At 38.9% G+C, this 288,358-nt stretch overlaps 1 protein-coding gene, 1 long non-coding RNA gene and 1 other non-coding gene across 5 annotated transcripts; 1 reads left to right on the forward strand and 2 right to left on the reverse strand.

Moving 5' to 3' along the window:
- Positions 1 to 1,429: 1,429 nt before the first annotated feature.
- AP1AR (adaptor related protein complex 1 associated regulatory protein) lies at positions 1,430 to 22,097 on the reverse strand. 3 transcript variants are annotated; one of them, XM_068941860.1, is made up of 10 exons: positions 21,949 to 22,097; positions 16,883 to 16,931; positions 15,293 to 15,319; positions 14,429 to 14,454; positions 13,443 to 13,539; positions 12,572 to 12,670; positions 9,287 to 9,348; positions 8,126 to 8,199; positions 7,116 to 7,223; positions 1,430 to 3,842 (listed from the first exon to the last, which is right to left on the reverse strand). In XM_068941860.1, exons 1-10 carry the CDS (start codon positions 22,023 to 22,025, stop codon positions 3,577 to 3,579), a joined length of 885 nt encoding a protein of 294 aa, XP_068797961.1. In that variant the 5' UTR covers positions 22,026 to 22,097; the 3' UTR covers positions 1,430 to 3,576. The 3 variants fall into 3 exon arrangements, with proteins under 3 accessions (XP_068797961.1, XP_068797960.1, XP_068797962.1); XM_068941859.1 differs by having other exon boundaries at positions 7,116 to 7,244; positions 21,949 to 22,096; XM_068941861.1 differs by lacking the exon at positions 12,572 to 12,670 and having other exon boundaries at positions 7,116 to 7,244; positions 21,949 to 22,096.
- A 348-nt stretch (positions 22,098 to 22,445) lies between these two features.
- Positions 22,446 to 43,077, forward strand: LOC138067156 (uncharacterized). The gene is made up of 2 exons (XR_011140875.1): positions 22,446 to 22,579; positions 25,196 to 43,077. It is a non-coding gene; the product is annotated as an uncharacterized lncRNA (long non-coding RNA).
- Positions 43,078 to 45,521: 2,444 nt separating this feature from the next.
- FAM241A (family with sequence similarity 241 member A) lies at positions 45,522 to 207,509 on the reverse strand. Its single transcript, XR_011140876.1, has 3 exons — positions 207,080 to 207,509; positions 69,374 to 69,495; positions 45,522 to 45,597 (listed from the first exon to the last, which is right to left on the reverse strand). It is a non-coding gene; the product is annotated as a family with sequence similarity 241 member A (transcript).
- Positions 207,510 to 288,358: the final 80,849 nt, after the last annotated feature.

Consider the following 288,358-nt stretch of genomic DNA (forward strand, 5'->3'; position numbering starts at 1 on the left):
AGAGTAAGTTTTGAAATGTACTCAGCAGTTTATAGAAAAAAAGTCTTATTGCCATAAAAAGAAAAGCAGATGAAATCAAGTTTACAAAGATTTTAATCCAAGGAAGACAGTCTGATGGTGAATGTTATTATTTTTAGGTGGTTATTATTTTTAGTATTGTTCCTAATTTAGGCACACAGGAAATAGAGGAAAATTAGGCCCCTAGGAACAGGATGACAAAGCCAACAAAGTTAATAGGAAGCTATATAAGGCTGCCAGTTGAAGTCACTCGGAAATGCAATACAACTGAAAACTTCTGCTTTCCAGAATTAAGCTTAGACCCTGACGATACTCATTTTGTATCTTCAGATGATGTTTTTCCTGAAGACTGCCGTTAGTCATATACCGTAAACTTAATTGTAAGAAATATTACGTGCAATAGGACAGGTAGTACTTTTAATAATTTTTCAGTTGCGTCAGCTATCCTAATATTTACAATTGTGGAATACTAAAACACAACACTGAAACACCAGTTTTACAATTAGGTCCACTAACTCTGAACAGACTGCCCAAATAGTTGTGTCAAATGATTTCCTATTCAGCAATGGCACAACTGCAATGATGGCGAACTTTTGCTCAAAGCTTCTTAGCATAGAAAAGATTTTAGCACAAAAGCTTTCTGTATCTATAAGCAGTACACGAACAACTCACTAATATTCTTTCCATGGAAGTAAAATAATAATTTCCTATAAAAGACGCTGCATTTCATACATACAGGCACAATCAGCTAAGTCAATTAAAATGGTACACTAGCTAATACAGACATGAGGACAGGGAAGCTGCTTTGTTACAAGACCAGGTTTATCTTTCCTTTGAGGGGAAAGCTTCTTGTTTCTGGAAGAAGCAGGGCTCTGTATGGCAAGTTCCTCAAGGCCTCTATTATTACAAGTTGTTAGAGCTTCCTTTCCAAAGCAACAGCCCTCAAAAGAAGGGATGCTATGAAGTTCAGTACAGATACAGCTAATCATTTATTAAAAGTTTTGTTAGTAATTGAGGCACAGGTAATTTTGGATTACATGTTAATAATTCCTCTTCACATACATGCCAAATTTAAGACTAACATATGAGAGAAGATATTAATCAAACTCCAAAACACTACTGACACTTAGTCATCTTCCTAATAGTAACTGCAAGCTATAATACTGCGCTAACCAGACCGCCCCCCCCCCAAAATACTGTCCCTTATGACCAAGCAAAAAGATTGTTATCTGGTTTTTCAAACTAAGTGGAATTTACTTTTGCAAAAGGCACATTAGAAGCTGTAAAATTAAAACCTTATTCAAATGAAAGGGGAAGTCTTTTTAAAACATCTGAAATGCGTCTATTGATTATCAATTGTCTTTAGATTAAGAAAAGTGATAGGAGAAATGAAAGATGAGTATAATACAGATCCTGAATTAAAGATTTTTAAGAAATTACTTTAATTATAGCATTTTAAGTTTGTACAGATATATATTTTACAGTACCGTTGCATTATTTCACATAAGCAGTTTATATCATCCTTCAATTTCTTAAACTGTTATTTTAGCAAACATTGACCATAATTTCTTAAATCAGTCATTAATGTGATTCACTGAACTCTTCTGAAAAGTGGAATGCTATTATACCATAGCTACACAACACACATTACAGTAGAAACCTTCAGCTGAAGTTAAAGCTGCTTTTTTGCCAAATGCTTGCTCATTTTGCAAAGCAAGATTGTCAGCTAGTTTACTTCCCTCAAGCACAGTCAGGACAAGTTAACCTCATGTTCACTGCTAAGGAAAAGTAGTGACGACTGCAGAGTAAATTACAGTTTCAGCAAGTAAAAAAGTGTTTATTTACATGTTGAGAAAGTTGCCTTCCTTTCAATAGGTTATCATACGAATAAATGTTAGGAAAAGTTACACAGGAGTAGCTTATGCCAAACCAAAAATATACAATTGATTTTTAAAGCATATTACAGGCATTGCAAATGCAGATAGTTACATTTAATATTTCCAATGACATAGTTACAATTTAAATTAAGAAATGGAATGTTATCAACAAAAGATTTATCTATTTGCTAATGTCAATGTATGTACATATTTAATCCAAATATCCAGTATTTTTATTTAAGCTAAAATAACAATGAAGAGGATCACATTACAGTGACCCTGACGTCATATGGGCTTAGATAATCCAAAACTGTTATACAAGTGTTACCAGCACGTTCAACTCTTCTCACAAAGCAGCTTTTACTACTTAACACAGTGTGTTGCTTTTATTCCACAATGGAGAAATTGCACCCCAAACCCTTTATTTAGGGAGAAGGAAGAGAGCAACACAAAATAGCAGTAGAATAGAATGGCTTTACTGAAACTTTGGGAAAAGCTTGAGATTTGCAATTGTTTTGCATTTCTCTTTAGTTCACTTTTTATTTTTTTAAACTTATATTAAAAATAAGGGGAAGATCACACAATAAATTACACAAGATTTGCAGTAACCTGTTAAATTTCAGCCTGTAATTGGATGGTTAATTTTCCTAATAAGAGGCACAGGAAAGCTAGAGCACTTGAATACACTATTTTGTAACCTGACAAAAGACATTCTTCCTTCTCGGTTTTATGCAGATACAGAAATCCAGGTTTCAGGCTTTTGTTCTTTCCAACCTAGTAGCAGAGCAATTGTCCCCCTCTTTGGTTTGCTCAGCGAACGCTGCTTTTCAATAACTGTTCCTATCAACCTGAATTACAAGTCTTCCACAACTTAAGAATTTTAACTGCTGTGTAATAACATTTTGATCTGTTTCAGGGTTTGGGGGTGGGGAGGGTGCGAGGGAATCAAAACTTTGGTCTTCCTAGTTCTCCATTAAATAATGCTGATATTTTCCAGTTTTAAGTATAAAGAATTTTTATAGTTGTTTTCTATCTAGCACACTCTCACTATGTCTGGCAAATTATGCAAGACAGCATCTTACCTAACCTGATGATCTATACTATGTTTATTCAGGTTAATTGTGCTTAGTATTAAAAAAAAAAAAAAAGGTTAGAAAGAATATAAGTTAAGAAAAATAGCCAACTGCAAAACAAATTTCACATGTGGTAAATTGCCAGTTTCACTCCCTAAATAGCTAAAGAACAAATCAAAGAGCACATATTGCAAAACAAACAAACAAACAAAAAACCACAAAAAAAACTTTTTCCATATTCAAGTATTAGATAAATTCTGTAAGACTATTTCTGAGATAAACATTAGGCCAATGATGAATTTTAAAAACAAATCAGTACAAATACACAACCCAGAAAAAAAAGCCTAGTTAAAATATAGACGTCAAGCTGCAAAGCAGATAATTTAACATTAAACCCAGATATCCAGAAATATACACAATAGATTCATCCCAGTTTTCACAAAAATTTAGAAGATAGAGCATAAAATTGCACTTAATTCTGAATTAATTCAGATAGCAAGTCATTCGCATTCCTTGCCGATTAATTTATAACATTGTTCCCTTCTTTTTGAAGCTTAAAAGCTTTCACTTTTAAGCATTTGGTCATAAACAAGAGCCTCAAAGTTTCACTATCTGTCTTGCTGGTCAGAGTCAAATATCCTTACATTTGATGCAGACAAATCCAAGACAGGATTTACAAATCCAGCATACTCTGAATTGCCATTATCATCCATTTCAGCACTAACAAAGTCATTCTCCCACTCCAGACCATTAGAATCATCAGAGGCTGAAGCTGGATTGCTTCCAGTCTTCTTGCTGCTAAATTTTAGTGCTGCCCGGAGTATATCCTCTTCTGTTTTAGAGCGTTCTCTCATTGGAATCATTCTGTTCATGCCTGGAATTTCAAGACATGCTTGTGAGAAAAAGAAATTTTTCGGGCAAGCATCTTTGCATTTGTGTTAGGACATTAGAAGAAACAACAACAATCCTTTAGAGATCCAGATTCTGCTAATTTCACTCTTCAGTATCACCTTATTTTTTTCTAGTATTATTCAAATTATGACTGCAAACTACTGACTTATTTGGCCCAAAGAAATGTAAAAGCTAGTAATGTTATTTTGCAGAGTTCTGTGGAAGACACAGAACAGTGAAACAATTCAGTAGCAGTATTTATTTCTCCATATATTCAGTCTGCTGGCCTCCGTTACGGGCATGCCAATATTAGAAAATTTTCAGCACTGTGCCATTTCTAGAAAAGCTAGTATCTGGGGAATACTGTAATACTCCTCCAACTTGCTAACAAGTAGCTTAAACCTCATCAAGTGAAACATTTTAAACAGCAGCCAAAATTTAGATACCATATAGGAAAGGTCTTCTGTTTGTTTGAAAAGGTATGTTTAAATTCATGCAAAATGCTGATCAGAAAACTGCACAAAGACATTAGAGATTCTATGTATGTTGTTTGATACACCATAAGAAAGTCTAACACCTTCTCTACCATTGGAGCAGAAAAAGAGGATTTATCATGGTTCTTTTCTTTTTTTTCTTAATTCTCTTCGTACCTTCCTAAGTAAATTCCCCTTTTAAGTTTGGAGCAACTAGCTAACTAATTAATTATAATTGAACGTACATATTTCAAGTGAAACACTTACATAAGTAACTTTTGGTGAGGAACCTTGGGAAAAAAATATCCAAGAGGTAAGTTTTTCCCTTCCCCAGACTGAAGTGATGGATTTGATGTTAATGTTTGATGAGTCTTTCAAAACACAGCTACTTTTCAACGTGATTATTCCTTTGCTACTGATGGCTCACTGAAGCTGTTGTCTATCTCTCTTGATTACACCATTTAAGATACACTGTCAAAAATGTCAGTACCGCATCAGTACTACAAGTTCCTTGTATGCTATCTGTATGTGACCCCAAAGAAGGAAAACAGAACTACTGTACCAAAAACTCTGTATTTAATTCAGAACAATTACTGTTTCAACAGTAACACCCCTTTTATCTTTCTATATGACACTGTAACATTGCAGGTCAAGAACTGTGCATCTGCTGTGCTCAAACAGCTCCAATCCACAGGACCCTTTCATTACTACCATTAGTAGCAGTTAATCATTATACACTACCATCAATAGTACATAATCATGCCTAGTTCAGATCTTCAGATCTAGGCATTTCTTGTTAATAACCTCCTAATCTGGCAACTTTTCAGTTCAAGCAACATTATATTTTGTTGTTATTCTTATCCAAGTTTTAGTGGTTAAAAGGTTAACATCCTTAAAAAAAAAAAACAACAAAAACTTTTTTCTCTACTTTTTGTTCAATCCCCAGATGGTTTACTAACAGAAAAATGTACAACTAGACCATAAATGAACACCCCAGATCACTAAGCCCAACCACACACACACTTTTTTGGGAGTCGTCCAGCCTCTTACAGTAACTTTTTGCCAGCAATCAAACACAATAACTAAACCTTTTAAACCTAAGAAGCAGTCAACCCCTTCAGGCAGATGCTTAGGCCAGATCTACCAAGGATGAATTGTAAGGACTTTGTAAGGCCTTTAACAAGGACTACTACGTCTTTCAAATGACCATACTCATTCCTCTGCAGCCATGAAAAGAGCCAGGAGACTATATTCTCAAACATAAGCAATCTTGCAGGGGCCCTCTTACCATATTTTCTGGTCAAGCTCTGAAGTTACTAGGGAGAAGAGATGTGCTGCTGTCACATGACATGAACTCTTAAAATTTATTCCTCCCTTGTACAACAGAGGGTAACAGGAAACAGAAACAGAACTCTGCAGGAATTTTATTTTCGGCCATTTTGGTCACTTCTCATCACTTACTATTTAGGTAGTTCAAAACCTCATGTAAGCTTATGAGTAGGCTATTACCCAGTAAATGTGAAAGTGATACAATCAAGTAGCGAACAATGAATAGCAAACTTCACTGATTATTATTCTGTCCACAGAATTAAGTCCCCCCATTGGCAAGCATAATACAGCTCCATGCTCAACAAAATCCTCAACCCATCAAACGAATACGATCATCTTGCATGCAGGTATGTCTGGTAAAGACTGAATCTCATTCTCATCTACTTTTCTGTAGTTACTTAGAAAGATATTGCATTAAGCTAACACTTAAGAGTGGGAAAACAACTCAATCTGTAAAAAACAAAGAATGCAACTTGCCCATTTCTGAAGTATGGGGTAGGGCAAAGAGCTCCTAGAATGCTGTTTCTGCACTGGTGCTAATTCCTCCCAAACTAAAATCCAGTATATTTCAATATATATGGCACTGTATTGCTCCAGCTTCAATTCCATTAGAATGCTAATAATAGCTCTTGCACACACAAGCTTAAAAAATGAGAGGTATTTCTGGGAAAATCTGGGAAAAGTTTGTCTTTCAAAACTGGTTTTTCTGAACAAGTCATTTTAATTTTCTTGACAGTGCTAAATTTTTGAAATATACACTGGCTGTCAAAAAACACATTATATTAAGCAGAAGTAACTTCTTTTACAGTAAAATAAATCTTAGTTTATTTTTCACAGTTTTGAAGGTGTCAGGGTCTCAAAATTTTGGATTAAATTTGAAACACAGACAACAGCTTTTAGTAAGTCTACAAAGAGCACAGAAAACATCTATAACAAACAGCAGCAGTAGTTGTGATAGTTGGGGTACTCACCTGGAATGCAGTCTTAAGATTAAGTTTCCATTGGAAGTTATAGTAAAAGTAATTAGGGCTTAAAAGAATCAATGTTTCCTGAAACTTTTCAGTCAAAGAATCTTGACTCTACATAGTAAAACAAAAAACAAGCTGTTCCTGCTGCTACTGGCTCACAAGAGGGCAGCATTTCTTTACAATTAGTTTTATTGTGGGCTTAGTACACACCATGGTACCACAATGTGCAGAAAAACAGATTTACTGAAGGATCCAAATAAATGAATTTATTTATTAGCTAGATGACCACATTTACCAAAATAAGCAAATTTCTAATTAAAAATCATTTACAACTATTTAATCAGTATACACTGAAAAGAAATGCCATGAGAAGAAAGTTTTAAGTCACCTTCCCTTACAAAAAAGGACAAATTTACAACCAGAGTCAAAACTGTCAGCATTTTTGATCTGTAAGTTCAGAATGAAACCGAATGAGAGAATAAATACCTTCTTCATCTTCCCACTCTAAGTCTAATGAAGTGCTGTCATCATTTCCACTTGTTGATTTTGTTTTGGTCATTAAGTCACAACTGCTCTCTGTGTTTGGTGTCAGTACTGTAGCATCAGATGAAAGTCCTATATTAATAATACATTTTTAAATTGCAAGCATACTTGATTTGAGATGCAACCTGCAAAACTAAACTTTCAAAAAAGACTTACTGTGCTTTGTGACTTTAAACCTCAAGAATATCTGAAAAAGCACTTTGTCACTTCAGAGTACCCAGTAGATTTTTAAGGGCACGCAACATTAAGAGATTGCAGGAGGACACTTAGCAATACTGACTAATGAGACCTTTAGAGGAATTTAGTAAGCTGGACTTGTACAGAGACTTACACCAAGAAACACAAACTATAGGCAGTGCTTCCCAAGAACTACCATCAGTCCTCAACTTCTTGCTGACTATCAGGTACTCTAATCAAGCTTACAGATAATTTACAAAATTATTTTCCTATAGATTGTTATAGGAATCATAGTACTAAGGAATTTTTAAATATAGGAAGCTAAATCCTCTCTACTCTTCATTAGAAGAGATAATTAACCATTAGTATATTTTGCTAAGAAATGGTTAAAAAATAACTATATACACATTGCATCTTTAAAAACACCTAGGTTTTACAAGAAAAGTTTACTGCAGGTTATTGTCTCTACGCAGATGGCTGGAAAGTCTTAGTAAGATGAAATCCATGCAAAGGACTTGTTCGCTTACAGAATTTGCCTTTTAGAATGGGAATGGCTGTGACAAGTTGTATATGCTGTGCTTTTTGAGCCCATGAGGCATCAGGAATTCAAGAGAAATGAGTTCCTGCCTGATGTTGTTGTTATTACTTTTTTTAAACACAGATAGGAACATAAGAATGATGTTTATCTTTGCGGGGGGGGGGGGGGGGAGGAAATCACACCATGCTCCTCAGAGACACTTTACATTTAAAAGCATATATCAAAGAGAAAGACTTACTACTGCTTCGAAAAGCTTCATACTGGAATTTTGTATTTCTCAAGAAAGAATCAAGATCTTCCTCTGCAACAGAACTGTAAAAACAATGCACTTAAATATTCTGCTTTTGGCTTTAAAAATCTCTCATGATGCTATTAAAAATTTTATCCAGGTGTCCTACTGTTCACATACAGTTAAAGAAACTGTTCATAGCCCCTTCTGTGCTACAAAGTACACACAGCTGTAACTATAATCTTTATAAAATGATCCATAGAATGCCTTTCCATTCCTACTCATCAATCCTCTCCCAGTCCGAATCTATGCTCAATTTTTACCAGTAACTTCAATTAGAAATGAATTATCTTCACTTCTGTCACAAAGCAACTCTTCCTCTCTCATTTTTTGTCACTATGCGTAATACCGCTTACACTTCCAATTCCTTTTGTTACCTAATGAATCAAATCCTGTTATTCTGGTCCTCTGGCTTCTAAAATTTCATTAGTTCCTACTCATTCAATATAGTTTTCACAGTTTTTTCTTACTGTGCATCTCGTCTCTCACTGAATATCTTTCTGTCCCCTTTTCTCTCCCTTCTCTTCCTTTCAAAAACAGCTTATTTTAGAGCTTTCTCTAAAATAAAGTTTCATAGTAAATTTCTTTACATTTTTATTAGCACTGTACAAAATAGCTGGGAATAAAAAAAATTATGGGAATAGTATCATGAAGAACCAAGGAGACGATATAAACTATTCCATTCTCCATTTGATTAGCGTGTATTTTTATCGGGCGTTTCAAATGTGGTTCTGAATAATAAAAAGGTTTATATTAGACAAGATTTGATATGTGTGTATTATATATACGTATAATCTCTAATATAAAATTAGATTTTACATATATGGTAGCTGGCTGTATCATCAGTTTTGCATGCATCATTCTAATAACTCCAGTGAACATCAGAATGAATACCGTCTACCCTCTATGGTTGGAGATTAATGGCAACAAGTATGCATAACTACTTGCTGCAAAGAAAAAACTGTAAGCAGAACAAAACCACATTTGACTTCAGAACGCTGCATTTGTAAGTTTCAAAAAAAAAAAGTAGATTTTTTGGTGGAGGGGTGAGGAACAGAAGTAATTCTAGTTTTGGTTCTCAGTTAGCATTATTAACATTTTGTATCTTACCTTTGATATTCTCCATTATTAACAGCACGCGCTCTCTGTGTTATCCTTTGCAGCCTATGTTGCTAGCAAAAGAAATAAATTGTTGAAAACTGCTGAAGCCACGCAAATATACTCATTCTCTGAACTCTGATATCAGAAAGGGCATTATTCTTTCTCAGCTTGGAGCGGTCAAAGTATAGCTAACGGAAAGACTGGCTTTCACTCAAAGATCAAATTTAATGAGACTGAAGCGACCATTATATACAAGTAGCATTGTTCTCACGAACCGCATCATACTCCTCATTTACAAGAGGGTATCGTGAATAGAGCTCACAATATTTTAACCTATTTTGTGCACAATGATCAAGAAACCTCAATTCGTCTGGAAACGTGTGAACACCACTTTATTCATGACTGCATCTGTCCTCTTCTGCACTGTATTCTCTTTTTAACTTGCAAATATTTTCATCACAGTTAATACCTGGGTTGAGTTTGATTTGTTCTGTTCTGTGCACAAGAACAGCAGGCAGTTACTGAGTCTAAAAGAAAAAGAAAGTTTTCTTACAGGTCCCTCTACCACTGCATAAAGAAATATTGTCATCTCCTTTGGTTGCCTTCATCAGCAGAAAGTTCATCATTTATATTAATGAAAGCTTTATTGCCTTGCTGGGACAAAACTAGGCAGAGTGAAAAATGCAAGACACAAGCCCATATAAGCATTCATTTTGCAGTCATAAGGGGAACAACAGATGCCACAGTGGTAGGGTGGTTCTGCTTCTTGAAGTTTTGGGGTTTGAAGTTGACTCAAGTTTCTTTTCCTTGCCTTGAAAAAAAAAAGAATATAAAAATTGGGTACATTGACCATGTGATGAAAAGTAAATTAGTTATGATGCTGTAATTGTTTACTCTGATCATGGCAAAGACTAACATAAAAAAATGAACAAGCTAATTTTATAGTCAAATCCGACATATCTAGCTACCATGTTTTCTGAAAATCTACTCTCGGCATTAATGAATCTGTCCCTGAAAGAGGAAAAACAGGGGTAAACAAACCAGAATTGTCAATTTCAATTTCAAACCTTATTTAAGAACTGCTCTTAGCTGGGTAAACAGCCTTGTGAAAAAAATGCATTTGATCAACTACTATTTTCAATCCCAAGATGACGATGGCTTCATTTCTCAGCACAATTTCCATCTTTCTTAGGTATCTAAGCAAGCATCAGAATAAGCAGATCGAATCTGGTGAGGAGATGAGAAGTTGCAGAAAAAGTATAAATATCACCTAATAGTAGTTAGAGGTGAGAAGAGTTAAGTAAGTAGGGAGAAAGAGCCAGGAATCTGACACCAACATATAGTTAAGCAAGCCAGGAAAAAATCAGTTTCTAATGTACGTAGCAGTTTCCTTTTTAAATCCTGTATTATGTAGGTATGTGAATTTGAGTTATCTACTCATTTTGTTAGGTCACATACAAATATCCAGCGCTGTAAGTTCCAGGACACACCTCTAATAACATTCTCTGCTGTTACAAACCCTGACAATTACCTGGGCAACATAAGCAAGCCAAATTTGTTATAAGAAGATGCCATCTTTCCAGTGAAAGAGTCGTTCTCATTTAATAGATTTCTGCCCACAAACAGCAAAGAGATGAGCTATGTATTTAAAAATGTCTTCCAGTTTATCTGGAAAGTTTAAGTGCTTGAAGCATATCTATACAAAAATGCTTCCTCAGAAATCCTTATAAGCCTTACGGGTGTTTGGGGGGGGGGGGGGGGGGAAATTATTTGTAAAGGAGATAAACAGTACTGGTCCTACAAGGGGAAGAAATTCAAATCTCTATAATATAGCCTATCTTAGGTCCTGACTAAAAGGCAGGCATACTAAAAACAGAGAAGACAGGGAAAATAGCACTTCTTGCACAGGACATCCACAAAGAACGCTTAAAGCCTTAAGCATAAAATTAATTATTTTTGCTGACTTTAAAGAGATGAAAAATATGTTAAAACAAACAGAAGCAGGCAGGCAAAAAAGAAAAAAAAGAATTAACCCTCCCACCCCAAACAGCAAGAAGATATAAATGTAAAATAAGACATGAGCTATACTTAGCAACATAATTATTAGATGAAAATTGAGTCATGACCATCGGTCTGCAAATAACAGTTTTCAATTCATTCACTTTTCAATACAGACAATATACTAGGGTCAAAGATCTTCCCTATAGCTACTGCAGATTCCAGAAACTTTTTCTTTCAATGAGTGCCAATCTGAACTTTCAAAAAAATTGCTTGTAGTCATACATATACCACATGCCCCATGAACTGTTTCCTTGAGCATGCTACAAATACAGCCATACCATTACATACTATCAGATAGTAACAATTCTACAAATGTTCTTTTTAATTTGCATGTTTCTGGCAACCTGAAATCTTTGCAAGACTACATATTTTTCTATCTTATTAATATAGTGAATATATTGAATGCACTAATAACCAAGGGTTAAAATACATAATTCTTTAAATTTCAACATGAAAAAAATTCATTCATAAATACTACCAGGAGACAGAATAGCATATGTTTTTGAATAAGCAGGAAAACATAACTTGGCTTTTGTTTTGCTTGTACAAGCTCCACAGGCATAGGCATAGACACTAGACATCTAGAAGTAGGCAGAGAGGTATTAAAAAAAAACAAAAAAACAAAAACAACCCACCACTACTGTTAAGTATTTATTACTGGACTTTGGCTACTATGAATAAAATCACAGAATCATAGAATAATTCAGGTTGGAAGGAACCTTAGAAGGTCATCAAGTCCAACCTCTGGCTCAAAGCAGAGTCAACAATGAATATAGATTAAGAAACACTTCTTCATGCTAATGCAAGTCACAGAGAATGGGAAAAATTAAGCGCATATAAATATATGAAGTGTATTTTATAAATATAAAGGATGTCATTATGGGTACTTAATTTCAGTTTTTCTCGTTAGAGGACAATCACATATCACTTCATATGTTATATAGACAATAACTGCTCTTCAAAAGTCTGTTAAGCTAATTCTATGTTTTTAAAAAGTACCTCTCTCATTCAAGTTCCATACTCAGTGTCATAAGGTGTTTCAAACAGTTTTGTTCATTTTCAGTTGTATCAGTCAGTTGTACTTTCAAAGTCAGGTATTTCTTTATCTTTCTCCACTGGAATTTACAAGCCAAAGCAAAGCTATTTCCTCAGATGTAAAGGACATTAGGAAAGTCTGTATACACGAGAACAGAACAGAAGCTCTGATATATATTGGGGTCTTTTTCCCCTCACCTCCAAGAGCTTTTTCTGCTTTGCTGCCCTGGCTGCTTCACGTTGTGCAGCATATAAAGCCTCCTCTTCTATTCTTAACTTCTCCTCTTGTAAGGCTAACTGTATATGAACAAAATAGTAAGGGTTAACAAAAGTAGAACCTATCTAATCTTCCTATGAATAAAACCGTAACTCCAATAAATTAAAAGAGCTACTAGAAAATAAAAATAAAATAAAATGGACTATAGTTAAAACATTTTTCTTCATTAACAGAACTTGATAGCTCCTCCCATCAAAACACCCACGAAATGCAGATAGGTAAACATTACCCTATTAAATAAACATAATTACCAGGAAAATAGTGAATTGCTGTAAATGCATGGTTGCATTATATTATGAACTGCACAGTGAAAGGCTTAAAACTTTTTCAAACACATATTTCACTAGTACTTCATTCATAATCATTCTTAATTTCTACATTGTATTCCACATCATGGTCTACTAATCACTGCAACACTCCAAAGCAAAGTGACAAATTAGGTTCTTTGCTTAAGAAAAGCTCTAAAAAAATAAGCATAGGAAAAGCTGAATCAAGTATCCTGCCTGTTTTGCCTTTTATGTGAAAAGAATTATGGTTTAATCATTATGAACAAATAACTAGCCTATTTATTCCATTTGTCATCTGAGAGATTGATGACAAGAAACAATCTCTGATGCAAATTTAATTTCACGGCAATCAATCTCTTTGGGTACCTTGTAGACTAAAAAACCCAAGAGATGAAGACAAATCATCTTGTTCACGTGAATAAGATCTCACTGCATTCATGGTTAAGATTAAATACTTAAAAAGAAAAAACTACCCCACACCACACTAGTCATCGTAACTGTTTACCTCTGACTGAAGTTTCACATCAACAGCTCTCTGCTTTTCAGCAATGGAGTCATAGTGCCTGTCTTTCAAGTCAGCAATTTCTTCCTCAGTCAGAGGCCTAAAAGCATGGGAGGAACGTAAAAAGACTGCAACTATTATTTATTCATGACAATTCTAACTTGCAAAAGTAACTTAACTACATTCATATAGCCTTTTTTGACTGGTCCTTTAATCTAAATTCAACAAGCTGTGCTTTTGTCTTACTCTTCCTAAGCCCAGAGTTCCAAAGGTCCGGTTTACTCAAGACATCACTGTCTCTCCTTCCCTCTGCAGAGCATTTTCTGTATCTTTAAAGAAAGCATGTTCCCCAAACATCTTTTGCTAAAAGGACTACTGGAATAGAATAGTTAAACTGTCATTGTTACATAAATCTCACTATTTTCTTATTTGTTCCGGTCACCCAAGTGTAATTGCTCCTCATTCATCTGTTATCTACTTTACATACACTTAACAAACAAGACAAACAAGACTGCAGAAGCATTACAATAATTATGAAGTCTGCTATATCCAACAGCTTTTCCAGGAGTCTTGGTTGGATGGAGAATAACATTTTGGGAACTACCAAGCTGAAGGAATACAAGATGTCTAGAATTAAGCAACCAAAGTGCATGCTTCAGTGCTAACATACATTTCCTATCAAGCAGGCCTCTAAGTAACTACTGCTCACAAGAAGGTCCACTGAATCTGCAGTCCTAACACCTGCGTAACTCTAAATGCTGATCCTGGGAACAAGAATAAAGATTCTCTGTCATGTATAGTTTTTGCAAGATGCATTAACATCTAAAATGTTCTGACAAAGTTAAACACTAAGGTTAATAGGACATATATTCTTTCCACATATCTGATAACTAAAAAGACAAAAAGGGTTTTGATGGGAAATCTCAGAAATTTAACAATCACAATGGGAAAGCAGAGGGAAGGAGAGGTCCTGAATCTGAAATTCTTACCTGTGACTGCTTCCTGGACTTTCCCCCTGTTAAAATAAAAAAAAAAAATCTAAGTTTTTGAGAATCCCATTAATCAACTGATTTTAAGACAGAGGGGAAAAAAAAGAAATCACAGTTTCCTCCACATACTGGTTTTACAATGGGAAGGAAAATCTCTCCTTATATATCATTTTTATTTGGAATTTCAAAGGATCTTGTTACATAGCAAACTGAACTGGCTGTCTATAAGTAAAACAAATTAAAAAGGGCTTCCAAATGAAAATAAGCATTCTGTTGCTGTACTTGAGGAACCAAACTATTAGTCTTCATGTTTTTAAATACAGGGCAGGATACTGAAAACAGTTTTGGCTGTTATCAAGCTAACAGGAAAAATTAACAGTGTATTAAATTAAGAGTGAAGGCCTACTTTTCTTTTTTCCTGAAACGCTGCTTCAGTTTACCCGTAATCTTCAGGACAGAGTGCTCTTAACGCTTTCCTTAGCGAAACAACTCATGTTCCTGTTGGCTCAGATAAAGAGCATTTGAAGAATCTTACACAAGAGTTATACCAGGAGCAAGTTCTCCTTCAAATCTCTCTGTTTCTGTTTATCTTTGTTTTTTGTCTTCTTAATGTCCATAGTGCTCTCTTTCCCAAAGGACTATATCCCGAGGATGCAGTACACTGGATTTCCCTTCTCTCAGGTCTTCATCTCTCCCAAAGTATAAAATTATTTATTCCTAGGGCAAGCAAAACTCAAAAGTACCCCCCTCCAGCAATTTAAGTCTAAGCAGGTCAACATACCATGAAATGGGAGAAAGATCTTGAAATCATTTTTAAATGAGTGTATTATACTAGCAGGTTTCACGTTATGATCTAGTACCTACCTCGTCACTTTCCACTAGGTTCTCAAACTGCAGAGAAAAAGAAGTAAACAATCTTTACAATACAGTATAAAGCATCACAAAACACCTAGTGTAAGCATGATTACATTTTAACCTAATTTGTCAATACACTATTCCAATGATAATGTTGGGACTGCAATACTATTTATGAAAGCTCCTACCTTCTGGGCAAGTATTACTTTGAGAATAGGACCTACTCTCACCAGGATTTCTTGTCTTAAACATTACATTCTCTGAAGAGGGCAAGAGTCAAAATTAAAAACCTTCACATATTTCCCTACAACTCATGTGAGGACCCTGATAAACAATGAAGTCTCGTTAGCTTATAAGCCCTTACCTGATGTATTCTAATACAAGTAGTGGCAGAAGTGCTACGACTCGTACATAACCCAAAGCACCGTTTTGATTCAAAAGTGTGCAGAATTTGAAGGGCACAATACAAATAATTTTCCTTGCATGACAACTGTGATGCTTATCAAAAAGTATTTGAAGATGTGTTATAAATTTACAGAAAACATAGGGTTACTTTCTATCCAGAATTCTGAAAAAACAGAGCTTTTCACATAAGAAACTGACGGTCAATAAAGGCAATGTAATGCTTTCTGAAAGGAAGTCAAGTATGCAGAGCCCAAACCAGTCAAAAATACTTGAAGAGCATTCTAAGCTGCACAAACTCTTACAGCAGAGATTGAACTATCATATAACATGAAACAAAGCAAGCGGAAATCCTCCATACTATTTCCAGTATAGTAATTATACATGGAGTCAATACATCAAACAGAGGGCAGTTCCTACTGCAAGACTTCTTACTGACCTTTATACCGACTAACTGCAGTACACAGAATATGAGTAAGAACTTTGGCGGAAGGCAGAACCTTCTTTTCTCTATCATATTTCTGCTGTAGCAACATTCTCTCACACTGAAAGATGCATTTGAAAAACAGATTTCACCAATCGTATACCTCTGCCCCTTTTCTTGGAAACAAAAGCAGTGATTACAGTTATTACTGCTGACCTCAGTAACGGGGTGCACCTGAAAGGTCTAGGACTTCTAGACCATAAGAAATATTCAAAGAAAGTAAACCAGGTTATTCTGAGTACCTCAGATTGTAAGAATTAACCTTACAGCAACCTTGGCAAAAGATGCCAAGAAAGGATGTCTATAACAAGCAAAGGGCGTAACTATAAGGAAACCTTGGCTGACTAGCTTTTTGTAGATCAGATCTGTGCACTAAATATCCTACACTTAAAGTGGCAGGAAAAAAAGGAGAGACAAACATCCCCATGCTCCTAGCAGAGCAGCGATGAAAGATGCAATAGACAGACTTTAGAATGTTTTGGTGCTGATGATCAGATGACAATGGATACTTTGTCTTGACAAATTACAGGGAGATAATGTATTAATATTCTTAAGACAGGATAGGAACTAATATCTTGCCATCCAGTGAAGCATCAATTCAGTCTGAAATAACTTGGAATATTTCATTATAGATGAACTGCAAAAAGTATTAAAGGTACTGCTAGAAATCAGCCTTTTTTCCATTTAGGACTGCTATAAATGTGAGCACTCACCTCTATAGTGAAGTGTTCTCCCGTTGAACACGTTCTAAAATACTTTGATCTGGGAAAAATAAGTCTACAGTTACACTACAGAATGATATTCTTCATTTCAAATTCACAGCAGAAGGAAAACAAGCTTGATACTTAACATATTTCAAAAACTATTTAAAATTAATAATAAAAGAAACATAATTTTCAGTCCTACAGTTGTTAACCTGTGCTCTGCATTGCTGCCAGAGGCAGCACAAAGAGGCAACAGCTTGTAAACATGCGGTACAGAACTGTAGAAGAGACAAGCACGTCAGATGAGAGAGATCACTTAATCAGGATGCTGGGCTCTTTACCTCTGTGGCCATTTAGCATTTCGAATCAGTTCTGTTGCACCTTAAACACAATTTTCTCAAAAGAGAATACTCCAGGCAACTTCTGAAAATCCTATTGCTCAGCACAACCTTCAGCTCTTCACTAGCATAGCACCTGGTACAACATCAACGTCAAATTACAATACGATCTATTTTGTCAGCTTGACAAAATAGCTAGAAGGCTGACCTTCCATTTCCTCCATATGCATAAAAATATTATTAAAAAACAACGAAGCACTGCAAAGGAAAACATCTACAAAGAGGGCAAGACAACACTTTCATAGACTGTAATTTTATATCGGGAATCAGTCATCTCCTTGATTCTCTAATTATCTTAAGGTTGCTCTCTATAAAAATCAATGCCAGTACAGAATTAAGCTATCTGAAAGTATTTAACCTAGTGAAAGAAGTTTGGCTGTCATCCCAAGGTACAATCAAATGTACACTCGTGGTTCAGTAAAGTGTCCATTTCATACAGCTTTTTAAAATCAGGGAGTTTCCAGTTGCAGGTGCTCACTCATACCAGGAAGAAACCCAGGGCCTCAAGCATTTCTGTGCTTGTACAAGTGGATCGTCCTGTATTTGCAATCAACACCTACTTCTACTGTACTAAAAGCAACATGCCAGCCAAAGCCTGAAGCATTTTAATCACATCGTATTTAATCTCCATATTTTTCCCTGGAAGTCAGTCGGGGCACGTCTCCCCTGGCAACCTGCTGTGCAGCCCACTTCACTGCAGATTGCTGATCAACCTTTCCTCATACACACTACTTTACCTTGCAATGCATAGCTGGCGACGCAAAAGAACTGCTTCTAATTGATCGTCAGCTACAAAACCAGAGAAGAAAGGCCAGTTCAATTCATGCACTACGTCTTATGTATAATTGGGACATGTGGCACAGCTACTTAAAATACATTCACTGTAACCCTGTATAACATTTCAGTGTGCAGGAGCCAACACCATTAAGAAACAATTTTGTTTCAAAGAAAGAAAGAAACTTTAGGTATGCTTTTACCTAAAGTACAGTTCTAGGTCACAGCATTGGGAGCTAATCAAAACACACTCAACTTTAAACAGCTAGGTAAGCTGCAGTCAGGTTACTTGTAAGACTTGAACAGTAAACCTATGGAAAGGTAAGATAGTACAGTGTAAGCTTACTAAATGTAATTACAAATATCATATCAAGTGATATGATAAGTGGTGGCACTTAAAGGAAGACCTCCTACATTTTCTGCTACTTCCTGAACAGGGACTTGATTATACAAGACTTAATTCTGTGCAATAGCTGGAGCCCTGATATCGCACAGCAGTTAAAGGTTGAAGTTATGAAGGACAGAAATAGAAAACCACATCAACTCCATCCCCGTCTTGTCATACATACTAAAACTGCAACTGAAATAAAACAACAACACATTAAAACGTTTACTGCTTTTATTATTCCTACTGAAACTGTACCATTTCATTATTTTCTAAAAAGGACTTGAGAAACACACAGGTTTGATATGCACCAGAGAAAACAGTTCAGCTTAAACACAGAAACTACAGAGACTGTCAAATCAATTTTCAAAGTTCTAAAGTTGTTAAAGAGAATGAGTCTTTACCAGTCAGAATCCATCCATCCATATATATATATATAGATATATATAGATATATATGTATGCACCTTATTTGCTTTTTATGGATAGTCATGTTACTAACCTTTAAAAAAAAAAAAAGGTTATTTGGAATATGCATGCCACTAAAAAAGTCACTAAAAGCTTAAAGAGATTTAATCTATTAAAACAAGAGCATGAGTAAAAACTAATTACTTTTCCACATTAGTGACAAAACAGGTTTCAGTTTTTAAGTTTCTACACAATAGGAAAAAAAAGCCAGAGAAAAAATTGTATTTTTTACTCCTTTAAGAGTAAAGAGGAATTCTTACGATTGAAGGTAGTGACAAACCAGATGTGACCTACTTTCTAATTATGGCTGCAGCTTGTAGTACTCCAAGCAAAACTCTTGATCTATTTCAGCTGAAGAATAAGGACACTCCTTTAAAAAACAAAAAGTTTTAAAAAAAGTTTGTATTTTTACAGAAAGGTGAACTTTACTATACTGAAGGTTTTGGTGATTCATTTCTCTTTACTTATGTACAGCATGAACCTTATAACCATTGTAACAATTCAAACATAATCTCCAAATTTCTAAGCACAGTTACAAGCAAATGGAGTTTAGAATCTCAAAGGATTTTGAAACACTTTTTATACACTGTATACTTAATTAATCTCGAGTTTATTTCTTGCAGTTAAATCTTCGAGCCTCTAAGAACAATGAAGTAGTAGTCTTGAGGGGGGGGGGAAAAATCTGAGTTTGACTAAAATAACCACAATTAACTTAACGAGCTACATTACAATGTTCCAGAAGTGGTCAAAATTGCAGAATTTTGTAATAATCTAACTTTCAAACTTATGGCATTTTAAGATACATCTTACAGCTTTGTTCTTCATTCAATTCCCTATCCCCTCCCATCCCACAGTTATGGAAAATACCTACATTGCTCAACACTCCAATACCATAAATTACCAGCTTACCCGGAAAATGAAGATCCATTGAGACATATACCAGCTATCTATAAGAGCTAGCACTGATAATCTTTTTCTCGTAATCTGATCCCCGCATGTGATATTCCAGGTTCAAGGTTCAAAAGGGAATCCAAATAGGCACTGTCCTTTCAATTAGGAAAGCCTGTTTTCTGTACTACCATTTCAAGACTTCTTAAAGCCTTCCACTACAGGCTATGCAATCAAATGCCTGGACAAATTTATATAATATTTTTTAAGATCACAACAGTAGATAATAAGATTTATTTCACTGATAAAGACAGTTTGATGTTGGACTAACAGGAGGACTATATGCACATGTGAGTAGCTCAGCTGTAATGGCAAACACAGACAACTTCTTTGAGGTTATGCTCCTAAAAATTTCTTCCTGAATCTTGAACAGACTTACAGAATTCTCCACTATTTAAGAGAATGGCATTTTTCATAATTCTGTGTATTGGCATTCATATTTGCCATTCTGTAAACTAAGCAAGCATTAAATCAATAGTTACATGAAAGGCACTGAAACACAAACTCTGGCGAGTAAGCCCTCAGACTTCTGTAACAGTTTGCTGAAAATCTATTGGACAATATGAGAAGGTAAAGCATGGCAAAAAGCTACCAAATAACACTTCAGGAATCAAACATGAACCAAAACCAAACACTAGCACAGATGACACTGCAAACACTGATGAGCAAACAAAAAGGCAACAACAGATTACTGGAAACATAAAAGGAAAAAGAAAATGAGGGACAAACAGAAAAATATACAGGTATTAGTCACTTTAAAGCTGTGGAAGAGATAAAAGGTAACAGCATATCTAGAAATTGCTGTTATAGCCAAGACAACCTTGTACCTTTTTGGTCTTTGCCTCCTACTAAGGGCTCATAGGTCAGTAAAAATTAGAGAGGGGAAAAAAAAAAAACAATTCCCCCCCAATAACTATTCCAAACCTAAAGCAGTAGTTGAAAAGGTAAGAAGTACCCTTAGCAGGAGCGTTACTATCCCTACCCTTGAATGTTAAAAGGGGTATTAGCCCATCAAATGTTAAGATAAGACTCAGCAAAACACACATGGTAAAGCAAGTATCTTTCAAATATTATCTGGTTTTCCTCATATCACAGAACAAGAAACGGATACTTAAATGACAGCTATTCGGCCATTTCAGATGTTTTCATGCCCACTACTGTTTATGCTATCAGACAGTACTAAAAATACAAGCAAGTATCCTTCACACATGATCATCCCGGCTTTTCACCCCTTTCTTTGAGAAGTATTCTGGAGACCACCAGAACAAGCTGAACACCCCACCTGCCCACTAGAGCCGATCTGAAATAAAAACCCCAGCTTGTAACATGTAAGATGTGCAGCACTGGAGTAGTTGAAAATAAGTCTGCTAACACATCAATCAAAAATAAAGCATGCCTGTGTATCACATACTGTTAAGGATATGGAAGAAAGCCAAGTTCTAGAGCAGGGAACACATCCCTTTCTATGCTGCTTTCTCATGAAAACTGGTTGTCTCTCTCAACTGGTTGCCGCAAGTCAGAGAAGCGGGTTACGTGCATTTACAAGACATAAGACAGAAAGGCTATCCCAACTGTTCCTGCTCTTCTGCAATGCAATCACTCTCCAGCACCACAGTGCCTCAGCCTCTGACTCATATACAAGACTATTATACTCCTGAAAACGTGGAGCTTTCCTTTTTTTTTTTTTTTCCCCGAACACAGCACCCGGTAGATTTCCGTTAGCGCCCCGAAAACCTTTACGAGCTCTTTCTTTTGAGATAAGCCCCAGCAGGGGGCTCAGCAGCCAGGACTCCCCCCCCCCCCCCCGGGGAAGGAGCCCACGCCACCCTCGGGAGCGCATCGCGACGCGCCGGAGCAGAGCAACCATTTAACGGCCTTTCATCAGCTCGGCCAGCCGGCGCAGAGGCGCACACGCGTTGCCTCCCTCTCCCCTACGCCAGCCGCCCCCGCCGCCCAGCCGCCCGCTCGCCCCCGGCCGGACCCGCTCGCCCCGGCCCGGCCCGGCTCGGCCCCTCCGCCGCGGCGGCGGAGGGCGGAGCCGGGCGGGCCCAGCGCCTCCCCGCCCCGGGGAGGGGAAAGGGGGGTGCCGCGCTCCCTGCTCACCCGCCGCCACGCTGCAGCCGTCCCGCTTCCCTCCGCAGGAAGAGCCCGCAGCACCCCTGCGCCCAGCAGTTCCCCATCGCATCCTGGGCGGTGGCGGCGGTGGCGGCGAGGGGGAGGGGGGGCAGCTCCTCCCTCCTGCCCGCCCGCCCGCCCGCCCCGCGCGGCGGCCGTTGGCGCCGCGCGCGCCCGCCGCTCGGATTCGAACGGCCCCGGCGCCGCGCGAGCCGCCCAACGGCCGCAGCATCAACGGCCGCGAAGAGCCGTTGGGGGCTGCGCGCGCGGGGGAAGGAAGGAAAGAAGGAAGAGAGAGGAGAGGAGGGGAGGGGCGACCGCTGCCGGGCACACGCCGAGGCCCCCGCCAGGCGCAATGCCGCATGCCCGGCGCTGGCGCCGCCCCTTCCAGGCGCTGAGGAGGCGGTGGCCAAGCCCGGGCCGGGGGAGGGGGAGGGAAGGTGCCTCCCCCCCCACCTCCGCCACCGGCCTGGGCTCGGCTGCTCCCCCTGCAGTCAAGGAGGAGTTTTTTTGTCGCGTTTGGCCCTTCCGCCCCCGGCTGCAGCTGCAAGGACTGAGGGAGAAGGGGCTTCCCTCGCCCGGCGCTGGCTCTCCGCCCGGCTTGCCGTTGCTCACGCAGGTACTGTTTGCTTGGCGCCGCAGAGCAGGTCACGAAAGCTCCCGGAAAACAGCAGAGACCTGGGAAGAAATAAAGCTGTTAAGAGCGCTTGGTCTAACAGAGCCGGGTTCCCTTTGGGCTTGTAACGCTACCCGTGTTCTGCGGTAACTCCAGATCCCTCTTCCGCCTGCGTTGGTGGGGCACACACGCACTGTACAATTATCAGGCCTTATCACTGGACCCACTCTTGCTCCTGTTTAAGCCGCTAGCTACTTACTGGGCTGCACAGCTCTGGGTAGCTTGTTGGCACGTGGGCTGCTGCAAACTTGTTGGCTGACTTGTCTCTTGGCTGACCAAAGCAAGGAGATAAAGAGTTGAGCTAACTCTACAATTCACCCCTTAGAAGTGTGGTTAACGTAAGTCTGGCTTTTTCTGCCAGATGTTGTTTTTCAAGAAACTTGGAAGAATTTCCTGAAAATAGACTCTTTCAAATGTTGTTAAAATTGCCAAGACAGTGCAAAAAAAGAAAAAAAATCCTGGCAAACTTACAGATTTTGAAGGATCTTCTCATTAAACAATTTTTAAGCATGTAACTAAGTATGTATTTCCTTCCAGGTTTTGGATAAATTGAAAAACATAGCTTTGGACAAGGTGAGGTAGACATGATTGCATTGTCTTGTGCGAATGTAAACTAACAGTACAAAAGCCCTGCATAAAACAGAAGTGAAATCTTTCAAGGATGAGAGGCCAATGTTGATGAGGTACAGTCATCTGTGAAAACAGAGTGAAAAAAGTCGGCTCACAGCGAAATGATACGCCCCTGCCTTGGACAGAAGGCAGTAACATCTCATGATCAACTGTCATCACCACCACATGCTACAGGTGTGATTTTTCTCCTCTGTTTTTTGTGATGAAGAGGAGATGATACTGAGATGATGCTGTAAAATCATAGATCTTGGCATATGTTCGCAACAGCTTCTATACTCTATGTTAACAAAAATTCCTTATTGAAAAAAAAACTTTGTAATTTCAAGCTTGGCAAGATCATTCAGGACATCAAACTCTTTCATCCCTAATTCCTCTAGTCATTGGCTACTTCATTGCCAAAAATATTAAATGACTAGTGTGACTAATCTAAAAAGGAAGATCTAAAGGACAGGAGCTCTCCTTCCCTTGCTAAGGATTAAGTGTAAAAATTATGATGGATGATTCTGTCAGATACCACGATGTCTGAAAATTTTTGGCAAACAAAGTAAAAAAGCAAGATCAGAACTGACACTGTGTTGACATTCTCTAGATGAACAGTTCTGAGAACTACACTAAGGTGAACAAGATGTGGCGGGCGCACAACACATGCACACTTTATTTAGTATAACAGGCTAAGTGATGTACAAAAGAAATGCAATTGCCCCAAACCCAAAGGATCCAAAATCCACATTGACAGAAGTCACATCAGTCTAACTCTGCTCAAAATACTGAAAACGTCCAACTTACACTGGCTACTTAGAAAATGAAACCTATCCAGTTAATATTTTTGATTTAGATACATGTTTTTTCTCACCATAAGACTACTGATTCAATTCTCAGAAAAAGCTCTTCTGGGTAGTGACTTTAAAACTCCTCTGTCCCTTTCTCATTAACCTGATAGATGTCCCTTACTGTCATCATGGAGGATCAGAAGAGTTCACAGTAATCTGAATTTAAAAGAAGAAAAAGATGCCAGGGTTCCAAAGCCCAGTATGAAAATCAATCACTAATAATCACTCTTTGGAGGAGAAGAATGCAACTCAAGGCTCCTATTGGCAACAAGGGTCACATTATAAAAGAGAAAAAGGTTTCTCTCAAAGTATCAAGACTGACCCCAGTAAATGTCATTCAGATAGCAGCAGGCAGTCAAATATATCTAGAGCACTGGTACTATGTGATTTAGCAAGATATCTCACTCATTCTTCACTGCCTTCAATCTCTGTGCTTTAGCAGCACTCAGAAACACATCATCATAAATTAACAGTGAAGATGCACACACACACACACACACACACACACACACACACACACAAAAGTAAAGAGCACTGCAAAAAAACCCAAAACCAAAACCAATCTATAATCAAAATAAATTGTTGCCAATTTTTAGTTAGATGTTGATGGTAAAAAAAAACAACCAAACAAACCACATTGTATTACTGCTCTATACGCTTGAACAGCCATGAGGAGGCTGGAATCATGGAAAAATGAAGACCCCCACTAACACCGGATGCTGCCCACAAGTGAGAAAGGCTAAGTCACCACCAGTCTGGTCTACGAGATCAGTCCATAAGCATCAGCCTCAGCTTGGATAGGAAAGGATCTTGATAAGTCAGCTGGACAAGACAGGCATATCAATATCCTGGGGACACAGAGAAGTAGTGCTATACCCTATGTCATCTCACTAATCTTCCATAAGCTTAAATTTAACAGATTGGTGCCAGAGCCCTGCATTCTTAAAAATCCTGTAGTCACTCGTTCGCAGCTGAAATCCTAGAGAACAGAGAACAACCCCTCTCTTACTTCCCCCTTGGTCTGTAGGTAGGCCACTCAAGTGCCATTGTGTCTCAAGTGCCATCTCTTTTCTAAGCTGCTTTTCTCTTATTTTCACAGCCGATGAAGGCACAAAGAAAAGAGAGAGATGTTCTTCCTGCAACATTGCCCAGTGATTGCACCTATCTTCTCCAAAGCAAGCAAAGAATATTTAATGTACTGTTACAACAAGCAAGCGTGCCTTACGTCACTGTGGAATGGCTGTGACTCTTCATGAGGAAAGACAAATATCGTCAGAAGGTGCCATATAGATACTACCAACAGAGGAGTATCCTTTTAGAATAGGCAACAACTGCATGGCAGATCTTCAGGTGGACTTACAGCTACAGATGAAGCTTTTGGGCAGGTAGGTCAAGCAGAGGAACAGAATTACGGTATTATTTGCCGGGATTTAAAAAGAGAAAAAACACTGAAAAATATCTGCACTGACAAAATGAGTTTTTGAGGTCTACTGTGTAACTGAGGTTGTGGTTAGCACCTTTCATTTATTGAAGCCAAAAGTGGTATCTCAGCAGTGAAAAAGTTAATTGGTTGCCAAGTTAGGTATCGGTTAGCAGTGCTAAACAGATGTCGGGACCCAGAGAAGGCAATTGCTGCAATAATGATGAGCAATAGAAGGTAGGAGGAATATAATAAATTAATGCCAAGAGATCTCTGATTTTTTTTTCCTGGAAATATGAGGTCAGCCTTGAAAGGTGCATTACAGTGACAGCATATAGGAAGCGAGAATGAGTGTGAAAGAGAAAGAAAAACAACCAGAAATGAATTACAGAAGATGACGTACATCAACATGACTCAAGAGAAATATGATATAGGTTTCAGAAAGGATTATTGAAATATATGATGCTTCATGATGCTATTTTCCTTCGAATAAACATTTTGGTGAAGTATATACAGCTCCTCTCCAAAGAGAAATGTTGCAATAGTCAGTCCTGACAAGCATTCATAAATTTCTTCAGAGCAATTAGAGACCTTTTCTTCTGCCTTACGCTAGACTGTGAAATACAGGCCACAGTTTACAGTACAACACAACTTTATGTCTTGTACCATATCATTTATACTCTGCCAACTGCATAGCTGTTATACTGATATTGGACTGTGTAGAATTTGACAAAGACATCAGGATTATAACTAAACAAGCAAAATTCCTGACTAGTTCCATTAATTTTAGAACCTCCTACTAAAAAGAAAAATATTAAGGAAATGAGTAATAATAACAAAATCTTAGTTTGAACTAACTAATTTGAACCAAAAGAGCTGTAGAAAGGCCATGACAGTTACCCGTCTATCCACCCACCCGACAGAGCAGCAACAAAAAGAACAGCCAGTTCATCAAAATAATCAGTCTTCTGTGGTATGAAAGCCACAGCGGAGGTAAGTACTAAAAAGATGAGGCTGAGGAAAGTTATCAGTTATCTTCAAAAATGAGATGGTAACTTAAACATTCAAAAGCAGCGTATAAGCTTTGTAAAGCACACTGTAACATCTTGTCTTAGCCTTAATTCAGAGAAGGATGACTGTAGATTTTAACAAAACATTATTCCTATAGAGACAGAGCAAGTGAAAAATCACCCTGTCCAAACATGGATCCTGAAATTAAAATGTCCAAGGTTTGCAGAATTTGTAGAATTCTAGGTCTGTCAGTTACTCCAATGACTTTTGAGATAATTCACAGATCTATAATAAGAATGGAAAGCAAGGACTTTCACCGCATGTCCTTAGAACAACTTTTTATGCAAAATGATGGCTGGCCCACAGAAAATTGCTAGTCAGGAGCAATGCCAATGGTCCTTTCCCTCCCATCAGAGTAGTGACACAGAGCAGCCCCATTACCTCGCCTCACAATGTTTGCTGAGGCTCTCCAGGTTGAGGAAAGAGATGTCTAGGAATTCCTTGGAAAAATTGAAAAGGAGGGTGGCTAAGCCCGTGCGTGATGACAGCTGGGTGTGACATCTTCCCACTAAGAGAGTAGAAGTTACGCAGCTTCACAGGCCTTGAACAGACATTGCTAGTCTGTAACTACACTTTCCTTCATGTTGCCTTTATTTCTTTTTCCCACAATTCTTTTTAAATACAGTACCTTTGTTTCTGAAATACCCTGATTAGCATAGCCACACAGAATTTCTGTTTTCCTGTAGTTACAGTTTCTGAGTTTTATTAGATTACTTTCTCCCACATGAACTCTGCTTTGCCACTCATATCCACAGCAAGACCAAATGTGCATAAAACAAACAGCTCAGTTGCTTAACTGTCATGGGTTGCTACATCAGTCACCATCTCCTTCACTGGTCTTACTAAGAGTGCTTCGGATGTAAGCCTCATTCTACAAATAGGTGTATATGCTTAAACTTTGCCATAAGTAGCCCTTCCTGAAGTGAATGGGTTACATACGTGCCTATTGCTAACTTGTGTGCAATATGTGCAGAAACTGGTATTCTTTTAAAATACAATGCGCAGCCTGGGCACTAATACAGACATCCATTTTAAAGCAAATTATTCCACCTTTAGCATTGCAACAGTCTTAGCAACACAAGCTGCCTTGCAACAGCACACAGCTGCTCCGATACAGCACATTCATTAAATAAATTCATACTGATTTTTTTTTATCTTGGCACTCTGCCCACTGCACATTTGCTTGCCAAGATAAGATTCCTTGTCATTTGTTCTTTCTATGTCTTAATGGCTTTAAGAAACCACAGTTTTGAAGAATCTCGAGAGAGAATGTCTTATAAGGCCTTTTTATTCATTACAGCCAAAGTACAATTCCAGCACGTCTTGGGCATTCTCATATGCAGACTTTGTTAGAAATGAGGCAGGCATCTCTTACGTGATCAACTCACAATTTATGTTGTGGCTATTCCTGTCTTCCTGATATCTTAGCAACTGTTCTAGAAAGCAAATGAAGAACAGAGGAAGTTTTAGGGACCAGGAAGAAAGACAGAAAAAGGGGGAGGTCATATTCAATCAGCATTTTGGGTACAAAACTGAAGTAAGTCTGTTATTTTTTAGGGAACAGCTTTAACAGAATTTGGGCCTGTTTTTAAAAATACCCATTTCAAATTCCTCTTGCACATTTGCATCCCCAATGCAGGCTATGTTTATTCTTGCAGCTCATAAACCTACTCACAAGTATTTTTTTAACCTAGTTTTTTCCTTAAAGGATATAAAAGACGAGCCCACCAGTTTTGAGATCTCTGGAATTTCCTCAAGACATTCAGAAAAACCCCATTATTTTGGAAGCCAGTCAGGGATATCACAAGGGCATGGCCAGTTAAACTATTCTAGCTGCCATAGATCTGGGTTAAATTGTTATCTCCAGCTGCTCATTAATCTGGATCCTTTCACAGAATCATCACAACACGCAGTCACATGAATGGTTTAACAAGCAAAATTGAAGGGGCAGTAACCAAGAGAGCAGGGGAGAGGCAGGAGCAAGCAACTATGCCAACTTATCTGGAGTCTGCTTTGGTCAAAACACTTCATTTTACTGTGCCCTAACTGTGAACTCTAGTTTTTCTCAAGGCACTGTTACTGACTTTGGTTTTATCTGTGGGAAGGAAAACCGAAGGCCTTTTGCTAGCAGCGTAAACTTGAAAGACCCTGGACACACTGTTCTTGATTAAAACAGGAACATTTTTTCACCTCTCGCTTACAGGCATTAAGAAACTGGCATTAAATGTTTTTAAGAAAATTAATTTTAAGGGTGGAGAGTAGCCTCGAAGGAATGGAATTCCTCAGTATTTAAACCCTGCTGACAACAGCAAATGTAGGAGTTTATTATATTTGGGATCTAGAAGACAAAGAGCAGAGCAAGAATGTACAAAAGACACAACTATCAGTTCAGCGTACGTAGATAATGGGGAGGCCAGCAATTTAAATTTACCGTGGAATGTAAAACCAGACCTCCGCGTAGTGACTGGTTTGACGCTGGAATGGCACTTCTATAACGGATGGTCTGGAAAGAAGCAGTTAATGCAAAATGAACGTAAAAGAATGCTACATATTACATTTTTGACAATAGTTTTTAGGCTTCATACGTTAGACCCTAGGACAGTTACTCATTCAGTTGAATTCCCCAAAGTAAAAATGGGAAGTGTAGTGTCACAATTCATCACCTCCCTAATTAAGAGCATGACAACGTCCTTTGAGCATACCTCAAGCAGCAATGACGCCTTTCTGAACCTGCCATTAGAGCTGGAATGTGTAAAAATGGAGGCTGCAATTTCCTTTTCAGTGTGAGACAATGATCCCAGGATAGCTTTTTTACTAACACTATTGATGACAACTCTTTTGCAGGTCTTTGGGTCACACAACACACACTGGCAACTACTCCACGTCCCCCTCAGTGGTAGTCTTACAGCAGCTATGCTTTCAAAATGAAGTCCACACTAACAATGTTACAGCTGCCATAAAACAAGCAACCACTGCGAAAATCTCTATTCTTTCAGGAGATGCCACTTACTGGATAATAAGATAGGCTCTTCTTCGAAGGCACACAAAGGGTAGGTCAAAGAAACCTATAGTGGACTGGAACACCAAGAAGTTTATTGCACCAGCACTTTTGTAGCCTTCTATATGATGTTTTAAAGCAGTGCTTAGGGGCAAACGAAGCAAAACAAAAACTACATCTGAGGTCAGGCCTATCTTTTTGTTATGTCTGGACAGTGCAATAGGATCCTGGTCCAGCAGAGGGGCTCCTAGACACTTAAATAATGAAAGAAAGATCAGTTTGACAGATCAAATGGTTTGCGTACTTCTTGGTATGTTTGTTTTAAAACACCATTTTGGAGATAATAAAATATATATGCATGTGCATATAGTACATATTTTAAATTGTATACTTACATATATACTTTATAATTTTAAATTGCAAGTTTGCTATCTAGGCACGTTTAGATTCTTTCTCCCACAACTAGGTAGCTGGGGACAGGCACGACACACTTAAAAGATGTGATAAAGCATTTGTTGTGTTTTTCTCATTTATCTTACCATAGTTACTTAAGGGCTTTTGGTGGGCTTGGTGACAGCCCAGCACTTCTCTAGCAGTCACTGGCACGAACTCATTCCCATCTTACTCCACAATATGTTGCTTAAAGTAGGTCCCATGAAAGGAGGCAATATGCAGCTTCTGCTGACATGTTTGCACTGCACACCTGGCACCTTTATGGCCCTTCTACGGAAAGGCACTGACACACGAGATCCAGAATGGAGAAAGTAATGTTCTCCAAATATTTAAATATAAGGATACTCCAGACTTGCATCATTTATATCATAGCAACAAAAGAGCTGAGAATCTTCACTGCTCAGTGACAATGAAAATGGCTTTTCCTTTTTTTTACTGGACAGCATAACTGTCCAGTAAACTTGTACCTGAGACTATGGGCACACACTGATATGAATCAGTGAGGCAAACAGGGTAGAACAACTAACCACCAAAGAGCACCTCCTCTTGCTTTTTTGCATGCTTTACTTTGGTTTATTTTGACAAGGAAATTAATTTATTGTTATTTTCAGTGCCACAGACAAGCTATAGAGAGCATATGCACAAATACTTAATGTCTGTGCATCTGATAATGTATTATGCATGTCTTATGTAGTTATGAGGGGAAAAAAGACAGGCTATAGTGTTTTACTGACAGCCCAAGAATATCCAAGAGGGTTATTACACTGTTAATGAGAGACGCTGTCAGATGAGGAGATTAGCTGGCCAATTTACTGAATGTGGTCATTCTGAGCTTCTCATGCACCACAAGGGATCCTTTTTGATGTTCAATGTGGTGAGAGCCCTTACGTATATCTGTGTCAGAGAGATGTGGTCGTGGGGCTTTTTGCTTTTTCTTTTGCTCCTTCACTTGTATGTTGGATCAGAATTATAAAAGTTGGTGGTTAAGCACAAACACTAGCAGGTCACTGAGTTAAGTGCTCTATCACTGAAATGCTGTAGCTTTAAACAGTAGATTGTCTCCTTCCCAGAACTGATTTATCAGGGGACAGATCACCTAGCAACAAAGTCCCCCTGGAAAAGGGTCTATGTCTAGAGTATTTCAAGGAAAAAAAAAAATCTCTTATAAAAATGGTCTTAGGACAAATACCTTGTTCTTTATGTCTAGGATTGTTATGAGTAACTTTTAAAGAGCTAAAGATTTTCCAATGGCAGAAGAATTACTTTTTAGTAACACCTTTTCCAGTTAGTAAATAGGAAACACTAAAGAAAATAAGTATTATGTTAGAAATGGCTTGGCAACATGGCGTTTTTCAGAGTGAAAGAAGTGTTACCGGTACATATATAGTGACCTACATAGAAACACCAAGCTTTCAGTATCTCATGTCAAAAAAGCTAATAGTGATGCAAATTAGAGAGTGTGTTTGATTCTCCCATATCTGATTCATTTTGAAGACAGTAATCCTTCCAGCCATATATTCAGTATGTCCTGTATCATTCATTTAGAGACAGCAATGACTGCAGATATGATTAGATTCACAAAGATGGTATAAATTAATTAAATATTTATACGCGCGTACATTCAGATTAGGTGGGGACCTCAAGCTCCTGGGAAGTTATCTATGCCATTATCTATGCCATATCTATGCCATCACACCATCTGGACTCCCTGAAAAAGATAATACGGAACAACTCAAGAGTGCCACAGCCACAGTTGTGATGACTCTTCAATGAAGCACTAAGCTGCAGAAAACGAGCCCCTGTTGTATTTCATCAGTTAGAAAAAAGTACCTGTTTCTTCAGTTAATTGTATCAGATTTCTTTTACTTCATACCATATCACAGCCTCTGGCACCATTTCTTCATTTATTTGGGTCAGATCCTACTGGCTGATTCTTTGAGAGGTTATAGCCTTACCTAATACCAGATCTTGGGATTCAAGCCTGTTTATTGAGCAAGAACTGTATCTTTGCGTAAGACTCCTATGCACAAGCTAATGATTTTTCCATTAGTGCATTAAAACTTGTTTCTAGGTATTCCCACTGGAAGATCTGAAACTGCCAACTGTACAGGACTAAAACTCCTGTTGGATGCTAGTGTGCTCCTTTCTGCAGAGTTCCCAGTGTCCTTCCACAGCTGCCCAAGCAGACAAAGTCCAGGCTGCATATGCCTGGCAGGGTCATCAGCTGAGCAGGTGCCTCCTAACAGGACAGTCCTGCAATATTCATGCCATGCCAATAGGAGCATTTATTCCTCTTACTGGAACTGAGCCCAGTAATTTGTTACTGGGCTGAGTTAAGACTCCTTGCAGAATCTTTGCAGATTCTGAAATTAGCTCCTGAAGTTTGAGCCTCCAGAAAAATTCCAAGAGTGGGAAGCTAATACTGTGAAGGATCGTGGATCACTGAGCTTAGGTACTAAACCAGGTCTCTGGAGAGCGATGCTCAGTTCTCAGCTCTCCCACAGACTCCTTTTCCATGATCACCGGCAAGTCTTAGCGCCAAACCTCCTCAAGAAAAATACTTTTTTTCTACCCGTTGTCTTTTTTCATTTCTTTAGAGATAAGCCTTTAGAAATAGATACGACTTTTTATAATGTGGTTTTACAGCATCAAATGCATAGAGATTTGTAGGTACTAATGGAAAGTAAATAATAACATATCGTGCCATCATGAATAGGGCTCTGTGGTAGTGGACTCGGTGCCACATGGGAGATCACTGATCATCCTGCGTAACACTGCCTATTTTGACATAGTACCACACTTCTAGTACAGTATTTGGAACTGAATTTCTTAAATTACATCTTTTCAGTGTATTTTCTTTATCCATGAAAAAAGGTACATACATATTTTTTAAGTGAGCATACATACATACATACATGTTTTTAACCACGCCTGCCAACAAGCTTTGTGTACAGTTCAGCCTTGCTTTTTACGTTTTCCAGAGAGCTGCATGCTCAGAAAAGTACACCACTGAGATGGAAAACTTCTATTTGCAGGTTGAAGCCGTATAAACTTGCTGATCTTGGAATTTGATCCCACTTAGCTCTGAGATTCCCTTAATTGATCTATTTTATATTTGCCCATCTTCCTTCCCCTTTTACCAAAGGGGAGGCAGAGCCAAGCTTTCCTCCCTCAGCAAAGGTAAAGAGGAGTTAATCAGAGGTATTTGATACACATATCTAAAAGTAAAAAGCCTTTGGCACTAGTCTTTGGACTAACTCTCCTTTTAAACCAGAATTCAGGAGCCATGTTTTCCTAACATGGTTTTCCATGTTTTCTTTATTTTTTGGCTTACTAGGTGATGAAGTACATCAAATAATGCCACCTGTGACCGCTACTTTGTGAATTACACATTTACTGACTAGGAGCTGTGTTTAAGTCATTTAGTCCAATTGCAGAAGCCCCCAAGAAGCCCTGAGGTAATAGCAGCTGTGGTTTTCCTGGTGACTCAGGTTAGATTTGAACTGGTAAACAAGATCTGAAAAGGTCTTCGTTAAACCGTTACTCTCATAAAAGGCTTCTTCTACCCAGGCATCTATTGCTTGCTGAACTGTACATGAAAGGGGAGGAGAGTTCTGTAACTGTTAAGCAATTTCTGTTAAACTGAAAAGGGAAGTATTATTCACATCATTGGCCAAGAGATTATCAGCTTTTATGGTCACAAGTAATTGAATGCCCAACCCAGGATGCTGGGGGCACATTGCTGCAATGTGCAGTCTATTGAGCAAACAAAAAGCAAGCAAGCAGAATTTAGCAATAACTGGACTTGAAGAGCTCATGTTTTCAGCTCCTTTTTTTCTTCCGCTTTAATGATGCTAATACAGATCATATCAGTTTGGTTGCTCAATAGAAAGCAATACTGTTCTTTCTTTCCTTGGCTCCAAGCTGGAGAAATCAGATATTTGGAAACAGACAACAGTGTGAAGCAAATTATAAACTGTTTTATCTTAAGAATGAATCTTTCGGTTAAACCAACTAGAGTCAGAGCAAAGAATGAGGTTAGATAATCTCTTTGCAGGATATACAGTACTGCAATGTGTTGACAACCAGAGCAGGGGAAACAAGCAAAAAGGCAGACTCTCTAGACTACTCTCTAGATGCTGCCACCTTGCACTGCTCTCTCTGGAAGAGCACAAGCTAAACTCAGACCAGTTTTTAGTTGTAAGTGTGGCAGAGAACTGGAATAAATTTGCTTCAGAGTCAAAGTCTGGGTTTCCCCTACTGCAGGCAGCCGTCTCATATAATCTCTTTTGGAAACAATCAAGCTTTATCCTAAAGCTATTTACATTGCTTCTTGTCAGTGATCCTGCTGCTTCAGGCTCTTACTCAAATGAGGGTTCAAAATCTTTTACTAATACCCCAACTAAAGTTACTAATAGCTGTTTTTACCTAATTAATCTTCAGCCAACATCACTCTTTCACTTAGTGTTTCTTTCCCCATATGCTTTGTCCTCTGACTTCATTTTACTGTGATAAACAAGTCAACTTCCATAAGATTGTTCATTTCCCTTAACTTTCCTGTGTACCAGACCCAGTTTAAGCATTATTTTTCTTAAAAAAATTAACAAAATTAACAAAATTAAGTGCAATGACATGATTTATTGTAAAAATATATCTTCCAGTACATCCTAGGATATTTCCTGAAGGCCCTATCTTATTGCTGGCTCCTATTTGTCCTGTATTCAGCTAAAACTCCAGATATCCTTCTTCCTATGTCATTTTTCAACAGATGAATTCTCAGAGTGCCTTCTTATGAGCTCAGAAGTATATGGTCTTGCACATCATACAATGACATTTAATCTCCCCCTCCCTTTTTTTTTTTAAACTCCAAGCATTAACTCCATGGTATTCTTGCATAAACTTCTGATACTCCCTCCCACTAATTCTGTAACTTTATGACATTTTTCAGTCTTGTATCACTATCATTGCTGAAACTATGAACAAGCTAGGTGTACAGACCCAACTTTGAAGAGTTCTGTAAACCTTCTTCCAGTCTGATAGCTTTTGCTTTGTTTCCCTCGTCCCCATTTGACTTACCACTGTTTTCTTCCCATATTGTAAAAATACCTTATTGATTTACAGGTAGACTAGATCTGCCACATTTCTTCTGGCTATAAAATCAGTTACTGAAAATACATTGTTTCTAATAAATAAATTCACATTATATTTTATCAAGTTTTGTGAATAAGGGTAAGTTTTCTATTATGGAAATAATATATAAAGCACATGCATGGGAAGTCTCAAGTAAGCAATTTTAGAAAAGCACAGCAGCTTATTGCTAACTCTGAGGAGTCTAGGCTTCAAGTGATCTGTTCAACAACTTCACTGTTGAAAAGGCAAGGTAGGAAATGCAAGCAATAGATATAAATGTGCTAGGCTTCTTAGAAAAGTCAAATACAGGAAAAGGTTTTAAGCTATTTTTTTTTTCCTTAAAGGAGACTCACATATATGATTATCAGAGCCCCATTATGATTAGCATCAGGCTCAAATAAGCTGTGCTTGCTGAAGATATGCTCAAAAGTGAGCCATGAGGCACATAAATAATTTAAACACCTTTTATGACACTCTCCACACTTAGCACAAGCTAATCCTATTGCAGAGCTTGGTTCCCACTCTACACTCACAACAAACAAAGAGGGAGCCCCTCTGAGGAATAGACATGGCTTTTCTGAGACTGCAGGATACTTTAGTCTGTTAAAAGGCCTAGAGTATTCAATAATGTTGTTCAGTTTTGGAGAAAACATTAACCTGATTAACCTGAGGTAGAGAGGCGCTGAAAGAGTTCTCTAGGTACTAGACAAAAATTGCAGTTTGGCTTATATGTGTGAAATCTGCATGTGTTGGTGCACTGATGAGAAGAGCTGGTGATCTTTTGAGGGACTGTACATAACACATCTTACATACGCAGACTAAATAAAAACTCAGTTTAGCTATGCAATGAATTGCTCTTCAGGCCATGCAGAACTGTAGACGTTTGCAGTCCTCTTTTAAGTCATCTACACCTGATTTTGTTCTACATCTACACCGCCTTTCTTCACTGAACATCCCTGTATGTGATCCTGAAAGTCATTCAGTAATTCATTCACATTTTCATGAGTTTTTGTTTTGCATTTGCAAGTCACTTTTCAAGAAAAGCTTTACATGGCTGTGAGAAGTAAGAAGTGTGCAACCCCATACTTAGAGAGGGGCAGGGATCTGGAATGGGAGCCAGGAAAATGCCATGCACAGTTCAAGGAGGGAGAAGTCACCTTCCCAGGTGCATATGAGGAAGGGCGTATGTTGCAACTCAAAGCCTACTTAAACTTTCTAAGATATTGCACAAAGTATCCTTTTTTAAACCCACTGTGAAGACATTTCAAACTACAGTGCCAACCTTCTAAATAATACTGTAGCCTCCATTTATCTGCATATTACTATTAGCAGACTAGGAAGAAGAGGCTCCTAAAAGCAGTAAAGCTAAGGTTTACAAAAGCTTTTGTATGTGACAGCTCACTGTCCAGACAGGAAAGTAACAGATATTATACATCTGTGAACTGCAATGCTAGAATGGTTTTGCAAGTTTTTGCTATAATAAAATCATTGAAGCAGGAAGACATGAACAAAGATAATAATCACAATGTATGGCACTATTAACTATTTAATTTTTCAGTGGAGTGCTCCAGTGCTTTTTACAGTAATAATGGCATGGACTTTTGGGCCTGCGTGCACCTCCTCGAGATGAAACGCTTTTCAGAACTCAGCAATGAAACAGCTTTGATTCAGAAACGCACAAAAGACACCCCCACACATTCAACTGGCATCGTGTGCTAGCTTCTGAACCACAGCCACCAGTATGAAACAGGAACTAGCCTCTAACTACCCAACTTTCACAGCTCTTAGGCAAATGTAAAACATACAGAAACCCTAGGATTTCACGAGAGGTGGAATGAGAAGCATTATTTAAGGATTCACTGTGTTTTCCTTTTACAGAAGGATAGTACTTCTTTATCTGAAAGAGAAACTATTCTACATGCTCCTTTAAAAAGCCTGAGAGAAGGGCAGAAGCCTACGCTTACTTTTGTTTTTACTTAAAGTTCAACATCTGTTCTATTTTCATCCATGCAGCTATGCACTTGGCAAAGGATTCCTCCTAAACCATCAGTCAGAAATCTAGGCGAAGGCTTTACAGTCCTGTTAAAGAGCCCAAATAATCCTTGCCTAGGCACCAGCACAGGGACAGAAGAGAGGCACGTGACTCCCCTGTTTAAGGTTACTGGAGACTCAGGTGACTCAGGTGACTTTTGTCACAAAACATGTTAACTGTCCAAACAGCTCCCTGCAGGAAACAGTCCAGATGGGCTTTCTCCCAGAGTGCAGAAAAGCCAGGATGCAACTTTGCTTCAAACTCACCCCTGTGTAAGTGCTGCATTGAAATGCAGCCTTGGAGCCCTGGCTGACACCAAAGCCACACAAGGACATTTTTTTCTGGGCTGGACGATGCCACTGCCCGCTATCCTCCATCTACAACAGGATCTAAAGAGCTTTCAGCAGGCGATACAATGGGGTTAGAATAAGTCCTGGTTTGAATAAAAAAATTTCAGGCTGGAAAATGTCATAGCTCTGCATTATCTAGAGATAAAAATTAACTCTTATGTTTATTGGATACAAATTTGAAAAAAAATACCAAGCATGTAGCAAAGAAATCAGTAACAGCACTGAAAGTGGAGAGAATGAAAGATTTCACTACCAAAATCAATGTTTAATGGGAAACTCTGAAAAACTTGTTTCCTCAGTAGGTCCTTTGTTTCCCAGCAGATCCCATGACAGTTAAACATCTCGATTCTGGCATACTTCTTTGACTACTTGGTGTTACAGGGAAGGATGTGACAGGTTGAAAAACCCCTTTGAACTCTTAGCTGCAATTTTCCAGGGAGTGTGTGTCCTCAACAGATTTTTGAATGGAGAATAAAGAACACAAAAATGGTCAGAGATGGACCAACAGCTGTGCCAGCGGATGCAAATGCTATTTCCGATATGATTTGAGTTTGGCCCGGGGGACTTTGTCTAAGAAAAGCATGATGTGGTGGCAGGGACGGAGTCCTCCCTTAGGGAATTCCACAGGCCTCAGTGGTGTTATTTAGGAAGCAGCAGTAGGACCAAATAAGCTCTGTCAGAAACCTGCTTTCAAATAGTAGTAATAAAAAAAAGTAAAAAGAAACAGAATATATAATGATACAGAAGCAGAGTTGATTCTGAGTTAAATGCTTTCTGAATTTCCCCAGGAGAGGTCTGAAGCACTTAGAAAGGAGAAAACAGCTTGCATTACCACTATGGTGGAAGCAATGATCTTCTGTTTGAGAATAGCTACACTTTTTTTCCCCTCCATGGTTAGCATTTCACAGGGATTTCAAGGGGGGGGGGGGGCAAAAAGGTGGCAATCAGGAAGCTTTCAGAAAAAGATGGGAAAAATGTGGCATCAAAGGGGATTTGTGTTATCAATTTGGAAATCTAAGGGGAGGATTTAAACATGCATTAATATTTTAGTAACAACAGAAGAATAAAGCATTAATGGCATTAATGGCAGAACACAGTTACCCGTGAAGGCCTGGATTCCTTTGACAATGTTTTTAGCTTATTTGCTAGAGTTTTTGCAAAACATTGCGCAGTCTCCCAGGAAACTGCAGATAGTCACCACTGCACAAATAAATACTATTAATCTCAGGTCTTAACTGTACTCTAAGATCTACTCGCTTGTAAGCACATAAGTCCCCCCAGCCAGTAAAGCCCAGGTAAAGCCCAAAAACTTCAAGATGGAAAATGTCATAGCCCAGCTGACATGGTAGGCAGGTCTCAAGAATGACAAAATCCCATGCTGGGGCACAGGTTCAAAACCCTAAATTGTCTAACAGTCTGGTCTCCACTGAATTATACACGTAGCAAAAACCAGGTTCTCCCCAAACCAAATGTTACAAGAGAAAGCTATAACCAAAGACAATGGCTAATGAATTAGAACAAGAAAACATGAGGACTTTGAAGGCAAAGTTAAAATTGAATTTGTTAACAGAGATTTGTATTTACCTGCTGAATACTTCAGGGTAGTAATTTAAGTGAGATGAGACAAGTAAAGCTTCATTGCTAATACAGCCTAGTCAAATACTTTCATCTTTTGCTCTCTAATCGCAGATGGAACCAAGAAAGTAGAAACCAAAATTTAAAAAGTTATTCAAACATTTGCATGCATTTGGTTCTCTTATCTGACGAAACATCAAAAATGGGCAACAGACTCAAGTCTGTTACATCATTTTTCCTCTCTGCAACGGCAAGTTTCACAGATGCGTACTGAGGTAAGATGAAAGGCATAAAAGTTTGCAGTCAGGAAAATTGTATCATCATGCTTTTCCTGATCTTACTAGGATCAGGACAAGAATGCAGTATGCTGGAGTGTATTTCCGCTCTTTTAACAAGGAGGAAAGGACAGTTATGAGGTGCTCAGCTGTGTGGAGACAGGCAGAGTCTGTCCAGCAGCAGAGAGAGAAAGTCCTGAGCTCGGAGGACTGAAATGCCTGAGGAAACTAGGTACTTGGCTGATGTCAGCTCTAGCTAAGCATCTTCCAAGATGCGCGAATATAGAATGTGACAGTCAAGGAAATGTGGGAGAACTGCTTTTAGACTTTGTGACACAGGCCAGACAGCATTAAAAGTATGCCAGTCTCTTGCTGTGACCTGGCATTCAGTGTACACGGCTACATTCACCCACACCAGCAACAGCTATTAGGAGAGGAGTGGCTTTCCATATTTTTGGACTGATAGTAAGAGCTTTTAAAAACATGAATGAAAGAATGATTTAAGAGAATAAACATTTGAAATTTTTGAAACAAGTCATTTATAAGCCAAAGCTCAATTTTCAAAAGCACGTTGGGCACTTAAGAGCTCAAATCTCATTCAAGTGCAGAAGAGGCTCCTCAATGCCTGTCACTTTACAGAACGTAATTTTGGTTCCCAAAGGACTTTCTTTACCTAATAATTCATCTCCTTGCTATGGACTAGTATACTGTATCTGGGAAGTATGTTCCAGACACCTAGAGGAAGAACACTGTATTAGAAAACAGATAATTTACTTGCGAATAGTCCAATTCTCTTTTCTCATCCCCTCATAGTTCATTTGTATAGAACAGAGTTGATTAAAGCTCAGTTTCTTTAGAGCAAGGAAGGAACATTGATAATTCGTACACAAGCACAGACATTACTCTGAAGACACTGAACTGTGGCTGGATGTTAAAGGAAGTTAGCAGTCCACCTGGTCTGTGTAAACATGCAACAGCCATAACTGCAGCCTGCTTGAACCCTCTATTCTCAAAATTCAGGTGTCAATCTACCAGCAGCCCTTTGCCCTACAACTCTGCAATGCTCTGGAACCTCTGTGGATTGCAAACCAGAATTTGGCAATCAACATCTAAAATGACACGCGAGCACAGTGAAAATGACTACCCAGCATATTTTTAAAATCCTCTCTCCAATTTCTTTTTCTCTGCTGCTAAGCAGGCACAAAGTAAAACCAAAAAATCCAACTGAAAATAAAATTTGTGCCTAAGTAACAGTGTTTTCAGGAGACTGAATGATGAAAAAGCAGCAGCGCCTGGAACACAGCGAGAGGCTGTTCTAGTGAACAGCCCTAGAGAAGGCAATGGTGAATAAGATTGGGACTTCAGATAAGAACCCAAAGCTTGGAAGTGAATAAAATCAACAAGTACAGTCTTGGAGGAATTGGCAGAGCAAAAAAAAACAAAGGAAAGAAAAGAGAGGATGAAGCTGTCAGTTCTGGCAGAGTGGAGAGGCTAGAGAAATAAGCTCCCAAAATCTAGACTAAAGCCCGGGATGAAAAAAATCAAGTAAGAGTTTCTGACACTGCTACAGAATTTAGGCAGACAGCAAATTCCATAGCTAGATTTAAAACTTGAAGTTCTTGTAGTTGCACACAGACAACACAAATCTTACTTATTTTGTGCAAGACTATCCGTATGAGTCTGAAGCACCAAAGTTCAACTTCGCTACAGAGGAATTATTGCCTGCTTTTAGAAAACCTGTACTGTTTAACTATTTGTGTATCTTGAGCAGCATAAACACATCTGAGTATCTGTTGGAACGCTCAAAACGAACAGCCATCTGAATTGCAGAGGAAACAACAACAAAAAACCTTAACAGTTTGAAGTGGGTTTGTTTTGGACCACACGTTGCTCTATGAGTATTTAAAACCAACCAAAAGCTCCAAAAACTTCCTGGGGCACAGCAGTTGTCACTTTTTCACATCACTGATCGCCTTTGGTTCCTTCAAAGGCTGCTCTAGATGCAAAAGAGATACACTACAAGATAAAAAGCTATTTTATACTGTAACGTGGCCATTATTTTTTATCATCATCTAATTCTACTTTTCAAATTCAGTGTAACTTGCTGTAAACGCAACGACAGAGACCCGATATAGTTAATTCAGCCATTCTATGGACAAACACAAGCGTTAGTATCTGCTGCAGTTACTTCTCCAATAGCAGTACGTTCAGCTGATTTCAGTGGATATTTGAAAGTTGCCATATTTCATCTGAGTCTGCATGAAAGTTTGAAAGGAGTGAAATAGCCTTGAAGAAAGCACCACAAAGAATTCACAGTTCTCATTGATGACAATAGTTTTTATTAGAAAGAATATCAAAGTGCTTTATATAGGATTCATTTAATACAGCGTTTTTAGGAAACATGATTTTTTTTTAAATGGACAACTTCAATGTGATGATTCTTCAGTGCAAACAGGGCTCTCTAAGATTCTCCTATGTGTAGAGTTTCTTCTCTGTACACAGTAGTTCAAACATCTATGCATTTGACAGGTGAGAAACAGTACTTAAAAGTCCATCCTTTAAAATATAAAGGTTATGTAAAAAGCTTTTAATATGTTGCATTGATTGACAGGAATTACATTGTTTATTGTTTAATGCAGGTTTAGGGGACATAATTCCTTCATACAGTTCTACACAAAAATTCATAAAGGTGCTTTCAGTTTTAACAATAATCATATATACCAATATAAACAACATTGTCAATTTTCACTACATAGATACAAGGGAAATTGTCTCTCCCCCCCCCCTTTTTTTTTTAAATTAACCTTCCAATTTTGAGCTAGGGACATTCTTTGAATGCTTGGTGCTTCCTCTGCCTTGGAACTAAGTTTGGATGGAAGGACGAAGACAATGCAAGGACTGTTCACTCATTTTTCCTCATTTGTGATACACATGTACAATCAGATTTCTTTTGATACATATATGCACCATTTCACTGCATTCCATTTTCAACTCTCCGAGTCTGATTCTATCCCAGTCTCCTTTTTCCCTTAACTCCTCTTTCCTCTCCTGCAAAGGAGAGGGAAATAGAAGTATAGCAACAGCACAAAAATTATGGCAGATGATTCTATGCAAATTCTTCTATATAGTGGAATGTATGAAACAAAACAGGTGGATACCTGACCTTGAGGGGTGTCTTCCATGTGACAGATTTTTTTTTCTTTTTCAGTCAAGCTATTTCCATTAAGAGGGCTATTTTTTCAGCTTAAACAAAAAAAAGCTATAGTTACCTTTAAGAGAAACCATTAAAACTTCATTATACACAATCCCAGTCCAAAAGCTAGATCTATACATCACATGTTTACAGACATGAGCATGAAAAGAATAACTGAAATGAACTGTTCATGAGTGAAATAATCAGTTATGCACATAATAAAAGACTACATGCACATAAATAGTTTCCTTGACCAATTAGCCAGCCGCAGCCTTGGTTGGTTCATTGTTCCCCAGTTCCCTGTGTACAGAGCAAAATCACCACCACTTCAATACTACGTGCCTTGTCACAATACAGTGTCTTTAAACAACAGTGTTACTGCAGCAGGATATCACATAGACACTTTTTCCTACAAGACAAAAGGAACTGGATGAGATCCTCTGAACAGTAACTTGGTTGTGGGAAGAAAGGAAGTTTTTTTTTTTTCCAAAATGACAAAATGCTTTTGCAGTACAGCCCTTATACAGGGGAAGAATACACATAAAACCATTATATATATATATATATATATATATATATATATATATATGAATATGCAGAAGTATAACAGAGGTTCTATTTTTTAAGGGATTTGAAACAAAAACAGTTTACCCTTAGGCACTTGTGAATACAGATCCCCTGCCCCCAAGTTCGGTGTGTACGTGGTCTTTGCTTTTGCCCTTCCAGCTGAGAGTAACAAAACCTCGCATCTAGGAATACTTCCTGTTTTCAAGCACTTCCACATTTTCTGCAGAACTATTTAATTAGGTGCCAGTCAACACAGGTTGCAACCTAGAGGCACACCTAGGCCTCAGTTCCAATCCATGCTGTCCTGCTGATGAAGCAGCGCGTCTCCGATGTACAGCCAACATCATGGAAAGCATCTGAAGGTTTGGACAGGAGATTCAGCTTCTCAGAAGGTAACTATGTATCCACCTACCATTCATTACAAAGGCTGAAAATACTTTCTATAGATCGAATTTAGGCACATAAAGACTTTAAAAGGAGCTGGACTTTTGTGTTAACTGCCCTGAATAGCAATTATTTCACTGACAGGAAAGACTAAGGGGACTAAGGACTAAGACTAAGGACTGGGGCCAAAGGTCCTCAAAATAGAGCCTAGCAACCAACAAGATACGTGTGGGTATAAGATCTGCCTTGAGGAACCAGTTGCAGGACTGGGACAAAAAGCTTCCCTTGACTTCCAAGGTCATTGGATAAGATTCAATGTTTTCAACTAAAAACTCTTAAGTAGTTAAGCACTGCAGATATAAAAGTTTTTGTTTTTTTTTTTTTTTAAAATCGCTGCAAAAGCTTAAGTAATTATCTGTAAATTTCACATCTTATAATACATCTCTTTAAACAAATGTGTAATTTAATTCTACAGTAGATAAAGTCAAATTTGTAATGAAGTATTACTAGAAGTAATGTACAGCAAATATTAAATTGGCCTATTTAGTAAAGATTCTGTCTCATTATACTGTTTTCCTTTAATTGAAAGCTTTCAACTCATTCTGAAATATGCAGCACTTCCTTGGAGTGGCTCTGAGGCATTCAGAGTATATTTTGCACCTCCTCTTGAATATACTATTCTCTGACCTATTTTGCCCATAAGATGTACCTCCAGATATGCTTTTTTGATACCCGATTTGGATATGAATCAAGTAATACTACTAAATATCCACTTGATTTCAACAACATTCTTGTCTTACAACAGGATACAGGCCTGATTTGCTTATATAAGCACAGCTTCTACCTAGTTTTGGGTCCACACCGCAGTAAGTCAGGAGAGCATTAACAGATCTGGCCTGTAACCTACCTAGTTGTTGAGACACTTCATGCTTGCACAGAAGACTGCAGAGGAAGCAGACAATATTCAAGCATACTGTCTGGAATGGCAAATGCCAAACATTGCAGCTGTGTCCATCTACCAAGTCCATGAATTATCCAAATATTTATCTTCAGAAGGAGGGGGAAGGAATAGCAAGAAAAAATAAATAGCAGCAGGAGTCAAGTACACATTCATAAACAAGGCAGACCTACGTTTGACCATTCAGCCAGCACAGGCTGGGGCTGTGATTCCTCCCTAGCCCTAAACAACAACAGAAGCCTTGTGTGAAGTCACTAATATCAGTAAAAAAGCACTTTTCTGGCATAGCTTCTTCCCTGGGGGAAAAGCTTGCTATAAACTACACTAATCAAAGTTGCTTTCAAGCTGGGAAACTGCATCCACCTTATGAGGCATTTGTCACTGCAGTTTTGTTAGCAAACCTTCCTAGATGTAGCTTTTCAGCAATGAACTAGCAATTTATGCAGATTCAGATAACAAACAGCACACAAAAAGCCCCAGCAATAAGCAAGTATACTCCCATCAAGTGTCCTCTTCAAACTAGACAAGATATTTTCACTGTACAAAACGAGAGCATTCAGGGATGGAAACACATAAAAAGACAGTCCTTGGACTAAGGCCCCAAGGGTGCAGCAAACAGCACATTATTTGGACAACGCTGTTACAAACATTTTTTTTTGCCCTTCAAAGATGTAGTAGGCCTGCTGACTTTGTCTAAAATGCATAATTTTAGTCCCCCTCACCCCAAACCTTGAAAATTCAGCAAGATACAATTTGAAGCATTCGAAGCACCCATTTAAGTAAAATATATAAATCCACTGAAATCGTGACAGCATTGCAATACCTACTCCAACAGGCATCTATAAAATGTTACTGTTGCACATAAATAATGACAAGGCACAGAACTGCAACTAGTCCAAGAGCTTGTAAGCCAAGAAACCAGAGCATAACCCAAAAGAACATGATTATTACAGGTTCTACTATCCGTTCTCCAAAATACATCCTTGTGAAGCCTATTCTGATGAGGCTTTTGTTTAATTCGCCGAAGAGAGTCCCCATCTTTTTATAATCATCTATTACAGGTTCTGCGGTGTGGTTTCTTTGGTCGTGCTGGACCTGCAGATAAAAGACAAAATTAGGAAATATGTTGGGCAATCAGTTCTTATTATTATGATTCATGTGAAGAAGGCTCAGCTGTTTCTACTTTAATGCATACAACAAAACATACATGCGATGAAGCTATTTACCAAATCTAGCTATTGAAAATGTTATGCACCTGGAGACTTAAACATGACACTAAGGGTGCAGCTCGCTTGTCTAAACTTGGGATATCTGGGATTTTACTAAATACATACAATATTTTGTCTCCCCTCCCAGTGCTCCTGTAGAGAGGTAAAGATCTCCCACAGGTCCTACATCATGCCTGCCAGCCCAGCATGGATGCCACTGATACCCTATGGCAACTACAATGAAATTGGACATCTGTGTTTTCAGGGAGAGGATTTGACTGAAGTAGATTTGTTATAAATCATTTCCTGAGCATCTTCAGAACCACAAGAACTGTACAGAGCAATTAAGCACTGGAAAATAGGAAAATACCGAACTATTAGGTATTTTCCACTAAAACACAGGAAACCAAAAGGGATACTAACACCAGTGAAAGAGGGGCACTGAATTAGACTAGGCTACAGGGCAAACATCCATCCTGACTTGGGGTAGAAAGCAATGAACGTCACGCAAGGGAAACGGCACAAGGAGCACCCAGGTGCTGAGCGGCACTATGAATAAATGAGGCAGAGGGGAAGTGAGTTCCCAAGCACTCCCGAAAAGAAAAATGGGTTGGGGGGCAAGCGTGGAGCAAAGCAGAAGCAGATCTTTTGGTACAGATCCCACGTTCAAACATTACTGCAAAGAAGACAGCTCGGAGTCACTATTTTGATGCGTAAATTGTAACCACATTAGACCTTGAAATTACATCTCTCCTTCGCATCCTGAGCTTCACTGCACAAAACCTTATTGCCTTGTGCTTGGGCATGACAGAGTAAGCGTGTTTTGAAGATGACGATTTTAAGTTCCCTAGTCCTTCTATTAGGTGGCAATGAAAACACAAGTGGCAGCTACTCATCAGTATTCAGTCAATCGATCAATAAGTCCACCAAATTGCCTGTAAACCTTACTTGGAATTAGTCTAGTTCTGGATTCAAAGTAAATGCATATCTTCAATTTTATCTTCAAGGGAGAAAGTCATTATACTTCCTGTGGTTACACAGCACAGTCTCTGTAAGAAATACAAATTCCTTCCAGCAGCAGTATGGGCTCTCCATTAGAGAGCCGGTAGTAGAAACAAATACTCATTCCAATTGAAAAGCATCCAGCGAGGACTACCAAAGGAAGGTAACGTTTCCTAAGCCAGGCTCGTAGGCCATGATGCAGAACCTTCTGAACTGAATGAAGGTTAGCTAAAGTGCCACAGCTGCTACTAGGAAAAAAAAAAAAAAAAAAGCTACTGAGCTACTGTCCTTCAGCTGTGTGTGCTTAGGTAAAGTATTTCTCTTATTTGCTTATTCACACAGATTTTGTTTTAAAATTCAGTAATGAATTCCAGAAAGGGAGGAGTGCAGGAAGCCTACATAATTGTATCTAATTATGCAGGTCTACAGAAGAGAGTCTAAACTTCAAAACATCAATATTTGATTTAATGTATTAACAGCAACCCTCTTTTTCTCTCTTCAGCTTGCTTCCCATGCACAAGTCTGTCTGGATATGAGAACTCCAGTATGGATATTAAAACTCCAGTATTCAGCATTTTAGCTTTAATTCTGCTCATAATTCAAACTGCTATTAGGTTCTCTTTAACTTCAGTGTTTCAGGATTAGTCTATTCAAGAAAGGCAGAGCTGCTTTTGTGAGCCACTGCAGATTCCAAATGGCAGGGTGTTTGCCACTGGGAATAAAATGTTATTTCAGGAACTCCAAGAGCAGGGAGACAAACAGAGGAGAAGTGCCATACTATTAGCCTAAGTAGCCTATCGATCACAACAATTAGGGAAAAGAGAAAGGATATGCTGGGAAGAATGAAATTTATTTGCTTCCTACGCTTGGAGACGGCAGGCTGATGAGACGGTGGAGGAGATCACAGAGCAGCGTTCACCAAGTGGCTGCAGACAGAGCACTTCCGAGAGAAACAGTCAGTGGATGCAGACGCAATTGCTGCACTTTCTAGAGAAGTAGCCTTGAGCTAGTGGCCAGCATAACTCTGAGTGGGGAGAGGAGAAGAAACAGGAGGAAAAAAAAAAATCACTTCTTTGCCTCTGTATTATTAATAGCACTCAGCAGCCTGCTGGAAGCCGCCTTACAGAGGAGGAACCATGGGGCACTGGCACAAAGGCTAACAAGAGGCATACAAACACAGGCTCCAGTTCAGCAGGCCAATTAGGTACCACGACATGTTCATACTCACAGTCACAAAGCATGCGTTCTAGACAAAGAGACTGTAAAGCGTGTGTTTAATGACAAAACAAGTATCAGTTATTTTTCCAAATATTTTACAGCACTTAAAAAAAAACCCTAGAATGGTCATGGAAATTCTCAAGATTCCAAAGGCTACTTCAGTTAATTCGGGGCGAGTACGTCTTGCTTCAAGCAACTCAGCAAAAAACAAGTGAAACTGAAAACAGATGATCAACCGTAAAACACAGACGGCATATTTTTCTTCACTACTGCGTAATCATTTCACATGCTGGACAAATACTTTTCTTCAGAGGTGGAACTAAAATAGAACCATTAGGGCAAAGACCAATAATGCTGCAATACTCCAACTTACTAAAAAAATATTAAATAAATGTTAATATTGCAACTAAAAGTTCTCTCATTAATTTACAGGGAGATAGTAAAACAGCATAAAGTTACACAGATGTGCCAGTGTCTGTTGAGTCATATCCTTCGAATGACAGATTTCCTTTTTTCCAAAAGAACTTTTCTAAGCATTTTTAGAAATTGGTTGTCTTCAATGAACACACAGTTCCCAGTTGACTCTTAATTTGCATAGGACTATTTTCATGCTAAATCTTGCTAAATCATACTGAAGTTATAAAGACACAGTCATAACAAGGCGGGGGGGGGAAAGATACTGATCAGGCCCCCATTCTGACCAGGCCCCCTCTTCAATGAGATGAAAGAAAGCTTCTCCACTTAAAAGCAAAAGAAGTTTCTGTTTCAAAGTTGCTACTTGTTTTAAAAATCAACAACCCAGCCTCGGTTTCATAACTTATTTTACATAACATTTTTTGTATAAGGAAGGAGTGGAAGGAATTTCTTTGTCTGCAACAGCCACCACGTACACTTGCTTTAAAGGCCTTTCCTGCAGCTGATCCGCCTCCCCATAGCTGCCAAGTGCTGTGCCGTGGGCACGGCCGGCTTCCATTTACCCAAAGGCAGAAGGGGATGCAGCAGAGGTTTGTTTTATCCTCAGTAACTTGTTTGCCTTTCCTCACTGTTTGAAAGGCAGGAGCGATGAAGAAATTCAGAGGGGAGAACAGAAGTGCAGTTGGAGATATACTTGGACGCACGTCCAACAGATCTCCTGGAAAGAGAACAGCAGTACTGACTTCCCAGCTTCTCTCCCCTCCCTCCTTCCGCAGGCAGAAAGACCCTCTCTGAATACACACATATGGAATTATTCCTGAAGCAGAAAAGGGAATGGGGCTTTCCTGTTTGAATGAAAATGATAAACATCGATCACGTTTGTTTCGTAAGTCAGTGTTATCCAATTGAATTACTCCTTACTGTAGCTTAAATTAATTTTAGACCTCAGTGATTTTAGTTATTTCAGACAGACTGGGATCATCTACCCCCTTAAAGCAAATTACACTAGCATTTTTTTACGCAGTATTATTTCAAATGCACAACCACTGTATACAACTCCATTCTCTCAGTTCCCCTTTCATTTTATATTCGTTAAATGCTTCCAAATTGATAGTAATAATTCTTCCCCCCTCTTAATATTTCATAGTTTGTTTCTATTTTTGACTTAAATACAATTATTTAAAGTTAAAAATAGAGTTATCATATGGAACAAAGGGGAAAGTGTCTGTCATCTTTTATGTACCTCAGCGTGCATGCACAAATGATGCTCTTCACAAGCCTATTTTAACACCTGGAGGTTCTTGAGAAGCACTGGGGTTTTTGTTGTCTTTTTAGATGTTTGGTGTTACAAAATGACATGTTTTTCATCAGTAAAGCTGTCGTCTACTGTCTCTCACTTTGTATTGACAGAGTCAGAACCTGAAGAGCCAAATGTTTGAGAACTTTCTACAGAAACTTTGTAAACAAAATTTGCCCAGTCAAAGGCCAAGTAGCTTAGGGGCTTAAATGCTTTAGAGAAAATTACTGTCATGCCCCCATGAAGACAGAATAACACAAAAGGAACATGTATTTTTTTTCCTGAAACCAGAGAAGCCTCTAAAGAGCACACAGAGGAGATACTGAGCACGACGCATGAGTTCTAGCAACTTTCAATCCAGTTTATGCTCCTACATCCCTAAAGTACTACTTTAGTAGTACTCCCTTGTAATAAAATGTTTTTCTGGTAAAACAACAGAAAAGATAAAGTCAACTCAACCTACTGAATCCAATGAACATCTGGCTGTGGTGTTAACAGTTATGTTTGTCATCAACTTAACACAGAAAATTATATATATTCTGACCACTACCTTTGCTTATGGCAAACTTCCATCACTTTCATTCAAATTCACTACTATCTGTTTTCAGGAAAGCACATGATAACCTTGTGGCTTCCATGCGACGAGCAGACGCCATTCCACATCAGCCTGAAAGCAGTAACTTTTTCTAGTTTGTCCTTTTACATCAGCAGTGTTTTAGCTATAGAGAGAAACATGAGTTCCCATGAGAACATAATCCCTCCCACAAGAAGCCATCTTTAAAATGATTCACATTCTCTTCACTAGCACTGATGGATAGCACCGAACTTTTCACAGTTGTGTAAGGCTGATCCCTGTCCGCATCGCCCAATCACAACATATCCACGCCAAGGCCTCTTGCCCTCCAAGCGCTGAGGGCGCTCAGTTTCTCCCTGACAATTTGCAGGCCACACTGAACAGCCTCCCGAGGACGCAGGACGCAAAGGGGCCAGCACGGGACATGTACCTGCCTAATACTCTGAGAAAGTTCAGTTTCCCTGTTGCTAGCCAAAGTGAGTGTCGAAGCACAGATTTAGTGTTTTTCTTATTTTCCATTACCAGCAAGGCTACCTTGATGAAAGACGTTAGAAGTGATTTTTTTACATAAAGACTGGGCGTCCTTCTACAGCATCACCAACGAGCTCTGTCTGGCGAGGCCCTGCATTTCCTGCAGGCACAGAAAGGGGCTGCTGCAGCAGGCTCCTCCGCACATGATCAAGCCTGCACCCAGGCTCAGCACACTGGTCTTACCCATGCACAGGTCTGATGCTTGCTTAAAGTGATGGATTAACTGAGCACGCACAGATCACCTTGCGCATAAACTACACAGCATTTGCACACAGGTAAATCTCTGTGCCCTCCCAGGGCTGCTGCTCCTGCTGGAATAATTTGGGCCTCCCACTGGGTACAAAAAGTGGCTTGAAAGGAGCTACGAGTTGCTCTGGCAGCTGCGACTGCTGCCTGCCTCCCACCAGCCTCTCTGAGGAAGGGCAGGCTCGCTCATCACCCAACCTCTACTGCACATCTCCCATGCCGGGCGCAATGCTGTGGGGCCACCTGGAAAGATAGCAGAGGGCTGGATGAATTGACCAGAAGGACCATAAATTGAACGGGTCTACAGTGACGGTAACATTTCTCAATCCTGTAGTTCACTACAGCACTAGTAGTAATTACAGCAACAGTTTTAGTGACAGTCTTGGTTTCCAAGCATTCAATCTGCTGAAGCAGCAGCTTGGTCCAAAGTTTTCCACACTTAGCATAAGGATCTTGAGATGGTTTGTTTTGTTTGGTTGATTTTTTTTTCTGGTGTGTGGAAAAAAAACGTAATTGATGTGAGTGAAGTAATTGGATGAAATTCAATGGCCTCTGTTCTGTAGGAGGAGAGCGGATGAACATAAGGAATCTGTTCTGCCTAAAAAAGAACTACTCTGAAGGTATAAGATCATTCAGAACAAATCAAACACATCCCTCTTCCCCCTTTCTCATGATTAATGAATTGAAGAAATCTGGTGATAGTCCTTTCTGTTGCTCAGACACTTAATTTGACAACAGTAACAGTGAAATTGAGCACAGTCCTATCAGATTCTCTTTTCTTGCAGCAGCCGTCTGAAAGAGCATTACACAAATGAGACTTCCAACAAAGGAAGCAAAAGAAGTCTGACAGATTGGGAAAATACAAAACTGCTCTGATGTGGTACTGACTTAAAAGCTTGTAATTTCACATTTAGGAAAGAATGCTAATGGGCTAGTAGGGAAGAAGGAAAAGAAACAAACAGGTAGGAAAAACATATCCATGAAGAAAGTCCATCTCAAACATGAAGGCAGCAGCATCTCTGAACTGTTTCTGACATGCCTCAGATCAGAATTGGTCACGTCTACAGTTTTATATAAAAAAAAAAAAAACACTCCCATATTTTGGGGAATTATTTCCAAATTAGATAGCAAAGAGGCCTCTTTTCAGTTTAATAACAAATGTGTTTAAAGTTATTTAAATGAGGCATTCAAAATTGGTTAGCAAGAAATGCTAGACTATCACATATACACACACCCACACATTTCTCTCTTTAAGTAGATGTTTCCTCTACAGTATTTAGTCCTCATAATCTATTTTACTCCACTCATGGTTATTTTTATACCAGGAGCAGGTGGTGTATCTGATAGCTGAAGGCATACATGCTTAAATGTCAAAAAAGCCCCAAAGATGCGACACCAGCATCATGTTTGCTTAGTGAAAAATACTCAATTTTTGAAAGCTAGAACATTAATGTTCAAAAAAGACAGCCTGACAAAGTCAGCTCCTTTTAGAGGATGCAAAGTAAAAGAGAAAATATGTAAGCTCAAGCTTACTCAAGAATATGAGAAGAGAGAAAGCAGATGACAGAGACTGACAGAAGCAACCACAAGCCCCCTCCCCTCCAAAATAAGAGACCAATTTCTACCGAGTCCAACAGGAAAGGCAGGGACACCTAGCAGCAAACACACAACCACGTGTGTTTGACAGTTACGCAGCCAGCATCGGGAGATTTGGGGGAGTGGACTACCCAGCCTTTGCCCGCATTCACACACCTGGCTGACTGTAACTAGACCACCGTACTGCCACAGACAGACTCTGGAGATTTGCAGCTACCTGCAAGTTCACTAGTGGTGGCCTCCCTTTCTCTGAACAACAGCCTCACCCCGTTACGGGGCACCAAAAGCAAACATTGCTGCAAGGTGTGTGACCAGGATTTCATTCTGTTTCCTCATATTTAAGAGCACTTCTTATGTTTAAAAAGAAAAAAAAAAAAAAACTTGCCCAAGAAGAGCAAATAATTACTGGAATTTTTCTCATTTTATTCCTCTTCTATGTTAAAAGGAAGAGAGGGGTATCTCTTTGCATTGTTTGTTAGCATAAAACTAATGATTACTATTTGGCCTTGTAACTGTAAGTGGTAAAAAGATCTTGATACTCTGCCAAAATAATATTAACACAACAAGCTTCATGTAAGTTGCCTAGAGAAAACCAACTGGGTTCATTTCTCTGGATCAAGTTTAATCTATTATTTAAATATTAAAAAATGTATAGACTAGAACATGGGGAAAACACTGTAGATCATTTCTGGAAGAAAAAAAAGACGGTGAAAAAATCAAGTTTAATTTGTTTCTCTGGAATAAAAGTACATTCAAAACAATCCAGAAAAATTGTTAATACTATAACTACTTAAAAATACTAGTAAAAATTACATTCTTAAAGGTAAACAGGGAATTTTGATGAAAACCTGCAAAATAAAGACTGTGTTAATATTCATTTCACAGCAAGAATCAGCTACCATTTACAAAATTGAAGCAAGATGTTTCTATAGAAACAAGTAACAACATGAGAAAAGCAACTGCTATGTATTAGCTATATTCAGCTTTTATGACAATTAAAGTTACTGCAACAAACTTTGAAATGCCAGGAGCAGTTTCAAGTTAGTGGAAAAACTCAGGAAGGAGATGAAAAGGCTTTTTCCAGACACTGAACTTCGGTACATGCAGAATGGATCAAACTTCAAGGGTAGCACAGTCCTTAGTTGATAACCTTGTTTTCAGTCCTGATACAGAAAGAAATGGGAACCCTAAACTTAGCCTGTATCAAAACACAGGGAATGAAGAAGAGTAAATTCCTCCACTAATACTGCATCCAACGTTAAAGCGCCACAGACAGAAAGGCTGCCTGGGAGGCTCTGAGAAGCAGAGCTCGGGGAACCCAGCCTGCCCTGCTGGAAGAGCCACAGTCTCTCCCCTCTGTCTCACACTGCTCTCTGCACTCTGCCTTCATCTACACACAACATTTCCACTACTGCCCTTACAAGGTTATACCATCCATGCTGCAAGTTTACACGGACTTGATCGAGTCATTTCTGATCAATCTCTTCCTTAAACGTAGCAAAGTATACCTGCAACACCTAATCTCCTCAGGATTTTGCTTTATCAAGGTTCCCCTACTAAAAGTTCGGCAGCTCGACCCAGCAGCACTTTCACTCACGCAAAAAAATTACAATCCACCATACAGTCCTTGTGGTGTTAGTCCACTAGCTTGCTGAAAACCAACTACGGTTATTTTTTCTCTTGAGAAGGAGAAATTTCTATTCACTTCTGTCTCCAGAACATTTCTTTTCCTTTAAGTAAAGGATCATCATGTTACTAAAGCAAAGCAAACTATACTACTCTATTGCAGTTGCTACAGATATTTCTGAAGAGGATTTTTCTCCTTAAAATCTCAGAAATCCCAGTGATGCTTTTTAGAAAAAGTTGTGGTCATGTACTATTATACAGCTATCGGCCTCTGCAGTACAGACTTAAATCGTTTGTAGCTCTAGAACAAATTTAGTACTAAGCCCTCTCAGTCAGATATTACTATAAACAAATCTCAATATCAGCAAGCAGGAAAAACCTACCATTTTCAGATTATCTCAGCGTGGAATAAATTAGAAATAGCTTTCTAGCCTTAAGCACAAACGTTTTTGTGCATAAGAGTTTACTTTAAAGCATTCTTGGCCTCTACTGCCTTATGACTGAAATTAAATAGTTCCAGGCAACACAGTATATATCAATCCTATAGCCCTGTGAACAATGAAACATTTACAGGAGGGATACCACAAATCTGTTGAAATCAGAGGATAATTTTGTCTCTATTCAGTCTTTCCATACTGGAGAAATACTAGTAATGTAATATATTGGAAACGTATTCAAAAAGTTTAGAACTTCAAACCCTTTTCCCATGACATCCCATACCTCTTAAAAACCTCTCAATGGAAAATACAAAAAATATTTACGATAGCTCTTCTGAATCCATCTACAAGAAGATAAAACACTCCATTTATTGAGATAAAATACTGTTCAAAGCAATAACAAAAAAAAAAGAATCTCAGAGTTACAAACTCAGGTTAATAAAAAGGTGATTGCCTGAGCTATCTATTTACTTGTAAATACATGTATCACATATTAAATCTCCATTTAGACATTTTCTGGGAGGAAACCATGGTTTTAGCTTAGCTGCCTGACAGCACTTTGGCTTCTACTTATCCTAAATGAACTGGAGGTGAAAATCCTGGCTTCACTGAAGCAACTTGGAATTTCGCCATTGCCTTCAAGTTAGGCAGAGTTTCAAACCTGATTTTAAGAGTGAAACCCACTGAAGCCTATACAGACAATAACTTTCAGTACAGAATTTTCTGTAAGAAAAAATATTTTCATGGAAGTACACATTCTCCTGCAAAGCAGTTTGATGATAAAAGAACACACAGTTTTACAGAGGCTGGTGTGACCAGGGCAGGTGGCTCCTCCCCTCCCTCCCCGCCAAGTATCCTCTCAGACACTTTTAGCAACATCAGACACTGTTATATCCTGTCATACACTGACAGCAACAAAAATGTAGCAATGTTAGCTAGCCTCATTCATGCTGTTTTAAAAATACAGAATATGTTTCCTGTGTGTTGCCTGCACTGAAAGTTTTTTTTTGGTCAACATTTAGAACCAGTGACCAAGGAGCAGGCATATACTGCCTTCTAACATGACTTACAGTATTATCAATAAATCACAACAGCTTTTCGAAACCCCTCTTGCAACCATTTAAGCATCTAGGAAAAAAAGTAATGTTCTGATCCTAGATGTTGTAATTGTGGAGTTAAGGGTGAGAAGGTACACTGCATTATGTTTTCCACAACTTAGCAGCCTTACAGTGAATGCCGAGCTGGACAGTTTCTCTTCTGGCACCTCAAATTTCACCAGAAGTTCTGCAAACTCCAGCAGCAGAGCAACAGCTTGCGACGCCTTCGCCGGACAAAGCAGCACGTGACCTGTCCCTGGCGGCTGGTACCTCTCAGTACCTACGAGGTTTCTGTTTGTGGTTCAGCTCCTGGAGCTGCGAATGTCTCAAGTGTTCTAACCACTGAAATAAGTAATTCCACAGTCCATTACAACCCTGAGCTCCTAGGCTGTCTTTCACATTTACTCACATAGTCTTTTCAAAATGTACTTGTCACTAATTTCCTTGAGGAGGTTCTTGCTGACCTGCCTTTAATAAACTTAACTAGAATATTAAAGCCAAAGGGGTCAACATTTCTTAAATAGATTTATTTCCCAGACAGTACCCTCATTTAAAGAAATATTAAGGACTGTATATATTATTATTTACATCCTGCTGGTCAGGAAGGGTATTATTTTAGCATTTTACCACTAGGTATGACCTTACACAAACTAAGTTCATTTGGGAGAAAACTGAAAAAAATCAAACCGAGGTTATCTGCTTCAGATCTTCACCTAAAAAGCTCTCAAAAAGTCCAAGGGATTTGCTCTTATGCAGACTTCTTTTCTTTAATCGGCCTAGAGTAATAAGGATTCATTGTCAGAGCAGAATTTGACTCTCTTTTTCGCATCATACGTAGCACTGCAAAGTGGCGCACACACATTTATACTTTGGGACAGAATATGAAATAGGAAACATAGGCTGAGGAACAGCTGTTGAGTTAACAGTTCAAACACCATCAGCAAACACAGTAACAACATTAGGCCTCTACAACCAATTCCGGCTAAGCATTTAGTCTGGAAATTTGATTCCTGCAATTTGGAACATTAAAACTCTGCAACAGCCTTTCTGCGAGGGCAGGGCACTGATTATTTCACGGGAAACCTGGATACATTTATGAAAGCAAAAAAGGTGATGATCCAACAGCCTCTCCCTGCCCCCAGCAAACTATAGTCCTATATCTTGGACGTTCTGCCAAAGTTTGCATCAGATATCCCCACAGTAACTCTGCAGCTAGCTTCAGTTCCCCCCTCCCCCCTGCTTTTAAAGGCAATCGATGTTTCTAACTTCCAAATATGGTCTATTATTTGTCCAGATGCTGGCACCTCAATACACAGGAAAAAAAATAGCACACTCAGTAATACTGAAATATTTCTAGTAAACACATAGCAGCCTTTTTTCCTCCTTGCCTATTGAGGCATAATATTAGAGTAGGTAGGCAGAGTTTTTCCAACTCATCGGAAAGGGCCCTGATCAGCACCTTTGCCTGAGAAGAGCTGAGAGAGAGTTTCTCAACCAAGAGCGCTCGTGGCTACTCAAGGGGTACCTTTTCCAGGTTCATTTTAAAACGTATTTAGGCAACATCCCTAGGCAGTTCTTCAGCCTGGACCACCCCCTGGTAGTGTTGCTCCTGAAACCACATTAACACGCTTGGTCGCTCAGACAGAAGTGGAGGTAACCTCCAGAGAGTTCCTTCCTCAGTAAGGAGTTACAACCAGTTTGAGGGCATTAACGTCTCAGATTATCTGATGCAACGTTTGACCTCTTGTTTCAGGGAAGGAAGAGAGCAGCCGGAACTAGGGAATATTTCCGACTCTTCTCCCACAAGGGTTTCCATAAACATTAAGGAAAGAAGGAAACATAGAGCAGAACTGCTTTGCTTCTCTTAATACATCCTGCCTTGCTCCACACTCGGGCACGTGCACATGCACGCGCCACTCACCTGCTCTGCTCCATTTTTCCACAGTGTGGATGTGAAAGCCACGCTGCCTTATGTAAATGGTCAACGAGTGAATTCTCTAGTGTTTCCTTCAGAAGGGGCATCTTGCTACTGTCTTTCAAATCAAGCAAGTACTATGAGTTATTTTCAAGTATTAAGCTATCTCTAGCTGTGAAAAGGCTCATTTATGGTTGAGTCCAGTCACTACAGTCTTATATAAGTTTTCAACAGAAATAATTAACAAATAAAGCAAGCTGTCTGAAAGTTAGTTTGGGATGTACTTTGGCAGCTCCCTCTGCCCCTGGTTACTCAAGCATTCTCAGGCGTTCATAACGGATTGTTACACTTAAGTAGTGAGTGAGTACGAAGGAGAATTTTTTTTCCAAAGAAAATCGATAAAGGCACATTAAGAACCCTGCCTTTGTCTGAACGTATAGACAATACTGCCTGCAAACCAAACACTGACGCAAGGAGCACGTGGAAACCCCTTTTACAACTCACAATAGGGAAATTCACAGAGCTCCTTTCCCTTCCTAAGGGAACAGCCCGCTTCCCCCATGCAATAAAGATGCGCACCCTGAACAAACTAGACAACCTAAAAAAAATGCTTTTTTGCTTCAATTACAACACAGTAAGCTGTCATAAGCAATAAAGAAAACAAAAGCTTAAGTATCTGACTGAAGAAGACTATCGCTTTGCTTGGGAGGCCTGAGTCGCCAGGGAAGGGTCAACGCGCGACGTGCACCCGGCGGGCCGGGCGGCAGCAGGCGGGCAGGCAGCGCCGGGAGGACCCTCGCACGCTCGTCACCAAGGCACCGCCCCTCTCCACGCTCCTCGTGGGGCTTCTCCAAGCGGCTGCGGCAGCCTCGGGGTGGCTCAGGCAGGGCGGGCGGCAAGTCCGCCCCGCACAGCCCGGCCTGCCAGCCAGACGGCTGCGTGTGTCCCCCCCCCCCCGCCCGCAAAACGCAGGCAGGGCGCAAACCGCGCCGCGCTGTCACAGCCCCCCGCCCCGCCTTGCCCTCCGGACCAGGGCAGCGGGGGCAGCCGCACCTTCTCCAAGGCTCACGCTCCGGCCCCGGCGGCCGCCCAGGCCCCTCGCCGCGCCCAGCCCAGGGCGACAGGGAGCGGCGGGGGCCCCGCCCGCCCCCACCGACCCCGACCCCGACCCCGACCCGGACACCGACCTGCTCCTCCGGGCGCCGCCGGTGCCGGGCGGCCGCCGCGTCCCGCTCGCAGTCCCCGGGCGGCGGCGGCGGCGGCGGCAGCAGCTCCGCCGCGGAGCCCATGGTCCTCGGGGCGGGGGCGGCCGCTGCCGGGAGCCCCGCGGAGGAGCCGGAGGCGGAGGCGCAGCAGGGGGGCGGCAGCGCTTCCTGTCCGCAGCGCCCAGCCGAGCCGAGCCGGGCCGAGCCGAGCCGCTCGCTCGCTCCCCGGCGGCGGCGGCGGCGCCCGGCGGGGCGGGGCGCGGCCGTTGGCGCGGCCGTTGGGCGCGCGCCAGAGGGGCGGGCGCGCCGCCTGGGGCCGGGCGGGCGGGAAGCAGCGCGGAGGGCTGTCCGCCGGGAGCCGCTCGCTGCGACAGGCGAGCACCCGCAGGCGCCGGCCCTTCCTCAGCGACTAACCAGCGCCTGAAGCGCCGAGGGCTGACGCGGGGCCGAGCAGCGCCCCGCGGCCTCCCGGCCCCGCTGGGCGCAGCGTTAGCTGCTCTTTTGCGGAGGGAAGAGAAAACGCTCGTATGGCTCTGCTGAGGCTGGGCCGGTCGGGTCCTGTTTTCTTTAAGACACGCTCAACCAAGCATACAACGATGGAGAAAGCGCAGCAGCAGGACCAGGAGACGGGAGCTGGCGGCCGGGGGCGGAGGTCGGCCCGGGCAGATGGGTCCCCTGCCGACCCAGCACCAGTTTACAAGTGACCTGACCCGACCGCACGCTAGTCCTGCGCGCCTTACGGGGGTATGGTTCCCCCGGTGAAGCGGTACAAGGAGTGGGCCTGAAGCGCAGCTGGATTTCGGAGCGTCGTGGCGTTTCCGAGGTGCGTTGGGGCCGCTGGTGGCACCCCCGCGTAGCTTTCCTCCTCAGCCAGGAGCTGCGCGTTAGCTGTGACAGGTGTCACTGTCCCGTTCTGCAAGGCCGGGCACAGTCTCGCTTCCCTGCCGGTTACAGCGGCTGCTAACAAGCTGCACAACACTAGGATTCTGTGGAAATCAGACCCCTCTCGGGGAAGGCCCCACTTGCGGCCTGGCTGTCGGGTGCGGTGCCGCTGTCCCCAGGGGAACCTCCCTGCCCACGCTGCTGCGGCGCCTGGAGCCAGGCCTCCTGCATCCGCTGCATCTGAGCGAGTGCAAGCTTGGTCTGAAGGTAAAAAGATGTCACCTGCAATATTATTTGGATGCCAGCGTAACAAATATTCATCACCTTCTGGTGTCCTGTGCTCTGCAAAACTTCCATGAAGCTGAAGACGTGTGGTTTCACAAAGACTAAAAACCAATGATCTGCAATTCCTATAAACAAAAAGCCTCCTAAGAAGCAATACAGGCACCGACGTAAAGGAAACTGGGAATCTACAGCTGACATACGTGCTGACATATGCCGCTTCTGGTTGTCCTTAATCAGAAGTCGCCTGTGCAGTCAAACTGTTATTTTGCAAATTGCCGACTTGTAACAAATGCTTTATTTCCTAACTTGCGATGGTGACAAGGCAGATAATTTGCACAGCAAATTTTCTTCTAACTCATTTTATTGATCGCAGAGGATAAAGTACCCAATTATCTGTCAATGTAGGTGTGACTTTCCAGTCTAGTCTATCAATTTGGCAAAATGGATAACAGCTCAGTGTACAGAATGGATGGGTTAGTTTTTGTGCTTAAATAAAATCTCTTTGCTTTGCTTTTCATTCCCATTGGGCAATGAACAGCAGTAGCGATAGCAAACCTAAAACTATCACAAATAAATACTCAGCCTATTATGGTGCAAGCAAGTGCAAAAAACTGCAAATGCCAAAGGCTTCCTGCCCGAGTCTGGCCTGAGCTACCTTGCAGCCACGTCGCAGCTCTGTCTGCACCTGGTCTTGGATCGCCCTGGCTCCTGACCCGCTGATGTGACTTCCCGACCTGACCCTGGACCCACCTCATCACTGCAGTCTGGCCTGGCAGTCGGAGCTGGTGACGCTCTGCTCCGGGCTCCCCGTTCCTGTTGGAGCAGCTGGGCCTTGCTGCTCCCACAGGCAGAGGGAGGGTGCCCCTTTGCAAGGCAGCTGAGAGCAGTTTGCCCTTGTTAAGCTAATTGCTTGTCTAGAGTGCCTGGTACATGACCCATTTACAGGTAGTATTTCTCAGGAATTGGGACAGGTTTGGAAAAATATCAGGCTGTGTGAGTGAGCATGGTTTAAGTAGGGCCCATCAACCATTGCCTTACAGCTGAAATACTGAGCATGATAAGAGAAGAATTGTATTGACTTTGCCACTGAGGGCTGTGGTGATACATCTCTGCAGACAATGTAACTGCTCCACAGAAGCTCTGTAAAGCATCCCTGACTCTCTCTACACTTCTGGTTATTTGTGAAGAAATGAACCGTCACTGGAAGTAGTGAAAGGGTCTTAAATAAAGCTTTGATCAGTTAGTGCCCCTTTCAGTGAACTTTTCACTACACTCAAATCCATAAAACTTTGCTAGTTTGTAAATCACCAAAATGTGTATTAGAAAAAAAAATTTTTAGAAGTCTAAGCGGAGGCCACCGTTTTCTTTACAGCACAGCATCTGATCTCCGCTGTCTCTCAGGGACCAGTGACTGTTGTCCCAGGCGTCATATGGCACGTCCTGTTTGGCTTGGTGCTTCTCAGTTTCCTCCTTTTCCTGCCTGCTTGTCTGGCAGTCCTATTGTTTCCATGTAGATTTGTCAGTAGAGCAAATTTCATGCTTGGAGCACGGGGCCTCCGGCTCCTTGGCACTCTCTGTGTCGGGGGTGTCCATGGGGGAGCACGCCTTGGGTGGCAAAAGCTCCAGTGCCCGGGGAAGAACAGGGATGTGGAAGCTGTCACTGAGATATCTTAGGATGCAGACACTGTTCCAGCCCGCGCAGCTTCGGTAGCCTCAAAGAAACCCGCTCCTCTTCAGAACAAGTGCTCACAGCAAGGCCAATGCCACAATCACATCATGATCTCCAGCTCTTCTTGTAAAAGCTCCCCTATGCTCCATGTGCTGTGAGCACTGGCGTCCGGTTCTGTGAACGCAGCTGAGCTGCTGCAAAACTGCTCGGAGTGATTGATGTTCCAACTGTTTTTTACTGAAATTTTGATGCTAGCCATATTCTTTCCAAATATTCTCAAGGGTGTGGATGAGCTCCTCTGGCTAACTGGCTTCCTGTAGCTTTAATGACAAGAATGAGCTGAAGAGCTGCGTGGCTGAAAGAGACCCCGACAACTTAGCAGCTTTCCTTGCAAGTAAGGGATGCTGCAGTGATCCTTCTCAAGACTATTCTCTCGGCTACCAGTGACTGCGCTTCCAAAGCTTCCTGATTCCAGGCACTGAGCTGGATAGCGAGGGCAGGATTTCAAGAGTGGGATCAAAGGCAGCCCAGGGGAGGCATGCTACCACAGGGATCGCACGTAGCCAAGTCATACAGAACGCTTATACTGGTCTTGTCACCTGGGGGAAGGCTGACCTGGGGCAACGCGTCCCTCTCCTCCTGCACTTTTTTTCCATGTCTGTCTTCCCTGGCATTCCCTAGTCCCTCCTCAGGCTGCTGCCAAGGCTGGGGCAGGGAGCCAGCCTCTCCAGGGGTGTCAGCTCAGCTTTCCTCTCAGCTCTCCCATCCCAAGTACCAGCCTGGGGACACAAAGGGAAAGACGAAGGCTGCCACAATGCAAGCTGTGGTTTGACAATACAACAAAACCACCTTTAGGGCTCTTAATACTGGATGGAAAAGACAGAGAAGCAAGACACCTTGCTGGTTCAAACAGGTCACAAATTGTTGGTAGTTTAGCTTTGTGTCTAGATGGGTCTTATGCCAGCGCAGGTACTGTTTGTCTTCTCTCACCTGGCATAAAGTTAGCAGGAACCTCTAAAACAAGCCTAAGATTGGGCCTCCTACACTAACTGATTCAAAAGACACACAACTATGTATCTGCATCTGCTCCAGACCAAGCTGGGCCATTTGGGTTATTTTTAACACAAAATTTGCCCCTGAGGGGACTCGGAAAGGACTGGGCTAAGAACCAATGGATGTGCTGTGTTCTTAACTGCAACCTGCCATCTCTTACCAGCTGCTACTCTGCCAACTTCCTCTAACAAGCATGTAGTTAAGGACTTAAGAAATAAAAGACTGGGTTTTCTCTTTATATGCATCTAACAAATATCACTGACTTCAATATGAGATGCACTCACATTGCTGACTGCATGGTTTGATCCTGAATCTTTCCATACTCCAGAGTTCATCCAAATATTAAAAGGCTTGGAAAAAACAGAAGTTCTTTAAACCTCTGGTAATGGAAACTTTTGTCATAACTGGGAAGGGGTCGATGTGGTTTTGTACAATATAATGGATTTACTGATGAATGAAACATTTCAAACTCTCTGATGGGAGAGTTTATCTACTTTATATTCCAGATGTTAATATTAGTAAATTCTCTAAACTCTCAGACAATTTGTCCAGTGTGACTATGCAGGTTATGGTGGTCATTGTAGCTCTTACACGGATTTTTGAAGTAAAGCTGTTAACTTCTGTAATTCCCTTAGACCCTTCAAGCATCTTAAGAAATACAAGAAATGGCTTTTCCAATATTGGCTACAAAGTGAAATGGGAGAAACTGAGATTCAAAACATGGAAATATATTAGAGTATACTGCATAAAACTGAAATGAAACAATTAATTTTGCTCCCTTTTCTTCCATGTATAATGACAAAAGGATGTTGAAGATCAGCTCCCATTAGCAACTCCTATTCCCTAACATCATACAATCTCATTTAAGGGCCAAAGCAAAAGATATATACGGGCTCAGAAAGACAGAATCCAAACAGCAACGGAGAAGATCTATTACAAAAGGACACCTGGAGCATTCCCTGGCACTGGAGGGTGGTTTTCTGCAGTACCTCTTCTAATGCATATGCCAGTCCAATTTTTTTCTGTCCCATGTGAATTCTGCCATTGCTCTTGGAGCTTATTTCACAGTCCAAAAAGTCTGACTATCAAAAAGTCTGACTATCAAAAAGCACCATCTTTGGTACCAAATCAGTTTCCCTTTTCTGTTTATTCTATTATTAAGTATAGCTTCATTTATGCCCCTAGATGAAAGCCTGATTTTCTACCCAGCTTGCTTGCAGCAATAATATTTATCTCTAATAACCCTGTTAAGGTTAGTAGGTTTGCAAAAAAGAAACTTTAATTCTGGTCACTTAAATCACTCTGATCTTTCTTAGTTTATGACCTTTCTGCTTGGCTAGCACTTGAAAAGAAGGGCTTGATTTTTTTCTTGCCACGAGCTTTGTATAATTGTTTACTCTACTGCAAGATAAGCTCAAAGCAGGCCAAAAATGCTTTGAAAATGTACAGACAGCTCAAATCTGCAGCAGCATATTTATTTATTTATTTATTTGTCGCCAAAGGACACCAGAAGCTCGGGTCCAATTTGCTGCATGCTGTCACTCACAAAGCTCTTGAGCTTCCCACAGTGCTCTCCAGTCGTTCCTTCCTTTTTGCATTCTTTTTGCTGTATGCAGTAGCAGTAAAATTGTTCTCCCAATTCACCTGTGAGTTGAAATAAGTCTGATGGGTCACTAATACGATGCTTCATCTTTATAGGGCAAACCCATTTGTGTGCCATACCGGGTTTACAAGCCCCTCCCTGCCTCTCCCTTCCCCATCCAGCCAGGGTGACCCATCGCCCTTCCACAGCTGCTCCAACAAAGTGCACGGGGGTCCGTGCGGTGGAGGAGATAGTTAGCTAGGCGGAAAAATTTTGGCCAAATATTATAAAAGGCCTGTGGTCGTTCTCAGCACAGTCCCTTTAACGGTTTTGTTGAAACTAAACCAGGATGGTGCTTTGAGTCATGGGAACAGAAACGAATGGCTAGAGGCATGGAAAACAGAAGGCAGAAGGAAACTCCTTCACACAGCACCAGTGCTGAACATTTCACGTCAGGGAGCTATGACTTCAGCCACAACTTTTGATTTTGCTTCCTCCCCTCCACAAAGAATCTCTTATGTATTTACTTGAGACAAACACATTTTTTCTCATTTTAGCTTGAGGGCAAGGACATTTAGTTTAGGAGCATTTTAAAAAAGATGGGCTTGCAATGCAGGACTTGTTAGGCTAAACCAAAGACCCAAACCTTCCTTAATGTTGCACCTTGAGCTGTCATTAGTGTGAGTTGTCCTAGTGCAATTAAGGACGGGCCAGAACAATAGTCTGCTGTACAGGGCGGGGAGGTTGGGGGGAGGTTAAATCTCACTTGGACAAATGAATTAAGGTTTTAAGTGACTTTGAGGTTATAAAGCTTAACTACAAAAGGAGCAAAAGGGATGCTGGCATGCAGCAGGATGCGGCAGCATGAAAGGTCTTTCTGCTAAAACTGGGGAACACTCTGTTCACTCCTGATGAAAATCCTTAGCGTCCTTGCAAGCAAAAGGGATTGGGGTAACTAGAGATTCTCAAAGGCATAGCAATGAATTTATAGAAGAACTCAGTAGACAGCATACAAATGAAGAGGAATGGCCTGACTCAAAGTACTTAATTGAGATGGCTTCCTAGCACCCCAGAGTAGGCAGAAAAACAGATATCAGGAGAAAGACTGACTAGAAAAATACACAATTCATGTTTTGTTTTTAAACTGAATGGGCCTTTCTTTGCTGCAGTACAGACAGTATTTTATTTTCTGACAGTAGCAGCCTGTGAGAAAGCTCTGTGTGTGTGTGCATGTGTGTAAGACTCACGTTATGCTTGAGGAGTCAGGGCTGTGCTTGGTGATGGCTCCAGTTTACATGGCCCCAGTTTCATTTTCTGCAATTAATTTAACATAACTACAAATCAGATAAGGTTTGTCCAAGTGAATTGTTAAAGACTCAGAAAGGCCTAAGTGATGTACTTTCAAAATTAAAAAAGTTCTCCTTTTAAAAAAGCCTAGCTATTTGAAGCTCTCACATATTCTAATGCTTCAGGGAAGGGAGCAATAAATTAGGATCCTTATCTTGCACTAATTTAAAGTTTCCAGTACAATTATGTGAATAACTCACAATGGATAATTTATTTGATGAAAATTACCTCTCTCTTTGCTAATTGTCCCCAAGCAGAGCAAATTTTCCTCATATACATTAGCTTTTAAAAATTATTTGTTGAATTGTTCATCTATGGGTCTGCAGCTCATCCATGAATAAATCCCTCTGAATATCTGACAGTCATCTTGTGAGACAGGAGGTTAGAGTAGCATATGTTTTCCTGACTGGCCTCTCGTTTACTGACCGCCTGAATCCCTCAGATGGGGCTGTAGCTGCCCCCTGCAGCTGGGTCTAGGCTCCCTCCTGGCTTGTGGGCCTGCAGTTCCTCCCCAGAGCAATCAAGTGTGGGGAGGAAAAGGGTAAAGCAATAGGCACCTACAAGTCATCCTGTCAGCCTGAGGGGCAGGTGTGCCTGCAGTGACCTGCGTCTCAGAGCATAAATGTTGCCATGGACTATTGGAATAAAATTTCTTTTATGAAAGGTAATGATTGTGAATTCAATGGCTGTTTCTAGTGTATATGTCAAAATAGCTGCTTAACGTTTGCCTTGCTTAACACTGCCTTAACCTTGGAAAGAGAATGCAAGAGTCAAGAACACAGTCAAAGAGTGTTTAGACGTCAAAGGATGCAGATAATGTCATGCTGGGATTTTTAAAAGTGTCCTGAGATGTTTGTGAAAACCCTAGGGAACATCTATTTATATCTTTGGGCACCTAAATAACCTTTGAATCTGGTTTAAAGTGATATGAACAATCAACATTTGATTTTTTCCTGCTGTTTCTCCAAGCTCTAGCTATCTGAATTTCAGTATGAGTGAACCAGATCCTTCCTAAGGGCCAAATTATAATGCTTGGTTCTTGGACAAGAAGAAAAGACTAAAGAGCAAATCTTTAATAATTTAAAATACACAGAAAGCTAAAAATCACAGAATTGTCTACTGGATTGAAAAAACAATACAATACAATGCAGCAGAGGCCTGTTGTGATGACCAGCTATATTTTAACTAAATGGTAAGACTTAATATACAGTGCCCCAGCATGGGTTCAGAGTAAACTAAAGCCCACTATATGATTAACTGCTCTGTGCTTTAGGGAGGGTGAGGGAAAGGGAGACTGCAAATGCAAACTGGAAAAAAGCACAGGCTCTTTCCAGAATGTAATAAAGAAATGCAGAGAAGTTACTATTGCTACTACAGTTTGTCCTTTGAGCAACAAAAAACCAAACATAAGTAAGTGGGAAAGGAGAAATTCAGAAATATGAAGGAAAAAACCTCCCAAACAAATCCCAAATAATTGAGCTGTTCACTGCTGTCAAGTTTTCCGCTCATCTCCTGAGCACATCGGCTTAAATAACATCCATTAAGATGATGAGACTATTGCATGAATTTTGCTTTGAAATGCATAATACTTTTTTTACTTTGTTTTTTCTTCCACATCCATAGTGTTGGAGATCTAGTATAAAATATTATTATGGACTTACATTGGAGAAACAGCTATTAAGTCTTTACGAGCCACTCAGGGATCATGACTCGGCTTCAGCACATGTTGTACTTGGACACAATGAAAAGACTTACTGTGTCCAGATAACTTGTCTTCTAATTACGGAGAGCTGGTGTAGTTCATAAAAAACTAACATCCCTACTCTTTTAGCTTGTAAATACCCCAGATATCCCAGGATCGGTCGCCTTTTCAGATTTTTTTTGTACTTTATAATCAGGAGAGACATCCAACTAGAATGTAACAAGTTTATGGACATCAAAGGATTATATATCTGCTCCAGCACTGCATGTCTGTTTCGCTTATTAAAAAAAAAAAAAAGGAGGAGAGTCAGATGAAAGAAAATGAATAATTCTAAGGGGAAACAATGGAAAACGGAGATTAATAAAAATCTTTTCCAAAAGCTAAGCTTCACGTTTTCTTCCATGTCCTTGTCTCTCCCTTTTTTATTATTAGTACTACATAGGTCTTTAATTCTAAAAAACATCAAAATGTCATAGTCCTTGAGTAAAGCTACTCTGCTTATATGTTAACAGGGTACCCACTCTGGGCAGCTATTCTGGAACACTGACGTTCCAAAGTTCGATGGCTTATTCCAGTCAACTTCTCTTTTGGAGACAAGCCCTTCAGACCAGCTTTGCTGGTCTAACAGGTGCTGAAATACCTATTCAAATTAGACAAACTCGGGCAGTCATTTTGAAAGATGGACGCTCATTAAAACAAGATACCAACTCAAAAAGGAGGCAAGCACTCAAACCCATGACCTGGATATTAATCCAAGGTTTTGTTAAAACTGTAAGAAGACTTTGGATGCATTTGGTACTCTGTAGCCTTTCCTTCTGACCACAGTTCCCATTAGACCTGTAAGCCTGCTGCCAGAAAGAAATATGCTGCTAAGGTTCACCATGGCCAAAGGAACAGGAATGGGAGAGGTATTAGGCAACAGCACTATGTTTTGAGGCTTGAAGGAAATGTTTGTTGTGGGATTGTTAGAGAGGAGAACAGGCACTAAAAGCTAAAGATGTGACACAAGTCTGATGTGAAATTACAGTGCCTTTTACATTGCAACTCATTATTCAAAAAATGTAACATCACCTGCAATACCACCTATGGAACCTCACCCTGACCTCACTGACTATAGAAATTCCCTGTCAGCTTCATCACTGTCACAACTGTTGAGGTTATGACCAAGCAACAGAATGAGAAGACTGTTGCTTGGTTTCTGTTGCTGCTAGACAGAAAGTGGCCAAGCCTGACACAGCATAAAGCAAAAAATCCTTTATTTTGCAAGTATTTTTAAAAGGAGAAAATGTCAGAATGTTAAGAAATGGTTATGCTGAAATGTTCCTAAATGTTACCTAATAAAGCTTCTGATCTTTATATTTTGAAAGGCAAGTGCTGTGAAATTAAACTAAACCCCATCTAAATTCGAATGACCTGCTCAAATCAATTTCTTCACTGCTTCTTTTCTTCACTGCTTCTTTCTGAATTCGCTATTAAGTTATACTGCCTTCAGTTTTTTACTTAGAATTCACAGTCCTTCCGATCCAATTGTCTTTTTCTCTTGATGTCAGCTGATAAATTTTGTAACTTGATTAACTTTAGGAAAAGAGAGGCACTTCTGCCTCTCTGGTTTTACACCACAGTATAAAACTGTGAGGCTGCATGCTAAAAAGCTGCACGGTACTTTTATTCTGATTTTCATTGTTTTGTGCAATTGTTTAGTGACGACTGTGGTATATGTGTGATTTTATGAAACGTCACTGAATCCTTGAAGATAGCAATCGAATAGTGCATATCATTATTAGAAACCTTTTACTGCTCACAGCAGTGAAACATGAATCATAGCCAAAAAGTATAGACATTATGAGACTTACTGGTTTATCAAGTTCACAAGCCCACACGTGCTGACTTGCCTATAGTCTCGTGAAAGTGTGGATAGGCATAAGCTTTCTGCTTACAGTCCTTGTGCTGGGATGTAGGATGTGAACACAGACATTGTCACTCACCTCTGTAGCTCCAGGAGTGGAGGTGGAACCAAGTGTTCACAGCTCTTATTCCTCTGCGCTGGAGCCTGGCAGGCAATAATAGGGATACTGTGACTCTGTAGTGCTGATGTTCCTCTGAGATACTGGGTTGGGAGTGTGGCACCAGGCAGCATTAGGAGGAGTCCCAAAATAATAGGAAAAAAAAATTAGCCTGCTTCTGTATCAGCTTAAAATGTTGTGTCTGCATGTGTCTGTCTTAGCCTTATCCTTACACTCTTATGTCACCTACCCACCCTTTCTCAGTGAGAGCACCTTCTTATCCATGCCCCTTTTTTTCTTTCCTCCCTGGGGATGCAGTCATAAAGCCCTCAAACATTTCTTTTCTTTGCCATGACTCAGAGGTTTGTTTGGCGTCCTGCAGTTAATCACACCCCTGTCCAGGGACCAAAGGCATTGACTGATCAGAAGTAGAAGCTAAGGGAGCCAAAAAAAAGAAGAAATAGTTACTGTCCTATTTTCAGTCTCCATGGCAACAATGATAAAACGTAGCTTCAGCCTCAGTTTTAGAGTACCATTCCCGTAGTACGTTTTTGGAACGAATTTGGTAAAGGTAAGGAATTTTCCTTTCCAATTCCTTTGTACAGTATTCCAGTACTAATTCTGGGTTGAGGGAGGAGTAGAACTAGGGTGGAACTAGCAGGATAAGAGGTAAGAAGGGAGGGGGGAAGGCAGCACAGAGAAGATTAAAAAATTGTTCCTGTGCAGGAAGGTTTTCTGTCAGATGTTCCTCTGAGGCATACAAAGGAGGTCTGTGCAGAGGCCCTCAAGCAGTTTTAATGTGGCCAGAGAGTTAGCATAATAAATTGCATCTTGAGGATCTAAGGCAGAGCCGATAAAGCAGATTTTAAGGGAAGCAGTCTACCTCTGTGAGACCTCAGTGCCAGTTTTCATTTTGGTATGCATTTTCATGACTCACCATGAGAATGCTAGCACGCTGTTTCAAATCAGAAACATGAAGAGCACGGTTCTAGTACGCTGCTATGTTTCTAGGAATTGCTTATTCCTTCAGCTGCTTCTTTCTGCTGACTGGGCACTGATTGGACCCATCAGTTCCAGGTCAGTGTCTGCTCCCAGTGGCAGTAGAGAGTCAGGCAGATTCCTACCGCATAGTGTAGATTACCACACAATTGTACTTCTTGCAGAAAAGCTGATGTAGTTCTGGCAGAAAATAACTTGGAAACAATTCTCCCTAACAGTAACAAAATGGTCAGAATAAATGGTAACATGTCAGTTTTGTGCAGTGAAAAATGAAGCCCTTTTATTGTTTCTAAGAAAGAGAACTAGCTACCTTATGTACTGTTTTTAGCAAGTGCTCTTAAAATTGTTATTCACTTGTGCACATAGAAACCTTTTTTCAGCTCACTGACAAGCTACTGATATTTAAAACTTTCTGCTTCTGCTCTGCTTTTTCAGCAGAACAACATTTGCCTGGGTTCAGAAGATATTCAATAATTTTAAATGTATTGCACTAAGGAGACAGAAATTTTTATTCTTGTTAATAAGAAGTAATGTATACAGTGGTGCTTTCAGCAGCCCCTGAGAAACCTGGAAAGAAAATGGGGAAGCAAAGCACCAGATGGTTCTAAATCACCCTTGATGCAAATGAACAGAAAAATAATGGCCAAAATGTGGACTGGCTGGACTAGAAATGAAACCTTGCTCCTTTTCTCCACTTTCACATCATCAATATGTAAATCTCCAGCTACCAGCTGAGATGATAGCATGAGAGACCTGTACTAGCACCAAGGCCTTGGCAGATCTGCTCTGTCATCTCAGTGTGTCTTCTGGGAAAGGCACTACCATCAGAAAGATGCTACCAAGAGAGGGAAAGATTGAATGGATCTGGGGGGACCAGTCCTGAGGATGTCTGCCTGGGAACATACTGGCTGGGGACACCCGGGTGCTCCCACTGCTGCTGCCTGAGCCAGATGCCTTCCAATGGGAAAAAGAGTTTCAACTTCCATTAATATATTGCATGCCATCTTCACCTTACGTTCCTATATTCACCTAAAAATACTCATTCATAATCGTGCAACACGTTCGGAACAAACATTTTTGAACAAGATTAAACTACAGTTTTTTCACAGGTGACTCTTAAAATCACAGTTTTCTAATTAAAACTATGCTGCCCCCACCAGAGATTTCTTTTTTTTCCTCATTTACCCCAGCTTTACACTATACTAAGTCTGCAGCCTAACTTCCATCTGGTATGATGGAAGAGGAACCTCAGAGACTGTGTATGTTCTACTAAAACTGCATCAAAATAAAGGTTTATGAGTGTTATACAGGAAGCTTCCCATAATGGAGGGGAGGCTCTTGAAGAGTGAAATGTATTGCCTGTTGGGCTTATTTATCATCCACAATTTTGAGTCTGTACCACTTAGTGACTGTCTGCTTCTCCATTCCCCTTTTCTGTTGCATTAGATGTAAATCACACACCATCACTCATATAGATCTTCTAACAAATCAGTGAAAGAGAAGTAGTCTGTCCTGCCCACTGCAATTAGATTTTGTTTCCCTAAAGCATTCATGTAACTGAGGCCAAGATCAAAAGAACAGAATATTCCCCTAGAAGAGAACTGTTGAGATTATATTTCCAGAACAGACAGATCCTTGCTCAATAATAGTTTCTGCCTGATATAATGATAATCTAAAATAAGTGCTTTGTCTTCTGTGTTCTTTTAAACATAAAAGCCCAATGACAAAGTGCCATCTGGTGGATAAAACTGTGCTGTTTTTTCCTGTTCCACCCCTAACTTCACATATTAAAATTTCTTCATTTTTGGAACAGTGCTTGTTGGACAGAATTTTAGCTTGCAATTCTTTCACTGGTAAAGTCTCTTAATTCCCATTCCAGCAAGATCTGAGCTACAGAAGCCTCTAGGGAGAAAACCTAAATCAATTAATTTTAAATCTGTTCATCTATAGCTACCTCTCTATATAGGTATGTTTTGTTTCTATTTTTAGAAGCAGTCTGGCCCCACACCTATTATTCCTTGCTGGCCTTGCTCCTGCAGTCGCAACGAATGCTGACGCTTGCAGCAGGAGCAGCTTATGCAGCAAGTGTGAAAGCACCAAGAGTTAGAAGTCCTGTAGCATGCATGAGAAGTTGGGAACTCATCTTTCTGAGGAGGAAGCCTTGCCTCTAAGGAGCTGCTGTCACTGTCAGGTACAGAAGTCGTTTACACTGCTGCTGTTTTCCTCTAAGGCTTCTGCAAGAGCCCGATTTTTTCTCCTAAACTGTATATTGCTGCTAGAAATCCATGTTATGGGGTTTGGAGAAAATGGGGGAACCAGGAATTCCTGAGTGATTTATGCTTGGTCAAGCACAGTACACACATGACCTTGATTTTGTGATCTTAGCAAGACACAGGAACTACATCAGTGCAAAGTAGACATCTGAGGGTTTACTGAACCCGGATCGTCTCTGCTGAACAAGATAAACTCTGTTCACTGCCCTCCCTACGAATGCCTGTACCACAAAAGATTTGTAGAAAGCTGCAAGAAACTCCCCAGTGAACTTTCATAACACCTTCTACCCCAAGGATGTTTCTTTCTGGCCATGAGAACTGATTTATGTCCCAAACATGATGGCTGAAGTCCTTCTCTATGGCTAATTTTAAAAAGAATTCTACCTCTAACACTGACCGTGTTAAAATGAAGATCCCTTTGACATTAAGACTACATGAGATCACTACCAGAGCTCAACATGAATTTTAGTGCCCTTCAGCACTGAAATTTCTCTGGTCTTCACTATATTGGGCAATACTGTTATTGTATGGAAATATAATATACATAATATTACTTCTAGAAATGAATGAATGAAAATAATATTATAACATATATAACTATTAAATGTCTATACCCATCTGTAAATACAGTAAAGTAGTATGGCAACCCGTTTAGATTGTAGCCACCAGGTGGTAGTATAAGATTAAGTCATGTAAAAATAATTGGTAGTTTTGTATTCGTTCTGCGACAAGCTTCAAACACGTATCTGCTCTCTAAGAATTCTGTAAAACATTTTCATGCTTATTTATCACATCAGCAATGGACACTCGGAATAAAAATCCTTCTCACAAGATTCCACAAAGGCTTAAGAGCTTTTTTTGAAGCCCATTTACCACAAAGACAAAAGGTACATGAAAAAGCTTTTTCCCTCGCCTTATGTGTTTAGGATGTGTAAGGTTAAAAAATGCAGTCTAGCCACTGGGGAATCTTATTTAGATTAAGGAACTATAATGTGAGCTCCAGCAGGATAAACTTCTTCACACTAGGCCATCAGTCTTAACATTAGACCTCAATAAGGATAAGTTTCTCTTTTCATTGATGTTTTCCAAGACCGGTAATAAGGCTAATCACAAAATCTTAAAATGGGTCTTGTCTGTATCTTACAGACATTTTTCCCTAGCCCAGGATTGATATTACTACCCTCATTTTTCAGCCGCTCAAAGGAATTTTCAATCGCATGGAATTATGCTAAACGTAGTAACAGTTTACATGCGCCACGATCAGTCTTCTGCCTCATCCTGAGTGAAAGATATTAGTGTAATCTTTGCAGCTAATTGACCGTTGCTCCTTAAAATAAAAAAAAAAAAGAGACCTCAATATTGCAAAACAGACTCACACGATAGTGGATTGTTTGAGAGCAAGAAGCACCGACTGCAATGTAAATGTCACAGTCTCCCACTTCCATTCTTGCTAGTGTTTCAGATGAACATGGGAATTTCAGTTTGGGTCTAATATGACAAATTAATTGTATAGGGTTAGACGCGTGAAAGGAAAGAAGATGCCTGTAAGACTACAGAAGGTTTTAACAGCAGAATATGGTACTGAGTGAATTTTGGGAAGTTCCCAGCTGTAACGGGGTAAGTCAGCCTGGTTCACTTCCTCTGCTGTGCTTTACTTCCTCACGCTCATGTGACCTCATGTGACAACGTGGTTGATTGCCTCTACTGACTGCTAAAAAGGTTGTGCCAAGGTGAATTTGGATAACAATGAAAAGGCCAGGTATGCAGCATTTCAGTTCTTTTCCTCACAAATGAGAAGATCAGCTCTTTCTGCAGCAGTGCCTGCCTGGCCCAGAACGATTTCCAATGTGCAATTATTAATAAGATGTTACACATGCAGCTGTGATTTCTATGCTTTTTTACCAGCAGATCCTCAGCAGAGCTTGAATGCGGGCCATAATCAGTGAAAAATCTAGCTAATGGAAAAAGAATATGACAGGCAAAGCCCCAAGTATGCTGTTTTGCTCCATTTTTCTTTTTTTATGGAGTTGTAGATCCTTCGCTGCATTTGAACCATTCCCTGTTAAGCCTATGACAGCACTGTAGATATCAGTGTCAGAGAAACTGAAAACTTTCCAATTAATTTACATTAAAATGACAACAGATAAATATACGCTTTAACTTTCCTTGTATAGACCATTGTATATAACAGGAGGCTGTTTCATGCCTAGGTATGTGTAACTATACCTTAACAAAGGCGCTAAAAAAGCCTGAAGGTCTAGGAATAAATTCTACCACCCAAAAGATCTGAATTCATGCTTTTCCGAGATCCTCAGTTGATGTCGTTTCTATTTTACCAGGCATGTAAAGAGTTCCTTCTAAAATACATGTGGCTATTGTTTATAGCACTAAACCACAGTATCGCTTTTGCATGTATTTTTTACTGATGGGGGAATGCAAGGAGATCACTGTGAAGAAAGCCTTGTTCAGATTTTTATCATTTTAAAATATCTTCTCAGGAAGGAAGAAGAGGGGAATACATTATTAGAAAAATTTAAAAGTTTTCCTCAATTTATACTTACTATGCTAAGAAAAGACTGCAACTCTCATTTGCAGTACGTTTTACCACAGGTTTTTTTTTTTTTTTTGCTGGTTGCCAACATCCTTATCAATGTGTGTTTTGTGTAGTGCCTCATGGATTCAGAGTACTGTGAAATGAATTTTAAACTGGGAGTGGACATAAGCCACAAAGTCCAAAGCCAAACAGCAAGGTGTTTTTATCTCAGGTTTTGGTTCAGCCTGTTACAGAGAGGGGAGCCAAATGCTACACGAGAATGTGGGGTCACCCTTTTTGAAGAACAAATTCTATAAATATTCTGATTTGACTGGAGCTCTGCTCTTTAAATACAAACAAATCCAAGAAAGTTCATGCTCTTCAACGCTGAAGCCTGTATATTGCTATGCACAACCAAGCAAACATGAAAAGCTTAATTATATTCCAACTAAAACTGCCTCAGTCTTGCAAAACCTTTCCCACAGATGCTCATTTTTACTAGCTTATTTTCAGCCTAAATTGGAACCATCCTTGATGAATGTTTGCAAAACCAACCAGAGTTCTGCCCAGTTTTATTTTAGTGCCATTTTTTTGAATTGGACCTGATCCCTCAAGGAAACTGGAAAGACTCCCAGCACCTCTAATAGTGCAGGATCAGATCATACAGACCTAATATGGAAAAGACTTTTTCTCCATCTCCTTTCATCCATTTTAAGCCTGATGCAAGTCATGAATCCTCTAGATCCATTTCCTTTTTCTTTTCTATTATTTTTGGAGGAACTTCATCCCATCTATTCCTCTCTCTCTGTTGAACTGTAACATGAAGATAGATATTGCGGTAAGTACTGGGGGAGGGGGGAATTCTCAAAAAATATGCTGTAGTATGATTTTCTGGTTTTCTCATTAAGAACTTCAATTAGAATAGGTCATAATGTGGACAACAAATATGTGATGATGCAGTCCCCTTTGCCACGTGACAGTATAACTATTTTCCTGTTTTTGCAGGTACTGATATATTACACAAAAACTCTCGGCGTTCTTTCCATAAAATAATAACATTAAATCCTTGCATCTTAATATATTACTTTGAAAACTCAAAGAGTCAATAGTTATTTTAGGAGGCTATCCAAAGGTTAACCAGATAAATCTAAAATTATGGTCATAAATAATCTAAACAATGACCAGCCGTAGAAACAGATGGTGCTTCTGGAAGGGCCCAAAACACTTCTCCCGTTAATTCAATGTAAACCTCCTGTCTGGAGCTCTGCAGTTTTGGTCTTTTGTGCCTGCTTCTAAATTCATGGTTTCTTCAAAGGTGAGATTTGTGATATTGCATCTGAAGCTTCTTTAAGCAGAAACAATACTAAGCTGCCGTACACAGTTTTAACAGAAGAATCCCAATAGCTGCCCTGAAATCAAAGAGACTGTTTGTGTAGCCACAGTTACACAAAGTGCAACTGAAACTAAGGTGCCCAATGAGCCTTACTTTCTATTGTTTTCTTACCATTTGTAGCACTTATCAGTATCTCTTAAAGACATTTAATTGTCTTATTTAACTTTTTATGACAGATGACTCCTTGGCAGAAGACAAACAAATTTTGATAGCCGCTTCTGATCTTTTCACGAGTTTTGTTCTAGTACAGCTTCATTTACTTTAGTTACTAGATTTGTTAGAACCAGATGTTTGGTGCTTGAAAGATACCAAATTACTTAGAGGAGTACTCTGAAATAGTTACCAGAATCAAATAACTTAAATAGCATAACTCTGCCGGGGTTGATTTCTTAGACGGCATACATTTTATCTGAATGTGGATGAACCCAAAGAAGCAGTATGTAGATCAGACAGTGGTGTTTGTTCTCTAGCAGACCTGCTCCCAGGTATAGGGCTTTTTTTTATCCAGTTCCTGTCATTTAAAAAAAACCAGTGTGGGTGCATGCTTAATGCTAGGATGTGTCCACTGGGCAAGTTCTTGCCAAAAGCCCTCTTTATTAAAAAAAAAAAATCATTACATCGTAATAATTTTAAAGAATTATGTGAAATAAGTGCAGGGTATGCTTGCTCCATGTAATTTATTAGTTCCTGTGCTTCATCAATCTTTCAGTCTCTTCTGCAACAGGTTATTTTTTACTTCCATGGTACTGAGGTCTGCCATTCCAGAAAGAGGTAATGTAATCCAAAGTGGGGAAAAATGTCTGAGAATTTATGAACTAGATACATGCAGACATAAAAAATCATGAAAAAATAAATCCAAAGAAGTAGTGCAATAATTACAATTCTGAGGCAGCATAAGGTAAGAAATAAAAGCATTTCCTCCCCTTTTAAAAATATATTGGAAGAAAAATCTAGAGGTCGGTTGCTTCAAACTGACTCTTGCTCCAAAGTAGTTGATTATGGTTGTCTTTGATTTTATTCAAGAGCCAGGAATCAGCTACATTCACTTACTTGATTGCGGTATACGCACTTAGTTTATTTACAGCCACTGATAAAATATATAAGTCAGTGGATGGAGATATTTCACACATGAAAACGCCTAATGAGGCACTGAAAAGGAGGGGGAAGGTCTTTTTAGAAACCCCTTATTACTAAAATCAAGGTAACATAGCAATATTTGCAGCTCTAAAGACTAGATAATGTTTAATTCATGTAGCTATGGAGTTTCTGGACCATCTTCTGAATAAGGTAAAAATAAATACCTTTCAGGGCGAAAGGAGTAAATATGCTTTACAGGACAAAGGCAGGGGGAGGAGCAGAGAGAGAAGGAAAGCATATATGGGGGGAATAAATCTGTCTAGACCCCTGAAGTACTCCAAAGAAGGTCAATTTTAAAAGCTGGCCTAAGCTTCCAAACAGTTGTGTAAAACACCTCTGTCACTAAGATATCTGAACATCAGAACAACATTAATAAATATTCTCTCACAATATTTTAAAGAGGGGGAGACCGAACTACAGGGACACTAGAAGCCTGATTTCCCTTTCCTTTCAAGTGGGTTTATTACAGACCCACAGATTTGAGAAAAAGTACTTCACACTCGCCGCAGGACAAGTGGGAGACGCGAGGGGCCCCCAGCCTGTGTCTGGCCCTAGTGCTTACAGGGAGCAGATAAGAAAGCCAGAAATGGGACCCAGTGTCGTGTACCTGGAAAACAGTTTGTCTCTCCAAGGCTGAGCTGCTGAACAGAGTTCCTCTGCTACTGGGCACGTACTTCTCAGCCTGCCGTGGCCAAGTATTGTACATCACTGTTGTAGTTCTTGTCACCAACATTACTGTTCATTGTTATTTCTTTATGAGCTAGTGAGGTAGAATTACATTCCAGCATACAACATGAAATAATTGTCCCTTTGAAGCAACATCTCCAGACGAAAACTGGACAGATTTGGAAGCTATGCGGAAAACGAGTACCTGTGAGAACTGAATGAGTTACCAGAATTACTAATGCCCAGAGTCCAAACACCTCCGGGCAAAATGTGATTCTGCGTCTTACTGCGCTTCTCAGAGCTTACCAGGCGTTTGGCATTTGGAGGATGAATAATGTCTGTTACAGAAGTGACGTTGCTGAGGGCTCTCTGAACTGATGTGAGCTGTGCTAGGCAGCGAGTATGCCATTACATATGCCCACTCCAGAGCCTTGCACAGTCATGCCCTATCTTGACTTGAGCACCCGTGCGCTACTATGATACAAATATTTCATCATGATATAATGGTAAGTCGTAACGATTCACAACACTGGTAGTGTTCGGAGGCAAGGCAGGTATTTCAGGATTTTCTCTGTGTTCTTTGAGCTGGGCTTGAGTGAGAAAATGGCCTGGTTTGCCTGGGTTACCTTCCAGGAGTCTGTTACTTCCCCTCTGCTTTGGGTTTCTCTTCTTCCCGATGGTTGCTCGGGTAGCTAGCTGAACCAAAGTGAATTGTGGTTACTGGTGATTTTTTTCTTTTGAAAGGTTATTTAAATATATAGATATGTTTATATAGAGACACATAAATAAATATATTCATAAAAATATGCCTATATATAAATATATAGAAATAGGTATTTCTCCAATGGCAAAAGGAAAAGGAGAAGTAATAGGAAGGAGAAAGAAAGGAAGAAGCACAAATATGTCAGAAAACGATGAAAAATCAGTTTCTGGCTTACTGAAGGTCAGCTTTGTCTTGATGACAATAAAAGCTTTGCAGTAGCAGGAAACATCAGACTTTTGTTTTTTGAATGAATGATTACAGTTCAAAGACTTTAAATAGCATGTTTTCCTAGATATTCTTCCAACACTTAGGAATGTCTGACAAATCAGGCCAGTAAGAAAAGCATTAGAAATTTTACGCAGGAAGAGGAGTGTGCGTTACTTTCGGCATCATCTTTCCACTGGCCAGTCCAAGCAGCAGCCTAGAGAGTTTTCAGTATCAGCACATCATTCTGTGTCTCCCTAGCTGCTGGCATTAGTAAAAATACTTAATTACTGCTACATCCACATGAAACCCCAGCACAACTAACTGGATTTTCATTAAGACAGATAACTTGAAAAAAAACCAAGCACAGACAGCTTCTGCCAAGATGGGTAGCTTAAAATGTTTTAAGTGGACTTGTTTGTAAATATTTGTTCCAGCTTTAATCCTGAACCTAGTTTTAATGATGTTTTCCATAAACAGTTGTGTGGGCACGCTCACAAAAAATCTTGTGTGTCAGTTTTATCTTCTGGCAAATGATGATCATTGGCTATCTCAAAGTTGTTTCTGAGTTCTCCTGCTTATAATATTTCTGTCATCTCAACAAGGAGTAAAAAACATGGTGTGGGTGTCCAGTTAGCATTAGCTTTTATAGAAGCAATCACTACAGTTATCTTGCAAATAATATCTTTGGTTAAATCGAATCCCAAAAATAAAAGCAGCACCCAACAGACTAAAAAGTCATTTTCTTCTACTGTAACTTCATTAATTCAGTAGGATTACATGTAAACTAATAAATTTAGCTCACTCAGCATACTGTGTGAACAGAAACCATACCTCCCACACCCCTCTTTGTATGTCCTGTGCCAGCCAGTGTCAGAGTTGTAGCTGCAACAATTACTGCATGAGATGATTTTTAACTTCCGAAAAAGCTATGCTTACTGATTCAGCACTACAGTTTTAAGTTTACAAATCCAGTGTCAGAAATCAATGGCATAATGTTCTTATGGTAATCTAGGGAAAAGCTCTTTCTAAACCTAAAGTACATTGTATTTATTCCTAAAATCTCATCAGCTAATCCCTTAGAAATAAACTCTTGTGCTATAAATGTCATGTATTTTCCTGTCTGTGTGCTCAATTCAAATGAATGCTTCCTTTTCTGAACTTCTCCCACAGAGCGTCTTTCACCTCTCTGGAGCCAAAGAAAAAGCATGAATCTTCCAGAAAGATGGAGCACAGTTAAAATACTTCCATGCAGAGTTCATAATGAAATGGATGTATGCATGTATTACACATCTTCAGCTCTCTATACATGTTGGTCAAGGCCTTCAGGTCACGTAAATTGTAATCAACAGAATTATACTGGGAGCTGGTCTGCTATAGACAGTCCAATTGTGTACGATGTTCACAAGCAACTCTAAACCATACAAAATTAATCTGGCATGGATTCTATTTGCATAGTTCAGTGGAGTTTGGATTTGTTTATATAAGATTTAAATGAAAATCACAATAAGAATAGATATTTCTTATTTATTGCACTATTCCTGAGAAGAGAATGGGTAGGCCTTAACTCAGTTATCATTTTAACCTAAACCACTAACAATATCTTTTATGCACATGCACAAGCTTTCTGTTGCAAATACTTGCCAATTATTTTTGCGCTGAAGTCCTCTGCAAACTGTTACTACAAGGGACCATTTTTTTCCTTAGTGCAACTTTGTCTCAGTCACCAGTTTATTTCATGGATGAGTCTGGGACAACTGAAATTGCTTTGCTCAGATGAGGGACAGGATTCTAGATGGTTACACTTCCACAGAATTTATCTGAAGGTATTTTGAAAAACATACACACTTACATACACACACTGATGCATACCTTTTCATTTTGGACTCTGCGGGGAAACTCCCAGGAATGACCCTGTTTGTACCCCTTGCCTCTCACTGCCCAAGCGTTAGCGTGCCCTCAGGCCAGCCCGCAGCTTGCTGGTAGTGCAGCCACCCACCTTAGCTGGTGGTGGCTAACACAGCTCCCAGGAAGGCAGGACTGGCCTGACGTATCAGATGATTTGATTTTTCCATCAAGGCTGATATTTTTCACTAGCAAGCAGTCAATACTCAGTGCTCCAGAGAAAAGTATAAAATCACATCGTAGTAACATGGGGTAGAAATAGAAGGAAATACCAGGTCGATGCCTGAGATATGATTATCTTGCTCAGTATGCTACATGTTGTGATTACAGGCAATTGGACTCGTCGCTTCTTTTTTGAATCTAGTTACACAGCTAAGCCAATAGACTCCCCATGAGAACAATCTCACTGACTTTTTCTCACAAATGGCAAAGACAGTAAATGAAGAGGATGCCTTAGTGAGCTTTGTGTTTCTACCACATAGCAAAAACAGTAGAGATAAGCATGAGAACACAGCCTGGATTTTTGATACTACAAATATAAAGGGGTTTGGGTTCAGGTCTTTGGTTTGACATATTATGAAGACTTGATAATGTATTTGCTGTTTCTTCAGCAGTGGGCTGGGCAGGCTGTGGCAGGAATCCTGCCTGCTCCCCTGTGGTGCTGGAGTTGGCTATTCAGTGATGGGGGATCTGCAATTACTTTTGCTCCCTCTCAACTGCAAGAAACAAATTCAGATTCAGATGCCAAAACTTCTTTCCTTGATTAACGGGCATTCAAATCCGGAGGTTTGGTTTGGGCACATCTCTAAACAGAAGGCTTAATCAAACAGCTTGTACCTTTTGGAAAAGTCATCAGTGCAATAACTGTTGATTAACAGAGCTGCTTCGGTATCTACCATCAACTGTGAGAGCTCACCTTTACAAATGACTCTGCATCACTGATAAAAGCCCCTTACAGGAATCAAAGGGAATTGAAAATCCAGTGCAAGAAATTTTATTCTTCATTGTTTGACAGTGAAAGGGCAGTTGGCTCTAATAATTTTCCTAATGGTTTAACTTGCATTAGCTAAGCATTACAAAACTAGACTAACCACGGAGTGATTGCCAAAATTAACGAACTATGAGAACGTCCACTTTTTCAGAGGGAACTGATACTCTGCTCACAGTAAAAGTTCAGACAATGAAAACGCGCATTCCAGAAAGGACACCAACATTAGCATGGCTTATTTGAGCTAGCTTAGAAGCATATCTTTTAAAATAAATTATGTATCCATTGGAGCAGTTGATTCTGAACCTTGTTCCATTTTTAAATTCGTCTCTATCAGACAGCTCAGAAGCCTGAATGCTCTCATTCCAGAGTTAGCCAAAAATAATGAAAATACAATCGATAAAATAAAGCTTAGTGGTATATTTGAGTAGAGGATGGCCTCATATAAAATGAGGTCAGCGTGGCTTATGTTATACTCGGGGCATAAATGAACATGCTGAACTTTTTTAGTTGTTCTCTTTGCATGCTGTACTTCATTTAGTATGAAAGGCATTTATGATATATATTGTCATTTCAGGTATTCTTGCCAAGCAGTTTCTCAGTCTTTTCATAAATTTAAGGAACTATATAACAGCTCAGCACATTTAATAAACATACTTTATATGGAAATAATTTTTTGGATAGTAGCAAGCTACAGTTTATCTTAAAAAGTTCTGCTTTAGTTTTGCAAAAGCAAGCTAACCATAATCTGATTTAAGACCTTATGCTAATGATAACTTAAATGCAAATACAAACATAAATTATCTCAATTGATAGTCCTTTACTTTATTTTAAAGACTGCAGATAAATCTGGAATGTGCTCAGAGACAATGTTTTAGTGAACACTGAGAATTATGAAAAAATATTTAAGTTTGTAACAGCAATGGGCTAAAAGTGTATTTTGCTGCTATGGGACACAACGTAAGATGTTTTAGAGAAAGAAGTGAAATATGGCATACAGTTACAGCAGAGGAAAAAGAATTAAGTACACTTGCTTCAATTCCCAGCTTGCAACAGCTCTCTTTGCATTCTTTGGATGAGAACTGCAAAGATATTTAAATGTCTATTTGCAGCAGAATTTTGTGGAAATGAGGGGTTGAGTGATTTAGGCACATATTATCAAATGTATCTGGTAGTTTTGATTTTTCCACTGTGGTGCTTATTTGGCAATGTACAAATGCCCATCCAAAAAGGGCCAATGAGGAAATCAGTGAGACTCAATCACACCGTTAAAGTTGAGCACTGTGCCTAAGAGTCTTTCTGAACCAAAATCTATGTGCAAGCCTGTGCCATATGAAACGCGGGGTTTGATTTTTATTGCTGCCGAATAGACATAAACCAGGTGAAGGCAGTGGGAGTTCTGGGCATTCTTCAGATCTTTTGGAAAACTTGTTGGGTTAAGCAGGCAAAATGCACCTTGCCTTTGTACACCTTACAGTTATCTTTCTATTTCTCTCTACAGGGACCCCTCCTCTCAGCTTAACCCAACTTGAAGAACTTTTCTCGCCACTATTCCATTCAGTCATCATAGTGCACAAGGGAAAATCCTTCTGATGGAAAGGCATATTCTGAATATGGGAATTAAAAAGGCAACAGCAACAACTCATGCATTAGCCTGAAAATATCTTTCTTTATACTTCTTAATTGATTAAACCAAATCTTTTCATATCTTTAACCTTATAAATTATGCTTTTGTGCAATTCCCTTTCAAACATCCAGGTGATGTCAACCTAGACAGCTATTGGTTTGATGCAGCTGGCTCTGCTGTCAGACGCATAAAGGATGCTTGCCATGTTGTGAATCAATGCTAGGCAGCTTTCATTACATTATGATGATAAGGTTATTCTTTTCATTATTATTGGGATTAATGGCTGTCTTCTGATGTTGAACTGTCTTCCACAGACTTCTTTTCAAATGGTTGCACCACTCATTTATTCTGAGATGCCTGGCACCATCCATATTTCCAAGGACCTTCCTCTGTAAACCCCCAGCTCTTCCCTCTGCCCCTTTGCTCAGAAGCCCTCCAACAGCAGGACCACTGCTGAGTTGTGCTGTGAACACTCCCATGTTGTCATCCCTTGTTCTGATGTGATTCTAATTTTCCTCACAAGTTTTTATTTCTTCCCCCAGAAAATATATGCTTGTGGCCTGGATCTAAGCCCCCCCCCCCCCCCCCCCCAAAAAAAAAAAAAAAAAAACCAAACAGAGGAAGGGACATCAAGAATTTGTGAGATGAAAAAATAGAAAAAAATTACTGAATTCTCTTCTCCTTGTGAAGTAATTAACCTCTTCCCCTCTTTTAAATATCACCCAAGACTTTTGTCTTAACCAATATCAAATGTGAGAGCTTCCCTTTTGTGCAGTTCCCTGGAGCTGCTGGGGGTTTGTGACGGGGGCGGCACCAGGCAGCTGCGGGGTGTGAAGGACTCCCTCGCTGCTGGGACCTCTGCGCTGCTGCTGCTGCTGCTGTGCCCACCTCCTCCATGGCCCTTCCCAGCGGTGATGCCAGGAGCGCTGCAGTGGCTGGGGACTGAGAGGCTTCTGGCTCCCCGCTCTGGGAGTGGGGCAGGCGTAGAAGCACGCTGGCAGTTTGTGGGGATGAGACAGCACAGCTGCAATGCGAGAAGGCATGACAGAGAGAGCAGGCGTAGCATGGTCTCACATCATGCTGGCTGTCTCCTCACAGCCCGGTGCAGCCATGCTTGCAGAGGCAGTGGTCTCCCAGCATTTTCCCTTCCACAGTGAGAGTTCAGCTCTCACCCTGTGACTGCTAGCACCTGAGGGCTGTCTCCTTGCAGGATGGTGTCTGAAGTGGGTCGTTCGCAACATGAGAGAGAGGCTATGAAATGCAGCTGATTGTTGCTGGGAGAGGATCAGAGAAGATGAAAACAACAAAGACTTGTAGCTTTCCTCCTCCCCATCAATTAATGCAATTATTACTATTCATATGATAGGCCAAAGCACACTGGGCATTGTACCCTGGGTGTGCCACATTCTTAGGTCATCTTCTTTGGATCTGCTGCAGTTTAATTTGAAGAGGCATGCTTAAGTACTGCTGTACGTTTTTCTTCCTGCCTCATTACATTTCCAAAGCTTGATGAAGCGGGTTATAATTCTTCAGAAGATGCCCACACAAGGCCGTCACAACTTCTTGCTTGTTTATGTACTCATGTAATGCTTGCAGATTTCTAATATTTATTTTCTAACCCCCAGCAAAAAGTATTAAGTGCTCCTTCTGGACTCATCTTCCTCTGACCCCTTGACCTTGAGGCCTTTTGTGAAAATCTCTTGACAAGAGGGTACTGGGCATTCATCCAGGCTTAGCTATACTTCTTTGCGAACCTGATAAAAGGGAAGTTACGGTTTTACAGCATGCAGTACAGCAAAGTGTTCTGCTGTGTGAGTTTGATATGCCTTACTTAACACCCTAGGTTAAGCAAAATCTAATGGATATTCAGAATATACGACTTCCACAGGGATTTGCATCTTACTGCTTCAAGTAGAAAACTGCTTTGTTGAATTTTTACAAAGACCCACCAGATGTCCTCCTTGTCCCACCAAAATGATGACCAAAGACTATTTAACTGGCAATTTAAACCTCTCTGCACCAGTTCAGTGCTTCATAACTCTATATATCCTGTAAAAATAGTTGCTATGCTTGCACTTTGACATAAATAGCTGCTTTTATGAATGATGCAGCAACAGCGTCAGCCCCAAAGGAAGGGTATGTGATCTAAGCGCACTTTACATTCAGAGAGCCTGAGCCAAGCAGAGCAGATGTCTCCGTGCCTGTCTCACAGTGCATGGTGAAAAGATGGGATACCTCAGGTGCCTGATTTCCAGCACTGGCAACTGAATGCAAACTGACTGGGACTGATTTTAGTTACATACTTTTAGAGGAGTGAAAGAAAAAGCGAAGAGTGCATGCAAGTTTTTGGGCCTACTTATTACTTATTTGGAAGTTTGACTTTCTGCACAGAAAAGCAGACAGAAAAGCAGCCAAAAAGTGGACTGAGCTCATACATATGTATATACTTTTAAAAAGCTAAACAAGAAATAAGAAATGAATTCTCAGTGGCAGAATTAGTATCTTTAATACTTCACAGGAGTACTAGATGGAATATTTATTCTGTTTCACCATTAGCATTTGCTATGATGCCAATTAATCATAGGGCATGTTTAAGCATTTACAGTACCACTGAATATGACAAATTAGGTGCTGCTCCCACTTGATCCCTTTGCTAGCACAGAATGGGCTTCCTGCTCTTAAGAAAAATGCTTTTTGAGCATTAAGGGAGCAATGCCGAAATGAGAGACCATAGACTGAGGACAGAGAGGTGTAAAGCTGGAGATAACAAAGCCAAAAATATTCTAGAGAATGCTTCAAGAAGTGATAAATGTGCAACTGAAATGATTGCTTCATGAATGGGTATTGCCATGAGGGGAAAAATTGTGAAATGACTTTTATTCGCATGTACTTTTGCGCATATGTCACTATCCATGATGGTGCACAAATGAGCCTGAAAAATGTTGGTTGCGTTTCTCAGCCAGATTTAATTTCATCCAGGGCTGCAGCAAATCAGAATCAAACTCTTTCAGATATAGCCATCTTTCTTTTTCTGCATACACCTGTTTCCACTCATTCTGACAGTTTAGTACTTAATGTGGAAAGGGCAGCAGGGCCTGACCATAAGATCATGCTTACATTCCACAGAGTCTGAGACGAACAGGAGAAATGAGTCCCTGACACCTATTTCAAAACCCACAGGGAATAATGGGATATTTCAGGTGCTTGAGTTCTAGGCATTGACAATTAAATGTGATCTCTCAGAAAAAGACGTGCACTTATTTGATATCTTGCCAACTAAATTGTGAGGCAAGATGCAGTGGGTTTATTTTTCTGGCACTGCTAGTCCCCATGTGAGCCAAAGCCAGAACCTCAGTATCACATGGGGTAATTTGGTTTAAGAGAGTGGAGAGCCCATGATGAACTTAGCCAGTCTTTAGACACGGATGGGAATAGAATAATATGTGCAAGCTACAGATGGTGGATTAAATCATTTTCCCTCTTTTTCTGTAACCTGGAACCTCTATGTTTCATATAGGAACAGCACTGTAAATACAAAAAACAACCTTCCTCCCCCCTCCCCCCCCCCAAAAAAAAACCTAGGAGCAAGAAAACAGTGAAATATCTTCATTTTCTCTGTATCCCAACTGTCTATCTGTATAGCAGAATTAAGAATACTTCCTTCATCCCACTTTTTGTCAGACTAGTCTATTGGGATGGCTGGTTCTCAGGGGCAGAGACAGGCTTTTACACAGAGGAGGTCTCCATTTGATAAGCACATTGGATGATGCAAGTAATAGTAATAACAAGTAGTGGGGAAAGCTTGACTGACATGATCTATTCACAGGCTAAAGGCGTAAGGAGCAACCTTGCAGGATGCTTATCTGCCAAATCAATGCCCAAAGGTACTGGGCGTAGCCAGTATTCTACATGCTTAAACTTCCTAGTTCCCTTCTCACCTTCTGCACGCAGAATTATATGGGGTAAATTATGAGTAAACTCAGAAAGCTACATGAGGGATAAAAAGGGGAAATCTGGTTAATAAAAGGATTTACCTCAGCTATAAAAAATAAGTAAATTCCCAAATCTCCAGTAAAATTGAAATGGCCATTTCAAATATTCTAAGGTAGACAATGACTCAGTTGTAGCTCTAATGATTACAATATGAGCTTACGATTCCTATAAAAAGTGGCATAATTACTGTGAATATCCTACTGGATTTTGCAATAAGGAAAGAAGGAATTTTCATGCTTTCTAGGTTAAGGATAAACATAATTGATTTATGATTAACATGAAGGTCTAGGCTTATCTTCCACATATATTGCATTTCACAGAGAAATGAGGATAAAGGCATTTTTCTCATTTCTATACGAAACATAGTATTTACAAGCCAGAGCAGCTAGGACGAATATTGGCGAGAGCTACTGCTAGATGAAAACTTGACATCATTCATGCGAGAGTCAAGTCCATCTGTTGTATGGCATGAGAAAGATGAATGGGAGGTCAAAAGTCTAAAGAATAACATGAAGGAGGTTTTTAAAGGACATATTTATAAAGAAACACAATTAGGAGAAAAGAGGTCCACATCTTCCTGTCAGTTCATTATAGATTAGTTAAGCAACACTGATCACCAGGCATTTCCTGGGAACCAATGAGAGTCAGAGGTTAACAGTCCAAATTTGTGCCCTAGACCACCACTTCTTGCCATCTTCCTACTCATGCCCCAGGCCAAAGCTCTCATTGTACTTCAGGTTAAAAAAAAATAGGAGCAAATATATTCTAATTTTGAGCAGGCTGTGTCACTCAGTGGGCAGTAGTTATTCCTGAAGGAATGCAAGTCTGATCCTGAGAAGCATCAGGATCCACCAGTTCCCATTGAGTCCACAGCAGCTTACAGAAGCCCTGGCCAGCCTTGCTGCATCACACCCTCAACTTCATGGCGGTGGCAGTCCAATGCACAGAATAACACAGAAGATGACCACTTCTTCCAGCATCCTCAGCCACTGTGAATACTGCACTCAAACCTCAGCAAAGGATCAAATCTGACACAGTGCACTCATCTCCAGAAATTCTCACATTGTACACAAGCCTTTCCAAAAGGTGCCTCTTGCAAAGAGCCTGAATGCTAGAAAAGGCCCTGTCCCGACCTTTGAAAGTGATGGCTTCTATTTTAAACATCTCTCTGGCTTACAGTTTCAGCATTCATTCTTCCCTATCCTCCTCTCAAACCACGTGAATAATTTGCAGTAGGCCACCTTGTTCATCAGCAAGGCTGACATCCTGTAGGCACAAACTGGATTAAAAAAATACATGTGAATTCAATGTCAGAGAAGGATAGATGGATTCTGACCATCCCCTGTGACAGTATGAGAAAAGCAACTATTTGTCACCTCTGTGTGCCCCTGACCACTTGCTCTAGCCACTCCCATGTCTGCATGGCTGGCTGAAGTGCCAGGCAACTACAGAGCTCCTCGGCATCAGCGATTTGTGCAGAAGTGTTCAAGTTCCAGAAACTAGGCTAACCCTGACTAAATTGCAAGTCTAACTCCCACCGAAATCAAGGACAGCGCTGGCTATGACTCATTTCTGTAAGACTTCCTCTAAGCTAATATGCACTGGCTCCTTGTTCTGCAAGTGGGCCAACAAAGTCACCATACTCAAGATGCTGGCATAAAAACTTTATAACCATATGCACAGCTATGAAGGATACATACAAAGAGTATACATGCATAAAATGTACTTTTGAGATAGAATGGGGCTTAACCCTATTTCTGTGACGCTCACTTCTGCTGGACATCACAGTGGCAGGGCTGGACTGCGCTTTGCCCTTAGCTGGGCTGACAGAAAGAGACTCTTTTCTGGCTCTTGCCACAAATGTACCTTAAGACCTGGCCACCTTTGCAATTCCTGGATGTGTGGGAATGTGATGGCTAACCAGAGGGCTGTTCCTCTCTCCACATTGGGAATAGGCCACACCTGGGGAAAAAGATCAGGCAAGCAGGCATGACGTGTGTGCTTCAGAGAGCAGACTCCTGAAGTTTCCCTGTGGTATTGCAGCTCTACTCCTCCCTTATCCCAGGATGATTCCTGACAGTGTATAGAAACCCGCCAGTTTGTTTTAAACACTAGTCCTTATATCTAAAATCTCTCTTTCGTTAACTTTGCTAAAACACATGGCACTCGAGTCCTAGGTGCTTTCCAAATGGCTATCAATAGACTCTGCACTTAGAGGGCAAACGTAAAAAGCACAAACCGAACACATAGATCACATACCTTTTAGGGCATAGACATTAAAAAGCAGAAACCTAATCTTTGGAATTTTTCAGTATAAATAACTGAGCCTGTTTATTCAACTTCTGAAAATGCCTTCCACACTGTTACATGAACTCTCTAGCTAGTGCTTCGGGGAAAAGAACTATTCCACTTTCATACTATCATTTTCACTGTTTTCAATTTATCAAGAGCAAATGTAGCCTATTAAGAAAAGTTATTCCAGTGTATTGCTCTGTTTTAAAACACAAGGAGGAATACAGGAGGCAGTGAGAGAACATTCTACTTCCTTGAAAAATGAATTCTTTGACACAATTCATCTTGTCCATAGTTGTTGCTTTTACTAAGAATGACCTTGCTGACTTCTCCAGCTTGACGTAAAAAGTCAAGATGGCAGCCATAAAATACCACAGCAATGGTGGCAGATTGCTCTGCCTCTACCTTATCTCAAGGACTTCTGAAGTTACAGCCACTGAATAAGGGTAAAAAAGCCATATGCGATGCACTTTACTGAACATTGATCTCTGTGTGTTTTTCAGATGTCACTAGTTAATGCTTGCGCAGTGCTTTAAGAGTGTAAAGCATAGTTTGAAAAGTTAATAATATTTACCAAGTGCTAAGACCTCCTTTATAGCAGTATACAAAGACATGGAGAGACTCTTTCTTTGTAACAGTTGTGCGTATGTTCAATTTTAAAAGCAGAGTAGACACACAGAAATATGTGATTATTTATGTATTTCTAGTTAATCATGTTGCCTTACAGAACAGCAAGAAAGGAGACTTTATAAACTGCAAGCTACAGACAAGCAACTGCATGTACTCTGCAATTTACAGCCTCTGCCTTTATTGATTAATAAGATACATAGGCCTTAGCCTACATTCTTAAGCCAAGCTCCATGGGATTTACCTGAAAAAACACTGCAGGGCTGCATCCCAAATGCTGAGAGCACTAATCCTGGGACATTGCTCCTACTGCTGCAGGAGGGCCTTGCTAAGCATCAGTGGAGCTACACAGCCACACTGAGTTGAGCCTGTCTGTGCCTGCAGAACCCTTCCAAAGAGCTCCTGAAAATAAATCAAAATTTTCTTTAATTTTGCAGATGTCAGGGAATTTTCTGAGCAGAGGAGATGCCTCTCTTCAGCTGGCATCTCAATACAGGGACATGACCGTAGCTGCCTCAGACACAAGGAACAGCCAACCTCAAACAAGCATGGGCAGACATAAGGAAGCTGGCCTTTGTGAACGCCTCTTGAGTTGCATCACATAGTCTAGTGGGAAGAATGAGAGACAGCTGTACTGCAAGATGAAGAGAGCTTCACATAACTGCCAATGAAGGTATTTTCATGTGATTTCGGAAGCACTAAATATTTCATTATTGTGCATATACTTATTAGTAAAATTAAGTAGAAAAAGAATAAAAATTCTTTCAATAGAAAAATGGAAGTGGTCAGATCTGGATTTCCTTTTTACCTCCCTGGTTAATGTAAACAGTGACGTTATGGCTTTTAGCTTAATAAATGGATTGTCACGCAAAGTTTGTATGAGAAGAATGTAACACATTCTCATATACCGTAGAGTGAATATTCTTGCTAGCATTTATTTCCTGATTTTCCTCTAGGAAAGAAGTTGTGAATTAGCAAGAGAAATAAGAGATAACCTTGAGTTTGTAATAATCCTGTAAATTCTAGCACCAGTGGGTGGTACATTTCTCTTCTCTACCAATACTTTGGAAAAAATGCTTTATTGTTCAAAAAAATTGTGCCATGTTTTACTATGAACCACAGACTTACTATTCACTGCTCTTTTTTTCTTGTTTGGATGAAATTTCTCTTCTTGCCTTAATATTAGGAAGCGTGACCAGCAATCTCAGCAAAGGACTTGTGCCCAGGAACTGAACTAGAATTATGATTCTGTGCCTATGACTTCTTTCCTCTCCTATCTGTGCCTTTAGGAAAATCTCTGCTTTACTCTTCCTATCTATAAAAGTCTACATATCTGCAAAGTTTATTAGGTGGAGTAAAACATCTTCAAAATTGTAAGTGCCAAGTATTATTATAATCTATGACCTCCAGCTAGTGGAGTGCCCTACTTTCATATCAAGCATGTCAGATATTAGACCACGATGCAGTTTGAGAGCTTCTGACACAAGCTGTGCACGACCTAGTGTGTTGGTATATCTTAGCTTATACGCACATGCATTGGTGATGAATTTTGTCAAGATACAGCATTTGGTGAAAGACAAGGGTGTGTCTGTTGTAATGTTTATGTTCAGCCTATAAAAAAAACGAAGCCTTTAACAAGAAGCCCTGTGACAGATTTCAAAGTAAAGGAGTATGATAACCTCTAATTTAACATATCTCAAATCACCAGATCTAATGCAGATTCGGACATGTTGGAAGAGAAGTTCTGCACTGCTGCTGATAGCTAAAAGAATTTAAATAATGTGTTCCAATATGGCCTTAGGACCTCTTACAATTTCCATGGATAGTAACTTATTTTTCTTTATTTCTGTCACTTTTCATAGCTAATTTTTTTTCCCCCTAAAGCTCTTAATGTGGTAAAGAAGCTGTCAGGAACAGTTAAATCAGTTTATAAATCCCCATGAGAAAGAGTCCATCACACATTTTGCATATCTCAGGGGTTCAAGGACAGTGGGCAGTAATCTGATCTATGCTACAATAATATAAAACCAGACTAATTTCAGTGAACTCACTGGCGTTCCTCCAGATGTCAGTTAGAATAACAGAGAGCAGAGTGTGGTTCAGGAAGTGAAAAATAAAACAGAAGACCTGTCTCTTTCACCATCGATGCTGTAACTTGTGACAGAAACCTTCTCTGAAGCTGCGATGTGTTGGTGTTCCAACCATGCTGAACTCATTTACTTTGGCAGTTTCTTGATTGTTCCACTGTCTATTTATTTGAAATGGAAACCAAGCCATGTTGCCTGCTCCTTCTCCCAGCATATGATTACACAATACCTCTTCCATTTTTTGTAATCAATCACTGCCAGTGCTATTTTCCCATTGTGTACCACAGCATTACATGGCTTTTGGAGAAGTTTCCACTTGAACATGAGTGTGAAGGAAAAAATTAAAAATAAAATAAAGTGTCTATGCATTTAAAATGTGTGAAGAATGTCTATGTTAGTTCATGCATTTGTTTGGTCATTTAAAGACAGCTCATTTGGAACATCTGCTTTGCAGACATTCAATGTGTTTCTCAATTTTGGGTGTCAGAAGCCAGAGATTTTCGTTTCAGATAAGCGAACCTTGTTTTTCAGAAAGAGTCAGGACCTGTCATTATTATAGACATCTCCTAGTTGGCTAGGCACATCTCCCATGATGTGGCTGTTCAATATCAGAGACAGATGAAACAGATGTCTGGTATTCTCTGGATTCTATTCAAATTGTTCTGCATTCAAATAAAGTAAAAAATAAAATAAGGTAGATAAGAAACGAGTCACATATAATGAATCGTATGCAACATTTGTTAAAATACACTTCAAATGGAAGTGCATTAGAAGAAGATTTTAATTTTTTAAAGGGCAATTTAATAGAATTAGTATTTTTTTTGTTCTTCTAAGCTCATTGCTCCCACATATTGTTTTACACAGCATGCTTAGATAAGTTCTGTTATCCTTATTGTACAAGTGTGAAAACTGAGGTATGCAGGTGAAAAAAACTGCCCCATATCAACCAGCAGGCCAGTGGAAGAATGAGGCATAAAGCTAAAGAGATAAGAATAAAGCTGAATAAAGGTCATCTTTGAAACCGAAAAGACATCTCGGATAATGAAACTATGTGCTGCAGACAGCCATGGGCTGCATGCAGATGCTGACAGGGGTCCTCTCCCTGCTGAGGCAAAGGTACATCTGCCGACTTGTAGGGAAGGGCATAGATTCTGTCAGCAACTGAATTACTGTGGGTGAGTGCTTCATCCAGCTGTACAAAGGCTGTAGTATTGTTACCCAATTGATCGGCTAATCACTCAGGCACAGTGCTCCTGTCACCTAGAGTCTGTCATTCTTAAAGGGTAGTGATTTCCTCTCTTATAATTCTGCTAAAGTTCTCTTCTCTGTCTCCTAGATGGCCATTGTCTCTCCACACTAGCCATGCTGACCTTTTGGTCCTTTCATGACACAACATCTGCTACTGCCTCTTCTCTATTGCCTTCTCCTTGTGCCACTTTGTCCTCTGGACTCCTATCACTGACTCTAGCTGCTGTTACCTCCTCTTTCTTGACCTGTTTGATTCAGCAACATAGTCACTGACCCCCAAGGCCAGCAGTATTTATTTGTTCTCTGCATTTCTCTTAGTCTCTCTGTGCCTCCACTCACTTTGCTGATGGAGAGACTGGATGCTTGAAGCAAGGAGCGCTCCCTGATTTCAGAGCCCTCAGGGGCTGCCACTGTACACAGGCACTGTTTGATGCCACAGACGGGGGTGAGGGAGGCTTCTTGTCTCGGTCACCTCTGTGCTCGGTGGCAACAACCTGGCCTCTGGCTGCAGAATCATCAAGCCTTCAGATGTGTTGCAACCACAAGCCAGTGAAGAGCCAGCTTCTCCAAAGCCAGGCCCACATTCAACAGCTCTCTTCTTTGACAGTTAGGATTGCAGGGATTGCACATGCATGCGCACTTAGACCGTGGGTGTAAAAGGCACCACAGACAGAACAAGTGAGATCATTTTTCAGGAGGAGACCGCAAATCCTACAGATTTGAATGCAGCAGCCTTGCAAACACCTGGCACATGCACAGGGTTTATCGAGCTTAGAAGAAAAGCTTGGCAGTTTTATTGCTCGACTTCCTGAAAGTGAAGGGACAGCCTTGGCAAACGTAACTCTGGAATGGCAAGAACTACATCATCACACCTCCCAAAGGAGCGAGCTAGCCTTATGTCTTCAATGAAGACTGTTAAACCAGATGAGCAAACTGAACAAAAGAGTGAGAACTTGAAAAGGAAAACTAACCAAGCAACCAACCATGAGCAGGAATTATTTTACAGTGTGTTTGTGGTTAATCCTTTCTGCACTATCATCAGGGAAGACCACCTCAGCTGCAGGGTATGTAAATCTCAACCCACTGACATGAGATTAACTGGAAAAGCAAGAGGTGAAACTTCCACTGAACTGGCATCTAAATTACACCTCATTAAATGAAAAGGTGACATACAGAGCGCATGAGTTGAGGCTTGCTTTTTTTCAGCATCTGAATATTCATTTGTAAAACTGGTTCTCTTGTTATTGCGTCAAAATGAGAGATTCCCAGTAGGGTGGTTGACAGGTTAGACAAAGAGCCCTGTTCAGTGATAAAACTGTTACGCAGGTGTTCTCCAGTTTTCCCTGCAGCATTTGTACAGAGCACATGAACTGTGCTTGGGCCTGATACACTCTTGTCATATCTAAGATTTGATAATTATTGCTATGGAAGCTGAGGAGAAGAGATGTTTGGACTAGCACTAGAGTATGTGAAACAAAATAGGAGGGATGATTAATATTTTGCTTCCCAGGAAGGCTGATGACAGGTTCACTGTATCCACTTGTTACAGTAAACGCTGGTGGTGTTTCTCTGCATTAAGCACTGACATCGGGGATTCAGTCTATTAAAAGGATCATCATTTTTCCTGAGAAGCATCTGGCTGTCATGTACCATGGGTGCAGGTCAGAGCTCAGCTAAGGATGGCATGGAGGCAAGTGCAGATCACTCACAGACTAAAGCTGTTCATTTCTTTTGCATCCTCCTCCTACCTGATAAATATATCTTGTACTCTTATTTTCTTTCACATGATTATAAGCCACATCCAACACAGATAAGAAACTGGCTTAATTATGGCATATTGCAGTCAAAGCAGCTAGCTCCTAGGGGCTTACAAAATACCCTGTTGCTTGGAATAAGCATTCAGCTGAAGAAGTTGCAGAAAAGCAAGTTGAAGTTCCCTGAGACATGTGAGTTTCATCAAGCCTTGGGTTCTTTGAGGTCACTGTGCACTGCTGTGGCAAACCACTCGAGGTGATTGACTTCTCAAAGCAATGAAGAAGAGGAACAAGTTGACTGGCACGGATGGAGCTGTACGGGATCAAAGCATGTGGAAACCTCAATATGAACAAATTACTGGAAAAGGCCCTGAGTAAAATGAGCTAGTTTGATTTACTTTGAATGGTGGATTGGACTAGGTGACCTCTAGAGGTCCCTTGCGATGTAAATTATTCCATGATTCTGTGAAAACGATGTTATTTGTTATGGAAAGAGGATGATATTGCTGTTCCTAATTGGTACAATGCAAAGCCATACCTGTTTATACCCTGTTTCAAAAGCCCTTTTGGAACTGTTACCAAGTTACTAAACACAACTAAATTATTTTTGTTCAGCAGTAACATCTTGTGCTTTTTGGTCATTTATTCTGTAAACAATTGTTTCTCAGTCCAGTTGGTCTGTATATACGCAGCCAAAATATTAAGCTATTCCAGCAAACAAATCCCTCGTTATGTGTCCCCCTTTCTTGCCATCTAGCTTAGTGTGGTGCAGCCCAAGTGGTTATTTGGAAGGCGACTGTGAAGCAGTCGATCAGTAAAGATGGAAAATAGCGTTTATCAAATCATTGGTAAGATCTCATGGAAATGCTTTCAGAAGGGGAATTACAAACTTCTTTTCTGCTCTGCTTTCATCCAAATGCTTCTTCTCAGTTATTATCAAATAACATTTCATTCCTTTCTCCTTACCTTGTTGGTGACTATACATCTATTATAGACTTAGGATGATTCTTCCTTTCCCGTCTCGCTCTCTCTGATCTCCAGCTCTCCCAGTGGCCCTAAAATTTAGCCATTAACACTCACCCAAGCAAGCCGTACATTGCTGTAAAGACCATTATAAAACTAGCCAGAGAAATAATCATAACCTATAATAATCGTTTCTCCAGAAACCAAAAATCTTAAGCTTTTTAGCTTCTACAACAGTCTCAGCCCTCATCAGTCCAGGATAGGAGAGCCTGGACACATGACTTAAGTCCAAATCTGCAGCACAGAACATAGCTCCAGAGGGTAAAGAAATTCACTGGGAAGACCTTTGCCTTCGTATCTTATGTTTCAAACAGGTTTCATTGCTTTTGGTACTTGTCACTCCTTGCTGAAGATGCGGTTCTGTAAAAAGGGTATCCCTACTGATACACAAAGAAGACAGGTGGCTACCACTAATGCAGCAGATGCCAAAAGGCAACCCACTAACCACATTGTGTTTTCTGAGATATGCCTAATACAATGCTTTAGCAGGCACTCGATGCTTATGACACTACCTAAACCTATTACCTGATTTTTTAGTAGAGACAGCTATATCCAAATGACACACCATTTCTATCTGAAAAATTTCTGGTGGTCTTTGCTACACAAAAAGTACCTGCAACAGGACAGACATTGTCAGATTCAATTTGAAAGGAAAAAGGGAAGAAACTGCTCCTTCTTGCTTTCAAAACTCGTGTTTGTATTGCATTTATATCTGCAACCCTAACAGCTCAGCTAGTGAGGAACATAACTCTTCTCAAACATCTGCAGGGGAATATCTACCTATACATGAAGATCTCTGGACTGGAAATGCCAGCACTTACTTTTTCAAATACCAAGAACCTTTGACCGTCAGTAAAGCAAATAAAATAAACCATACATGTGTGTTGCAGGAGTGGTATTCGAAGCAAAAAGGGGTATAGTGATTATAGTTCATATTGGAAACAATGGTAAATCCAGGTGCACAACTGATAGGAATGTTTTCACAAATTCTAAGGTAACCTTCTTTGTCGCACTTCTCCAGAATATGAGGCCAGCTAAAGAAGAGAAAAAATGGGGACTCAACACATGGCCTAGAAGACACTGGCAAGTGGAGAGATTTGATTGATATAGTGCTGGAGAATTTTTGGTGCTTCATCTAACCAAAGTAAAGTCAGACCTCTATCTGAGATAATTGGCAAAGGTTGGGAGCTGTATAACTAGCAGCTGGGACAGGAACAACTTATAGTGAGAATTCCAGGAGAACAAAGACGTTTGTTAGAGTTTAACAGGATAGCTATAATTTAACAGGCTGTAATAAAAGTTCAGTCAGAAGGTACAGATGCCCTGAAGAAGGAACACTTGATCAAGTATTAGAGCATGGTAGCTACTAATATTTTTTGCGTGTGTCCGCATCACAGTGTATAAAGGACCAGCTGAAATAATTTAATGGGAATGAGCTCAAACTCTTTTAAAGAATTTAATAAAGTCCTAGACAGTAACAAAGCAAAGTGTTATGAAAGTAAACGATGATGGATGAAAAAATAATCTAAGACAGAAACAACAGAATGGTAAATTTTCCGCATTTCCAAATACTGAGCAGTGGGATGTATTAAGGATTTAAAATAAGACCTGTACATTTGATGAATTTAGTAAGGATTTACTTTCCATTTCTGTGAACACAAAGAATCATAGGGCCATTGATACTGCTTAGATGCCCAGTTAAGCATCTGCCTAGAAAATACATTCATACAGACATCTGGAGAGAAATTTTTAAGTACTCGGCAATAGTTTAAACCCTATGCAACCGTTCCTGATCTTTGTCTAAAATGAAATAAGCCAGCTCTGAAGACTTTAAACTGGCATCAATCACACCCACAGGTACTGCAAAGAAAAAGAAGAAACTCCTTCATAAAATTGTTGATACAAAATTAGAGGCTAGTTAAAATCAAGCTGGAAAATCAGAACCTAGTTGTATGTTTTCATAACTTTCAGCTATGAAATACTGTAATTATTCCACTAACTGCTGTTATTTGTTTTAAATATTGAAATCACTCCTCAAAATAACAATTACCTAACAGTAAATAACGATATCACTGACAAGACACTGTATACTTTTCTGAATGACATTTATTGCATATTTTAGAAAATAAATGCTTCCCTGTTTCTAAATATTTTTCCATATTGAGCTATAACACAAACTCTATATGGGAACAAACCATAGCTTTGATGGAAAATTAGTTAGTTCGTAAAATTTAGGCATGGTTTATTATTGCAGCTGAAGTGTCTGCCTAAAGGAAAATTAATATAGTAAATACTTTTCCATAGAATAGTCTCTATAAACTAGAATTGTTTGAAAGAAGCCTGGTCCTAAGAAAACATGAAGCAGGTTCTATTTTTAACATTAGAGGCAAATCATAGCTTCTAGTGTTTGACTTTCCAAATCTCTCTTAAGTTCTTCATTGAGTCTCAGATTGGTCTGTTTACTAGCTCTTTTTCTCTAGTAAACCTGTCTTTCTGGGAGTTCCATAAAATAATAGCATTTTATATATTTGCTGCATTTATGACGTGATTTTCTGATCTTTCTTAACTCCAGTCCAAACCAGTGAGGCATTCTGGCAACTTGAAAATGAATTAAAATGATCCCTGCCTTCATTTGTATCTGAGTACTGAGAAAATTTATGCCTTGATAAAACAAGACACTTAACCATGTACTTAATTTTAAGCACATCTCTATTTCCTGAAAATAAACTCTGGATTATATGGAAAAGAGCTGAGGCTGTTTTGCCAAGTAGCTCTTCCCTGCTTCTTTCATTACTTCGACGTTTCTGAAGACACTGGAAAATGTTCACAACAAATTTCAACTCACAGACTGCACGGGGCGATGCACAGGGTGACAGCACAGTGCTACCAGCGACACCTTGAGGACAAAAGTCTAATACGCTTGCACAACTCTGAACAGCAGTTAGAGGAGATTATTACAGGTAACTGTTCATCTCCACAGCTCGGGGAGTAGTAACCAAGCTGTGGACCTGAATTTAGCGGAATACACAAGTACTTGAATTTCCTTCCACTGGTTGACTGTTGTCCACATTGAGTTACAAGCCCTTTTCCTCTGCAGTATCAGCTTATGGATTTCCTTTTATGTTTTTGCTGACTTGCTAGGGAGCACCTAGCTCCTCTCTGTCGCTATCTTCATTTCCTTTAAAATGAGACTAATAAATATCAGCCTGTCTCTGAGGACAGGACGTTCCTCTTTGTACAGTGCTGAGATCTTGTAAAAGCCTGATTTAATGCCATCAGCCCCGACAGAATCCATTCTCATTAACATTTGTAGTGTGTTGGAAAATATGACAAAACAAACCCTGTTCTCAACCCCGTGACTGCTATTGCCGAATTTCTCTGCATACAGTAACAAAATGACTCTGGATTTAGACCAACTAGTTGAGAACGGGAAACGAGTATTTGTTTATTGTATGAGCCTTCACTGTTTCTACTTCCAAAACTCACAGGAGAGTGTGATCTGGCCAAAACTATCTTTAAGATCCCCAAGATTCCCAAATTTAACAAACCTATGAAAATTTTCATTGTGATGAAGCACTCAGACCTCCTACAGTAGTTCAGTCATGCCCTGTTTTTGTTACTTTCTAACACAGACACATTAGAAATCTGTATCTGATCTAAAATAGTATTTGCAGAATATGATATGCTGGTGAAGAAGCAATTTTCTGCTAAGACTGATGCCAGACCATCAAACGTGTAGATTATTTATCATTTTAGAGGTGTTGCACATATGCATCTGATATCAGAACTAAAGCATAAGTTATACAAAGCACGATAGCTTTGTATAACTGAAAATATACTGCTTAGTATTAAGAGAAAGAACAATCCCAGACAATTTCAGAAACTTTTTTTTTTCCATAAACCTTAAAAAAAATCTGGACAAATTGCCAAGTTTACAAATATGCACACACATTCCACATATGGATATGCTTTAGTAATCATCTTTACAAACCTTTTAGGCTACACATGGCTCTAATAAATAACCCATTCACAAACAATATATTATCATCTAAAAAAAAAAAACCCTAAACCCCAAACCCTTTACATATATAGCCCAACAATTCTAGCCTTCACTTTCAACCCTCAGCTTCATAATCAATCATTACGTCAGTGTTCATTTTTCATGGTTTGGTGTTGAACAATAAATGGAAAAGAAAATGACTGAAATAATTAATATTGCCTCTGACAATGAGCAAAGCTCAAGAAAGAGCTAGCTGGCGACAGCTGAGGACAGTCTGCCCTCTGGAAGTTGCAAACCTAATAAAAGATGAACTTTTTTTCTCTTTTCTTTTTGAATGAAGCTCACATGGGCAAAACTGCCTGATGGGAAGGTTTGCATGCCAGTCCCTTGGTGTAAACAGTAAACAGCTGCAGCTAGAAGTTTCACCCCTTGAAGGACAATACTCATTAGCTCAAGGTTAAGAGCCTCTAGGTCAGCCTAGCTACTGCGGAGCTGTGAAATATCATCCCTTGGCTATCTGCTGACACACAGTCATGGGCCGAGTCACACAATACGGACAAAGCAAGCTTCAGGAGAAGACATCGTATTAATAAAAGTCATGTTCCCCACCCCCAAAATTATTGGGGCAGTAACTGTTTCTGACCGGTAAGATTCTTTTTGGTTTTGATCCCATGAGTTGTTTTCACTCCCAAGTCCCCCTAGCTTCAGTTACCTCTACCACAAATACATGCTCCTTGGGTATGTGAGCAGGACTAAGACCTGTCTACACAGACTGTTTTGTGCATGGATGGGTGCAACCCAGCAGGAGTGGCAGCAGAGTCCGGGAGAGCATACAACCAGGCGGCTCATTTGTGACATCCTGTGCATGGACCATCTACAGGCAGGCCTCATAAGAGGGAAGGACGGTAGTGCTAGCTGCATCTGGGGAATTATGCTTTTCCATGCAGTTTCTTTGAAAAAGGAGTGCCCCTTGGGAAGCAAGGGGTGGCAGAGCCTCTCATACCACAGTCGTGGAGCCTGGAGCCAGAGGTGCTTGGCAGCGCAGCACTGTGAAGGAGGGAGGTGAGGGTAGTAGAAGAGACACCTAGTCCCCAACCTGTGCTGAGCTGGTAGATGACAGAACGGTCTGGACCACACTGTCTGCATTTCCCCCAGCGTGGTGGGGAGGGAGAGGTGAGATACGCAGCCAGCCAGCGCTCTCTCCATTCAAATCTGCACCTGATGTAGTTTAGCCAAGGTGTAATGCATCATACTCATGTTATTACTCTCTCTGCTACCAAACCCCTCATTAAAATTGCTAAGAGGGTATAATCTGGCTAAATATTTTTTTTCCTCTTTATTCTTAAATTTAATGAGAATTCTGACTTCCCAGATTTGACAGAGTTAACACAAAACATACATGTTTGTCTTGTCATGTAAGACTCAAACTTCTGTTAGTCTAAACACGCCCAATTTTCGTTCTCTTCTAGTACAGACATATTAGACATGCAGCCTGTCCCAAGATACAAAGGATGTATTTATCTGCCAAAAAAAAAAAAAAAAATAGAGCCTGACTGATGCCAGACCGTAAGCAGTACTGATTATTTCTCCTTTTGGTGGTATGCAAAAGTCTTATCAGAATTAAGGCTTAGGGTATTCAAAACCCGATGGATTTTAGATGAAGGGGACCATGGTTATGCTTCTGCTACACTGAGCTACAAATCACACAAATACAAACTTTTTGCATGTTTCTGATTTCCATCCGTATCACTGTTGTTTAGCTAGTGACTAACAATAGAGTATACCTCCTACCTATGAAATTCAGCATGCTGAATGGTGCAGAGATGGTTTCAGTCTTCTGCAGGTTGTTGCAAACTACTCAAGTATTCATTTCATGAGAAAATGCTACTTGTTGTTTGACTGAAGAAACATACCTGTGAATGCTGTGAGGAAGGTACACAGCAAACAAAATAATTTAAAAAATCGATCACTCCATCATCACTCTTCCTACCTCAAATCTTAACTGCACAACCCCACTTCCCAGGTAAAATAGCAAGTCAAAAGGTGAGTCTTGAGCTGCTATCAGGTTTCACTTCCCTGGTGCCTCTGCTCTAAGAATATCCTGGATTTAGTCTGGGATCCTGCATGCTACAGCTGATGTCATTTTTCCCCCACAGAAAGATGCAGTGTCTCATCCAAACTGACTTCTACGGAGTGAATCAAAGTGAGAAGGATGAGTTTGTATTAGTGGGCGAGTGGTACCAGCCTCATGTTTGAGCTGACAGGGGTAATAAAGGACCTTCCTGTTGCCAGTGGTTACAGGAGGTTCTTCTTTTCCTCCACAGAAAGAGGTTTTAAGAGGCTCTTTTAAGGCTCCAGTCTCAGCTTCTGATTTCCCCAACTTGCATAGCAATAGCTGTAGATACTTTCCTATTGTTGGCTCAGTGAGAAATAACTCCAGCAAACCCCACTGCACGGAGCAGTGTAGCACTTAGCTGGAACAAGGTAGAGGGGAACAGGGGCTGTGCCTGTCGTTTTCAGTGTATGGGTTTGCTACAGTTTGGAGACACAGTAACAGGCTCTCTGCAGCTAACAGCACCAAGCAGGTGGGCAGCCACATGTCACACTAGCCTACGCTTCCAAGTGACCTTCACCAGCAGACCCATGCACAACATATTGCATTAATCCTTTCTGGAGGTCACAAAATCATGGATAAGTGTGCTGCAGTCCAGATCCAAGAGAAACAGTTGCAAATGCCTAGCCAGATGCAGATGGAAAAATGTGCTTTTCATGTAGCCCGTTCAGAAGATTGAATAATTTATTAGTACATCACATGCTCTTTTTCAAAACTATGCCACTTTGAAGGAAATCATATATTTTAAAACATGAGCAGGGCCTACTAACAAAGTGGATCACAAATGCCAAAGCAGACAAACCATTGCGTGTCCGCCAGTTCCGAGTCAAGTGACTTTGATTACATCACTGTCAATGGATAGTTTAGACAGAAACAGCACTTCACAATAACACAACAATTACTGGTGCTCAGTTCAAACATAGCTTGCTGCATTCAAATCTAGATGTCAAGTCCTTGAGGTAACCTTTCCTGGAGTGCCCCCAGTACCTCCATCCAACCTCTTGGTAACAGATTATCAAAGGCTGCATAGTGGATTAATTCCAGTGGCTTTTCTGGAACTGAGCGAGGCTGACAGATGAAATACGACTTGCCTGTCTCAGGGCGAGTATTGGTTTCTGCACTGTAATGCAGCACAGGTGTTGCAGAGCAGGAAGGAGACAGAGTGGCAGATAAGGAAGCTCGTGAAGGAAATGGTGCCATGGCGAGCTGGGGTAGACAGCGGAGAGGAGGTGAGGTGAAGGGCCCTGGCCCCGGATGGTGCTGCTTGCATTCCCCCAAGACACACAGTGTAGCTTGAGGTACCATATGCTTTGAGGATGAGTTTCCGGTGCTTCTAAGGGGTGGAAGAGAAGGAGGAAGTGCATACGTATGGAGAGAATAATTGCTTCCCTCTTCCACTCCTTCTCCCCTGTGCCCCAAGCATCAGCTTCACACCACCGTAACAGTGGTGTGTAGTCTGATCTGCAAGGAGGCGTTTGTGGATATATCCTCAACTGAAATGCATAGGAGAAGAGAGAGCAAAAAGATGACAGAATAGCATCCCAAAAGCACATGGCGTATCTCATAGCAGCAATAGCCTCTTTGGTTTTTAAAGTAAGACAGTGAGTTCAGAGGGCCTCGAGTAATCAGAATCACCTTCATTCTGGTTTCAGAGAGGATGTTCCTATGTTTGCACCATACTGGTTTCGTAGCCAGGTGGCAGGCTGTGCTGTTGCAGCTGTATACTGTATATGCAGTAATAGAAGATCTGTTACTATCCACAGCCCAGTCTGGCTTATAAAAGAGCTTTTCCTGCATAGAACCATGTCAAAGAATCTGACAGTCCTCACCAAAATACTACAGCACACAAACGACCGTCAATTGCAGCTGGAGCAGAATGTGAAATATGGGGGCAATTTTGTTGTGATGAATCACACTTCAAGGAATGCGAGGATCTGTGCCTATTCCCACTAAGTTAGTCAGAATCCAATTAAATCTTCAGTAGTTAGGACAGGACGCTGAGTCAAAAAAAGATGAAACGCCTAAATAAAGCCTGCAAAAACATTAGTTTATGGAAAGTCCACCTGCTCAAAAAAAAAAAAAAAAAAAAAGGGCAGCACAACACAGGTCCAGTTATGGCAGTGATACAGGTAACAAATAGACTCAGTACATAAGTACATACACAAGTTGATACATTGCCTCTACCCTCATTATGCTCCTAGTCGCCAGATTACATATGTGATTCCAGACAGTATTTTTTTCATTAGCAATCTGGCTATGGTTACATAGAGAGATCTAGCTATGTGCTAATAAAATGCGTAATGAAAAACAAAGAAACCCTGCCGGTGGTCAAAAGTAAACTGGTTCTCAGGAAATTAGAAATTATATGGAGTAGTGTCTGTGCCACATGCTTGCCTAATTCCTCCAAAGAAAGTTCTTACTGACAAGCGCAGGTGTAGCTCTCTTTTTTGCCAGTCAGGCCAAACAAGGCCAGAATCAGACTCGGAAAGTTCTTAGTTTTTAACATGGGCTGAACTGGCAGGATCTGACCTAGTCTAGGCCAAGTGTCCCTATTCCAAGTGATAAGCATTCATCCCTTCATTTCTATACATAGCCTGAAATGTGGAAAGAAAATTGTAAAATCCTATCTCAATGAACGTATTCAATCAAATTACCTTAAAACTAATACAATTATCCTTATCAAATAGCATCTCATAAAATGGTTATATCATTTTACATAACATTTTGATACAGAAATAGCAATTCCCTTCTCAAAGTTCAAACTCATCTCTTCACAAAAGCTGCAGTAGGATAGCTCAGCTCTTCTGGTGTGCTTGCGATGTCACTGGAGGCGATCTTTCTGGGTCAGATTTTTAGAGGTGTTCAAATGCTCAATTCCCAATGAAATTAACCTTTAAAAATCTGGCCCACTTTTTCCAAATTAAAGTGGGAAAGAAAAGAAAAAGAAAAAAGAAAAAAAAAGGGAAGCTTATCTGAGAAGTGCTAAAGGTCAAACAAAAGACGGTAATGCAGATTATAGATCCTCTCCCTCTTATCTCAGACTGCTCTGTTTCAGCATCCTACCCTACATGACACCCTCAGGCTTTGGTCTGCTTCTCTCTTTCCTTCAAGCAGCACTATCTGCTCAAGCTTTTGGAAGCATGCTGAGCTGTGCTTACACTATTTATCCAGCTCCCAAACTAAAAAAGTTAGAAATTAGCAAAGGTATGACTGCATCTATTCTGGATAGCAGGTATAAATATACTCGTCCCCCCATCCTCCTTCCCCCTTTTTTAAAAACTTTACTTTCATCCTAATATAAATCAAAGGATTTCTGCAGAGTTCTACCAGTGTCAGTCAAGAGTAAGAGAAGTTATTCTCTCTACCCATAGCTGGTACATAACATGGGTTTTGCATCAGTCCAGGAAACTAGGCTCATAGGACCTACAGTAAGGTAGATTCATGGTGCAGCTTTAGCTGAAGTTTTGGAGTTTTGGTTTTTCTTCTTTTGCCTTCTGTCAGCTCCTCCAAGAGCCATATTAAGCACTGTTTCTATTAACAGCTGCAGAACTTCTTGGAGAAATCAAAATAAACTATGGCCCGCACAGACAATTGCCATATGAAGCACATATGCAAGCATATCCCAATTAACAGATCTGTGAACTTAACGGTTCATCAGACTTTAATTTACTATGTCAAGCTAACTAAAGGAAATGCCTCTTCATACTTGATTTTGCACATAATTCGGTGTAAAGCATTTTATGGAAAGGAAGCATTTCTGAGCTAGATGAACGTAAACATTTAAACATAAAGAATAAAAAAAACCCACTTTCTTAAAAAACACTAATTTTTAAAACTGATTTCCTATCCCTTTTCCTCCCTCCTCCTTTTTGGAAGTGTTCTGTTTTTGTCCTCCTCTTTGCCTGATTATTTGGGAGATTGAACATATAGGATTTCTACAGATTCATCCAATATGTAACAGATTCAATGTATTATTGGCAAAAGCCATACTAAAAAGGACTTTGAAAAATAACTCCTTTCCAGTGGATTCAGCTTTCCATATTCCAAATGTTCACATCTCTATTTACTGTTACTTTAAATAGCTTCATTTCTGTGGATAGCTGATGAGCTTCCCAGATGGAATATAAAACTTCATGTAGCTCTCAAGGTCCTCCATTTTCTCTTTATAAATTTTCTCTTTTAAAAAGAACAAAGGAAGAAAAATAGCTTTCTACCGGTAAGATTTTGTGAAAAACAACTATTCAGAAAATGGAAATATTTTCAGGCAAACTGATTGGCTCAAGATTTTTGGCTGTAAAATATTTGGTTTGCATGTATGATGGATTTTAATTAAAGATTAGACTATTTTTGTGCAGAAGGAAAACCATCAGCATGACATTACCTGATGGATTAAACAAGTGCATAGTGCACTCTGTTGCTCCACTGCTTTTTCTTAGATCACTTAAAGCACAGCTGCTGCATGCCTAAGAGTTGTGAGGAACACACTCTGCCCTTGCACACATATCATTTTCATTCTTAAACAGCAAGGAAAAAAAGTCATGTTTCTCCTGTATTGCAACAGCTTTTGATTGAAGAGCTAGAAAAATAATTTGTCATTGCAGTTTTGGCTAGAACCCAAGCACTGAAGTCAATGGAAACAATCCCAGGAGTCCAGCCTTTGATTCCACCTCCCCATTATCATGGCCCTCCATTTACAAATAGGATTTTTGGGTAGATTTTCTTTGCAGAGGTCTAAAGACTTCCTAAAAATTCTTGAGCAAATGTAAAAGTGAGTGCATGCAGAACTACATCAAGGTGGTGTGTTTGCCTTTTAGTTCAGATGGAGCAACTAGGTCAGAAAGATGTGGTCTGGCTAAAAGTTATATTTAAGTTTCATGGTTAAAGAGCTTGCTCCAAAGACCACTGAAGTCAAAAAAAACCTCCTAGTACCTTCAGTGAGATTTGGAGCAGGATCCTGGAAGGGAAGAAAAAGTAATACTAGAGTTGCAGACTAATCTTCTGCTCGCGTTTGGGATTAAACTCTGCCCCTGAGGCTGCTAAGGTCCATAATAAGCAGATAAAGGCTATCACAGAAAGGAGAAAGCAAAGGAGGTTTGGGGAACCTATTTTTACTTCATTTGTTCGTAACACAGTCTGCAAGACAATAAGAGAAAAGGGAAGCAACCTTGTATTTATTATTATGGCTAAGCTGCATGTAATAAATTATGGAAGGAAAAAAAGACTGAGAGATAATTCACTGAAAAAACAAATGTCAGTTAAAGTAAACACAGCAGTTTCTACTGAACCTATTTGTAAAAATGTCAAAGGAGTTGAGTTGTTTTCCTTCACAATATTTGTGCTGGTATAAAGGGACTGTGGTTTAATTAAATTTCCCCACAGAGACTAGGTATTCCACTAGATGTCACTTTGAGACTTTGCTAAGATGAAGGGCAGCGTCCTGCTGAAAGGATGCAGCACCCCCTGCCAAGCCCAAGGGCCAGGAGCTGCCTCTCTGCTCGCAGCAGGAGCCCAGCATCAGGGTACGTTAAGCCCAGTGAGACTGATCACAGAGACCTAACCATCTGCCAGGAGAAGAGCTGCCATCCAGAAATGCATACTAGCAAGAATTAGGCAGCCAGCGGCAACTTTTTGCACTGCTCAAGAGGAAGGTGCAAGGAGAAGACTGTCTTTGCAAATAACCCACCCACCTTCCTTGCAATGGCTAAGGTGCAACTGTGGGAGCTGGGTCAATTCGAGCAAAGCTCCAGCTTCCAGCTGCTGCCCCAGATATCGCTTTCCCCTCAGTGATGGCAAGGGTGACATGGCCCTAACACGGATGCTGCTTCCCAGAGCACCGTACCGGCAAGGCGAAGCAAACTGGAACCGTCTCCAAAAATGGGAAGCAGATGACTAAGCATTGTTTTGGAACGGTCCCATTCTTTTGGCCCTCGACTATCACTTCATACAACGAAAAAACGATATGAGAGCTCAGGGTTTCCCTACGCATCATATACTGAGCATTGAATAAAAATAAGGAAAGTGAAAGATAGTTGGTGTGTTCTTTTCAAGGCAGGTGAAAAAGAGAATGACATGTCTTTCTGCTCTCAGTAAGGTAGTAATCCTGCCTTTTTTAGCCCTCTCCAAAGAGGCTTAATATTTAGCAAAAAGGGAGAGCAAAACAAAACAAAAAGCAGTTTGTTTTCTCTAACAATGCTGGCACACAGACGTTGCTGCCTCGAGCAAGACCTTGTGTTTGCACCTACACTCAGCTGTGACAACCACACTGAAGAGCCAGCTGGGACTGAAAAATCCAGGAGAAGTTAAAGAAAGGGGAGGGGTGGGCAAAAAAGCACAAAGAAAGAATTATGTCCACGCATGAAACACGCTGGACTACAGCTACTGCCAAGGGCGCCTGCTCAAAGCTCCCGCAAGCTGCATACTGTTTGTGTTGTCAACAAGAAGCAGCTTTTGTACCTATGCACATTTGTTTACTAAATATATGAAAATAATGGAGTTCAATTAAAAGTAGATTAGCCACACATGTACCAAAGGAATGTGTACTTAACTGACTATGGTGAATCTGGCTCTAATTAAATCCCCTGGAGAGGCTGCTCTGGCATGTCTACTGAGGCCTTTTGGGATCCCATCTAGGCAAAGTGGTGGTCATGGCCCCTCTAGAATATATTAAATGGATCATATAATAACCGTCGGACAGATGTTGCAACAGCAGAAGTTTGCTGCAAATGTGCAGATGGGTGGCAGATTATCCTGTGAAGGGAACAGGCAGTTGATGGGTTCATTTCCATTATTGCTTGGCGATGCACCACATGTGTCACCAGAGTTGCTGGAAAACCCCTTTCAAGGAACCAAAATGAAAGCTTACACAAGGGGATGATTTATAAAGGAATATTGTCAACTGTGCTAAGCCTGTGGAGAGAATGGCTGACGAGTTTACACTTCTGACTTTATTAATGAGAAGAAAAGAGAGAGAAAGCAAGCAAGACAGCAGACTACAAAAGTGTAATTGGGAGACAGATTAAGAAAGAACTGCTGAGCTCCCACTGCTTGGGAATTTTGAGAGTCCCATTCAGCCAAACTCCCCTTGTACAGAGATATTTAAACAGATATTTATTATTCAGATTATCTGGGAAATTATAGAATTAAACACATCTCCTACCAAAGTCTTCAAGTCCTAAGTAACTCTGAGTAGTTGTAAACAGTTGCCTGAAGCAGAGCTGGGTTCAGCCCAGTCTCTTGGATCTAAGCAATTCCTTCAGTTAGAATATTCTAAATTAAAGATTTTCAAATAAATCCAAAGTTTATGTTGAGTTTCTGTAGTTACTGATGGAAGCTTGATTGAGGACTAACAGCTACCAGCTTGAGATAATCAAAAGCCACTTTAGTGAAAAATTTTCGGTGTGAATGCATTTGTAGGGCTCAGAAGAAAAAACCCTAAATTCTGTTTTCTTTCTTTCTTTCTTTTTTAATTCAAGTATATGGAAGAATATTCACATGATTTTAGAAGTATTTTACTCACCCAAACCGTAATTTTTATCAAAAATATATGCTTAGGAGAATAATTTCAGGGAGACATTAATATAAAATAACAGAAATTGTAGATGATTTAGACAATCGTTTCACAAAAAGTTTTTTTTCTTTTAAAAGATGATTTCTTGAAGCCTTCACATGTGAAGACTACCTTCACATGTTTAAAAAAGTTCTGCCAGCCATAATTACTTGTTTTGTTTCTTCTGCTGACGAGCAAGCTTCCTGAATGATCATGAGGCCACAAATCCATACGGCACTGCAGAAGTATCTCTGGTATGTGACAGCTGGTTTGCTGGGGAACCTATCCCATCGTTTGACAATAATATTACAACATATATCTACAATGCCATATTTGAAGCTCTCTACAAAGACTTAATTAACCAGCTCAGCAACCCTACCACAATGGCTTTTATTTGTCCACCCAAATAAAGCAGATGAGTCAAGGAGAAGCTAGGGGATCCTCCCTGAAAGAACAATTCAGTGGCAGAGTTAGATGTATAAGTTAGAAACTCTTTCTACTGGTATCCTTTTCTAAAGAGCAAAATACACTTTTTCTGAGCCAGGTAGCTAGACTGACACATCCAATATCTGTTTTAATAAAAGCTAATATAATTCCCCCGCTACCTTTGGTAAAAGTCTTATAGGCTTTATTACCAAAGAACCTTTTAAAGAAATGTTCAGTTATTCCATCAATGTAAAAAAGAGTTAGAGAAGTACTTTCAGCCTCTAGAATTCAACAGCTTTGGTTAAAGTTTCTATAGAAAGAAAGAAAATGATGTGGAGGAAATCCAGGCTTCATTTAAGTCAATGGAAATTTACAGACTTCAGTGGAGCCAGGGTTTTACCATACTAGGATTTAGAATAACGTCTCTAGGCGTGTATTAAATTTGCATAAGGACTGTTGGGTCCACATCCCTTACCTGCTATAGTACCCTCCTACAAGCATTCAATTTCCTTGGCTTTTGGCATGAAGAGCAGATTCAGTATTTTGTTAGTGGTGGTGGGGAGAAATATACTGCATTTGTTCAGCAAGTTATGCCAATACATTCCTATTTTCATATTAGAAATAGTCCCATTAATTCAGTGGGACTAGCTGTATATTTCTACTGATGGTCACATTAGAACCTTTGTTAAATAAAGGAACATATTTCTTTGTGCATTAACAGTTTTACACAAGCAATGCATGTATCTTCTGCGCTCTCAGCTACTGAAGAGTTTGGTCAAGCTCCCACTGCAAGCTAAAAGTAAAGGACTGGACCCTAAATCAGGTCTGGGCTTTTCCGAAAGAGTTAAAGTGCCAATAAGCAACGTGCACTTAGTTCTTGGAAACATTGCTGCAGCTACGATGGTATGCTTTCAACTCAGTTTATTCGGTTACATAAATGCTCTGTATAAAATTCGTGATTCCATACAATCGTTTTGCACACAGCTTCTTTCTAGCACCGTATTAAAATAAAGAAATAAAAAACGAGCGTTCCTTGCAACTCAGTGGGAGACAAAATGAATCAACTGAATACTCTTTCAAAAGTCTGCTTTCCCCCTACCTCCCCCCCACCCCACTTCTCATTGAGGGCTGCATACTATTTCAGTGTCCAACTGAATAAATGTACAACTATGAATAAATCTACACTCAGATGTAATCCCTCCATATTACTCAGAGCAAAGGCCTAAGACACTTCTGCTGCCAATAGACCCACAGCTAGTTGGGTCTTTGCTACCTCTAATATCTTCTGGCACAGACAGATGACGGGTCAAAAATCAAACCGATTTATTTCAGATAAATCCAGTGGGATTTTGACTTCAGCCCAGAAAAGCTTTAAATACTCTGAAGTTCTTAGATACCTAATTTACAAATGGATGGGAAACAGACACCAAAAACTTTTACTTTAAGCACAAAAGCTGTGATCAAATTTATGTTGATGTCAAATTTGGTCAAAGTTGGTCAAATTTACTCAATAAACAGTTTTAAAATGTATATTTTACCAGAGTTATAGCTACTCATCAAATAAACTGTTGGAAGAATTTGTGACATATTTGCTGTAATACATTAACAACAAGTATTTAGAAAGCTCTACTTTTTTTTTTTTTTAGGACTAAATCTTTTAATTTAGCAAGCAAAATCATAATAAAAAAAAGCTTTTAACTGAGCCAGAAAAATCACACCCTGTTACATGTTTTAAAAGGACTAGCAATAAATTCACCTTTTTTTTTTTTTTAAATCTTCCTTGTGTGTAATTTGTGGAGAAAACGACAAGTGGTACAAAAGGACATCTCACCTAATCTCACCTATTTCTTCACACACACACATCACGTACATACACATACTTAACATGCAAATACACATACAGTGCTTCAAAAGAACAGTGATGTAATCAGCAAGATTAACAGAAAATAACTTTGAAGACAAAAGATTTTATTTTAAAATACCAAACATTGCTATTTTCCAGAATGAAATAGTTTAGTTTATAATTCTAGAAGTGATCATACTATCCACTATTAAATACCCTATTACTTAAACAGAGCTTCCTTCTAAAGATTGAGACAAACAATATTCCATAATGTCCCTAAATTAAAAAATAAAGCAAAACAAAACAATTATTTAAACCATATTGTAGGAAAAAAAAAATCTATTCCCAGATGCATTTCACTGGCTTATTCAGGCTCTGACACTGTCAAGAAAAACACTCATCGGACAATAGAATAACACTCTCCTTGGTATCCAAGTAACATCCCATATACACTGCTGTCGACGTATAAAATTACATCTTTCACTCTCACACTGAGTGATATTCAAAAGGCTACTCTGCAGGCCCAATTCTGGGGGACATACCCCCTCCAAGATTGTAGATATTGCGTCTCCCACATGCTAACATTTTCTCAGTGCTGCCTCTCTCACTTCATTTATTTTTATTTAGCCACACATACATTTAAAAAATTGATTTCACTTGAGCACTTTAGGGTCTGTCTGCTGACAGAAAGACATTCTAGTGGTTGTAATGCAGTTTCAGTCTAATTTAGATATAGGGAAACATAATCTTGTCATGCATCTACTCTGCCACTGACCCATACCAGAATTCATTTGTTAGATGTTGCAGTCCAGTACCAGTGATTTTCTTTCAACTTAGTGCATGTGGGAAGTGGTTAAACAAGACCATTACATTGGTTTAAATGATAAAAATTGCTGTAAGTAGTAAAATACTAACATGTCTTTCAAAGCTTGTGGCAGATAACAATTGTTGCCTTTTTCTTTTTTAGCACAGGGAGTGAGGCCTGAAGATGGAGCTGTTTACAAACAGCAGTTTCTGTTGGACGAAAGCTAACATATCTATTGGCAGCACAAACTTCACAGAAACAACCAGTGTAATTACTTTTATTATATGTAAGTAGATTTTCCAGTTACCTAAGCACTATAACAAATTTATCTATAAAGTAGGGATACAGTATATATGCATTTTTTCCATGAAATGCGAAGCCAGGCACAGAACGTATAGAATGTTTCACTCCAGAAGGCAAGAAGTCAATGAAACATTAAATTAATATTATTTGTTAGAGTTTTGTACTTTTACCAACGTGACGGTCAAGTATGTTTTCTAACAGTGCCCACAGTCACCAAACTGAATTACTCTTTTTTTCATATTTGTGCATAAATGTATGCACACGTGGTCATACTGATTAGGTTTTATCATCTTGTCATATTCATAGCTGACCTCTTTCCATTAATCATGCCAGAAAAGTTGTCGTTTGCACTCACAGATGTCAATCTTTTCTTGCCTTCTGCAAGTGCAAGTTCATCCCCACAAGGGAGAATTTGCAAAGAGGGTTCAATGCAACCAGAGTGCGGTATTTTTTTGGCACAGCCACTGATGCACACATACACTCTATTTTGGTGGACATTTATAATCCTGTAGTGTGCAAGAACGATTCATGTGCTGAAGTCAAACAGTGCAAAAATTTTGGAAGAATCCAGGCCTAGGTAATTATAAAAGCTGTCTAAGTTCATACATAAGCATATATTATATGCCTATTCAGTATATATAGTCTCTACTTTGGTTTAGAACATCTGAAAGGGCAAATATATCTGCCTAGAAACTTGAAAAAGATTTTGCCCAAGTCCTACAAAGAAAAGCCACTGTCTTTGGTTCATTGACAGTAATTATTGTAACATCGGCTTTTCATGTGGCTCTCACCTTCCTTCCGACAGGACATGCAATGTAAGCACTGAGTGAAGGTACTCTAACCATTAGTTATTTAAAACAGATTATTTACCTGGATTATCTATCCAACTGATATACAATTAATATTTTTTATTGTGCTGTTAGAAAAAATTTTGGCTTTCTACTAAACTATAATATTCTCATACACACGCACACACAATCATAAGCTGCCCTTTTCTTTCAGTTGCACCAGTTTAATTAAGACATTTTAATCAAGCTCCAGTGCTGTCATCAGAATAATTAATCCTACCTACACATCTGAATATGAGCAAGCTGTCGGCTAATTTTTTTAACTTTTTAAAGAGCACTGCACAAATAATCCAAAATATCATCTATATCTTGTCTAATTACCAGACTTAAATCCTGAAGCTTCACCAAATCTCAAAACAAAAACAAATGCAGAAACAACTCCCAGGGTGTACTTTACTTTCTAGGGTAACCAGGATCAAATACACCCACTAATACCTTTTTTTTCTGGAGCGGAGCACACAGAACCAAGAAGGCCCAGCAGTCATTACAGACGTTTACTGATATTGAGTGTCCAGTGAACTGACTCACATAACACAATGTTAGTTTGGTCAAAGGATTGTCAGCATGCACAATGTAAAATCTGCTTCATGCAAGACCACATGGACTGAGCTCACCTAAGGATTCACATCATACCATTGCACTTTCTGGATCGGCGTCCTTCATACAAATCTGGCAGTGGTTCCCTACAGTTATTTAATTTGTCAGTACCAAGATGTATATGTAGTACAGCAACAGGAATGACTGCTAGATAAATCAACATTAATAGCTTAAGGTCTACCAAGAGAAGACAGACAACACAGAAGTCAGAGAACTGGTACCACATGCTACCATAACGCTTAGCAGCAGCCTGCTTGCTTTCTCTGGCTTCTCAATTTTGCGCGCACAGCTAAGGCACACGCAGCGCATGCTGCGGGAATCCAGTCTCACAGGCAGTGAAAGCACAGATCACAGCAGCAAGGCCCATGTCTGAAAGGAAAGGTTTCACTTCATCTTTTTCCCTGTCATCCTCAATGTTCTCAAGGAAGTTTTCAAGACTCAGGTTTACCTTTGGGTGGAGGCAATGAGATCATTTCTCTGCATGTTTTAATACGTCTCACGGGTTCTTGCTCTTGTCTTCTCACCACTGAGATCGTTTGCTCTGATTCGTTCAGCTAATGAATGAATCAGTGATTATTTGCATATGTTGAAGAGATAACATCAGCAATCTAGTGTGGCCCTTCCTTCCTTCCTGCCCCCCCCCCTTTTTTTTTTTTTTTTTTCCAAGTTTTCATGTTTCAGAACGGTCCTGAAAAGTCTCAATGCTTCCTTCAGCATATTTTTCTTACATAGTGTAATTCTGTCAAACCTGTTTCAGTCACTGATATCTTGTAGTTTGATTAACTGTTGTCCTTGGGAGATTATAGGTGATGTGAGAGAAGAAGGGAAAAGGAAGAAATGACTGTTTTTAGACACACCAGAAATCTGAGTAATCCCAAATATCCCTAGATTTCCTTGGTCAGGTGTTCAATAGCAGCTGTAAGATTTTCTGGTAATTATAAAGAGAAAACTAATGCTATTGTTCCCAGAATATTGGACTAACTGTCTGTCTTGATTGCATATGATTGCTGTTTTCTGTCTTTGTCAATGTTCATTAGATAGACATTAGGATGAACTATTTGTGCAACACTGTCTGCTACTGAAGGCTTGCTGGGGTGTACATGACTGTAAGTTGAACTGTGCGGTATGAACCAAAGGTGAGCCTTGCAACAGGGTCAAGGTCAATGGCATTACTGTAGGCAAAGAAGATGATCAGTAGTCAAATGAACCACTAAATAAAAATGCGTGGTGTCAGTCTCAGCACTGAACTTCTGTTGCCATCCCACATGACTAACAGACCTGTACTCAGAGTTATGACACGTAACAGCCACTGGTAAATTTTCAATTTTCCTTCTCCTCCATACCCTTCCCCCCTTTTTCTTTTCTAAAGCAAGCAATAGATAGTTTCAGCACATTCATGATATGCATTAGAACCCAATAAAATGAAAACATCAACTTAAATTTTTATCTGGAGTATTTCTAAGTGATGGCATATTGTATGGAGTTCCTCCCTGTGATCTTTATGTTACAATTCACACAGAGGCCTCTAACCAAAATACCTTTAGAAAATGATTTGAATCCATAGTTCAAAACCAAAACCCAACATCTGACATGGCTTGGCAAATTCAGTTTAAGTAGGAAAGACCTGAGACAAAACAGGGGTTGAAATACATAGCCAATTATGCTATATTTTAATGTATTGCTCACAGATCCTCCAGGGATAAGGCAACTGTCATTGCTAGAGTTGGATTTCATCTGAGGAAAATCTGTAGCTCTTAATCTGCACTGTATGTAGAAGCATATCTGTTGTTACACCTCTAGGGAGCTTTTTATCTGTTGGAAAACAGGCTATTCAACATTTATTTTACAGCAACAGAAAAAATAGTTTTTATGTTACAATGATCAGTTTTCAAGTTTTAAGACTTTACTTAATCTTCTGTGGAAGGAAATATTGAGGGTCTAGATATGAATGAAAGCAAGCAGGCCAGAGAGAGACAAGAGTTTGTTGCTAATTTTCGAGAAAAGATCTAGTTTAATTAAAGTTCTTTAATTAGAGTCCAGTTAGATAAATATTCTGGACAATTTACTGTTCGATGGACTTCCCCTCTCCCATATCCAATGTTGAACCCTCACCATGCTTTATTTTCGTCCGCATTTATTGAAAAAGCCATCCCTTTTCAAAGCTTAAACATATTGAAGAAAGAAACTTTGATGGACATTATGCATTTCATTACAACTGGAAGTTTAAAATATTTATAAAGTACATTTTTTCCTACTAGAAAAATTGTAAGTGGCATTTTCAGATATACTATACTAGTTTTTTTTTTAAATAGTTGGATTAAATAAATGTATATGAGTGATTTCATCAATTGCTCTGATATTAGCAGAAAACCTTTTGGAAAATAGTATTTTTGAAGAGTCTTTATAAAGTAAAAGAAAAAAATATTTGCAGACAAAATGCAAGCAACATTCAAACTGAGAAACCTGGACCCTACATGGCAATATACTGGATTCAAGAAAAAGAGAAAATTATTTTGCCAAAAGCTGGTACTAGGTGACTTTACCTGTTCAAATCACAACTGTTTTACTGGTGTTAAAAAAAAAAAAAAAAAAAAAAAAAAAAAAAAAAAAAAAGGCTGAAAAGCCGAATAACTTCCGGGTAGGAAAGGCTAAGTTTCTCTTGGCTAAAAGAGCTTCCTTAAACTTGCACACTTCCTGCACCCTTTCTGTCAATCCCTTTTTGTGGTGGAGTTTGTGACAGAGCTGAGAACTGACTTCAGGAGTCCTGAGCTACAAGCTAATGCCTAAGCAATTAGCCATCCTTCCCCTATCTTCCACTCATGAAAAAACTTAGGAACAATATTGACACGTATATGTAAATCTTCTGAGGGAAGACATTCCAGGGTAAAACCTAATTCCCTGTACACCACAGAAACCTATCCTTCTGTACGCGCCCATCACCAACTGCTGCAGTTGCTTCCCATGTGTATGCTTACCATATGTATATCTATATATCATTACACAAGATCAGAGAGAGGAAAGCTATGACAGAGAAAATTAGCTAAATTCAAATAAATCTTCATCAGTCGCAAGGAACTGCTGAGTTCTGGAATTAGTATCTTAAGTTTCCACACACCACAATGAAAAATAAATACTGTACTATACACTTCTTTCTGGCCTGCAGCACGTTGTGTAAAATGCCTCATTCTTTACACAGAGTGCAGTTAATAGGATTCATGAAATAATCTACTCCCAGTAGAACTAGATTTTGTATTTTAGAGATATATATTTTTAAAACAGATATAAGGATTGGCACTTGTCAGAATATAATTTCAAATCAAACTGATTTCAGCTACTTTTTTTTTTTCCAGTTGGGTGCTTTGCTACAGAAGGGGGCATTTTTTCACATTGCACCTTTTGACAGTGCCAGTACTCAGAAGTCCCAAGCAGCACATCAGTACTCAACTGTCTCCTCCTTATGCCTTTCCAGGGCTCTTTTGCCACCTCCAGATTCAACCAGCCAAAGCTGTACTTCTAGATAGGCTCCTTCCCTTCTCATCTTAATGGGTTCTCCATAGGCTCTCTTATCTTCTACTTCCCTGCACTGATTATTGGACTAGTCCCTTTTTGATTCTCCTTCTGCATCTGGGACTAGCTCAGGGAACCAATACAACAATCTGTCTCTTCCCCTTGAGCTCTCACCCACAGCCATTGAAGCTGTTTGGTGCAGCTCATACATTTGCTACAGAGCCTCTGACAGCCTGACCATGTCACCTGTGCAGCCATCATGGTTTTCTTCCTTCCATCAGATTTGTATCCAGTCCCTAAGGAACATGAACTAAGGTGACAAGGCACCACACTGTCAGTATGGCTATGTCTACCTCAAACATTTTGCAGAAATAGCCATATCTGACAAGCAATATGATTCTGTTTTCTGCAGTCCCAGCCAATATAACATCATTGGCAAAAACCATCTGCACAGACCATGCATGGGAAAAGAGCAGCAAGGCTTTGTGCTACCTGGGTTCGTGCATCCTACCCTCACTTTCTGCAGCCTTTGCCATCCTAAGCAGGGATAAGTCAGCAAGCCAATCTGAAGTCCTCTTTGGTCTCAGTTCTCTCAGCCAGCTCAGATAGGTCCACAGACACATCTCTCTGGTTTTCTTTTACCTTTTACTTAAAACCTTGCACCAAATCCAAAATAGCTTCTTACTTCAGATAACTCATCTCAGCTTTCAACTGCTCCCAGACAAGCGCCTGCTCAACCAAAACTTCCCCCAGTGTCTAGCTCCATTTTGGATTTCTTTTTCTTGCCTGTCTGTGCTCAGATCCAGCTAGGGCTACCTTCTCTACATAAAAGCGACATAGGCCTTGAGGCATGGGCATGGAGTTGCAAGACACTCGAATAGACAGCAACAAACATAGAAGCAGGATTTTGTTCACTCTTTCACCCCAAGAAGTTGGTGCAAGATGTATATTTGTGTCAGACCGGAAAACTTAAGCGGTTGGGAGAGCATATTTTTATAGCAGCACATGGACTTGCCCTTATTTCTGTTGTGCAAATGACATTAACTCCATAGTCTCTTCACTATGAACTAGGTCTTGACCACCGGCTATCAAAGCTTAACAACAGGTGATTTGCTAAGCTGCTTTGGAGACCTGACTCACCACACATCATTACTGTGCTGGTATTGCTGTTCAAATTCATAATTTATCAGTGTTGGGAAATAAAAGATTCTAGTGAGTTATCACTACACATCCGGTGTATTAAAAGCACATAGCCATTTCTCTTCACACTATAATTATTTGTTACTTCACATGAGTTTGTGTGGTTTTATAAGATTGAAACTGAAAAGTAATGCTGATTGTGAAGAACTCGTTGTTACAAACCATTGCATATGTCATTTAAGACCTTGTGAATATGAGATTAGTATATTCATTGTTTCTTTCTGTTTCCCTAGTGATGATACAAATATGTATTGTGAGAAGTTGGATTTCACATCAGCATGGGTGAATTCCCATCCTGGAACAGCAGCTAAACTCACATATTTGGAGTAGAACATTTCCTTGGGAAAACGTGGTTAAGGTGAGTGATTAAAATCAGGCTTAGCTTTCAAGAAAAAAATGCACCCATTTGGCCGATTTCTTAAAAGCAGTCATAACTTCTTTTAGGGTAGAAGTAGTAGTCATTATAATTTATACCTCCATTATTTTATAAGATACACCCATGAAACTGTCTTATAAGATTATTCAAACTGCAGGGTTAACTGCTCCAAATTTAGAAAACACCAAATGCTCACACACTATTCATTCATCTGCCTTGTGCATATGCAGTATCAGAGGGTCTTTAATTGCATGCATGTATATTTGTTTTTCAATGTTTTCCCAGTTTTAACAGTCATGGATAAGATTCAAAGTCGTGGAATCTTACAAGAACTTTTTAAGTGCCATCTCTTTATATGCAAGTCCATGCAAAAATATCCATTTTGAAAGCACATTATTTGCAAAACAAAATAATCAAAATGATCACCTCCTGCATTTATTCACTTGTATATGGAATATGATTCTGCCCTTACCTGCATGGCCACATACATATTTTCAAGACCTTTATTTTGTTCACAGCAAGTTAGGCAGGACATAGCATTTTCACCCCTGAGTGATGGGAGCATCTCCTGATCCCCTGAACATCAGCCAAAAATCACAGTGAACATTCTCAAAGTATATTCAGACTCACAATACAACTAGGAAGGATGTCTATTTACATATATTCCAGATGCTCCTGTCAAAATGTAGCATTCTGTAAGGGCAGCAATTTTGAGATGGTCGCTACATATCCCCTGGCCTTACAACTCCTCATTTTTACATACCCTGAAAAAAGAAAAGCCTACAACACATATCCTCTGAATTTCAGCTACGTGCCTCATGCAATATCTGCACTGTCAAATGGAGGTTCAAATGTTCTTTGCATTGTAAACGCTTGTTTCCGTGATTTTACAATGATGATGGCAACTGTGAGAAGAATTTGACCCAAACCAGGATCAGATGCATATTTCCTAGCCAACATTTCAGTGACACGCTGAAGGATGGAGACGCAGTCAAGAGCGTAGCAGGTACAAAGGGAAGCAAGTCTTATGCTTTGGAAGCGTACGTGCAACTGAACAGCATTTTTTGGTTCCAACACAGGGAGCTATGTCTACATCATCATTTTCAATATTCTCAGTAGACACATGCAGGCTCTAGGAAAAGCCTGTGACAGGAAGAAAAATGTGGGATAGAATTAAGATTTTTTTTTAACAACCTTACTTTCTTTTAAGAAGAATAGCAAGATTTGTCCTATTACTTATACAGCAGCATTTCATTTTCATGCATGAAGCCTCACAAGCAACACATATATAGACAGGAAAAAAGCCTGAGTCCATGCTGGCAGGGTTACACAGCTAAAAGCTTCTTTACTTTCAGTAGTCATTCCAAGTTTTACCAGCACATGAGTTAGAGGAACACACAGGAAAATGGCAGAACGCCTACAAAAAAGTTAATGTAACCATTATAGTTTTCTGTAAGGTTTTTCTCTAACCTTTCATTAGACCTAGCTAGCATCTCCAAGTTTGATTTCTGTTACAGTGGGTAGGTTTTCCCCTGCTTCTTATTCCTGGCATAGCAGCTATTCATGAATGGAGCTAATGAATTGTACTGACCACAGGTAGTCACCTACATCCGTGATCAGAGTCAGCAGCGCAAAGTTCAAATATATTGAGAATGCAACTCCCAGATATCTGATCTGCAGGCATTTGTTTTCCAGCAAACAGCATTTCTGTAATCAAATCACACCTTTCCGAACAACCGCAAGCTTGTCACAGCAGCCACAGCCTTTGACTGTAGGTGGACAGACCTCATCTTACTCAGTCATAGCTTTGACGATGGGGCAGTTGTTAAGAAAACAGATTTAGCAAGCCAATATGAACATTATTAACACAGGTCCCAGAATGCAAAATGGTTATAACGAAATATCTGTTCACTGAAAGCATACGCAGAACTAAAAAGGGACTTTCCTAACGTTCAGAGAGGAAAGACAGATTAACATAGGAAAAGCCTTGAGGCAAAGAAAAAACTTTTGAGGCACCACCACCATAAACCTATTAAAAAGGCTACAACTATGTGCCAGGTTGCATGGAAAGAACAGTGATGCTCTAACATTTTAATATGCTGAAGAGCAAAGAAAAGAAACTTTTGTCCTGGTGAAAAAGGATGACTCACTAATATGAAATCCTCGCTTCTTTTCACATCAGAATGTTAGAGGCTGGGCTGATGACCTTTGAGAATACGCCCTTCCTCGGCTGCACAAGAGCAACACGCAGAAATCTCATTCTCTTGCAGGAGCTGGCTGTGTCCCTGGTAGATCCTTGATTCATGTCCCAGTTAAACACTCCAAACCTGAGTTCTACTCCCATGGTCATTATCCTTTAGCAGCAAAAATGAACTATATCTCTCTCCTAGTATTCTTTTACAGAAGGTCAACTATGAAATAAAAGGTGTACTACAGAGACAATGCTTATCTGTGAAAAGAATTAATTTCAAAGCTTGAAATGGTTAATTCAAATAATCATGTTAAAGAAAAGAAACAAAGTGAGAAATACCTTCTCTGTGAGCAAACAAAAATAGCAAAAATTTGTGTTATGTTACTGTTGTGTTATGTTGTGTGGTTAAACCTTAAATAAATTCAAAAAATAAAAATATGGCTCAAGTTTCACTTCCAAATCCTGTTCTGTTCAGGTTCTCCCTCCATTCCTGTTTACACAGTTTCACACAATTTGTATCTGAAATGAAGCTCTCATTGACCTTAAGAGAAATGCTAAACTATTGCCAGTGTCCATATAAAATTCACAATTTGCTTACTGTGTTATTTTTGCTCTGTATACCCAGACAAATGTGTTTTTTGATCCATTTTTCAAGATCTTTCTTTGCAGGAGATGGGGATATTCTAAATTCTGTGCCTATTTTCTGCTGTCTGAGCCATCTGCTTATGCCCTAAGAGAGGAGATGAGAAGGAAAGCCCAATATTACAGGTGAAAGAGATAGATTAAAATGCAAATAAATGATAGTGCATTTTAAGACTGCCATGGTAGTTTGTATTTGACAAAAAGGCCATATGGCAGGTTCTCCCCTGTCACTGTGACAGGTCACCATTTCTAATCTCAGGGTCATGTCCAAGTTCTCTCTTCCATAATTACTTGGACTGACATCTGTTTTGACCTTTCTTTATGCTGGCCTCCCCGACTGGGGGAGGTCACAGAACCATAAGGAGGCAGAAGTTCCATAAAATGCCATAGTGATTATGAAATGCAACTACTACTCCTCTGGCCTTTGGTAAAAATGTGTACATAATATGTTATGATATTTTAACCCTTGAAAGTTGCCACAGTACACATATTTGCCCTGTTTTGCTACAATTTGAGAGAGTAATTTTGACAATATCTGCATTATTATTTGTTGGAGCAGCACTGTGAAAGAGGTATTTAATTACAGATCCTCCGTATGTTATCAGGGAATGATTAATGACTAATTAGTCATATTTGCTAAGAACAGATAGAGATTACAGTGCATATACTCTGATACCACTATTCCCTCTCCTGTTCTGAGCAGCCCCAAGATTTTTATCACATGGATCAACAATTTGCCCAATTTGATTGACTCCATTTTCAGTTTAGGAACATGAGATTAAGGTCTGCAGGTTCTAGGGAAAAGTTTAGGAGGCTGGAAGCTGTAGAAACATGACACCGACCAAAAATGCACAAAGAACAACTGGATAGCATGTCCAACTACATCAATTATTATACCTACTATATCAAATAGGCCAGTTAAGATGCATACGTTCTCCTTGATTACAATGATGCAGTGTTGACACTATATGGTGATAAAAGTGATAGTCAAAAATCAAGGTGATAATAAATGACAGAAAGGCAAGAGCCCTTTGGAAAGGCATCGCTGCAGAATTACTGCTTAACGAAAATATTTTTATGTCATTGTGCAATCTATTCAATAATTTGAAGATTACACTTTAGTAAGCATGTTATTATATAGTCTTACCCAAAGACTCTCTGTTAGTCATTGATTATTATTGGTAGTAGTCTTGAGAAAAATATAAAGATACCCCAAGCACAAATAATTCACTCATTATAGAGCTATCTGAATCCTGGAAACTCTTTTTTCCGCTAGGTATTTTGTTATGAATATTTCTCACTCTTAAAACTACCTGTTCAAGCTCAGAACTAAATATCTGCTTAGTACTAATATGGGACCCAGTGTGTCCAGACAGCCTTTGCTCCACTCAGTGATATGGGTAGGATTTGGTAAGGCCAGAAAAGGCCAAGGACTTTATGAGCTAGGTATTACAGAGCAGAAAGAGGTATTAGAGGAGAGAGCACAAATTCAGGGCAGGGTAGTGACCATCTGGTGACTACAACAGTATGGGGAAAAGGTTGTTCACATGCTAGCTGTGGGGATAAAGTAGAAGCTGGGGTGCAACCATGACAATGACATTGGAAAGGGAGCCCCAAAGAAAACTAAGGCAACACAACACGTTTTTCAAGGGGGAACTCAGCATATCCTCACATCTAGGTGAGCCCAGGGGCAGGGCGTCTGGCAGAGTCTCTTTCTGCGCAGCTTCTCATTTCCCATTGTGGCAGAAAATTGGCCTATACTGCTCCAGCTCCCAGAATTCCCTCCATGACTGAAGGGCTTCTTGGATCCAGTCTGTGGGCAGCCCTGAAGGCCAAGGAGAAACACCCACTCTGCCCCAGGCCCTCCTTCTCCTCCTCCTTCCGGCAGGGGGAGCACCCTGCACTCTCACCTCTCTTTTCCTGCTTTGACTGGAGAAAAGCTGGTGTGCACTTTTTAGAGATTATGGTCTGGTGGGAATAATCTGCTCTAGGATGAAATTGCTAATTCCATACATTTCACTGACTCTGTGTAGTGTATGCCTATTGTCAATGCAGAGAACTAGCTCATATGTAAGTACTTCTATTGCAGACATGTAAAGTTGAGTAAGATGAAATCGAGCCTTACAAAGAAGTTGTTTAGCATGTGTAAAATGCTCTAGTTTCAAATTTAAAACGTGTTTATGTTCTCAGGGCTATATTTGCCTTGATATTATTTTCTGTCATCTCCCCTTTGCTATCTCAATAATATTTTATACTAGCAGTAAATAGCAATATGATGATCCAGAAAATAATTTCGTGTCATGGACAACTTCAAATGCAGCAAAATTGACAGGGAATTAAATGTTTTGCAATAGCAGAGTCACCCAGGAAATGGATATTCAGTCTGAATTTGAGAAGTAGGTGAATAATATCCTTTTAAATAAACACAGTGTATAATCAATTATTCTAAATGATAAAGTGAGAGTATTAGCTACTCATAAAAACCTCCTACAAGTATAGCCTTTCTCAGACCTATATGCAAACTCCTTGGGAGGTATAACTCTGCTGAAATGAACTATAAATTGCATTATTTCTGCAATGTGAAATCCGCAAGATCTGCAAGCACATCAAATGCTAACACAGACAACGGATGTAGTTCTCATAGCAACAAGACATCCTTGATGTCTTGCAGCCAAATGGACTATTGCCCCAAATCTGGTAATATCCTTGACTACCTGCATAGCAAAACATACCTCTGAGTTGGGAGCTAGCATAGTAAGTGCTATTTTGTTTCTTAGCATGTATGCAAAAATACTTTACTTTTTTCTTGTAATCTTATTTAAATAAACAAACAGACCAATGTTTGCATTTTCTTGACAGCTACTAGTCCTCAGGTTTATTCTGTGGAAGAGTTCATTGTCCTAATACCATACTAGTATAGTCAGCACACTGCACAGCACAGATCATTATGTAAAACCCACTGCATATATCATTAGCTTATAGCAAGTCAACATGTGGAGCCAAGTGATTTTTTTTCTTAATCAAAGGTACTTATGGGAGACATCAGTGCAATGATATATAGTCTATGCATGTAGTGTTGTTTAAAGCCCCGGTCACATTTTCCTTTTAGGAGAATTTGCGAAGTATCACATAAGGAACACTGAAAATACCTGATTTTTAAAGAATGTGATCCCAAAACATGAGCGAAATAAGGGAGCAAGATCTTGAAAAATGGAGACTGTTTGCCTTGGAACTATGGCATAGCAATATAATTTCCTATTTCCTCATATCTGTAGTTAATTCATGTGATAATCTCTAAGGTAAAATATAACTTGGAACAGGGATAAAACATTTTAAAAGTTAAGTTCCTAAGCATCTAAGTTGTATTTCACTGAACAGCCTTGCCTCCCTGAGAAGTCAGTCTTAAATCTCCAAATCACTTCAGTTATAACAGAATGATCCTAATGCTACAGTAATTTTCATCAAATATATCTTCTTTTTTTCAAATAATGTAATTAAGCACCACTAGTTACATTTTTGAAAAGTGATTAAAGTCACCCTTAAGTTATTATTGAAAAAAAGATGAATTGCTTTTCGCAATTAAAACATCAGTCTCTGGCAAGCACTGGGAATAGACCTCCTGAAAACACATTAGTTCTCTGTGAAGTCATAAGAAACAGTTTTAAGAACTCTAGTGGAGTTGCCATGCAAACATACTAAGGACTTTAAGATTACAAGGCACACTCACTATTTTTATAGACTACACAGTGCTTTTCATGGTACAGCTGTATCCTGGAAGCTATTTGCAAGTAGTCCTTGCTTGCATAAATGGCTCCATTGGACTCCCTGCAAAAAAAAAAATCTTTGCAATAGTCCTTACTCAGGCAACAAACCTCACCAATCCGCATAAGTGGTATTTTTGCTAGGGTGAGACCATATGCTTTGAAAAAAGGAACAACATATGTTTGAAAGATGAATAGGTTTCAATAGAAAGAATTTAGATCTAACCAAACTTTGCAGGACTCAGATAAGCACAGCTGGTTTTACACTCTCTATCTCTGGTCAATGCATAAAGCAAAAGAGTGCTGAGAACAAAAAAAAGTAATTTGGAGTGCCTGTTACACCTCTGTCAATCAGGACTCAACTCTTGCTTTCTTTCTCCTCTTCCCATTCCTCATATTAAAAAAGTAACTTTCTATAAAAAGGAATTTCAGATCTTTCTGCCAAGATGTCTTTCAGTCACAGGTGTCATAACATTTGGGGATGGCAAAATCAAATGCCAAAAATACTGGTCTGTGCTGTTGGTTATGAGCTTTCTTTGATTAGAGGTAGCAGTCCCTGAAGAAGATGGACATGAAATGGTCTCAATTTAGTCTTCGTTGCAAGGTTAGCTCTAGACTTTGGGCAGCAAACTCACTACTGTGGAGATGGCTGTAGAAAGCTGTATGTACATACTGCCTTGCACTGGCCTCAGAGCAACCCTATGGGCAACTATAGCTTTTGAGGGGTAGATTCCAGCTTTTTGTAAAGCTATATTCTAACTGTCTATATTATCTTTTTTAGAGGATTATGGGAGAACTTGTCTGGCTGCTGTGGTGCACAAGAAGGAACTGTGGGAAAGTGATGGAGGACTTTCATCAGACAAAAGGATTAGCCTGTTTCTCTGTGGTAAAGCAGGTGGTTGCCAGCTGAAGCATGTGCAGCATTTGTACTCTGATTTTTATTGCATCTGGCCCGCTAGCTAACTCAAATGGAAACACTAGGATATTTATGTGAATTAAGAGCTTGCCTCTCAACTCTCCACTCAGACCAATGAACATCCAGGACAATGAACACTCAGATCATCTGTACAGTTCCTTAAATGGAAGTGGCTATACTCTGGGGGAATCATATTGATACACTCCATTGCATGCAAGCAAGCAGTCCCAGATGAGATAAGTTAGGTGAAAGAGATATAACTCTCAGTGGGTGACTAAGAGAAAGAATCATTTCTTAATTGATGAGGTGCCTTTTAATGGAAGAAAACAATGCTTTATATTGGAATCATACTAAAATTACGAGTAATTCCAGTGAGATCTGTCCACAAGCAGTAGGAGAGCATGCTTTCACCGACGTAGATAACCCTACCCCGACCCCCAGTAAAGTCAAACAGAGAAAATCATCTGAGCCCACCAGGATCTGTGTCTTTATGCATTCTCACTCTGCAGGACTTTGAAAGCCTACTGTGCCAACTCACTCACCAGCAAACATTTACATAAATTTTTATATGACAAGGAAGTTGAAGCCCTATCCTGACTCAAAAGCTTCCACAGTTGTGGTAAAATTTGTACAGCTTTACTCCAGCCCTCCTGTAGCCGTACAATATGGTGTACAGTATTCACTTACACTGTGTGTTCCAGGGGCTGCATGATAGACGATACCACTGTTACTGTTTAGTGTATAGCTTTAGGCACTATTTACTGAGTGTTATTCTTGATCTGCTGTGTATTCCGAATGATTCATTTCCTCGTAGTCCTACCATCCAGATGTATCACAAGCAGTGACCTGTCACTGCAAAGCGAGGTGAAGGGTTTCCCCATTTAAATTTCCATTTTCTTGCTGGGGAAGTGAGGTAAACAATGAATGAGTACATTCACATGGGTATTCAATTATCCAGTCTGAGAGGCACTGGCTCTTGATTTCACAGCATACTTGTCATGCCTGGCTGGGACTTCCGATGCAGTTGTGCATGCTCACTGCTTTTACACATCAGATCTCCTGCTCCTCTGTTGGATCTCAAGAAAGGGAACGAACAAATTAAAAAATTTGCTTTTATAATTTCTTAAGACATCCCTTCAGAAGGATTCTGTGGAAGATACAAAGATGTGTATCTTCTGTGGAAGATACAAAAATAAAAGTTGATTTATCTTGGGCAGCATTTCCCTGTCTTTCTTAGGTTACTTTCCTTCTTCTTGCCAGTCTTTGCTTTGGTTACAGCACTTTTTATTTATTTCTAAAACTAATGAATGAAGGGCTCATTCAAAGCCTCCTTTACTATAGCACCCATTTCTTTGTTCTCTGAGGTCGATTTCATATTTTTCAACAGTTTCAATGGACCTGCAAACCCAAGTCCCTCTTTCTCTAGTTCTCTAGCTACCTTTTCTGCTGGTGCTTTCATGGCTCATCACACAGATGAAAACTTTACATCCTCTGTGCAGACTCCTAAATCTAGATGGGGCTGTCAAACAACAACAGTATTTTACTGATATTTACAGAAAGGAGAAGAATGGTAAAATACTGGAATCAGGCGCTCCGTAATGCCCCATCTTCTTTGCTGGGTACAAACCATTCCCTGTAGAAATCATTTTTCCATGTTTAGCCCCTGCGTCCCTTCTGGTTCAACCTCCCTCACCCTGTCCCTTCCCATACTCCAGTCCTTTGTTGCAGTTTTATCTTTCCTTCACCTCTTGCTAGTCAATGTCTCCATTCCTAGAGCAGGTCTATTTAATTTGGTCTTCATTTGGATCATGAATAATTTTTGCACGGACTACATCATACCTCTAGACATATGATGCCCCCTGCAATCACAAGGAAAATCCTATATTTCTTACCATTCTCTTAATCCCTCAGAAACCAACTGCCATTTGCAAAAACGGAGTGCTGGCCTGGGAAAATCGGAGCTAGTACACACCTTCCTACCTAATGGTCTTAGATAAAATTACTCAATAGATGTTGGTGAAAAAAAAAAAAAAACAAAAACCTGAATAACCTTGTTCTCAGATTCTCATACTAATCCCAGTCACTTACTCTCAGATTCTCTCTAGGAACTCAGTGCCTCAATGTCTTTCACATTCCCATTTACTAGCCCCCAAACCCACACTCTATCCTTGCTCAGCCAGTCCCAGCTCTCTTCCTTCTGTTGGTTCCTACTCCCAATATCTTCCTTTGATACTGGAAAACACCAAACTTTGATAATGGAAACACCTCAGATATACAGAAATGTCATCTTGCACTCCTGGGGTGACAGCAGGAATCCAATAAGAGTCTGGAGTACAAAGAATGCCTTCTCAGGGCCTGGCTATGCATTAGTCTAGATCCTAAAAAATTATGGATGACATTCTGAAGCATTATGCTAACATAATGCTAGAACAGAAATAGCTTAAATTACAGAACCAGTGAGTAAATAATAATCTATGTATATTTGCACATTTAAAAGCCATATATATACACACACACTTTTAAAAAACTTGCCTGCATTGCAAAACTTGCATCATTTTATTTTTTGCTTTTATTGTTAATTTTCAGATGCTTAAATAATTCAACCTAGCTGTATGGATTCAACGCACACAAAATCATTATTTGTGCCATTGCTTTGGCACGCTTGGATTTCAGAGTGAAAACTCTGGTCTCCAGCTCCATTTTGAAACATTGCACATGTCATTGTCTCATTTGCTGTAGGGTTAGCTGACTTATTTGCATTGGTCTATTGCAAAGTTCCTTTAAAAGAGCTTGCAGAAGATTACCTAGAAGTACCACTAGCAGCGTGTCCTTTCTTTTAGGATTGGAGAAATAGCCAAGAGGGACTATTACATATTTATTTCTGCTCTGGAGAGGAGTAGCTTGAAGCAGATTACCAAGGATGAGATTGAAACCCTCCTGCATAGTATCAGTGCAATAATTTCCTCTACCTGTGTGCCAGGCTTATACAAGTTTCACATACTCTACACAGTAAGGAAATAGCTTTGCGGTCAGAGCACAGAAGGTTGAAAAAACCTTATGTTACAACATAGCTCTTTGAAACCCAGGTAGCTAATTCCTGGAAAAGCACTTTAAGTTAGTGTTGACCGTAAACCGCTGAGTCTATGGAGTCAAAGAATCTCTCCCATATGTTCTTGCACAGGTCATAAAATATATTCAGGATTGCAGCCTGCTATTCAGAGGATCTCTGCAGTTGCCTCCCTCTTGTATCTTTCGGGAGCGCTACTTCCCCCAAAGGCCTAGGATAAAGTGGGGTCATGGCTGTCTATTTATCTTCAATATGGCCTTAAGATATAAATATTATGTAATTAAAAGCAGCTGGAATCAGCTATAAATAACTAGATCCACTAAAAGCTGTTGATACTCTCATGCATTGGTATTCTGATACTGTTGAAGTAAATCATAAGTCCATAACTGCCATAAGCAGACCGCACCTCCAGGTAGTCAACTTCCACTTAAAATGAAACTGTGAAAGGAAGAAAACCTAGTCAATAAGGAAGTTCCACTGTGCTCCTGAGATAATGTCATTATGGACAGTGTTTGATTTGAAGTCAGCTTGTCATACATCAAAACGAGAAAGAAGTGGTTTTGCCACTGGCTTTTGTTGAGGTATTCATCTTGGGGGGGGGGGGGGGAAGGGGGGGCTAGGGATTAGCTAGCCACCTCCAGGTACCCTCCCCTTCATCCTTCCATTCATACAGACCTCTGTGCAATGAGACAGTTTCTTTATTTTTTAATGACCGTTTTACCCAATTTAAAAGGTGATGAACAATATTAGGAAAGTTTTCAAATCTACCATAAAGCTAGTGTTGTCAGTGCCATGCTGTTGAGAACAGGTGTTGCACAGATTGTAAGGAGAGGTATACCCCTTACTACTGTGGTTTTGTACGATTTCTTGATTTTCTAAGAGACTGCTAGAATCGTTAAAGAACCAGAATAATCCACTTTGTTAAAAGTTATCCTCTCTACCTTTTTTGAATTAGTTAGGTCTTCTGTATTTTATATATTCCTTTACTCATTCATTTATATCTGTGTAGATTAGTGCAAGCACAGCCATACAACGAGACCATCCTTACAGGGCAGAATTTTACACACTTTTTGCATGGGTCACTACAGAATCAGGCCTGCAGGTATGCCAGGCTGAAACTGCACATCTGGGAGCCTAGAAGTAAAAGACCTTTGAAACCAGATTAGGAGCCCAAAGTACATTTGAAAAAGAAATGAATCCGGGCACTTCAATCTTGGACTTCTTCTTGGACACTTCTGATAATTTTACACAAAATCTCCCCTTTAGAAGAGTCTAATATAAGAAGCATGTTTATGAGCAAAGGTTTTGCATGTTACCATCTAAACAAATTAGCATTGTCTTACATGCATGGACAACCAGTCAGTCACTATGAATCAGCGTAGGAATACTATGCGACTGAGAGGTCTTTCTTTTTTCATTTTTTTTCTCCTCTCAAAACCAAATAAAAAAGCCCTATTCACTTAAGAAGCGATCGTCTGTAGACCTTTGAAGCCAAGGAGGGTGACAGCAAGGGCAAGAGGCTTATTTCAAGGGTCGCATTTCATTTGCATAAGCAAGTAACCATAGGGCACTGTGGAATGTCTGTAAATGGATTTCATTACAGAAATTCAGCTTAAAGGGACTATAAATAATCCTCTGACAAACATTGTATATTGCTTCAAGTTCTTCTGTAATAAAAATATTTTAGTAACACAACAATCCGTGAAAGCAGGAAATGAAATAGGAGGAGCTGCACATCTTCCCCTTTTCTCTCTCAGGGCAACTTTATATTGTAATACGTTTTAGAGGAGAAAAACGTGATATTCATATTATTTTAGCAAAGTAATCCTATAAAAACAGGGTTATATCATTCCATATGGCTGAGACAGGGTGGCTAAACAAATACCCAGATCTTTACTAGCTCTTCTCCCCTGGAGATCAACTGCTCAGCAGGACAGGTGTGCAGGCTGCATGGTATTCTGCCCAAAGGAGCATCTCAAAAATATATACGTGTGTGTAAATCATCTTGGATGAATCTCAGTGAGGATGGCACTTAAAGTATGTTTTACTAGGTTGACCTATTTTGGCCATATGAAGAAACAAGGAATGTCTAAGGCTCGACTCCAGCCAAAGCATTTAAGAAACTCCCTAGCTTTAGTACATGCTTAACTTCTGTTTACTTAATTAGGACTTCAGTATATGGTCAAAAACTTCACTAAATGGGCAGGGGTGTACACACACATTTAAGTGCATATTTAATGCTTTACTGCATGGTGCACGTTCCCCAGAGCTGTAGGATATTCAGAGGTAGGTATAGCTTTGAAATGATTTCTTCCAGAGTTTCTCTAGGAAGCATGCAAAGCAACAGCTAATTGTACAGACCACTAAAAATTGGATTATTTTAGTTTTTGCTGTTTTGTTAATTCTCAGACTTAGTTGTCAGGATAGGACTGGACAACAGAGCACTCATCAAGCTTCACTTTATGCACTGAACCTCTAGGAAGGCCTGAAAGTCACTGGACCTTTTGCAGTCTTCCTACACGTAGAAAGGCATCCACTTCCATGTCCCCTTAAAAAGACCTGGTTTGCTGTTAACCAGCTTCAGATGAGAGTTTGGGATTTTTTTCTCATTACCACGCCAACCATTTGGGGTACTAGTGAGGAACAGCCCCATTCTGAAGGGCACAGATAGCAGCTGAAGTTACCCCCCCTTCTTGGGGGGCTTTTTGGCAATGCCTCAGCATAGTACAAAAGGTCTTACCAAACAGTCTGCCTCTGTGGTTTCTAACAATAGACTTCTCATGAAAAGGAATGGAAAATGTAGAATATTTCTGCTGAAGGAAGAAAAGAAAAAACTCTTTGTAGCAGTAATTTAATCAGCTAATTTCCGTTTATGTTAGTTTTCTTTCATCCTGTTTACTTTTCTAATAACTACACTTATTCTCACATTGACATTACTGTTTTCTCTGGAATAGATGTGCTCACACTGAAAAATCCAATTGAATCAGAGCATGTAACGAGAAAACGTAATCCATCATTATTAAAAAAGACAGCTTACCTTTATCTGGGTGTTAAATAGTACAAATCCATGAGAGTCAGTGAATGTTTTGAAGTAAAAACGAAGGGCATTACCAAGGCTGAAGTGGATTTGTCACTGAATTATACGTATTACCTCAGAAATGGCCTAATAAATGGCTGGGGAAACAGTGTGTTTAGGGGTAGAAGAAGAGAAAATAAGGCCATTTGCTTGTTTTTCCATATCTCCAGAGAAACTGAATAAAATTTTAAGTCTCAGGTTATTTCACAGAAAACTCAGATTAAAAAGAAGATCATCCCTGAATATAAATAGAGTTGCTTTACTGTTTCTGAACACTGTTTCTGACTATAATCAATCTATCAGGAAACGTGAACCAACTTGCTGTGTGTGAAGCTAAGCAGCATGGTCATAGTTTAAGGCACAGAACGGCAAGTTCAGCAAGACAGGATCTGACCCTAGGTCCCTGGACAAACTTGCTCAAATCACTTAACCCATTTCTGCAGTCTCCACTGTTAAGGAGGTAGTACAGATAACTCGTTCTTATGACAAACTTCAAGGACTACAAGGCACAAGAGAGCCATGGGGACACTATGTGGTTGTAGCAACATATGTTTGTCATTCTGAAACAGTAGTTGGTGTTGACAGTGGAATAGACTGCATTTCAGAGAATAAAATTTAACATATTTAATTCCAAGGCTGAAGTGGTTGGTACTAGAAGAGTGTGAAACACTCATTTATGAGCTCTGAGAAGAAAGCAAAATGGATTTACTGGAATATTTTATTTAGAGAGGGCTCAAGTTACAAGACCTGGATCCAGCTTTGAATGCTTGTGAAGCCAGCAGGTGCTCTGAATCAGGATTTTATTTCCTTCCACAGTCAATGCAAAACTGGAACTGAGCTTCAGCTGGAGTCAGGCAGCGTGTGCAAGCCTCCCCAGTTTTGAATGAGGTAGGAGATATTTACACAGAAGTCTGTGGCTTCAGGTCCAGTTTTCAGAAGTGTTTTCCTATTTGTTTGATCTAGAAGTTCAAAGCAAAACGTGAGGTCAAACAAGCCTACCGTATCTTGAGTCACATGAAAAATACTTCACAGAACACCTTTATGAATCCATATCCCTTCTAGTGCCACTCACGCGCAATGAACAGGCACCAGAAAGAACTACCGAGTAAAGCCCTAAACCCAGTCTGTCTGCTTCCTCACCAATTGAATTTCTTCCTTCATTCTGTCCCTGATTGTGCTTTTTATTTCAGGCCGAAAACTTTTTTCAGATGAACTGGTCTGGAAAGTTTGGGGCAAGGACCTGACCTGCTAAGTCTCTACACAACAGGAACTTTTGCCTGAGGGTTTACTGGCAAAGTATCTAGAGCGGTAGTAAACTTGCCAAGAGGCCTGTGAACCTCTATTGCCTAGGTTCATAAATTGCTCTTGGTTAGCTTATGCTTTACATAATCTTTTTTCTTCCCACTATCCTCAGAAAAACATAGCCTCACTAAAAACATGTAATGGAGGTATAGAAATATATATTTGTTGCTTATTTTTTCTACATTTTATTGATTATTCTCTGCTGTCACGTAAGGAAAGACTGCTTACTCCCAGTCTTATTTTCTCAGTCCCTTGACTGACTGGCAAGGAATAACTTTAGAGAGATACCATACTCAAGGAAAACAGATTGTGTGGTTCTGCAGTGATCCACTTAAATGCCTAGAAACAGCTCTGACAACTTCAAGAGTGGTGTAGATCTAGATTGAGAAAGAGAAATGTAGCACTGGGTTTTGCTGAAGATGGGGAAGCAGCACATGCTCAGGATTGAGTAGAAAAGGTTCTCTCTATGGAATAAAGACTCATTTCTCACCCCCTGTACATTTAATTCTGCTCAAGTTCTTTTCCTCTCAAAATACCTTTTTTTTTTTTTTCCTGCTAACATATTTTTTTTTCCCCTCTAGTAGAAATCAATACAGGATTAAAAAGATATTTCTTAAATATAAGGCCATTCTTGAAAGTACAAGCTGTTTTACACTGACAATAATATTAATTAAAAGAGTCAATCTTTCTATTGCAGTTTATATATTTCATTCATATAACTGATCTAGGAAAAAGAAAACCTTAGTAGTGACAGGATTTCCCCAAGCTTGTAGACTTTTAAACTGATAATCTTAAAAGTCCTGATCATTTACCTAAGGAAGAAAAAAAAAAAAAATCACGGAATCTGATCTTCGTTGCTTGCCTTCTTGTGGATTGTCTGGAGCAATTTCTCAACAGAAGGCTGTAGTCAACACAAGGGCATAACACGTGCCAATACTTGGGTGGCAAAGCATCCCTTTGCCCTCTAAAAGAGGATACATTGTATCCTGTGTTTGTTCTGACGGGACAGAAGGAAGAAGTATGCATACACTTCAAAACTGTGAGAATTTTCTCACAGAAAAGCAGGGTAATACTGATGAACATACCTATAAGAAACTGGGGCTCCTGGATCTTTTTGAGATCCTCCAGAGGTAGGAATGTCTGTCCTGCTAAAAGGGTAACTTGGACTTGTGTCTTTATGCAACCTGGACTGCATTTGATTCCAACTCTCCACCAGTTAGTCTCCCTTTTTCCAAGAGCTATTTGCATTTGATTACTGTTGTTTCTGAGTGGGAAGGGCATGATACAGGCATCTGTAAAGGGGAGGGAATAAGTAAAGTTATTTCTTGGTGGTGGCAACAGTAAAGCTGGGAAGATAGGAAATGCTGAGAAAGGGGGCAGAGCTAACGACATTAAAGAAATGGTTTTGTTAAAAAACAAGATCAGCTCATGGACCGTTAAGAAAAACGGGCAAATAGTGGTCAATTGTTCATGATGAATTATTCACCCAGTTCTATTGGAACACAACGATCCTGGAATGCTAAATTAGGAGCTAATCAGGATGCAATCTCTCACTTCTCCTGTTTGGCATTGCCACTGACCTTATTATGAAAAAAGGTGTATACAGCTACAACAGAGAAACATCAAAGTTTAAACATTCTGGCATACTGCTTAGGTTTAGCTGACAATATACCTCCTCTAAGTAACAATCAGCAGACAAACAACGATCAGAAAACTACGTAATATTTCAAGGATTGTGTTAATCATTAATTATGAACAAAATAAATCTAACAAGAAAGTTAGCAAATCCTTAAGCATTTGGTAGAAACATCAACACATCAGATATGAATTAATTCACTCATATTCTTAGTGATAGGAAAGTTAGAGGAAATAACTAGAAAAATGTGTAATGAATTTGCGAGGTGGCAATAATCAGAGTTTAACAACTACTTAATCCCAGGAATTATTCAGAAAAAAAAAAGTATTATTTTATATAGAAATAAAACCTAAGCATCCATCATGGCTTTCCTTGGCTGGCTGAAGGAATCCCTCCATTGAGCAGGGTGCGCCCCTGGGAATCTAGTAGGACTTAACAATGCTGAGTATATGGTGAGCACAGGCCCAGGCCACACAAACAGGCAGAGCATTGTTCGTGCCTTGAGCAGTGTTGGACAATCTGAGAAATATCCAGAACTGGTTTCTAGTAGTCCCTCAACATTATCACTTCATTTAACCTTTATCGAAACTAAGCAAGTTATAAGTAGTGAAGCTTTCCAGGGTTCAGGGGCTCTCCTGCCCAAACTGGACTTCTTTGCATTGCTAAAGCCTGTGTTTCTTACTTTGAGGCATTAACCCCAAATATCAACACTTTCATAAGAGATGCAAAAAGTATCAAGTTGGAACTTTTGGGAATATAGGAACGTTCTGTGTATTCCTCTAAGAAACATTACCATTTATTGCCAGGTGCGCTCATGTTTTTGCACACCCATCTTCAACAGTGGAAGAAAAGCACTCATTTTACACAAACACATACAAATTCCATCTATTTTTTTACACAGTTTAAGAAATATGAACATATTTCTTTTTGCATGTTGACATAAATATTCTTTAAAGGCATTAGTTTTGCATGTATAAATCCCATTCAGCATAAAGATCTGATGTATTTTCATACCAGCACATCACTGCAATTCTACCTGAGCAAAGTCCCTCACTTTAATAGGATCTACAAGTATGCATCCGAAGCAAACCACGCTTACTGCCAAGATGTCATTGTTTACTTTTGTTAGCTGGGCTTAGACACGAAGGAATACTTCAGAGAACTACAACAAGAATTCAAGTTACCTCCCACACTTTTAATTCTGGCCCCAAAAATAACATAACAACTTTCCGGTCAGTTTGTTTCTTTTCTCACTTCTAAGCACTTGGGAGCTCTTTAGAAACAACACTACACAAAAATCTTTTACATGGGGAATTAAGCATCCTCTGAAGAAACATGCAAGATCTCTGTAGGCAAATATGTATTTGCAAAGAGGAAATGACAACCCAGAAAGCACATAGCAGTCAGTTCCCCAGTCTTCACAAGAGCACATATGACTAAGTCAGAGCCTTTTCTTGCACAAATCTCACTTTCCCTAAACTGTATGCTCATGTCAAGCCAGCTCTTGGAGAAGAAAGGGGCAAAGTTACTCACCTCACTAATCTTCAGTTCTCACAGCAGGGTTGTTCTGCCAGATGCTATTTGGCTACCTAGCTTCAGCTACTGATTCAGCAAGAGTTTACTCTGTTGTGATAGTCCAATACTCCCAAATACTCCTAGACTTAAGGAAGCAAATAAGCTTTATTCTTTTCAGCAGTCTGCTGGGCTGTATGTCTGTGGAGTCAGGTTTTCTACATTACAATCAGTCTCCAGCTGGGTTCTATAATTGGGCTTCCAGATAAAAATAATCTGGAGCAAATAAGGGCTTGGAAAGAATTCTTAATCTGTAGTTTAGTGTTGTACCTTAAGAGTGCTTCTTACCCCCTTCCTTCTTTTGGCCTCTTATGATCAAGGTAAATTTGCCAACATTAGATCAGATATTATTCCACCAGCACATCTACAGCAAAATTCTTATGTCACTGAGTAACAATCATCATTACTAATTATTATCTAAGTTTTATACTTTGATAATAAGCAGAAGATCAGTTCCTTATCTGAGAGAATAATAGGCTAAAATACACCAGTTAAAACTAGTTTTTCTCTTTGTCCTCGGTGGATGGAGAAGAGAATTTTACTTCATCAAATCCTTAACTTACTCCCTGAGTAGGCATCCTCTACTCAAAGTAACTTAAATGCCGGACACAAGAGTACCATTTTTTTCCCTCTCTGTGTTTAAGCATTTTACAATTTCCTTAAATACGATAACTAAACATTGCATTTATTTAGCAATTCAGCAATTCTAAGAGTGTTTTTATGATATCTGTTCCACAGGGAAGAAATCACGTACACTGTTTTTAAACCAGGAACTAAATTCTTTAGTCAACAGAAATTTCTACCAATAGCCTCCTTAACTGCTTCCTGCTCATCTTACTGTATCTACTATATTCCACTTTAAAAATGAAGTAAAAGACTAGCAGGGAAACATGCAGTTCAATATTAGCAAAAATACAGTGTATAATTTGCTGCCATTGAAATTCGCTATGCTTATGGTGTTTGGGTGCAAGGGGAAACATAAAGACAAATGTATGAGGACACCTGCCTACTTGGATTACTTTTATTGCAATTTAATTATCAATTAAAAGCAATTCAAGAAACCTTTATTAGCTATTGACCTTGATCTTTTGTCTCTGCATACTATTAAGGAAGTCGGAATACAAGCCTCATAACACTGCAGTTATCAGTTTTATGATAAGGGTATATACAATACGTTCTTTCTATCTGCTTGCTATGAACCTCTTCCATGTAAGATGAAGTGTATCTACTGAGGAAACACCCATTAAGGGGCTCATAGGTAGTAAATTAAACCTGACTTCAAAGGCAACTCTTCCTGAGACAAATTAGACTACAGAGATAGAAAAGGGCAGCACCAATCATTAATCTATTGAAGGCCACTTTCTGAAATGTACTGTTGTTTCTAAGTTCAATGACCATTTCAAGATTAACTGTTCTTAAATTTTACAATATGTCTTTAAAAATTATGCACCATTAAGTGACAAAATATTGCATATTAGAATCAGCTCTGCTTTATTCTACTTAACCTAGCAAGTCAGTTCCTTTAGTTATAAATATACTATGAATTCCTGAAGTTTAGAAGTTAATTTGAATTAAATATTTTCAGAATGAGGTTCACAAAGTTGAATCTCCTGTGTGATGTTGCTTGGGTATAAATGAATTACTTCATAAATTTACTAGGGCTAGCTGTCTGTCTCATCACTTTGCATCATCACCTGGAGTACTGTGAAGGGGGAAGAGCACAACCCTTCTGATTGTCCAGGGTAACATCAGTCCATAGCAGAAGGTGAAGAACTGGCATGACATTTTGAAGAGTGTTTTTATCCAGCTTTCAAAACTCTGTTTCATATTGCAAAAAACAGAAGGACAAAATCAGATGAAAGATGAAGCTTTGGGTTTATTGGCTGAGCCAAATAATCAGTTTAGGTTAAACCAAAACAGATTTTTTCCCCAAACAGTTCAATAAAACAAGGTGTTGCTCATTTAAAATAATTGTTTTTAATTTACTTTATTTCAGTTTCAACCCTTTTGAAGGATTTGCTCCTTTGCCTTGCCTTCTCTCTCCTGTCCTCTCCTGTCCTCTTTTCTAACTGTAGGTCAATTTGCCATTTCAAGACATAAAAACCTAAAAATTTCATTTAAAAAAAAAATCCTGGAGAGAATGGCAGGGTCATTTGTTACCTATGATGCAGAAAGAGAATAAATTTAGCAAGAAGTACAGATCTCACAAGTCTGGGAAGGACCATCTGTGAAGGGGCACCGTGGTGTCAGGCACACCCCTACCCAAGACAAGCAAGCTGCGTGATACAAAATGGGCACACACGCCCATGAGTGCTTAATGTGGTGCTAGGAGGCATGATCACCTTCACTTCCCAGACTGATAACTGCTGGGGGAGATCTCAGTCATGTCAGCTGGTTGGGAAGGCAGGATGGGAAAGAGGGCCACAGGAAGAAGGATGAGAACAGGTATTACCTGGTGTCCTTCCTCTTGTCTTTGTAAAATGTTTCAGGTACATGATGGGATCATGTGACCTGTGGAGTAGTTTTATGAATATATGTATAAGTATATAAATGCACTCTTTTCCCCCCCCCTTTTGTGAATTCTGGTTGCTCAGCAGGGAATTAGATTTGTATACTATTTGGCAAAGCTTTGCTATTTCAGAATTTATATCTCAATGAAGTGATTTCTGTTGCCTTTAGATACCTTGGGCAAAATGACTGAACTGAAAGCAACAACAAACAGTCCCTCACTGCTGAACATTTCATTGCTAATTTATGAGAGATGTTATTTGCAGAAACACAGCCTTCCTGCTGATTCACTGAGTGAAAAAGAACTATAGCTAACACTCCACCGAATTTAGGATTTCATAATGCTCACAGGCATAAGGGGGCACAATGATGCTGCTTTGGGCAACAGAGCATGTTGCAACCACTTTCCTTCCCCGCAAAGTGGAAATTTTAAAAACAAAGCCAAAAGTGCTTGAGGCAGTACTGGTGTATTTGTTTAGCTGATACAAAGCCAGCAATGCAATATTTAAGAAACTACCTTCACCTGAGATATCTGAAACAAAAGGAATCGCAGCTTCCGTCTGATCTGCTAAGTCATGTCAGTGAGAATATGAACAGCCCTAAAAAGCTCCCGTGAATTAAATGCTTAGCATGAGAATAAGTGGGTTTTCCTAACCCTGACTTAAATGAGTTTAAGGTACTTAAGCAGCCACTTCAGAAAATGAAATGACAACATTCTTTTTTAGAGAGAATTAATTTAAAATATCAGCAGACTCGGCAGAGCTAACTGCCAGTATAAAATGTATTCAAATCGTTGGTTTAAACTTTTTTGCTAACATTCTGGATCTCTTCCTTTCACCTTCACCTTCCTTAAAACCTGAGCTGTATTAAACTTAGCAGGAAAGATGGAAAGAAAGAAGAACTTAATGAAAATGTGCATCTTTCCAGGCAATGAAAACTTTAAAGCCAGTATCGTGCGTCTGTTTGGATCTGCTTGCCTTGGCCTGGCCAAAGATTTTGCATATACAGCTTTTCATTCATAAGTTGGACAATTCTAAAATTATTAGAAAAATGAGAAAAATGATGCACTGAGTATGCTGCTGAAAAAGTCAGGAAACAAAATGCTGTCTCCTGGAGAAATGGAGAAATGTCCTTTTCACTTGGACTCTCAGTTTTCCCCTTGTTCCTGTATATCAGGCAAATTTTTTAAAATTAAACATTTTAGATAAGTTACAAAAGTACTCATACCAGTTTCATCCGTGTCTGTATTTCTGTTGACTCCCTAAGCCCTTGATGGCCTACCAAGTGCTTCTTTTTCAATTCCATTTGGTATGTTGAGAGTGTGCTGTAGTTATTGATTAAAAATAAAACTCCAAAGATAAGCAGTTCTCTAAAACTTGCCACACATCTGTTGGATTTTTGTTTATGTGTTGAAATGTAATTGGGCAACTGGAGAAAAGCGGATTTGTGAGGTGTTATTTTCCTAAAGATTACATTTAATAATGTTGGTGTACCCTCCATAATTTATTTGATTAATAATATTTGATCTAAACCCAAATTATGACTTCCCACATATACGACATAACTAATGAACTGTGAAAGGAAAGCTGTTCAGATGGTCACCAATAACCAATGCTTAGTTAATCCTTTAAATAAACTGGAGCTCACAATGTGTCCCTTTGAAGTCATAAATAATGTATATTTTTCTTTTGACTTTTAATAAGCCAGTGGAGTTCATCTCACAGTCTCCAAACACATATATTTTATTATGGGCCTCTGCAGTTTACTTTAATTAGTGTGTCTGAGTGCTTTGGGAGACTTAGCCCTACTGAAAACAAACAGAGTCTTACCATCTATAAAACATTAGCTCCCTTTGGTTTATCCTGATACAGCCGAGGCTCAGTGAGAAACACATGGTGTAAGTAAACACTCATAATTGCATTAGAACTCCCGGGTGTATTGGTAATTCAAGCTCCGTTTCATGATATTGTTAGAGCAGTTAGGGCAGGTTTACCAATCTCATCGTCTTCTGGGATTTCATGAAATTCCATTTGGAGAGAACTTTAAATGACAAATCTAATAGAAACAGCAAAAGACAAAACAAGCCACTGAGGCTCTGAAAAGGAAGCACACTGCTAGAAACCACTTTGGTGTAATTGCGTTTTTTTCATGTCTCTGAAATTTCTCATTCCTTTAGTCTCCTTGCTGATGTGTTAATTTTGTGTAAGTGGGTAGGCCTGTGTTTTCCTCCATTGCCCCTGCACAACTTTTGGTGTCAAACAACCTCATCTTCCTATTTCTGAGTCAATTTTCCCAGAAAACAATGCATTCCAGCTCCAAAACGAAATAGGTAAAATAAAATGAATACTGCATTTTTAGTAGTGTCCAGATATATTTGTTACGAGAGGAAGAAATCAATGCAGAAAGGATTTCCACTTTTTGCAGGAAGATTTATGTAACAGAAAATCCTTCACGAAAACAATACACTTGGCCTGTAATTTGCCCTTTCCTTTTGCCATTTTTACACAACCACAACAGTGTCTCTATAAAACAGTATGAATGAAAAATGAAGCAGAGACGTTCAACTATGTAGATACCCACAGATACTAGACTTCAACCAACTACTATTCAAATCAATGTTGGTAAGTAAATTTCATTCTGTTTAGACCCTCACCCCAAAACCCACATGTATTATCTCTGCACCTTCCAGCGATTTAATGCAATAATTATCAAGAACAAAAGGATGAGTTCTTTTATGTTACTTTCATAATGTCGATATAAACACAGTGGGACTACAACGGTTTTTCAGGGATGCATGATTTAATAGCTTCATGGAAGAGTGGCGATTTCTTGTTTTTTATATAAAAATTGACAAAAAAAAGTTTTCATCTGATTTTCAGACTCAGCTCACTGTTAGGGATGTACAGCTACACAAAGGATTCTGCTTTGTTGGGGCCAAATTGCAAAGCCTCCCACTAACAAATACCAACCTTCATTTTGCTTGCATTCTTGCTTGTCATGTAACACAGAAATATTTATTTCACTCAGCTCCTAACCAGTTTAGACGAAGAAAAGTAAAAGACAATTCATTCTGCTATTAGACCTTTGAGATCCTCCAGTATCATCTGCACCTTTCTACCTGTACAAGCTAGTCCTTTCATATTTACCAGCATTTGTTTCAGTACTGGTTTTGTTGGCCATTACATCCCTTTGGTTGGCACCTTCTGTTCTCGCTCTTATGAAATTCCCCTCTTAAACCTGTTAGACATTTCAAAATCTAATCATTTTCCTTACAGGATGGTTATAAATCCTTGCCTTTTCTTTTTTTTTTTATGATGACCAGTGCAAACAGAACACCATCAATAGCCAAGGAGCCAGAGTACGGCTGGCTGCCCTGCCCTGCGGGGGCTCGGCGGCCACCTGTGAAACAGTGCAGGGCTCCACGGGGCCGGTTTCGTGGGTGCACCACGGTGCCGCAGGAGCCACGGCTTCCACGCCTCACCAGCTCTGCTCTGCGGCCTAGAGCCCCAGAGCCTTTCCAGAGTTTATAATTGGAAAGCGTGAACGGGAATTCACTGCTTATTCTCCCTTCAGAAATGCTAAGCTGCTTGGCAGCTGCAGCCTACCCATGCAGAGCACAGGTTTGAAAGACTTAGAGTTATGCTTTAACAGTGACATTTTGCTCTCCCTGCTACACTGTCAACAGGGAAATAGTGTGGCAGTGGCTCTTTCAAGCATATTTCTCTCTCTGGAAAACTAAACATAGAGCTGAAAATCATCAGCTTTCTCACCATTATGTATTGTTGATATAAAATGAAAAGGTACTGTGTAATGAAGAATTGGGTCACCTGGGCCAAAATCCACACCAATTTCACGTTATGAACTGTGCTGAGTGACTACAGCTAGAGGAACTCAGCTTGTTCTTTAAAACCAATTAAACTTATATAAATATACAACTTCTGGTGCTGAGACTCTAGCAAAGCTGCAGTACTAATAAGGTTTGCTGAAGCTATAATTCTAAACCCCTCTGCATGGAGTATTTCCTCTGTATATTCATCTCCAGAAGTTATGCTGAAATTAAAAAAGGACAAACCAAACCCCAGTTTGTCAAAACCCATCCTATTTATAATATTAAATAATTGAAGCAATAAGTAAATATATACAGTGTTGATAAAATCAAATTATCAGGCAAAGCATAATTGGGGTTTATTTAAACTGTGATTGACTCCATTCATCTGTTATTCTAGTGGATATATAAAGATAAATTGCTTTCTCGGAAATTGAGACACAATCTTTTTTTTAAAAGATATTTTTCTTATCAGGTTTTCATTAGACAAGGCAGCCTGCTTTATATGTTTGTACAATTTAAGTAGGCTCTTAGTCTGTTTGTTAATACATCATGTTTATTTAAAACTCCTGAAGGAAGTTATTAATCTGTCAAAACTTTAAAGATTTGAAGCTGATAAATAAATGAACAATGCTAAATAATTCTTTGTGTTGTTTATACAAAACACAAAACAAGTCTTAGTGTTCTTCTGTAGGAGGTGAAGCCTGGTTTGCTTTGAAATTGCTCAATATTTGCCTGTACTACACTGCTGCCAAATCCTGAAGTGTCTGATAAGTACACCCACTGGCTTAAGCAAGGAGCCTTTCTGACTAGAATAGCTGGTCAGGAATCAAAAATATGCTTTAATCCAATTTTCATTTTCATATCACATAAGGTGCTATGGAATGATTGCCATTTGCAAAAGAAAAAGGCAAGCACAATTAAAAGTTGAATCTCTAATCCCTCTGCCTATGGCTTAGAACGGGAGCCAAGAGAAATATTGCCTTAACAGGTACATTTCCCCTGGGGGGAAGCACACCCTCGACCACCTAGCTAGTGAAATGAAGAGATAATAGGATGTTCGGTTGTATCAGTGGCCAACAAATTGTGTGTTGGCTCCTGACACAAAAGCATAGAATTGCTAGGTGGCAAATGAGAGCTCTGTTTTCTGAAAGTGGCTGTGTCAGTATGGTTGCAAATAAAACAGCAGCCCCTGTCTCTAGCAGCCAAGTCACATACCGGCTAGTGAGAAACTCCGTGTGTGAGTAACTGCTGTTTGTCTGAAGAGATATTTGAAAGTGATTGAAGGGCAGTGTGAACTGCTAACCACTACTAAGGTAGACTACTTGACAGTAAGGGTGGGTGACAGCTGTTGCAAAAACACTTACGTTGTGTCTCACTACCAGAAAAAAAAATGCAGCTACTAGTACGTAGCTATTAATAATTTTACTCTGTGAAGACCAAATCTATCACTTTAATAAGTAGGAAGAGTGGGCTTCAAAAATACTTACCAAATTCACTGAGGGACTGTCCTATTTTTGCAAATGTATTTCTCACCAGCAGGGACTCAGACACAATAGGTGATAGATTTTACTTCCTTCTAGCGCAAAGAGGCTTTTTCTTGGATCCGCTCATGTAGTACAACTGCAAATGTTTCTGTTTCTCTAGATTAACACAAAGACCATTGTATCTCAAGTTGTAATAGGGCATAATTTTATATTTTTATGTAACCGCCAGTAGGAACAATTAGGAGCCATGGTGTGAATATGATTCCACGACCAGGATTTGGGAGCTGACTTCAGAACACTTTCGCATGGCAATAAGTGCCAACTTCATCAGGCTTTCTCCTAGACACCCCAGAACTAATCTCGTAGGACTAGACAGTACCACTGTCAAGTCTGAAATAGTTAATTGTAAGAAACAGCATCAGGTAGATGTGCACAAATTCAGGTGGTATTGCCAACTTCCTCAATTTCCTCTTGCAACATTTGTCATTTTTTTAGAGCACTATCCTAATGTGAGAGCACTTTAAAATGTAAGTTACTGCCCTCAGGCTTCTGGAAAAAAAGTTTGAAAATGCAAACCTTAAAGGTTCGTAAATCCATCTCATTATTTCTTTTCAAGGTTGATTTATTGTTTTTCAACAGTGGCCTTAGCAATTCTGTTACGATAGTGAAAGAAGCAAAACATAAAAACTGGGCTTGTTTCAGGATAGCCTTGGAAATAAAATGAATCAAATACATTGAAAATTAGTTTAGTTTCACGTAATTATCTTAGTCGCTCATTACGGAACTATTAGTGCTATCTGGACAGACATAATTCAGATACAAATTGTTGTAAATACTGCACAGTGTACTTTTGTAACTGATTGCAAATAGCTCATATGACCAATTGTTTCTTTCTTTCCTCTCACAAAGTGTCTGTAAATAGACTGCCAGTTTTTTAAGCTTCCTATGTATTATAATGATTAGTAATACTATGCATTAACCTCAGATTGCTATGAATGGTCAACTACCAAATATGAGGTATTAAACAGCCCTGTAAATGATTGGTTGTGATTGCTCACATTTCACAGTGTAGTTTTCCCCCCCCGTTTCAATAGTCATAACTCTTATGCAGTAACTATGAAAATGGTTTAATTGCCCAGGAAAAACGTTTCCGGCAGCATCAGAGAATTCATCCTTATACAGCCTTTTCCCCCTCTTGGGGGGAACTGACCTTGGCCATTACACCTGCTCACAGACTTTCTGAAGAGTTAAAGTAACCTTTTCTCTCAAAGATTCTTACAAAATACCTGTTAAATCCCAGTGTTACAAGTATTCATCGGATGTATTTAACTTAAGCAAGCATAAATTCACCAACTTTCTAGGGAGTATTTGCATGTTTAAACTCAGGCAAGTATTTGAATGTTAAAAGCTCAGTTCTCTAAAGTGCAAACGCAGTGACACTGTTGCTTAAGTCTGTGATCCATCCTTCCTCTACATCATTTAACAAGCACAGTAAGTGCTCTTCTGACAGCTGCAGAACTAAAACCTGATATCGTTGAATGCTGAAGCAAGTGAATGTAGTGTTCCATCATGTTTCATACCACAAAAATGCAGTCATCAGTTGTATGTACAAAGGAAGTGAACGCAAAAGTGGTGCCATTCCAGAAAGTAAGCTTTCTTCACCAAAACTGTTTTGTACAATTAGTCAGCAGGGAGACTCAGGAATGTGATGTCATGCTAAGCATAGATTGTGCATTTTTCTGGAGTAGCAAGAACTTTGTTATTTGACCTCAAAGCCATATTTTGCCATTAGATAAATAAATACTGTGGGACTTCAGGGTCAAATGAACATACCTCTGCACAGAATGCAGAGCAAAACAAAACAAAGCTCACTAATTTCAACTGCGGTTCATCTGTGCCTAGTAGTGCCCTAGCCACCAACTGACAGGACCTAGCATGGTTCCCAGAAGGTTTGAACCCCTTCCAAATAAATATTGCATAAGATATCTGCCTTTTTCTTGTGATAGTTATTAGGCAGATGACATTTTGATAGGGCTCTATTAAACAAATAGAAAGGAATGAATTAAAGCAGAATCTTTTCTCTTTCTCTCCCTCTCATGAAAGAAAACTACTCATGTTACACTTTCCAGTTTAAGCAACATATAATTGTTAAACCAACATCTCCCACACCAGTTCAAAACACCTGAAGATCTTCCTTGTTTCAATCCTACTTCATTTACATGTCTGTAAACATGAGTCTTTCCTGAATGTTCACTGCTGTGTTGCAATGTATGCTCATAATACATATAGATTCTTTGCACATGCTGTCTGAAATAGATTTTTCTCCTCAATTATATCTATATACATCTAGAATTACTTAAGAGCCATAACTCTATTAAACTGACAAACTAAATTTATCCTGTGCTTATTTAATTGGCTTATTAGACATAACCATAACACATTCCTAGATAAGAAGGGGCATTGGCTTGGCCTGGTTGAAGGAGTGGTATTTTTCAGTTATTTTAACCTGACAACACTTTCAGGCTAGAATAATGTGACAGTTCTCTCAGAATGAAGGCTTCCAAATGGTATGTAGTCCGCATACAGTTCCCTTCCTAAGTTAAGATTTTACTGATTCAGATAACAGACACAGGAAGATATCCTCCACTCTACATCCAGAAAGAGATTGCTTCCGAAGCTTATGAAAATGGCTTAGACTTTATCAACAACAAATGTAAATGAGTAACATGCTTTATGATTCTGGACAAATACCAGTACAATTAAAATCCATGGGAATCTTATCACTCATTTCTCTGGGACTGGAATGTGGATTCCCTCCCAAAATGGAACAGGGCATCCCCAGATCCTGAGGACATTTGCACACAGGCAAAGGCTCTTGCAGTGATTTACAAGCACTAATACAGCCTCACAACACTTTGATCTGTGAAGATTTTTCTCATTTTACAGATGGGGGTACGTAGGGAACTTATGGGCCTCATTCAGAACAGGATTTTCACACCTGAAGTAGTTATTAAGTGAAATCCGAGTAAATAGGATCCATATCCTAGTGAGCTGCTGGTTAGTTTCTCTAGGTTACTCAATTTTTAATTTGTAATTTCTGAAAGGCTGAGACAGTAGGTCCTTTTGTAGAAGGCATTCCAACAGAATACAAGGTTATCCACTTTTTAACAAAAATGTGGTTGCAGGATGAGCCATCTTTGCTCCCACTTTATGCAGTACATTAATAAGACCTAGAATCAATTCTTACCACGATCTGAGGAGATTCAGTCCTGCTGCTGAGAGGACTCGATTCTCCCACCTCTTTGGAGAACAGGGACACAGGGACACAGGGACATAGTGGCAAAGGCTCAAGGCACTGACTTTAAGTTGCTCCCTGCTCAGTCCATCAGTGGCTGTGGGCCCCAGTCGGGGCACCATCTACTGTCTGGTGGCAAAATTCAGGCTTCTGGATTCCACTTTTGCAACCAAACACCTAAAAATAAGAGATTACATCACTGTGTGCTGTGCTTAAGCCTTGTCCGAAGGTTTCACAGCCAGCCAGTGATGAGGCAAGGACCAGAGCCCCCAATTCCTAGTACACAAAACTGTTTTCTGATGTTCTGATCTTGAAAAGCTCTTTTTCTCACTGCAGTCTAATCACTGAACTATACCTTGTCCTGTACTCTAACTAGGCTTTAATGCCTTTTATCATCATACTAGAAGCTCAAAGAAATGCTTAACTACATGGAACTATTCAGAGACTTCAGCAATATGAGCTACTGAATACAGTAACTACACAGATTTTTCCTTCAGACACTTGACTGCATCATACTGAAGTTGGTATAACAGAATGAAGATAATTTGGTAGCCTTTGATTTCCCTTGAAATGGGAAAATTCAACTGCTTCCCTTTTTTAAACAGTCAGGAATCCTGGCAGAGCTCATTTAACAAGGTGAATAAGATAAAAATGAAATTTATAGCTAACTAGGGGTATGCTCCCCCTACAAAAGTTCTAGTGAAATTAGAGCTATGAATATCTATCTAAGTGGCTATTCGAGGTATCTTATGGACTGTTTCTGACCCCCGTGGGAAGTTGGGTGTTGGGTTTTTTGTTGCTAATTTTCTATATGAAAGTAAGTCTTCTATAGATTGTTGGCAGAATTTCAAATGCTCAAGATTATCCTTGTTATAGCCTGTACCTTGCATTAATGAAATAACTTGTAATTTTCAAGACAAACACAACGCACTAGAGAGAGGGACTGGGAATGTGTTCTGTGCCTGGAGTCTGTGGAAACTATTTCACAGTGGTTTGGTTTTTTTTTTTTTTTTTTTTGGAGAGTGGTAAGGGGTAAAATACCTCAGGGAACACTCTCTGTGTATCTCTACCATTTTTTTCTGATTTACAACAGCAATAAGCACAGCATTCCTGGAATATTAGCAGAAATATTCAGACAGTGATTTGGGCAATAAAAGGGATGATTATCTCCTTTGTTCAATTTGGATATCATCATATTCAACTATTGAGGCTTTGAGGTCACTCACCGTGGAAGAGAAAAGAAGACGGAGGCAAACAATGAAAGGAAAAAAGAAGGGGCACGTTCAATGCAAACAGTAAAAACAAGTCTTAGGACCTTAATGAACAAATTCTACTGAAATTTTATGAGACAGTTTACAACATTAACATTCCCAACTGTCTACTATATTTCCACAGCTAAGCCAGCAGAAGGGAGAGCGCTCAGCTCTCTCTGGTCTGTTAGCTCAGACTGTCAATGAATATGGCTTTCAGCTGAAAGGCTGGACTTTGTGCTGCAGTGCCAGCTTGGCTGGCTTTCCTGGGCCGGAAGTTGCTTTTGGCAGAGAGGTGGAAAATGGGACTATGGCTGCAATATTTGCCATAGTTTGCCTGTCATTCCCCAGAACTCTAAGTAAAGCAAAAAATAACATGAGCGATCACTGGTGCTGCCTGTAAATAATATGTGAGTGGATTATACCTTCTTTTAAAGGCAAGTGAAAGGGGGATGAAATATCTTTTTCTGCTCCCTGGAAGACGATAAAGGAATCAGGAAAATTCCCAAAAGCCTGTCTCTTTCAGTCCTTCCTAATTATTTAATATTTCTTAAGGCATGCCCTCATGAATAAATCCAGGGGCATTTCTAGGGAATTCTAAGTCGGTATACCTTAATTCTTCCTTCGGCCTACCATCCTGTACATTATAGCCATCTAGAGTCTTCTAGACAAAAAAAAAAATTAATCACAGCAGGTGCCCTCAATGTGAGGGAACGCAGCAGAGTCTGACCGATGCAGGGAGCTGAGCGAAGAATAACGCTGTGGATGGCATAGTAGCAAAGATCAGAATAGATTCACCCCTGAATTTGACTGTCTGGTATCTGAGTGAGGCTGGTTGCCTGAAATTATCATTCAAGTTACTATAAGGAAGTATCATGAGAAGCCCTAGTATCTAAATATTAGTGATGTTCATGTGATTTTTCTGATTCATTTTGACAGATATTTTGTACCTTGTGCTACCCTTCAATTCCTGTTGAGATGCCAGTAAAGCCAGACAGAAAACAGCAATACCTATAGAAAGAGAGCAATTGTTTTAAAAGTGATACCAGTGTTTTTAGGTAGACTCTTCATCTCCTTTTGCTGAGTTCCATGCCTATGAGAAGCTATCGATTCCCATAGCTACGAGGAATATGTCACATGAAATACAAATGTCCTGTTTTGGAAATTCATGAAAAACTCAGTCTAAAGTGTTTTACTTTAATACATACAGATTAGAGATGGCTTTTATCTGATAGAGTTTGCTTTGAGGAAGCAATAGTTTCTTCATTAAGATAAAAATTCAAGCATTAATAGCCTAGAGTTGAAAGAAAAGAGGAAACATTTAATAAGAGAAAAGCTTTAAAGCTTTCGAGATTCCATGCACCCTTTAATAAGATGAAAGCAATATTTTGAAGTCTTAGGTTCACTTAGAAACTTTTTGAGGTGTGCTGTTACCACATCTCATCAGCTTTTTTGCACTCAAGAGCCATTTGAGACCTTTTTGTGGTATGTTTGACAATACACTTAAAAGATTACTGCTTAATCTAGGTAAGTAACTTTGACTTCAAACATGTGTCTATCTGTCCATCCAGCTGCCTATTACTTTCTGTGTCTTCGGAAAAGAAAGGAAATGAACATCACTGAGGGAAAAATGGGACAACAAAATCTGATCTAATTCAGTTCTTCATGCAGCAGAAGAGTGTTGAGTTTTGCTCAATTCTAGGCAGAATTTTTCGTAGATGGATTATTGCCATTAATTCCAGTGGGAGCAAAGCTGTATCCGGAATGCCTCATTTTCTGTGGCTGACTTTATTTCAAATGAAAAATGTCACTGGCTATGAAGAACTGAAATAAATGAAAGTTTTCTCCTCACCTTCAGTGGCAGCATAATGGAATCTGAAACACACGTTTCCAGTTGATGGGGGTATGAGGGGTGGAGGTAGGGACACGCTTTAAGAAGGTGGTAATCACCTACAGATATAGCAGACATCTTTACGTGCCAAAGGAACAGCCATTCCACCATTCAGTGGTTTCCTTTCCTCCCACTTCGAATGTATCTAATCCTGCTCTTATGCATGCTACCAGTAGCTAATACACAGCTAATACGAATTAGAAGTCTATGGATAACCACAGAGACATTATAGATTTGTACCCTGTAACTGCAGCCAACCTTGGTCTAACCTCCAGATCCTCCAGCTTCTCATGTAGTTTGCTAGATATCCCTCACTTTTCATTTTGCAGCATTGGATTTGCAGAGATAGAGCTCTAATGAAAGGCAGAAAGTGAACAGGAGAATAAAGACAGTATCAAAACATACTAGAGGATGGAAGTAAGGTTTTATGGACAGCTTTAACTATAGCTTTTCTTAAATTTTCTTCTGATATTCCCTTGTAAAGTCATTTATTTCCTAGATTTTTGAAGTGAAAAAGGTAGTTAAGAAACTTAAAAAGATGACACTGATCCGTACAGTAGGAAAAGAAATATCCCCCTAAAATTCTATTGGTTAGCTCTGAAGAGAGAGCATCAGAACTCTCTCTTTGCAGAAGATGCACATATGGGGCTGATTCAAAGTCCCCTGAATGTGTTGGGAATACTTCTACTGACTCCAAAGGTCTCTGGAGCCTCACTCATTCTGTAAGCACTGAACTTTTAGTCTTCATACTTTGCAACAGCAGAGTAGCGGGAAATAGCTTTCAAATATCTTTTACTATTTAAAATTTATGGCACGTGCACAGGGTATCTAACATTTTTATAAACTTGGATGGATTTCAGCAAACACCAACAGGGTGAGCTTTACTTCTGCCTTATTTGAGATACCAGTGCTGTTCCAAAAGAAAACAGCTGCAATTTTTGCAATCACAAAAGTGTTTACCCTTTTTGTTAAAGAAAAGCAACAACAGGTGGAGTTTTCTGTTTGTTTTTTCAAATCAGAAGGTCTCAAAGTGCTTTGCACAAGACTGCAATATTTCATAGATAGGGAAACTGAGGCAAAGTGATTGCAAACTTGCTCAGTAAGCTCAAAACTGGTAGCATAATTCAGGTTTATTAGATCCCTTCCTGTAGCCCTAACCACTAGATGACACTACTGACCATTTCATATTGAGAAAAAGATTAGACATTTTTGCTGAGAACTGAAAGTGCAATTCCTGCTAGGGCAGAAACCAAGCCTCAGAAGTTTGACAGTGCAAGAAGTGGACGAGGAGTTCTCCAATGGAAATTCTTATGTTACTGTACACATTCTTTTTATATACACAAAGGTATGTCTTGAAATAATTAAAGTTAATTAAGTTGTTATACTGATATTTTAAATACTAAGATTTAATTTACATTAATAATTTAGCTGCATGTAGGTACATGGTGTGATCTCTACAAAAATTAGTAATTGTGACTGGCTTAGAAAGCAATGACAGTAAAATATTGCCTGAAGGAAAGATACTGAATTTGAAACTATTTTACTTGAGCAAAATGTTTGTTTTACTTTTTTCTAGCCAGATTCACTATTTTTACCTTTGATTTTGAGCATTTTTGTCATTGCTGAAGGACTAATTAACTTTGTTGCAACAGTATAAATCTCTGATGCAAGTAAACCAGGCTTTCGTATTGGTATGTTTCCATCTTCTGTTGCAGTCTGAGCTGTATTTTCTCTCCCTTGTAATGCAATAGATGCCTTCAGAAACACGTTCACCTACGTCTATGTCTTTTCCCTAAGGAAAACCCAATAAAGTTCCCATCAGCTGCCTTTTAAATTTCCATCCTTTTCCACTACCTGTGACAGAAACCTGTGATGGTGTTCAACTCAGTGCACTTCCTGCCATAAAAACCCACCCAGTAGTGAAGAAACAGGAAAAAGAGGAGGGATTTCAAAATAGAGTGATAACATGAAATGAAAGACTTGTATTAGCAAAGCAATGACCCTTAAATGTCTTCTCTCATCTATATGCTAAACATTTGGATTGCACTTTCAGTTAACAAATTCTTTGAAGCTTTTATTCACTGTAAAAATAAGCACTGTAAAAATGCACCGGAAATGCATCCAAGCTGGTCCGTTTAAATAAGCATGGAAATGGGACGATTTCAGCAGGTAGACAAATATAGCAAATATTTATACTTGCAGGAATAATAATGACAAAAACCTGCAGAAACCAACCACAGAGAAACACCTTGTGCATACAGGCGTATGTAGATTTTCACCTCTGATCTGCAGTCGGTGTTACATAGCAGCAATGCACTGAATCTTAATTATTACTACTATCCTTATTCCAGACCTCAAATAATAAAGGACACTGAAACACCAGCTTGTGATATCAGCATGTAGGAGAGCACTGGAGACTGCAGTTGCTACCCACCTAAAACCAGGGTGGAGAGAACAGATAGCAGGACTTCTTTCAAAAGGCTGCAAATCTGGAATTCTACACTCTTTACAAGAGAGCAAAACTCAACACCTTTCTGTTTACTTTTAACGTATTATTGTTATGGTGGCATTGTAATGCGATTTCTTCTCTAGTCTTGGTGGCACCTCCCTATGTGGGGCTTGGGTTTGTTTCAGCCAGTATCATTAATGATGACTTTCCTTTGAGATATCTTCAAAGGCCTGCACAGTGTATCATAGCTGCATATTGCAAAGCCTGAAACACTAACAGTAATGAACTATTACTGTATAATGAACACTTCCTGTTGCCACCCACCAGTGAGTTTTTTATGTGACTAAAATCTTTTATGCTGCAAGGCTTTGATTCTGGAAATCACTTAACATACGTCCAGGTTCCACTGAAAAACTACAAATTAAGCAAATGCTTCAGTGCTTTACTGTAATGAGGGTTAAAGAGGCTAAAAAAAGACAGGGCAACGTTTAATTAAAGCTATTCCTAACAAATGTCCTTCTCATGCATTCTAAGAGGACTTCAGGGTCCTATCATTTGGCCCCACATACAGCTCTAGGAAAATACTTATCATGCAAAACTCCTCAGTTATACTAGGTGAAACCCCACACACCTCAGTAAAAGGGTTTTACACTGGCTTACCACTTATTTAAATGCAATAAGCCCATAAAGTCAAGGAAATTTTGCCTTTAGCATTGCCATGTTTTTTTCCCGCTCTACCTGAGAGCTGGATTTAGTGGAAAAGGTCAGAGCTTTAAGAGAACTCTTGAAACTTGTTCACTTAAAATAACATATACTGCTCACTTAAGTTCTTGTGCAAAACTAGACAGGCTTTGGCAGGAAGTTCAGACAGTCTGTGTTGTACTGAAGAGCACATCCTGTTCTCTACAGTAAGGTATCTGACATGTCTGGACACATATCTCAAAAGCTACTGTATTAGTGTCAGCAGAAAGTAAGACACTTTCCTACATTCTGTAGGAGATGGAAATGAGAGACAATAATTGATCTTTTTTTGTATATATTGCATGTGACTAAAGTCTGGAAAATAGCAGGATAGATCTTGTAGTTATAAATAATAAAATGGAATCATCTGATCTGTTTCATTATTAAAGAATACATACATCAATTTTCACGATACTGATGCTGAACTTCATCTAAGAGAAAGCTAAGACATTACAAAAACCACATGAAGAATCATATGGAAAAGAAACTTGAAGAAAAATGTGAAAGGTCAGTCTGAGAGCACTAAAATCACACACAAAAAAGGGAAAATAGAAATTTAAAAGGACTGACAATTGCAGTGATGCTCTTTCAGTATGTGATACTCATATGGAAGATTGAAAGAACAGATGGCAGTGAGAATGAATCCAACAGCTATTCAATACACACTTCTTTGTGCCTCTAGAGACTATTGTTAATTTTTTCCTCGTCCCCTACCACTGAGAGGTTAGAGTAATCTATTATTGCTCTAGCAATTTTGTCTTCTTCTCTGTCACCTAAGAAGAGCTATCAAAACTAAAGACAGGCCTAAGCTCCCTGATTAAGATCATGGTCTGGATTTCAAATGTTCAACGTTTAAACTAAGTTTAAGAGAAGGTTTTTCTATTCAATGCATACAGAGATATACGGGTGAAGTGTGAAACCTGAATCTGGGTTTGGAGTCTGACCATTATAGTCAGTATTTGGGGAGTAAATAGGTGTTATACAATTGTAGTTTGGTTCAGACTCATCTAATCAATAAGGATGTATACAGATATACAACATGCAACAATATAAAACAATTCATAAAAAAAAAATCCAAAGAAAACAAAAGAAAACCTTGGGAGATAAGGAAAAGATACTAGAGTGAAAATATGTGCAGGCCTTCCCTGTCTGGAAATGTGTGATGGAGGTTTCCCACAGTTATTTATAACCAGCTGGAATCTGACAGGAATGGTGAAATAAAAGCAAGATGGCAGTGAAAAGTATCGTATAGGTATCTGTTGTAGACATTTCAGCTACTCGTGTCACAGCTGATTCTTTAGGGAGAGTTGATTGCATCCATTTCCAGTGGCTTAGGAAGATGTCAACTTCCACTTTTGTTAGCCAGTACTTAAAAGTATTGATGAGGCCTGACGTAATGAGCCCACTTGCCACATCTGAAAAAGCTTACTTTCTCTGAGCTTGTGGGAACAGATGAATGACACTTGAGGGTAGAAACGATATTTTCAGAATACCAGTCAAGTTGGGAGCGCTGCATGACAGATGCTTATGCTCCAGCCTTGCACTCTGGTCCCTTATTTTAGTAAGAAGTCAGCATCATTGACCTGCATGTGCTAAAAACAGGTAAAGAAAGTGGGGAGATGAATTGCCTTAGTTCCCATGAAGACCACGAGAGGTCACTCCAGCTATCTAGACCACAATTTCTCGCAGTATTTCGAACCATTTGCTAGAAAAGACTACCTGTTCCTTTCTGGGCTTGGTTAAATTGCCTTTTCCAAACAAACAAATGGGTTTCATCACCCTCATGCATTTCAAAGGTTATTTACAATTGATTCATAAAATAAAGAAGCTTAAGGTTTGTATGATTTAAATATTTTACAGATCCAAAAACCAAATGAATTACTTACTGTACAAATATTCTAAAATATATATATATGTATATGTTTATATCTGTACACAGACACTGCACCATGGATTCAGATTTGGAGTGTGAAGGTCCCTCTTCTTACCCATTTGACCCCCTCCCCTCCACTATTCTGCCCATCCTGGGTACAGATTAAGAAGGCAAGGGCTGGTGAGCATGGCACATTTCTGCTCCTCTCCCTCAGCATTGCTGCTTGCTGCACCAAGCAGGATAAGAGATGGCAGCTGTACAAGAGCAGGCTCTTGTGATTTGTGACAACAGGAAGCTGACAAACAATGGCTCAAGTTTTATATCTTTGAGGTGCCTGAACAGTGCAAAGGGACCAGATTCTTATATAACTATTACCCCTCAAAAAGCAAACAAGCAAGCAAATAAATAAGTTCCTAAATGAATTCTAAAGCTGTTACTGGTTAAAATCACATCTAGGGATGCCTAGAGCTCAATTTTTGTCCTAACTTTGATTTGCAGAAGTACTTTTACTACTCTCTAGGGGTACCACATACGGTGCTAGCAAAGTAAAAGTCCTGGGCTCCTGGGCCTCTGCTTATTCTGAGAAGCCTACTATACACACAGCCAATGTACCACACAGCTTAACTTAGAGAAACTTTAACTGTGTCCTGCTGCCAGTTAGTCTTTTAGCCCCATAGCTTTCTTTTGATACTGTCATCTCATTTGCCTGACATGATAGTAAGCTTTGCAATGCAATCAATTGATTACTTTGACCTAGACTGGGATCTCTGGTCAGCAAATAGTGTGGCAATGTAACGTAGCTTCAGAGAGCTTCAGGCCAAGAGGCCCTGCATTGACTCCTGATTACCAGCACAGTACAGTTTTTCTAACTTCTGATCAAGCAGCCCATCAGATCTGTTTGATAAGACATACAAGCCTGAAGGAAAGATTTCACACGAAGAATTCATTGCAGTTTTAGGTAAGGTATTGCAAAGGTGAAACCTTTAGTTAAAAAGTACAGCTTACTCAGAAGTTGGGCATGGACCTCAGTGTGAGACTCTCAAACCCACTTCCACATCTTGGTTTGGTTCTCGGCATGACCCACCACAATTCCACAGTCAGCGTTATCTGCCTGATAATCATACCTCACCTGCTGTATGCCTACAATTCTCCAAACAAGCCTGATGTTAATTATGCATTTTATCAAATTGAAGTAAAGTGAAATGTTTCTTTCCTGAGAGAAAATTCCCCCAAAATAGGACAATGCAAAGAATGAGATAAGGAGTTGGTACTTTAGCCTTGAGATTCACATTCAAGTGGATCCCTAGTGCTTATGAGAAACACCAGAACAAGAGCTGTCAGGCCTGCTTTTATGTAATATACTTCGTATTTTTGAAGAAAAATAGCTGAATTCTAACTGCAATCATGTAGAGAGTCATCCATGAATAATCTCACACCAAGACAGCTTTATGCCAGTTTTCCTATGGATAGGACTACTCTCTCTCTAGCTTTAGCACAAACTGTGACAACTAATCCACACTCTGAAATTACTGTTGGATCAAAGGGAAAATGAAAACCTATCACAGGTTTATTTGATATAAAATTGTTATTTAATAATCCCATACCCACCCCTACTGTACACCTATATACAGGCAATTGCTTTCCAGTGGACTCTGATAATGGAGTTTGGACTTCTCAGTGATTGCAGTAAGTAGAACTTCTTTTAAGTGATACTTTAATGTCATTTTGTTCTCTGCAATTACATCTAATGCTTGAGGAACATTTAGTACCGTAAAATGAAATGAATGAATGTGGAGTTTACCAAGGACTGAAACTCCCAGTATCATATGAACGCTATATATCAAACTAGACAGCTGATGAATAACTCTGATATAGTGCATATGGTCGAAATGGCAGCCACTCAACCTTCCAGCACTGGGTGAACCTCAGAATGTTTGAAACTTTCATTTTGATCACCTTCCAGAAACTGAAATAATTATCTCAACACAACCCAACCTCTCTGAATCTATAAATCAAAGTCTTAGGAACAGGTTTTCTTGTAATACTTTGGACACTTCCTGATTTCAGACAAGTTGAAAATACCAAGACAACAGCCTTAGAACAGACAGGTTCTAATTTTTATTTTATTGGAAATGATTCATTTATCAACACACCATAGCTCACAATATTCATTCACCTCACATTGTGCAAGGACTCAGGGAGTGCAAACAAGCTTCAACCATTGACCTTTCAGCTGGCTTGTGGGACTAAAACCCTGTGCAGTTCATAATTTTTGCATCAATGAAGTTCACAACAAATGTTGTGATTTTGTGTCACAAGTATTACAGAAGCATTTTCAAAAAATTGCCACAAAAAGTTGCCAACACACCTATTTTTATTGCAGAAATTGTCCATATTTTTGCTCCTGTGCAGACAAGTTTTTATCTTCAATCTGGCCTACAACTCTATGTGCTAGTATTAGCTATACCAGCTCTACTGTAGTCCTGGGAGACGTAATAACTAACAGAACTGCCATTTCTTCCTCCCTACCCTCCTAGTCCTATTTTCCCAAAAGTATAGTAGTCTGTAACTACCATTAAAAAGGCTAAATTGTACTTCCTTCCTTCCTCCATTTCCACAGTCTGCTTACCCACATGCTACTTTCTGCTCCATAGAGAAAGGAACCACTTTTACCTTTGCATTCATGCCCAAGATCATGAAAGCTCATGTGAATGTAAGGGGAATTGGCACGCCTGTATCAGCCATGTACAGTAAGTCAAAATCTTCCCCTTTAGATTTTTAACTCCTTTTCCAAACACTAACCAGTTAAGGTCCTTATTAACCACAGTATGGTTGAGCATTGGTGAGGACAAGGTGTTTCATGCAGACAGGATAACCTACCTCCTACCTTGTCGAAAAAACAACCATCTAGTGTGGATATTAAGAACAAAGACGCGACTTGCAGTTGCTGCTACTGTCTTTTCAAAAATACTGTTGGACTGAGTACATATACGAAAATCTGCAAGAGCTTTACTTTCATGAAGCTCAAAAAATGACTGCAGGTTTTTATTCTCCTATACTAGTGGATCTGCCTCCTCTGCGCATACTCTCCAAAGGAAATGATCAGCCTTCTTCTTTATTTCAGAAGATGTATATATAGTCCTGAAAAAATCTTGTGCTAATTTTTCTATTTCTTTAGAAGGTCAAGTTCAGGCATCTCTAAACTTTGCAACTCATATCTTGACTGAACACTAAAATTTAAGCTTTTCAAGGCGTGCACAGCTGTAATGCAGCCTTTGGTTTCTAGGGACTAAAGGTCAGCACATTAATCTATTTGGGATAATTCATAGAACTTCTTTGGAGAAAAGAAAAACATTAACATAAAAATAAGCTATGTTTCCTGAAAATGAATGAGAACATTTCATGATATAAAACAGTATCCTGGTGATGACCCAAACCGATTATTTTAGCATGTTCCTGCCTCAGATTTGCTCTACCCTGTTTCATGCTAGGTACTGCAGTCCTTTTGCTAAGAGATTTTTTTGAGCAAGTAGTTTTGCTCAAAACTGATTGTGAAGTCAATTGCTTTGAAAAGTAGGAAAAAAAAAAACCTCTATGAAATGTTTCTGAACATCTATGATATGAAATGAATCAAGCCATCTCCTGCACCATTATTATCATAAAGAGAAGCAAAGCCTTTAATAACAACAAACATGTGTGTGAAAATTTGTTTTGTTACTGTCCCCTTTGAAAATGACTGACTCTGGTTTTCAGGGAGTGATCATTACAGTAAAAGTAGTTATGAGGTATTTATGAGGTTTTTATGAAATGTTTTATGAAATGCTTTATGAAGCAGGTGCTAGTCAAGCACTACAGAACTTGGTAGAACACAGCCTTAAATGTCTAGAAATTGAGGCTGTCATAATTTACATCATTTACATCAAAGATGGATTGTTGTTAGCTATTATTTTTACCTAGCTCCATTTGTTTACTGAGGTTATTTCTTCCTCTTCTAAATACTATTTCTTGCTATTACAACAAACGTTGAGTAACTGTTGTAATGCACGGCAACCAGATTTCTGGTTTACAAAACCAGAGGCACCCAGCAATGACAGGAAGACTGTGTAAGAATCATCTATATGAGAATACAGGTGGGGAGGGTTTTTAATTTTCAAACTGAGAAGTTCTGCTGGTGACAGTTCTTGGCTACCACGCGCACATTCCATATACTCTTAGCACAGAGACACGGAACTGATTTAGATGTGAAGTTCATTGTTAAGCTTGGGCTTACTGTCAAATTAATTCATTTATTGCTCATAACGTTAATTTCACTGATGTAAAGAGCAGAAAGAGAGAGAAAGGGAGCGAGAGGGAGAGATGAAGTATGTGTGCGTGCGTATGTATATGTGTATACCCTATGTTAAGGGAACTTCTTAGAACGCAGAGGTACAGATATCAGTTTTCTCAGCCGTGGAAAGATCTATGGTAGTTGTTATGCTATCTAAAAAAGATTATGAATGGCCGAAATGCCGTCTTCTCCTCTCTCCTTCCCACAAATTCTCTAGAAACTCCAAAATCCAAATAGGGATGAGACATCGGACTTGGATGGGCACAGGCACAACTGAACAGGCATGTGGCAGGCGGCCTCACATATTTTGGAGGTTTCTTGAATAAATGTTCTCCTCTGACTTGTGAATTGTGTAAAAAAAAAGTAGTTTTTAAAAAAAAATCTTATTCACTGTGATTCTGGTGATGAAAAAACCCATTGCAAAGTGCTGATGACCTAGAGAAAATATTTTCTATAAGACTAAATTAAAGCAGTATGATTAGTACCGTTCCAAATCCAGGAACAAAGAGAGTGAGGAACCATACACAACCTGAGGAACATCCCTGAGGTCCCAGGCAGGGCAACCAGTGCCATGGAAGAGCATGCCCTTGGTGTCCACTGCAAATTTAGCGGCAACCTTCTGCAAGCATGGATGGACTGAAGTACTTGATCAGGGACTTAACTAACATGGATGCATTGTCTCCAAGGCTCCTAGCTGTGCTGAGTTTTTACTGCCATGGGGAAGGACTGCTGAGAAAGCATGTTTCCTGTAGAGATTCCTTCTGCTGTGCAATACCTTCCACAGGGGATTCATTGAGTTAATGAGATGTGTGCATGGCACAGCACCACTAAATATCTGAGCACCACTAAATGCCGTCACCTCACTATGGACTTGGTACAACTATGAAGAGAAATGAATAGTTTAGATGACAGAATGATCTTTTCTGAATCCCAGCACTGTCATGCAACATGGATAAATAATGAGAAATAAGTTCCTGGCAAATGCTAAGTTTGGCTCCAGAGAGCTTAAACATAATGGTAATATGATATTCAAAGAGTGCACTGCTCAGTCAATTAGATGAATAACCTGTTGTTGCTCATCCTTGTCCAATAAATCTCAGAACAAATGACATTAAAGAAACCCAATTATTTCTGCAAACCAAGTATTGGAACCTGGCAGATAACTGAGAGATATTAAATGATCCTTTGTAGGCATGCTAGTCTGGAAGGGGGTGCTGCTCGATTGAGGTGAAGTGTTAAACGAGGCAAGAAATCCAGTGCATGTAGCTACAGAGCTAATCCACAATGTTGTTTTGTTGCCTCTTCTCTGCTGAAGAGCTCAGCTACTTATTAGCCCTAAATCAGACTTGCCAAAATGCAGAAACCTGTTGCTTCTTTCTGCCTAACAGTATGTGCTATACAGAATTCCTGTTCTGCTACCCTAAAAATAGCACACAAATAGGCTTTAACTAATAATCTGTTTGATCAATACACTTATATGAGCGTGATCTCCTCCAACTGCCAGCTGCCCTAAGGGCAAGACAATATAAAAACTAAAACTGACTTGTGCTAATTCCATATTAATTAAGCTTCTCTTGACCTGCCCTGCGTTTTCTTAAAGAGACAATGGAAGATCTTTGCATGCAGAGCAGCAAACATGCTCTTTTGGGATCATTTCAGTACTCTCACTGTATCAGGAAGATTCATGCCCTGAATTCATGCCCTTAATCAAGTTGCAGCAGGTTAGGGCAATCTAGAGAGGGTTGAATAAAGCTATTATTCATTTCTGCATGAAAGCCAATATTACAGCTTAGTACACGGAAGAGGTATATATTTATATGTGCTTGACTAAGAACCCTTTTCCCTCCTCTACTGTACAGAATATACGATCCCTGTTTCTTTAAATTCTATCATAATTATTCAGGTTCAAAACATCTTCCCCACTTATTCACACACACACTATCATAATAAACATAAACTGAGAATCCAGCCATCAATAGGCCAATCTGTTGAAGGTTTGTTTATGGTTGAGGTAAACACATCAACAAATATAAGGCTGTCAGCTTGTATGTTGCCCAAACACCGTCAGATCATGCCTCTACATGATGTAAGGCAGTGGCCTCTTATAGTGATTGATTTGGGCCATTAGCTCCAAATCAAAGTCAGTTTCAGTTCATCCATCTTTCTAGAACCTCAGCAAAAATGTTATTTGAAAATAAACACTGGCTCTTTGTCTCTTTTGTCAAAAGAGCAACAGGGAGCTGATTGACATGTCACTAAATACATCTCCATTTCTGCTGCCACAGCAGCAGCCTCCTGGAAGCTGTGCTGCTGGGTGTGGGTATTTTGTCTACTTACAGGCCAGCAGTGCAGGTCTGGAGGAGAAGAGATCGCACTTCATTCTAGTAGCACTGAAAAAAACTTTCTTGTAAGGACACTAAAGTCTGCTGAATGTAAAAAGCAGGCTTCAACACTTAATCCCTCAGTCCGGCTGATCAACATTTGACACAAGACCAGGAAGTGGAAGGAAAGGATACTTTAAAACCATTTCTGCAAACCCTGGGCTCTCAACGCAATAACTGCCAACAAAGCAAGGCACCTGGAGGATAGCTCTAATTTACAGCAAGGTGACTGTGATCCCCCTTTGGTCCTGAACAAACATGGACTCATAGGACACACCAACCATGGTACTACCGACTTCACCTACAGTAGAAATAAAGATGACCAGGAGTAGAAGTGAGTCTGCATCCTTTGAGGATTCCTCTAACAAAGGACGGGTTTAAAAACAGCTGGTTAAAATGGATTTAGCCACTGGAGTCTGTCCAAGGACTTGGCCTGAACACAATTAATTCAGAGCAGCATCTCTGTCTGCCAAATCTGTTTGTAATGATAGGCCTGCAGTATGAAGTGTTTGTAGGTGCTTGAATCAAGGATTAGTTCGGGGGACCAGATTTAACATTTGTTAATTACTGAAGTTCCGTGTCTGCCATACCCCAGGCAAGTTTAGTGCCGGGGGGCCCAAGCCCCAGCTAAAATGGATGCAGACGCTCACCAAGTTCACATTGCTGTTGTAGCAGAGACTGAGGTTAAGTCCATCTCCAACATGAGCACTATTTGCATGCTTCATGGTGTTTTAGATCTTCCACTTTTTACTCAATTTTCCTTTTAATTCAGAAAATGATCTTTGTAAAAAAGACACTCTGCTGCTGCAAACACCTGAAGTTCAGTTCAGTTTCTTTGGTTTATGCTGTTCACACAATGTTTTCATGAGTTTGACCAATGAATTCGCTCAAAAAATTTATGAAGCAGTACTGCAGTTGGTATCCAAATGTGGGGGTTTATCCCACAGCCTTTCCTTCTCTAATACATCCTTACTGCTGACTCTCCATAACTTGCTTCTCTTTCACTGCTCTCCCCCTGCTCTGATGCCCCTTGCCTCAGAATCAATGATGTGGGTTATCTGAAAACTCTTCCTCCATAACTTTATTGCTAAGAGAGTGCAGTTTACACTTGAGTAAGTACAATAATTAAAGAGAAAACCTTTTTGATTGGTCTGTGTTACGACAGAATCTTTTTCCATTTCACATCTTTATCAAGAACGATAGCAAATTTCCAGCTTTTTTGGCTGGGAATAGACATACCCTTAGTAATTATTAGTAACTTCTTCTGATGTAAGGAGCAACCTTTGGGAAGCCACTGAAACAGTAACTTATTTGAAGGTGACATTTAGAATTAAAACTGCTTCGCTGCTGGACTGAGACATTAGAAAAAGAGAAAAGGTTTCTTTGTCCACTTTGGTGAATAAATAGGTGTTGTGAACTGGAGTCAATATTTTTCTTGTGCATTTTAGGAGCTGATAATCGTTAATAGGAGGCTTTACAAGGGAAGCTTCAATACTTTGGCTTATCCCTCTGGGCTGCTGATTGGCTTTTCTCAGCAGGAAGATGTGGAGACACCTACTCCTGCATTCTGTTGAGAAAAAAGAGGATTTAGTACAAATTGAGAAGTCACCCCATACAGTGTGTCAAAAGTGACCTTATTGTAGCTGCTGCAGCCGGCTGAAGTCTGCTGGAGTCTGCCATGCTTTTGCTGGGTCAGATTCCTTGCCTTTTGTTATTTGAGCTTCCTTCTTAGAGCCTGGGGTTGCCTAAAGCGGTAACATGACATTCCCTTTCTTTACCCTTTAATCCAATCAGAGGGGCCTTGCTTTCTCACAGAAGGCTGGGACGCACACTAGGGTTAGCTTAGCAGCTGTGAAAGTGAGGTGAAGATTAAGACTTTGACTCTGATCATACATTTCAATATGAATGAAGCCAATAAAAGGGAGATTATCTTTCTTGCTACTTTTCAAATATCTTATCCATGAGGCAGCACTGCTTACACACAAGCTTGATGCAGTTGACTCGTCTCTGCCCCTCAGACAGAGAAGGTTTGGTCAGACATTCATTTTAAAAATATATTTGGGGAGGACAGGAAGGAAGGGAGGGGGAGACGGAAAGAGAGAGAGAGAGAAAGAGAAGGATAGTTCTGGATGGTAGCAGATGGGAGCAGGTCAAGTAAGAAACACAGAAGTGCTCTTCTGGTTGCAGTCTGGCACTTCAAAGCAAATGAAGAGGCATTTCAAAGAGGATATACATTATTATTTGATTTAAGATTCAGCTTCCTGGATGAAATGTGCATACAATTATTAGCATGATGATGATAGGTTTCATAAGAGAAGTTTATTATCTCTTATTGGTTCTTATTTGTAGTGCGCTCAGCCTCCTACCCTATATATGAACTTCCACTCTCTTTGTTTCAATTTGCGTGTATGGATGGGGTGTCCAAAACTAGCTGTACCCTTTCAATTTTGTATACAAGTCAGCATCACATGGAAGGTCTAACCTGAGATATGGGGTGTGTAGAAAAATGCAAGTACAGCAAAACTTACATTTCACCTTCTTTTCACCTCTTACTGATGGCTCTCTGCCTTTCTGCCCTCTTGGGTTTCACTTCTCCCTCAAGTCTCAGCATCCTCTCAAGAATCAAACTCTGCCTCTTGCCTTATTTCCTTGTGTTATTGCCAAGAGTTGTGACACTAAGGCTTTTTACACTCCTGATTTTAAACTAGGTGCCTGTAGAGACAGGCCCACTAATATTTCTCAGTCTTCTCTTTCTCAGTCCTGGTAAGGACCAGAAGGAAGACTTACCACGTGCCTAAAAAAGGCATCTCAGATCATATATGACCTTCTCTGGTGAACACGAATAGCCTCTCTTTGAAGCTCGCCATGGACTTCTTACTGCTGTTCACACAGCTGAACTGAGATATTTCCTATCAGAGGGCAGAAGGAACTTTAGGGATCCAGAGCCTGGCCGCAGCTCTGCATTCTGCCATGGTTCAGCTTCCTAATGAATGTGCAAAAACTTCATTCTTAACAGCTTCAGTATTGAGCAGTATCAAAATTTGTCAAAACAAAGTTCTGAGGAATTCAATAGAAGTGCTTTTGAAAATCCAACCTTTGAGACAAGAGCAGAGACAAGAGAGAGCCCAGTCCTTAGAGGTTTACTTCTTTTTTTGCCCAAACCCTCTGTAGAAATTGAATGGAAGTGTAAGACAGAAAATAGAAATGCCATTTGGAATCAGAGCAACTGGCCACTCTGTGCAGAGCCCTTCCCTCAACAGCAGTCAATACTAGCTCTGTCTGAGGAAGGAGCAGCAGGTGGTCACAGATAAGCTGCTGCCATAGAAAATTGCCTCATCCTCTCTGTAAGTAGGTTAACATATGCATAAGCTCTATTTTCAGGGTTTTTATTACCTAGTCTTTTTAAAATGTTTACTACTGCAGCCATAAGTATTTTGTTATGCAAATAATTATTAACTTTCTTTCATAACCTTTCTATCTTGTGGAAAGTAGTTCCATAGGTTAATTATGGCCTTGAGTTAGAAAAACAAAGACTTCATTAGCTCTAAATTTGCTGCCTTCTGATTAAATGAAAGCTCCTTTACTCTAATATTATGAAAGAAAGGAAGGAAATAGTTTCTCATATTTACAGTGATCACTACTTTCAATACTCTTAATATGTTTTTCTCCTCCTGTCTAAAGCAAGACTGCAATTAAAGCTGACCAAACCTTTTCTGTTCCTATGTAGAGGTCAGCATAACTACATGAAATAAAGAGTTCATAATGTTTTCTGTGACTGGAAAATGAGACACTGTTAGTATTTAAAACATAACAAATTTTGGATTGCTAACATACTAGAAGTTACCAACAAAATAATATCTCTCCTAAACAGTCTCTTTTCACCTGCTTCTAGACAAATTGCTTTCTCCAGCCAATAGCCAGAACAGCATTGAAAAAAACCACTTTAAACCACCTTGCTACAACCTTGCTAAGAGGTCTCCATCAGAGTTCTCTAAATATAGTGTAAATATATATTACAAGTAGCAAGCATAAAATATAAGCTAAAATCAGTTATAAAAATGCTTGCTTATTCTTACCCTATTTTTTTTACTCTTGTTATTCTTTACTTGGCAGGGAGCTTTCTTTGTTTACAGTGGCTAATATGTTAAAATGCTTACAATAGACCCACTATACTGTTTAGTTTCCATCTTAACTCACATTTATAAGAAAATCAATCAATCTGGTTTTTTTTTCTACCTCAGAATTCTTAGGGACTCTCACAGCAGGACTATTTCTGATTACAATAGGTGAACGTAGTGCCTAGTGGACTAGTACTCATTCAACTAAAGCAGCACTTCAGCAGATAATGTCTGAGGCTCTGGTTAGCTAAGAACTGATGAGGATGCAAAATACTGCATTATCCCTTCATCTAGACAGAAGGCCCATCTAGCCAACACCTTTACCATGCTCCCAGTTTAAAGGCTTGTAGCAGTGAGTAGAAATCACATTCATTCCAGTGTTAATGAGAAATGCTTATGACTTCTTGTGTAAATATAAGTTAGGCTATTTTTACTGGTAATACAGAAACTGTACTTGTTTCTGCATTTATCAGGTTTACCTTCTGACTTTTAAAACAAAAGCAGATAATCTTTCTCATCACATAAAAAAGCCAAGGTATGATGTCGTCTGGAGAAATGGAAGTAGAGAGGAATTACAGTAGAAAAATCACTAAATTAAATTGGCATTTTTTACTTAAAACTTTTCAAACTACGTAACACAGTTTTAAAAGCATATATTTAGTGTATAATAAATATATAAAGTGACCTGCCTTTTACCATACACTCTGCATAAAAGAATGTTGGTATTTTCAGGCAGCCTAGATATTCAGTCTCTAGCTTGATGCTGTGCAAAATTCTGCATCTTGATGTGATTACCACTTGTTACCATTTTAGAGAGGCTTTTTTTTTTTTTTTGCTTTTGCTCCTCAAGATCAAATGTTGCATGCTTAAGACTGGTGCCATTCTTGGGCATCTTCTGGATGAGCAAAAGAGTCCAGTGGAATCTAATGAAGACACAATAAGGCTTGTGTTTCTGAGATTCCTCACTGCACCTGGACTCGTCGGGTCCTTGGCCTGCAGTTCCTCAGACTGTCTGAGATGCTGATATTTTACATGTCCACTAGGTGAACTTTGTTCAAATTCACTGGTTTCTGTGCCAGTCTTCAGAGAACAAAAGATGTCTGAAAAAAAGTGGCTAAAGCAGATCAGGTATCTGTTTTTTGGGAATCATGCTGGGAAACAGGAAACCTATTTTTAAAAAAATCTGATTTTATAAAACCAGGGAATCCTAAACTGAAAACAATCAGAATGTGAAGCCTATTGGGAGCTGGACAGAGCAGGAGGAAAGCTAAACGAATTTGTTTTCTAAGCATTATGTCATTTCAAAGGGAAAAATTCATTCTGTTGCTTGACTCAAAGAGCTGGATATGAAACCACTGGTACCATTCAGTGCTAGGTCCCACTGACAGATTTACTGCTTGCTGCAGAGCTGCTGCTGCTGCATGATGGAAATGGCAGGTGTACTCTGCTACAAAGAGGATTTCTGTCTCAACTTCATCTCTATGCACATGTGTAACTAAGAGCAGCTAGAGGTCACAGGGGGACAGCTCAGTGTTTATAGTGACTTATGAAGCAATGTAGCTATTTTCTTTAATCTTCTTAATGACAATCTTCTTGCTAGCCCACGGTTGTATTCCAGGGCAGGAAGACTGACCAGTTCAACACCAACTGAAAAGTGTAAAAAGTAGAAAGAGGCAATACTTAGTGGACACATAAATAATATGTACTGCAAAGACTTTTTACCAAAGAAAATTATCTCTCAGTTCTAAAGAAGACTGGGATTATAAATATATATAAACAGCAAACAGAAAAATCCACCGGAAACAATAGAAAAATGGAATGCACTAAGGACCCAAGTCATAGCCTGAGCTCTAGATGACCCCAAAGACTTGTGAGCACTGGAAATCTGAACCTGGACTTAGGTTGTAATATTAATTGAAGACAGCTCTTCATTACCATGTAGATAATTAATTACCATGGCTCATCATGCATCTCACTGACGCTACTTGAAGATCGGTCCTTCTGCTTATTCTGAAATGTTGATTTGGGTTGGCTATGAGGCTTTTGCAGCTGAAGTTCTATTTCGACCAATCCAAACATCTCCTGCCCTGATCCTAGCTTTACTTTACACCCAGACTGTAATTCTGCTGAAGTAGAAAAGTCTACATTTGGAGTATTCATCTGCATCATTTTTTAACAGGATTGGGTTGAGACTGTTGCATTTTACCTTTTTTGTCAAAATAATCCCTCTACTCTCAAAATTCTTCAGTTAGGGTCTTTTGAAATCAGTCTGAAGTTTTTTATACTCATTTTAGAGTTGGATCCAGGTTTCAAATGCCCAGGAATTGAAATACATATAATGGGTGCACAGGATAGGTTGAGTGGTTGGAATTGGCCTTATTTCTGTTGGTACCTGCCCCAGATTCCTTTCACAGACAGGTGAATATCATTTCAACTAATTCTTGAAGCCAGTTTTGTAACATAAAGATTCACTGAGACCAGATTGTTATCACCAGTGATAGTAACTTATTTTTTGGTAATATCAGCACAATATAACATAGCAAATACATTGTTCTGCATACAAATGCATTGTTCTGCGTACATTTGTTTGCATACAAATCCCACAAGGCACAGTATCAGCAATCTTGCCCAGGACCCAAAGATTCCAGGATACTATAATAAGCCACACAATCCTCTCATTGCGTCAGCTAGTGTCTCTTGTAGAAAAGGGTGAAACCAGAGCTATTTTCAGAGTGAAAACCTAAGGCCTGGTCTTTTCTCACAAAATATCACAATTTTCAGTAAAGCTCCTTCTATAAATAAATTCTGAATGACACCTCCACATTTGCATTCTGTGAGGTTTTTGTCATTACTCTCTCTGATTTAATATACCAGCTATAGGTAGCTTGCCTGTGATTTTGGTATCCATGCACTGTTCTGTTATTGGAAGGACAAGGACACTGGTATTTGTTTTAATCTGATGGATTGCTCCTTTTCTGTTCATCTTCTCACTGCTCCTTCCAAACACCTGCTACTGCAGCTGCAGAGAAAAGGCTGCGTGCAGCATGTGCGTGGCTTAACCAGGTACCTCCTGGCTTTCTGAAAGAGGGCCGAAAAGCACTTTTGCTGTGCTGTATGCTCACCACATTACCTCCATTTGGCATAGCCCTCTATAATTGGCCAACATTTCTTTTATGAGACTCTGTCCTTTTTCTTTCTTTCTTCCTTTTTTTTTTAACAGCATTTTGGACTTTTAGGCAACAAAGTCTCAAATGGCACCAGCAGATGAAACGGGTATCTACGCTCCACACTGTGGATTACGTGGAGCTGTTCCAAAGTGGTGAGCAGGAGCCAGCTGCCTAAATGGCTTAGGCTCGCCATGTGGCTTCATTGCTCTCTGACAGTGGGCAACAGTGCTGAATAATGACTGCCCACATCTTCCTCCTTTCCTGAGATGGAGGAAACATGCAGATGACTGTTGAAACATGTAGTCCTGACATGACTGGCAATACTGGGAAAAAAGTGACTAACTTTGAGACACTACGCTATAAGGAAGGTTAACAATCTGCCAAGTTGAGCCACTGAACCGACACCATTTTTGATAGCACATTATCTTTTTCCCCAGTTCTGCAGGCTAGGAAAATAGGAAAGAAGCTGCTTTCATTCACAGAAATACTTCTTTAGCAGTTACAACAAAAAATGCAAAATCAGAATCAAAAAAAATCTAAGTGAAAAGTCTAATGTTTGCCATTATACCACAGCCAAACTATGGCAAGAGAAGAAATTTAAGAGAAATATGACAATTGTTTGCATAAATGGAGTGCACTTAATTATGCAAGCATCAAGAAGGTCACTCTGACATTCTCCAACCATTCTCTGCTACTATGTACACCTAGGAAAAGAAAAAAAAAGCAGGAAAAAACCCTATTTTCTTTCATGAAAAGAACAAATACAATAAATGAGAATACGCTTCACTGTTTCTCTGGGCTATTTTCGATATAAAACAGAGATAAATACTTTTTACGCCTTTCCCCTTAAAAGCACATTTGTTCATACCACACGTCTTTCTACCACGTGTTAAACCTTTGCTTTCCATTGGCAGCTGCCTAAAGAGGATATCATGGAACCAGACTATAATTTTACTGCTAATACTGCCATAGCAATTTCTAGGCAGTATGTTTAGCATATACACCATTTTCAGTCTGTTTTGAGTTCTAAATCTCCATGAAAAATGATGCTGAGGCTTACAATGATCAGACATTTGCAAGTTTGATCATGGTAAGTATAAATGTTCTGCAAATGATGTACAGTATCTGTTTCTTACTAGGCAAGAACTTCTGCTCAACTAAGCACCAAATTTTTTCAACATGATCAAGAGAGTCAGAGGTGATATCTAAACATTTTCTAGTCAAGGGAAGGCCCAAGTTCTCTTCCAAACATAATTTTGCAGAACTTTGGAGACACAAACAAATAACAACAAATAACAATATTACAAATAACAATATTACAAATAACAACCGCAGACCCAACGAAGAGAGAAGCCCCAGAGAAATGTTCACACTTCCATCCATGACTCTGCACTGGTAGTTTCAAACCCTACCTGTACTGCTCATAAGCCACTAAGGCCAGTGGTTACTATTACAGCTATTAGTATGTCATGTAAAGTAGGCTGACTTTTGAAAGAATGTTTTAAAAAAAGAAAGTGTGTACCAGTGGGAAAACCCCTCTGCCATAGGTCTCTCCATTGAGAACAGAGTTTGCATGTCTGTATGTTGACCATTCTTATCTCCAAGGTAAGGAAGGGCTGAACTACCTACTCGTCCAAGATGTCTACAGGTGTAAGTTAACTGGATCTTATTGCCATCTTATAGACTGGATCTTATAGACTATTGCCGTGTCTGCTCACACACCCCTGGATCTCATGCAGTTACAAATAATGCAAACAGATCAATAGGTTTTAAGCCCAGACGGGACCATTATCATCACCTTAGTCTAACCTTGCATTCTGGTAAGGGTCACAGGATATTAGATAGTTTTGTGCCCTTAAAATTGCATTTCAACTGCAGTATATTTTGCATAAAGATGACCAGTCTGGCTTGATTGCATATGCTATTCTTAAGTTATTCTTAAAATTGAAACAGGGACTGAGCAGTAGAAAAAGCTACCAGAGTCTGTTGTGAATTCATGGAAGGGTGAGTGCCAAGAGCACTAGCTTGAATGACCACAGAAAAATGGACCTGGGCAGCATCTTAGGAGTTAACAACCTAAAAAGCATTTATTCTCAGAGCCAGAGCAGCACTATCCTAAAAAAGTGTCTGATTCACTGAATGAATGACAAAACTCTACTAATGACAATAGCTGAGGCCACCTTTTTACTCTATGAAGCAAGCATAAAGATTAATATATTAGGAGGATAAGAAGGGATTTTTTTTGTTCTCAAGGCAAAGTTAAGAAAGAAGATCGTGATCCTGGTGATCTACAGATGATCTCACATGCCTCACAGCCACAATCTACTCATGTAGACCTGATTTAGCAGAACATGCAACAATAGGTACTAAAGTCGATGGAATGTGCTTTGGATCCTTTACTGAATGAAAGTATTTGTTCCTCAAGACTTTTAATGGCCCCTGTTCTTCAGAGGAAAAGTTTTTTTTTGTGGATGGTTTTCTATCTCCAGTTAGGAGGCTTTTGCTGTGGAAGCTTTTGCAAGGGTGCACTTAAAAAGCAAGGGTTCAGTAATGCTCTGAAGTGAGCACAGGTATTTGTGCAGGATCTGGACCCAAGCCCACAAAACCTTCTCGTAGCATGCTTAAGATTATTGGATTTTACTTTCTTTCTCCTTTCCTTAGGTTTTGTAATTCACACTAGTTAATATTCAAAACACATTCTTCAGAAAAAGCAAATCATTAACATTAAGCACAAATAACCTTATCTGATGAAAAGTATTTCTTATTCTGGGAGCACTGAATATCACAGAAAGTTGTATGATGCTAGTAAACAGGAAATAAAAAGAGGGATGTGGATAGCCAGAGAAAATTCAAATCTCATAGGACCAATATATAAATATAATGAAGTGTTGGCAGCAATCTGGCATTTCTTTAGCTTCTGGGAATAGAAGGTCAGGGGTCTAATTGTGCTGCAGAGAGGAAAATGTTTGCAATGTGTGGATGTGTTAGGAACTGTGTGAGTTGGAGCCAGGAATTAGTGAAAAAAAAAAAAAGAAAGAGAATCAAACAGTTAAAGTACAGAGTAGTGAAGAAGAGCATTGTTTATGAAGGGCTGAGGTAAACACCCAGCTGCTTCAATACTCTTTTAAATGTGCAAAATTTAGAAATGTGACTACGGTGTCAATGAAAGACATATTTTTGATAGAATGACAGCTCACTTTTCTGAGGTGAGAGCTGGTTTGGATAGAATCCTAACTTGAAATTAGCATCAGTTCATGTTCTTAGGCAGGCAGTGCTTATGGTTAGCTCCAAAAAACCCTATTTGCTATCAGCATTAAGAATCTGCCTTGAGTCTTCCTTTATTTCTGAAGATCTGCATTCCTCAGTTCTTGGCCGACCTTCCGAGGCACCTGCCCTGATCTTCTTCCTTCTGTAAATACAGTCATGACCTACAGCTTCTATACCCAAACCCATTTCCCTCAAAATGCAACACTGCCGAATACACAACGATGCTTTGGCCCGGAGCAAGGCTTGACTGAAAACGTACTTAAATTTACAAACAGGAATGGAGGGGAACAGCAGGGCACCATACCAATTTATTTCAAGAACGGAGCAATGCAGTCCCCAAAATACAGTTACGGTTATTTGCTGATCAATGGCACTATGTATGCACCAGGTACAAACATAGAAAGACAGGAAAAAAGAAAGGTGCTTTTAGACACTTTTGGAGGATAGTTGTTCCTCCAAAGAGATTTTTTTCTTAAAAACCTTGCTCAGGAATTGCTCAAGTTGACTGAAGATGTTTGACCTCACCTTCGTCTGCCCCTGTTCAAAAGTTACCAATGCTTCTGATTCCAATAACTGGAAAACTGCCATCTTTACATTCATATTTCTGCCCAGAGGTAGAAAAAAGAGTCTCCAGTTTTCTTGTTTTATCCTTCACATGTCAAGACAAGGAGGATCATTCTTAAACCTCTTTTAAAGAGGGACTGTTAGAGCTGGAAGCCGTATGCCATTGCTCCGTTAATTTGGGCACCTTCCTCTGGCCAGTGCAAAATGCTCAGGCTGCTTCCCCAGAGAGATCTAACTTAATTCTTTTAGATTGGGAATAACAAAAATACGCTTGAAGTCAGTCTTCCTTCATTTTTTTTAAATAAGGGCATCAAACTTGATAGATGGCAGAAGTCAGAACACGTTTCTAAAATATGTAACCAGAATTCACGCTTTTTACGGCTTGATCCTGTTCCCAACTGAAAATCAAGAGGAGTTTTGCTGCTGACCTCAGCAAGCGGAGAGCAGAGCCCTCAAATTGCATAGTAAAATACTCTTTATTCCTTTCTGTTTTAATGTCTATATAGATGTAGGCTGGAGTAGGATGAAAGTGTCAGTTTTTACATTTAAGGATTTGTGCTTTATGAGCCTTGATATGTTAATGCTTCCTCTGGGGCTATTCTGGATGACTGCATTGCACAGGTGGCCTACTGCAATTTATAGACACAATAATTGAACAGGAGAAATAAGAGACAAGAACATTTTCAGCACATGGGATGCAGCTGGTTCAACTACTTTAACAGAAGGCATAACTTTTGTATGACAGAGTCCCTTTCTAAAACATGGGAAGAGGGACTTTTTGCATGGAGACCCATGCACCGCTTTTTGCACTCATCCTTCTTGTTTCACATACCAGGGTATGCTCTGAGTCACTTTGTCAGGCCATTAAATGAGCAATTTAATCTCCTATAATTTATACTGCTAAGGGGCTCTTTTAAACCAAACATCTGTTAAATTAGGAGTTGAATTGAGAAATGCGTCAAACTCCCACGAACTAGAGTCACAACTCAAGAAGCATTAAACTTAGCAAAATGGTGACATAATATAAAAAACAAAAAACTAGATACTATAGTTACTACTAAGCAAAGCCAAGTTCAAACTAACATTTTCATTGCTCTCCTACCAGTTTGTTATACAGTTAACTCAGGCTTTTGCTGTTGCAGACTGAACGTCTTAACCTATGAGTAAGATTTTTTTGCGGAAACTGTAAGAAACTCATCTAGAGCCATTTGTCTTTTTGAAATGTAGAATTAGGAATAAATGAGTTGCTACAATTGTTATAGACAGAATCTCGTCGGATTATTTCTAAACTATGGAAGGATACTGAGTGTAAAAATAGGAATTTTTTTTTGGTTTGTGTTCTTTAAAGAAAAACACTACAGATATCTCAATCATTCCATAGATTAAAAAAAAAAGAGAGAGAAAAGATACAAGTTTGTTATACTGAAGAATGACATTTGAAAGAGAAAAGACAAATCTTGATCATCCGATCACATATGCTCAGATACCACAAGACTTGTAACGCCTTTCAGTTAGAGTTTGAGGATGGAGGCAACAAACTTCTAGCATTTTTGTGATGCAAATATTTTTTCTTAAAAATCAATATATAAAAATATATTAATTCATTTTACATGCAGGTATTCTACCTTCACCAAATATTCCAGTAATGAATGGCATTTCTCGTGCCTTGATGTTTATTAGATATGATTTCTGGCTAGGATATTTTGGAAAATAGAAACTTAATTATAACATAACTCTGAGCTATGAAATAATGTTGGCAGCTTACTTAAAAAAACTGTTTGGATTTAAAAAGTTGATCAAATGCTACAGTTGGCTGTCTAGTTCTCGTCTATTCACTGCTTCTTCCTCTTGAAAAACAAAAAATTCATTTCTTAATACCCTGAAATTTAAAATGTGCTGTCTATCTATGTCTTCTAATACTATAATATTTAAGTTCTTCGTGAATAAATCCAAGTTTACACGATAACAGTACATAACATGGCTCATTTCTGATACACTAGACATTTTCTCTTGAGGATGAAATGTGTTTTATTAGTTTTTGAAGTATTTTGTTTGCAATTCTGTCACTGTTACTTGAACATAAAGGCAGAAGTACTGGGAAAAAGTGAGTACTCTGTCCTGATTTTACATTAACAGTAAAACATGTAGATTTGAGACAATGCTCAGCACCTATAGCATGAGACCCTCAAGTCACCGGCTCTGCTGTACTTCAGGTTTACATAGCTGTAAATGAGCATCATCTTGGTATCCTCTCTAGAACTTAGTGCTAAGTTTCACAATCATCATTTTAGCAACTTTTAATTGTTATAATATTTACACACGGTATAATTTCTTGTGTTTGATCAGTTTACTGAAGGACTAGGACCCTGTCATCTGTTGTTAGCCTTAATTTTAAGGAAGTACTTACACGCATGCTCATATTTAAAACATGGAAAAGCTAACTGAAGTCTATGTGTTTAAACGCTCTGCTGAACTAGGACCACAGAAAAGGAATTAAGTTTGGACAGAAAAAAAAGGACACACGATTTCAAAGCAACCAAATTTTTTTGAAAATAGGAAGAAAACTGGCATGTCAGAAAATTCTAAATTTCTGAATTTATAATTTGTCAGAAAGATTCCTGCATAATCCCACTTCCTCCTTAACAGCCATCCTTCCATCCTGGCACTGTTAGAAAAGCCACTTTTACACCTTTACTTCACGAGAGAGGGACTGGATACTGTTCTTTCCAAATGTATGCATCAAAAGCTAGACATATCTCAGTCTCCCCATTAAGGTTTAGCATCTGTTTCTCTGATATGAGAACCAGAAAGTTATAAGCTGTACTCACATATCAGACTCAGTATGTTGGATAAATATCTAAAAAGTACAGGAATGTACCGTAGATTAAAACTACTATTAGAATTTCTTTAAGGGGAAAAACAATATTCCTAGATAATACCTTGATACACTACTTACTTCTTACACTACTTCCTTACTATACAACTAGAACTTAGTGACTATCTATTTAATAAAGAAAAACTAATTTTGCTGGAAGCAAATGATCATTTGGAACGATGCATACACTTCTAAGGGGCTCTAAAAATATGATAGACAATTAATAAAGGTCCGTTATTACGACAGGAAATGCAGCTCCATGGAAAACTCCAAGAAAGGTAAGAGGACGTCAGAGTAGTAGCAAGATAACTGATGTTATTTATATTTACAAAAAATTTAAATATTATTGAGACCACAATTGGACAGGGTACTCATGCAGATGTCTACTATTGAGCTTGTAACTCAAACAATCTTCATTGTGAATTTATATCCTTGGCCAGGTATAGAAATAACATAACTTAAACAATTACAAGTTTCCAGCCTTTGTTGTATTTTTATACCCTGAACTGTACTCTGTAGGAACAGCTCTTCTCTGCCCTAGGTCATCTGGGAAGTATACGCTCCATCTATCCTTGGCAGTTGCCTCCACAACCACCATCAAGTCTTTTTTGCAGCAGCCCCAGGCATCTTCCTTTTCTAACCAGAAGTAAGAGCCAGCCTATTCTTGCATCTCAGGACATATCAGACAGAAGTAAATGGCTACTTCCTGATTTATTGTTAATTACTCATTTTGATTTTGATTTGATGCTTTGGATGAAGGCTGCAATATTTTACATTTCTCCATAGTTTTTCTGTTAGGCTGCAGGAGTAGGGATTACACTGAGACTTATTTCATTTTATACTACTCTTAACAACAGACAATTTCATTTCTGATGTACAATCATTATTATCAGCACTAAAAACACCAGAAGTAGTGATGCCATAATTACAGTGTCAAATATCTGAGCGTTTCCAAATTTCTTTGAGCTCTTACTCAACCGTAAGCTCCTCTAGCTCTAAATGTTCTTTTGATTCTAAAAATAGATTTGTCACACTTTTCCCTGTACTGCAGCAAATTTGCAATCCTGTTAAATACTGTTTATAGGAGAAAGATGAAGAAAAGAACTTGCTCCATCTCCATGCATTCTTCTTGCCCTGCCAGAAAGCAAACAACTCTGCTTTGCTCATTGATTACCAAAATAGTTTCTTGATGACTTGTTAATTTGATAGGTCAAGCAATTTATTAGGTGTTTCCTGTGTTTCCAGCTACAGTCTGCATTGCAGGGAAACAACTAGTGTCTGTGGCATGGAAGATGAGTCTGGGTCTGATGAGAGCCATGTGTACCAAACTCCCATTTTTCATAAGTGCTGTCATTTTACAGATGTATGACCCTCTTCTCCTGGTTACAGAGGCGGGGGGTTGGGGGAAGATAATGTACAGGGTTCAGTAGAGAAACCCTTGTAGGCAGAAACACAAATCATGTCATGCAAACCAGAACAGGCTACAAGAACATCACATCTCTTTGCAGAAGACAATAACAGATAGGACAGAGAAAGATGGAGTCTAAGATGATTAGGAAAACAGGAATGGTTAATGGATAACAGCAACGTGGCGCCAAGCAGTTCATTCCATGTCATAAAGATATGAGGCAACACAAACAGAGAGCAGGTAAAAGGTCTTTGAAATTCATCCAATCAATGCAGATGCAGATTTGTGTTCCCAGTACATTTGACAGAGAATAATACAGGCTGTGGAAAAATTAATGTATTTCAAATTAAGTCCTTTGTTTTCTTAGCATCTCTTATTCTCAATGTGCATTATATCATCTCCAATTTGAAATTACTTTTTTGTTTTTTGTTTTTTTTTTGTTTTTTCTAAACAGTGCTTCTCTGCAAATGCTAAGCATTTGCTTTTGCTTTGAAAGCTGGGGTGCATGTGTATCTTCTGAACATCGTTTCCCTTGTACATCATTTCCCAGTAAGCTTGAGAAACAATCTGAGACACATGGGAATAATTCCACCCCGCTCCTCACCTCCTGTGCAGATCCCTACTGCACTACTCTTGCTACAGAATTTGACCTGCTCCCACTGCAGGGTGAAGACATGGAGGGATCAGTGCTGCTAAGCCCCTGACAAAGAGGGTACTCAAAATTCTGTTACATATAGATAAGGTAAATTAAGATGTTGTACTTCCTTTGAAGACCTAAGGTTAATCTGGAAGATGGATTAACCCCTAATTCCACTCTGCCTCATTTAAGGCACCTTTTTCATTTTCTATCTCAGTAGAAAATTACTCACAAACCTTCATATTTCGACTGGAAATTTGTGGTACCCTAGTTTTCTAGGCCTCAGCACACGTGTCACAAAGTACTTATGCTGGAAGAGCCTTGAGAGGTTAATGTGTGACGACACAGCTAAGACACCAAGGGTTCAGCGTGTTCATAGGTGGAAATTGTTTGGGATCAGGTTATGGCTGACTTTGCTCCCATGTTCAAAGGGAAATAATACACTGAAGTCCTCTCTGTTCAGAAACTCGGACCTCTGGCATGCAGAAGTTTGCAAGTACATTGCAAATCTTGTGCAACTGTCAGAGGTTCAGAAGAAACCAGCAAGACATGAAGTGAGGGCAGGACAACACCTCTCAAATCAATTAGTATTTTTCTGAGATTAAAATTAAATAGCCTCTCCCACTCCTTCTTTTCATACGAACGCTCCTTGTAAGAAAGGTGCACGATCAATTGTAAAGTGACCATCACACATGGAAATATATAACCAAAACTTGCTAGTTTTCCTTTGATACTTTTATAGAACTAAATGACAGAAAATACAGGAACGCTGGCAATAGGCACACTTCAGAAACGTGCTTGCTTTTCACTAAATCATTTACTTTGGTCACAAGTGTTTATCCTTACTCTGGCAAAGATTTCATAGACTTTGGTGGAAATTCTGACTGTACAAGGAATGTACAATTTTTTTCCTCCTGTAAACAGAGGTTCTCTGGAATTGAAGTCTGCACATAATAAACCTCTGAAACAATTCAGACCTTTCATTCTAATTCACTGTGAACAGAGCTTCAGTATATCTCAGCTAACGATAAACATAGGCTCTCCTCCCAGTCCTATTGAAGTCTATGGCAAAACTCCCAGTGACTTCAAGGGGAGCTGGAGCAGACCCGGGGGCTTTCAAAGTCCAGACATGTGACGGGTAAGTGTTCTGCCTTCTCTAACTACAGGGTGAATTTTTGGTTTTGGGAAACAGAGAGCAGAAAAACAATACATTGTCTACCTGGTTGACGGAAAAAGTGCAGAGCAGCACAAGCAGGCATTTATAACAAAAAGCGCTACATGGGCAGCATGGTTCTCATATCAATCAAAATCAATTTTATATACTCATCCCATAATAAAACTCAGTCAATATAATGCTTTCCCACAGGTTCCAAGCCACTAAATGATAGTTAAGTAGTGTCATTTATCCCAATCAATTACATACAAAAGCTAAATAGATCAAAAAAAGTCACATCTACCCTATTATAAAATAAAGAATGTTAATTATTGCAGAGTTAAGACTAGAACTAAATAGCAAATGATGTGGTTTGCAAGATAACAAAGGTAGGAAAACACAAGACCAAATCTCTGAATGCCATGATTACATCACATTTGATAACACTGTCCAAGATGCTGTTGTTTATTCTTTAGATAAATGTCCTAATCAATAGATACATAAAGACAAAACAAGAGTAAATGAGAGAAGTATATTTGCCTCTGTATTGGTACTTATCTATTGAAAGCAAACAGAATTCTCATCAGCAAAAACTACTTTGTGTCTAGTTTGCAGTTTTTCTTTTGATTTATATGTTTTAGAAACATCATGTTGGGGATATAGCAAATATTCGAGCATTTGCTTAGCTAAAAGATAGAGTTATAAAGTCACCTGAGATATAACAAAACAAACAAGGTCTAGTGTAGTGCACTCAAAATTGCAAATCACCTCTCTTCAAGACTAGAAAGAAGTAGTGTCAACCGCTGCACAAAGATTTATGAAGAAGTCTCTTTAACACCTAGTTATTCACATGATTTTTTGTCACTGACAACAGTATTCAGCAAATTCTAAAAGCTGACACCTTTCTGCTACTATTCTTTTCAACAATTTTGCAGTTGGAAAGGGTCACAAGCGAGGTTTTCAGACCTGAATCATCATCAAGCTTTCATTGCGTTAGGATCTGTACAGGTATAGAGCTTTACTGAGGACTGGAAGTAAAGAAACGATCAAATGGTTTCGATTCTCGAGGCATTTTTCAACAACGTACTTTCTTTAGTACTTTCTTTAGCAGCAACGCCAGTCTAGTTTACCCCTATCTCCAACATTTGCTGCAACTGTTTGCTGAATCTGCTATCATCCAGATCAGCAAAATTATCTAGGTTTACAGAAGACAAAACACTCCCAACTAAATCTTCTTTCCTCATCTCACTTAAGGAAAACTGAGGATTTAAAGAATAATCACAATCCTTTCAGTGGTCTGGTTTATAGCCTGGCTCCCCATACTGTTCCCTCAGCACAGCTGAGGAGGGAACAAACTGTGTGTGATGCAGGACTATGCAGCTAGAAGTAAGGAAGGATAAAGGATTTTTCATACTGGCTTTGCCTCTATCAAAACTACAGAAATAAACTACAACCTAACTCATCTTTTTCACCCTGACAAACTATGTACTAAGCAGAAATAGGCATGTAAAGGAAAGTTCATTTCCACTTAAGTCAGGGAGTTTCCTCATCACTTCAGTGAGGATTTCACCTTTTATATCTAACAGGATTTGTCTTTTTCACTGCAGGCAGCCAGGGGTGATGGTATCTGTATTTTCTATCGGCCATGTGTGCAGGGCTTTCCCTGCCCCTAAGGAAAACAGCTGCTGAAGATCAGACCCCAAAATTCATTTTCTGTTCAGTATTCTTGGAATGCTCTCCTGTGTCCTTGGGCTCCTTAACTATTTGCACCTCACAGTATCCTATCTGCAAAGTGGGTGTTCAAATACCTATCTCACGTGGTATCTATAACAATTAATATTTATGCAGAGCTTTGAGAGCCTAGAATGAAAGTTACTACAGTATAAATGCCCCATTTTGTTCTTAGTGTTCAGAAAAGCCTTTACAAAGCTGATACTTTGCATTAGTGATCTTTTTGATGGACAAGCAATGATACTAATGAACGGAACTACTAGGGTCACATCAAAAGAGACCCTCTATTCATCCCATCTCCTTATTTATTTTTTGGCATTATCTTTTTCCTTCCTATCTTTCCAAGGCCCAAGGCAACACAATTTACATTTTCTTTGCATTCTGTCCTTAAGAAGAAAAGGAGAGAGGGAGTGGGAGGGGGAAGCAGCAGAGATAAAAGGGACAAACAGCTCTAGATACCATGCAGTGTAACCAATTCCTCAGAGTTAGTCTGTGCTTCTGAATATTTTATAATTTATAAACTGCAAACACATTACGCTTTGATTTTCAAACAGCAGCTGGTGTCACATGCCCGTTCTAAACCTTCTGGGGGATAAGGAATCTGCCTCGGATGAAAAAATATTCACTCATCATTTTCAAATGATCCTGGTGGTGTTCCAGATTTCTATGGCAGGTGGTGGGAAAGGGGAATTTGGGAGGTGGTGGAAGGAAGGCATGAAAGTCATTTGAAAGGGGGCTTGACAATTGTTTTCAGTCATGTAGAAACGGGTCCAGATTCTCTCAGTAATTCCACTAGAATATTACCACAAGGTGTATTTTTAAAAGGCTTTATAGTTTTAATGGTGATATTAAGTACAATAGCTGCTGCCAGGTATGCAAAATCGTAAGACAGAAAAGTTTTCTGCATTTCTTCAAAGTTGCCATTTTGTGAAGTCCTATTGTGCTTAAGGGTCACATCTTTAATACATTTGTGACAAATGAGAGTGTGATTTGACTTGCCATGACGCTCAGTAATGCTCAAGGTATGCTTTGTACTATAGTCTACAATTCATTGTGTTTGGTAAAGAAAGACTGCAAAGGAAACAACACAACACTGAAGGGAGACCACTGTAACACACGCATCTGAACGAGAAATTCAGCCAGATAGTAAGAGGCCCAGTGCTTGCTAGGATGATAAGCCCCTCTATCTGCGAGCACACCAGAACAGAAGCACTGAGCATGGCTTTCCATGTAAGATGTGAAATAGTTATGTCCCAACTTCCAGCCAGAGCAGCCGCGTAAGAGACAGGCAGTACAGGGATACTGTACAACTTCAGCCCTTCAATTCTACAATGATAAGGCAGGCTCCCAGGATTAACAGCCCTGTCAAGGGTAACTCTCTGAAGTGCTTATTTGTTTAGAAGAACCACCTCATTCATCATTAAGGAGTGATAGAAATGGAAGCCCTCTGACACAATATCTGAAGTCTACCTGGATGTATGTTTTCTAGGTATCATAGAAAGCAGGAGATAAAACCTTGCTATCTGGTTTTGAAAACAGTATTAAAATGAAATACATTACTTGTGTTTAACAGCTCTTATTTGTAAGATGTTTATTTTATTGCTTTCCACAGAAATATTGCAAGCCCATTTGAAAGCGTGTACTTCACATGGTGAGCAGAAGTACCTATAGGAATATAATCTTAAGTTGAGCATTACAGTTTAATCTTAAACTAAAACTCTCTTCATATGAGATGCTTTCCATTTTTATTTCCTCTAGACTTTAAATAGATGTGCTTGATAAGGAGTACTGACATTTTTCTGGTAGAATCACAATACCAATTTTTTTAAAGCTTCATTTACATTAAGTGTAAACTGAACCAAAAACTCATAATATGAAAAACTCCAAATATTCTTTGAAAGATTTTATAAGGAGATAGCCCATGGACGATCCCATATTGCAAAATAAGAAGCTGCATTTGTGTTTCTTCAGTAGTTTGGATTACTCAAATCTGGGGTTTTATTCATGGCCCGTCTTTCCTCTATAACTTATTTAAAATTAAGTGGGGAGGAGAGAGAGATAGAGAGAGAGAGTGTCTAATAAACAGCATGTTTTAAAAGCTGTCAATGCTTGGTAAGTACTCTTTTCTTACAGGCCAGCATACTAAAATGCGGATGGTGAGAAGCCAGGGAGACCTAAGAATATAAAATGTTACAAGTGCTGGGAAGCAATCCCTTGCTCTGTTGGTGGTCTTGTAGATACTAGACCTAATTGGATGTTAGGAATTAAAGATATCTTGTTCTGTCATTTTGACAACGTGTGTAGTGAAGCAAACTAGGGAAGCTCTTGTTTTACCAATACAAAACTGGGAATAGACTCCACTAAAATATGTACATACTTTTTAATTCAAAAAACCTGTCATTTACTATAAGGCCAAGCACAAAATTTTGACAAAGCTGTGGTAGGAAATGGCAATTTTGTTTTGTTATTAGCCCCATGTTTCACAGCCTGTTACTCTACGTTAAATGCACTGGAGAAAAAAAAACACCAACACCACTCGCATTCAGTGTTTCCTGAATTTTCTTCCTGTTTTTTTCTGCTGAACAATATATATAGGGAAAGCCATTTTAAATGATCATGCAGGGCATGAGTACACTCCCAAACCATACAGAGGCAGTCTGGCTATGGAGAATTCTGCATATTTCAGAAAGAAAAAAAAAACCATGCAGACTCACTGTCTTCAAAGCAATAATAGTGTAACTAGAGACACTAAATCCTGTCAATAATTTGGCATAGCAGTTTATGCTGGCACTGTTTTTATTTATCTCTTACTGTGGTATCACTTACTGTGTTACTGTGCATATGAAATCATCTGAATTTGCCTTTTTTTTTTTTTTTTATCATCTGATTACCTCTGGCTGTTCAGGAACCGCTCCCTTAGAAAGTGCTAATTAAGATACTGAAGAGTCTCATCTAATATTTATACTTCTGGTGTTGCACTAGATCATTTTGCAGTGCATGAAGAGCGTCATGGAGAAGGAATTAGAAGCAGTATAGCTTTGAGCCTCAGATAATCCTTCACTGATTAGTGAGATTCGCATCATCACCTATTCTGAATGCACTCCTCTCAGGATGTTGATAAAGCCCTTCAGTATCACAATATGGACTTCCAAGCACAGCTATGGCTTTTCTACCCAATCAAAGTGAAACCCTCAGTTCACCTGGTTAAGCTAGCTAATCCTAAATCGGCTTTTAGATTGTCACTTAACAACTCTGAGGCACTCCAGAAGGATCCCGCACAAATCCTGTGGTAAATGAGGCCTAGGCTGAGTGAAAATGAACAAACAAAAAGCTTTAAAAATGGACAGCAAATTCTTTATCTAAGACATATTTTTATTTCTATAGCATGAGAATTAAGATGTCAGGAATTGTACAGTTCTGTTAAATTGGCCTTCAAACGATGCTGTATGCCTGCTTAGATTTCAAATGATGATATACGACTCTATATTAAACTGTAAACTAATGCAAATGATGGATTTTGTAAAAGCTCTGTCATTTTTGAATGTGTGGATGACTAACACAACATTTTAATTTTTAATATAGATTTTCAAAAGTTTCAGTAGTTCATGTGTACTTGTTGGCTTTAAAAAACTCTGAATAGTGTGAATTTATTCATCAGCTCCCCATCCAGTAAGGCACGTGCTTCTACCGAACTTTTTAGCAATAATTACAATCCTCTGTTAATGTCTGCACCTCGTAGGAAATTGTATGCTCTCATCTACTCCCTAGAGCTACACATGGTAAAAGGTACTGAAAGTCCTTCCAGCTTTTTGGAAGGGAAAACTGAGCTTAAGCAAAAAAAGAAAATCATGTCCACTTTTAGCAGTGATCAACTGCAGGCTGGCAGTAGTATGGCTGTGGTGGCTGAGTGACAAGCAGAATGCAAGGTAGCTTTTGCATTTGTGATTAGAAACACGCAATAGGTGCTGCCCACATGGGTTCTCACTTAGGCCTCGTAGAGTTCATAGACTGTAACGCAAAATTATTTCACTGAATACACAGAGATTTGAAAATTCATAGAGAATTTTGTATTAAGATAATAATATAGGAAATAAGTTCAGAATTTTCTTAAAAATAACTGTTAGCTGGAAATTAAACTTCAGATTGTAACACAGAATTACTAAGCTTTTTAAAAAAATCATCCTTTCGCAATGAAATGAGAGAGGAAGATTTTCAACACTACCTGACAAGTGGAGGCACTGATAGGAAAAGCTACGAGTGGCAGAGAATAAAAGTCTTGCCATCTGAAGCAGATCACTCAAGTACCAATGCCAGATTAAATATAAAAAACACACAGAGATTTAAGTTTATTATCTTTCATACAGAATTGTTTAGAAATAATAAATAGAATACACAAACCCTATACCACAGTAGTTTATTTTGTCTTGTGGGAAGTTTTAACAGTTTCTAGGATTAAACGGCTTTCCCCTTTTGTGAAGGGTCTGATGTAAACTCTTGTACTGAGGCTTAAAGTCTTAAGGCTGTTAGAAGTTTCCATCAGTCAGTCTGTATGTCAATGGATAAAAAGTTGGTTGCTGATCTGACCTGTTCATCGCTCTCTGGAAAGATGCCATCAAACTACAGACACATTTGGCAATGTTGGGGGAGGAGAGGAATGTGAGAATAGGGTTATTCGGTGAGAAATTCAGTGAGTCAGTTCATCTGTGCATTAATGCTGGGACATTTAGCCCAAGCCTTAAAAAACACCAAACCATGCACATGTATATGCTCATTTTGTAATTGAAGCCTCCATTTTCTAAAATCCTAAGAATTGCATATATCTGCCTGTTTAACAGAGGGGAAAAATTAGTCTGCATTAAATACACTTTTATTTCTGAGTCACGTCAAAACAGCCTTCGTTTAGCATGCTAGCTCCATGATTTTGCTAAGCTGTTTATGCTTGCCGAATAATACATTAGTTCACTGTAGAACTGACTGGCAAAACATCTAAGAAATCTGCAGTAGATAAAAGTTACTGTTAAGTTAAAGTTATCTCATATCGATCCACCTGGATCAAAATAAGTTACAGGACATTTAAATTTATTCTGAAATAAGTTTTTAAAATCAATCTCCTAGAATTTCTGAAAGCTGCAAAAAACCCTTTCCTCAATCCAGCATGTTATTTTTTTCTCTGTAACATCACATGAATTTACTTCCACTGGAGTTTACATATAATTTGGGACAATGTAGTATTATCTCTAATGCAGGAAAAATATTTTAAGTTGATACTGATTTTTTAATTGCTTAAATTTATCTTTGCTGCTTTTAGCTACTTCTTTAGAAGCAATATTGTCTAATTTTGTGGACGTCATATTGAAATCTGTCTTTAATGATATTCAGCATTTTCTGCCACCTGACAAACTAAGTTGCGCTTTAGTTTTTCTCTCTTTAGAACCAGAAGCATCCATCTCTTAATTTGTTTTTGAAATACAAGATGACAGTCCAGGATCAAATCCTGAAACATCTTTTTAGGCAACATGTCCTTTTTGCAGCAATGGGAGTCTTGCCTCAAGGAGGAGTGAGTGAGGAAGGGCTTGGCAGTTTGTCTGCATTTTGCCAAAGTTAGGTTTCCTGCCTCTAGTGATTCCCTTAATTTGGGCTTCATCAGTGAGTATCTGTAGCAAGCATCTACCTGCAAGTAGAAAGGAAATCTTTTCTTTTTTTTCTGAAGCATGAGAAATAGTGGTCATTATGGGCCAGACCCTGAGATTAGGCTTTATTGCCCATAGATCAAGTCAAGATATTTGTAGGTAGCTTAATGATCCACAGAGCACAGGCTGTTCCTTGCATACCAGTCCTGCTCTGCAACCTCAGAGGAAACTGAAAGCACTTCTAATTTACATTTTTAAAAATATGGTGGCAATACCCGTGAAGAAATAGACCAAAAATATGGTATATGTTCTGAAAGAGACTTCTCCCATCCCCAGCAGTTTAGCTTGATAAAAGGAAAAAACGTAGCAGGGTTCTAGAGATACTTTGACTGTGGTGACATATCTTCTCTGGAGATGCTACTGTATTAATAGGCCTAACAAAGGCTTAATGGATGGGATTCAACTCACCTGACTTAAGATGTCCACACTGGAGATCAGTAGACAATCTACTTACTCCCCATAGTCAGTAAACAGTTATAGGCAATCTTCATATGTTACTCATCTGATGTATTTTAGATAGGTATTTCAGACTGAGATGACGTGCATTCATTACTTTCCACTGAGCATTCAAAGAGCCAGAAGCTTAGATGTAGATATCTGTATTTGACCATAAATTCTAGTGTGTATGCAATATTATGTCTTCTAGACTACAATGGACAATAGGTCCAAACAAAAAAACATTCGTTGTCCAGCTCCGTAAAAGCACTCTTCCTTGCGGTATGGGAAGCTATTCTAGACTGGCCTGCTTTGCAGACCATGGAAATCACAGCTCATTCACATTCAGGTAAGGTTTTACTATGAGTGAGAGACATTCCTAATTCATATGTTTTTGAAACAGCACTTAGACATCAGCCATACCTATCTACTCGCATATGGCAGGCATGTCACATGACCGAAGTTGATGATGAAGGTGCTCAGGTCAGGGGTGCGTCTTGCCGCACCCTGTTTGTAATTGACCAAAACAAGCTAATAAAAGTTAACTAGGTTAATTTTTATAGCTCTTTCTATTAGCCGAATGCAACGTTTATCATTCAGGAGAAAGGTAAAATCATGATAGATGGAAACCAAACATTAAGCATGCACAGCACAAACAGAAGGTTTGCATAAGTCACTGGACAATCAAATCAGGTAACAACAATGGTTTAGGAATGACTGGGGGGCATAGTTCAAGATACAGGACAAACTGATTTGTTTGCAGAAAGTAGAATATTCTTTTGAATTTCACTGATTCATCTTTTTTTCAGAAGAGCTGAGGATCCTTTTGAAACCTGTCAACAAATCATTCCTATTGCTACATTTTCTAGAGAGAGGTGGAGAACCCCTATCACAAGTCTTTGCGGTAGGTTAGTCTGTGATAATCAGCATCTGATTGGGTGGAATAACATTGTTACACAATGGTGTAGACTATACATCCCCAAAGAATCTAGCATGGACAGAAAGGGTCAGTCTAGTAAAAAGAACAAAACAGCTGAAAAACTAGACCAAAACCACATGTCTCTGAAAAGGGTTATTAAACAAGACATGCTTATGTCTAGTAAGACAGGTGTTCTTGGCCTTGGAGGATCTCCCCAAATGTCAGTATTGAACCTAGCACTTCGGAATACTGTTAGGAATTTATATTCTATTTATATTTCCATCTTTTAGGCAAATTAAAATCAATGTCCCAACTAGTTAGGATTTTGTACTGCTTGTTCCAAAATTAAGTGTCTTCATCTCTGGTTTTCAACAGATTCCAGATCCTGTCTGCTGCCATAATTCAGTTCTCACTGCAGTTTCATTTATATCTTCAGACTTACATTACTGTCCAATTATGATGCGTAGGAAAAAAGAGATATAAACTACCACTGCTCTTGTGGCTCCACATCACTGTTTAGTAACACTGAGTTTGCAGAGAGTGTTGTGCTTTGTGTTATATTAACAAAGAAAAGCCCTTTAGTACACAAGATGGCCTCTTAAAGTATACTTCAGTAAAATGGCCCATTATGAACTACCGTTAAAGTGATCTTCTGATTTCTTTCATCTGTTTTTAAATGTTTCTTATTTATGAACAGATCTAATTGATGTGACCAGGGTAGTATGTTTTCTTCAGTGAAAAAAAAGTAAGACTATGCCATTATAATACATCAGTGAATGAAAAATAAAACCCCATCAGGACCGGAACCCAGGACTGCTAATGTAAGAGGCAAACATGTTTATTAAGTATAAATGGATACTTTTAGGAATGTACTTTAGCTTTTTAAATTATATTTATACAAAATAAATATGAGTCCCTTTTCTCAACAATAAGCAGTACCTTAAAGAGCAAAACGTAAAACAAAATGTAATATGCTCCCTAGAAAAATTCTCTGTCACTACCTGACCTTAAACAATTTCTGCCTCCCTAGATGCAGAAGAGAGTGGAAGAGAAGGGAAGAGCTTGACATTAGATGTAGTAAGCTTTTCTGGAGCAAGCATAGGGGAGGAAACTTACTGATGTTGATGCCAAATATATCAAACATATTTGACAGTTGCATGTTATTTAATGTATGTGTACATTTGTGCATGCCTACATCTGTATATAGGCACTGCCATATGCCCCATTTATTTCTAGCAAAAGGTCACTTAAAAGTCATTGCAGATATGCCCAGAGAGCCTAGTAGGAAGTTACGGGGTTTTTTTATACCATCCTATGGATTTCTAAAATAGAATGTATGATTCTTTTAATTCAAAGCTCTTAATTTATGGAAAATTTCAATTAAATCAAGTTTAGTCCTGAGTTTGTACTGAATCCATCTCCACTCTCTCAACAGTACAGAGATGTTAGAAATAAGACTTTTCAAGTTGGCAGGTTTTAGCGCAAACTGGATTCCAGATGAGACAGCCTTGTCTGGAAAGCTATTGCAAAGTATGTTTGAAAACACAGTAACACAAAAGCCCCCTGGATAATGAAGCTGTAGTTCATTAAATCTGTGGCAAATTTTCCACTGACTCCTTGTGATATCAAGTTTTTATCTTGTAACTGATGAATCTCAGGCATTAAAAATCTGTGCAACTTTGAGGTCCTTGTATTGGAATTAAGGAGAAATGTATTTGTAGTGCATCCTATGCAGTTTTTAGCTACATAGACTTCTCAGCAAAATAGAGACACATATGCTAATAACAGACAGAATTATTAGTTATTATAATTACAATAGTATATTAGTTATTATATTTACAATATAAGCATCACTTATTAGGCTGAATTCCAGCCTCCCTTAAGCAATTCTATTGTGTGTGACTAGGACTGGCTCAGGGATTCATATCTATTTCCGTATCCATCCACCATGGCCTTCACCCTTGTCCCTAATAAAAAGGCTACTAGTGGAAAACAAAGCTTTTTTTCACCCTAAAGTAGTATACCTAATCTTGACCAGTCCGATAATATGCTAAGAGCCAAGAATTAAAGAAACAAACATACCCTAGGATAGGATTTTAATCCTAGAAGGACCCAAAGGTGGTGGCCAAATATTCAAATTAAATAAGAACCTGCAAAATACCGAATACTCCCCTAGTCAGGGAATCTAACACTTAGAACCAAACATGAAGACGAAGAAGAAAGATCCTAATTGAATTTTCAAAATCTCATAAACAATTTGAAGTTTGACTTGCTTCAAACCCACTCTTAATCTATCTTAACTAATTTGTTCCCCTCTTGTTTTTTCTAGAATACCACTCTCCCTAGTCATAACAAACCACTGATTATACTGAACAGAAGAGCTGTGAGAAGAAGATCTGGCAAAGCAAATAAATAAAGCTAAAGAAGAGCAAAAAATATCCCATAGCAGGAATGCAGGATTCTATTTGCATCACTGGCATTCTGGAAGGCTGAAGTGCTTTACAGACAGTACCATATGCTAGAAAAAAAGCCGAGTGCCGTGGGCAATTTTATGAAAGCAGGGAAAGTTTTTATATGTTTGTGAAAACTCAGAAACTTCCCATTGTATTCAGGCACCTGCGATTTTCTTTTCTTTTCTTTTTTTTGTAACATATGGAACCGTCACTTCAAAATATCTCCTTGTATCACTATAAAACCTTTATTTCATTTCTCTAATCCTCTATGGCAGCCAGAGATAAAAATATATTTAAAAACACATTGTATTTGTGGTATAGTTAAAGGAATAGCTTGAGCTTCCTGTATCACAACTTCAAACCTGAGGCCTCCTCATCAATGAAATAAAAATGGCTGGCAAACACTCCTTTTGTGCCGCGACAGTTATTGTCTGACACTTAAAGCCCAACTAACAGCATATGTAGAAGAACAGAGGAAAAGTAAAGTTAATCTATCTAGGCTTTTGGATACAAGTGTCAGCATCAAAAGCCTAGGAAGAGGTGTGGAGAGAGAAAGAATCCGTTCTGTGATTCCAGAAGACTTTATGGTGCATGGCAAAGCGAGCCTTCCTCCGATTCCATCATATTGTACATAGATTATACTCAAGTAATTTACAATATAATCGTACTGCAGGAAAACGTTGGATAGGAAATATGGAGGATAAAAATATTTCCAGATGGAAAATAGTGCTGATGCCAACATACATTAGAACTGCTAAGAAAATGTCCCCCTTATCAACTAATATTTAAAAACAGTATTGCTTTGTAAAACGATATATTATGAGTTCATTACATCTCATTATATTTCTACATTTTTAGTTTGCATGGAAATTAAAGAGAAACATCTTTCCCTGAACCTCAGCAATTCCTGAGCCACAGGGAACCTGCTAGCATTATATATGTTATAAATACATACATAAAATATAGGAATGATTATTAGCGCTTCTTCAGAGGGCCTCCAGCCCCTTCACAATTTCCAGATGAAAATACAAACGCTTCCACCTTGTAGCACACTTCTCAGCAAATACACATATACTTGGAACAAATTATAGTTCTCCCATACCCTAACCTTTTGCACTTGTAGGATAGCACTTCTGGAGAAGCGTGTAAGCTCTCCTGAACTCTCAGACTGCAGCCATTACTTGGGTACTTCAGAGGACAGGCACAGAATTTGCCTTATTTTCTTTCTCACATGCTGTCTACCCGTATCTTTACTAGGACAAAACATATTGCACCATTAACAACTTACCTTGTTACAGAAAACTGGTCATTTAAAAATATATGCTAGAAAGAACTGGCCATCTCATTACACTGGTTTACATACTGACATTGAAATATATTTGTCTATATTAGATCAAAAGTACATTTGTGATGTATTAAGTCCCCCTTATTTTTACTGCGTTTATTCATTTGAACATTTCAAACTGGAACTCTGAATCACTCATGTGGTTAACTGTCCAAATAATTTCAGAGAAATAAATGGGCATAACAAAGCTGAGCACGTGTAGAGTTATTTTTAGGCTCCTTCTAACCCACTAGTTCCTAATGAGTCGTCTTCGTTATGCTCAGAGAAATGCTACTGCAAGTAGAGTTTTGAAAGTACCTAGGAGAATACATTTTTGCCATTCAGGCATAGTATGCATAGCTCAGTCTGAACACACTGGGATGTTTATATAGCTATACACATAATACACTGAGACAGGGTAAATCCTCACTTTTCTTTCTTGTCTTTCAGGTATTTTCAGTGGTTTCTTTGTGCTTGTCATTCTGTTTTGCAATCCTAATTCTCAAAACCAGCTGAAGAGTAAAGAGACAGGCTTTGTGACATGAAAAAGAGAGGCAAATGAACAACAGACAGCAAATAATGCAAACTTCCTTTAAACAAAATATATTTAGAATAAAAGCTTTTCTTAGAAAAAAAGAAGGAAGAAAAGGGAAAAACTCTGCAATCATGAAATAATTTTAACTGGCTAAGGGAGAGCTATTCAGTATTCCTGATACAAACTCAAAACCCATTGTGAAGATTTTCTCACTCTTTTTTGCTCCAACTCTGTAGGAATTACCCGACTGTTTATAGTCAACAATTGGCCGATGGGCATGCAAATGGCTCCCACCTCTGGCACTGCAGTCCATTCTTCTGGACTCTTTACCCAGCTTCTCCTGGGGCCCCCTGGAAATAAAAGTCACATCACTAAAAAATTATGCACCTTCTGTCTGCTTTTCTCTAGATGGCAGTATTTGCCTTAAGGACTTTCCTCTCTACCTACCGTGAATATTTCTCATATGGGAGTAAGAATGAGAGCCCAAGAAAAATATTTGGGAGGAACCGGAAATCCTTGTCATTTGTTTTGGTTTGATTTTTTCACTTTTCATCGTTTCTTTGGATTTTGTTAGCGTGCATGCATAACTCTTCACACATAACTAAAGCTGTTGTTTTAGCACAACTACTTACAAGATAAATTAAATATCCAAGTGCAGTTGCATGTATGAAAAGACTATAATGGGAATTTAATTAATGAAATAAAACATGCACACACTAAGTAAAATATATAAAATTGACATGAATTGAAATGAAAGAGTTGAAAACTTCCTCCAAATTCAAGTCACACTTCAAACAATTTTTAAAGCCTGAAAACAGTTTGGTTAGCCTTGCTTTCAATTTCTGAACCCTGTATATTTCCTATAATTTAATATAGCAAAAGATGCTGTTCTTGCAGATTCCTGGATTTTATCCAGACCCTGGAAGAACCGGATTTATAAAAGACCGATTTCCTGAGGCTGCCACACTGATTTCTAGGGATGAACACACCTTCACATTTCAGAATCAAACTTTGTACCATTTGATGTTTGCCATTTGCTAAGATGTGATCTCCTAGTCCATACGTGTAAAGGATGGTCTCAGTCTAGTTGCAGAGCCTCATTGGTTTATAGGGACTAAACAGAGATCTCCAACTGCAGAACAGGAGGCCAAATTAAGAGACAGAAACTACATTGTGGGGTAGAGTGCCATATTAATTCTTATTTTATTCCCCTATCTCACATATTCCTGATGCGCTCTCATCATTAAAAACAACTACAAATTTTGATAGACTTTACTGCAGTTATTCATCCTTTTAGTAATTCATACTAGATCCCTTACTTCTGCTAAGTAGTTACACTAAAAAACCGTACTTAATTTTTGCATTTGTAGGAGTGTGAGGATATGATCCATGGTATCATGGATCTGTATTAAATGAAAGAAATGAGTTATCTAAAATGGGAGAACTTTAATTAAAGTATAATTCCTGCATTTTTTTTCAAATATATGCTATTCATAAAAAGATATCAGGTGTTTACAACATTCCATCTCGCTGGCTTTCAAGCAAATCATAGCTGCAGTGTACCTCCCTCTAGTAAATCTGTCCATTTGTAGCCTTCCCTGGAAGGATACACTGCAGTCATTATCAACCTGCACTTCTAGTGCATCATTACACGTACTCATAGCAGGAACCAACTGCTATGAGGCATAGTAACTCTTAGTAGCAATAAATAACTCATTCCCTATTTGGTGCTTTCCCTGCACACTCACTGCAACATTTCCAGATTTTTCTTCTGCTCTGACCTGTTCATCTGCCAGATGTCCATCACCAGCTCCATCTACACTTCAAGCGTCACATGAACTACAGATTTTTTTTGAGTCCCATCTTTGTTTTTCTCATGCTTCTCTGCTCCTCCCCCTACTCCAATTTGCATTTGTCTTTTAGTTTCCTGTGTTTTCTTGACTGTTAGTGTTTGACCTAGGCTGACACACCGAGCCCATGGATCCTACGCTGTCAGAGCCATGCCAATCCGCTGGACAAGATGGCTTTCAGTTCTGCATGCCAGTCACCACTAGTATGCGTGTATTGATAGCACGGCAATTTAGGGGGAGGTGATCGCATTTCAGCACTTGTTATTAAACAGAAAAGAGGAACAGTATTAAAAAATCCCCAAATATACAGTACAAATGAGCCAAGTGTTAACTCATCCTGCAAAAAAATTTAAAGTAAAAGCATAAATATTTGATGCCGTAGCAGTTTGATCCAGGTTTTTTTCCTCCCTATTTCATCTGCTTATCTGTATCTCATCTGATGAACGCCTAACCATTTGAGAATTTATTCTGTCCTCTCTCAGGAAACTTTTGTAATTATTTTTAAACATAGTGTTGTGGAGACTTGGTGGCCAAATGCCTATTGATCATGTGGAAAAATATATTCTTCTTCTGACTTCAAAGACCACAGCGCTGTCCAAGGAACTAAAACTGGCAGCCAAAATACCACGAAAGAAATAGACAGGGGTAAGGATAGAGACTGTATCTCAGAATGAGAAAAAGAAACAATGATCTCCCAACTCTTCACTTAAATTACAACAAAGGTACAAAGCTACTGCAAGGTGCCAGACTTATTGGAATAACTTTTGAAGATAATAAGAATTATTTGAATAGATTGGTTGTAAATCTACTTGACAAAACCATCTATAAAGTTACAAAAGCAGCAGTTCTTTCCGAAGTTGATAGAAACAGAGGTCATGTTTAATTTAATAATCAAGTAATCCGTGGACATTGAAACAAATGGCATACTCCAGATACACTTTCAAAGAGAGCGGAAAAAGTCATCATATTGAAATCAGATGTCATGTGCATCACACATCATTTCTTCCTGTACTGTACTCCTGTCCTGTCCTGTTTTTTCCAGCTTTAGAAAGCTGTTTCTGTTTTTTCTCCCTCAGTTGATATGATCCAGTTAAATCCAAGCTTTGGAGACACTCGCATGAAACATCAGTGATTACTTGATTTCTCAGCATATAAATCTAACTACAAAACTTACTATGTAGAATTCTGTTATGAGGTAACTTTTCCTATGCAACATTTTTGCCTCTGCTGATATCTGTCCTGAGACCAGTATTAACATAATACTGTCAAAACTGATCTCCACATAACATATTAAGCAATTGTTTTCCCAGAACAACCTGATAAAGCAACAAAAGGATTAGACAGGGCCTTTCAGCTTTGCAGTAAGCAGCTTCAATATAAGTTCAATTCCAAGAGGATTTTAGCTTCTAAAAATCAAGGCCACAAATGGCTTCTGTTGGATACAATCTGCTTAGAGTGCAGCTCTTTCTTTATCTTGCCATTCTGCTGGCTTTCCAAAATCCCTCTCTGTTTCTCAGGACCCTGCCTGATGCTTTTACCCCAAACAGCAGCTCTATTCCCAGTGCCCCTTCTCCCTGTCTCGCCTGCCCCCCTGCAGCACAGATGATCTGCTGGAATGAACAGGAAAGTCTCTGGGCGTCTGAGCAAGGCGCCGGCTGACAAGCAGGGCCAGCAGCACTGGCAGTAAGCAGCAGGCAGCCCTCCTGACCCCCGTGCAGAGGCAGGTTCTGGGACTGCCTGAATTAATCAGGACAGTTCATACCGTAAAGGAAGTTAGTCAGACTAAGTGCTGTGGCATCCCACGCCTGCCAAATTTTGTCTGTGCTACCCCCACTTCTCACAGCACTGGGAGGCAAGTTACGCCCTTGCCTTAACTATATTATATTGTTGCATTTTGTCTGGCCAGACAACTAAAAAAAATATTGTCCTGATTTGCAGGTTTTGGCATGCCTCAGCCTCTGCCTGGTAAGCATCCTTGCTCTGAGCTGAGAATAATAGTGGATTCTCTCACGCTCTTCCCCACCAAAAAGGTGCCCCATAAGTGGAAGGGAGGATAGGGACTGCAGGGGTTCTGCCTGCCTCTGTGGCACTGCCAGCCATGGGGGCATCACAACTCAACTACCTGCACAAAACCCCTCAGAACCTAGAGTCTTCTCTTCAGGCATTTAATTGCTGAAACCATACCCTGGCATTAGTAGGCACCCAGAGCAGACCTTCAGCAGAGACTCTGATTAAGGCTTTATTAATTAGTGAGATTATTTTACTGCATACATGGTTTGCCTGCTTGTATCTTGCTTGCTTGCTTGCTTAGGAGAATGTTGCAATGTGGCATTTTGAAGAGCTATTCATAGTAATGATTGTAAATGTTGGTACACAACTTTGGTTGCCTAATTTCCAATTGGCATCAGAGGAGGCTATACTTTATACTCATAGGAGAACAAACTGTAGAAGTTACTAGATTTTAACGTCTGTGAATTGTGTGGTTCTGTTAACTAGAAAATAACTGACATAAACATGAATTGTAAAGACAGGAAGAGCATTAGCCAAACTGACAAACAATGCAGTCTATATTACTAAGCTATGAATCTCCTAACCCACTTCTAGTAACTCTAATTAACAGCAGCAATTATTGGAGCATCATGAGAACTTTTATTATATAAACATACACTTATTTATTTAGTACTGTCCTTATATTTACAGACACTCAAAAGGGAGGAGCTTTGTATGCAGCTGAATAACATGCACATACATGTATGGAAAAAAGTGTAAAGGAGAAAGTCCAACCAGGGTACTTCTACAGTTAACGTAAAAGCATTTCACAGTATCCCTCTTTACCCTGGAATGTTTGATACTGCACTAAAACCGAAGATACACCTAAGGAATGGAGTTTGCAAAGTAGCCACTTAACGCGTGACCTTAAAATCAGCATTTGTTTGTGCAAATTGGTACACAGGATTGCAGTTAACAGATGAGGCTCTGCATCATAGACAGACGCGAGTTTAACACTCTCTGATCTTTACCAGATGCTCTGAGCTGGCTCTGATCATGGACCTATGACAGTATTGCCTATCTACTTTTGGATATCACCAGCCTCCACTAGCAATTAAGGCATTGTCTTTCCTTGCAAATGTAAGGCTTTTACATACTGTTTAGGTGAATGATCTTGACAGATCAAGAACTGATCTCACACCACTGTATTTCCATCGGCTTAAATGGAACTCTTCATGGTGTGAATAAGTATATGTGAGACGGCTATTTGGCTCTCAGCCTGGAAGATATTAAATGCATATATTTTTTCATTTTGACTAATTTTCTAGTTCAGGTCTTTTCAATTACTTTAAGTGAAACTATGAAAAATTTGTATCAAATATACATATATACATAAAGAATAATATGAAAACCAATTTCCTCAGTCTCAATAGAGTGCAAATATGAAGCTGGGTTGTTCTTTCCCCTTTGATATGCGTATTTCAAGTATTTATATCATAGTCATGACCTGAAGTTAAGAACTCTAGAACTCTTATATATATTCCTTAATGCCAGAAGAAACTTTCTTCTTTTTTTTCCCCCCTAATTTTCACACAATGAAATAGAAAAATTAAATGAATACACTAAGCACTTCTTGACTTATATAAAAAAATGTTCTTCCTTTTTAGCAGCCCTCTTCCTTGTCTCTAAAAAATACTTACAGTACAGGGCAGTTTGCATGGCAAAAGTTGGAATGTATGATTACACAAAAACATGATCTTACTAATAACTGCAGTGATAAAGTGATACTGAAATCACATAAGCAGAATAAGAATTAGAACAGATAAACTGTAAACTCATGCCCCGTAAGAATTAAGACAGATAAACAGCAAAGTCATGCCCCGTACCTTTCACAGAGATTTAATTACAGAGTACCAACATTAAGAAGGCAGAAGAGTCCATTTATAAGACCCTGAAGTTTTAAAACAAATCTTGCGATTGTCTAGTATCTGCCATAATAATTTCCATATATTGTGCATCTCTTGAGCTTTTTAAAACTGCATTTTGATAGCTTGATCCAAGAGTTATTCAAGTAAATTGAGAACTCTGAAGCTCTGCAAAAAACTATAGCAGCATTTCTGCCAGTAAAAATATAAGAACAAAGTACAGACCCCACTTGGCCTGATCTGTTTTTTTTTCTCTCTCCTCCTTTTCTCTTCTAATATACTTCTTGCTCATCTTTGCCCTGGGAGTTTACGCAGGAGACTGATCACTGAAGTTCACATGCTTTTTATCCATTATTAGCCTATGCCAGAAATACTTCAGCTCTTCCTGGAGCTAAGAAACAAAGGATGCCAAGAAAATTGTCTGGCTGACTGTGTGCTCCCAATCCACTAGGTGGCTTATCAGCTTGTCCGAAGGAAAAATTTGCATGTCTATACCGAATGATGTTGACCTTGTGCATGGTGGCCTCTTGTGCCCGACAAAATAGGTTCTCTTGTCCCTGCCATACAGCATTCCTGTATGAGATGAATGTGTTATTTGACTTCTGAAAGAGTTCCCATATATAGGATGGCTTTGATAGTAGTCAGAAGAACCAGTAAAACAATAAAAGAATATTCCAAAAAAATACCCATGCATTACACAAAGGGGGATGTTTACTGAGGATGTTAAAGGAAAGGTCTAATAGTCCATACAGAAAGAGAACTCCAATCTCTTTACCCATAAATAGTAAAACAAACAGTCCCGCGCCTCTCCTGGTGGTTCCCCAAGTCACAACAGAAGGATTGACGTGATCCTTGTTGCCTAACAAGAGCAAATGACCCAGGAGGTCACTGCTGCAAACTGAGTCCTTTGCCCAACTGCAGCTCTAGAGGTCTCCCCGACAACTGTCCTGACAAATAACTGCTCTCCACGATCCACAGCGGCTCCTGTCAGTGGAGAAGGATGAGTTACTCTGGTAGCAAAACTGTAGACGAGAACTTAATGGTAAATATGAACCTCCTTCTATGAGTCACAGTCTGTTCAACCAAGTTCCTATTTTAAGTTTCAGTGTTTTCCTTAAAACGTAAACTAATTTTACAGTTTCTCTGGCCATATCCTTCTGGTGATGACATACCAAGCTGCCTAAGGAATAAATTCCTCTAGGAGAGCTCCAAAAGAGCACAAAGTGCTGATGGGCATCTGAAGAGGGTGCCAGGGAAGGTCAAGACACCTTAATGCTGACTTCAAACCTCTATGTTAGTGGTCTCTCAAAGTTGAGCAGTGTGGAAAAATTGAGTCTTCAAAGAGATAAACTGATTGAGAAGTTGGTCTTTTCCCATCTAGAGCTGATGACAGTGGGCTATTTTTCAGCCTTTTTGTTCAGATGAATGCACCTCTAGCTATAAAGCACTAAATAATTTAACAGAGAAGCTCTTTGAGCCCCCTCTGGTCCCTTGCCCTTTTCAGTGCTTGTTTATCCCTTTCCTTATATCTGTATTTCTCTACTTCACATTCCAGCAGGGGAGTGCAGTCTTTCTGGTGCATGGAGACACACTCTACAAAGCACTCTGTGAACGCTTTGCTTTACAAGGGCAAAATTAACCCTTGCCTTCTACTCAAATAAACGAAACGTTGTTATTTGTGATGTAAATTCTAAATCAGTCTTCTCTATAGGCATGGAAATGATTAAAAAAATGCTTTAGCAAGAGCATGTATGGAACATAAAAACTACTGCTGCATCCCTTTACCATTCTTCCTAGGCATAAAAGGGAAACCATCGTGTCAAAGTCTGGATAATTTTTGGATAGTTTTGAAATGCAAAGGAGGGAACTATAAAAAAAGACTAGGTCATTTCATAAAAACATGATGGAGGATAAAACCTGGCTTCTTATTTTCACATCTATGTCAAACAGGAATGTTTTTCTACTTTTTCAGTCTTACTATATCTTTGGCAGGTAGTTAATGGGCATGAAGTTTGTGAAAGCTACAGAAGTTTTGTGGTATGAATTGCATTTTTGAGCAAAAGACAGGACGGAGTCTGAGCAAAAAAGCTGGATTTGTACTAGGAGTGGGATGAAATTAAGGTAAGAAAGGGCCAGTGGATTACAATAGCTCAGGGAGTAAACAGGAAAAGCTATTTTTTCCACCATATTTACAAAGTCCAAGGCAGTTTGCTGCAAGTGACTGAATCCTTTCCAGGTAGGTAGTTTTCTTGCAACTTTTTAAAAGTCTTCTAACTTCTATTGCTATTTAATATTTCTATTATTAGGGCACTGTTTTAAGAGAAAGGAGGCTTCACTGTGCTGGGTGTTGCACAAGCAGAGAAAATACATAAACTTTACCCTGACAGTTTTACAAAGTGAAAGCTTTCTGATTTAGGGCAAAATCCTGCTTCCACTTACACTTGTACAAGCCCATTACTTTGCAGAAGTAGGATATAATAGAACCATTCACTTTGTATTTACAGTTTGAGATAATTAACAAACACATTAGGCAGCATTTTATACAGCATCACTAAAACTATGAGTACAAGCACGGCAGTAAAAAGGACTGTCTATCAGGTAGTGATCTCCTTTTGTGATTTTCCCATGTCATATCCTCGTGGTGGAAAAGACCAAAATGAAGGAAGGGAACCAGAAGAGGAATTAACTCAGAATAACATTTGGGGTGCAAAGCTGTACGGTCAGGGTTTCTGGCTGGTCATTGCCCGTACTGGGAACTGCCCACAGAAAGCTGTAGCTCTTGCCTAGGCTATGTGCCTCATCTCATCTCCACATACAGTCAGCCTGATTCTCTAATATAGATGTAGCCTCTGAAGTATATCCTGGCATTTTAGTCCTCTTCTAACAATTCTAATGGAAAGAACTGAGGATGGTGACTCTTTTCCGTTACATCAAATTTCTGACAAATCGATGTGACCAAAATCTAAATTGTTTAAATTAGTGTCTTTAACCTACGGCCTCTGCATGCTTTCTCAGCAGCAGGTAAAATGGAGATTTGTATTTGTCTTAACACTAAATATAACCTAGAGCAAAACAGCAAACAATAGATACTCTGTTAAAGCTGGTTCCTGACAGGAGCTGACCATATACCGCAAAGCGTGGATGAATCTGACCCTCATCAAAGTCAACAAGAACTCATGGAGACGGAACAAGCCCATAAACTAGATTAAATTATTTTTTGAGGTAGTGTGTGTTTTTTTGACTCCTTAGTGTGAACAAGAACAATAACAATTCTGTTACCTCTTGCCTCTTTTCCATAGCTCTATGCCTGTTCCAGTGGGTAGGAAGAGAAACAGAGTAGTGCTAGACCCATTTTAGCAATAAGATACTTCAGGCAAAGCAGTTCTGGGGGTTATTAAATGCCTTGGATATAACACTGCCCATGAAGCGCAATAATCCCTGATAAATGCCTGGAGTGACTTGCTGCTGTTATGAAATGGGATACTGCATATACAGTAGGAAAGTATGGGAAAAAGGAAGGGAGAGTAAGAGAGTGAGGGAATTTGTCATATTCTGCCAAGTTTCCATGAAAAACACAATGATCACATGCTAAATCTCGCAATGGCTGTCAACTCTAATGCTGTCAAGTAGTCCTCCACTGTTTTGTAGAGCCAGAGATGAGACTGGTTTAGAACATTTTAGGTACATCCACTATATCCTACTAAGTAGGAATATCTCTATGTTTTCTCTTTATTAGCATAAGCCTCTGGAAAGGGAACCTCTGCTTTACATATAATAAATGAGTAAGTGCTTGACTATTAGTCTGGAAAAACACTGCTTCTGGGAAATTGTTTTTGTGGAAATATCAGCAGACAGGATGAAGTGGCCGGTAAATACAGATAGAGATGACTGGCATTAAACATCTCTTGTCCTATCCAGATGCTGGTTGCTGTTCTGATAACAAAGGATCTTCAGCCACAAACATTTCATGCTCTTTACAAGATCAGTTTATGTATATACTAGACTAGACGTTTCATTTGAGATCAGTGCTGATTATTTGATCTAATTCTTGATTTCAATCAACAAAACGAATGTATTTCACATTCTAAGCTCTCAGTTTTGTGTCTCAAAGTATCGATGGGCACAGAAGTTGACAATTTGGCCTCACCTGGACTAACATTTTAATCCGATAGTAGGCATGCCAAAATCATAAAACATTTCCACCAACGCTAGATCAGTAACGAAAATATTTCATATTAAATTTCCAAGCTAGATGTGGGTGTAGTTGCCTTTATAGACATCTAAATCAATTCAAATATAGTTTCTTCCTACTTCAAAAATTCAGTCTCTGAATTCCAGTTTTACAGTCTTTAATGATTTTAAGATCTAGTGTACATAAAATTAAATCCTTCTCACCTTTGAAATAGGTTTTAAAATTGCTCTAAATGGTAATTAGAAATGCATGTCCATTTCTCTATTCATATGTATAACAGGAAGAAAGCTGTATTTCATTTTTATCTTTAGAGACAGTATTCAGATATTTCAATGTAAACAAAACTACGTACAGCAACAGTTTGTGAATATATTGCAAACTATATATACAGTCGTTAACAGATGTACTCCTGGCATATATCTTACAAGAATAAATATAATGGATTACCGGGTTTCCTACTGTGTTTTTCTTTCCTTTTTTTTTTTTTTTTTTAAAATCTTTCTCATTTTTTGGGATACTCATTTTGTGACTGGAAAGTGCATTTTTTTATTGTTGGAACCCAATATATAATCAGAGATATGCTTTTATTAATATATATGTAACAGAAAATGCAGAATTATGTTTCTGCGTATGTGTGTGCCTATACACACATCTGTCTAACCATTTATCTATAATTATCCCCCTCTAAACACAAACCAGTATAGGAGGGTAAAGGATGATCTGGGTAAAATATAGCCCTGAGCATTAGATAATGTGTATTCTATTAACACCGTATCACAGACATCATCTTATCTTACAGTTGGTGCTTGCTGACTATATCTGTTGCTATTTTGAACTTTTCTTACAGCTACTATGTCTCTTTAAAGGGTTTATCTATAACGTATTGAATTCCTGAATTTAAGTCTCGTTTCTCCCCCTTGCCTTTGACCTTCCTAATACGCATTATTCCTAGCATTATTAAATGCAATTGAGAGAGATGCCAAAAATAGCACTGGAAAAATTTTAACTTTATGAAAACCATTCTCAGCCTCTATAGAAGAGATTCATGCAGGAAATCTTACTTATAATCAATGTGCACATCTAAAAATGTAATATTACTTGGAAAATAAATCATTTTCTCCAAGGATTTTTAAAAAAAAGAAAAAACAGCCCCCTCCTCTCTCCCTCCACCCCAAAATCTAAGTCTGCCAGAAGAAGACTCTTCAGAGTATGGAATATATTGTCTCAGAGCCAGAGGGCTGCATGAATTTAATTTTTAGCAGCTTTTTAACACTTCTAAAAAGCTAATACGGTCCTCTGTAAATTATGTTGACTAATTTTCTAAGGTTTTTTAAAAAATGGCTTAACATAAAACATGGCTTGTGAGTTGTCCATCATATATATTTTATATATATATTTTTCCATTCGCTTGGGCAACTCCAAACTGATCGAAGTCAACACCTCCTATTGACAAACAAGTTGATATTAGCTACCTGACAAAATCTGTTTGGGGTTAGGAGGCAAACAGTGTCTTAGTGAAAAAAAAACACACTGATTTTGCAATATTAGTATGTTTTACATATAGTATTAAGACATCACTGACACAAAACTACTTGAGGCCCTTAAAAAAAAGCATGAATATTTTCAAATGCACAGTTTCCCAAGCAATTCTATTCAAGGAAGATTTTTCAGTTCAGCTTTCATTGAGGATTGTCATATATGTTTACATTTGCATTCCCAGCAAAAGTGAACCTCTGTTTTTTAAATCAGCAAAATGCATTTCTAGTTTTGACACAGGCTTTCCCTGTTTTTGTATGACAGGGATGGCCAACGTATAGCCCTTAAGCCACATCTGGCTTGCAAGCAATTCAGTTGTAACATTTGTGCTGATACACAATTGTGTCATCAGTGAAGAGCTGTGCTAGAACAGACAATTTCTCCCTGGTGGGAGGAAATGAGCCAGCAGACACTGGTATTACTGGGTCAGGCTGGGGCTCAGTCACACTCCCACATGTGTAAGGGGCTGGTGGGACACCAGGGCACCCATCACTGTTTGGCACATTCCTCAAGCACGTGCCTGCCCAAGCACAGCTCAGCCGTACGAAGATTGGGCCTGTGGCTTGTAAGGTCAGGCAGGATAATCATCTTTGTTTTACAAAGTTAATGCAATAACTGTAACTAAAGCTAGAAAAGTTTGTAATGTTACTTACCTATTAATAGTAGCACAACTGAAGTCACTTGACTGAGATTACAGAAAACAATCAGGAGCATACACTCCAGCATGGCCAGCCCTGTGAGAGGGCTTGATTGACTTGACATTGACTTGATATTTGAATCATCTGGTCAATGAGTAGCATGTATACAATTTTCAGGAACGAGCAATTCTTGAAATGATCATGTTAGAGTGGAGTTCCCTCTGGAGTTTCAAATCAATTGAACTCTGCTCCCAAATCACAGGCTCTAAGTTTGTTGCTGTATGCTCTTCTGACTTCCTATACATTAGGAAGGAGAATAAAGGTAGCAAGGATCTGCCCCAGCACAAGGCTTACCTAAATGACATAGCATTGACCAGACAGCTCTACACCTGAGTCAGCTCTGAATATATGGGCCGTGGAATGGGTGCCTTTAAAGAACCAGTATTTAACTAATATTTGACCACAAAACAACCTCCAGAGCATGAAACAAAGTGAAAAGGCAGAACTGTAACTAATCTGCTTTCGTTTACATCAGAAATTGGAGAAATTTCCTCATCGTTTTGGAATCAGAGAAGAGGGGCTGTAAAGGTGGAATGCAGTCCTGTGTATCTGCACAACTCTGGCATAGCATGCACTAATTAATGCCAGAAGATACCCCTTCCCCAAGTCAGATTTCTGTTGTCAATCCCATCTTATTTTGTTCACAAAATGGGCATCAGAACTGAATCTAGTTCAGTTTTTGGATTTGCACAGTACCAACAGATGCTCTCAATTCGCACAGAAACCATGTAAAACTTGGATTATATTCAGGTTCTTGGGTATCCTTACACATCTTTCCAGATTCACCGACTCCCTTCCATCTCCTCTCTCTGCAGTATCTCCATCAACGCCCTCACAACACTCTGATGTCCTACTGACAGTCAGTTCAGGAACATCATATTCCCACCTTAAGTGTCTCTGAGAGACCTCTTCTCCCATGCTGCCCCAGGACCAGGTGGTTTGCTTCACTTCCTTCCCTGACCTTTGGGATTTTATCTGACTATTCATTTATTTTGGAATGAGACTTTGATAAATTATTATTTACTGTGGTAAACGAACACATTTCAGTAGCACTGCTGGCCAGCTCTGTAGCAAAATAAATAGAAGAATAAAAAAAGAACTAGATGTGACAGAAAAATGCCTTTTGAAAGGGCTAAAAGTCTAGGAATCTCACCCATAATCATCCAAACTTTTAGTAAGAACAAACAAGTAAATATGGTGTTGTTAAAGTGTAGTCAGCCTCTTCTGATGTGGCATTTTAGAGTAAGAAAAATGTTAGTACTTTATGACCACTGGCAATTTCCAGATATATGAATGCAGTCTGTCTGTGTGCATGTACCAGCATATGATTTTTGAAGCCAAATATGGGACAGATGAGACATATGGTCACAATATTCTTCTTTTATTAATAGGTTGAGATTATTTATCTAAGTTTCAAAGGCCTGAATTAAGAAGAATGTCTATCATTCTCTCATTCCCATCAGTTCTTTCTACCAGGAGCTACACTTTGATGTGGTAGGCTGCAAAATAGCTGTCTGCCCCACCTGCATCTTATAGATCACTTCATCAAATACTATCTACTATCAAAACAGTATGTCAAGTCACCCAACTTTATTCTACCTGCCTTTCCTCTAGGTTATAAACATACAGGGTTTTTATTTTGGTATCTATCATCACAAATAAATTGTAAGCACAGCTCAACCAATGAATTAACCTCAGATTTTTACTTTCTTTGTCAGAGCAAGAGAAAATAATTAATGTTTGCTGTAAAAAGCTATTCAAAAAATGGAAAGAAAAGGAAAGGTACAAAAGAAAAAGAGAAGACAATTACTTTAATCGTTAAGCATTACAGAAGGTTATGCATAACTAAACCTAACAATTTCTCCTTTGGTATCAAACAGCAAGATTCACAAAGCAGCAATTCTAAACGTAAATTTACTTCCAGACACAGCACTAACACCCATCCCTCAGGGATATGCATAGATAGGTAGACCTATATGCATAGAAGAACCACAGTACTTCAGATTAGTCACAGAATATCTGTTACACAAATAAAAAAGAAGTAAATTGTGTATTAACTGTTGTGGAAAACAGGATCACAGGGAAACAAGAGAAAGGAAACAAGTAGAGATTAAACAAGCAGTAAAATCTTGCAGTGAAATTCCTTGAAAGTAGTTCCAGCTGAGTACTCAATAGAAACAGAGCAAATCTCAAGAAGCCAAACAGTAAGTAGTATCGCAGAATAGCTCAATTAGCTTCAGAAATTCTTATGCAAAAAATAATCAAGTAGTTTGATCTCAGTCTAACTGAAACATTTGGTCGGGAAAAAAATAACTTCCATTTGTTGTAGTAGTTGCAGTACTATGTCTTGCCAATAAAGATAACAACAATTTGGACCCCTACGATCACCTTTAAAAGGGCATTTAAACAAATTTGTATCAATTAGGGGGATGTCTTAAAAGTTTGAGGTCTGGGAAAACAAATTTCCCCATTCAAAATCAGCTGCCTATACTTCAGCACTAATTTACATGATATTATTAATAGTTACTAGCATGAGTCTACCAGAACTGTGTGTTTTTCTTCATAGTGGGTATAATGGATCAACACATTTTCTCATCTATATTTAACTTCTAAAATTTATTGAACACCTAAGAAAGGAACAATCCCACAAGAAAAATATGCAGTCCTGGCCCTTGATTGTAGAAGTTTCTGTCAGGAAGTTTTTAGCAATTATAAAACCAATACAATCATGTAGAAATGAGAAAACTTGTTCCTTGGACAAGTTCACAAGTTCAGAATGGAGTGCAGTCTCTACGCTTCCTAAACTGCCACGCTGCATCAGATGAGATATGCTATGCTGGAGAGCTCAGTCCACGGGTGACCGAGAGGGACAGATACTGCAATGACTCATACAAGTACAGTTTAATGACAGATTGACCTAAACAAAGAAATATTTTGACACTCATTTTGAAATGTTTTTTGAATTCTGCGTTGTTTAAAAAGGTTAGCTATTTTGCTTTTCATCTTAATTCAAGAAAAAAACAAATATAAAAATAACATCGTTATCTGAGGGCAGAATTTCAATTTTCAACCAGTTTTGGTAACAAGATAAGTTCACTTCAGGCTTGCACTTTGTTTCTCTCCTTCCTCTTCCACCTCTACACTTCTTTGCCTCCCTTCTGTGCAGATCTAACTTCAGGCAAGTATTTCTGGATCCCTTATTCCTTTCTAAAGGAAAATTAAAATGAAATATGGTACTTACTAGTAACCAGTATTTCACAATATGAACTCATAAATAAGTTACAATGAAATAGGTGCGAACTTACAGGGATTATTTGTTTCGCAGTAATGACCTTTGTATGCATACTTATTCTGCAGTAAATAACAAGTAATTTCAATTTTTTTTACATGTCACAAGCTAACTTTCTAATGGGAATGCCATTTTTTTGCATGGGTGCTCACGAGGGCATGTTTTACTATCTGTAATGTCATCCATGTGGGTGACTGACAGGGAAATAACCTTTGAGAGACTAATTGTCTACCCTCAGAAGCCTAAGACCTGGGTTAAACCATGATGGTGGGACTGAGATGCTTACTCACACATGATTTTTATACACTGTACTCTCTTGATATGAATTTTAAAACTTGTAGGAAATAATTCTGATGACTATGACTGCATTTCCACTTTGTTTTAGGGTTTTTCCCTTTTGTTTTAGGTGTTTTGGGGTTGTTTTTAAAGGGATGTGGATGTGATTTTCAGTTCTGTGACCCAGAATTTTCTGTTCACTTTCAGTAGAGATTATGAAAACAATCAGAACTTTGGCACTTAGACAAAACCAGGCCATGAAGCCAGCAACTGTTTTTTGTATTTGCAAAGACAAAAATTTGTCAGTACGTATATAAAAGCTTCTCTTTTTACTGATTACATTTTTTGTAGAATAAATGAAAGGGAACGCTTTTGCATTTTTTCCCTGTTGTTTCACTTTTGCTGTTCAGCAGAAGGGACTTCAAGTTCCCCTGCTAACGTTTAAGATACGTAACGGTCTCCATTCTCCTCTGTAATCTCTCTGTTTCTGTTATTTTATGAACAGTGCAAAAGGCATAACGCTACAAGCAAAGCACTTTCTAAGAGGCCAGTGTTCAAAGATGTAATGTCCGAGTTTGGGATGAATGAATAACGGAGGTTAAGTTTTTCACTTCAGGCCGTGGATAGGGCGCTGCTGTAGCAGGAGTCTCCAGAAACTCTTTGAGAAGCCAAATTTAATTTTCCTGTGTACTCTCCCGCAGGAGACTGATTAATCAGCAGCCTGGCTTGGGGCTTTTGGACTGTTCATGTCCCTTGCTTTGCATGCAATTACTAAAATGTAATCTTTCCTTTATGGATAGGAAGGCTCTGAAAAAAATCAAAGCCTTTAGATTTGATTCTAAATCAGGACAGGTCACATAGGAATCATTTCTTTCAAAGAAGGCGCTGAGTTTCACTTGAGCTTAAATAGCAAGAAATGAAGATCTTTGCTTCTGGGTTTTCTCTAGTAACTGAAGAATCAGTTGGTAAACCATTCATTGAAGATGTAGGAACCTTAATTCAGTTTTCCTTCTTCCTGAAGGAATTTGAACCCCCAGCTTTAGGGTGCTGCTGTAACCAGCATTTAATATTTTACTAAAGACAGAGTTTTTACTGCTTCTGCTATGGAAAAATTCCTTGTACCAAAGGCTGAAAACCACTCCAGCCTGGCTGTAATGAGATATGTCAGAAATGAGTTATTTGGTGGGGCAGGAAGTTTCATCACATATATTTAATCTGGATGCAGCATCAACTGGAGAACATTAGAAATATTCTCTGCTGTTATCACCAACTCCCTATTCCACTGTGGTTAAGGAACTGCCCAGGAAGTGGATTCAAACTAGAATACGCAAAGCACAACCTGCTATCTTATAAGATTTCCTAGTCACCAAGGTACTGCATGGGAGGGAACACTTCCATCTCCTCATCCAGAAATGCTGTGAATCTAGTCCTCAGAAAGCAGCATCAAAAGAAAACCAAATCAAATCATACCAAACCACTTTGGCTTGAAATAACTCCCGAATTTGAAAATGAAAACCCTAGTCCGGCAGAAATGTAATACAGGAGTATTTTGCTACTTTCTGAAGAAATTTCTGTTTGTACTCCAGGTAGAGAGGGCAGAAAGAATGAAAGGCAGGAAAAAACTATTTTCTCTTCTAAATAAATTAGGAGAGAAGAAGAAATGTTGAGACCTCTCTATTGCTAACCTACACCATTGCAGACTTGGAATCAGGCATCACCGAAACAGGGTGCAAGTTTCTCTGGAGCTGTGGGAGGTAGGTGGAGACAGCTGGAGGGCTGACAAATGAGGGATGGCAGATGAAGGTGGAAGTCACTGAAATAATCAAGGATTTTTGGACAACTTCTGAGAAGTTTGGTTTTTTCTCTGTTTTGAGATCTGCTTCTTCCATCCTTTGAGTCATCTGTTCTCCCCTGCCACACAAGCCTTTCTTTTAACACTTTCATTTCATTCTTCTCCTTTCTTCCTTATGAACTCAAGAGACTCCACTCCCTTCCTGCCCCTCCACCCGATCCTGACCTAGTGAATTACCTGACCTGATATATGCCCTGATCTTGAAGTGTGATGTGACTGATGAGGTGCATGTATCCAACCTGTCACCTTCTCTAGTAGCCTACTTCATTCACATCCTAACACTCGATGTCTCCCTGTGGTACCCAAGAACTAACAAGATCTGAAGACGGTAGCCTGCACGGAGGAGACTGCCAGCCTTTCCCACATGTGGGGAAGGACTTCAGCAAGATAGAGGGTTATAAGACGACTACTGGGAGTCACAGAGAAGGTATTTATTTGACCTTTAGTAAATCCAGAAATGGTTTGCATTCTGTTAAGTACAATGGAGACTGGAGTAGCTTTTAAAAAAATGAGTTCAGCCACATTGCACAACGAGATCCATTAAAAAAATAGTATGAGGATAAAGAGTACAGCCTGAGTGAGTAGGAAGGAAAATAATGGCACATAGGAAAAGGTAAACTTGCAAAGGTTTGGATGAATTTGTATGTTTAAGATAAGTATCCTGCTTAGGGAGCCCTTTCTGATTTAGACCTTTCAACCTTTTGAGTTTTGGCTGTCGCAAATGTTTACCTCAGCATGAAGCGTGCAGAAAAAAGAGAGAGAGCGAGAAGGAGAAAAAGGCTGATTTATGAATCTGAATTCTTGGAAGGACAAATTGCACTGTGGCACTTCTCTGTAAACTAATATTGACTTAAAGGACAGCAGGAAGAGATGAAGACAATGAGTCCCTGTAGCACTTACACGTCACAGAGGCCCATTAACCAAATGTATACTGAAGCACTAAATTTATTTGGAAAAAATAAATGTACATCCTATAGGTGAGTGCAGTAACCACAAGCATTTGACAAGGTTCTATCCTGTATAAATACCTACAGGAGAGAGGCTTTTGATATTATCCTTTTTTTTTTTTTCTTCCTCTCCTTATATTTCTAAATACTTGTTTTGGACTCCTTTTAACTTCAATACATCTTGGAAAAATCCCACTCATAAAATTAAATAAATTCTCTTTATACAGAGTCCTGTGCACCAGGCTATTCATAAAAGATTGGAATATTACTGAGGGTGGTCTCCCTGAGAATCTCATAATGATAAGATATGTGTCTGCTTAAGGCCATCTCCAGAAATAAAATTTATATACAATATTAATTCCTCACCTAAACTGTGGGCAAATCATGAATTACACATTGATCAAAATCTCTCCTCTCTGAAGACAATCATACGGAAATATTTTAGGAGGAAATAAAAATAATATAAACCTCTACATCTTCAAACTGCTGTCTAATATATGAACTAATGCAAAGACTTCTCAGCATCATAATGTTAGAACCCATCTCTTTACCTTCTGCTTTTAGCTTTTTCATCGGATGGTCTTTTGCATTTGTGCCATTTTAAAAAAAAACACACCAACTTGTAATAAGCTCTTACATCTGCAAATGCGCTCATTAGTTTTTTCAAAAAATCCACTCTGTGAAAAGTAAAACCTGGTGTGTGAACTGACCTCGCATAGTCTGGGTTTGAATGCATCTGCAAAAAGTTATATGATTAGAATTGTCAGTAACACTTCCTGGAGCCATTAAACAGGAACATATCCGCCAATGCATTTATTTGACAGCTTGCAGTGAGCTCACTGGAAATGCTCTGCAGACCTCTTCCTCACAGTTAAGAAGAAAAGGAATTAAAAGAACAACATATTGCAAGAAGATTCTAAAGAGAAGACAGAAGAAGAGAACTCTCTTCTTATAGAGACAGAAATACCCTAGAATTAAATCATCAAGGAACTGAGCATCTTACATTTCCAACCACTTAATCAAAAGGCTAAAAATTCAGAAGATATTTACAAAAAAGTGCCATCTACCACAAAATATCACTAGGAAAATAAACACAATCTGTGAATGCAGAGGAATGAGAGCTGGTTCCAGAAGCTCTGCCTTCCTGTCCACCACTAACCTCTTCCCAATTGGTATGCCTTACCACATAGCTAGACCTAATCACAGGTCCTTTGCTTTGGGGAACAAGGAGGACATAAGGACTGTTCTCACTACAACCCACGAGGAAAGATACAACTAGGATCCAAGATGGCTTGAAACACTTCCTACACCCCAGAGTGGAGCAGTCTTTCTGAGGCTGCTGTTGCCCGTACACCCTTAGATCCGCAGATAAACGTCATGATACTGCACTCTGTGGAGCATGAGGCAAATGTGGCTCTTCAAAATTGTTTTCAGAAAAGATAAAGACAAAGAAGATGAATATGCTTCTGAAAATAGCAAAAATGATGTTAAATAAAAAGAAAGTAAAAGAATCTCCGTCTCTGTTGCTGTTTTACAAAAACAAGTTCCTGATGGACCTGACAGCTGTGTTAAAACCACCTCCTCTTATATTTCCAGAACCTCACTTCCAGAACTCAAATATTTTTACAGATTGTGCAAGCAAAGTTGGAGATAATAGCTGTCTCCTGAGAACCATGCAGAGTTCCTACTAGCGTCTAACATTCCTGAAATTCAATAATAGGCGATTTCTGTGATGTATGCCATTTTTGTTGCTATCGCACTAGCTATCTGTCAGTTCAAACTCTTCTCCTTCATCATTTGTGCTTATATATCACACCAGTATTTCCATTATCATTAATATGTCTGGCAGATTTTTGCCAGCCAGAGGTTATGCTCCTAAGGTGCTTAAGTAGTTGAGTTAATTGTCAGGAGTCCTGAATGCCCATATGCTTTCACTGAAGTCAATTTTGAACGAAAATTCCGCTTCAACATATTTGTTAACAAAGTAAATATTTGTTATTGTTCCCACTAAAAAGCAGTTACGATCATTTTATAATGTCTGTACTGTGCCTGTGCAACTGAGTCCTGTTCTGATTATCTCCATATAAATGCTTAACAAAACACTAATTATAATTAACTACTCTAAGCTGATTGATAAAAAAGAGTAAATTTCAAGTATGGATATAGATGCGTGTGTGCACATGAGAGAGGGGGAGAGAGAGACTGGTAATTTCAAGTTCTTTCACAGTGTACAAACTACATGATGTATACTGGAAATGGAAAATGAGATTAGGCTTTGTATAAGCCCTAGAATCCTTTGAATTACATTAATATACTCCTTTATATATCTCCTCACAGGCCTGATGGAGAAAATACATAGCCTAGCAGCTAGGCATAGGTGCACAGCTTGTACAAGACACAGTAGTTGCAGGATTCTCATTCAGAATCAGAGCGCTACGTGTGTCTGGCCCTCCTGTCTATCAGCTCCTGGGAGAGCATAGGGAATACCATGCCATAGGCTATTGTGTGTGTGTCACTGCACAAGGAAAACCTATGGATTACACTCTGGTCAAGCCAGGTGTTGCAATATTGCTTAAGCCCCTTTCTGTATTTAGCCCTGAGTCATTTACGGAGGACTATACAGGAAGTCTGGGTTAGAAACAATGAAACCCTGATTCCAAAAACCCAAGGGACTTGATTCCTTAATCACAAGCTTTTCTCTCTGAGAATCAAAAAACGATTCAACTGGTAGAGAAGGAAAAAAGAAGTCTGATTTTCCTCCCTCACCACTATACAAACCCCCACCCCACCTCTCTGCTTTTTTTTCTGGTATTCAAACTCCTGACTAGGCCTGGCATGAGGTTACCTAAGTCTTGCCCAAGAAAAATGTTTTATAGTGAACCAACCATGTAGCTCATTAAAATAACTGGGTTAGAAGACATTGAACTACTGTACAATCCATGAATTTTTAAGCTACCTTGAGCCCTTTACTTCTGTATAATGGCAAAGGAGCACACTATTGCCGGCAGTAAATGCAGGGGAGATTGTATCTTAACATTTCAATATGTTGATTAATGTTGTTGTAAAGATACACTAACAAACTGCAGAATCATTTTACCTCCAGTTTTTTTGCTAACTTAGCACATCAAGAAACCAATACTTGTAGACAAAGACACGCTCTTTTGTGATGAAATGTTCTTAGACATTGTCTGCTAAATCCCTATAATTAGCATGGCCCCTGGTGAATGTCACCGTGTATTTGATGAAACAGGGCATGAACTCTGCAGCAACACCCAGGGGGGTCGGTAATGCTATCCAGAATGACTCTTGGAATTTTTAACTACTAGATAGGTTCTCCTTATCTACGAAACTCAGGGGAGAAAGGCATTTGTCCGGTCTAATGACCCCTGTTAGCAGATTTATGCCACCTCCCTCTGTACAAACTGTTTCTCTCCCCTCCTTTTGGGTATTTAATTTGAGAGTAACTATACCAAAGAGTATTTTTAGGAAGGAGTATGGCATGAAAATGGTAAACGAAGAAACCAGACACACTCTCTTTTCTATTCCACTAATGCCATTGTTCTTACTCTTGAAAACACAGTGAAGAGCAACAAGTTCTGTGGGGAAACAAAAGAAAAGACAGCATGACTGCAGCAAATAATTTCAGGTATTCTTGTACAACTAAAATTTTTTATTAAGAAGACATCCTGGAGGGACCTAGGAGGGAAAAAAAAAACAACCAAACAAAAAAACACCCCACACACTCCTTCCTTACTGTCAGGAATAGAGTTTTCCTTGGCTAGCGACATATTCCCGCAAAACTGGAAGGTGCATTCTTCTGTGCTAGGAAACAGTTTCCAGAATGGCAAATACTTTAAAAAGCTTTTAAAGTCTCTTTTCCTTATAGTTTCTAGTAGCCCGCTGTTTACTGACATTTACATGGGATTTGGAGTAATCTTGCTGCAAAACAGGAGTAGCAGGGATCTGAATCAGGGTTCTCACTTCTCAGGTGAGTGATCTGTAGCAGGCATGGTGTGAGCTGCTATGGCAGTCTTTTACTTTGAGAAAACTCTGCTGCAGATCTGAGAAACTCTCTGGATAAAATTTCCATTTGCCTGGCACATTTCTCTCAACAGCTTCAGTTTCTGCCATTCTGCATTTTATAACCTAATGGATTTAATGGCAGTATCAATCTTGCTTTAGAAAACCTCATGTATCTTCCACATTTCAAATGTTGATAATTTTCACATGAAGAATTAACCTGGAATGCCACAGAATTATTTCCAAATAAATTTCAGAGCAGTTTAATGTTAGTGGCAAACTGTTTTTCTAAAAAATTTAAAGGCACAACCGATAATATCTGTGATAGATTTAATTCTGCGTTTTTGAAAATACAAATCCATTTTTGAAAAAAATGCCATTTTTGAAAATCCAAATCTCCCTAAAAATTACATGGGATTATTTTTATTTCATATAGGTTTATGGGGGGTTTGAATAAGAAATTCAGTTTGGCCTGTTCCTATTTGTAGGTCCTAAACAGTGCATGATATCAAAATGATGAAATGAGCTGCAGCTAGGGTCGGGGGGAGAAGGGAACATTGTGTATTGCATTAAGGACTAACTCCTTGATTAAACGTAGACTCAAAACAAATAACCTCTGTGCGCGTGTTAACTAGCCTAATTAATCTTCATGCTAGATTAACTTGATAAAATGTTGACCTAATTTGGGATTAAAAGATTACAAGTAACATTTTCAGCTGAAAGCTCTAATATGCCTCATGTCAACACAGTAATGACAGAATTAACCCTGCAAGCCCTCTCAAACCTATGCACTGGATGTTACTGCTTAAGTAGAGTTTGGATGACCTGTAAATGCAGAAAGGTCACCATAAAAAAAAAAAACCAAAAAAACACTAATGCTGAAACACTGGCTTTCACTCAGAGTCTCACAGGTCTACATACACTGAGGAATACCACAAAGCCAAGAAGTAGAAAGCAGAGATGCATCATCCACACACACTTGCAACTTATCAGCTTCTCTATATAAAATATATTCTGTGTATTTATGTTTAGAAGTAGAAATTGGAAAGAAGCCCTTCAGCACATTATGAATTCAGTAAATTAAGAGGATAGAAGAAATGAAACTGGCTTTGAGAAACTTGGGAGCCCCTGGACTTAAGAGCAGGAAAATTCAAAACCAGAAACACACTGCAAGCAACAGCCTAGAGAAGCCTGGTAGCACTGACCTGGATGAACAATGGAGATCTCTTTCCAATAACATGATGTTTGGATGTGACATTTCAGGCTATGTATTCCAAAGTGTTTTTTGAGTACAGTCATAGAAGAATCTGTGAACTTGTGAAATGTATTTTGGCGGCCATGCTTTTCCGTTTCCTCTGAAAAAAGGAGGATGAAGAGAAGAGAAAGGGAGAGAGAAAAACGAGAGAGAAACTCTCTAAGAAGTTGTTCTTTTACGTCATGCTATTTTTCTCTCTAACCAGTTTCATATCTGCTCTTTTCATAGACAAAACTACGCGACGCCTAAAGGGACATATCAGAAGTCAGTAGGAGACAGAGATATAGACAGTGTGAACTGAATATTGGGAAAGGACTTTCTTTTGAGGTGAAGTTTGGAACTAATAATCTGATTTAAACCTCAGAGAATCAAGGATGATGGAGTAAATGATGATAATAAAGAGAAGGAACACAAAGAAAAGCTTACTTTTTGCATCACAGCCTGCTAAAGCAGTGTTAACCATGCCGAAGCAGTATTCTTTCAGTAGCTGAAAGGTTTTTCTTAATGTGCATACCTAACAAATGCTTTCATATAAATAAGTCATGTAGACTTTTATTCCCTTGGAACAGAAGGATATATGTGGGCGCATCATGGATTTATTTCCATTAAAACAGTATGCCCCTTGATAATTTAGTTATTTCTACATATTATTGCCTAACTTTTCCTATATGAAAAAGGGAACAGGATATTAAAGTTTTCCTAAAGTTACTATTACTAACAACCCAAAGAAGAGCATTCTAACGTGTTTTATTATTCTCTTTCACTTCCCATAAATTCATGACAAAGAAATCAATGACTAATCCAAGTTTGGTCAGACAACTTGGCCCAATGTGGAGAGGTTTAAAAGCTGAATAACAGAATTAGCAGCATTTTTCTTGTTTTTACTCCTGTGGAATAATAGTTTGCAGCCATAGCAAACTGTGATGTGATTTCCATCAGTTCTGAAAGGTTTCACAAGACTAGAGTAGGCCTGTCTTTGAAAAGGACAAACTACAACAACATGTGGCTGCTGCTGCCCATTACATAGGTGGTATCCTTTCCTGGGAAAACTTAAGAGACTGGTTAATTTAAAAGACACTGCAAAAAGCTGTGCTAGTAGAACTTTTCACTGAAAACCGATGCTGAAGTCTCGACCACCATTCTGTTATATTACTGTGACTAATTGTTAATTAAATTCCTTGCATAAGTTATACTGCATCTATGCCCATATATCTCTACAGTTTTCTTCACCTTTTGGCCCCAAGCGTTGTGTATCTTTTCTGAGTTTTCACTCTAACTCAGCAATAAGTGAAGCAATCACTTCACAGCTATAGATTGTGGAGGTATTTATAAACTATTTTTGAAACGTGCAGGATGAAAAATGTCCTAGGCCTATTCATTGGATTCAATTATTCCGAGCTGCTAATGTGAATATTGTGAATGTTCACAGCAATAGGTTAATCAAGTAAACAAGTGAATTGTCTCAGTTCTTTTGTATATAAACAATGTCGATAATCTATATACATTGTTTAAAATCTGGACCTAGCATACCTATCTTGGTAGAAAAGGATACAAGAAACATAAGAAAATAAATGCTTTTTGCTTCTCGTGGAAAGCTGTTTACAACATCAAAATATATCTGAAACAACGCATTTACAAATTTTTACCTTTGAAAAGTATCCTTTGCTACTGTAGATCACAGCCCTCCTCTACTACATCAGAGGTACCTGATGCTACCTTTACGGTAATAAGAACAACGTTGCATTGCTATCCCACTCTAATTGTTTGGTCATTTCAAAATAATGAAAAACACTTGTAGAAAACTTCTTCATGAATAACCTAACTAAAACAAAGGCTTATAACTCTAGTAAAATTGTCACCTGGACTGAAATTTGTAGAGAGGGAAGTACAATATGACCATTTTTGAAAAGCTTGATAAGGTGTAAGCAGTGATCGCTACAGGCAGTTAAATAAACTGAACTTTTATCCAGAAAAATTCATGACACACTATTTTCACTCCCTACCACTTCTCTGAAATACGGTTACTGCTACTATTTTCAAGGGGAAACAGAAGCCCAGACTGATTACAGGGCTTTAAAAAAATCTATTCTTTCAGTCCAAAACAAGAATAAAACCTTTGTGCCTTCCAGGACCGAATCTAACAACCCTGAGTCAGACAAGCAACGAAGCATATGCTTAATATTAAAAGAATATTCAATGTTTTAAAAATTGACATGCAATAAGGCCCGCATTAATCCAACCTGAACTCTACTCTATGCTGGTGTTTTCTATTAAGGAGGCACTTCTAAAGGTCTAGAGATAGCCAACAGCAAATATTAGGAGCAGAATTACTCAAGAGCAATTCAAGATGGGTTTAGGCATAAACATTTTTACTGTATAGGAGGTGGTTCTACTACTTGCTTACGTTCTGACCCACATTCCCAGCTAGCCAACTAATATTTTCTTAAAAGTTGTAAGGCAAATAACTGATGACAACCTGAGATTGCTTTATGCATAAGTAGACGTGCATATGCACATACACATATGTAGCATCTAATGTTAAAACAGCAGTGTTGCATTACATTGTGCTCTCTGCTATTATAAATTGAGAGGATGGAGAGCTAGGAGATTGTGACATGGGAGCAGCTGTACAGAAGCTCCTTCTTTCTCCTTTCCTCGGCCAAGGAGCACTCTCTAGAAGTTATGAACCCAGAAATATTTATCTGTTTTTTCCCCCAATTAAATAATGCTGCTATTAGCCGAGCGGAATTTAGCTTTTAACTTGCAAAACCATTTATTACATTGTAATCAGAAAATTAACAGCTGCCTACAAAAATGCCACCTTCTAACTCCATAGAGCTGCCTTGCCTGTGTCTTACATTGAGATCTGCTCACTATAATGAGGAAAAATATAGTGTTATATTACTTTTAGCTGGAGCAGAATTATAACCAAAAGCAAACTCTATACTAGTAAGTAAAAGCTGGCTGCGGAATTCTGCATAACACTTTTCTACTTACTTTCCATGAATAACTGAGCAAACAAAATTGCTACCAAGACTACTTTCAGGTAGAACACATTTTAGGGAAAAATAACAAAAGCAGGAGTATTAACACCAAAATTCTTAATACAAACATCACTGATCAGAAAGCAGAAACTTAATGTGCATTTTATATGTTCAGTGAAAATGAACCCAACCCACCTCAAATTTAATATATCAAATATCCACAACAAACTGAATGGAGTTGGAAACAGACCAAGATTAATGCATAGACAATATTTACCCTATTCTTCCAAACGCTGCATACATTAATTCTACTTTTGGATAATTCACAAGTAGAAAAAAACTATCAAATGATTTCCTTCCTGCAAATTATTCTGTTCTATTGTTACTGTTTTAGTCCTAATACATTTATGAATTGTTTTGTTCTGCTAGTGCCTCAGGAACAACTCAATCCAACCAGCACTAACTGACGGATCATTTTTTTCTGGTATTAAGGACATCATAAAATGGTTTTAATATTTTGGTAAAAATAGGCTTCTGTGAAAACTGAACAAGTCTGGTATAAAATTGACTCACAAAGATTAAGTCCACAATACAGTCTTTCCTGGATTTTATTTCCTCCGTAAGTATGGTTTATTTGCCAGCTTACATTTCGTGATTTCCTTGTTTATTATAAAATAATAACTACAAACCCCTAAATAGTAATCTCCTGAAAATCAAATCTGACTTAAGCTCACGAGCAGGAACCTTTTTTTTTCTGCAGCCAGACAAGTCATTGCTAACAAATTACGTGTAATTTGCAAGGAGAAATGTTATTTTAATGAAAAACGGTGTGACTCTTTCTGGGGAAAAAAAACCCCTTTTTTAAAATGTTTTTCCCCTCTTATAAAAGCTTATTAAACATTAAGTACTCAAGCAGTAAAATAATGAAATAACTAGATGAAGAAAAATGGAATTAACTTTGTTAGTAATATTCGTAATGCAATTCCTTTAATGGAAAAAATAACGGAATGTTGCTCATAGTATTTTGAAATAAATGATGATTATGCAAAGTAAACTATAGAATAGGAAAAGTATGTAAATTATAATCAACTTTATCTTTCGCCACAAAAAGAAAGGTGGAAAAAAAGAGCCCCCCCCCCCCCCCCCCATCCCACCTTAAGCAATTCCAGGTGTTATGATTTCTATATATTTTTCCCTTTGGTTTACATGGTGCTATTGCAATTTCAATATCTATCTTGCCATCTGTCACAAGAAAGAACAGATATAGAACAGTGGCAAAATCATGTTAAAAAGATTGCCTTGGGATAACAAAGAGAAAAGTTAATGGACATGGATTTACAAATTATTAATGATTTTTCTTGTCATTTCTTGAAAAATGAAAGCTATGCACGCTGTCTCTTTCCCCAAACAGATTGCATTTTATTCCTCTGCAGTTTGTCCGTCAGGCTTCACTCTGACAACATAATCCAAAACTAATCCAGAGCATTCAGTTTTCCTTGTTGGCTCTCATGCACACTGCTTAGACAAATCCTGCTACCTGTCAGCCCTCCTGTGTGTGCCAAACAGGCTGCCAGGTTAACCCCTAGGGAAGCTGAGAGACCTGCTGACTTAACCCCTGCTTCCCTTCAAATAATCCACTGTAAATACATAGGACGTTAACAGGCTAACTGTTCTAATCAGGGCTGGATCCCTTAAAATCTGTATCATACACAGCCCTTAAGAACTAGGGATCTGAGCATCACTGTTGGAAGAAGAAAGAATTGCTTCCAGTAATGCAAGCACTAAATAAGCAGATGGATAGAACAGACTGAAAGATTTTAATCCCCTACAGGAGTTTGAAAAAATATACACATCACTTCAATTGCTCACCTCATTGCTTATAAATTTTCCCTAATTGTCAGGACAAGGTCAGAAATAATTTAGTGCAATAAAAGAAAGTATAATTCAGTTACAATTCAGGCTCTCGCTGGCAAACTTTCTACACACGGTTTGTAAAAATTAGCTTTTCAATACTCTAGGGTTTCTAATTGTTCATTTGCATTTTGTGAAGACCCAATCTAAATGTAATATAAGTCACTAGCTAAAACAGATTTTACTGAACAACATTATTTACAAATAATGACATTTTAAAATAACTTTACTATCTAAAAATACATAATTATTTCCTAGCAGCACTTTAAAACGATTCATTTCTAATGCTTTAAGCCTGAAATACAGAGAAAAATCTGAGTTACAAATCTTTTCAAAATACTCACACTGTACTCAAAAAAACAAGACAAAACAAAACCTTCTCCTCATTGGAATTCAAGGCACATCACTCTATCTTCTGCTGCAGCATCAACAATCCACAGCAGAAAATAACTTGCGTAAGCACGGCGTACCGAGGAACACTTAAAAGCCACACTAAGCTTAGCCACATGAGAAATGTAATAAAACATCGCACAGCTCATTTAATGTTTGGAAGGCATGATGTCCAGGTTAATATCTGAAGTGGGGGAAGGTAGAGTAAGCCATGGGGAGGGCTCCTGAACTCTGCCACAAACAAAACTGGGAAGGTCTACTGTGACTTCTGATAAGAACATTTATTTTACCTCAATTAAATTTCAGGCATCCTCTTGAGAGGAAGAAGGGAAAATTGTTCTTCTCTCCCACGCACTTACACACATTCATATTTATACTTTACATATACATGCAAAGCACACATCCTCGTCTCAGGAGTCCTGGGAAATGTTTAAATGGTTTTATTCATTCTTAGAAGTGTTGTGTTTGTGGCAGCTAATAAACAGATTTTCTAAATGTCAGAGATTCCAGAGATGTTTAAAATGTTCTTGCTGCTTCAAAATATAGTTAAAAAAAATTCCACTCTATCTAGAGGTGTTACTCATTCTAACACTTTTCTTAGTTTTCTATATACCAAAGAAGTGTTAATCCTTAACGAGTTTTGAAATTTGCCCTCTTTGCTATTTATAGATTCCCACAATCCCTTTCCTAAGCAATACAGAAACAAATATTTGGCAAAAATATTAGGCACTTCTAAAATAAACCGATCTGAAAAATAACTAAAGCTAATGTTTTCTCATTATCTATGCTCTTTCTTTCCCAGCTCATCTGGAAACAACAGTTATTTTGTTGACAGAAAAGTTCATCAAGGTCGCAGACAGTAGTTTGTCTTTGGGGAGTTGACAACTTTTGTTAAGGAGAAGGTAGTAGTTTAAAAGACATGTCTATGGGATAATTTTCTTCTAAATCAGAACTACTTTTTGTTTTCTTTCCTAGCAAGACAGTTGTCAAGTAATTTATTCGTTATCTGTTAAAATACAGTTGGAAAGATGAAATTGTGAATGTGTTTGGGAGGATCAACTTACATCTAATAATCCTTTCTGCTTTCATTTTTATAAAACCTTTACCCCTGCAAGTCCATTACAAAACTCCCATTGACTTTCATAGGACCAAGATTACACCCAGAATAAAGAAGGCATGAGTTCTCCTAAATAATTAATCATACACAACAAAAAATTGTGCATATGAAAGCACACGCATGTGCTTAGCCTTTTGTCTACACAAATCGGAGGTAAAAATACTGATGCAAAGAGGAGACACCACAGGTTTATGACAAATTTCAGTATTAAACCCACAGGCACTGGTCTAAGATGCTAGTTCTTCCCCTAAACCCTATCTTTTAATAAACGTGCATTGTGCAAAGGTGCTTAGACTCAATTAATTGCATGTAGTACCAGAATTTTAATAGTACAACGACAGATAGCTAGTTTGTTAATCAAAATATAGTGATATAGGAATTAAATGGGAACTTAAAGAGCTACTGCTCAAGCACTTTATTTACGGTTGCCAAATACTATTCGGTCTTCAGGGATACTAAGCAAATGTATTTAAAAATAACCACACCTCAGCTAACTAGGAAATGCCTGCTTTTAAGCTGAAATACCTCTCTGCTTTCGTACTTACTATTTTGAACTAGGTTCATAATGGCAAGCAATGTTTGAAAAAGGTCTGTTAGAAAGCTACTAAGTTTATGCTATGGAGAAGCTCATTAGGCACAACTTAAAGGTCTGCCATTACACTCAGAAACGGAGTTTTAGGATGTTTGATGATCCAAATATACACGGTTCAGTGGTCAACATTACAATTGTTTAAAATGCAATGACTAATCTGTAACTTATCAATATATTACAAACCAACGTTGACAATGCCAGGGTCTTTGTTGATAATTTTTCCTTTATATAACACCAGCTGGAAGATGTTTCCCTATTATTGATCATGTCACTTATCAGCTATTCACAGCATATTTCTTTGTACTTGGTACAAAATCTAAACAGTGTGTGGACTTGGTTCATTAACCTTTTGATATTGGGCAAAAGGGGGAGTAAGGCAAGGAGAGGAGAAGCACTAAAAGTAATTTCATTGTTATTTGGATTTTCGTTTTGGTCAAGGCATCTGAAAAGGAAAGAAAAGGCACAAATTTTACAGCAATGAAACCTGGTATGAAATCTATAGAAACCAAAGGAAGGCCTTCTATTGGTTTAATGTTCACTGCATCATGTACTGAGCACAAGTAAAGTTCCAAAAGCCTACTACTTTGTTTTTAATAAACAAAGTAGTTTCTCTGAGGGCAGACTGGAAGTGGAGTTCTGCAAGGAGCTGGCAGCAAAATCTGAAATTGTAGAAAATGGAGACAGTATATGTCCTCTTACAGACTGGAATTCAGTGCAGACACTCAGCAACAAATCTCAGTTCAGGTTTTCAGAAAATATTAACTAAGTACCAGTTTAAAATATTTAAAAAGCTCTACATAAAAATTCGCAGTTTCAGTCCACAGTATGTTTTTAATATTCTCAAGTGCAGGGTCAGAATGAAATTTACCTTGCAGTGTACTTCCCAGATGAAATATTTGCATGAATGCCTGAACCTGGTACAGCTCTTCTTACAAATACACACACAGCAACAAATAAACAGGTAAGAAAAGAAAGTTAAAGTTGCAGAGTTAAATGTAACACTAACATATTCAAATTCAAGCTCTTTACTTAAAAGACAGTTTATAATGACATGATTCCTTATAATTTTTTTCTTTAGGGCTCATTCCTCATCTCCTGCTTAGTCAGTCATATCTTGTCACCAGTAACTTGGTCTCTTCATGCCAGTTCATGAAGTAGTGCCCAACCCTTTCTTTTTTTCTGAGACTTCCTAGTATTACTGCAAAAGAAAAATAGTTAATATAAATAGTTAATATAAATTAGTTTCTTTTTATGGATGGAAAATCTAAAAAACCTGAAATACTTCTACTTGTCAATGCCTGAGTTGCAGTTCAGCTGCCTTGTGTCCCTTTACCCCGATTATGCAGACTATACTGCCTGACCAGAGCTGCATCACCCAATAACGCTTGGCAGTCCAGGCTCCCAAATAAACAAAGGCAGGCATGTAAGGGGAGCATGACCTCCTGGAGGCTTTGCATCTTGTATTGCTCCACCACTGAGGTTGACTCCAACTGAGGCCTGCTGCTTGCTGTGCTGAACTACCACCTCTGCAGTACACCTAGGTAGCTGAGGACATGAGCGCGGTGAGCAGTGCTGGTTTGGATGTTACATGGCCCTACCGCAACTATGCTGCGCGGGGCATGGGCCCCTGCTAACGCAGCCATATGTCTCCTTACCACAGCTACCTCATGACCAACTTGAAGCAGAAAAGCGTGGGCCCATCTGCACCCATTTAAATAGACCCTTTGGAGTTCTTCTGTTTTATATCTAGCTCTCCTCCCCCACTATCCATTACTAGCTGCTAGGGTAATACAAGAAGCAATAGTTTTCAAGGTTTAGCTGAAATACTTCCCTCTCCAGCTTTTATAATAAAAATCCAGGCTTTTTAACCATAATTTTTTTTTCCTGACAGGTTTGTCAGGCTAAGTTAAACACAAAGCCAGGACAAGCTTGGCTTATACCCGGAAGACACTCTAGAAGTAAGATGTAATAGTGGTCACTTTGGTTTGTCAGATTAAGTCTGATACTCTCTATATTTTTAATCCAGTCCTTACTCAGGCAAACTCCTGATGCCTTCACCTCTGTCTCCTCCTCAGAGATACTGTATGAATAGACTTAGGTTGCTCCGTTACTATGCCCAGGTAGATTTACTAACCACTGTAGGAAAGACAGGGATACACTCTCCTTGTTCTCTTTTCTATTATCACTTTGTATCTCCTAGGTTTTAAGAATCAGCAGGGCCAACTCCATCCCAGCACACTGCAGTGCAGTCCAGCACATGAACATAAAAACGTGGAAAATGTTTCCAAAACCAAATAATCTTCCAGTGCATAGCCATAGCCAACCTTAGTGTTTCAGAAACACTTGACTATCCCCTTAATCCTCTTACCACCCCTAAACCTGTCTCCTGGCTTCTTCATTGCAAACTTTTCCATTGTTTGCTCCTTTTTGACTGCAGTACAAGGTATAACCATACATATATTTTAGGCCATGCTTAATGACAGGCAAACAAACTTACTGCATCAAGATTTTACTGTTTTGTTCTCTAATCTAATTAAGAATTGGGCTGCAACTTTTTCCATTATCATGATTTGCAAATATAAATAAGATTTATAAATAATTATATAATTCTTATAATCAAAAATATTATAAATAATACATCCAGAGAGAGTAAATCAGCATCCTAGTCAGAGCTTACTTGCAATTTAACAAAACCTCAGCCCTTTTATTGGCCCCCAGCACATATACTAAAATGAATTCATTTTACCAGTCATGATCTTTAGGCTTATTCAGATCAAGTTGTCATTGACTGCTGTGAGAGCAAACTACATCAAGTGATGCATCATCTGACAACCACAGCGGTATCACTTACTAAGTAAATAAGGACATACTATTTTATTTAAATGAGAATAATACATTAAGGTACACCTGAAATATGAATTAACCCATTTATTTTTCTGTTTCAGTGAGCTACTATGAAATTACAGCATAGATCTACCCAAGTTGGTGGAAAAATGCCTCTTCACATTTTTCAAGCAGTTTAATTCTTAATTAATTAACCAATTCTTGATTAATAAACCAATATCAAAGACTGCTAGGTAGTAAAATATATTGTATATATTTTATTGTATTACTTTGTGAATGTAGTATGAATATTTAAAATAGAATAACTTTAGCATATTTATACCCATAAAGGATGAACACCTTCATGGAATACCTTCAAATATTTTTGCCAGGCCACCTTGCTTTCTTAATTCAAGTCCCCTCCTAAAAAACTAGCTTTAATTTTGTTTCCTGCTGCTTCCTTGAGTGTCATCTAGATCTTGCAGTGCAGGAAGTAGCAGGAAACAAAATTAAGTCTTAACAGAACCATCAAGACAGTAGCATGCCTAAAGAAGTAACTGGGTGTTTTTTCTTTTGTCTGCTTGCTTTCTCCTTCCATGGAGAAGAGGCAGTATTTGCTCCTTTTCTTGTAAAAGAGATAATAAACCTTAAAGACAGTGCTGAAAGACAGTAACCATCATCATCATTCCAGTAATCTACCTTTGAAGTCAAATGAGACCAGAGCATGAGAGGAGTCACATTGGCTTTAAAGCAATGAAACCAGCCCTAACAGATGCTGCAACTGCTCTCTGCTGTGCCTTTCTATTCTCAAACGTTCTGTGCATCCCTTTTGGCGACCTCACCATTGCTGACATAAAGCTTCTCTTGTCACAACTTGTTCCTTCCAAAATTGGAAAGCAATTCCACTCTACAATCACATACGGACAATGTTTGGCAAATCATCCTTCTGCTGAATGCAATATCCATTCTCATGCCCTTCACCCTCTTGCCTCACTTTGCTCTGGCCATTCAGAGAGGTTGCCTGGCAGCTGTAGAAACCAAGTGTCAAATTCTGGAATGAAGTTTTCCAGTAGTGGAAAATTGGTGTTAATTTTGACCTGTGGATTTGGCTAATTAAAGTAGTATATATTAGATATTAATATCACTGGCAGTTCCTAGTTAGTCAGATCTTTGGGCACTAATTAGATATTTAGAATTCCACTATCCATGTGCCACCAGCAGAAAACATTCTTAGCTGAGTTTGCAAAGCTTCTTTAAAGAAATGAGAAATACTGTCAACATCTTAAGCTGGAGTTTTTTCCTGCTTTATTCAAATGGAAACACTGTATGCTCCACAGATCACAATAGGCTTACTCTACCTTAACTCATAAAGCTAAAATTGCCCTTTTTTATTCCAGGAAGTCAGTCAAAAGATTACTAAGTGCAAATATACTCACCGCACTTTTCTTTTCCCTAGAGCTCTTCTTGGTTCTTACTGCTGCAGCTCAGTTCCCATTTTATGCTCTGCAATCTCACAGGAATAGCTAGCTTAAGAATCTCTTGGACTGTCGTTGGCTTAGTCAATGCACATCCAAATATTTACCTCAACTCAGAAAAAATGTTGCTCCCCTTACACTGGTCTAGTATGTTAGACTTAATTTATTCTGTTTTTGACAGCAAACAGTAAATTGTTCAAAATACAAATATTTTTACAGCAGAGTTTTCTGATCAGTAGGTTTCTGGGAGGGAAACAAGGAGGAAAGGAAACCATCCACATGAATAAGTAGAATAAGCCAATCATACTAATTGCCTCACTAACTTGAAAGTGTCGTTAGGGTATGAGAATCCACAGAGAGCACCTGCGGCAATAAATGGCAATGGAATAGAGGGAAATACGAAGTAAACGTTGCATTCTGTCGCATTTGCCACAACTCTGACTTCAGCTCAGTTCTCAGAGCCACATCAGTGCAATGAGAAAACAACTGACTCTCACACAGTGGTAATTAATGAAATACATGCATATAAACTGCATCTAAATCCCAATCCAGAAGGCCAAATGCAAAGTGTACCAACTCTGAGCCATTTTATGGGCTGCTACAAAATCTGTTTGCCATGCATACTCTTTTTAAATGTCAAGGTAGCTATCAAGCACAGTTCTCCGTTTTCACAGTAGCATTATTTCCTATATTCTTTCAGTGAACACTGGGCAAGCTAACCGTGTCACAGCAGCAGGTCTGAACTAGATCAGCTGTACTGTATTTGTGTCTATCAGAAATGCAACTTAATTTGTCTTTACATCAATGGCCAAACCATTTAAAGATTTTAGATTAAATCTGCATAGCGCTTGGCATGCACAACTCAAAGTGGTAACCAGTTCACTCTTTGCTGTACACTCTGAAAGGTGTTCATGTGGATTACATTTTAATATTCATGTGGAAGCTTAATTATAAAGGATTATTAGCAGATCATGAGAGTATTGCAGTCAGATAGGGTCACACAGTGTAGAATATTAACAGCTGTCTAATCTTTGACCTCTTTCTCCACATCTTTTTGGAGTCAATGTGCATGTAGAGCTACTCACAAAACTGTTCAAGACACTTTTTCTTTCTGCCTTACTCCCAAAGGGCTATTGCTGTATCTCGTGAAGTGATTTGATTGTTTTGCTGGTAGACTTTTTAGGTCAGGAACCATTCGTTTCCTTTGTGCTTTTGCAACTTGCTAAACGTACCTTTGGAGTTTGACAGATAATGATATGCTTTGTATGTCAAAGTCCTGTGGCGGTAAAGGCACTTAAGAGGATAGATGATAACATGTGTGAGGGACATTTGGAGTCAAGATAAATTATGTGTGTATAGAAAGTCTATCTGAAAATAGGGCGTAATAAAATTGCAGCAGAGTGTAGGACTAGTAAAGGCAGTTAAGCTTTCCTTTGGTTGATAGGAGTGATCAGAATACAAGCAACACTATTTTTTGTAAGGGGATGCAGTGTAGTCTTAAAATAGCACTTATGTTGGCTTTTGTCACATTAACTGTGGGAACTCTGGTGGAAATACATTTAGGTACTTGAAGACCATAAGTTCAGAGATAAGCTTGGCCGATACTGTGAACAGCTTGCCTGAGAGGTAAATTGCATGCAGAAACTAAACATGACAGCGAAAGATAAAACACTTATTATGATTAATACCAGAAGATGTAACAGGCTTTACTTACTGCAGCCCCAGGAAACCTCACTTTTACCCGATAATGTTTACAACTCCAATTGCACTCACAGGGCAACCACATGCTTTCTCAGTAGATGGTCTCTTATCTGTGAAACTTCTCACCCATGTGAAGTTTAGCTTCTGCATTATTCATGTGAATGTTTTAGCAGATTTACAAGTCTGTAAGATTTCATGCACCTATTAAAAACCTAAAACAGACTGACAGCAAGACAAATTTTTAAGAAGGTTGCAGATGAGGAATGTGATGGTCTTCTTGTGAGAGGCTTATATTATGAAGATTGTTAAATGAGTATTAGCTCATGTAGAAGCTGGCAAGTAAGGTTCACTCTAATATATGTCATCTCTTGAAGATATCTGTACAAATGACCATACTGTCTTCCTCATCTCTTATACTTACAGATAAAGTATAATACCATGTGAAATGCTGGAAACAATTATGGAATATCAGGATAATTTTAAAATCTTGCCAGCTTAATTTGGCATCTATTTCAGTTCCTTCCAAGTCAGCCTCACTAATATTTTTAGTTCCTCATTTCTGAAATTTATTTTTCCTCAGTAAACAAGGGTATTTCATGCGTTAAAGAAATTATTGCTGCTTCTTTCATCTCAGAAGGAAAACTTAATCCTTCTATCACTTAAATTTGTTCTGTAATAGGATAATAATCAGCATTTACAACAGGAGAATGAAAATTCCAACAGAAATCAGTAGAAGCCCCATGAGAGGATTTTCTTCAAGTTTTTTGTTAATGTAGCAGATCAAAAATTATTTTTGCCTTTTTTTTTTAAAAAAGGAAGACTAAGATCAACAGTCAACATATAAAACAGTATAAAGTAATATAAAAGCTACAGAGAATCCATATGGATAATTAATGGGTGAAGGCAGCTCCCATAACATATGAAGTATTTTGAGGTACTAGATCTACTCCACAACGCTAACTCAGGGTAGCAAGTACAAAGAAAGGGCTTAGTTCCCTGAAGGACTACGGATTGGATTAGAACTATATTCTAATAATAAAATTACTTAAAGAAATTAATGTGAGGCCTCTTGAATTTTTAATAGTATAATTATTTCCTTTCATTACTGCAGTGTACCTAAATACAAGCCAGGAAGAAGATCTCACCCTCTCTCACATACAGAGAGGCAAACAGATGATGTACAGTTGAAGAAGGAAGTGCCAAGGAACAGTTGCCCTCTTAAAAACACCTCTGGAGCCAGGAATTTGTCCTTGCTCACAACTTAGCCAGGAAGATGGGTTGGCTGCGGTGATGAGACATCAACAAATTCAAGGAGAGCAGCTACAGCCCTTTCTGTGAGGCAAGTAGGAGCAGAAAGCAGATAGATAAGAACAATCCTGTCACTTTGGGACTGCTCTTGATCAATGTAACCAGTGCCTGAAAAACTGTGAGCATCTGGGCAATTGGGGACTGGAGACGCGAGCCACCCACCAATGCACTGTCTGAGGGGCGTCCTGCAAGCAGGGCTTGCCTGCGACCTGTGTCACGCACTGTGGAGGTCCCAGCATCACTCTCAGGCCCTCAAGAGCGTCAGGAGAGCTGCTGTGCCTCCTGCTGTGGAGAAACAATTAAGCTGATGTCCAGCTTTAATATGAAAAGATGATGGACAGTCAGAGAACAGTGGGCAACCCAACACAATTACTACTATAGTTGATTTTAGTACAAGGAAATAACAATGTAAAGCAACTTCTTTCCTAACAGTATCCAATAGTCTATCTGAAACACTAAAGAGTCTAGAAGTAGCTATTTTTGCTTTTCTGACTATAAAATTAAATAAAAAGGAAATTAATCTTGGCTTGACCTAAAATAAACCTTTTCTTCCCTCAAGTTATTGAGGAAGGTAAAAAAATCAAAGTAAAATTGTTTGTTTAAATCAACAACAAAGAGAAATGTTCCTGCTTGTTTTCTTCTGTTTGGGATTGTCAATGTTAACCCTTTTTCAGAAAGCTGAACCACCATAAACAAATATGTCATTCTGAAACCAAAATCCAGACTTTTATTTAAACAGCTTTTACACCTTTACAATTCTTTCCCCCACTGAGTGGGCTAAAATTCCCCACCAAATGCAATCCAAAATTATTGTGGCTTAAATTCCAAAGACCCATCTTCTGTGTGACCCCACTATGTTCCCTCTCTCATTTTTATTTTCTAGCCAGCAAAGTACTCCACAAAACAAAAATTAACTCAGTTCTAATAGTGGTCTCTTCTGATGTTACACACATAACAGCAATGGAAAAAATTCCATGAAGAGAAACAAATGCCAGCATTACAGTCAAGTTGCACATCAGAACAAACAACACACTGGCTCCAGAAAATAAACCACACATAAAAGTGGATTTCATTTATCCTTTTAGAGAACTGCTTGAGTTTCAGAATCAATCAAGCTATTCCATTCAGGTAAAACAATTATTCATGTCAAAGCCCATATAGTCGTAACATGCTTCTTGCATGTGCAGTCCTCAAATTTTCATTTAAAAAGTACACAGCAATGACAGTGAAGAACTCTCTTCCTTCTTTCCCTTGCTGTTTTTCATATTCTTACTTTTTAGCAACTCTTTATACCAGTTCTAAGAGTCTGTAAGTATATCTAAGAAATTGGTTAGAGGAGTAGCTAACCACACATCTTTTTAAATAGTTTTTTTCTCTTCCTTCCTTTAGGAATTCATCAATTGAGCAAAACAACCCTGTGCTTCATGTTGTGTTCTAGTTTCAAAAACATTTTCATTGGGGAATGTTTCTTAGCGTGATGCTAAACTTCTGATCAAAATGGGCTGGGGGATCCACCAGCAGACAGTCAGTAGCATGACAGCTATGGCATTAACCTGGTATTTGAAAGCCCAGCCTCAAACTCCAGCTCTGTGCATCCAGTCTAGGGACCTGAGCCTCATTCCCTGCTTTCTCCTGAATTTTGCTCTTGCAAGGAGCAAAATTCCTTGGAATTCAGTCAGAACACTTCAGATTCTTCATATAACGAAATGCTGTAAAGTTTTATATAAACCTTTTCTCTCCAAATAAAAACAATATAGTATATAATTTCCTGGCAATAATTAAACTCCAAGACTTTTCTTTCTTAATTAAATTAGGCATTAAATCATTGCAGCAGATTTATTTTCCTGTTTGTGTTTTTTATTAATAAAATCTGTACCATCTGCCTCTGTTTATCTGTTTCACAATCCTTTCATCTAGCATTGTATGTTTATATTTTAAATGCACATTAGCTTACATGATGGATTTTGCAACTACAGTATGGCAACTGCAAAGACAATCATCATAAAAGGATACCCAAATGCTACTAAACATTAGCATAGAAAGCACCACAAAACAAAATAACAATAAAAAGGATAAAATAATATAACCAAATAGGTCATCAAAATAATGCTTTCATTAAAGAGTGGACAGTTAGATACAGTAGCATCGCACTTGGGAGACCTTTCCCTCTAGGTGATATAGGAGTTGGGGTTAATTTAGAAATATTGGCATTAATAATTCAGAACATAAACAGCAGAAAAAACATTTTAGATCTGTGAATCTAGCAGATAAGGCATACTTTTTGTTACTAAAATAGGTAGATTACTACCAAAAAGGGTATTCAATGTTTATGTATCTGCAGTAGGCACATAAGCTACAAAAAACTGGGGGTGCATCTAATATTTACTCAGGGACTTGAGCTAACTTTAATCTTCTTATAGCAATATAATTGTTATTTCTATTTATTTCTTTTTGTTGACCTCTTAGTAGGAACAAAAATCTCTATTTTCTTGGAAGCCACAAAGAGGTGTTTCAGACAACAAAATCCAGCCTCTCTCTCACTAGGAAAGGGGCCTGCGGTCAGCAGACTGGGTTTGACTCCCTCCTTTCCTGGTCTTACTGCATACATTTCAAGTGCTGAGATCTATAGTGAATGTCCTGGGGGGAAACGTGGGCTGCATTAGATGACGCAAGATTAGATTGAGGAAGAAGCAAACAAGCAAACAAAAAATCTGCTTCCTCTCATACAATTAGAGGGTAACAGTATAAGCTAATCAGTCTATAGAGGCAAATACAGACACGAAAAACAATTATAAAGTAAACATAGTTGGCAGTGGAAGCTGTAGAAGGGAGAAAAGAAACAGGAATATAAAATTAGATTAAAACTCACAGAAAAATCACTGATGATGTGAAAGAACAACAAAATGGAGGAGATAGTACTTGAATTTCAGCTATTCTTTTCTCTACAGTTTTTTTTACAATTCTATGGCAGTAGGTAAAGAAGCCAGTTAAATCATTGTTGCTGGCTTTGGGCCAGTAGCAGGGAGACATTTAGTTCAGGGAAGATCCTTGAGTTTCCAAGCCAGACACTGCCTATTGCTCTACTTCCTTCTTTTCTTTTTCTTTGGGTACTAGATGTTGCCAGTTACATAAATATTTTTTTTTTGTGATGATTCTATCATCTCTTATTACAAAGACAAAACTCCTCACTCCTGTTTATTTCTGCAATAACTTGACAGTTCAGAACAAAGCATTTCCTTCTTCCTTTATCAAGGACACTTAACTGTATATTTATTACATGCTAAGAAAAACTGAGCTGCAATATATGCTGTTGTGCAAGATGCTATTTCTAGTTGAATTTTTTTCAATATTGTAACTTTGGTGATTCAAAAATTTGCTCTTGAAATGACATACTGCACCTTTTGAGTTAAGAATACATAGATCATTATATCAAATACTTTGGAGCAGACTAATTTACTCTATTGAATTTCAAATTCCAATCAAAAAGATGAGGATGACTGAAAGCGTGAAGCACTTTTTGCTACAAATAATGGAGAGAGTTTTGTAATGTGCTTTCAAAATGAAAAAAACATGCAGTATAAGAATTTCTAATACTTGATGGCTGAATAATACAATTTTGTTTTGATTTGTGTCACAGATTGTGATAAATTATGAACTTTTACACAGTTTTAACTATGATAAGGAAGAATAGAGTTAAATCAAAGCTATCTATTGTAGCAAAATTTTTGGTTTTGCCTAGTAGCCAATTTTTAATGAAGTTACACAGAAGTATATGACTCATGCTAAGAGTTTAGACTGCTGCTAGATCATTGTGATCGGACGGACATAGTAAACAAACAGTCCCCATGCTTTTCCAGAGCATGTAAGTGATTTCTAGCAGTATAGCTCTTAGATTTAATGGTAATAGATAAAGAAAAGGTTGAGATTGTAGGGGCACAGTTTCTCAACTAGAACTGATAGACAGAAGGTATACAAAACCAGGTCCTTTCTTTTACCTTTGTATACAACGCAGTGAAATTGACATTTCTTGTCATTTAGTTTAGTATGGAGGAGGCTAGAAGGTATTTTAGGTTTTTTTTTTTGTTTTAACATCTGGAATGATCATTTTTTATCTTTTGACTCAAATGCATAAGCCCCCTTGAAAAAAAACACCAACAAAAAACACCTAAATCTCTCATCAAAATGTTTGGAAAGCAGAAGCTTGAATGGAAAACTCACATACAGCACAGTTCGTGCTTTCATTGACCAGGACCGAGGTATAATGAAATATTAATGAGTACGTGTTTGTAGGTCATAAGAAGTGTAAGCATATGTAACAGTAAAATTGTCTATGAGAAACATTAACTTACCAGTCCTGTCTGATCCTTTCCCTAACAACAGTCCTTTTCTCCTGGCCATTTACTATTAACAAACTCAAGTTTCTCATCTGTAGGCAACTGCTATTAATAATAGACAAGCACACATAAAATGAGCTTCCAGAGAGAAATTATCTCTTTTTCCGTAATACCACTTTGGGGAAAAATTCCATTGAGCAAAGGCTATTGAATGGGCAATAATGAGCCTCAGCAGTTCTCACATCGCTGCACATTACCAGTAGAAAAATGACCCTGGTACATAGCAAACCCAAGTCTCCACACCGATTCAGAGAAAGAGGAAAGCTTGAGGATTGCTCTCTGGCTCTTTATCAAGTTTAAATCTTTACCAGACAAGATTCCAGCGGAAACCCAAATCCACAGGTTCTGAAGGATCAGCGTTCCTTCTAAATTACCATCAGACAGCTTGAGACGGGTCTAATTTCACTAAACAAGTGCAAGCTCTCCTTTCAGTGTGCTGTTTCCATGTGTCCTGAGCTGTGATGTACATACTGCAGCCATTCTCGCAACCCCAGTCGAAGCATCCCACAGGTGCAGCCAGGGCCATGCTGTGCAGTAAGTCGGCCAACTGAATTCCTTCCTCCCTCAGTGCAAGGATCTCGTGCTCCTCTTGGCACTCAGGAGGTTTGAACGCATACTTTTTGTTAGCTCGACTGGGCAGCCCTGTCTGAACTGCCTTATTCAAAGGATAAAGAAAAGCCAAACCTCCTTGTGTCCAAGCTCTCTCCACTTCATCACTGGCCTAGGAATGTCTTAAGCTCAGTTCATGTCCTCCTGGGTAAATACAGATGGAGGTTTTGTTTCTGCCTACCAGATGGATTCATTTCTAAATGTGGAACCTTTCTAATTTAGGGCCCAATCCTGTAAAAATTTGCCATTCTGCTGCCTCCTAACCCTTGCAAGTCTTTTGTTTTTCTGTTTTTTTGGCACTTTTTTGTTGTCATAATCACCATAAGCCTGTCATCAGCTTCTTGAAAAATTGACCATCTTGGGTAATCAGAAATTATTCATCAAAACTTAAAAAGATAAGCCTGAAAAAATATATATATATATAAAATCTACTTGCAAAATCTGATATTGCATCAATATTTCTGTTTTTGTAAGCTAAGTATCAGTTCTTTCTTTAGTTGTACTTAAGAAGTCCCACTGAGTCCATTAAAGAGCCGTGGGAGAATCTGGGTCAGTAATTTAGCTTGCACAGTACATGGTATTCGTCTGCTAAAAACACTGATTAGTCATTGGCTTTGGGTGCCTATCATGATCTGCATTTTTATTAGAGGCAAGAATAAAGTGATCCAAAACCTGTTTCTCAAAAACTCTCCAGCTTTGAAGCCAGCAAAATCTGAATCTAACACTGGATCTGATACTTTGTGACTTTAGCAGGGAATGATAATGGAAAGAAAAATAGATGTAATAATTAAGCAGCAGCTGCTTCTAAGTTATGCATAGCATGAACTTCTTTATTCATCATTTCAGCTTAAATGTATAAATCAGAAAAACCAATACTAAAATGCTAATAATTATGTCATTTTGACTGACAGACCTCCAGGCCCTGGTTTATCGCAGAGAAACTCAGCAACATTTAAATAATCATAGTGTTAGTTTCCACTTCCTCTCTTAGAAATAACACCTCCTAATATGGTTTTGAGCTAAGCTGAAGAATTTGTGCAGCATGGCCAGTGAGCAGAATAAGGCCCTCACTGACTTCTGTGAGAGAGAAAAAAAGCCAAAGGAATCTTATCAATGCCAATAGGCATGTCTACGTTAGATCTGTTGCCCATACATCCTCATATTAGACTGCATCTGACCACGTGGGCATGCAAATTACCGAGCACGCTAGGTGGAAACTGGCTTCACTGCAAATTCAATATTTGGCTCACTAGACAGTGCCTCCAGGACTATGGAGATAGTCCTGCTTGGAAACCTGCAGTTTTAAAACCTGGAATTCAGACTCCCACAGAGGTGCACAGGGGATGTACAGTAGCCGCAACACCTGATATAACACTTATGCACTGACAGTTGTTCGTGGAGGACTGCACAGCCTCATTGCCCAATGGCCCACAAGCTCTATGGCCCCTGACTCAAGGGGGAATTGTTTCCAAGGCAAGTAGGTATTCCAAACTATTTCTAGGATTATTAACGCACGTTCTCCATACCAGACGTGAGCTCTGCAGTGGCAGCTGAAGCCTGCAAGTCTACTGGAGTGCATTAAAAGAGTGGGAAGCTGTATGACCACAGGAGGAATGTGGGGCTTGCCCATTTCTGCTCAATTTCAAACAGCACTTCTGTGAGTGTTTAGGAGACAGAGACATTTAACTGTACATTTCTCTCTCTCCTCCCTTCTCCCTCCCCCTCATCTTTATTATAGTAAAGTGTTTCATGTATTCACCACAATATTTCCTTTAAACAAATTCTTCTTGCTTCCTTAGAACCACTCACAACCTGGCACTTGGGGAAAATTTTAGGCCATTTTTGTGTATGCATCATGTCTAAAAATAAATCTATTAGCTTTTAACTACCAAGATAAAAAGGTCATCCTCCCTCTGCACAGCCTTTTGTTCATATATGAAAAAGAGCTGCTGTGAAATACTACTGTTAAGTCTGTTGTGAAATATCCATATATGTAAATGATCAACTGATTCAGACCTGCCAATTAATTTCATCTTACCATATTTTTACTCAGCTTTCTGGCAACAGAAACTCTTATAATGCAAACATAATCTGAGCTAAATAAGCTGTATTATTTTTAATAGAGTAATGCACAATCTCTCTCCTTCCTACGTGTTATGCTATTTTTTACAATGAACTTCGTAAAGTGACTGAATTTATTTTTGTGCCTAATTTTTCCACTTCACATATTTACATATCTATTAAAATACCATATAAGGAAGTGATAACAATATCTTTGTGTTGACTTTTTGCTGATTTTACTCTGAGAGCCTGGCTAGCTTCACAAAGTATCCAGATAGGAAATTTGTCCATCTTATGGACCGATTGTCTCACAGAAACAAGTTCTGCCAATGGTTTTGTACATTTCTGCTGGTAGACTGCAGAGTATCTTGAATTTCTGATTTAAATTGGAATACACTATTAAATAAATTCAGTCAATGAAGCAAACAAGCAAAATATCATGTTTTGGTTTTGACTGAAAAAGAAAAGTTCATTCTTATTTGTGCCAGAAGTAGCTAGTATGTCTAATTTATAGAAGAAACCCGATTTTTTTTTCTGGACAAACTAATCAAGTAATCATGTAAAAACAAAACAATATTTTTCTGAATGTTAAAAAAAAGCCATTGCATCATGGGATACTTTAGAAATGATTTAGGAAGGTTACTCCTTTTAATTCCTTTTGAAACCCAGCATTTCTAAATAAAACCTACATGGGCTCTTGAATGAATTATGGCCTTTGTCAAACATTGCACTGCCAGGTCATAGCCCACCATGAATCAAACAGGTGTGGTGAAATCTGTAAACTAGTACTTCACTCTCATTAGAAAAACAGACTGTTTGGGGATGTACCTTCACAGTTAGGACCTAATTTTTTGGAGCAAGGCACAACCTATCTTAAAGACCTGTGCTTTGAAGGTGGAAACTCTGACAATAGTCATGTCAAGAAGTCCTATAAAAGACCAACAACCAGTTGAATGAAAACCCACCAGAAGCCTGATTCCCCACTGCTTTGCACCATTTCTTAGTGATACACATCACTACAAAGCTAGTATGAAATGTTACCATATTAGACAGGAGGTTTTTTACACTGATTTTGCACTGATCTCTAATAATAAACAACAGACAAGCAGTTCATATTTATATTTAAACTTGAAGTATGTTTGGCATTTGTCATATTTGAATAATATATAGAATTTATAGCTATATGAATAATATATATTTACAATTTACATATGCTATATATATATACACACACACATCTATTCCCTGTTTAGCAGGAAACTTAAGTTTTAACAATTCTTTTTCATACAAGCAAATGAAGAGCAACTTGAGTAACTGGCTTTAGTTCGTATCTACTGGATAATTTCTGCATGTTTGGTTCTAGTTTTAAACCATGACTGCATGCTATTACCAGTGACAGGAAAGCACACATTTGCAGGTAATACTCTAATCTCACAGTCAGCTCTGATAATCTTGTACTGTGGCAGGCTTCTGAACGAAATTGCTTTACAGTGTATACATATGTAAAATACAATAGCTCTGTATGTAAAAAGCTGTACTTGCAAGCATAGCAAAAATTATAGCAGCATAATTTAGGTAGAGAAAAGAAAGGAATATTATTAGTCAGTGGTATGCAAAACTTAACAGATGCTTCACAGGCAAGTATGGGTTTCTGCTGCAGAGCCTGTTCTCTAAGGCTTTGTCTCCATGGGGAACTCATTTTGCAGGAATTCAATGCTACTTTCCAGGGTTCTCAGTAATGCATACATATTTCCTGTGTGAGCAGCTCTGCACAGCACTGTTTACTCTGTTTTGAAAGTGGGATAAGTCCTGCTACCTGGAACTAATCTTATTATTATGTGTGTATGTGGGGAAGCTAACATGCCATAGCTGGTACTCCATCTATTCAAGTCTGATCTAGTAACTGCATAGTAACTTCCTTACGTAGAGAAGCTGTAAAATTATGAACAGAAAAGAAAACATAGGTAAGAAATGGGGTGAAGATTTTCTATTTGAATACAATTCCTGTTTTTCAGTACTAAGCTATAAACTTCAGCTGCTTTCAACTTTAAGTCTTATTCACACAACTCCCAAGTCTTCATTGACAGGTAATGGATCCTCTCTTTATTAACTGAAACAATCAAAACACTTCAATCCAGGAAAATATTTGTCATCATTGCTATGTTCTCCAAAAACTTTTCCATGTAACTGAGTCCACATGAATAGACCTACGGACTTGTATAAATACATATGGGTGCATAATATATTCTCATGATCTAGTCCTTATGTTATACTGTGAAAATCCCTGACACTAAAGTTGTTTAAATAATGAACAGAAAATATCTGTGAGTAACAGGGCAAGTTCATTCTATCCATATTCAGGGGCCTTTTTATTTATTTGTGAGCAGATAACAAGTGCTTATTTTCAGGAACCAGAAAGTTCTCTAACTATTAATCTCAAGGAACACTCATAATCAGAGCATTGCATTATTCAGTACTGTTAACTAATACACAGCAGAAACACTACATAGACCTCTAAGAATCATTCACATACCTTCACCCAAGCTGTTTGACTAATACTGTTGTGAGCATCAGAGTTAGTTTGTAAGCAATTCACAGAGAGAAGACAAAAAAACACAACAAACGCTAGCAGGTTTGAAACGCTGCCTTCAAGCTGTGCTGAAGGAGCCACAGAACCACCAAAATGCTAAGGCTGGAAAGCACCTCTGGAGGTCTCAGGTCCAATCCTCTGTTCGAAGCTGGGGCAGCCAGAGCAGGGGACTCAGGGCCAACCTCCCCCAAATCGAGTTCTTTTTTTCTCTCTGCATTTCAAGTTCTTTTGACTTGTCTTCTCTTGTTTTGAAATTTTAAACCATACACTGGTGAAGAACTGAAATCCCATTTGAATCACAGGAGAATCTCAGTAAAACCTCCACAGGAAACTGAGATTGTCATTTTTTCACATTTAGGATGTCAGGCAATATATAAATTAAAAAAAAAAAAAAAAAGAGAGAGAAAGAGAGACTCACAATATAACCATGAAAAATGGCCTCACATTAGAGTTCAACTAGAAGGAAATTTGCATATATATTCAGTGGTCTAAACTGTGTGGCCCAGGAGGGTCCTTCAAGTCCTACATTTCATATTATACCACATTGGACCTAGGAGACTGAGGAAAAGTATTACTTTTACTATTTAATTTCACATGTAATTTCAGAGGAAGAGCTGCTGTTTCGGCCTAGGCGGCATAAATTACAGATTCAGTGGATACGACACAGGTTTGGGGATACATATTTTTGTTGTATTGCAAAGCTCTGCCAACATCTCCCATTTATAATATTATATTTCATTTCCTTATATTTCACAACTGGATAATCTGTGTTGGACCAGCAGATTTTTTTTGTCCAAATGAGAACTTGCTCAGAAAGAATCCTCAGAGAGACGCTTGCTCAGGGAGAAACGTTAAGAAACAACACAATGAGGTTCAAGATTTAGCTGGATTCAGAAGAGGGCATCTGCGCATAGCCTAATGCAATGGCCCTAGTCCAAATTAGAATAATAACTGAAATATCACCATGAACACCATTTCATTGCTCTCCTGTAGACAATTCTGGCAGTGAACTGAAGTCATTCAACATGGGGTCAGTACCATGAAGTACTTGGCCAGTGGTAAGAAGAACCACCATTATTTAGCTAAATACATTTAACTTTATGTGTATATATAAAAAAAAATGTGTGTGTGTGTATATACATATATATATACACAATATATAAAATAATGCTTATAAAACCTTTAAGAAGGCCAAATACAATTATTCATCTGTATAAGAATTTTTGCTTCAGCCCTAAAAAGATTTCCTACCTCCCAACATGGAAAGATTTTGGACAGCCACATAGGCATAGGAGAGAACAGCAAAGACTCAGTCTCTAGTAAAGTCTATTATGAGAAAAGCTCTGCTGACACCGAAGTAGCAACTTGCATAACACAGGTAACTGCTTGCAAGCATGTGTACAGCTACCTGACCTGAGGATGTCATCCCACAGTCACCAGCAGGACTGGGTTAAGAGCAGCTCTTTTAAGCATAGCTCATCCCAGACCTCTCTGTCATACTCTGGAGCTGAATTCCTGATACGTTACACTTACGTATGGCCACAAAGCAGTCTTTTTCCTTGCATGTCCCCAAAGGGCTCAGAGCATGTTTGCAGATGCAAAGCTGGTTGCAGGAAGAGCTTTCTGAGATGGGGTGGAGCACAGACTATTCCCCCAACTCCATGAGGCCCTGATAACTGTGTTAACTTGTGCTGAGGGTCAGATGACACAGGAATTGAAAAGCACCAGCCACCGTCAGTGGGTCCTCACATCTGTGTGGAATGAATTCAGCCTAGAAAGAAGGTACGTGGGGGCAGAAAGGGAAGAGAGCTTGCCAGTGAGAATAAACACTTTTCCTTTTTTTCCCCTTCATTTTTCTCCCTTTTGCTTTTAATCAGATAATGATATTAATACTATAGCTCAAAAGAAAAAAAATACAACATTTTTGAAGAAAGCTGAATGAAACTATTTGGCATTTCTTATTTATTGATAATGAATAGGCTTGATAGCTGCTGATATAAAACAGCAGTCCAGGGCTGACATTAACCAGCACAGTCTGTGATGTCAATGTTATAAATCATACATGGGAGTCTCATGTTATGCAACATCCCACAAACTGGAGCACTAGCCATTTTTTAAAGTAATAAAGTTAAAGGGTAAGTAGGTAACTTATCGCTTTATAGCACTCAGACTTTGGCTAGTACAACACTTAAAAATACACAGATGGACACTGGAGTCTCTAAATCAATTTATAATTTCTAACTGGAATTATATACCAAAGCCTAAAAAGCCATGCAAGTCCTGAATCAGATTTTGAAAACTCTGAATAAAACAGAGGCAAGAGGTATCATTACATAACTACATTTGGGAAGGAGAAATGCTATAAGATGTCATAATATGATTTCAAAGCTAAAACTGTAGCATGAAGATTACCTATGTTAGAACTAGACAGGTTAATCACATCATCAGATGAGCTACAGAAAACCAACACCCAAATAGATATAGCACATTTGAAAAAATTTTCACCTTTTACCAGATTCAAAGTTGGTTTAGTGTATTCTTTTCACTGAGAGTAAAACGCAGAGTTGAATTGAATCTACTGAAAAATCTATAATAAAATAAAAATAAATTAAAAATACCTATCCCTCTCATACAGGCTTTCATACATTCTGTAATTCCTCTCATTCAAAAAGCCACAGATGCCACTTGAAATTTCCAGCCTGCTCAGGAGCAACTAAAAAGTATCTCCCTTCATTTGACTATGCAGGAAGGGGGAGGAAGCAGAGGAAAGTGAGCTAGAAAGTTTCCTTTTCAGAAAGGGAGGACACAAGCCAAAATAAATCACCTTTGATCCCTTTCCTCCTCTTTATCCTCTCTAGTTAGAGAGGGTGGGGAGAAGCAGGAATCTATCTTTTTGAAGTTTTGGCAAAAAACGTTCCAGGTATGGGCAAGAGTTTAAAACACCTACAACCTCCTATCAACCATTTCTATACTTCAGTTCTATATGTAGTTTCAGGTTGCTAGTAAATCCAAAATAGGCACACAACAAATGCTCAGTCTCTCCCCAAACTGATCTTACTATATGTACAGAAACCAGGATTCCTATGCCTTCATCATATATGGCCAGTCGCATTTGTAGAAGGTATTTATGTAACACTAGCAAAATTAAATGATGCGTCTGTGTCACACCAGGGCCTGTCCTCAAGAACAGGTCAGAGAGAGATGTAGCAGAAGGGGGGGGGGGTGCACGTAAAGCAGATGCATGTTACAAGGATGTCATCTGGGGTTGTCTTTCACAAGCCAACACAGCATCCTTTCCATAGATGGCCTTTACAGCAGAGGCTCACAATAATTGCCAAGTTTTCATTAATATATTAATGGTATGTACTATTGCAATGAAATAGAAAGGAAATTTCTCCCTGGAAACAGAAAATGCTTGCCAAGTGCTCCAGAACCTTCCTGCATTGCTTTTCATGCTTAGGCTGTTTCTTTCCTGGTACAGACTGAAGTTCTTGGACTGCAGTTCCTGTGTGACCTTGTGAAATCCTATCCTTTCGCATGCTGACAGATTTATGATTATAGGGCTATTCTTAGCCTTGTGACATATCTAATGACTAGTTTAGCTAATACCACTTTTCAAATTGTACAGATCCATTCCTTTTGGGCTATTGCATTGTAAACCTATTGCTACAAGTTTGGAATTATCTTGCACTTACTTTCTTCTTATGCTCAACAGTTCAATATCCTGTTAATAATTTATCAGTAAGGAATATCTTTGTGGTCTCTAAGAAATCTGTTATTTAAGTCTTGAAGGACTGTGTGATGTTGAGAGCTTTTCACTGTGGGACCAACACTACTGAGTGCAATACTCATTTTTGTGTCAGGGGATAAAGCATGACTACTCTCTCTTGGGAAACGTTCACAGGACAAGATCCTTATTTTACTAGAGTACGTTATTTAACAGTAAACTGAGAAGGCTGGAAAAGAATTTGCAAATCTACTCTGTAAATTGAGAACAATCCTGCATAGGTTGGCTACACAGCTTCACAGTTCACATGTTTGTTGGAGCTTCAGTGGAATTACAGCACAGTTTCCTTTCTTTTCAGGATCCCATGTTGCTGCCATTTCATTCTTACTTTAAATAATATATAATTTCATGGCATAACTAGAAATTTTCAGCATATCCCCTTCTCCATATCTGCTTTCTAAACCAAAGTCTTTTCTTTAGTGAATCCTTATTACAGTGACCTGATATTGGCTTCAATACTTAAGTTATTTCATGAAATTCTGTATACTGCATACTTTAAGTTCTCCCCACCCTGTGCAAATATAAAGGCTCTTGGGATATTTTGGTAACTCCAACTGATTCAAGTCAAGATTTATTTCAGCAATTGCTTGCTCTCTTTAGACTTAACAGTCTTGCAGTTCTTCCCTCTGCTAGAAGGTCTGTACTGATTTTTCTTAAAACAAGACTTCTTCCTACCTGCTCTGCAAGTTTCAGCCAGTGACTATAAGCAGGAAATTGGTGTTCAGTTCTCTTTCCAAGCCTCTGTGCTTCATGCGTGTGTGCACACCCTTTTATCCTTTCCTTATCTATCTCTCTGCTTTGGCTCATAATCCCCACTTCAGGCCACTTCCCCAACTCTCTCAGGAAAGCATGCTCTTGCAAGTCTGACTTCATTCCTGCTTTTCACCTCTGTAGCAAAAGGCTTCTCCTTGACAATCCTTCCCATCATGCCAGTCCACTGTCAAATGCTTCCTAGTATCCACTTGTTTCTCCATAACCCCCCCTGCCGTGTTCCGTATTTGATGTAGTAACAGTAATTTCTGCTGCAAGACCCTTAAGCTTTGTTAACTAGTAATGTCAATTTTCTTAAACACTTAACAGGTTGGAGTATTTCAAACAATTTCTCGTCAGTTTTCCAGCTGTTCTACTCCCTCCATGCATCTTGTCTACACCTACCACTTTTTAAACTCTGGTGCATACAGCTGGAGAGTGTACAGAGAGTTACTGCAACAATAAAAAGCCACAAAAAGCAACCATAGAGAGCACAGAGTAACCCAGGAGAAAATAATGGATTTAAGGTGAAGTAACCTGCTTTAGTCTAATTTTACTCTAGAATTATTTTGGAGTAGATCCGTATTAGCAGATGCATGGCCATGCTATCTACTTACAGTATCATTTAATGGAATCACAGAAGACGAAATTTCTAGACGATAGTCACATTGAAGAAAACTGGAGATAAAGTTAACATCTGAGGTAACTGCAACTCTCTACGACTGCCATTCTCATGATATAGTCCGTTAAGATTACACACAGATCATCTCCTTCAGTGAAGTAAGGATTTCCTAAACAGAGATAGCCTACCTGCTATGCCTGTAAAAATAGGGACAATCTTCCTTTTGTTTATAGCTTTCTATAGCAGAAACATCCTGCAGAACACAGAGAAACCCTTTTTTTTAAACACTGTTCTTGAATATTAAGGTCCCAAATGGGATGACATTAAGTTGCAGTTTGACCTCATTTGGACAATCTAGATCGCCAAGTACATTTGTGACGATCAGCCAGCGTTCTGGAGAACTTTGTGAACATCAGATCCCTGTACCCCCCAGGCATAATTCATGCTACTGTCTTCTTTGATTATCCTTCTGACAATCAGCAGAGTCCAAGGACTTGTTTCATACAGGATGGTATCCTTAGACACTGAAGTCTAAGTTTTAACACATAAACCAGATCAACAGGAAAAGGATCACACTAAAGGATTACATCTTGCACAGCCCACAGAAAGCTTTCTAAAAGCACACTAAAACATAAATAAGGAGGAAAATACAGTCTACTCAAAGGTGTGATTAAATGAATGTATTAAAAAAGACACACACATACTTGAAAAATTAAGATATTTATGAGTCTCCACATATACTTCCAGACCGTCAAATATCAGATCATATACCTGAGAGACAACAATACTCCTCACCAAACAGATTGTATTTTCAGAGGAAAATTTACAACTCATCCTTTGTAAAGAGTATTTTTATCCCAGTACATATACGGGGCAGTATCACTGTATCCTCTAGCCATCAGATGAAGCATAGCTGTGCCATTGGCTATAATCCATAAGTTTCCTATGAGATAAACACCACTTTGATACATATAAAACCAAGCTGCTTAAGGCTTTAGGTTTAGACTTTTCTACATGTATTTGGGTGCAAAGGTATAAACAACTGCTCACAGAGTTTATGCTACACGCACTGAAAATGCAAGGGAATATTTGTCACTGATAACCAGCTCAGTTTAACATACCTTTTCTGTGTTACTTGGTTTTATTGTAAACTTTAAGGAAAATATAGAACAGACTTTGTCTGGACAGAATTAACGGTTCTGAAACACTTCTATAAGGTAATGTACTAATTTTTTTTCTGGTGCAATACAGTAGTGATAAGATTGTAAATTCTAGGATAAGGTCTGTAAATTTAAGGACTAACCACGATATATAAGAAATTCAGTTATTCACAACAGAAGAAAAATCAGAGAAAGAAACTTCTTATCTTGAGTACACCAGTCATCCAGTATGTATCACATGAGGTTATGCTTGTTGGCATTATTTCTAATAGGTAGGAGAGTAAAAACAGGGGAATACAGCAGTCTTCTCAGTTGGTATCAGCTCTTGTTAAAAAAGAAATACTTCCAGCCATTATGTTTATGGAGAAAAACTTCAGAATGTGAAGTGGCATCTGCTTATGTTTGCTCAAAGCTTCAGAGAACACCACATACGTCAATGGGTGAAATGACAATACCATAATTTTAAAAGTTAACTTCCTAAGTATTTGCTATGAGTGCTTGTTAAAAATATATATATATGTCACGTGATGCAAATTTACACTAAATGGAGCAGAAGCATAACAACACTAGTTAAGAATGTACATTGTAAGACTTCCTTGACCTTCAAAAATGTGGGAGAGGTGCAGGTGGGGATGCTAAGTTTTTTCCAAATCAGCATTTACTTTTCTAAGTTGTGAGAGAAATCAAGTTAGAGCATTTGGCAAAGAAAAATGCAGTATCAGTGCTCTTCACTTTATTTAAAGTCTTTTGCTGTTCTCTTGTTAAAGCACACCTCTGTGCAAACTTCCCCTTTTCCATGAAGCCCATCTGAGGGCAGCATCCCACCCTGCTGGTGAGATGCAAGAGCAGTGATGGGTGATGGTTCAAGTGCTCCCAGTATTCATTTTTATTTTCCTGCTTCTTATTTGCACGTAGGCAGAATTGTGTTAAGAGACTGTCTAAATGAAATGTAGGGATGACAACCCCTTCCCTGAAGTCTGGAAGACAAAATACACAAGAAAGGAAAAAAAGAGCAGGAGAGTAAACAGAAAGAGAGGTGACTCCCCCAGGTTAACCACTAGGTCAGTGACAGAGCAAGAAACAAAACTGCCTCTGAGCCTTCAAAGGTGCAACTGCATTTCTATTCTGAAGCTTATCTGTGTCATCTCCCCTATCATGGGCAGCTCTGTTTTTCCCTGTAGCCTATCCCATGCTTTAGAAACAAAACAGCTAATAGAACTCCCAAAATAAACACTGCTTTGTCAGAAGTTTCTTTGCAGAAGTCATTCACACTGGACACTAGGATGAGCAGTTGCCTGCTTACAGCCTCTCTTTTAGGTTGGTTCTCAAAATCTAGCTTAGGCCCCTCGTGTCCGAAGTGATTCTACAAACTACATTTTTCTTCTCTATGGCTGGCACAGGAATTCATCAGCCTCTCCCATTCACTTGTGACAGGCAGACACAAAGCACTCAAGCTTGGTTTCTGGGTCTGCCCTGATTAATAGATGTATTTCCTATTTAATTCAACTGCATTTTGTAAGTAACTCTTGCATGACACATGGGAACTGAAACAACTTTTTTCAACCACACTTTACAGAAACGTGCCTTGACTGAAGGTGGTAACGAGTCACAACTTTTGGGAAAAGGAATAATAGTAACCCAATTAAAAAATGTTAAACTTAGACCAGCCAGTGCTATGACACAAACATACAGCTTTTGAGGATTGTTTTGGACAATTGTCTAGGTGGATGTTACAGTAACAAGAGGGGGAAAGGGAAAATCAGTTAAAAGCATCAAGGAGACAAAAAAAGTTTAAGAGCAGACAGAGACTCTCGTATGAAAAAAGGCCAAACATGCATCATCATTCTGTTGAGTGATTATTATTAGCATAGTGCTTCCTGCAAGAAAGTATACCTAGCTGAAGTTGTAAAAGCAGCCGCAGATAAAGCAGAGCGCTCACAACTTAGCAACAGCTTTGAAAGTATTGTCAATAAAGTACAGTTTGAAACAGGGCCAAGTGATAGTACGTGATAATACTGCACAATTGAAGCAGCACTTCAGTATCTAATCTTGGGATTAGAGCAGATCTGGAGGTTCACACTATTGAAACCGTGTCAAGGCTGAATTTATAGCTCTACTTGGCAGATATAAGTAACAGCCACAGATTACTGGAGGCAAACTATGACATAGTTCACCAAAAAAATGCCTATCTTAAAACCATGGAAACTTTCTTTTCCATCCAACAAAAAAGAAAAAGAAAATTCTCAGCTGCAGTAGATGTTGAGGCATCTGTTTTCCACTATCACTGTGTTTATATGACTGCCTCTAAAGATCCAGTTCCTTGATATTATGGCCTTTGATAAGTTCAGTTAAGCAAAAGACCTGACTGCCATCCAGCCTTTTGCTGCACAACAAGGACTTCACATGCATGAGACAATCATCAAATATTCACCCTCATGGACATGCAGATACTGTAACCACTGGAGTGAAATATTTAGCATAGACAAAGGAATTCTGAAATCACAAAATTCTTTAATGGTAAGAGTATTTCATTTTTAGTTTGCTTAAAAATGTTTGTTGTGTATATACACATAGATATGTAAACAACATTAAGAGGAAGGACCCAAAGAGTGGATGGCTTTGAAGGCAGAGGAAGTGATATAGGGAGAAGTAGTATATGAGGGGAAAAAGCTTGGAAAAAAGCGAGGGGACGCCATTTTGGAAAGTGCTCTTTTAAACACTGTTTTTCAAGCTGTGCCTAGAAGCTGTTCAAGAGTTGAATAATACAATTATGTCTCTCACTGTCATACTTGGTTAATGTCATGCATATAATACTTCAAGTGTAGTTACTACTTGTTTTTCAACAGCTACATGAACCATACATTTGGCAGAAATTGTTTACAGATTTTATCTTTTATTGCTGAATTTGCATGGAAATTTGAAAGTGAAAATTATTGCCATAGAGCACTGTTCCTTTTTTAGCCTGACTGACAGAAGCATCTGCTTGAGCAAGAAAAAAACTCAACTCCATTAAATCAGTAATCCTTCCATATGACATTGTCACACAGCACAGATGTCTTTTCATAGGCTTTCTGTCAAGGGGATGGCTTGCCACTCCACTCTGGCAGGTAAGGTTGGAAAAGATCAACAGAGAGTTCAGAAATTACTTAAAGTGCCTTTTGTCAAATTTAAACCAACCTTCATGTAATTCATTGTAGAGCATAATTAATTATTGCCCCACAATAAGTGCTGCCATTTATGCACACCTAAATGCTACCAAAATTTGCGAACCCAAGAGCTTCCTAACTGACAGAGAGCACCTGTCATTGGGTCTTGAATGTCCCAAGACAGGGGGCTTCAAAGTAATAATATAAAGATCCTTGTAAATTTTTCCGCACTTTACCTGATCCCTGTCTTATTGGAGCCAGAATAGCTAGAATACCTTACTTAAGACGAAAAGATATGTCAAACAGTCACAAAACATTTTAGTGTTTTTAAATCATTCCTAATATATATAGTTTTCCTGTTATGTTTGTGGCATATACAAAAGACAATGTTATAGTCTAGGGCAAAGGTTTTACTTGCTTCCGCAGGCCTTATATAATTCACTTGCAGCTTCACCACCCACAAGTATTATGCCATCATCAAAAATCTGTATTGAAAAGAATTACGAACGGCCACTTCTCCATGGACAATCCAGTGACTCCGACATTATAGCCTAGAAGCCATATTAACGCTTGCACTAGATATGTAGGCAAACAAAATTGCAGGCTAAAGAATGTTTCATCTGGGTATGCTTCCTTGCTGTTGTTGAACCCAAACTAGAAGCCTCTTATTACCTGTCCAGTCTGAATGCTTTCTCAAACCACGAGCTCCTTAAATAATTTTTCGTCATCTTTAAAAAGTTCCTTAAACAAAAACCAGTATATTCCCTTTAATCTAAACAAGAAAATCTCCAGGCAAATAGAGAAACAATCAGAATTTTACTTTTTTGTCCGTCTGTATGAGAGAAAAAAGCTTTCAAAAGGACTCATTTATTTCATTTGCAAGAAATTAAATCCGGATTTAAAGCTCTTCTCCAGCCCACTACTGTTTGCTTTCTTTGGAGTGAAGCTGTAGCAGTGCCAGGTCCTACATATGCTGGCAATCTTGCAAACTGTATTTAGAGCCCCTCAGATTCAATATTGGTATATTTATTAAGAGCAACTCTTGCCTGAAGCTCTTCATGGGAGTTTATGTTAAGGCACTGGCACTCTCTTCTAGGGTTAGTTTCCTGTTGTTTATCCTTGACAACGTTTAGAGCAATGCTAATCCACTTCCTGGGGCATCCCACCGAGATACAAGTCACATTATTAACAGTTAGTAGTTTTGATCACAATTTCCAGCAGGGACATGCAATTTGGTTCCTGGAATCTCCTGCTTTGCTTTTCATTTAGACAAATCACTGTTGACTGGAGAGAATAAAGGAAAGGCAAAAACAGAAGAAAAATAGAATTTTCTATAGCTAGCTTTTTGTATATGACCTCTGTTTCTATAACTTTCAGCAGGACTGTACAAACCATAATACAGAATAGAATTACCCCCCTTTTTATACTCTGTAAACAAGGAATTTTGTATGGTTAATGTATTATGTATCTTAAAATATAGAAGCAATCTCTTTCCAGGGCTCTTGTAACACTGATTTAGGATCAAATTCCCAGCTAGTATGAAATTATCTGCATTGATATCAATGTTAGAATATTAAAATCAATGCAGTTGCACTAATTTCTACAACCTGGGTTGTAGACTGGCTACCCTATAGCCTTCACTACTAGCTTCTCAGTCCTTATGGGGATTCAAGCCCTCTACAAGCATGGGCATATGCATTTAAAGGTTTTTATAAAGAGGAAGCAGCCTGTTTATTCATTTAGGCTTTCATTTTTAATTGCCATCCCTTATTGTACTGGAGGATCATGAAACTTCCTGGGTACAGCAGGGAACAAGGACACAGAATGCTGTTTCTGCCTCTGCAACTCACTGATTTTATGTTCCTCAGCTTTTGAAACCTCTCCACTTTCTGAATAAAACTCTGAAGATACTTGTCTGCTTCAGGGATTTGAAGCTCTACAGAATATTCTGGCTCTCCTGGATTAAAGGCCAGAGAAGCAGCAAAAATATCAGCCAATTTATAGTCCTCCTCCTTCTGTTCTCTCTTTACTTTGGAAGGAAATAACTTTAATATGAGCCTTATTTTGTCACTCCTTTACCATACTACCAGACTACTTAGAGACACCTCAGGGTGAGGTATATTTCCACAGCTCCACTCCCTCACTGTAGAAAAAGCAAAAAGAATTAAAAAAAAAAAAACCCATTCAATAACAAACTCAAACCTCTACTGTGTAGCTCTTTATGCTATGTCACTTCACTTTTTTACATGCTCTCTGCTCACCACTTCAGTGATCAATGAGATCAATATGTCAGCTATTGTATCTGATTGAAAATCTATTGAAAGGAAGGGTGCAACTCATAATTAAGGGCATCAGGCTGTCCACAAACTCAGGTTTGCATGAGCGTTATTCATCTTGTATGCTGAAGTTCACACACTCCCAGCTGGAACCCAGAACCCTCGAGGCTAAGAGCTCATATGGGGTCTTGCTTGCACCAGACACACTCTAATTGACAGCACTGAGACCAGAATCCTGAAAAGCACAGTGTGCAATACAAATCGGTGGAGCTACACCAGCCCACATCGGACAAGTCTCTGTAGGCAAGAAGAGAACAGGATACAAGATTTGGAGTAGTATCAGTCATTCTTGGCTCTAAATCAGTATCTCTCACAATTCTTGTTGCCTTTGCCCAGAAAGTTTTGTGCTTGTTTCTCCTTTTAAAATCATTTCTTTATGTGGTTCCTGCTCTAAGAGTACACTTAGAAAAATGGAAGTAGCGTTATATGAAATCAAGAGGGTAAGGCTACTAGGAGGGTAAGTCAGTGCACTAATGTTTCGTTATACAGCCACGGCTGTTTGAGAGAGTTACTTTGCTGTGGCAACCACAGCAAAAGGGATTTAATTCTCCTTTAAAATGCATTGGCTCTGCCACGGTTACCACAGCAAAGCAAATTAATTTAAGCCTTCCTCAGAGGTTCACGTGCAGAATTATATACAACTCCCCTACCAAGCGAAAGACTGAACGGAAGCCTGAAAAAAGAAATTTCAATTGATGTGAATTTTTCATCTTGCCCTTTTTTTTTTTTTTTGTTTCCCCTCCCTCCAGCGCAGAGTTCAGGATTCCAATTTGGACAAGCTTTGTATTGGTCTTGGGGACTTCAATTTGTGACTCAACTATAGTAGCTCGCAGTTTGTGTAGCACTCAAGATTTAAAACACTCTTAAAAGAACTGTTCTGCAATACCCTAATTTTCCACAAGTTGTAACAAGCTCAGTGAAAACGAAGTTAAAAAACAAACAAATCAAACCCCCAACCCCCCCCACAAACCTCCACACCTTGCTGCTAGGCTCCAACAGAGGATACACTCTCAGATGACCCCATGACATTTTCCAGTCATTGCAAAAGGGGCTCTCTGTCCCCTCTCTGGAAATAATCTAAACACTGACCCTCCTAACTGTCAGAAAAGAACGACAGATGAGGAAAAACTTGGTTATAGACATTTTCTGATCAATAAACTTTGCTTAAAACTGCCAACGTATAGCTGAACAAAGGTTTGCTTTAACTAGTAACAAATATTTGTACAGGGGTATATCCCTCAAAAGCAGAAATGAACTGTGGCTAGGACACGCTTACAGGAAAGAGTCTACAGAACTGATAGCATAGTAAAAGCCAGATCTCATTTCTTTACCAAAGAGACGCGGAAAATTTGAGATCAACATTCATCTTTCATAGGGGATTGGAGAAGGTTATCAACTTTACATCAAAGTTAGCATCAATACCTTGCAGCATAGAATATAAAGGAAATACACAAACAAGTGCAGCAATAAACTTATATAGAGATAAACAACCTTGTATTTAAGATGGCAATTGCAACAAGACGCTTGTACTGAAGGATACCTAAATGCAGAAAAAAGAACGAGTTAGAAGAGAACAACATGTTCTGATATTTTAAAACTTTGGCATACAAAAGAACGTAAGCTATATAAAGGCCTGAAGAAGGACGTGGTGCCAGCTCTTTGCAGCAAACAACATTGGGCCCGTAAAAGTGAGAAAGCTAATCAGAGAACTGGGACTACTCCTCCTCCCTACACCCCCGATATAAGTCATTGAGCAGGGCTAACACTCATGTCTGACAACAAATTCATTATTCAGTCTCGCATTCAAGAGCGGTATGGATTGTTCCTCAAAGGGGTCAAATGGGGAGAAACAACCTCTTAAAAATATGTTCGTTCAATAATTTGCAGAATTCACTAAAATTGTTACAGAGCAATATATGTAGAACCTCTTCCTCAAAAATTTTTTAAGGGTAGAATGCGCATCTGTCAAATTTAGGTCAAACTTCTACATCTGAAACTTAAAGTACTGCAGGAAAACGCAGCAGATATCAGGGGAAATTTATGTGGAACTTTTAGTATGACTGTGGGAGTAAGAGATTAAAAAAGATAATTTACATTATGACTAGATATTCTGTTTTATTTTAAATAGGAGGTGGTCTACAGATGGAAGAAATTGTTCACTTACAGTTTCTCAGAGACAGGAGGAGGCAATCACTTAGTACAACAGAGAATCAGGTCTAGCAATGTGCTGCTAGACATTTCTAGGTTAATGTGATGTTATTAAGCAGTGAATGCTTTTCGGTTTATAGGGAGCAGTGGAACTTCTGGGCCTATGCCCTTGTAGAAAGGTTTTAATTTGTTTAACATTTATGCAAACAGATTCCCCACATCGAACATTTATCATCTGACTGATCCTTATGATTGTTAATAATTCCATCATTGAGCTCAGAGTAAAACTGTTGTAGGTCAAAAAGAGTTTGCATTACAGGCAAGGGGAAATGAACAATTTTTTCATAATAAAGTACTGTTAGATTTCTTTACTCAAAAATAATCTAAAATAAGAAAGGGAAGGGGAAAGAAACATCAAATCAGTTTCTTAACCACTGACAGGATATTTGTTGCATGCAGCAAGACATTGGATATCTAAGTAAGATCAGAGCTCCCTGCTGTGCCAAAACCATAAGCGATCAAAAGTTACCCGTTTCTAGTTTGGCTCTTTACACTACTTTTTTACTGTGAAATACTATGTGGATGAAGCACCCTGCAGCTAACATAGTTTTTGTGCTTAAAAAGCACACATGCCCCCCACACACATACACACGCTGTTATTAATAAAAGGACCTTCATTCATTCAGAATATATGCAAACTTTAACTGCAAACTTTAATGCAGGCTCAAGGCTCAAGGATAGGGGATATTTATTTCTAAAGAAAGCAGAATGTAATAAAAAACATATGAGGCCAAGAGATGTAAGGAAAGAAAATCTATAGTTGCCAGTCAATGGTTGGTCAGCAAACAACAAAAAAAGGAGAGAGAGATGAGACATCCATACCTTTTGCCCCTTTTGCGAAATCAGAAGGGTTCCAAAAATGCTATTTGTTAAAACATAGGCTGTAAATGAGGAATCATCAAACCCTAAAGATGAATTACATTTTACTTCACACCTGACACTATGATACTATACCTTTTTCTTCTTGTTGTTAGAGAGATTTTAAGAGGTGTCACTTAAGAATTGAAGTGCTATCGTCTGTCTGGGAAACGTCAGCCTGAAGGAATCTCACTGTCTCTAAATTCTTCTCCGTTGCTGTCATAAGTTGAATAGCCTTGTATCTCATCTCCAAGAATTACAAGCTAGTAGAATTGTTGAAGCTAGCCTCAAAGGAAGATGGGAAAGTGTCCACTGTGCAATCCATCATTTGCCTGTTTTAGAAATGTTTAGATGTGAAGACTTACAATCCTGTACAAGGGAGTACTGCTGAAAATATCAAAGTATATTCTAAATCTTGGAAAAGGGAAAAGCATGCAGTATCAAGCGTCTCCAGGAAATACAGGCACAATGGCCTTTCATCTTGTAACTGCAGCTAAACCTAGTTCAGTCAACGAGGTGCTGGAGATGATTATGTTTTGAAGACATTTCCACGGCTCACTTGGTTGTCATTTCTACCACCTCCCCCTGGCTCTCAAGGACCTCAGCTGGTTGTCTCAAAACAACACTGGTACAGAGGGCAACTAAATACCAGGGAGAAACGTCTACTCCAAGGAAGAAGTAATGTTCGCAAGTCAGTGTGAGAAAACTTGCAAATTTTTTAATATCTGCTTCATAAACAATCTGATGCCACTGAAGACCTATATGTTCTCTGAAAAACCCTAAATTCCCCATTATAAATACATCCAGTAGATTTCCAGCTCCTTATTGCAGGACCCCTAAAATATTTCCACTGGCTGTGTGGTCCCTTTTATAAATTTCAAATGTATAGCACGCTGTGCACCAACTGGTTTTCTGATAATTTTCTGGAAGTCACTTAAAAACAGTCCCAGAAGAGTTATGAATCATTGATTAAAAATTACCAATTAATTTTAAAACTCAGAATTACCTATGGTAAGATCCGTGGAAAGTTAACATTTGCCAAGCGTGAGAACAGTGTTGCTGCAGATGCCACCTGTTCCAGGACCAGAGAAAAGCGGGTACAGTCATTTGTGCCCTATAACAGTTTGCATTTTCAAAGTCTTCTGCAAACATTAACTAATTAATCCACAGCTACTCTTGTCAAACACATAACTGTATTAAGAACTGACCTAATGTAACCTTAAATGTTAAACAGCGCAACACAGTCTACAAAAGTGATAAAGAAAAACTGCTAAACTAGGGGGCTGGGAGGTGTCCAACTCGTCGTTTGTTTCACAAACATTTAATCATTTTAAAAATATTAGCCAAATTGATCATTGGTTGGTGTAAGGCCACTGCAGTTACACCAGAGGTGAAGTTGGCTCATTAAACAGCATTTATCATCAGTGAAGAACCCTGCAGGATGCTGTTTCTGCAAAGATGAATTTGATTTAGTGACAATGCTCTCTTTGTTAGTGTTTACAGGTTTAAAGGATTATAGAGCCCTTTAGACTTAAAAACAACAGAAGAACTCGGGAGATTTTATTTTAAACTCCTGTTTATTTCCTAAATCACGCATTAATGCAATTTTTGGATATGAACTGTGCAGTGCTAAGTGCTCTAGTGCTAAACTAGTGTAATCATTTAACAATGGAAACACTTTGATTAATCTTTGTCTTGCTCTTGTTCAAATGGCCTTTGAGAAGCAGAACAAGAATCACATATCTGATCTTTAAAGGCAAGACATTCTCCAAGGCTTACATTTGGCAGCATACTAATTTTATGAATACCATATTTTACTGAAGATTGATAAACCAGAAATGTATAGGCACACCTGAAGATTATCAAAAGATTACTATGAAGTACAAACCTTGGTTAAAGATGAACACTTGTCACTTTTTTACCTTGCTAAATAATTAAAACTGCCAATAGACACTGACTATCTAAAATGCAATTAAACATCTGCAAATTCAGTATACAAAGTAATTTAGAAATGCCTCAATTACTTTCAGTACATTAAAAATATGACATCAGAACTTACATAAACATATCTTTATTTTCTTTCCTGTAGAGCTTTCCCTTGTTTGAAATTAATTGCACTAATAGAAATAAATTAGGCTATCCTATAAATATTCTAAGGCTTCTGTATTCATATAGCACCAAATTCATGAGCTGGTCCAAAAATTATCATTACCTGTTCAAGTTACAGAAAGATTATTTTACAAGTTTCTCTACAGTACGTTATTTAAAAAGAGCCTAGAATTATACTTTTAAATTGTTTAAAAAGAGCAAGCGAAAAGATTTAATTGCCTTACCATACTGAATATTTTAGGAAATATCCCACAAAAGCATAATCCTGTATGATTTTCTAGAAATTTAAACCTCACATATTATATAACCAGATCTGCTGATTCAGCAGTCTGACTTTTAATTAAAAGGTCTGGGGTTTTTTTGTTTGTTTTTAATATTATGGTATGGCTGAGAAGGTAACAATCAACACTGCATCTTGCACATCTTTTATGTGTTGTATGTGCCACTATATCAATACACCTCATATATTAACTCCTACAGGGTAGCAACAACATACTTCTGATTTCCAATCTAGTGGACAAACAAGCAATAAGAATTAAAATAACAGCCACAACCAGTATTGTGATTGGCACAATTCAACAAATAAAGTACAGCATGCTCTGGTAACAGTATTGTTGATACGAAGGCAAGGGTCTTCATAACAATGTAGGTGTACAACTTGAATGAGTTGGTTGAACTTTACACAGGCTGGCACCATTAACAGGAATCAAACACTGATTTTTGCATCAATGGCATAATGGAATCAATGGCTTCCAGATCTATAACCTCAGAAAAGTTACTGATCTCAGTTAACAACTGCCACCCAGCTTGGTTAATATTACTGTTTATCAGCAATAATTTGGTCTATAGCGACATTTTTTGAGTCTAATATCCAGATAGACACAATTTCCCTCTTGTTTTCTAGACGTTTTTCAAAAAATCTTTTCTGGTTCAGGTACTACAGAGACCAGGATTGACAGAGTGTCAATCCTCCTCTTATGAAGCATCAAGCTGAGCTCCCGCTGATCCTTGCTGGTTCAAATACGGAAAGATTGATCTCCTTCACTGCTCAAATGCCTTGATATATTTTGGTTGACTGTGGAAGCCTCTCCTAAATTATTTTCTCTGAAGAGGAATGCTCCCTGTAAAACATACAGAAGAAGCACTAATAAAACATAAGTGTCCCAGGCAGAAAGCCTGAGTGGGCAACTGCCCTTAAATAAGAAACATACATGCTATGCATACTTGAAAAAGGTATCTTTTGCCCTGTTTATGCACATCTGGATTTGTGCTCAGTTTCTTCTTCTGCCTGCTTCTAACTGTGGGCAGGAGCCAGGCAATGAAACAACAGGAAGAGAGGGAGAGAGGTGCACAAACTCTTTGTGTTCTTGAACCACCCTCTGGTACTTACTACACCTTCACTATGAATAATTACCATTTGTATTATTTATGAAGCACTTTGAAATAGGTTAAGGTCCTAAAAACTAGAGCAAACATAAGAGGGACAATCTCAGTTCACATAAGAGTGAGGAACATAAATAGATGGGGAAATATACAAGGTCAAAGATGACAATAATCTGGCAGCTGTGTTAGCAGGAATTGCTTACAGGATCCTCAAGTTCCTGATACTTTCTTTTCCCCTTCTCCCCATTTTCACTTATTCTTCAGTTTTTAAAGGTTTAAAATATGCCAAAGAGTCACAAGCAAGTCTCTGACATCATTTTGATCGTAACTGGGATCATGAAGGAAGGCAGTGAGATAGCTGGGAAAGGAGGGGATGAAGTGCACAGAATCTAGTGAAGTAAAGATAGAGGAATCTAAACATGAAAGGAGGTCAGATCAGAAATAGGTAACAGGTGCTGAAATAAAGGCAACAAGAAGAGAGTGCTGGAAAGTGGAAGAAGTGATAGAATCAAATCAACAGACAAGGAAAATGCCAGGAATTTTACTTTTGCTTTATTATTTTTAAGTATCAACCTACAGTCCTATTGTGCAGTTGCTCAGGTGTTTGTAATTCATAGTCTTATCTGTGATTTAACATGAGGCTTCAGGAATCAGTCTCCTGTACTTTCCTCATGACCCTGTCTGTGTCCTTGAGCACATCACTTTATGTGCCTCCATTTCCTTATAAGAGATACATAACAGCAGCAGTATACAGTGTTTGGACTTAGGACTCTTAATTCACATTTCAAAACTAGTAACTACTAAACTTGTACCTGACATTCAAGGTTACTTCAAGGAGAAGTGCTAATTTAGCACTTCAGCTGAACTCTGTCAAGAAACTAGAAGAAAAGGCAGACGGTAGAGACCAAGAAGCTGGAGCCAGGTCTGTTCATGCACAGATCCCTCTGCTCTCTTCCAATTCAGAAGGAAGGGGTGCTGCTACTTTTTCACAAAACCATTCCAGAAACATCCAGAGCTCTGTGTCTGTAGTAAAGAAGGTCATTCCTGTTCTAAAATGCCTCCAACTCTTCTCAGTCAATCCTGCATGCATAGACCCATAATAAGCATTGACCATAGATATGTTTCCAAACAGACACATATCCCCCTAAAAGATGGAAGATAGGTAAGCTCCATGGGCTCTACAACTGATCGCATAACGATTCAGCTGTCTACTGCCACTGCATAGTCTTGTCTGATAGGTATTCAAATATAAACACTGTCTTCACTATAGGATATACGTCACTAAGTTTAAAGTGAACTACCTTCTGCAATACGTTTTGTAAATCACTATTGTTACATTACATTTGAGCTTGTGCTGCCCATAATCGCCCTGCAATATTTTAAACATTAAGGAGGACAGTAAATTTAGAGCACAATTCTAGATGCCTTCACTCAAGAGGTCATACTGCAAAGGACACCTGTGAAAGCTCATAATGTTCCAGGAAAAACCTGAATAACAAAATAGGTGTCAAGAAAATGTAGTTTTCATGATGCCTGTATGCAAACCCATCCATGATTGACAGACTTTGCTTTAGTACTCCACTATGCTGGACTATATGCAATAGCTGACTAATGCGCATCCTGGAATGGCTTACTGTGTTATAGCCTGCTGTTGCATTTCTGTGATGAGTTGAAGACCTGAACAAAAAGCCCATGCATGAGGCACACCCTGCCTGGATTATTCCTATGCTACAGAAAAGGAAGAGAGGAAGAAGACTGGTCAGTATTTCTGGGATTGCTGAAAGCAGTGCGGAAGATGGTCTGAAATAACAACTTTAATTGTTGCTATTTTTAAAATTAGAAGGTTTCACAAAATGAGGAAAAGATACATTTGATATGTATTAGAATGAAAATGAACCATTATGTAACTATTAAAAGCTTGCTCATCACTAGCTCCCTGGAACCTTCGATACTTACACTAGTTAAACAAACAAACTGAAAAAGAATATGTGAGTATACAAAACAAATGTAACTGATAACAGCCTATCACCTCCTAATTATGATGCTATATAAAGAATCAAAAGAGTATTGAAGATTGGGTGGTCACATCTCATCAGCCCCTACCATACCAGCAGAGCAAGACAAATAATCATATTTATATTTGACACAGATGTCATTTGTCCCTTCTAACTCTGCTTAAATACCTTTATTTCTTGCCTTCTTCTAAACCTTTAGCTGCCCAAATGCCCTCTCTTTCTGAAAAGTATCACAATTGCCTTTTAAAACATAAGTGAATATTAACCAAATGTAGAAAATCACTACTTTGGGTTTAACCAATATATGCCAAGTTTTTAGTAGCTTGAGAAATTTTACAAAACAAATTTTGGACTATTCAAATTAAATCAATTAAACCCCACACCCATTAAATTAAATCTATGTAACTTCATATGTTCCTAACCTCTTATCTTTATATTCTGTTAAAAGATCACTTTAAATTTAAGGCAGCTACACTGCATGCCTTTGGCAATGTTCTGGAAGCAATGTTCTCTTCCTGTCCTTCCTTCCAAAATTTTTTATATATATACATATATATGTATAAAAAACAAACTGTATGATTCTTACTCCTAGAACTAACAGATTTTTATTTCTGACATTTTCATCTTGGGATAAAAAAGTATTATGCCCAATAAGCACTTACAGTTGTGACAAATTTATTCTTACTATCAATTTTGTCTGTGTGTTTCAAACTTATGTTTGATATGCACCTTTTGTTTTCGATTAGTTCATATAAACAAGTGTTTGATTTAAAATAGGATTATTTTTCTTCACTGAGAGCAGCAATAAACATCACTGTTCCTGAGGATATAAATGAAGTGCTAATTCCATTAAATAACTATTAAAATAATAAAAAAAAAAACATTAGTGTGAAGAATTAAAAATACTTTGACCACAGGTCTGTTTTGTTTACAGACCTTCACGGCAGAAATTGTTCTTGCCTGACTTAACTTCTCCAATGCATTGCATCAGAATGAGACGTACTTTATTTTCCCAAATGCGTGGACTGGAAAAGGCCAGTCAGTCTGTTGTCATTAGCAGTAAGAGTGAGAAGCCCAAAGCAAATGGAGCTAGGTAGGCACCTTACACCCCATCTATGGGAAGAAGTTCTTATTCTATTCTATATGTTTTAATCACTTCAGGAAGGGCAGGGGAGGAAGAAAAGCCTTTCTTCTCCTCAAAGGCGTATCTTCACATTTTTAAAGTTAGAGGACTGCATGTATGCAGATGTAGTTTGGAAACTTTAGCATCTTGAAGGGTTCAAGTGAGAACATCATCTCTTACCCTGAGGGATAATGACCATAATCAAACTTTAATGAAAAGACAACCTCTAAGGACTTGTGTGTTCCTAAGTAGGAACAAGCTCAACTCAGCGAGGGGCATTTCATTGTCAGTATACCTTTAAGAAAAGGCAAAAAAAAAACGTAGATTCGGGCTAACAGCTTGTTGTTATAATTCAGTAACTGGCCCAGGAGGGAGAGGGCACCAATGATAAGTACTGCCACAGTACATGGCTCTGCAAAAGGGAGAGCTTGTAAGAGAACCATATTTCTGGTTCAACTGAAACTGCACCACAGAAACCATTCAATCACGTGCATGGAAGGAATAAAAATCTGATAATTTCTGCTGCTTTGCCTCAGCTTTGGAACTTATTTTACAGTGATTGAGATGCCCTGCAGATCTAATCAAACTGTCAGCAATTAAACCAAGCTTCACATGTTTTTATACCAGGTAGTGAAACGTGGATCATTTGGATCTATATGATGGTAGAATTAAAAGGAGATACAGCCAGTTAGGATGAATGTTTTGTCACAACCTGTGTCAGGACTGGATTTGTTGAGTTGCAGTGATTTACAAAAGAACTGCTGCTGATGGTAGAACATCTGTGATACACAGGGAGGAAATTGGGGAAAAAAAGGTAAGAGGTAGGGAATAAAAATTCAGAGGCGAGGAAAATATGGATAAGCTAGAACCACCGTGAAATTCAAAAAGGGAAAAAGATTATGTACCCATCTTTTGGCATAGCCTATTTATACTATTAGTGTCTGAAGAAAATAGGTTTCTATCATAATATCTGGTAAAAAAAATAAAGGCACAAATGACCTCATTATAAACTGGTAATGTTACATGCAGGTTCTTTTCAATATTCAAGAAAATATTCAATGGAATAATCATAAAATTAGAATTAAATCAAAGGAATTTATAGGACTTTGTAAAGTCACTTTGCTGAGCTTGTACTAGCAAGTAGCCTATCAGACAGAATGACATAATGAACCTTGAAGGTTAAAAAAACCCAGCAATTTTACCATTATGTCTAGGTTAGCTACAAAACAGTGAGATTTCTGTGACTCTACAAAACTACTCTTTGAATGGACTACTTTGTTTTTGTTTACATAAGAACTGAACGGCAACAAAATGTGCAGTCATCCACTCTGCACTGGGGCAGGCATCAGGACAACTCTTACACTATCAAAATCAAGCAGAGAGCCTATCAGAACTGCCTAGAGCTCGCTAGCCTCTGCTGTCCTCCTGCAAAGCTCCTTCCTGGCACTGGGGCCCAGGGAAGTGTTTGCAGAGAGACGCTGGGAAAATTTCTCACCAATTGTCAGAGCCTGAAGGAAAAATACAAGAGTTCACATACTCTGGTACATATTTTACAGCGCTCCTAAGGAGCGCATGAGCAGCATTTTCTTCTAGCTAAAAACTCAGTCAGAATAGAAATCGGTAGAATGCAAAATGAACCCCTCTCCCCCTCTTGTACTTTTTTTTTTAAGCTTCACTTTTTCACAGGTAAGATTCAGTGTAGTTCATTTCCTGATGCAGCAGATGAGATGTGGAAATCTAAATTTTCACTCAATCCTTCATTAGCTGTAGCACATGGGACTTTCAGTCACAAGTGTAGTACTGCATAGGTTTCAGCTTAATTGGTTAAGCACAAGCATTTTATATGAAAAAGAGTAGATTTGCCTGATAAAGTTTGCCTCAGACACCTCAGCAATCATAATTACTGTTTTAGTTAATCTGAATGTTTTCCAGGGTAAAGCTAAATTAGTTAGAAAAGAGACAAAAAGAGACAAAAAGTAAAGGGAATTTTTTGGTTCTAGGAAAAGGTAGCACAGCATATGGAACCAAACAGCAGAATTTTGAAATGATATTTGGATTTTCTCTGGGAATACCAAAGCATTTTAACATGCTCTGCTAGGATCAAAATACCTTTCCAGAATTGCTGTGTTTTAAAGCCCCATGGAACCAGCTTGTGATACTTGCCTTGCCTTCCACTGCATATCTGCTCAGTACCATTACATGAGACAATTAAATCCATGGAGAGGGCTTGGTTTTCAGTTCATCTGTTTCTGGGATTTGGACAGGGATGGGAAAAAAAAATGGGTAAGCATGAATTAGAATAGCCTTATATGAGAGTTTCATGCTGTTTGGATTCTCTTGCCATGCTATGACCAGTATTGAGACAATTTACCCCAGGAGTTCCGATTTATCACTTATTTTTTCCTGAAGATTACAGAGCTGCTCGGTAGGGTGACAGTCATGCTTTTATTTAGAATGCATCTCCTCTGCCAGCTACTGTAATACAGAAATGGACCTTGTTAAGGTGTAAGCAGAAAAAATTAAGTTGCACGGGTACAAGCAAACAATCTATCTTGCGGAATCATTACTAGTGATATTACAAGGAGGGGAAAGCATGCTGAGTACCAAATCACCAGCTGAACTCTTATGATGAGCAGTTAGAAAACAAAATTATTGTTTTACTTATGAACATGGCATATTTGCTGTGGAACATATTGGAGACAAAGATGGAACTCCACAATGCTGTTTTAAACCACATTCATTTTTCAGAGTGGAAAAAAAAAAAAAATCAAATGAAGTCACATTTTCCCTGGCTACAACGTTCAAAAAACCTTGGGTCACGCAGTATGGAGCAAAAATACTTTCCATATTCCCAGTGCATATATGTTAGATATATCAATGCAAGTAATTGTTTAGTTATCCTCGGAGGATAACTGTGAATGCATATACATTATACATAATTTATTAACATATTAATATAAAGATAACAAGACAAGACATGAAATGATATACCTATGCTTCTAACAAGTCAGCAGCTGGAACAATTAATTTCCATGTTACCCTTGAGCAACAAAATGTTGGCATTTTGTACTTATTCTTTAGAGTCAGATGAAACAGATGTGCAAAACATAAGGCTTCCAGTTGAGAAAATGAAAGTCATAAAAGGTCAAGAGTTGTATTTACTGAGCCCTAATCAAGACATTGTCTACACAGCAGGTGATTAGAAAAATCATGTTAATTTCCATGTTGGAGATGTTTTATGGTACATGGTGCATTGAGCTGCACCATTTTGTCAAACCGCAAAAAAGTTATTATCAAAATATTAAGGCCTTCATGCATTGAATATAGCAGTTCCCCACAGTTTAAGGAGGAATGACAAGTAGTAAATACTTTTTCAACTGAGGGCTAGTATAACCTGTCCAATACTTCTGTACTATTTAAATTGCAGTAGAAAATCTTGCACTCCACTTCTATTTAATACCAAGAATAATCAATTAGAAGTTTTAGGAAGTTATACAAAAAGGGAAAACCTTGTTAATTAGGGTGATGACATTTTTAAGTTCATATGCGTCTCTTACAAATCTGAATAATTAATATTTCAAATTCTGAACTTGCCTCATGTGAAAAAGGATATCCCTGCTGCTAAAGTAGACAAATAAGCTTTGTCAGTAACCATATGAACTTGCATATGCATCTGCTTGCAGTAGATCTTCATAAATACATATATATTTAGTGATAAAGCAGAAGCATTTTAAAAGCAAGCTCACAGAATGAATTACTGGTGAGCACCAAATTCACACAAAAATTGCATTGGACATCACAAACAAATGGTATCAGGAAATAAATCGCCTTCTGCACCCTGAAGCATATTTATTTCAGGACTTGTAATTTATTTACTATTTCTACTTGTAAGTCTGTGACTGTTGTGTAAACTTCAGTTAATATTTAATTGTATTTAAAAAAATTGTCTACGCAACAGGCAGTTTCTTATTCACTCCAAGTATAAAAAGCTTACCTACTTTAGTAATAAAAATACGCATTTAAACTCTTTTTATTCTAACTAGTCCTGGAGCTCTGCTGTGGAGGCTGGATTTTATTTCTGCTTGTTCATCAGCTACAGAATTAGCCACCAGGGATTTGATCTTTCAAACATGTTTAAAGTTAAACACATGAACAGTTCCTCTGGCTTCAGTGGGACTACTCATATCCCAAAAGCTAAGCACATGCATAAATCCCTATCATCTTACACTTGTGCAAAACCAGCATAAGATCTTTGTGTGGGTTAGCTCTCAGTTGATGATGTTCTCATTGAAGGAGGAAAGTGGAGCTAATAAGATCAGGTGAAAAATTAGCCTGGCTCTACTGCATCTGGGTCCTGAAGCAGGAGAAGATAATATACTATCATGCAGAATATAGAAAACCTGTTTATTTAGATCTCTAAAGGGCAGAGAACTGCATGGTATAGACATACCTGCAGACTGACTGCTTCATTATGTTCTGGAGTTGGGAATTACGCTCTTCTGACCTGCCAGATACCTATATAACACAAGTTCAGACAGGTTAATTCCAAAACCTGCTCTAGGTGCAGGCCCTTGCATTAAATACTTCTCCAAAATGAACCATCGATTTCAGTTTGGGAATCAGCTCCCAACACATCATTCAGGCAATAATTCGTTATTATCCCTTAGAGATAATTTGTATTACTTAATACAAAGTACAAAAGAGATGAGATACACAGACTAATGAAATAAGATGTCCTACACAAGTCAACAGACAGGTAGGTTTAGAAGGAAAAATAGACAAGTGACTGATGGCAAAGTCTAGCCTGCAATTTTAGACCTTAAAAGTAAATTTCTACCGATAAGTCTGTCAGAGAAAGTTTAGTTAGACGTGATTAGAAGAATGCCAAATTAAGCAGGTAACATATTACAAGAAAAAAAAATAAGGACAGTGAGCAGACCTGTCTCTACCCTTCTCTAACCATCAGTGCCAGTTACATTATGACACAATTTGTCTGATGTAATTACAGTATCAGGACAGATGTAGAGGTGAAACTGAAGGCTACTAACTTTCCTACATTTGAAGCAAGGAGGATTTAGAGCCATCAGGCTTAAAGTGACCTGAGGCTGGAGATGAAAAACACAAAAGACTAACAAGAGCCTATATAAAAGAATGACGGCGGCAACAGGATAGAAATAAATCTCCCACCAACAGTAACACAAAAGAGAAATAAAAGAGATTTCAAGACTGACTCACTCAAACAGGCCACAGCAAAATAGCAGTAAAGGCAGTCTGCTAGCAACTTCTGATCCTGGCAAATCCCATGCTCACACAGCAATGAAAGTTGTTAAATAGAAAGATGTAGCAACGCGTGTGGAGCTTGGATGGAAGAACACACCTGCCTGCATGGGAAGAGTCTAGAGGCTGTCTAGACGACTGTGCAGACATAGTTCTCTGCTCACTTGTACAAGTGAAGCATTCTCCTATGTTTCTGTCCTAACCTGACACTAAAAATAGGCACAAGCATAGGAATCAGATCATACTGATCCTAACTCTCGCACATCTTTCGAGTCATTATATTTCTCACTCTGATTAACAGCGAGGCAATAAGGATGGCCGGTTGCATAGAATTTTTCATTATGATCATGCATTCACTGGGAGTAGCAAGAGCTTTCCCATCTTAGCAATTTTCTGAAATTTCAGTAGTTTTCCCCAAACCACAACAAGATGGGTTGAAGGTCTTTCAAATGTCTTGGGAAGGGGAAAGAACCAAAACCAAACTAAGTCCAGTAGTACTCATTGGCACCAATGTTCAAGTCCTTCCTTTCCAAAAGGTCATTTGGATTGTTTCCCATGTTGTAGGTATATGGGAACCTCTGCAGGTAACTTTATGTTCTGAGGTGTCCAACTCTGACGAGAAGGCCTATGATGAATCTGAAAAGCACCTTTTAAAAATCAAAATAAATCTATCTAGGTGAGAGTTTTCAGCTTGATTAGTCATTCTGCAATAAAAACACTTTCTCAAAAAGTTATTAACTCACTATATAAATGTATATTTTCATTTGTTGAACAGCACTCTGTATGGACTATGGACTAGAAATGATGTTAAAAAAATTAAGGCTGTTCTGGCTCATCTTTAAAACAGGAACTTTGGGATATTTTGGTTCCAGATCTGCTGCTCATGCTTGTGTTAGTACTGTCACCGTTCAATCAGATGATGCCAGAAATCATCCTCATCAGAGGGGAGATGACAGCATACTTCGGTTCAAACTGGTTATAAGAATGCAATGCAATAAGATGTTGGTGGAGAATATTCAATGACTTTTCAAATGATGCTGACAGAAGGGAGATGCCTATAAAGCAATTATATCTACTGATATATATGTATACTCACACATTTATATGCATATATATTATAAATGTTTACTTAGCACACTACACAATCCAATCTAATTAGAAGACAAATACTCTAGTGATTCACAAGAGCGTTTTTCAGGTTACATCGAGTCCAAGCATGCTGTTATTCTGTTGGTTGCCCAGCAGAATGACAGTAGCAATGTCTGTCCGCTTGGAAACTAGTGTTTGTTGTACAGTGAAGGGAGGTGTTTTGGGATGGCCACCCCTTTAGATGGCTTCAGCAACTGTTGCTTTATGCGAAAGGCTCAAAAGAGGGCAGCAGGGATTATTCACCCTGTGCAAGCACTTGCTCTGCTTTCTTTAAGCCCGGCGATTTAAGCCATGCAGGGGCTCCCTCTGCTGTTCTTTCTGTTTTCAGAACTGGACAAGGGAAAAAAACCCTCCTCTGCCAATTACCTTTTGCTGGGGAGAAGGGGAAGGAGGGGAAAGGGGATTGGCATGTTTCCAGCATATCACAAATTCTCCTTTGTGCTTCTCTGTGCCAACTCGGTCTGTCGGCCTCAAGATTAAATCTCCGCATATGAAATACGCAGTTGAGACAAATACATGGGCATTCATATACAAGTATTTACACAGCAGATGTCCTCTTTGGACTGTGAAAAAATACAGTAAGATAGCTATCTTAAAAGAGCTAAAAAGGACATCTTCAGCAAAAATTGCATTGTCAGATGATATTGTTCATGTGTAGCTGGTAATTTCAAACCCTGCTTTATTCTTACAGGTTGTAGCAGAAATGACACTTTGGCAATTTGATAAAGGAAAAATTTTTGAAGCTTCTTTACAATCAGTTTAATTGTGACACCTCTTTGGACGTCGACTTCATGCCTGCAGCCTTTATTTTGAAGAATGCACAGCAGCCACATCTCACATAAGAATAAACTTCCCTCTCTATTTTTTAAATGATAAAAAACCCAAAAAACAGAAAAACACCACAGCAAAACCCCCCAAATAACTAAAGCTTTCTCATATTTTCTTTTTAAACTTCTGGATGACAATCTAAAGCAACTTTTCAAAACTTTGACATTTCTTACTATATTTATTCTTGAAGTTCAAGATAAATTGGAAAAGAAATATTTGCATACAAAAAATCCATCTATATATATATTTTTATAAATCTTTAGTACATATAGGGAATTATCTAAAGTTTTCTCAGCTTCAGAGACTTCTTCGGACTGATTCTAAGGAGATGCAAAATACTGTAAATGTGTGCAAACTTAAGAGGGTGAGATTTTTCTTTTTCACTTAAGAATCTGAATAGGGAAGGCTAAGGTCTTGGCAACTTCCACACGTTTACTTCACCGGCCACTAGGCAAAATCAGTGGGAGGGCTTAGGGGGAGAAGAAATATATTGTCTCCACTTTGAACACTGCTTCAAGTAGGTGAAATTTGCCATTGAACTTCTACCTTGAGTGAAAAGTATTAATTTCCCCATTAGACACAAAGGTTTTCTGAAAGCTGCAGCAGAAAAAAAATCTGCTGTGCTGTTACTGAAAACCGTGCTTTACAGAAGCTTTGAATTTAATTGTTTCATAACATGACTCCCCATAAAACCCTCCCACCCTCCTACCCACCCCCCAAAAAGAAGATGATTCCATCATCATTTGTATCAACAAGGACATACTAAATGTCATATCAGAGTGACTTCATCTATCTGCTGGATTTGCTTTGCATAAAGATCAGGACACATACAAAAATGCGTGTGTTTTCTTCTTCTGCCATACTACTAAGAAAGTAACTCAGGATCACACAGCAGCTTTTTGCTGTGACTAATCCCTCCAGATTTGGCCTAGTCTTTCAGGCTGCACTTCCTGTCTGAACCCGCTTATGCACTCTTAAGAGCAGAATGAAAAACAAAACAAAAATTCAGCAAAGATTTGCTATGCAGGTTGGACTTCAAAGAATCTTTAAAAAAGTTCAGTGCAGAATCCTTGGCTTCACAGTGTAAAGATCTTTTCTAGGATCAGGTTTGAGCCCTTAATAGTGGGAAACTCCAGCTCTCTCTGGTGTTGGGAAGAAACTGAAGGTTTTATATCATCAGAGCTAAAACAACTTCACTAAAGCAAGGTAAAAGGCTGTTTTCATTTTTGTTTTTTTGTTTTTTTTCCCCTTATAAGACCTGATCTAAAATTCTATACAATAAACCAAAAGATTTTTTTGTTTTGTTTCATAGTTATCTTCAATGTTATTTCAAAATTATTCATGCTTCTTCACAATATCTATTTAAATATAGACCAAGTGACCAGTAGATTTTAGTACCATATTCAGTAAGAACAGACTTAATTACTACTGAGCAAAAAGTCTGGGACCACTGTGACCATCTCTTACACACAGTGGAGAATATTATGCTTGCAAATTCCACCCAACTCAGAGGGACTCATCCGCGCACGTAGTCAGCAGTGTAGGGAAGGCTGTGTGAATCTATGCCTCTGTCTTGTCCCTTAATTTTAACTTCATGCTGTTACAACTGCCGTAAGTGAAGTTTTCAAAAGAAGTGTCCAGCAGACTGTTACTTTTATAGGTCATATCCTACAACTCTTTGTTTTCCAGAGCTGTATCTAGGCAAATAGGCCTTGCACTGAAGCAGCCCAGCGAATGCAACGGCGTGGGCATGCCTGCAAAGCACTGGCAGATCTCTCTTCTCCTAATTTATGAGCTACTCATGCACACTGATCTTGCAAGCTTTGCCACTATATGGCTAAGTCCCCACCCCCAATAAAAACAATACAAAGGGTATCACAATGCCTCAGAAGTCAACAATATGGTTTGAGAAAACCTCTGGCCTGTCCAGGGAATGGCAGCGTAGACTGTTATAACAGAACCTCTGTTACCATCCTACTCTTCTCTCCCACTATAGAAAGAGAGCATGAGAGTAGAGCAATGCCAGACAGTACATTTCTGTACACAGCTTAGGAATAACTTGCACATCCACCCTTTACAGTAATATATGGTTAATCACAATAAAGCTTCTTTAAAGATAGAATCCCAAGACACAGGATTGCTTCTTAAATGGAGCATTTGAAAGCCTCAACATTCTATTTAGCCCCTGTCACAGGGTAGTTCTTCCTTCATTATCATTTGGAAAATACAGAGATATTTCCTTGATTTTTGTTGTTTTCCATGATAGGAAGCAAAACCGTTATTTTTGCCATGTTCTAAAGTCTTGCAGCTTACAGAAATGCTTATATATGGAATGGCTTTGATTTTGAAAATTTTATGAACAATATGTGTAATATTGCTGCAGGTAATGCAAGAAGCAGAAGAAAAAAAAAACAGAATGGTGAATATAAGAAAATCTGGTCACCAGTCATTCTTCTCAGCACTGGGAAACACCTCTTACCCATATCACTTTTTAATCTGTTTGAGTAGCCATGATAAAAGAAGAGTGTTAATCAAATTATGTAATCCTCACTGTCAGAGGCTCGAGCAACCCCAAAAGTTCTCACTCTGTCACTACCTATGCCCACCAAACCCAAACCATCTCCCTTCTGTGGTATGAAATACAACTAGATGTTTCTTTCCTTCCTAGTGATTTACTGTTTTGCAGATAAACTTAATCCTCCTCACTGTCTCCCACATCCTTTTTTGCAAAAACTTGGACCCACTACAAACTGAAGTCCTGCAGGAAAGACTTACTAAGAAGAATAAAGATTTGCTATTATAAAGGAAGCTAGCAGATCTATTGCCCCTTATCTTGTCTTCAACAGACAAGAAGTTCAGTAGGCATTGCATCAGCAGGTGTTTCTTTATGTGTTTATTGTAGTTTTAAGATTAAAGTACTCCTTAGCAAAACAGCTAATGATAATACCAAAAGACTATGATACCAATCTATCCTCTCTGCCCTGTTGCACAACATTCATAAACGTGTGAGATGTAACAGGTTTTTTTATATATGGACAGCATGCAAAAACTGCATTTTTGTTTCTCCTGTGAAGATAATGAGACTTCTCAACTTTGGGGAAGTCCTTCTGTCTGATGAAAATGCAAGGAGATACTTTTTGCAGTTGCCAAATGGCTGAAGTCTTCCAGACAGCTCACTTTGTTTGCACCATGTTACAGTAGCTGCCCTCCATTATCGCTTAAAGAAGGTGATAGGCTGGCCAGCACAACCACCTGTAGACTCTGCAGCTGAGCTTGAAAGCTGGGGCATAACATGACAAAATATTACAAAGTGACTTATAATGACACTAAGGCAATAAAGAACAGAGCATAGTTTCGGCACAGAGGAAATTCAGTCCTTGACTATGCACATGTTTGTCAATGCTCCAGTCTAATCATTCATCTGATAAGACTTTTATTTATTTATTTTCAAAAAGGAACAGAATGGCCTAAAATACTCAATTACTGTACTGCTTCACTAAGGAGAAAAAAATTCCTCAAATTGCCTATTAAAAAATATATGTATACTATACTCAACTGCCACAGCACCTTCTTACTTATATTTTATCCTTTCTCTAGAAATCCTCTTCCTGTTTCTACGAAATCTGTACAGTACAAACTGTAGACAGAAATGTAATAAGCATGTATATATGCCTATACACATGTTCAGTAGTAGATACTAATGCATTCTGTACCATGTGAAGGGCACATAACACATACTTGCAAATAACGTTGGAAAGATAAGCGACTAGCTAAAGGGTGCTAAAGATTAAAATTATTTCTTGGAATATGACTGGATGATTATAGACTCAGAAAGACCCGCTAAAGTGGGAATCATCTACTTTTACCAAGTAGACTCCTGGAATAAACACTGCGTGTAGAGTTTTAGTCCGTAACCTAGCAAATTAGGGCAATGTAAGACACTGTAGATTACACGTGTGCATTAAATTACATATTGTTACAGAGTTTCCCCCCTTCTTTAGGATGCACTCATCTCTTTCCTCCTTCCTGTCTGACACTATGTTGCCATGCTGTAAAAGCCCTAATGCCCATTTCAACGATTAGCTGTACATCAGTATTACTACTTCAAATCCACAAGTTTCACATCAAGCATTAAATGGGATGAATATTGATCTGCTAAAGAGGATTTATTTATTTCTAGCTCTATCCAAAGATCAACTGCTAGCAGCTTTTGGTGGATCTGTTGAGCTCTCACAGCACAAAGCTACTGCATACATGACACCGAACTTGACATTTCAGTTCTGGAAGAAAACCAAACAGTAAATTCAGTGCAATAATCCTAGATAAATGAGATGATCACTGGAAAAGCTGAGATAGTTAAGTGGTCTATCAGAAAAGTCCAAAGGATGATATTGAACTGTTGCTACATAGTAACTTCTCTCATGATAACATGGCACAAGACCACCATATCAGATGCCAATATCATTGCCTTTGAAAAGTAGCATGTCTTCAAATTATCTTGGAACATGTCACGATTATTCTCTGAGCAGAAGACTATTCTCAATATTCATATAATAAGACACATATCAGTATCACCCTGCTTACCTATTCATTCCTTTTTTTCTCCTATTCAGTCACTAACACACTAATAACTCTATAATGTGTTAAAAAATACAGATATGTATTTCAATCCTCACAGCAGAGCTAATAGGTTTCTTGCAATGTTAGAACTGTCCTTGAAACAGTTCTTTTCAAAATATTTCAGTAAGGATCATTTTCTACTCTTTGGCACAGATAAAGCAGAAAATCATACAAATGAGTTGATGAGGATTGCAAGCAGATTAGTGATGAACTGGTGAGTTACGTTGTCTTTTATACACAAATGGCAAGGGCGCAAGAGCTTGCTGTGTTTTCACCAACTTTGATGACTGCTTGAAATGCCAATGTAAGAAGCCAAGACATTTTTGCTGTGTCACTCACACAGGAAACTGAAAAAGTCAGTCAAAACATTGCCTCAGTGCTGTAATTTCATCAAGCTGTGTCACTAAGTGACTAATAATGTCGTTCTAACTATCAGTGTGTTTCACTTTTATTTGTCTTATTTCTCCTAACTAATTTTCCAGTATGAAATAGTATTAATTTACAGCACACACAGGAAAGAAAAAAAAACAGTGGCACACAACGGGGATATTTGCTTCAGTTTTAACTTCTTGTAAGACCACAGTTCTCATTTTAAAACAGATCTGTGCAGCATGTTATCAAGAACAGATCTGAAAGCTGAAAACCAATGCCTTGTTTTGGTTGCCTGAACTCTGTAAATTGCTAAATGCCCTTGCCACAGGTAGCACTCAGTTTAATTAGGTTTTGTCAGTAGAACAGAGTGTCTGCTTTGCCAAGGGTAAAGGACTTTGTGCAAGTTCCAAGTGTCAATGAAAGAGAAACAAAACGTCCTTCAAAAGTAGCCCTGCATTAAGACAACCTCAAAATATACCTTTTTTAAACAATCTTCAATGTCATCTGTATTTAAAATGATTTTGAAGATTGTGTGATATATATTAAAATGTATATTAAAATGTATCTTGAATGTAGAAGCCTAATTATAAATGTCTGAAATAGAACAACTCAGAACAACTCTGAAAAAGTAACCTTAAATCTTTTCCGTATGATCTCTGTCAAGTTAAGTGTCTTTAACGGAGGAACACTAAGGAGTCACCCCAAAGCTTTCTCTTCCAGCAGACTGCGTTTCTTTTTGTGGAAAAGAACCAAAGCAAAATGAAACACCATACTTGTAGTAAATAGTGACAGAGTTGGTTATACATAGCATGAAGCTACCAAGCTATTTGTATTTGGAACACATGAAACAACTCTAAATTCACACCCATATATTTTTCCTGTCTTTCGTATTTTCTTGACTTGGCCCTCTACAAACTGCCTTCTCAGAACAGTCTCTGCATTTGCAATGCAAGTTGGCAAAAAGTTAATTAAAAATCACGAATTCTTTCTGTTTTTTCCCCTACTGAACAAATGTTAAAGAATGAAACAGAATAAAAAAAAAAAAACTTATATAAAAGGATACTGTCTATAAACACTTCTGTATTTTAGTGGGAGTATCTTCAGCAAGAAATCAAAATCAGAAATATTTGCTTAACCCCAGTTAGGATATAATGCTTTTACTTAACAATAACTCCTTTTTCACAAACACTTCATAACACGTGTCAGTCTGAAACAGACTGTAGTGCTGTAGCTTGATTATAACAAGATTTCAGACACAGTAAGACCCTGTATTCCACCTTTTATCCTGTCCATGTCCCTTAGACATCTCTATCTGTAACTTTTATATTTTTAAACAAAGTAATACACAAAACCTCTTTCTTCTTCCTGCCCTTTCCCCCTACCCCTCACAAAAAAAGTCCTCAAACCATCAAAACATGCTCAAACTTTTTCTTTATGGCAAGTTTAAAATCATCCATTTTTGTCTAAATTAATTTACCCATCTTTGAGCAACTATATCTACATGTAGAAAATGAAAGAAATCAGTCCTGAGTGTTGAAACAGAGACATTGGTTGTCACTGGAATAATCACAGGCAAGAACATGACCAAAAGCCAAACTCTTCAGCAGAGCTTCCACTAAGCAGTATGAAAGGACAACAGTATGCAGCGCATAATAGCATACCTTCTTTAGGTAGCAGACCCATATTTCCACGTATCAATATGTTCATCCCTTATTTCATTCTTACAAGTATTTTTCTTTTGGAACAAGACACTTACTTTGTAATATGTTTATTAGAAACCTTGTGAAATGTCAGCCTACCACCCTGCTCAGAGAACCCAAGTTTTTAGGAATGATTGTAACCCAAACAAGGCTATACGATGCACTCTATGTTTTATACACACTACGCAAAACACAGATGAAGATTTTTTTTTTGAAGTACTGTTTTACAAGTCACAAATTCTAACGCTACCTAACAAAATTCCTAGCAGCATAACAAGATGCAATAAACCTCTCTAACAGTAGCTGATTTGTATGCAACATTGACCATAAGGGTAACTCTTCAGTAAACCTGAATCTCATATATAATGCATAGCAGTTAATAAATCATAGTAAAATCAGGTGGCTTAGAGCCAACAATACCCAACTAGTAATGGAAAAAGGGGATGATTTATAGAGAGACAGACTCTGTCTGGATTTTGCTTTTAAGAGACGCACACAGTATAGTGGGAAGACCTTACTGTGGTTTCCAAGTGGACATCTGTGGCATGCTGACTCGCCTCATCCTTCCCCCAGCATTGCCCCTCACTTACCTCAGGTGATGCTTCTTCTCTCTCCAAAACCTTCCTCTTTGACCTTCCACTGGTTTCTGGTCTATCCTCTCCCCAGCAGACACGCTGGAAAGAAGAGAGATCAAGAGGAGATCAGATAAGTGTTCCAGAAACTTCACAAAACTAAACATTTCACATTAGATTTCAAACTAACTTAAAGAGGAATACCTAAAAAAAAACCCTTTTGAAACTGGTTTCTCAACCCTTAATATGCCATACTACAAAGTATTCAGTATCATAAATTTCCCAGCTTCTAAATCCCATTTTACAAAAAGGAGAACATGTATTTCAGTGTGTAGAATAGGAAGAACAGTTTTGTTGTTTTGTGTGTAGTTTTGGCTTTTTTTTTTTTTTTTTGCTTTAAATATCAAGGGCAAAACTCTCCTCTCTGTTTTCATTGGAGACTCAGGAGAGCAGAGTATTAGAAAGGAGAGCTGCTGCACAGATCTGAAGGATTTTTTTTTTAAGCCTGTTCATGGTGATCAGAGGCTCTCAGTCAGATAGAAGTGCTAGTGCAGAAAAAAAGATTAAGAGGCATCACCTCAAAGTTAAACATACTTACAGCTTCATCAATAGATAGTGCAATATTAATCATATATTTTTAAAGACTAGCATAACATTATTCCTCGAGTTAATAACCACAATTTAAGTGGTTATTAACTGGTTTAAGTGGTATTTAAGTTATACTAATCTAATACTAAAAATTTACTTTTCAATTACTTTCTTGTATGTTGCTTACTTTGACTAAAAGGAAAGCTTTTTTTTTTTTTAAGTTTACTTCTGTTAACTTTATGGCTGTCACTGCTAAGAAGGTGTGGGCTGGTTCAAGGTCTGCTTTGGGAAAGTAGGAAAATTTCTAAATCAAACTATAACAAAATCTCCTTTCCATACCCTAAACAGCAAAATTGCACATACACATAAAAAGTCTATCAATACTCGATTTTCTAACCCCCTCCCCTTTTTTAAGAAAGAATAAAAATAACTGAAGGGTGAATTGGTGCCCCTTGGCAACAATCTTCTAAAAATTAAGAGCACCCTACACAATATGAGAATTCAATACGCAAATAAACCAAAACTACACTAGCAAAACCACAACGTGAATTGTACCTTGAGGACTCCTATCGCACAGAGAATAATCCTTCTATAACTCTGAATCGGCTCATTTGTCAAATGTTTTAGACAAGCACTCTTATAAGAAACAGCTTCCAGCCAGCACACCTCAGGACAAACGCTCCCCGTGAAGGAGCCCCTCTTTTCTCTCGCGGTTGAGCAGCGTGCAAAACGCCGTGCCCGCACGCCCGCTCGCTATTCAAAATGTATTTGGAGGAGACGTTTTTCCAACGGCCGGCCAAGGCTCCGCGCGGCCGTTAGGCTGCCTGCGCGGCGGCCGCAGCCCCCGGGGGCACCCCCCGCTCTCCGCCACCCTCGGTGCACATAACAACACAGATACATAGACATATACGCTTATATAGAAGGAACTATCCCCGTTTTTGGTTTGGGCGCCTACTCCCTCCCCCCCCGCCCGCCACCACCCAGCAGCGCACCCCTTGGCCGGGCACTAGATGGCAGCACCCGCTTGCGGAATGCGAGAAAATGGCGCCCGTCCGCGGCTGCCTGCAGCGGCGGCCGTTATGGGGGGGGGGGGGGGGCGGGGAGCGCGCGGGAACGTCGTTTGTCGCCGGGTAACGGTCAGGGCCGCTCCGGACGGTTGGGGCGATACGGGGCCGTAATGCCGCTCTCTAGTAGGGCCAGGGCCACACCTGGAAAAGAGAAACATTCCCCCCCCCCCCAAAAAAAAAAAAAAAAAAACAACCCAAAAAACCCAAATCAAACTAGAGGCGAAATGAGCCAAAATAGCGTAAGGACGAGCATTTCGGGCGAAAATAAGCACTTAAACAAAGGCAGCTCCCAGGGAAACGTAGGGGATTTTTTAAATTCCCCCCTCCCCTTTCTCTCCCTCAGGGGCAGTAGGCTTCAGTTCAAGGAGACAGAGCCCTAAGCGCTGCAGTGTTGCGCTTTTGCTATCTTGTGTTGTGAATTACTTATTTGCAACTTTGCTCCACGCTGTGACCACAGTAATAGTGTTATACGTCCTTTGAAATGAGGGCTACAAAGCAGTCGCAAAAGTATTTATAACAATAAGGGACTAAGAGCTGCTCAACGAGTCATTCAGGTTTGTGCAGTTTTTTGGACATAGCTTGGCTTAGTGCATTGTGGAGTTTTTTGGGTTTTTTTTTCTTTAAGATGACACCAAGCAACACGGCTCATACAAATAGCTGCAGGTTTATCGAGCCTTTCATCTTCCCAGCACTTTTAAAAGACAAAGTTAGTTAATCCGTAGGTAGAAGTGTCTCGTGAGCAACCGGGCAAAGCCTCAAACGACGTCTGAGGTAGGGTCGGAGAGGGGCTCGCCGCGGCGGCCGCCCCGGCCTCATCCTCGTCCTCGTGGGCGCGGCAGGCTGCGCCGCCCTGGCAAGGATCCGCGCCCCCTCTCACCCTTTTGCCTCAGAGCGTTGTCCATCCGCGAGGCCCCCCAGTTGTAACCCTCAGAGCACGCTGACGAACAAAATCACCTCCTACAGGCACAACAGCGCCGACAAACAATCCTAAGAAAGCTTTTTTCATGCATCGACCCAAGCATCAGATTATGCTTTTCTAACTCGAAACCTAAGCCTACCAACTAAGCTCCACATTGTCACTACAAATAGCCAAGAAAGCGTTATTCCAGAATTCAGAGTTACTTGGTAGTATTTTGCAAGGAGCAGTCTGCTGGCAGACTCTGAGGATGTACAGTCTGTACAGTGTCTCAGTCTGTGGTTTGACTCTGTAGCTCCTAGCCAGAATATTCCACTGTCAATCAATCGTAAACGGACACAAAAATACAGCTCGGACTATTAAATAGAACCAAGAACAAAATAAGAACTAAGAAGGTCAACTGAAACGGAGAGCAATTGCATATAACAAGAAAGCAGGTCAATCAAGGATTAAATTATCGGAGAAAAAGCATAAATAATAAACATCCTTTCTCTCAGCGAGCTCCCCAAAACTGGAACTGAAAAGTGTGAAATTCCTAAGTATCTTTTGATCAAAATTCCAATAAGCAATGCTATTTCAATGGACAGGAGGAAAAAAATTAGATAGCACACCCTCCCCTTACCCTCCTGCCTCAGCCTGCGCTGCAGGAGAATTACGTGTACCACATGCGCGAGCACTACGGACAGTACAAGGGGATAGCCTGTCTGAAATGCATTTAATTGCCATTTAATCTGTATTTTCACAAACGGACAAGAATCCTGGAGGAAGAAGGGCCCCTAAAAAAATCTGTATTGCTTGCATTTAAAATCTGTGCGAACGCTTGATAGGCCATGTGCATGCTGTCAAGCAGATATAAAAGATGCAACTGTAAAATGGTAGTTTAAGCTTTTTTATTTGCTCTCATTTGGCAGCGGTTTGTAGTATGTCCTGTTTGAAATACTGGTGCAAACTCAACAGCAGATGATGTAAGACTAAATAAAGAGGGTCAGAAGTTTGGGGAGAAGCATGAAACAGTAGCAGTGGAATACAGCAGCTGCTAAACAGCGCACAGCAACGCTACAAATAGTTTACGACAGGAAGTGAAGAAAATTCCACAATGCACCTGAAGCTACAGCGGGAATTCATGTAGGCAACATATAGTTATTAAAACTGGAATGTAACCAAGACTTCAGGGGCTAATAATCCTGTTCTTACAAGAGAGGGCAACCCCCTCCCCCAAACAAACAACCCACTCCATTGACCACAAACAGCAAGACCACAGCTTTACATCTCCATTGAAAGACAAAGATTTTTTTCCTGAGAAGTTGTCACAAGGACATGATCTTTCTGGGATGTGATTTCCTGGCCAGCAGCCTCCATTTCCTTCCATAAACTGCAAAGAGGGTTTACGGATTTGGGGTTTAAAAGTAAAGAATATATATAAATATGAATCCTATTTAAAGCTATTGGCAACATTTAAGAAATGTGGGCCACTCCAGACAAATTTTAATTTGACAGTTGTAATGTGAATATATTTACTGTGTGCATCGGATCATTGTATGGTAAGTTTTATTTATGATTTCTTGCCTAGAAATTGACTTAATTTTACAGGCCAAATATTCAATTCAAGAAGAATTTGAAGCACTTGACAGAAAAATAAAACTACGTGGTGCATGTAGTGCATTTTATGTCTGTATCTATAAATACATGCACACATCATGCACAAATGTCTAGGTATGTAAATACACAGATTCTGAAAGTACACATGCATTAGGGTCATAAATACTCCTGTAAGTAGAACTACTAACGTATATACATTTATGTAGTATGTATTTGTTTACAACACTATGACTGTAGTATATAAATATGGATATGCTATGCATATATGCTATGTTTTAAAGGTCCATTAGTATGGTATAAAAGATTATTTTATGATGAATTTGAGATGCGTGTATTTTAAAGAAAGCTACTTAAAAGGAAGCTATCTAGCTCCTCCAGCAGTTGAACAGATAAAAATGAGTGATGATTTGGATCAGCAGACCCCTTGCATATACCATACGTACTAGAAAGAAATCATGTTAGTTGTTTATTTAAAAAGCAAACAAACATCTCTTTGTATCTTGCTGCATTCAGAGATACAAATCTCATAGTGGTGATGTAAAGCAGCTGTAAAGCAGTATTAATTTTAATTATGTTTTACCACATAAAGACTTAAAATGTACAAGAGGCATTCTCAGTGTAGAAACACATTCCTCAAAAAAAAAAAAAAAAAAAGAGGCAACTTTCCCATGTGTATCTGGATATATGGTGATATCAATAAAATTAAGTAGCTTAGAAACTTCAGTCAAATTGTATCCATAGTTCGAACTGGTAAAGTAGTGTGCAGAATTTGTTTTTCATTTACCTGTAGCATTCTGAATATATGTTACATTTATTTAGAATAGCATTTTTGTACTTGCAAATGCTTGATTTTTGCAATCAGTTCTACTTCTGGTCTTACAGGTATGAACTAAGATATATTCTTTAATTACATGAGAACATGAGTTTTCCTTGCCTCAAACAGTCCTCTGAGAGGAAGCACTTACCAGCAAAATTAATGCTGGACCAAGAGATGCAACATTCAAGTGCTTAACTTTACACCCAAAATGTCATTCTCTTATCCTCAAGGAGTATTTTTGTTCAAGATAAATATTGACTAAATGGATAAAACCTGAGTGTTTCAGTGTCTCTCCCTCCCTGTTAATTTCTTGCCTTAAATTATTCTTTTTTTTTGGGGGGGGGGGGGGAAACCCACATCAAGTCCACAGTGTCCTCTTTGGAGGTGTAGTCGGCTGCCCACAAAATGAAGCTGCAGCTATCTGTATCAAACTCCCGCCTTCCCAGTTCCTGTCCCTGCTAGAGCTGTCGAGCACAGACCAACGCACGCGTGCTCTGCCCCTTGCACCACAGGCTGCCAGCTTCGCTCCAGGAGAGAAACGGCCACAGCAGTTTTGTGCTAACGCACCTATCTCCTGCAGTTTTGTTAGCTCCAGCATGGGGCTGGGCTAATGCGGCTGTACAGCTTTGAGGCAGGAGGGCTTGTAGCTTATAGCAGAAGCTGAAGGAGCTTGTGTTTATGCCATCCACATTGCTCATCTCAACGTGAGAACTTTTATCACAAGGTGCAATGCCAAGCCGGTCTACAAATGCACAAGGGACAGCCTTAGCCCAAAGGACCTGGGTGAAAATTCCTCTCCTAGGTACGATTACTGACGCTCCCCCTCGCACACTGAAATATCAGATGCACCCTCGCATTCTGGGCTTCGTCAATACTACTCACTACCCTCATACCCCAAATCTGTTTGTCCATGTGCACTTTTTTTTTTTTTTTAAAGAAAGAGATGTTATTTTGATTCCTGCAGAAAAGAGGCACAAATAACTAGGGTTCAGTTTCATTCCCCAAGTTATTTGTAGCTAGAGTCACTTGGAAATTTAACAGGCTTTATTTGTAACTATGAATTGGGAACATAAACATTTACATGACCTTAGCATTCATACTACAATTAACTATAAATTCTGACTAGACTCATGATTATTTATGGTCATAGTGAAGTGTAAGCATATAGAGGCTTTCCTAAAGCTAAGCAGAAAACCATCCCCAACTTAAAATTGCCAGAAACAACATATAAGATGAAGCTTTTTATATTGCAAAGACAGCTATTCCCAAAATAATCTGACTGAAACACACAGGACTGCTTGTTCAAACAAAGATTATTCACGCAAGGGCATCCTTCTAGACTGGGCCTTAGTTTGCATATATTGTAATTTATTACTTTGGATCGCAAAGCGGCAAAAGCATTCGATGCCTTTGTTAGCATTCAGCCTGATAGCTCTCCTGCTGCTTAGTTATTCCTCTTGTTTTGGATTTTAGCTTTAGCTTTCTGCTGCTGCTTCCCCCGCCCCATACCAGTCATTCCTGCTTTCTTTACCTTTACTTTCTACATGGCACAGGTAGCGTATGGATGTGTGCAGAGGGGAGGTGCAAGGGCGGGGGAGTGAGCCCACACAAGCAGCCGCTCGGTGGTTCAGGCAGGGAGGGCTTGGGGCAGGACCGCTGCTCCTCGCAGAGCCCGCGCCTTCCCGCGACCACCACCACCGCAGCAGCCGCCTGCTTGAAAGCAGGTCGGGCCCCATTACTGGTAATTATAGTTAATCAGCAACAATTGTCTTGACCAAGATACAGATCAACAGCGAGCACCAACCTAACAGGACCTAATGGAGGATGAAGAAAGCCTGATTAAGCTTGCGAGACACTGGATGACCCGGGCAGATGCTGCATTGCAATCGCCGGCCCCTCGCTCCCTGCTGCAGGCGGCGGCCCCCGGCCCAAGCCCCGTCTCGCAGCTCCTGATATCAGCGGCCAGACCGGCCGTAGCGCGAGGTGCTGTCGAGTGGTTCATGCCTCATGTAATGGCTCAGAGACAAAAGACGAGCAACCAAATTAAACCTTTTACTGGGATATGCAAGTGGATATAGTTCTATAGGTATATATATTTAGAAATATGCACACGCACACAAATATAAATATATATCAAAATAAAAGCAACTGAAACCTCTGGCTGATTTTAGGCTATATAGGGGTTGGTGTTAAAAGCAATCGATAGTGGTGTTTAGCTGTCTAAGGCTACTGCAACACCCAGCACCTTTTAAAAATAATTTTGCGCGGGTAATGAATATCTAAGCATTTAAACATAATTGGAAAATGGCACAGGGCTTTTTGTATCCTTATTGGTATTGCTGATTCCATTAGGGCGTCTAAATTGATCATAACTGTCCCCCATGAAGTGTGCATGCGTGAGAACAATTTTAATCCTTAAGATGCTAGTTAAGAGTGTAAATAAATAACATAAAATTTACTTTAAAACAATGTAATCATTAAATAACAATTACAAGATAATAGCTGTCTTTTTTTTAACAGATAATCAGATAATCAATTAAATCCACACGAATTTTTATTTGAAAGAGTTCTTATTCAAAAATAAATTGAGAAATATAAATTTAAGAAATATGCATTTTGGTTTTTACAGCAGCAGCAGCTCTGTTGATGGGATAACTGCAAATTATGCCAGTTTGAAATGTAAGAAAAGGTGCAGCTTCTCACTGAGTTTGTGTGCGAGTGCACATGCGTATGTATTTTATATATTTACACATATACACACACACACAGAGCAGTAGCCTCACAGGAGAAAAAAAAAAGCTATAAAATGATTTCCACTTTCTTAACCTGGAAGAGTCAACGTTAGGAAAAAAAAAAGTTACAATTCCCTAGACTTGCCCCAAATGTAAGGAAGAGCAGGCATGTGCGCTATTTACTGATACACAGCCCTGTCAATACCCCTTATACTTGAAAGGAAGAGAAATTTGGCCAGTTTGGCCATAGAGCAAAACCTTTTTCTCTCATTCAAAGCAGTGCGGGAACACGGGCTCTTGTGTGACACAAGCCACCAAAACACCTAAAAGCCAGCCACAGCATGTGGAGCTCCTATGCTTTGTAGGCAACAGCGCCATAAGTATTGTGGTTTCTCAATCTAAACCTGTTCTCAAGTATGTTTTCGCATTGTATATACTTCTTGCAGAAGGTCTGCAATCTGTTATAGATGGAGGGGACAGTTGGAAGGAGGTCCTGATTTTTAGGAAGATGTCCTTTGCTGGTTTTTGATTGGCTGGCTGCTTAGTTCCCCTCTCCCCCCCAATATTGACCCCAACACCATGGTTTTATTGAGGTGCTAGACACACACAAGTCAAAGCAATATCACAATTACTGGCACAAATGCTCTTTCCAGCCTTTCACCGCTGAGCCTCTTCCTCAGTCACGAACCTCCGGTCACCCTTCCTGAACCCTGCCTAACCTTGCAGGGACCCAGTCCCGCCCAGCTGTTTGCTCTAGTAACAGGGATGGAGTTGGAGGCAGGACACATCCTCTGTCCTGTCCTCTCTCCCGTCCTCTACCCCAGCAAAATGCCAGAGCAAAGGAAAAATAAGGGGTATGTTTGCGGTCATTGTGGTCAGGGTGTTCAAGGTGGGGATTACACTGTGGCACCAGGTCTCAAACAGTTGGGAAGAGAGAAGGAAAGGAGAAGGAAAAAAAAAAAAAGGAGAGATGAAGAACTCCCTATAGGATGCCCAAAGCCTCTCCTGCAGTTATTCTGCTCTGTGTTACGAGTTATGCTTAACAACCCACCCTCCTCAAGGAAAAGAAAGCGGCATTACAGCTTCTCTGTTGAATAAAAGGAGCCAAGCAACTTCTCCCAGCGCCACGTTGCACCGGAGCGTCAACTACCAACGGAGTCTGCTAGCGACTCTTCCCAAAGAGAGGGGGGCTGATTAAGGAGGAGAGACACATACAAGCTTCTTACCTCTCCCCTCCGTGTGATGCTGAGAAATCCAGCTGTCCCTTTATCCAACAGGCTTAGTAGTATCTGGGTCATAATATAATTTTGATGGCAATGTACTGACTTAGTTACTGTGAAGGGATCATAGGACACATCCATGCTACTTTCAGTTTGAGCCACTCTGCTCCTTCGGGCCCTCTCTCCAAGAAAGGCACTGCAAAAGCACAGATACAAAACGTTGATTTTTCTGTTCTTTCCTCCCATGAAACCAGTTTCCGCTTCTCCTCCTGGCATGGTGAAACACACAATTCTGTTCTCTTAACATCTGGGAGTGAAACAGGAGCAGCAGGCTGAGGTTTAGTTTTTCATCCAAGCATCTTTTTCTCCAAGAAACACAGAACAGAAAAAGCCAGCGACTGCTGTATCACAGTTCCAACAAAACCATATTTCAAAGAACTGGAACCAGCATAGAGAGACAATGCAATCTGGAGACCCTCTAAAATTAAACACAATTAAGAATATTCAGAGATAGTCCAAATCCTCCAACTCTTAAGGATATTGATAAAGGATATTAGGAGTATTTTGAAGCCTGTTATGCAAATAAGACATCTTTTTTTTTTTAATCCATGAAATGAAGCTAACAAAGAAACATAAATAGTCTTCTAACCTGTCCGCCAAAAAAAAAAAAAAAAAATCAAGCAAAA

The sequence above is a fragment of the Struthio camelus genome, chromosome 4 (genome assembly GCF_040807025.1).
Source record: "Struthio camelus isolate bStrCam1 chromosome 4, bStrCam1.hap1, whole genome shotgun sequence".
Taxonomy (NCBI): Eukaryota; Metazoa; Chordata; class Aves; order Struthioniformes; family Struthionidae; genus Struthio; species Struthio camelus.

Bases quoted from the DNA above. Each gene is read 5' to 3' on its own strand.
- AP1AR (XM_068941859.1), bottom strand. From the start codon at position 22,025: ATGGGGAACTGCTGGGCGCAGGGGTGCTGCGGGCTCTTCCTGCGGAGG. The intron at 16,932-21,948 runs GTGAGCAGGGAG...TATTTTTCCCAG, and splicing joins CGGCTGCAGCGTGGCGGCGG to ATCAAAGTATTTTAGAACGT. The intron at 13,540-14,428 runs GTAAGAATTTCA...CCATGCTTTTAG, and splicing joins AGTCCAGGAAGCAGTCACAG to GCCTCTGACTGAGGAAGAAA.